Below are 268,857 nucleotides of genomic sequence, written 5' to 3'. Positions count from 1 at the left end.
TGCCGGCACATTAAGGACACAGCAGGGTCATTGGGTACCTCTACCCTTAAACTTCTGTTATGTGGGTTTGGACAAGTCTTCTGGAGCACTGAACAAAGACTCAGCCAGCTTGCATCACAGAATTGACTGATCAGCTTCAGGAACTCCCCAGGCATTTATCATATTGCCCCAGCAAGCAGATGCAGTAGCTGTAAGGTCCTTGTGAGCCCTTAAGCACTGGCACTGTGGGATGGAGGGTGTCTGACATCTTGAATTGATTGCCTAAGGAGTTGTGTCTCGGTGAATTATAAGTATCTTCCACCCAAGATGTCTAACAAATTTCACCAGCTTATTTACCTACATTCAGGTAGCATTCTGGCCCGCACTGCGGTCTAGTCACAGCCTTGCTGTGAACTACAGCAGTTGCCTTTCAGTTCTTGGCTACACATCAGTTAAGAGTATGAAGGAAAGAGTTACTCTTGGCCATCTAGGACAACAGGATAAATCCAGGATGGACTGCAACTCTTCTGACTTGGTATCTCATTTAGGCACAGAAGTAACAAGATAGTAATCAGACTCAACGGTGGGTTTTATGGGACATCTCATGTTAAAAGACAACATCTCATGTTGCTTTGACCTAACTTGTTGACTCAGAGAGAGTAAGGCATCAACAGATTAAAGAGGTAGTTACAAGGACAAAGTGTTTAGGTGGCTGATTAAAGGACACAGCTGTGACAGGCCAACTTCGAAAGAAAATGTTTTTCTCTTGATGAGCCCAAGATCAGTAAAGAGAATGTGTGAACACAGCTCTAATTTGATAGAGAGATTACATTTCATGATAACAAGTTCATACACAGTAAAATCCCTGTTACTACTTCTTCTGACCGTGTTTGTTATTGCTGATGGAACAGATTTAAAATACATCCAAGCCTGAGGAGATTCTCCCTGGGGATGAGATTGCACAGAGGTCCTCCAGCTTTCCTGCCTTTGCCCCCAGTTCTTTCCCAGACTTTCAGTGTGCCCAAGCATCCAAGCGTGAGAGGGAGCTCAGATGTGGAATCCAGGGCACAGGCTCACTCTTCCTTCAGACAGCAGAAATGAAAGTCGTCTAAATTTAACATTGTTTCTGCTCCCTGTGTTTGCAGTGAAATCTGAGTCTCCTGGGGCTGTAGAGTTGCCACCAGCATGGACAGGACAGCAGCCCCAGCTCTCCCCAGTCTGGGTTTGCCCAGCAGCTTGAGGCAGAAATTCCCTTAGTTAAATAGATGGACAAGGGAGGCCATGACCTTCTGTATTTGCATCCCCACTGGGATAAGAGTGAGTAAACATCAGTGGATTATCATCTTTTCCCCTCTGCAGATATCTGTATGCTGGGCAGGACCAGGTCAATTCTAAAGGCAGAAACAGTCTTTGGAAGATGATCGCTATTTCTGAAATCATGAAAACAAGAATGAACCTCATAGTTTTTACTGGCTTTACTAGTGAGTGACCTGGCTCTTCCAAGTACAGGAATGAGACAGAGATGTCCAAGCGTCCTCTTCAGTCACTGTCTGGGTCCTACCTGTATTCACTGCTATAAGTGGCCACTACCCGTTATGCAGACAGAAAGCAGCTCTAAGCTGCTCTCCTTCCTCCAGAGACAGAAATGAGGAGGGATCTGTCTGCTGGGTTTCTTATGACTACAAATGCATCAGCCAGCCAGACCATATCACTCTGGGAGTCTTCCTGTCGCAAGGGGAATAGTATTATCCATTTTGATAGCTGTTCACATGTCATTTAATCCTGACTCTTTTAGTAAGTCTAAGTATAGTATGAAGCATAAGAGAAAGTAGGAAATATTATACAATAATCATTAGGAAAGGAATATGATAGGAGTATGGGTAGTAGTTTTGCATGTATGAGTACCCATTACCAAGACAGCTTTTGTCAGCTCAGCATTAGGCAGGCTAAGTGGAAGTTAAATGTCCAGGAAATATTTGAGGTGCAAGACAAATGATTTGAGGCTTTCCACAAGCAAAAGGTCAGAAGGAATGGCTTCATTGCCAAGAAGCAATTTTTCACTAAATTTATAACTGAGGACATAGTTTAGATAAAGGTAAGATGGTCTGATTGTAATTCTATCGCATTGCTCCTGATTTACTTGTGGTATCACATTGTAAGATTGATAAATATGTTTCTTTACACAAATTACAGGAATTTGTAGTTTCATAGACGAATTTTTTTCACCCCTTTGCTGCTGATACCTGTGGGGTCACACAATGTAACTACATCCAACTCTTTTGAATGATGCAGTGTCTGTCCTCACACACAATCTGCTGCTCCTCTCCTCTCCTCTCCTCTCCTCTCCTCTCCTCTCCTCTCCTCTCCTCTCCTCTCCTCTCCTCTCCTCTCCTCTCCTCTCCTCCTCCTCTCCTCTCCTCTCCTCTCCTCTCCTCTCCTCTCCTCTCCTCTCCTCTCCTCTCCTCTCCTCCTCTCCTCTCCTCTCCTCTCCTCTCCTCTCCTCTCCTCTCTCCTCTCCTCTCCTCTCCTCTCCTCTCCTCTCCTCTCCTCTCCTCTCCTCTCCTCTCCTCTCCTCTCCTCTCCTCTCCTCTCCTCTCCTCTCACTCTCCTCTCCTCTCCTCTCCTCTCCTCTCCTCTCCTCTCCTCTCCCCTCCCCTCTCCTCTCCTCTCCTCTCCTCTCCTCTCCTCTCCTCTCCTCTCCTCTCCTCTCCTCTCCTCTCCTCTCCTCTCCTCTCCTCTCCTCTCCTCTCCTCTCCTCTCCTCTCCTCTCCTCTCCGTTGCTGATGGGGTCTTCCCATAGCTACTGATGTGCCCAATGCAGATGTTACAGCTTCTGGGGGCAGGTGGTCCAGCTGTCAGGAAATGGTATCTCATCCTCCCAGCACCTTCAGGATTTTGGAAATACCCCTGCTTCATGGAAGAAAAGAGAAAGAAAAGGAAAACTTCCATTCTATCAAGCTTTTTTGGTAAGAGGTGACAGACTGGGAGTGGACACTCAAAATAGCTCATGTGCAAGAGACTACAGTACTGACCAGGGATCAGTAAAACTCAGATCCAGGTTTTCAGAGTCAATTAGAAAAGCCATGGTTTTGACAGCTGGGCCCTTCCCATTGAGCACTATCTTGTGCTAAGCATTCTGAGCATTGCATATATTCACTTGTACTGTTCCTCTCACTGAAGTCTTCTTCTTGGAAATGTTCAATTTAGAAATCTCACCCAGGAGCCAAGAGACTGCTTCTGAGCCTGGGATGTTCTTCTGGAGAGATTCAGTTTTTTAGAATTACTAATTTGTTACAAAAAACATTTGGAGTGGTACTATTCATCCCTCCAAAGGCTGATTTGAATTTTGATACTGCTTTAGGAATTGCTCTAACTCCTGCAGGGTGGAAAAGATCACATCTTTTTATTTCTCCGAAGCTAGCTTTATTGTTTATCTTATGTATGCATGTTTTACATGTCTAAGATACATAAAACACACATTATACAAAAATATATATCTAAAAAAACCCTATTTATATACATGTACTGTAAATATGTATAAACACACAAAGTCCACACTGAGATTGCCCTTCCCTGAGATCAGTATATGGTCCTCTGTTTCAGCCTTCCCTTGGAGCAGTGGAATAAGCTCTAGGGACAGAGATGGATTAGTCTTGGTATAAATGTTTTTCCTGCTCTTGATTTCCTGGAAGGCCCATCCTGTGCCTCCATCTGCCCTGTGAGCTTGAAATTTTCCATGTGGATTCATTCCCCAGGTTCTTCCCAGAATGGTGTTTACATGGAAGTGAAAATGAGTGAGCTGAGAGAAGAGAATGCATTTTTGATCTCCTTTTTCCACTGGCCAATTTCAATGAAAGAGCAGTTTTTGGAGGGTGGAGCATCTGACCTGTCTAATTTTATCTGTAGGGATGCAGATCTACCTTTTCAAAGCTGTTTTCAAAGTGACTCTTATAACAGGGACTGCCTACAGATAGGGCTGCAATGATTATTCAGAACATTAATCAGGAAAAAAAATTATGCCAGTTACTGATTAACCTAATTACTGCAATCAAATATTCTCTTCTCTCTTTGGAACATTGGGCACGGTACTGGGAAAAGGCAACAACAACAACAAAACCCCTCAACACAGAAAGTCGTTTCTTTATTCTTTTGTGAGCTGGGGGAGAGTTCCAGCTGCAGGAGACAGGGGGGTCCCAGAAGACCCTAGAGGGGCCCAGCTGGGGCCCCTCTTTCCCCTGTTTCCATTCCAGTGCATCTTTGCCTGCTCCAGCTTGTGATTTAATGAAACACCAGGAAGGAACAGCCAGCGTGTCATTAAGGGAGAAGCATTTGAAAGTGACCTCTGATAATGGCCATGAATTAAGATTCAACAACACCACTCAGCTCTCTGCTTCTGCCCCTGGAAACCACAGCAGAGGCTGCGTCCACCCCCTGCACTTACAGGGAGGAAACTTTCCAGGAATCTTCTTTTGTCCAGATTTCCCGCTGTGCCCTCTGGAGGGTAATGTGGAATAAAGCAGGAATAGAGGGTAAAGGACAACTGACTGGAGTCTGTGTCACACTCTGAAGGCATTTCCAACACCCCAGCTTGCTTCAGAGGAGGTCTGAAAAGTACACTCGGAGGTAATACGTGAAAGAGGGGTAGACTGTGGTTTCCTTTGAGCAGGCAGTACCTGGTCTTGGTCAATTTGCATCACTTACTTGGCGAGGTTAATGCGTTTTAGGATCAAGTGGGCTGTAGTACTGCTTCCTCTTCAGGAGCAAAACTCCCATCAGTCCTCCAGCAACAGCACTTTCTATTAAACAGAGGTTAATAGTGAAGTGTTTTGTCTATTCCAAAGCTTTCATATCTTGCTGCATACCACTCCAACAGCTGTTCTGCAGGCGGTGTATCCATTCCACATACATCACTGCAATAGTTTTCAGTCTGAGCTCTGCAGATTCCTGGAAGTTCACGGACTGCTCTCACAGGATGTTCAGATGATAACAAAGAAACATGAATGCAGTCTTACATTTGTTCTACAGGAAATAAACACTTACACTGGATTTTTTTTAAGGCGCTCATAAACTGGAAATAATGGTTTAATTCATTGATACGGATGTTTCATCTCATGTTCAAGGCTTGTTTTCTAATTGTAGATGTTAGACATACTGACTGGAGACATTAAGGGAAGAAGATGGGTCAGAAACTGTTTTCTAGTGAAAGGAAAATATACCACTTGAGAATTAGGGATTTTTTTTCCTTTGATAACTACATTTTCATTGGTTTTCTGTGTTATGTCTCCTACATCACTGTCACAGACCTGGAAGGGTAACCTGAAGCTCCAGCTCTCCATACTTCATCTCCACCCTGCATATTCACACTTTCCAGTCTTGGTGGGGGCATCCCACATCTGCTGCTTCAGGCACAATTTGGAGACATAGCATATGCTCTTGTATCACTGTCAGTGAACCACAGAAAGCAGAGTTGTTCAGGTACCACTGATAGTAGGTCTGCAAAACTTTACTATGGGTCTTACTGTACAAACAAGGGGATAAAAATGTCTAAACTTGACAGTGAGGCACTAGAATGAAAAGCTGAAATACAAGTCAGCTGCAAAGTCAGTATGAGATTTGCAGGCATTTGACACTACAATAAATGACAATCCACAAGTGGTCAGCACTTGTCAGTCCAGGAAGATAAAGCAAAATCTCAAAGTTGGATAATGTGTTTTGGATTTTTTTTTCATTAGTGGTGATGTAGAAATCTTGACATTCTCTTCAGAGGTATTTGAATTTCAGAACGGCTGAAGTTTGTCAGTTATCCAGAAGTTGGGAGGAAAAAAAAAGAAATTAAAAGAAATAGAAAAGCCTTAGATGTTAATTGCTATTTATTAAAAATGTAATAGCTGCAGAGCCTGAAATTCATACCAGATTCAGAAATGAGAACATGCTTCATAGTAATTGCTATTTCATACTGCTTGATCCTTAATGTTTTTTATTTTAAAAAGCGGTAAGAATTCCTTTCTAGTGTTACTGACACCCACTCAGCCACCTACTCACATCCCACAAGCATACACACACAATTGGCCCTTACATTTTGCTGGACATTTAAAAGCTCTTCCCTTTTTGCAGTTTTCAAACATTAATTATTTCAAGTGTTTTATTTTTTTGTATTAAAGGAAATTTTGTCTGACACTCAGCAGTAAGTTTTTCCTTTTCTAACATGCATGCAGTGCACAGAGCAGAACTGCAGAGGACACATCCATGGTGTGCATTTATTAGGGGCAGATCTGGGAAGCTGAGCTGACTATCAAACTGGGGGAAGGGATTAGTCCCTCTGTTCGGCACTCATGAGGACATACCTACTGTCCAGTGTCCAGTATGAGATTGCTCTATAAAAGAAGGAGCTTGGTTAACTGGAGGTAGTCCAGTGCAGGTTTACCAAGGTGGTTGGAAGCTGCAGCACACAGTGCAGAAAGAGAGGCTGAGGGAAACTCAGCTTAGTCTTAAGCACGGAAGACAAACGGGAGATCCAATTCCTGTCTTCTACTGCCTAAAAGTGTTGATAGTGAAAATGCTCTTCCCAGAGGTCAAAAGGCACAAGGCAGTCATCGCACATGAATTGCAGTGCACAGCATTCCAGTTGAACATTAGGAAGTAATTTTTCACTAGGAGGGTGATCATGAGAGAGCTGCCCAGAAAGGTTGTGGGAACCCCATCCTTGAAGATGTTTGAAATTCACCTGCACAAGGCCTTGTATATCCCAGTTCAGCTTTGAAGTTAGCAGGAGTTTAGAAGGTCATTTCCAACCTGGATCATTCAGTAATTCTTTATTTTGCTCCTTTCTCCATCCAAAGTTGCCACTACACAGTGCTGCCCTCATAGTTGCATGGAAACTACTGAAGAAATGCCTTTCTGAAACGCCATTCTGTCTTCATCTTGGGAGGCAGGACCTGAAACTGAGTTGTATAAAACCACCTTGAGACCACCTTACAAAGCAGGTGCTTTCTCCATATGCATAGTTGATTTTGCAGAAAATTGAAAAGGGTTATATAATTCAGAGAACTTGTGAAGAGAATGTGGTTCCTTTGTCCAAGTCTCTGGAAGCTAACACAATCCCCAGTAAGCCTATCAGATCCCAGAGTGAGATTTATCTGAATCCATCCTTTGCAACTGGGATTTCTTTTTTCCCAAACACATTCAAGTACTCTCAGAAGCAGAGATGCAGCATGTTGGTAACTTCTTCCCTCTCCCACCAGTTGCTTGCAGCTAGCCCTTGACTACTAAGAAGGAAACTAGACCAAGTTTGCTTTTAGAGAGGGGAGAAGGCTGCAGATGCTCTGCAGGTGGCCCATTCCCTGATATATATATATATATATATATATATATATATATATATAATATATATGTGTCACCTTTTGTTCTCAGATATTACCTGCCTAATAGGAGCATGGCTTGTTAATTTTGATTATAATCACAACTGTTCATCAGACAAGGAGAAAAAGGTTGGAAAATCAGACTGTTGAAATCCTCCCCTTTCTCCACATACAAAGGTAAAATGTTCCCACTCCAAAATATCCAGCACATATCACAGGTCCCGGTCCAGCATCCTCCATTAGGACCACACAGCTCCTCTGCCTGTCCTTCCCTCTCTCTGGCCACTCCAATCCACCAGCAATCTGTCTGTCCTTTCCCACTGTCCTCAATTCCCCTTGACCCAGCCTGGACATCAGTATTTGTCCTACCAGCACTGGTATGAGCTGGGAATTCCTGAGTGGAGCCTGACACCTGAAAATGCCTGGGCAAGGGGAGAGCAGAGAAATTGTCTGTGTAATGCAGAGGTTTCTTGAAGGGCAGCTGTGATCAGTACACCCTCTCCCCTCAAGAAGAGTAACTTGCTGAGCTCCCAGATAGACGGGAAGGCAGACTGTGTTGCAAAAAGTGTGAACTGGTTTTATTCTATTTTAAACAGAGCATTACTGTATTCTAAATCCATAATCTCTGCATGATCCCACCTGTGCAGTCAAGGGGAGTAAGAATAGGAAATACAGCCACAGCTACAGCTTAAGCAGAATATATCCTTCCAACAGAGCTCCATGGGGTTACAGCTGTGGCTGCCACTGACAGGACTCCCTCATGTCCTGGGTCTAGCAGCACACTCATCATCCCGCTGGGGAAGAGGGAGGATCTTGGCCTGTCAGAACCACATTTTGCATCTACCCTTTATGCACTGCTCCCTTTTGAAAGTCACTGTAGAAATATTAGGGATTATTAGAGAGGATGAAACTGCATGAGGGAGTATTAAATATTTATTGCCTTGTATTCTTCATTTCGATTATTTGAAAATTCTTTCCTTAATTGTCTTATTCTGCTCACAAAAGTAGGGCTATGCTGCTGGCTGTGGCTCCCACTCTTTACTGTTATTCTTCCTGATCTCTCCTTTAGAACAAGGCCTTGGTCAGAGCTGGGGCATGTTGCACAGGAGACCCTGTAGATAAAAAAAAAAAGAAGACACTGTCCTTTTGCTGCTGCTACAATGCAGACTGTAAAAACAAACAGATGGAGCATAGCAAAAGGGGTCACAAGGTACAATCAAAGTGATCATAGCTGTTGCTGGCAGCCACAGGGGCAGCATAATCATAGGCTCTTTTTGCTTATTTTTTTCCCCCTAAAGATATGTTTCCATTGCCCACCATTTGGAATGTTTGCCTGTATTGGTCAGAGATGGAGAAGGATGTGCAGGGACACTTGGAAGGACAACAGCAGAGAGAGGAGATGGCAGGAGCAGGGAGCAATGGTCAGGATAAGGTGACCAGCAAATGGACAGAGCCAAGGAGAAATAAGGCCATGTTCCAACTGCCAAGATGTGTAAGGCAGCTGAGGGTGTGGTGTTCCTGGGCCTGCAAAAGGCTGAGAAAAGCTGCCAGGTTCAGTACAGCTCATTCTAATGGACTTCAAAGTCCTGGAGCCTCAATTTCTTGTCTAAAGCTGCTTTTGGCCAGAACCAAACATGAATGTGCAGGTGTTCTATAGGACAGCTACCTGCATACAGTTTCTTCCTTGACTCCTGACCGAGGATTATCAAGCACGGTGATAAAAGCCCATGAGATTGCCTCCAGTTGTCTTGGAATGTGCAAGAGCACCAGAGTCTTCAAGCACAGTGCTGTGCATGGGACCAACATGGACCCCGTGGGATGAAATAGAAGGGAATAAGGAAGGAATAAACTGGGGATTAACTCAGGTGAAAGGAATCATCTGAAGGAAGGAGGTAATAGGGCATGGAGAAATATCATACTGAGGTAAATGGGAAGGCTCTGCACTCTCATCCCAGCTGGGAAAGACTGGCAAAGTCTGGTGGCCAGAAACTAAAGGGGACAGTGAGTTAAAAGCATGGAAAAAGCTGGAGAGGAAGAAGCTTACTGCAGTAATAAAGAGGAAAATGACAGATGAAAAATAAAGCCCTAGAGAGGGATGAACAAGTTCTTTAACTAATCAGCTTGTCCAGATGAGCAGGGGCGTTAATCCAGCTATGATGGAGTGAAAAGGCTAAATACATGGGGCAGGGCCAGCCTGGCTGGAGAAGCACTGTTTAATTCCCCTCCAAGGGAGAAGATAGTGGGGAAGGCAGAGCCAAGGCAGGGCTGTGAACAGCTCAAAGACCCAGAAGCTGGGGGTCTTCTGCTCTCTGAGGAGCATGTGGCTGCATAGTCACTATGTGGCTATGGCCCTCCCTGCCCGAGCAGCAGGCAATGCAGAACTAATCTTCACATCTTCACAGGGAGAAGTTGTTCCTCTTCAGGGGTCTCTTGTAGCTGCTTTTCTGAGTTTGTTCCTGGGCAAAACAGAAGTTACACCTTGTAAAATCCACCTCATATATTATAGGGTAAATGATGTATTTGCCCAGGGTATCTGGGCAGTGCAGCTGACAGAGTCCTTAATTCTCTGTGGTAGCTGGAGGTAGCTGCCCATGGGCTGGGCTATTGCCCCAACTGCTTCTATAGACATGGCAGTGCTCAGGTAACTCCAGGACATGTCAGTTTGGGGTGGTTTCTCATTTCAAGCTATATTTGTCCACCTGGGACATGTAACCTGGCAGATGGGGGAAAGGAAGGATAGGTTAGAGTAATTCACAGTGGATATAATAATAATTGTTCTCACAAATGATAATGGGTTCGGTTTGGTTATTCTCTTTTACAGAGTTCCCCTTCATTTCCCCCAAGAAAAGTTCAAGGACACAGCCTCAAGCTGTACCAGGGGAGGTTCAGACTGAACATCAGAAGGAATTTCTTCATAGAAAAGGCTGTTAAGCATTGGAATGGACTGCCCAGGGACCTGGTGGAATCACCATCTCTGGGGTGTTTAAGGAAAGACTGTACAGGGAATGCAGTGCCATGGTCTAGTTGACAAGGTGGTATTTGATCATATGTTGGACTCAATGATCTCTGAGTTATTTTCCAACCTAAATTATATTCTGTGAAGCTAAAAGGGATATCTATCACCTGATATCACTTCAGATTGACTTCAGATTGGCATGAGAATTTGGCTGCTTCTGCCAAGCAGGACAACAACCAAAGGTGAGGGCACAGGAAGGAGCAGTCTCACAAGAAAAAAAGAAGGGAAACGGCACTGCCTTTGGAAGGCCAGTTGCCAAAGAGGAAATCTGACAGCCAGTCAGTCTACTATTTCTGTGGCTCTGCAACAACCAAAGGGAAGAAATCCTCCAGCAGGGAATAATGGAAGGAATGGTTATAATTTTGTTGCTCTTTTGTTTTTTCTTTTTTTCTCTGATACCTATTATCAGCTGTGTTGAAAAGGTAAAATTTACAATCCTGACTCAGGATATGGGCTGCATCCAGGTGCATAACTATTCCAAATGCTGAAAGGTAAGATGTAGGAGATATAATTATTTTGTATTATGGTATTTTTTTGCATTTGCTGCAGGAGATGTGTCAGAGAACTGGAAGGCTGAATTCTGCTTTCTCCCCCCCACCCAGAATATAGCCATCAATTGCCAGCAAGCCTGTTGCCCATCTGCACCATGATTAGCAGGAGCAGCTCGTTGCACACTGCATTATGGCTGCAATGAGATGGGCAGAACAACACAGTGAAGGAGAGGAAACACTGTCTGCAGCAGCTTGAAACAAAATGCTGGATCTTAGTGACCCGAGGCTGCACCCCCTGCGTGCACAGGGGACAGGGCCCCGTGGGTGACTTTTAACATACAAGTCACTCACCAGTAGATAATGCACAATTTTCTAATAATGGAGCCAGAAGCCATACACAGAAATGTTTCTGAGCACAATGGCATGCTTCTGTCATTGCAGCCCAGGAGGCATGAAGCAGTGAATTAGGATGAGAATCTCAGCAAGAAATTCTCTCTCTGGAAGGCAGGCTGCAAGAGAGAGAGATCCTCTTATTGCTGTTATTACAGCCTCTGAAAGGTTATCAGACCTTCTCCATGCTGTTGTCCTGCCAGAGGGGATGGGTACCTGACTGCTGAGTTCCTCAGACCCAGCTGGCACAGGTCTCGTGTATTAAGTCATCATCCCCAGACCATCCCTGGCATTGAGCATATGATGGATATGGGAAAAGTGGGAAATCACCAAGGTTTCCCTATCCCCTGCAGGTGGATAATCCCTAAGGGATTACAGAAATTTGCAATTATTGGTGATCCCCAGGATTTCTTTTCACTGCTCCAGGATTACAACCAGTGAAAACTTGGTCATAGAATTACTATGGTTTAGCCTCTCCTTCACTGTCTGAGTTGTCAGAGCTCATCTGCAAACCTGGGTCAATACATTATCAGTCCTTCCTTCAAAGTCTCTGCAGAGATAATACAAGAGATGTCACCCTTTTCTTACAAAGGGAAAAACAAAGGGCACACTCTGTGGTTTTGTCTGTCAGATGGGAAGTTGGTGACAGGGCTGGGAAACAAATTCTGCAGTCTGGGCAGAACTTCACCATCCTCATGACATGGTCCTTGCACTTCAATTAGACGTGGCAGACAGCAGGTAAGAGGAATGAAAGCCACAGGGATTGCAAAGGAAATGCTCCCTGTCTTTACGTTTGGTCTTCGAGATTTTTGTGACAGTTAACAGCACTGAGGCAAAAATACCTGGGCCAGCAGGGCTGTGCTGTACATGGATCTCTATCAGTTTTGAAGGCATGAAGAGGTTTAGAGGAGAAGTATGGGATGGCAGGAGATGGGTCACAGGTGGGCACTGGATGCTGCATGGCTATAAACAACTCAGCAACAGCCAGTTAAGAAATGCAGCTGGGCAGGTGTTCTGGAGCTGCCCAAAACCCGTAATCTTGGTTAACTAAGAGAACAAGGACCAAGTATCTATTCATACATAATACATTTGGATGTGACGTGGGGTGGCGGACCAATGAAAAAAGAGCAAGGTATAGAAACAGATATATAAAATACATCCCAACAGGACCCTAGAGTGAGGAAGAAGGAACCATCAACATTAACATCACATTTTTCTTGTGAAGCACTCCAGATGTTGAAGACACACCATGACAAACCCTGTTGCCTCCCACCAGAGAGAAACCACCAGCATCAAGACCTGGAAGAACAGTGGAAAGGGGAACACAGGACCAGGAAAAGGGGTGCCAACTCAGAAGTTTTAAAGTGCATTATTACTATTATTGAGGGCTTTTTTCTGTACAGAAGTATGCTTCCTTTTTGTGCTGCAGTCAGATCTGGAGTGTTATTCTTGGATTACGCTGTTAAGACTTCGATTATACTAGCAACGGATTCTTGGGTTTAAATACATATATAAAAATACATGTACATGTGCTCACATTTCCATTGTGCCTATAAACAAGAACTTGCATGTAATATTTGATTTAAACTTCTTGCAGATGGAAGATTTTTCTGGAATTTAAATTTAGTCTGTTTGCTACAGTCTAACTAATGCATTCAGCCCACAGGAAAATCCAAAGAGGTATTACATCACTAAGAGAAGAAAACTGGAAACTGGAGAGAATTTAAAAGGTAAACTTTAACTACTCCTTTTTTTAAAGAGAATGGAATAGAAAGTGTGTTTCAGAGTGACCCCTGCACTTTCTCTGAAAAAAAACTGGCTAGATCTAGGTGAAGAGCAAAAATCATCTGCATAAGAGCTTAAATGGAATAGTCCTCAGCCTTGTGCAAATTGAAACATATGCCATTTAGCCAAAATAAATTCCCTAATACTCCTTAGTTATTTTGACATTTAAATCCTCTATCATATGCTTCTGAGAGTTCTGTCTGGTGCTGGGAGGAGCCCAGCTACATTTGAGCAAGACATGACAGAGTCTGCAGGGGGTTTTCCAGGACAAAAGTGACTTACATAAAGATTTTGGTCTGTTGCATTTCAGTGACTGAGTAAGGGTCTATTTTCGAATAGAAGCATAACTACAAATACATCCAAATACCAATGCTTCATTTAAGATTGCTCTTCCAGATTACCTCATGAGTGGAGCATCCTTACTGCCTTGCAGGAGTCTACCCCCTAACTCTAACAGCTCTCATCACAAATCTCCGTGGTTCATGAAGTCTAGTTGGACTTCAGTGCTCTGTAAACTGACTGCAGTGAAGGCAGGGACTCAGGGATGGTGCACTTTTATTTCTCCAAACACCCTCTCTCCTTCTTGAGCTGACTGCCGAGGAGGCAAGTGGCCGTGGGGGTAGTTAGATCTGTTTGCTCTCCATCCTCTACTCCGGTCTTCCCTGCTCTTTCCCTGGTTGTGCCCTGCTGCCGGGATGCCGCTCGGGTAACGCTGCGGCACTGCCCCTGTGCGAGAGGTGCCCGGGCACAGCTGTACGTGCTGGGCGCCCGCTCTGCTGCTCCCCTCTCCCGCTCCCCTCTCCCTCCCGGAAGCAGCCAGACAGATGGCCCAGCCTCTCCCGCCTCCTGAGCAGCCACCCGAGCGTTCGAACCGTGCACCCTGTCACTGTAGCTGTGTGTGGGAGTGGGGGAGAGGCAGGAAACATAATGTTTGGGCTTATCAGAGAGACTCGGTCTGATACCAGTTGAAAGGGACAACGTTTGCACGTAGAGTGAGCACGTACGTGTTACACTGCATGCATTAACCATGAGGTGGGGAGCAGGGGAAACCAGTGGCTGCTAGATACTGGCTTGCTCAGATGGAGAACTGCTCTGGCTCCTCCTTTTGAAGTGTATGATGGGAGGCTGTGGTGCTTGGTAGCCAAGAGAACCAGGCAGCAGGTGAGACAGTCAGACTCTACCCTTTAGCCCTGCTGCTGACTTGCTGAGTGACTTCACACACACCTGGTCAAGACCATCCTTCAGTCATCTAACTGCATCGTTTTTGGGGGGCTGGCTACATGGAACTCTGGTGCTTGCTGGGTGTCCTTCCTTTCATACTGGACAGCCACTGCAGCAGAACCTGGGCTTTTAAAATAAGCCTTTCTCTGTGTGCCACAATGTACCATTTGTCAGCTAACTTGAGAGGGAACGAGAACTTTTCAGCACAAAGTGCATTCCTGGCAGCTTGAGTGCATGTGTACATGTGCACGGGAAGAGCTGCTAGGTAGTAGCCTATACTTCTCAAAAGAGAAGCCATGAGCTATCTCAGAAAGGTCTCCTTAAATCTCTAGGTAAATAAAGACTCTAATGTCTGTTATCTGACTTCACAGCCTTTCAGTTTCATTGAGTTAATAGCCTCCATCAAGGGGCCAGCCCGGATGCTTGCAGATGATTTAAAATGTGTGAATTCATCAATCTTAAATTGCACTTCAAGCAAAGTCAGAGTACTACACCCTGGGGACACATGGAAATCCTAATGCTCAGTGCAGGACTTTTGATACCAGCACAACAGGGACCAGATAACCAGGGTCCTTTGTGCAATCTTTATCTGTTTTTTTTCAGCTGAGAACTTCCCTTGCTGTGCTGGTTGGCCAGATTTCCCTGGTAGACAGTGGGATGTTTCATCTTTACAGGCAACATGCTAAACAGACAGTCGGGGGGGGAGGCGGGGGGGAAGGAGGCTGGGCTGTGCTTGGGGACAACTACTTCGGGAAGCATGAGCAGAGGTGGACACGTCTGGAAGATGGCTGAGATAAGCATTTTCTGAGTCAGTTTTTTAGTTTAGGTCTGTCCAAATTAGCTTTGTCTCTGACAAAGATAATGTTCTCTTCTCTCACCACATAAAGAAGGCTAAGGCATCTTTGTATTCTGTACAGGCTTTGAGAAATTATTCTTGTACAGATAGCAGTGTGACTCCTTGTCATAGGATTTCTATGGAGATGAAATTGCTGGGACCTTGGACAAGGGACAACAAGGATCCTAGAGAAACCTTGGAAAGACTATTACTCCTGGTTTAGTTAGCCCTTTGGATAGGCTTAGGCTAATGTACTTTTCGATCTGGACCAGCAGCTGAGGCCACAACTGGATTGTGGTGACCCATAGACACCGAAATCTTAGGACATCAGGAAAACAATTGACATTACAAATCCCTTTCTTAGCTCATGGCGAGGACTATTAGAAGAGAAGCCAAGCTTATGTATGGATACACAGGGTAAAACATTAATTATAACTGACCCTACTTTTTTCAGTTCAGTGAAGAGGATAAGTTTCTGCTGACAAATCTTGTCCTTACTTGACTGAGACTTAACATTTTTCACCCCTTCACTTCTGTATGTGTGCACATCCTTCTGACCAACTGGATGATTGAGACCTAGAAGAGAGATCACTGCAATCTAGCAGAGGTCCCCCCTGTTGACACTGAGGCATTTTGGTACTTGTGCATGAAGATCACACTGCCACGATCAGTACTAGGGCTATAAAAGTAATCATTGTCTTGCCCAGATCCTTTCAGGATCTATCTCTTTTGTAGAAATTCTCCGCTTTCAGTCCCACTTCACTACATGGATTCAGAGGCTCAGTATGGGTTTCTGGGTGCACTGCAGAAAAAGAGTCAAATTGTAGACAAAGCAGAAGTTCTGGAGTGACTTCAGTCCTGGGTCCCTTGGGCTATTGGTATTGCATCTTTCAACAAGAACAGTGAAACAAAATCTGAATTGGAAGAAAGAGATGGAGAAAGGGAAGGAAGGGGTGAGATGCCGCCAGTTCCATACCAATCCATGTGCAAAGCTCATTTTTTGAGCTCCAAACAGTTTCTGAAAATGTCCAGGCAGAGGAGAAAGAAAGAGTGGTATGTACCTATGTATTTACCCCAGCTCTTTCTAATTTGTCATTTGTAATGGTATATTTTTTATTCTTGGATGCTTTCCCTCCTTGTGGAGTCCTTGGCATTGCCTGAATTTCATAGCAAGGTCCTCATCACATCAAGAATTCATAATCATCTAAAAATATTCAATAGGAATACAAAATATTTACATGTGAAAGACTGTTAGACAGAATGGGTCACTTGTGTTACTCTTTTGGAAATCGTTCACTTAGAGAGGGCATGAATTTTGCCAGGGCACAAGACAGTGAGATTCTGGATGAGCACTGTGGGTGTGGTGTGGATGAGACCCCAGGGTGGTCCTTCTAGCTCCAGTCCTTGGCTGCTCTGTGGTGCGTGAGGGTGGCTGGGAGCCAGGCCCAGTATCTCTTCCAGGATCGGGCAGGCTCCAAGTGTCTTTGCATAGCAAGCCAGACTTTGTTCTGCTGAGTGCAAAGTAACAATATAAGACAGAAGGAGGCCAGGTGGCCAGGCTTGAGTCAGATATCTGACACAACCCGTATTTGCCACCCAGATTCTCACCTTCTTTAAAGTGCCTTGCTGATTCTTTTGCAACATAGGTTCACTTCCACTGTCCTTAATTTCTTTGCTGAATCTGGCCCATGCATGTACCTTTCTCCTGCAGAGTGAAATCCCAACAGAGGCTATGCCCAGTCTTTGTCCCTTTTCTAAGCTCTATTCATGTTCTGACTCTCTTAAGCCAGCCCTTCTCCTGTACAGCCTCCTCAAGACTGTTGCATCCTCTTGTAATCACCCTGTTTTTCGATAACCACATCTGGATGCTGCACTGTTGTCATGGCATAAGCTGGGAGGAATAAAATTACTTTGGCAAGTGACCTGAGGGCACGTCCACACTGCAGAGTGCACTGCTGTGCTGAAGCGCTGAGTGAGCCCAACAGCAGGGAGTGGCATGGAAACATTGGGTCAGGTCATGGAAGTGGCATAGCAGTGCCAGCAGACTGCTCCCAGCAGGACCAGCTCTCTGGAGCCAGCACCACACAGTGAAGCTCCAGTGTCTTTGAAACCAAAGCAAAATCATGACGTGCAAGCCTTGACATTTCTGCATGAGATGCACTGCACAATGGACATATGCTCTGTAGTGTGAGAGCAGAAGATGCCCTCTGTTTTTGGGCACGCAGTCTAGGATCTATCCACGTGCACTATCACAGCAATAAATAAATTAGTTGTAATTCCCTGACTGAACACATTTGGTTACTGCTTGACACTGGCCAGCTAAGATCCTTTTATAAACCAGATGTATAGAATTAAACGGCAGGAATCCAAATGCTAATCAGACTGGATCATGTCTGGGACAGTAGAGTTGGCCATTTTATATAGTGGTCATGCTCTTTTGAAGCTAAGGGTGTTCAGAGTGCCCCTCTGGAAGAAGCTACCTAGCACAGGTCTGTTCCAGTGCAATAACTGGTAGCGTGAAATGAGTCTGATAAGAAAGGGTGTATGGTAATTGCTGCTGACTATTGGAATTATTTGTAAATACATTATTTCAAAACAGAACAAAAATGCATCTCTACAAACTGGTCATCTCTAGTGTATTTCCTGCTCCCACTCCCATTCATGTACTAAATAGCGTGAGGGTGGTGAAGCAGCGGAACAGGTTGCCCAGGAAAGCTGTGGATGTCCCAACCCTGGAAGCATTCAAGGCCAGGTTGGATGGGGCTCTGAGCAATCTCTTCTAGTGGAAGGTTGCCCAAGACAGGAAAGTTGGAACTAGATGGTCTTTAAGGTTCCTTCCAACCCAAGCCATTCTGTGAGTCTATGACTGTAGAAAGACAAACAGCTGCCACAGTTCTTCTAATGAGGCTATGCAGGCTCCTGCTTTCATTTGTTGGTTTGACTTTGACAGAGAGAAGGACGTATTCTGGAATAAACACTCTCATGTTACAATATGGAGGCAATGAATCTCATCAACATGCAAGGGGAGAAGGGGCTGAGGAGATCAGAATTCCCAGAAATCCATGCTATGCAGGATTTGAAGTACTCCTCTGTTCCTACTGCCCTGGTATGGGACCAGTATCCTGTCATGGACAAAGATTCATCGGTAGTTGAATTTTACTCAACCAGTCCCCAGGGAGGATTTAAGAGTTTAGTCTTGAAGGTAGGAGACTCATTTCACTCACTGTAAGCTTGGGTGAGTTGCTTAATCTCCCTGTGCCTCAATTCTCTCTGTTTAAACAAATGCAAAGTTTCTATGATAAGTTCTAAGGGTGCTCTGCCTGTAAAAAGGTGGTGATCATTCAGACACTATCTGTAGAGCATTAGCATCAGAGCAAGGTAAAGAACATTGTTTTTCAGGATGCTTCTAGGAGGAAAATCATTGTTCCACAGAAATTGCTATCTGATATTTTGTCAGCATCTTCCCTGCAGATTTCAAACTTTCTTGTTGCCCTTTCTCTAATGAAGTCTGGGAGCCTGGAAGATGCACATGCATATCTTCATACTCACACACAGAGGGTTTTTTTCCTACAATGTCAGTAAAGAAGAGACTGTGCAGCAAAATGGAAAAGACCTAGGGATTTATGTTTAAGAGCAGGAGAAGAATAGGGGTGGTGGAAATCACTCAAGAATATATTATAACGAACAATCTTGTGTTGACAGAGGGATGAACAAGGTGACCTAATAAAATCTGTTACAAATTTTTTCACTTCTGTCACATAATAGAGGACTTCAGCCTCCACAGCTGTCAATCCAACAGCTTTCACTGGCAGAAGTATTCACTTAAATATAATCCCGGTGAAAGGAGAGAACCTCAGTTAACTGCTTGCCTGGGGCAGATAAAATGCAGCCAGGAGGCTTGTTTGACAAGTAATTATAAATGCACTTTTGCTGTCCAGGTGCAGGAAGCACAGCTTAAGCTTTTACTCATTAACATCATTAAAATTTTCATTTCAGCTGTTGCTCTGGCATTGACAGTGTTTGCAAAATTGTGACCAAGTCAAGTCAAAATTGGCAGTGAGGCTGATGCTGGGCACCATGAGTTCAATTGCTTAAAAGAGTGAAAAAACCACCAATAGAAATGTTAAATGATTCAACTGTACCTCCATGCACTTTGGATGACAGGAAGGTTGGCCTTGATGACAGAAAGAAATAGAGGAAAAGTAGGTTCAAGAACACAGGAAATGCCACGTCTGATCTGGGCAATTATTCATTTTTTTTGGCATTTTGTCTTTGATATTAATGGGTACCAGAAGTTACAAAGGAAGGCTCACAGAATCTCATGCTGAACAGTTAAGGATAACCATTGCTTAGGGAAATAGCTTTCCTAGCACCCTCATTAATGGTTGTTTAACATGCTGTAGTGTGAAGCTGTGCAGCTTTTATATTCATTTGTATCTTAACTTCTATTGTAAATCTGGAAAATTTCAATATCCACAAATATCTCTTTCTTATTTGAATCCTTCCACACCCTGCACCTCAGAAATATCTTGTAGAAGAGCTTTCCACAGGTGAATGAGAATGCCTCAGTAAAAGTATTCCCTTTGATGGAATACTTTCCCTATCTCTCAGTTTAATGAGATGTGCTTTTGGTGCTAGAGTGTGAAAGACAAGGTAAATAGGAACACTGAATCTTCTCTTCTACATAATTTATTCTAACTATTTAGAATGCCTATTTTATTATTATGATTTCTAAAATAATTAAACCTGCAAATTAATTTGCTTCCTACGTGGAAGTCATGCTATTCCTTGAAACAATTGTGTTGACTATTTTTGGATCCTGTTGATTTCAGCTATAATTTTCTTTGAATACAGAATTGAACACAGCATTCTGGACATAATGCTCTTTCATACTGATCTCACACCATTTTTAGTAAGAAACTCCACCCTACTCTCTATGCATGCCCCAAAAAATGGAGAGCACTGTTTGATCCCAGAGGAGCACGGTGCTACAAGGATGTAGACTGCAGCATCGGAGGACTTCAGCTCCTTTTGATTTTGAACCTAGGAACAGATATGGATACTTCAAATGAATCCTTCCAACATGCATTTGTTACCAAGAAACTCTGCACCATTCTGTGGTTGATTACACACATCTTTCACTGGGTTTGACAAAGAATATTTACCATTTGCAAGTATCTCCACCTTACTGACTTTGCCATTACCACATTGTCCATTAATTTACAAACCAACAGAGATATTTCTCAGAGACAGATGCATGTTGCTACTAGTATTTTTCTGCATTGGAAATGGCAAACTTGATGCTAAATGACGTAATTGTTTTTTTGGAGGCTTCGCCAGCTTGTCTGTTTGCCATGGCATGATCTCATTAATAGAGTACCTGATTGCTTACTCTCTTGTTTGGATCCTGTCGAGAATGCTTTGAAAATCCAAGTGAAAACAGGCAGACAATTTTCATTTGTCCCATGTTTGCTGACACGCTGAAAGAGTGCTAATATATTGAAGTGGTTTTGCAAATGCCCTTCCAGAGTCCCTGTTATATCTGCAACTTTCAGATATTTTGTCATTCCAGTCTTGTTTTCATCACAGGTAACTAACACTTCCTGCTCTGCTTTCCCAAACACCTATTGCAGAGGGCTGCTGCAACATCTTCCAGCCCCTGATTCTCCTTAGAACCGCAATCAGACAGGCTGCATACTTTCTGCAGCAATGTAGCAGCTTCCTTCTTAAATTCGTTCAGACCACTGGATGTACTGCTTGACTTTTGTCAAATTGTTTAACTATTTTGTCTTGCTCTTTCCCCTCCTTCCCCTTTGCATAACAAGGGACAAGCAGTTATCTCCCTCATAGTGGGTTGGAGAAAGTTCCTTCATTCATTTCTGTAAAGTTATTTGATTTCTTCAGAAGGAAGTTGCTACAATAGTGTAAAGTACTATTATTTGAGGACTTACACTCTATTCCTAAAAATATGTATTTATGTATATATATTGGAAGATTTCAGTCCACCTTTAAAAATGTGAGTTCTATATGAAATGATTCTATGATCAGCTCTGTTTCCAATGCATTCACATAATACTATGCTTAGGAAAGAATTGCCTCTATTTGGATGGATGCTCTAGACTAATTGTTTTATCCCATGCTTTCCCTGCAAACATCCCTTACATATTAATATGTAATAACAAAGGGATTATGATCCCAGGCCAACAGCAACCTCTGGTTTCTTTTTTTTTATTATTTTTTCTTCCATATAATCTTTACTTTTTTTTTTTTTTTAATGCCTTTCCTTTCCTTTTCTGTTATTTTCTGCTGCTCGGTAGATTATGTGTTTTCCCCTCTGAATTTCCAGTGAAAATGAAACAATAATATGATTTTTGCATTTGCTTATGCCTACACTCTCACAGCAGTATCCATGACAGTGTTCAGGGAACAGGGTTTATTCTGCCACTGTACACACTGGTTCCTGAAAGTTACTCTAGCCCTAATCAACATCCCTCGTGCAGAACCTCCTCACATTATTCTTCTGTTGCTAACGGCATGTTCCAATAATCTCTCCTTTGTATTTACACATTGCCGAACAACTACTTTTTAACCCCAGGAGAAATTTCTTTTCTGTTGTCATCTCTACTTCTCTGATAATTGTTGTGGTAATTTTTCCTGAGACACCTTCTTGCTATGTAGTAGAGACACTGATGACCATCAGGTCAGATCCCTGGAAACATACAGCTCATTAATCAGATGAATAGGGCTGTTGGCATTGTCTGAGTCTCAGACAAATGTCCAGTCAGTATAGATGATCTTCCACCCAGCTACACCCATTTCTGGGGCTTTTTCCAGAAGCCATTTCTCAGCTGAAGGCTCTTAAAACTGGAAAATAACTGGCTGGTTTGCCCTGCAGTCCATCCACTCTGTCTGGGCTATTGCCCCCAGCAACCACGATTAACTGTGGTTAACAAATCGTATTGGCACTGTTTGATCACACAGCACTGCCCAAGACCAGACTGCAGTTTAAGAAGTTTGTTCCACCCTCCAAGCTTAGCTTGGGCCTTGCTCCACAATAGCTTAGCGTTGGATTTTCCTCCAGTGCTCTGCAGCAACTTTCCAGACCACATGTTTTTTCCTGTTGCTTGAGAGGGGAAAGTTCCAGTTGTTGCACTGAGGCCTTATTGATGTGCTCAGACACTCTGGGTTGGCTGCAGGGAGACCCTCTGCTCCTGAGGTCCCTCGGCCACATGCTCTCCTTCTCACACCCAGCCAAGCCACAAAATCCTCAGAGACTGGCCAGCATCAGCTCAGCAGTTGCCTTTTATAGCTTTTTTGTGGTAACTCAGTTAATATCCTCATCCAAGCTCCTTGAAGAAATGTTTCCTGATCCATCCATCCCTCTCACAAGTGGGATAGATGGAAGCAGTAAAAGCCAGGTGCCTGTGCCACCACAAGGCAATCTGTGAACTGTATTTTGTCTGTTTACTTGAAAGCACAAAATTTGTCATTTGTGTGAGTAATTTACTGCTAATTATGAGCTTACAATCTGCAGACAGAAAAATCAGAGCCAATGAGCATTTTCAGAGGAAAAGGAAAATTACTCCAAGTACTGTGTAATTATGCACTTAGTCGGGACTTGCTCCTGAGCCTTTGTAGAACATTGGTTTTCAACTTGAGCAAGTTTACCTATAATTGCCTTGACTTGTATGTGGGAATGGAGGGTAGCGTAGGCCAGAGAGAGCAAAAACCCAGAAGACTAATGGCAGAAAACCCAGGAAGATGGAACCCAAGGTGGTAAGCAACTAAAATTTCCTTCTCAAAGCCCAGCAGAGTGGTAATTCTTGGCTGAGACTGAGTACCACTGTGCACCACTGCTGTACATCCTGCAACCTGTTCACCTTTTGCTATTCCAGCCCTTAACTCCTCATTGCACAAGTCTTTTCCCTCCTCTGGCCCATGTCATGTTGTAGATGCTGGTGAACCCAATGGGAAGAATGATGATGTCTGACTTTAGTTCAGAAGATTTAATTATTTCTTTATTATAACTATGTTATATTACATTAATATACTATATAAAGGAGGATACTAAAAACTACATGCTACTTTCTCTAACAACTGTATCTAACTCACAACTTGTGACTTTCTCATGAGAGTCCAGACACAGGTGGATCTGAATGGCCATCAGGCCCAAACAATCCACCATGATCCAACTAAGTAATCACCCTAAGTAAACAATTCTCCAAACCCATTCCACAAAAGAAAAACAAAGAGTAGAAATAGAAGTTGTTTTCTCTTTCATTTCTCTCTGTGCACCTTTATGAAAAATCCTGAGAGAGAGAGAAATGTGCTTGTCACAATGTCACAGACTGCTTCTTCCCATCCCAAGCTCATGAATGCACTCTGCTAAACTCAGCCCCATATGTTGTACCTAGCCTGTGAATACAAACAATGGAAAGTAAAACCTCATTTTCATTCCTGCATTCATTTAATACAGCATTGAACTGGGGTCATCAGAGCTGACAGACCAGCAGGCTGATCTCCTGCAGCACACAACTGTGCAGTCCGTAGCTGGGCTTTGTTAATGCCCTACACTACAGCTTCATTTTGTGTCTCCTTTGCAAGAAAGAGAGAATCCAAAATATTTCAGGGGATTAAGTCACACACCTACTGAGTTAATAGTCTAAGGTCAAAGAAATGGAAGCCAGAGAAGTAAGAGATGTTGTCAACTGTGATTTGAAATGGGATGAAGAGTCAGTGAGGCAGGGAGCTACAGGAAGGAAAATGTTAAATACTTAATTGAATTTGTATGAGTGATTCCTTATAATTAACTAGGGATAGAAGAGATAGGTAAAGCAGAGAAATTAGAGATGGAAAAGACTTCCTAGGTCCCCTACCCCCATAAAATAGTTCAGATAAAATAACAGCCTTCCTGCTCACACATACCCCCCACTCTTCATTATTGCTTATTGCTCATTATTGCTCAGTGTCCATTTTGCCTACATATACAAATACCCTAGATTTCACTTGCATTTCAAACCTAATGGAAATATTTTCAGAAGTTTTTATTATTTATAATTTTTTTAAATGAGGAGAATGTTGTGCAGAATTAATTAGCATCCTCAGAGATGGGTGTTCTTTGCTTATTCCTACTACCAGAGCAGAAGCAACATTATTTGTGTCTCCTTGGCTGTATGTCCCTTCCACTGCAAAAACAGCCTTCCCTGGATGTGGAGTGGAGACTGAACTGAGCAGGATCCCCGAGGCTGCCTGTTGAGATCCCTGGCTTGGCAGGCATCTCATTGCCAAACAGGGCTTCTGTTTTTGCTACACAGACATTTATCTACCTGGAAATGGGCAGACAACCCAGACAAAAATCATTAGTCACAGGCCTCTAAGAGCCATAAAATAATCAGGATTAAGGCTTCCTGCTGAGTCAGTCACAGGAATGGTTTCTGGGCACCAGAGCTCTGTTGTTATGCAGGGATCATCATCCCTAGACCCACGTACAGCTCTTGCCAACAGTTCCAGCCACTCAGAGAAATCTGGTTAACTTTTGCAGAGGTTTTATCTGGGAGCCTGTGGGAAGGGCTGTGCCAATTCTCCTGGGCATCTTTCTTGAGCCAGAGCCTGTCTGGGAGGCTCTGGGTCTGCACAGCAGAGCACATATGTTTGGGCACTTAGCAGAATCTACAGGGATATTTTTGTTCTTCCCAAGACAGTAATCAGCCTCTGGATAGAGCATCATCTGTCATGTTTCACTGAAGAAATACAAATGACTTAAACAGTTCTTCTCCTTCCCACTCATCAGAAGGGCAGTTTGGAACAATGCCAGCTTTTCTGGGGACAAGCTAACACAATAAACTAATTTTTCACTAACAATGGTCTGAAATTTTTAATGAATCTGCTTCATTCATGTTCACTCCAGTTTTGCCTTCTACTTTGAACCCATGCAAGGTAAGTGGGGTGAGCTGCCAGGTCTACCTGGGCAAGAAGAAATTTTAAGCAATTATTGCAAGAGAATGATGAGATGTTAAATTTAGATTAATAGAAAAAGTACTTGAGGAACTAGACTGATATCAGAAGCCCGCTGGGAGACGACCTCCCCATCCAAACTGTTCCCATTTTGTGCATTGTCTCCTTTCAAAAAACTAGCTACGCAAGGGGAACCACCATGGACCAGATTTATTCCGGTAACTTCAAACTGTAAGTGCATTTTTGAAAAGAACAATCTGCCCATTAATGGCCTGAAAGAAAGGACAAATTAATTGAATTAATGATTGATTATGAATTATTCTCCCAGTCCTTCAAATCTCCAAATGCAGTGTGAGTCCTTTCTAACCCAATCTCCTCATCAAATCCTCTCCCCTTTAAAAAGCTGTTGTATTATTTGCCTAAATTATTCATGTGCTGAAATAAACGTGCCAGTTATGGAGTTGTCCCATCTCCCTTTCCTTCTGCTGAAAATATTATTTAACTTTAAGGTGACAGTTATATAATTTAACCCTTGGCTTTCATTATTAATGAATTTTAACATGAAATATGTAGGCTTTTTCCCTATTCTGACATATAGAACACTGGCCATAATTATGTCAGATGGAATTTTTTCTCCTTTTTTTTTGATGAAGTACCTATTAGAAACTGTCTTTCATGGTGCTGACAGAGGAAGTTTAAATGCATGAATTATTCTGCCCCCTTATTTTTATCCTTCTTGTTGGCCATTTTCAATAACAGACCTTTCTGGTGCCTTATGGCTTGTTGGCTTGAGTCCTACTGCTCTTTCTGGGGTGATGGATCTCTGCCCCTGCACGCAATTCTTATAAAATCAACAGACACAATAGTGAAGGTGAGTTTGGCCAGACCCTTTCCTGAGTTCCCTCATTAATTTTCTTACTTGAGACAAGGCTATGGTCCATGTTTTACACGTCTGAAACAGAGCATAGGAAAGTGATATGCCCACTCGCAGTGCTGGCAACAGCACCTAGGATTTCTTATGAAAAGGCCCCCTCTTCTCATGAGACCACCTTCCTTTTCCCAGCTGTCAGTCCTCCCAGGACCTGGAACTTCCACCACTGATTTATCACTTCCACTCCTGGTGCCTGTGTGCTGCTGCAGTCTTTTCCTCTGCTTTCTAATTTGATTATTCTTACTTCTGTTTGCACACATAGATGGAGCTCAATGGATCCCTAATAGTGTAATTTACTTAATTAACATGTAATTAGCTTAATGAATATTTTAACCTCATTATGTAGTTACTAATTTTTATCTCTTGTGGATAAGTCTAGTGCCCAGCTCTGGACTGTTTATAAGGACAAACCAAATTAGTCCAGTTCTCCAATTATGTTCAAGGGGCCTCTTCATATAGTCCTTTCTCCCTCCCTTTATGTATCACATCTATAGTGGAAGGGCTGGTGTTTATGGAAGCAGAACATGTCATTTTCTTCATCTTCCCCTGAAGAAATTTCCTCCTTGTTATCACCTGGGGAAGGCAGCCATGTTTCCTACACCATGGCAGCCTGGGGAATCAGACTGGGAAGTAATTTGGTCTCACTGGGAATCCACACAGAAAGAGAGGAATGGATTTCAGAGGTCTTAGCAAAAAGAAAATATCTCTGGGAAAATGCCATTGGAAAGTTAATAAAGCACTGAGCACTATTTCCTTCAGGCAATGCTTGTTGTTGTTTTGAGTCAGCAAGGTTAACCAGAGAAATAGAGCAGAAAGTTGAGATTATTGGGAACAGCTACAGTTGAGTTTTCAAAGCCTTCCCACATACTTTAAAGAAAAACAACAAGCTTCATTTACGCAATGCATACTCCTCCCTTCTTAACCCAAAGCTGGCTGTGCAGAGTAGAAGAGAAGTGAAATACTAAGGGGGTGATACCCAAGAACAAGAATAGAAAGAATGAAGGATGTCTTAATGAGCTCCTCCACAATGACAAGGGTCCTGTCCATCAGGGCTGTCATGTTCTTCTTGAGGCTGCTTCTTTTGACAGGATGTACCTTCCTGCCAAGGCAGGCCCTGAGCTCTCAGTCATCTCTTTCCATCTCTGACTCGGCATGTCATGTTTGAATTCTGTCGAGGTATCACCAGTCTCCTGTCCACACAGAGCAGCAGCCGTGTTCAATAAGGTAATGAGCTGAGAAGATTTGTGGGTGTGCATATTGCAGCAGGGTCAGCCCATGCAATCCATGTAAAGAGCACTAGGTCTGCAATATTTGTCTTAATCTGGTGCTCTTACAGAAGCAGCTGTTACTGGGCCTGAATGTTTTATCGAAAGGACAAACACAGCTAGAACAGGCATCCATCCCAAAGTCAAGTGGGCAGACTCTTATTGCTCAGTGCTGTGATTGTTGAAGCCTGAGAATCAGGTTAACATTGGTTTGTCATCATCCTTTGGCTTGACTGAAGCAGCCTTATGTTGCAGGATTAATTCAGTCCCCACTTCATCCTGTAGCTACTGTGAATAGTTCCCTGTTCTTCCCCAGAATTAGGGAGGAGAAGGCACTCTGTGCCCTCACTCAAGGTGAAAGAAAAGTATCTTTCCAGAGACAGAAGAGGTAAGTGATAAGATCCATGTGCTGCAAAACTTGAAGACCATGATCTCTCCTTGTCATTGATTCCTACATGGGGCTTCCAAAAGTCTTCCTGCTAATGTGGTGTACCTGAGACAAATTCTTAGCCAGGGTAAACTGAAGTAGAACAGTCAAGTCACTGAGTCCAGTGGACTTGAGACACTTGAGTTACAGGCAAATATTTTTAATTTAAGACACAAGACAAGACCCTCTGCTACAGTCAGGAAAGGGCTAAGCGTGTTGCTGCTAGAGACAGGGCTGTATCCAGCTGGCAATATTTGTGCATGTGCCAAAGGGAGCAAATGCGTCCACTCTTCTAAGTCAAGAGAGTAAAGGCCTTCATTTTGGGTGTGAAGATCCCACCATGCAAACTGTTTCATGATCCTTTGGTGTGACTCCAGAACCACCTAGGTGCTGGAACCCTTTGTGTGTGCAGCACACGTGAATCTGACCCAAAAGACTTGCTGCCTTTTTAAGTGATTTTAGGTTGTCTTTGTAGAAAGTTCACAGGGATTCCATATTCATAGCTCCTCTATACATCAGCTGGCAGGCTCAGAAGATGACAAGGGCTGGCATCCTCACTGCTGGCCCTGGCTGGGGAATAATGGCAGAGCCCTGTGTGAGAAGCTGTTCTTCTCCTACCCTCTTGATAGAGAGATGATGAGATTATTTTATTCACCAGGGTTGTCAATCTAACACCTTTCAGCAGCAGGAATTCTGTTTAGAATAAAACAATAGACCCAAAGTTAATAATCAGATGCAAATTATGTACCAGTATGCAGAAGATAAAGATAAGATTTGCATAAAACGTTTGTGTGACGGCAGCTAAGTATCCCTAATTTTTTTTCCCCAGAAGGTAACAAAGAACAGAAAACAGTAATTCCTCACCCAGCTCATCTCCCCTCCTTTATCACAGCCCTCAGCCTGCAGTCCTGTATTTGAAGGCAGACACCTTTATCAGAGAGGTGCCCCCTTTCCTTCCCACCTGCTGAAGGCAGCAGCCTGCTGCAAGGAAGCTCAGGTCAGGCTTGGTGGCAGAGACTGTTTGTTTCTTTCCTCAGGAATTCTCTTTTCCAGAAGGGGAAGCCATTAGCTAAGAAGGTGAAATGAATTTGCCACTGCTCTTCTGTATTTACAGAGCTTGTTAAACAACTGCTCTCTATGGAGTTTAAAATAGTCTTTTGAGGATAGGAAACATCTCAGCTTCAATCCAGCATCTGTGTTGTCTATTAAAAAAAGCAATCCAGGGTGCCAGTGCTGGCATAGTTTCTCTTTTGCAAACAGGCAAAAGTTTCTCACACTGTGAATGCTCTGGATGTTCTTTGGCCAGTCTCCAGCTCAAAACACTCTCCTTCTGCTTCCACTGTTTGGTTGAAGTTTTGGGCCAGTGTTGCTCAGGGGCTGCAGTGTCTCCCAGAGCCAAAGGGGACTATTCACCAGTGCTAGCAGGTAACCTAGGGGTTTCAGTGTGTTAGCCAAATCCTCCTCTGAACTGTGGATCCTTGGGTGCAGGTCTTCCCAAGGAGTGCAAGCAAGATGGCTTCAATGTGGGCGTCCTCAATGCCCCCTTCTCTGCGTCTCGGCCTCAGCTGAGGACTTTCGGTGCACCACTTGGAGGATACCAATATCACCTTTGCTTGGAGAATGTAGAGATCCCTCCTGCATGATGCCAGCCAGCCACGCTGTGCTGGTCAGGGCTGACCACACCTTGGACACTGAGAAAAGTAAGTGCAAGGGGAAAGGGTGGTCTTAGGATGTAGGGGCGGTGTGACTCTTTTCAAACCCTGAAGCAGTGTCACACAAACGAAAGGGAGAAACTGGGGTTCTCCAGAGTCTGACTCATCTGTGGCTGCCCAGAGGCCCCTCTGTCAGATGGAAAAGAGCTGAGCTGTGGCAGTTGCAGAAGCGGCTGCAGCAGCAGCATTGCCCTATTCTCATAATTCATCGCCATCTGCTTCTCCCAGTCAGAATCTATAGCTATTTTCCCCCCACCAGACAGCTAAAAACATGCCTCGATTTTTGTCTTCCATGCAGTATTTTATTTATTATAGTTCTGGACCTATCTTAATTACAGTTCACCAAGAGAATTGTAGAGCAGTCCCACCTTCTTCAGGTCTAGTTCCACATATTAGCTATTTTCTTCCAACAATTATAGATATGTATAGATGTAGTCTCTCTTTGCCCCTCCCTTTCTTTTTTTTTTTTTTCTTTCTTTCTCTCCCACTGGATGTGTGTATATATGTGAACCAGGGAAAGAAACAAAAAAGCTGATGCTTGAAACAGATTTGTTTGCATTACACAGCTGACCAGCTGTCTTAGAGAAGGCTGGATACTGGGAATTCAGCATTTCCCCTTTGATTGATTGTCTCTGTGTCTTGGGAGATTAGAATTTGGCATTTTGAGTCACTTATGACTCAAAATGTCTAAAAGTAACAAAAATTCACCTGTGACATAAAATCAACTTATCCTTTCCTTCCTTGGCTTCATAAATGTGCCTCTTTCATTTGCATTGCTGCTTACTTATGTAAGACAGATGGATTGCGGCATTTTTCATCACAAAGCATTTGATAAAGTACTTTACAAGAGGTAATACAACGGTTGCCCTGGATGGATAGTGTGCCCAAGACTACAAAACTTCCATTAACTGACACTGTTTTCCAACAACTCCACTGACAATGATTTTGTATTCTTTCTGCCGTACTAAATATTTTTAGATTGGTATTAACCTTTCAGTGCTTGTGTGGGTGGACGCATGTGTGTGTGTATATTATTACCCTTGGTATTAACAACTGCAAAATGTACCTGCTCATTTTGCTTTATAAACAAGCAGAATGTACTGAACATCAGTGAGCTCTGTGCTGAACACAGGACAGGCTCCATACCTATGAGGAACGAGGAATCCCAGCTATGAGGAATGTGTAGTCATGCATTCATGTTACTGCTTTTAAAATATAAGAATGATGTTAATATCTGTTTCTCTTTTAAAGGCCCATTTCAGTTCCTCTACAATTTTGTCTTGTGAAATGTGTCTGGCTTGAAAAAGATCAGGCTGGCTGTGAAAGCAAGCAAGAATATTTGTGCAACATCTGAAGGAGAGCTTATCAAACAATATGGAATGGTAGTTTATTAAAGATTTAACCCTTTGACATTTTCATTTTTGTTTACTGTTTGTTCACATCCTGCTAGCTCAAGGATATACTGTTTATTGTCCTTCAGATTTTCCATATCATTAACTCTGGCTGGAGGCTCCAGCAACAGCTGTATTTGAAGAAACTAGGTAATAATTGAGAGAAATTATTAATGATTTTGTTGATGCCCTCTTACTTTCTTATTGATTTTACTGGAAATCATCATCTTGATAGTATTCCCATGGAGCACAAATGGAAAGGGTCATATGTGTGACTGTCATAATCTCCTGGAGTTTAGCTGTGTGTGCCAAGGGCACAGAAGTCCTCTCCTGCTTGGGGTGAGCAAACCACCCCCATTCCCAAGACTCCCCTTTCCACCCTGGCACTGTGAGATTGCATTATGTGTACTGATTGCAGTTTATAGGGCAGAAGAATTTGTTTTCTACGAGATAGCCCAATTATCTGCATCCTACCATAGAAGTGGGAGGCTCCATTTGCAGCCATAAGATCATGATTCCAGACTCAGCTTTGCAGATATGAGTTTCTCTACCTTATTACAGAAAGGGCTGTTTTCAAGCACGGGCAAAGCTGTTGGCTGCCAAAGGCAGGAGCCTGCCAGGGGCTACCAGCAGCCTAGTTTGCTTGGCTGGAAGAGGTGAGGATGGCTGTGGCTGCAGCAAGCATGACCGCACTGTCCAGCCTTTCCCCTCCAAGCTGCATGCTATAAAGAGGATAGAAAAGAAGCAGCACATCTAGGGAGAGACCCACTCTGCTGCTGCCACAGAGTTGACTTGCTTGCCCAAGGGTGAAGTGAAAATCTTTGGGCTGCAAAATTAAATTTTACCTACTCTGATGATAAGCCTTGAGCCAACTCTGATTAGAGGTATCTTCACCTTCTTCTATTTTGACTACAAAAAGAGGCTTATTGAAAGGTTGATTCCGATCCCTGCTAAGAAAAAAAGTAAAGAAGGACAACTAAATTCTTGCCCCAAGATTTTAGAGTTAAGTCTTACTGATAATACAATATTTTCTGAAAGTGTTACTTGAGGAGGAATATTTTGAATCTAAAATAATTTATATTACCTCCACTGCAATATGTTCACAACTTTTTCGTGAGCCTCTCTGAGTCCAACATAAACACATTATCCTGCACAATCTTAAATAAAGGTAGGTTAGACATTGTTTCTGCAAGAGGTAATTTGCTAAATCAGGGATGATAAATGTAGAACTGTGGTTTGAAAATGAAATGTGATCCTCTAGCCCGACAAACCAGGGGTGGGGGGGGGGAAGTGCTCATATGAGAAATTTCATGATTAACCAATACTTATTTTCCAGAGAGATAGGCATCTATTGGTTCCTGTAAAATATTTTTTCCCAGGCATCTTTTATCAATATGTCTGCTATTTTCAGGGACTCAGAGGTACATGGGGAATACAGAAGAGTATTTAACATGAGACACCTCACACAGGATGTTTGGAGCATGGATGAGCTCATGCCCTGTCAGCTGCAATGACCCAACTCCATGTTACTCCCAAGACCAAGTGTGCCCAGGGCAGCTGAACTGGATCTTCAGGCACAAGGAAATATTTTTCACCTTATTCTTTCCTGAGACCCCCCCTTTATATCAGCCCTTCCAACGACACTGGCTTCATTGCAAAGGCAGGACTGTAAGGGAATTAAGGCAGGGTATGAGGGAAGTGAGGGGTGCACAAAGGTGGAAGGGAGAAAAATAAGGGCTAGCTGGGCCAAAAGAAGGGGCAGAGCTGCCAGGTCCTAGGGACCCTGCCCAGCCTCCCCCCAACAAGCCTCCCCTTGCCATACCCATGGCCCAGGACCACATTTCAGCCTAATCAGGGGCCACGAGTCCCTGCCCAAGGAAGCAGTGCCTTCTTCATTCCAGCTTTCCCCAAGCTTCAATTGTTTACTTACTCCCAGCATCTTTTCTGTAGTCCTTGTTTCTCCTTCCACGCTTCAAGCTGCCTCAGTGCCCCTTTTTCATCTCTCTCCCAGGCCATATTCCAGCCCCTCCTTTCTCTGTCCACTCCATTCAGTGTTGAGCCAGTGCTGCCTGACTCCACCCTAGCTCCTCCCTCTCACCTGGATTTTGCTGGTTCCTCCAGTTCTCTCTGAAGCTGGCTGGAGTGTGGCACCTGTCTCCCTCATTCTTCTTACCAAAGACCAGGAAAAATCAGAGTGGGAAAATCAGAGACATCTATTCCTCAGTCCCAGCATCACATGCCATGAAACCTTTCAGGAAGTTGGATATTGTGGTCTACCTGCAAATCTGAGGGCTGCTGAAGGGCTGTAAATCTGATTCCAAATGGGTTTTGTTCCTTCAGAATACTGGTTTGTGCATCCTGATGGAATATGGCACTGCTCTGTGTGAAATATAAATGAATGGTTTATTATTGGCTTATCAGAAATCAGTACTGAGGTTGTTCCTCACAATGCACTTTGATTAGAACAGGAGATCAGACAAGCAGTGTTTCCTTCTGACTCTGTAATATAAATTATTTTGTCCATCTGAAAATTATGCAATATCCCACTAATTTTACTGATTGATGTAGCTAATAGGGAAGTCTGTTACTGCAGCTCAAAGCCCTCAGCTGATCAGCCTGGGGAAGTTTGGATGCAGGGGTTGGCTCAGTAAGGAGAAGTGCCTCACCCTTCAGCAGAGAGCAGCCACCTGGGGAGCTGCATGGACAGACTTCTTTGAAAACCCACAGGGTGAGTGTGCAGCACTTCAGATATGAATTGATATGCCTTAAAACACTGCAGTGACTGGTGAGCCCCTAGAGGGAGGTTGCAACAGAGGGGATTACATTTTTAAGCTTTAGGAAAAGGTCACCTAAACAATAGGTAAGTCAAGCCCTATCTTGGCTCCAGTGGCCCTGCATTTAGCTTTACCTCAGACTGGCACTCTATATCATAGTCCCCCCCATCTGTGAGGTACCAAGCAATGGTGTGTGGTAAGGCTGGTTGCTCCCAGCATCTTCAAGGTTTGGTACAAGATCATCCATGTGCCCAGCACATCACTCTGGAAGCAGCAACAGCCATCAAATTCCCTGATTTTAGTATCAGGCTAGCATGATTAGCTCTTTTTCTCTTTCTTTTGAGGATTAGTTGTAACTGAGAAATCAATCAAACTTCAACCTCTGACAGCCTATGAAGAGTGGAGAAGGTGGAGGTCCCCAGCAGGTTGTTTGATGTGGCATTTATTTTGTCTGAAAGGCAGGAAGAGGAGAAATGTCTTGATTCCATATTCCCGATAACTTTCTTGGCATAATGAGCTAGCCAGCTAATAAGCAAGTAATTATACATTGGAATACACAGTTCAGTGGCAATGCTGTCTGTCTGCAGCCATGCTGAGAAATGAGGCAAGAAAAGTACTCTGTTCCAGCTCTGCTCATCTCTCTGCCTCGCTCTCTGAGTTTGGGTGAGTCACACCTTGGCTCTGTGTTTCAGGCCCCTCTTCACACAGCGGAGTGCTCCTTCATGCTTGCTTTTGATCAGAGTTGCAACTCCTGGCTGAGACAGCCATGCCAGCAGAAGCCCTCTGTGTGTGTGTGCAAGTTCACTTGTGTTGATTTGAAGCAGTGAGGAGATGGGTGATCCTGGCAAGAGCAGCTCTGCTGGTAAGCTGCCTCCCCAGAAGCAGTGTTTCAATGCTATACAGAACTCACATACCTGTCTTGTGTCCCCAGGTAGCCGTAGCCCCAGCCCCAGCCCCAGCTTCTCTAAAAATATCAGAGCAACTCCAATGAAAAATATGTTGGTAAATGGGGTTGGTTTTTCTATAATTTCCTATCAGTAGGGTTTTTCTGTTAATTTCTTGCATGTAGCATCTAGTGTTACTTAGTTTTACAGTAATGGTTCTTCTAACTCTGAATTGCTGTACAATTGTATTATAAACATGAGAAGTTTAAACAGAGTATTTCACCATGGATTTACTAAAACAGATCCATTTACAGAGGGAAAACAAGGATGCTGCTGTGCCTTAAGGATGTGAGAATATTTAAGCATAGAAGCAACATGGAATTGTGTTTCAGACACCCTAAAGGTAAAGAGGGAGCAGCAATCCTTGGTGCATGTGTGTATGTGTATATGTGTGTGTGTGTGTGTGTGTGTGTGTGTGTGTGTGTTGTGTTTTACATCCTTTCAGCAGTTCTGAACATTTTCTCTTCTTTCAACATTTCTTTTGCAACTTCTGGATTTGTGCAATGAATTTTAAAGATATTTTCACTTCAACAGGCAGTTTGCTAAAAATGTAGCTGCAGCGTATCACTGGACAGAAGGGAAAAGAATGTGTGTGTGTGTGTATGTGTGTGTGTGTGTGTACATAGAGGTTAACACAATAAAAAAAGAAAAAAAAGTCACTGGATCCTTGAGTCAAGTACTGCAGCAGTGGCAAACAACACCTGAAAACGAAGAGGCAATAGCAACATTTAAGGGTAGGTCATAGACTGTATGTAATATCCAACAAGGAAACTACTTCTGCACAAGTTAACCGTAAGGGCTTTATTCTCAAACTCACTTCAAGCAGTTTAGCCTTGTTTGCTGCTTTTGCACCATGGGTTAGATTTGGGTCATGAGAAGGGAGTGGCTTTTAGATTAAGTCAGAGGGGCCAACTACCCATGGTTTTTTTTGTGTTCCACATTTCTCAGAGCACTTGGACTTCAGGCATCCAAGTTTTCTTAATGTAATACAGGATCAAAACATTGAGATGAAATAATGTTTTTATACAAGTGGTATATGTGCAAAGACTGCTGAGGAGTACAAATGAGAGCTGAGAGACCCTGTCCTCTCAGATAAGCTCAGAGTGTCCTCCCTCATGGAAGTAAGATTTGCAGCCCTCTATTCCTCCAGACCTCATCAGTTTACAGAGCCAAAGCAAGGAAGTTCAGTGGCACCGAGACATGCATTGCCCAGTAAGGCAGCTCTTTGCATTCTCTCCTTAAGCCTGGAAACCCTCTGATGTATTCACCTGCCACCCTGAGCTATAGGTACGAGCAGAGCAAGGAATAACAGTGAAACAGGCCATATAAGTAATTTTGAATTAAAACATAAGTGTCCACATCCATCTTTAAGTGCCTCTGGAAGAGATACGTACACAGGGACCACTATATTTCCAACAAAACTCAGGTCAAAGTGTGTTTATTTATAACACTCCTAGAAGGAGTTTGGGCAGAGGGAAGATGGGTCAGGCTTGGAGAGTGGATTAGTGGTAGTGAAGGAAAATAGCAGATGGCTGGAGAGCTGCCAAAAAAAGAGTAGGAGGAAGCCTTCACCAGGCACTGGGGTGACTCAGGTATTTCCAGTCAAAACAGCCAGTGATGGCCAGGTGAGCTGGGAACTGCACACCCATTCTCCTGAGTGGAACAAAGCCCATCCCAGCAAAGGTCTGATTGCCCAGGCTGTTCAGTCTGTGGGAGTGCACATTGGCTTTGACAGCGATAGATTTCATTTTTTTTTCATTGTTGTGTTGCAGTGAGAGGCTGGTGAAGAGCTGCACCTCTGAACAGCAGGGTATGGTCCCCCAGGAAACAGTGGGGCTCCTTCAGGCATTAAATGGGATGTTCTTCTCTGCAGCCTGCCTGGCACACTGTTGGATCTTTCTGCAACCAGCTCTGCCAGGTCTTGTGGTCTGGGATGGATAGTGAAGAGAGATTCTGGCAGAAAAATAGTTTATTCTGCAGCTACCTTTTAATATGCAAAACACAAATGCTCAATTCTTGAAGTGAGGGTGGCTCCCTCTAAGGACAAAAAGGGACTGAGGAACATCTTGTGTGTTATTTTAAGTCACTATGTGTTGATAGGATCAGCTTCCCAAAAATGTGTGTGGCCACTGGGCAACTGAAGTGAGAACACCAGCTGGAGTGTTTTCTCACCAACTAGAGGTGTCAGGACATGTGAGCCACAGCCTCACCTGAGTGCTTCCACAGAAGTGACTCTGCAGGATGTCTTCCTCCTCTCATCAGGGAGACATGATATGCTGTCTATGGCCAAAGGCTGCCTCCACCAAGGCCTAAACAGGAAGGTCCCATCTAAGAGTTGTATGAGCCAATAAACCATCACCATGCTGCAATTTAAAACCCCTCAAGGGAAATTCATGTAGCACATTCTCCTGGGAGTGCTGACAACTGGTTCAAACACAGCCCTCTGGATGGAGGCATCTACTTCAGGAGTAGCTCCTTTACTGTCACCTGCACCACCACCTCCACCTCAGGGCAGGGATCACATGTTTTAGATCAGCTGCCTGGCACTGACAAAAGCTGCAATCTATACACCTTTTGCTTGTAGTGGCAGAGGGCATGAACAGGGGAGAATCATGCTCGAACCCTTTGTTTCTGCTCTTTGTGAAAATGTATCCCTTTCCAGTGCAGTCTGGGAGATGTGGACTAGGAGAGGGCAACAAGGCAATAAAAGGAAGTGGAAGAAAGGAAGAACAGGTCCCTTTGACCGGCACCAGTTTGACATTTTCTCAACTCGCTTTTTACACATGAAAGGGAGGGTGGGAAAGAAGAAGAAAGCATGAATGTAGAAGGAGAAGCAGGCAGAAGTGAAAAAAGATCAAAGAAAAGGTGAAACAAGAAAAGATGTTCCGAGTGATGCTAAGACATTTGTCTGCACCCCTATACCAGCCCTAATCTGTCCTAAAGCATAAGAGGAAAAAAACCCAACCCAGCAGGATCTCTGTCAAACTAGATATATAGGCTAAGAAGCATAGAGATTGGTAGAAAATGTTGTGTTAAAAGCCTCTGGGTTTAGTGCACAAGCAGGGAGGGGGGAAGCGGAGAGGGCATGGGGTGATCACTTGAATGAGGGAAAGAAGAGTGGCCACACATTGAGATCACAGGGGCAAGGGATTGCAATGGCTTTCAAATAAGCTTTAACCAGGAAACAGAAGTGTGTCAAAGTATAGTTGGGTGAAGGCAGAAGGCAGTAATAGCAGAATCCAATACAATAGCAATCAGCTGTCAGAAATCCTGGCACAGCCCTGTGACTAACAGCATCTGGGAAGTGCAGGGAGGAAGGGTTGTAAAGCTCAGGTAGGATGAATACCTTGGGTGAAGAACAGGGATGGACTCCTTCTCCATCACTCCTTTCAGTACCAAACACTATCTGTGATGAGAAGAGATAATGATAAATGCAGAGAATACACAAGAGGCTCAGAGGTACCACTAGTGGTGTAAAATGTATCTGGAAAGAAAGTGAGCACAGCATAGGTCTGTTCCCTGGAGTGGAGATGAGGAGAACTGAGGAAAGCAAAGCAGAACCCTTGGGATTTATAGCCCTATCTTGGCACGCTTCATACTGAAAGCAGGAGATACCCAGGAGAATCTAGGACTGCAGCAGCACCAGCTTGGTGTTATGAATAATGGGAAACACTGCTCTAGGCCAGGGGAATTTTTTTGCACAGAGATTCTGATTCCAGCACTTCAGAATGGCAAACTAGGATTTTTTAATATATTTTTTTACAGTTTTCCTGGGAAGGTCAATTAAACAGAAAGAAAATGGACAGCAGACTGTTCAGCTGCATCCTGCCATTGTAGCTTTTCCCAGCTTCTCGTCTCCAGGAGTTTGTGTGTTGCAGAGTACTTGGTGCTGTTCTGTCTAGTTTGTTTGCAGCAGTTCGAGGGGGCTCCCATTCCTCACACACACCGGCTTTACCTTGCCTTTCCCAGTTCCCCCTCTTTGGCTCCTTTGCTGCCCAATTTCACTGCCTCATGTCAGACAGTTGCCCTGTTCCACACTGCTGCAGAACCTGCTCCAGCTCAAAAGCAGCACAGGAACACCTCTGTATGCTCAGCTCCTTGATGCAGACCTATGATGCAGTTAGAATTCCCTTGCTTTCCCATCTCCCTGCTAACATCTCTGCTGCAGTGCTACAGAGTCCTCCAACTTTCCCCTTCCCAACTCTCATCTCTCCTTCCTACAGCATTTGGAGTCACCCTGGCTTTGCCCATTGCCTCTAAGGTGCTCCATTATGTTCCTTTTCTATTCCTATTTCTACTCCCTTTCACTAGGCATAGCAAGGGAAATGTTGCAGTAAAGCTTCCATATATGTGTGGAAGGAGGGAGGGGAGGAAGAGATCAAACTGCATAGATTCTGGAGACATTCTTGCATGGCTTGCTGCAAAGAAAATGAAGAGGAAAGAGAGGATAGAAATGTCAGGTCACAAGCTGAAGAGATCACTGGGGCCCGGAGATAGTTGCATCATCACAGGAAAGAATTAAAATGACAGACTGCACCTGAGTATAGCATGAAAACATTGACACAGAGATAATTAATGTTCGTGCAACTGGATCTTGGCCTCACATGGTTCTTCAGTCGCTTCCTGCCTGGTGTCATGCTTTATATTATTTGCTCTCTTTGAACACAGCAGTTGTCCCAGAGACTGTCTACCTCTTAACAGAGCTGTGAAATATAGGTGATGGAGTATGTATAAATATTTCAGAGACAGGGCTCATTTGACAAGTGGGGTCTTGAGAAGTGACCAGAGACACTGACTCCCAGATGGAAAGATGGGACAAATATGTTCTGTGGAAACAGTCGGGGGGGAGGAAAGGCATCCTTCATCTTTGCTTTCTGACAAGTAGAATCACTACAGGGTATGGTTTCCCTATAACAAGTAGCTTGCTTAGCAAGTGTGCATGGGAGTGCTGCCTTGCTGTCACCCATTGGAAACTCCATAATTATGAATGCTGTGATTTATTAGGCCTCAAGCAATAATTATTAATTACCTTATTTAGCAAATGCAGTTATGTTCTTGGGTTTTGGCAGTATTTTTTCCCACTCAGAATATACTTTGGCAGTTTACTTTGAAATTCATCTTTCATAAGCATTTGTGCCTGTAAAACATGAACATGTGCATTGAATACTAACACAAAAAAAGGGGTGTGAAGCATACCTTTTTTGATTTTTTTTTGACTCATTAGCCAGATATGTAATTCATACTTATTCAGATATTGAGGCACTATTCCATATTTTAATGAGCATCCCTGAAAAAAAATAATGGAAGGGCTACTAAATGCCATATAAATATCCTTATTTCAAAATTATGCATAGAAAAGAACAAGACTCATGTCTCCACAGTTTTATTTTATCACCACGAAGCTTCCTGGATCTGCAAACATCTCTTCATCTTGTTTTCCTTGGGTTGCCTTCAGCCTGCTTTGTGGAGATGTAGACAATTTTATTTTGTCTCACTATCATCAGCTCCTGCTTCTCCTCATGCCGTGGCAAAGGAGTTGATCCACCTGTCCTTCTGGTGCTGGCTGCCTCCTTCTACCTATGCACCCTTTATTAATGTTGCAACCACCCACTACAGGGAGGATTAAATCCTTCTCAGACAAGGGTTTATTGTATTAAAGAATAAATTTGCTCATATCAGGTGCTTTCACAGGTGCCCTGCTCTATCCTATCAGCTATGGAAAAGGCATCTTAAGAGTGTGAAAAACACAGTTTCTTGGCTAATTTTCCCTTAGTTATAGCAAAAAGAAATACAAAGGAAACCTAAACCACCACAAAAACAAACAAGGCAGTTTTATACTGGTGGTATCCTGGTATGTGACAGAATATTGTCCAGTGAGAAATTGCCTGCCACGTGCATGGATGCCGGGCACTGGGGGGACGCGGGGCTCTAGGGTGATGCTGTCCTCTCTGTATCGCTGCTCTCTTCCTGGTGTATGCTACTGCTTTTCTCTTTCTGACTGAGCACCGTTTACCATAGGAATAACTACTTGCTAATTAGGGGCTATATCTATTAATTGCTTGTTTGTTAGAGCATGACTGAGCAGCCAGCCGCTCTTTGGGCCGTATCTTTTTTTTTTTTTTTTTTTAATTACATTTTTATCCAGGGAGTGACCTGTTCACATGACAACTCAGTGCCTGCCGGGTCCCGCACCCCTCGCCAACTGCCGCGGGGAGCAGGCGTGGATGAGGGCCGCGGGGCAGGGCCGGGAGCCCCCGGGGGCAGCGCGCCAAGCCCACGCGTGGCCGAGGCGGGGGGGGCGCGCAGGGGCCAGCCCCGAGAAAGAGCCGGAGAGGACTCGCTGTCACTAAGGGACACCCGCATCAGCCCGTACACGGGAGCCCCAGCTAAGCCAGCGCTGGGGAAAAGGCGAGCCGGAGCCCGGCATCCGGGAGCAGAACGCGCCGCTAAGACGGGTTTCCACGGCGCTGGCTCCGCTTTACGGTCTGGCTCATTGCTATGGACCCGGGACAGGCACGAGTGAGCTCGCCAGCTCGGGGGCAAGCAGGTCTAGGCTTCTCAGAAGCAGCGTTTTATCTCTCTAGCAAAGCAGCCGGAGATAGAGATGGTAAAGGCAGGGCCCCGCGTAGCCCGCGCTGCCGGTGGTGATGCTCGGGGCTCACTCAATATCTTCTTCCTCCTCCAGGCCTCTCGCCCGGGCCCTACGCGGGGGCACGGGGAGCGGGGCATGCACAGCTTGCCGGCTCCGGGTTTCATGTAGGAGCATCACCATGGCCCGGGCCGGCAGTCCGGCGAGTACCGCGGCCCCCGCAGCCGCGCACCGGGCTGGGGCCCCGCACAACACCCCCGCCCCGCAGGAGTGCCGCGCCCCGCCGCTCCCTAGCAGCATGCACAGGGCAGCCCTGCCAGCCTGCAACCTACCTGGGGGGACCAGAAAAACTTAGCTGGCACGGGAGACACCCCGGAAACCTGCGCTGCCCCCCATCCCTTGGCATCTCAGATCCCAGCCGGGAGAAGCCGACCTTGCCGCGAGGGTCCTGAGGATGAGAGTACCCCGGACTGACAATCGGTCTCCCGCCCGAAGCAAGTCCCTTTTTCTCCCATTCCTGCAGTCCTGTCTATAATTGGGCCGGGGCGAGGTGTGGGGAAGCTTGCAGAATTGGCAGGAGGCAGGGCTCTCCCCAGCACGCCCGCTTTAATTAGGTGGTGGTTTTTTTTGTTTTTGTTTTGTTTTTTTTTTTTTTTTTTTAAGCGAAGAGGAATGAAATGGTGAAGAGGGTAGGGGAGAAACCTGGAAAGCCAACAGAGCAGAAAATAAGGCGCGGCTGGCAAAGCCGGCAGACAGGCAGATGTGAGGCGCCCTCGGGCCAGCCCCGCTGGCGGTCGCGGAAAGCCCCGGACGCCCCGTCGGGGGACGGTGGAGCGTAGTGACCCGGCGCCGGCTGGGGAGCGGTGACGTTCCCGGCAACTTCTGCAGGAGATTTCGGCACTTCAGGAAACAGCGGTGGGATAGAGACCTCCCAAGCGGTTTCCAGCTGGCGTCTGGCAGGAGTAGCTCAACTTTGTCCATCTTCTTGTCCCTCATTGCCGGCTACCTTCCAGTTGCAGCCCATTAGTTCCCATTAGGAGCTCCGACAGCCGTCGAGGCACGGGCCCCTGTACAGCTGCAAATCCTCTGAGAGGCGGGCGGAGCAGGCAAGCACGGAGGCGACACACCCACACGAGGCTGGTACACAACATCAGGGAAAGTTTTGAAGGGCGAAGGACCTGGCAGGCTCGGGAGGAGGCGAGGAGAGCCGGGTTGAGCTGCAGGCGCTGCGAGGGTGCGTGGTCTGTCTGCTTCTCGGTTGCTTCTCCCTTCAGGCTGGTTGGGGCGGTACAGTGTAGCTGGGGGAGCTCTTGGGAGGCGCTAAAAAAAAAAAAAAAAAAAAAATCCCTCCTGGATTTGACTAATTACAACAATCCCTCCTCAGAAGATCTGGAAAAGAGGAGCTAGAATCACCTATCCCTTCCTCCGCCTTTCAGCAGCTGGCTCCTACCCCCCCACCCTCGCTTCCCCCCTCTTTCTCCACCTCCTCCACCTCCTCCCCGTCCGCTCCAGGGGCTGCGGCCAGAGCCTCGTCAGGAGGAGGGAGGGTGAGGATTCACTCAAGTTGGCCCCAGTTGGCAGCACTTCGGGCAGCGCGGGACTTGGGGTAGCGCTCGGCAGTTCCCGCGGAACAAAAGAACCCGGGCTGGCCCGGGTCCTGATCCTGCCCTACTCGGTGCCGGCCCGGTGCCCCTGGCCTTTCCCCGTACCCCGAGTGCGGGCGCGGCTGCCTGTTCGCCTGGATATTCTCGAGCAACCTGAAGAGGGGAAGCGGGAAGCGGTACTCTGCGTTTCTGCCCTCCCTGCCTCCTTCTCTCGCTCTCTCTCTCCCTCCCTCCTTTCCTTCTTTCTTTCTTTTTTTTTTTTTTTTTTCCTCCTAAATTTTAGATTTTACCCCCAGGTGGCCCCTGTGTGGGGGGTCCCTCTGCCCGAGGGGTGCCGGTGCCCGGCACGGAGCGGGGCGCATGGGGCGGCGTTTCAGGAGGCTTTCGGCTGCTCCTTGCTCCCCCGCCGGATGCTGCCTGAGCTGTTTTGGCTGTTTTTCTTCGCCAGCGATGAAGACTCTGCCTTGAAGATGGACATGATCTGTTTTTTATTCCTGTCTCTGGTGCCCGTGTACAGCAGGGGACAAGGGGTGTACGGTAAGAGACGTTGTCGCTCTTTGCGAAGGAGGGGTGGGGGGCGAGGGCGCAGACGGAGGTGGTGAGATCAAAGTTAAAAAGCACCTGCAGGAGAAAGTAAATGACGCCGCCGAACCTCGTCTCAACCTGAGCGGAGAGACTGACGCAGCAGTAGGGCTTCCAGCGCCTGTAGCGATTTCATAATTTCTCGCCGTAACCTCTGGCCGCCTCCCATGTACGAGTCCGCCGAGATGGCAGAGAGGGACCGCTGGCGGGACTGCAGCCAGGGGAGCGACCGGAACCCCGGCCCTGCCTCCCCTCTCCCCACCCGCCTCGCGTAGGGACGCCACGCTGATGTCGGCGGGGACGGCTCTGGGTGCACCTCCGAGTTGCATTTTCTTTGGGGCAGGGGCAGGACGGAGGATCCCTTCTCGGCGATGCGCTTGCGGGTTTCCTTGGTCTCAGGACCACCGGCACGGGGAAACAGGGAGAAGGGCGTGCGGGCTGCCCTGTTTCGTTCCCTGCGTGCCGGGGGCTGCCCGTTCCCGCCACCGGCATGGCTCCACCTGGCTCGGCTCTCCACGGCCAGCCCTGCCGGGCTCCCCGTTGGGGGCGAGGCGAGGCGAGGCTGGTTTTGCACCCCGTGGAACTTCGCGCCTGATTTTTTTCTTAAGGTGATGGAGATGGGTGGGTGGTGGTCTGTGGCAGAGATGATGCCGAGCTGCTTGGTTTTTTTCCTCCTTTTTTCCTATTATTATTTTTGCTTACTTCCTCTCCTTGTTTGCATGCAGGGTGGCAAATGGCGAGCTCGGGTGGTCTCTTCATGAGAGGTCTGGCTTCCGCAGCCCCTCAGTGCGAGGGCACAGGCGGGGGGTAACAGCCGGTGCCGCCGAGCACAAATCCCGGGCTGAGAGAGCGCTTGGGATTTACTTTAGCCAGACATGAAGCCCCCCTTTCCCTCTCCCAGCCCCCTCTGAATTCTTGCTTTACAAGATCTGCATTTCCAGTACACTGGGAAAAAATAAATAAAAGCAACCCACAAGTCTTGTCTCATAACAAGCCGGCTTTATCTTGGCTTACAGCTCAGTTGTGCGTTGCTATTAAGACCTTCTGGAAGGCATGCCACTGCCTCTAACAAGCCAAGCTCTCTGAGCTCTGAAGAGAGACCCCAGTGAGAGAGTATAGCCCCCCCCCCCCCCCCCCCCCTCGCTCCGTCTATTTTAGCAGCATGCAGCCAGTCTCTCGTGTGAGCTCTGGCAAAGATCAGTTCAGACTCACTGACTATGGGTAAGTCTTTGTAGGTCACTTTTTAATGATGTATTTCTTTAATGGAAACAATTCCTCCTTTCTCCTTGAGGACTGGGATGTTAATTTGAGTTTGGGTCTGTTTTGTAAAATAACCATTTTAAATAGAGGGTGTTTAGCTTCCTTTATTTTTTTTCTTTCTTCTTCTCAGTATATGTGTTTTCTCCCAGTCTGCATATCCAGATGAAAATTCTATGACCCTTGAAAGGCTGGAAAGATGAGGAGTAGAATGAGTGTGTGGTACAGAAACCTGGTCAGGGCATATAATTTAATCTTTTGAAACAGGTAATCTGCTTCTAATTGAACTTTTATTATTTCACTTCAGTGTTTTTACTGCTGAATAGCTACCTGTCAGTTGCTGTAGAATGGACTCACTGCTTAGGATTGTCGCAAGAGGGACAGAGCTTAAAACCAGGTTTGCTTAAATGTGCTTTAGAGGGTTGCCTGTTGTATTTTTTCATACACTTCAGTGAACTTGCATTTGACAAAGTTGCTACCATTAGATCTTCAGAATAACTTACTAATGTTTTTGTCTTTTTCTGTCAGAGAGAGATTAAAGAAGCTGTGTACAAAAGAAAGCACAGATGCATACATACACTAAGATGAAGGCATCCTTTTAAGCCAAAATGGTCCACTACTTCTATCTGTTCCCTTACTTAACTACACAAAGGGGAAATCTAGTGTCTTCCTTCCTCTTCCCACCCCTACCTCTTCAAACTATCGAACAACAGAAGCCTTGATACGCAGATGTCGCTGAGTGCAGCCCAGAGCAGTGTCTCGTGGAATCAGCACGCTGCAAACTTGGATGGTGACTAATAGTTTTCATATTGTCCTTCCAATTCTGCCTTCAGTCTGCTACCCTGGGCTGATTTCATGCCTTCTGCAGCCAGCGCTGTTTCTTTGGATGTGAGGTTGCTGTTACTGATGGCTCAAGCAGAGCTGGATTAGTATTGTTATATGTGCAAAAATAAATAAAAAGCAGGATTAGAAATTAGTCCCACTGCCTCCCCCTCCACTCAGGGTTTTCCCCGATACTGGTTTCTTGCCATAGCATTGAGCTGTACTTCAGCATTCTGTGTTGAGAATGTCGATCTCACATGGTACTTAATGTAAAAATTATGGGAACTCATGTGTCACGGTTCAGATCTCTTTTCCTGCCTTTGCATATTGGCAGTGGAGACTGGAGGAGGCATCTATATGGATCTATAAATATATTTTACTTTAGCAAATCTCCAGAGATTAAATCAGATTAAACAAGATAAAGTATCCATGTGATGTACCCTTTAAGTAATGCACCCACATGAAAGCGCACAAAAGGCCTCTGTCTGGGAGAGCAGAGTTGTTGGAGAGGTTTATTGAGATGAATGGTATAAATAAAATGTGTATAAGGGGGGTTCTGGGAAAGGAGCATTTGCAATTGAGGTGCAATTTAATTAGGAGTCAAGGTGCTTTTTGCCTGCTACCTGAAGAGGCTTGTTATAGAAATTGGCATTTGTTGCAATGACTGAAGTGTGTCTGAAACCCTCTTCTCATTAGCTGATCCCATTCTTTTAGCCTTGTTTGTTGCAGTGAGACAAGGCTGACCTGATGGGGAAGGCAATTCAGCAGGCTGCCAAGAGGCAACTTTTATCAGCCCTTTGTGGTAGCCTGTTTCCCAGACTGAATGTGCTTTTCAGTCCTAGTGTGTTAATGCTGCTCGTCAAGATGAGAAGCCAACTATAATAGATCTCTAGAAAATGTCCGAATTGAGGAGGAGGAAGGAAGAGGTAAGGTGACAAGGAGACTTGCCCTTCAAGGCTTGGAGTTATCAACAGTCAAAAGACTGTAAGTTAGACTGAGAGGGGAGGATTGGGGCGTGGTGGTGGCATTCAAAGGGAAAAGCATGCCTCTTGCCTCCCACTCTGCCTTCTAGACTCGAGGACTTGGGTATCTCTGGTTTGGTGTGCACAGTGCTGTTGCTCTGCTTGCTCCATGTGCAGTGTATAATTAAGATTTCAAGGTTGTCTTGCAATTAGCACAGTCCCACTGCTCAGCAGCAGCCTTTCAGGCAGAATAAGTGGGATGTTTTGTCTTCTGCTTCTCCTAATTCAACTGCAGAAAAGATATTGCAGGAATGGGCATCACTGTGTGTGGTGAGGGGCTACGTATAGCAAGGTGATGGAAATGTTTAGGCTGGGCAGCAAAGAAAGCTGCCTGGCACCATGATCAGAGGGACTGGATGGGCTGCACTTGAAACTGGTGGGGTGAAGCATTTGGAGTGTCAGGTAGTCCTGCCCTGGCCTCAGAGGTGAGGAATAAATGACCTGTTAAGGCTCTTTGTTTTAAGAGACACCATCACATTGAATCATCCCTGAGATGCCACTACAGTCAGCAAAAAAACAAAAAACAAACAAACAAACCCCCCCCCAAAAAAAAAAAACCCAACTAGTGGAAGAATGTGTTCTTTTGTCTGTGATGGAGGAGTGTCAGTAAAACATATCCAGTGTTTAGGCTATAAGCATACACACTTTTTCATTTCATGTACACATGACATGATTTGTTTCCTGCTCCTTTTATCTGTTTTATCTGGTTTTTTTTGGTTTTTTTTTTTGGTTGTTTTTTAAGTAAAAAACACTTTTCCGAGAGTTTTTTTAATGTAGAATGCAGTCTACATATAGGGTGCAAGAGGCACCCTCTTGCAACCTATATGCCTCCATATCTTGTGCTGACAGGGGCACAGGCACTCTAATGTCACCTGGAGCCTGCTGATCTGAATCCATCCCTCTTACAAGCCTCTGCCTAGAATTGTTTTGCCAGCAGTAACAGGGGGCCAAGACATGGAGCTCTTTGAGTACCTTGCTGTCATTTCAGTGCATTGCTGGCTAAAGGAATGATGGACCTGGCTCCTGTGAGCCACTTCTTGGCTGATTGTGATTGTGTTGGGAAAATGCAATGCTTGAGCATAGTGGCCCTCCAAACAAAATGTGTGTGTGTGTACATATATATACATGGATGTACACATATCCTTTGTGCTCAATCATTTCTTTTTGTTGTCCACCTCTTAAATCTGTGTTGGCCTAGGCTGTATAGTCTTTTGAGGAATGAGTTTTCTAACTGGAGCGCCATAGGACGAGTTTCACCAGTGGACTGGGTTGGTCCAAGATTTGCATAGTTCTTGATCAGCTCTTATAGGTCAAGGCATTAAATCTGTCCAGCTCAGTGCTTCAGAATACCTTGCTGTTCTTCAGTTATAATGTGTCGGATTCACTCTTCTGTGACACTAGAGCCTCTGGTTTTAGGTCAGGTCAGTAGCTTCACACACCAGATAAGCTCTCAATTGACTTTAATATGCAGTACTAGAAAACTGACATTATCCTCTTGACAGGTTGTTTGCAACTTGCTGGATGAAGTCAACATATTTCACTATAGGTGTCATCAGAAACTACCATCCTATGCTAATTTTTGTGGGAACATGAAGACAGATGTTGAATAATTTGACATGAGCAGCACAGCTTTTAAAATTATCGCCATGTCAGGTTCACACTGGAGTTTCTGAAATATATATATATGATTTCAGATGAGTTTGAAAGAGGGGGGGGAGGTGGGTGTAGTAAGTGATTCCCAATAAGTGAAAGATGCAGCAGAAGTTGGCCCTGGAGGTTCAAGAAAGTAATTCAGTAGTGGCAGTAAGGGGTGCTATGCTGCTGAGGCTGCTGTTCTTATTTTGAAGTAAAGATAAAAATTATTTCCATGCTGGTAACTCAGGGATCTTGTGACACTTCCCATCAACCAGAAGCCCTACAGTTTTGCCTGTGTTTTGATGAGTTACTGCTATTCTGCTTGCTTGAATAGCATGATTTCAGGCTTCCAGTCCCTCTCTCCATACACACTGTGCTCTCTTGGTTCATTAAGCATAGTCTATTAGCATTAAGCTAAGAACCATGCCTGCATGGCTGTGGCTTGTTATCAGGAGGGCAGAGGTGGTGGGGTGGGGGAAAATTGCCTTCTGCCCAGTGCCAGTGTGCTGATAAAAGCAATAGAGATGCATTTCTACTAGTGAAAGACAGCTTGGGGTGGAATGTGTTTCTTACTCTGTTCATGGAAATGTCCCAAGCCCTACCTGCAAAAGGCTTCTTTAGGTGGCATAAGGTAAGTCCATAGGCAACTGGTTTGTGTGTGTATCTTCATTGGTGAAGTTCTCATCAGGTGAGATGCTGGTATTTTTTGTGCAGAGGGGTTGCTGTATTGTGTTGTCAGAAGGGGCAGTGCTTTGCTGTGGGGAAGATGAGCCCTCTAGACAAGAGACAGTGGATAATGTTGGTTTGTTCTTGGAAAGGCAGTGGGTGCCCACATCTGGTGATACAATATGTGTTTCTTTAGGCCATACCAGGTAGCCTAGATCTTAGGTATGCTGAAACTGTTAAGAAAACTTTGAGACCATTTCTGGTCTTAAGCAGTCAAGGTGAACACACCAAGCGCCTGCGTCCCAGATACTTTCTGCTGATAATCATCCTGTGGTGTGGTACAGGTTTAAATTCAAAAGGGTAAGATGTGCCAGTGTCTCCTGGACTTGTGGAGGAAAGGGGAGAGCTGTGGCATTGACACCATACAGCAGAATGCTGATCTTGGAAGGCCTTCAGGATCTATCAGAGAGAGTGATGTGTTGAGAAGTGGAAAAGGAGGATTTGTGTATTTTATGTCTCTGTGCCCATGTTTAACTGGTGAGATCTCTGCTCTTGTAGGATCCAAAGTACTTGGATTTGAAAAGAAAAAGAACTCTTATCTGCCCCTCATTTGGGGAAGGAGATTGAAGAAACAACAAAAGTTTGTTTCTTATAGCTAAACACTTGCCTACTGTTCAGAAGAAGAAATTAAATGTGTGACAATCCATGAGCTGAGACTCAAAAGTGCTGCATTAAAGAGCTAGGAAAGAGCTCGAGAAGTGGAGGAGGAAAAGGAGATCCTGGGCTACAGCTGATCTGGTCTCAATGAAATTCAAGTGGGAGAAGGGCTGTTACCACCAGGTTAGCTGGGATGGGAGGCCGAGAGCCTTTGTGCCCAGTGTCAGGTGTTTCTCGGAACGAAGGTTTAGACTCCTGCTTATTTTCTGTGACTTCTGCCCACGCAGAAAGCGCCGCTGCAGGCGGTTCCTGCTTCCCCTTCGACCCGAGGAAGAGGCTGCCCGTCCTTCCCAGTCCTGCCGGCGGCTCCTCTCCAGCTGCGGCTGCGGAGCACATCTGGGCGGCGGGGCCGCGCCTCCGCCGCTGCCCGGCAGAGGGAGGCGTGGCGCGGCCCCGGCGCGGTGCCCGGCCAGCGCCCCTTTCCCGGCAGAGAGGGGCCGGGACCTCCACGGGACACGCTCCCGCTGCGGCAGCAGCCGCGTCCCGGCCGGACACGCGTGGGGCGGGCTGAGCGGCCCCGGGTGCCGGGCTGCACGGGGAGCGCCCGCGGGCGGCTCGTTCTTCCCGTGGCCACCTCGGCGAACTTCGGGCGGGATCCAGCTGTTCATCTTCCCGGCGTCTTCCCGGAGGCTGTGTGGGAACGATCGCCTGGGATGGAGCTGCCGCGTCCCGGTTTTGGCGCTGGCTGCCTGCGTGTGTTTTTGCATCTGTCCCGGGTTTGTTTTAGAATCTGGAGCTCTGTCAAATTGTACCCAAGCACTACATAACCACACCCCTTCCCCCCCTCCCCCTTTTTTTTTTAACATTTCCCCCTTTTTATTTGTTTTCCTCCCTCATTCCGCTCTCTCCTGGATTATGAACGTGCCAGTGCACGTCCACTCTTTCTTGTCCATTTCCAAATAAAGATTATATAAAAAAGTGAGTGCAGGCCTCTTAAATCCTTCTTTAGGTTTTCCCTCATTTTTTTCTTTTATTTTTATTTTTATTTTTTTTTTCTTAACATATCTGTGTAGTTGTGGTTTTGGGAATTTTTTTTTGGGTTTTTTTTTTTTGGTTTGTTTTTTTGTTTTGTTTTGTTTTGTTTTTTGTAAAGGCTTTGGTTTGGTTGGTTTTGGTTCTTAAAAAGGTCGGATTAAAGCACTCTGAATGAATATGAGGGAAGAGGGGTACTCATGCATGGCCTTGCTCTGGGAGAGGAAGAAAAGATGGCAAGGTGACATCTGACTATTGGGCTTTCAAATTCTCAGTTGAAGTCATTAGTGCTGTGATATATCTATAGCCTTGGTTCTGTGACGCAGCAGAGCTGAGTGGCCCACAGCAGAGTTAGAGGATTGATGCTGGTTCTTTGGCCCCTGGAAAACAGGGCTTAGGGGCCCTAGCCCAGAGCAACATTGTCTTCTGAGCATTGTGGCTACCTGCAGGGAGTTGTTGTATCACTATATTTGCCATGCTGTATCCAAGGTTGGCTTCTGACTACTAAAGTTTTAGTTTTAATGTCCAGATACTATGGCCCATGGCTGGAAAAGGAGACACCTAAAGTTAATCAGGGAAGTAGAGAGGCAGCTGAATATAAATTATTAGTTCTTTAAATATTCCACTTTTTCTTTTAGACTAGGCAAAATGGTTACTCCAGTGTGTGCTTGTGACTGTATTCCCAAAATGAAGAGGGAGCTTTATGGATCTAGTAATGCTTGAACTCCTCTGAGAAGGATGCTCCTTCTGCAAAGCACTCAGTGTTCTCAGTATTGTGCTAGCAAGGAACAGCTGTGTAGACACAGTTATGTATTTCAGCAGTTGTGAATAGACCAGGACAGCCCACTGGGGACAGCCGTTGTGCTGGAGTGGCCTGGTGATGTGAAGTCACCAGCCCTACTCTGTGAGCAGGTCACGGCTCTGTGATGGGCTGCAGACCTCCAGGGACAGGGTGCATTGAGGCGGGAAGCAAGGACCTCAAGCAGCTTTTATTGCTCTAGCCAGCCTCTTGCTTTCTTGTGGCTCCTTTTTCACTCCTGCTGCAAATCACTCATGGCTGTTACCCTTGCACAGAGGAGACACCACCAATGGAACTAAAAATCCTCCTGGCTGTGATCTGCTGGCTTGTGGTTTCTCTCCACTGTGAGCTGTAGCACAGGACAAATGGCATCCAGATACTTTTGCTGGGTTCCCGTAAATGGAAATGTCAGGGTGAGGATAGCAATTGACAAAGGTGCAGTAAGAACGGCAGTTTCTGAAGACAAATAAGCAAATGTTGCCTAAAGAAGAACTGACAAAACATTGAAAGCTGAAGTCACACTGTGAGAAAAGCTTTAGAATGTCTGCAGGTGGACATTTAATACAAGAGTAACTGCTTGCTATTGCTGCTTCTGTTTCAGAAGGAAATGGTCCTTCACTAATTAGCGTAAATTGTTTTAAAATAAATGTGAATGTGAATCTTGTGCATCTCTGGTGTGCCTTTGTGATGAAATAAAAAGGAAAAAGAAAGATGTGATTCAGACAGATGTTTGAGAAATGTGTCAAAATGGGTTTTGCTTACAAATACTGTTTCACCTTCTGGTGCTTGTTGCATGCCTTGCATGGCAGAAAAAGGGATTTGTAGATTTAGAGTGAAGAATGAGTGTATTTTCCTAAGTTTAATAAATGAATTATTCTGACTTGGAGCATTCCTCAAAATAGCAGAACAGTGAGAAGTTGAGGCTCATAAAAGTAGCCTGAGCAGCAAGAGCTAGCTGGTGATGGGAGACTGAATTCCCCTGCCAGTCATGTGAATACAGCTGGGGTGTTAAGAATATTTAACTGGTTGGGGCATCTGCAGTTGATAGACCCTGAAAATCCTTCTCACAGTGTACATGTAGGATTTCTTGTAGGCTTATGTGTCTCCCATCCCTTTAGTATCTATGAACTTCCACCTTTACAATGCTTCTGTTGCCTGGTTATTCCACTCTGCGTTGGGGAAATGAGATGGAGATTAAGTGATTTGCCGATGGTAGAATGGAGAATCGAACATTAGCAAAGTTTTAACCATCATTTTCTCTCTGGTAGAGTGCAGTTGGTATTAAGTGCAATCCCTGTGGCTGATAGATCCAAGGTAAATACATCCTCAGTAAGAAGGCATAAGCCATTGAAAATAGGCTCTGATCCAGTTATCACCGAATCAAGCTTTTTTAGCAAGAGAACAAAACATGTTTTTTCGTTCACTACTAATTTAGCTCATCTTTGACATGGGTTAGAATTTATTTTAGGACATCCTTTGGAGGTCTTCTAGAAGTTGAGCACCGGGAGAGACAAATCTTTCAGTTGTGGGTACACACATGGCTTTGCTGTGCGTGGATCTGCAGAAGGATCAGTTTTGGAAACTGTTGACTCACTGCAACAATTTAAATTATTTTGAACTTGATCAAAGAAGCAGTATTTCTTGCTATGGAGAACTTCTGTCATGAATGGAGAAGGTTAAATGACTGTTGATGGTACCCAGTGGAAAGACAGAAAGGCTGTGTTTGCCATGAAGAAGCAAAAATTTGGGATGGGAAGAAAAGCAGGTACATGATTAGGGACAGCGCCTAGGACAAAGGAGAAGTTGTGATATCAAGTGCTATGACTCTAAAATATGGCTGGGTGCCAGAGCCGAGCACAGCTTTTGAAGAAGCAAAAGGGATATATGAGTATTCCAACACATTTTGTCATTTTAGGTATGTGCTAAACCATATTCTTAGTTTTCTTACAAGTATGAAGACAGAGAGAAATTTCTAGTGCTTGTTTCCCAAATGCTAATGAAGACCAAAAGGACTTGGTGTCAGTGGTATTTGTTTGACAATTTGACTTGTGGTGCACATACAATAACGCCTACGGAGAAGTAGGACTGTGACTTGTGGGTGCATTCTTGAGCTAGCTTTAAATTCACAATTTTGGTTACTGATTGCAGTGCAGCAGTAACAGCATGGAGCTCAGCCTGACTTGTCCTTTAGCCACTCATGCAACATCCTGAGTGAACCCTGTGGTGTGTGCTGAGCCCCTGTGCCTGGGGTCACCCAGCAGCAACATACTGCGCTTGACCCCTTGATGAATAAACTCTGGGGCACCTACACCAAGTTCATGCTTCTTTCTGGGTTGCAGTGAGAACAAGTAGAGTTGACTCAACTCCTGCTTGTGCCACTGGATGAGAATCCTGTAAATCCAACTAGCTGGCTTATTGTGGGGTGCAGTTTGAAGTTTGATGGCTGCAGCAGTTTAGCTGCAGCAATCCCACAGCTGCAAAATCCAGCAAGACAAATGCCAGGGTTCTTCTTGATCTGTGGTGTCTTTCAAGCAAGCATAGATGCAGGAGTGTAAACTGGCTTAATGCAGTTTTCTGTGGTGAAAGAGAACCTCTGAACAGTAGGTCTGGAATTAATCTTTAATTTTGAAAAGCTATTTCTGAATAACTCCTTGCATAGCCTCCTGCATTTAACAGTGATTAAGTTTCTAAATTGATTTTTCAAAATAGGATAGTCAAGCTCCTGTACTGTGTTGCTGCGTTTGAAGATGTTACCCATAGAAACTAAGCCCCAGCTTTGGTTAAACTAGCATGATAATAGTTTGTGTTCTGGCTGGTCAAATGATAAGCAGCTCAGCACTTTCATCCTTATTTCACCAGAAAAATGCAATTGACAGTGGAGAGTGACTGTTTACTATGATGTGCATGGTTAATACCATAAATCTTTCATATTGGAATGTTGGGTGAGAGGCATGAATATCACCACAACAAACTGAAGGAAGCAATTTGTTATGTATTTGTAGTTGGTAATCAGGCTTGGAACTCCATGTAGAAGAATAAATTAGCCAAAGTGAATGTTAGTTACTGAAACCAGAAATCACTCTGGCATTTGCTAAGCCTTGGCAAAGATGCCATGCTGATTTTTGCAGATCACAATGAGCATATGTACCTGCTTGTGGCTGATGGTTATTCCAAGTGGCCAGCAGTAGTGTGTGTGCTGCTTGACAAACAGTTCTGCTTCTTGGATTATTATGGAGACATTTCAAAGTATGTTTGCAGCATATGGCTTGCTTAAGGAGATGGTTTTAGATAGGAGATGTTGGGTAAAAGACAGTAGATCAGCTGCTTATCACTCAGCTTCAGTTGTGGCAGCAGGGCATTTTGTACGGACAGTTAAAAGAGCAGCAGAGAAAACTGAGGAACCAGCCCCACATCACAGCATCGCAAACTTTGTTTTCTTGCATAGAACAGTGTGCTGTAAAGCTCCAGCAGAACTAGAGGTTAATTTAAGAATTACATTTGATTGTCTCAAAGCAAGTCTAGAGGAAGCAGAAAATGAGGATGTTGGAGGAAGGAATCCACGCTTATGAGCTTTTTGCTTGCTAGCCCTAAATCAAAACTTTGCAGAAGGAGGAAACAAGGGAAAATGCCAAAAAGTACTAGGATCTGTGATGTGCATGGTGAGGTGGACAGGGAAATGACAAAGAAATGTTTCTAGCTATTGCTGGATATAAAAAAAAATAGAAAAGAGAGAGAGGAAAAAAAAAGAAAGAAATGGATGCTGTTGATGGTGTGTAAGTTTGAGGAATGAGAATATTTCTTTCTTTCATTGATCTCACGATAATACGCATGACATTGTTGCTGTTGAAAATGAAGGATTGGAAGAGAAAGTGAGAACTGCCATCCCCATCAGGCAGAAGCCTTCCCTGAACAGGATTGCACATCTGCCAGAAAGCAGCAGTTGTAAGTTCAGGATCATGTAAAAGGGGTCTTATGTTAGCACCTCCATTGCAAGAAAAAGGGGGATAAATGTAACATTTGTGTATGTACTTCAAGACTCTTTTTTTAGGGTCCCAGATGTGATGTGAGCATTTCTGTTGTCTGTGGGTAAACACATGTAGGTGACACCAAGGCTGGAGCCCAAATCCCAGGTCAAATGAGTGATAGTTTGTAATTAAGGGTATCAGTTGCTGAACTAATTGATTTTTCCTGAAATGTTTTTCTCCCTCTTTATCTGATCACGTGAGTCATAGTTGCTTTTCGAGGCATATTTGGCTGATTAGATTTTTGTTGATATCTTAGCTCTCATATGTGCTTTGTCACACCTGCTCACCTTGATGACACAGATGACTTTTTGTTTGTTAGCCCAGAAGTGATGCTGCTACAGGGGCGTGAGCAGGCAGCCCTTGTGCCTTTGATCTGACAGCAAAAGCTTCTGGACAAACTCTGACTCAAGCCTCTGCTACTGCCTGACCAGGAGAAACGCTTGAGTTTCCTCAGATCCTCAGGGAAAAAAGAAGTTAGAAGTAGGGTTGAGGAAATCTTAGAGGATTCACTTTCCTGGATACAATTTTTGCTCTGCTGTGCTACTCCTGTAGATAGTATTTTCATTCTGAGACAAGGGAGTTAAATCCAACTGAGCAGTTGCTCTCATAAAAATGCTGGCCTAAAATGCTACACATAATGGATCCTGTTGCTGTCAGTCTTTCTTTATGACATTTTTATTTTAAAGACTTAAGTGTAAGCCGAGTAGAAGAAAACCCAAAACATAACAACTGGCAACAAATAAACTAACTTTAAATCACAAAAAAAAAAAAAAAAAAAAAGTTAAAATCTGTCTGTTTCTTCTGCCCTTCTGCTTGTGTGAATAGAAGGTGGTGTGCCATATCTCTGTCTCGGACAGAGGTTTTGGAGATGAAGTTGGTGATTTCAGTGAGGTGATTTTATCAGGATGTGAAGGGAGGGGTCATAGACAGGGCAGCCACAGTTTTTGTGTGGTATCCTGCCTTAGTAGTTTACAGTTTTCATGGACATCTGATTTTTTCCCCCCCACCCCATCATCATTAAATTTTCACTCAAGACATTTTTAAACTTCAGTTTAGTTTCCACTTGGCTGCATTGGTGAGCATCTTTTCATCACTGCCTGGTTGCTGTGGTCACTGCTCTGCTGTCACTCAGGCACCTCCTGAGCTGCTTCTGGAGAACCTGACCACAGATCTGTCATCAGATCACAGAACATCCTGGAGTGCGATCCCCCTTCAAGAAAGTGTGCTGGCTTTGTCTAACCAGAGTGCAGAGCCTCGAGACTTAGCTTCCAGGTAACATGCTGCCAGAGAGGCCAAGCGCTGTAGTCACTGGTTTTTGGATCTGCTTTCTGAGATGGTCATTTCTGCAGGGGGATTTCTTGTTTCTCTTGGTTTGAAAAGTGTCTGGGCACTTGGATTTCAAACATCATTACTCTGGAGGACTTTGATTGTGCTTGTGATTATTCCAGAATGGGATAATTCTTATACTTGAACTTCAGAGCTTAACTCTCTGCAAGTCATGCCCCCACTACCATTGGCCAGTCTGGAATACTGGGAAAAGCAGTCTTTCCTACCCGAAGAGTTTTTTGGCTCTTTTATCTGATATGTGATGCCATTCAAATATCTTTTTCTAGTGGCTGCAGGCCTGTTTGTCCTTGATATTTTAAAATGAATTTGAAGTAGCTGTCAAGAATTATTTGGATTTCTTTTTTATTTTCTCCATCCTTTGCTTTCCCACAGGATTGCTATGACAGAATAAGAGGAAATTTTCCTTTCTGTTGCTTAATTGCACTACAGTTGTTGAAGTTTTTTCTCCTTGCCTTTGTTACCTATGTTTGTTCCCTAACTTTTCTGGTGTCCTTAAACAGTGCAGCTAGAAGGAAGGGACATAAATAGAGCTAGTGCTCAGGATGTCACTTTGTTTTGGAGATAAGGGTCTGCTGAGGGGGAAATCTTTGTCCCATTGTCACCACTGACTTCCCATCTGCCTTCTCTCTTTCCTCAGTTCCTGTTGCTTCACCTTCGGAATTCTTCCTGAATTCGCTGTGCTTAAAATAATACTTGTTTGAACAATAAAAACTCTATTAAAGGGGTACATTATTTTAAATACATATATTGGCTCTGTGAGAGAGGGGTTTGCAGAGGAAGGGACTGTGTACTTTAGCACATAAAGAGAGTATGTCAACAAAAGAGGTCTGCAACTGAAGAAAACCCTTTTCCTCTGCTTCCTGCATGCTAATTCCAGATACAATGGAAATTCCTATGGCTGAAGCAGCAGCAGAGAAAACCCAAATGATGCCTTTATACTGAGTTGCAACACTGAAGGCAAACAGCAGCTGGAAGCTTGGTTTGTTCTTTTTGTATGAATAAGATTAAATAGCAGTCACAGTGCTCATGAGGGGTATTTTCCTGACCCTCTTCCACAAAGCTTTTGAACACTTGTGGAGAAGCACAGAGTGCCTTCAGCACCTGCTAAAGGAATGGTGACTGGAAAGCTCAGCACAGCAGAGAAACAGCTGAGAAAGACCTGGGTATAATGTGTTTAGATTGCCCTGCATCCCGAGTGGATGGACTTCTCTGCTGTGCCCATGTCTCTCCTTTCCTTTCTGTTAATGTTTTTGTATTTATTTGTACACTTTTGACATTAAATGTTTCATCTCACTGGGGTGAGAACCTGGCCTGGTGGTTGTGATGGAGGGCCTGGGCTTAAGGACTCCTGGGTCTCTTGGGGACTGTGTGTGACATCAGATGTGATCTGAGGCAGGGCTGAAGTCTTCCAGGGCTGCTTCTGTAGCCACAGCAGCAATCTCTACTGTAGTGTTTGCGGGTGTGAGTTTTCGTCACTGCTTCCATTTTAGAGCAAGAGTGAGAGAGCAAACTTACTGTCAGCTGCTTTGGGGATGTTTTCCTGTCAAATAGCTTTTCAGATTCCCAGTGCTCCCTTATTCTGTCCTCCTTCCTAGACACTTCTTTCCTGCTTCACCTTCTTCCTTGTCCAACTAAATGTGTTGATTTACATGTACCATTCAGTTAATGATATTCCTAACACAGGCATTATTGCTACTATTACCTTTATTTTTTTTTTTTATTTTTATTGCCTCTTTCTTGGGCAGATACATTCCCAGATCACTTGTCCATCATCTCATCACCCTCCAAGAAGGTCTGTGAGTGCTTCTGGAGCTGGTGTGTCTCCTGTAGCACTGCCCTGCCTGGTGGGGCTCAGCTGGGCCAGGTTACCTCTCAGCCCAGTGCTGATGCTGGGACAAAGCCAAAACTCAACTTCCACATGTTCCAGGACAGAATAACCCCCAGACACTAAACTTCCCTAAATGGAGAAAGAAGCTGTCTCCACAAGTTACTTTTGTGCTCTTAATGTTCATTGCGGCTGGCTCAGTGTATTGTTGTTTCTTGGGTAACCAGTGAGTAATACATCCAGATCTGCAGTTCTTCTGCAGCATCTGGGGATGGTTAGGTTGAGTAGTGCTAAGTGCAGTCCTTTTTGCAGAAGAAAAGAATTGCATATGGCTCTCACCTACTTAAATTATAGAATGACCTTCCTTTTTTATCTTTCAGGAGTCTCAGGAACATGACTTTTCCCCCTTTCACAGCTGGTCTGTTCTTCCTCCCCAGTATTTGGAGGCTCTCCCCCAGGAGCGTGCAGCCCCTTGGATGGCAGCCAGGTGCCTTAGATGAAGAGTGCAGTTGTAGGCACTGCGGCAAAGGCATCACTCATCCATTTGGGAATAACTGCTTTTGTCTCTGATAATCTGCTAGATTTCTCTAGAATCCCTGCCTGGGGAAAGCTGTGACATTTTGTGTTGTGTTGGGAGCTCTGTGGTCACCTTCCCAGAAGCTCTTTCTGGGTTTTATGGTCCTCAAGGAGGGATATGGTAGAGTAACTTCCTACTGGGGAAAATCAACACTGTAAACAGAGCAGAGAGGGAAATATATGTTTGTTTTTAAAGGAAAAAAAGTTCTGTTTCATTGGGACTGAGCTTGCAGCTAGTTAATGGTAACTTTCCATTCCTCTTTGGTTTTTCTGGGAGATAGCAAGGTCCAGAGATTTATATCTCCACCAAAGTAATGGTAATTGAGGCCTCAGTCTGAATCTCAGTAAAAGGACTGACAAAAATTCCTGCTGCCTGGATTGCAGCCTGGTTTAGAGGCCCTAAACCATAAAAACCCTTGTTAATTTCTGATAGCATCTGCAATAATGGAACAAATCTTAAAAATCAACCAAACCAAACCAAGTAAGTCAGAAGAAAAATATATGCTAACAGGTCTGATGTCCATGATAGTCCTTCTCAGTGGTTTTGGTGTTTACCTTTTTTGATACATCATCAAGTTTACATCTGTTTTTGTGTGTGGTTACTTCATGGAATGATTGAGGTTGGAAGGGACCTCTGAAAGTCACCTGGTCCAGCCCTCTGCTCAAAGCAGAGCTATTTTGATGTTAGAAGTTAAGGCAAGATGTTAAATACCTCATCCAGATGAACTTGATCTTCCCTGAGCATGGATGGTCCACATGCTTTCTGGGCCCCCCCTACTGGTGCTTGACCCATATGGTGAAATAGATTCTGTCTTTAGAAATGCAAATTTCCTGTGTTGTGTCTGGTGGGTTTTGCCTTTCTTTTTTACTGTGCATCACTGAGGAGAGTCTGACTCTGTGTCCATCTTTCTTTCATCCACCCCTTTCCCAATTAAGCAATACCAGTAAGTTCTGCCCTGTCTTTTTTTAACACTTAGGAAAATACCAAACCAGCCAACCAAAGAAACCCACCCACATTTTTCTCAGCTTTTCTTCATATACTGTATGCTCCACCTGCCTTGCCATTTTGATGGTCCTTCACTGGACTTGATCCAGTTTCACATACTGTAAGTGCAGCTTTCTGAAAAAATATCTATTCTATTTTCTTTCATTAAGGTTGTCTTTGCTACTTGGTATTTATGGCCTATCCTCCTCTTTAGAGTTCCTTGATTAACATGCTGTAATTAGCAAACTCCCACTGTAGTCTGCTACAGGCAAAGAGGGAAACTGAAGATGTGCTGGTAGACATTTGTACATATTCCATTATGTGCAGCATAATGTGTGGTGACAGTTATACTTAGTAGTCTTCCATGGGTGTAACATAAAGATTAAACAAACATGGGGTTAGAGACAGTGAGAAAGGGTATTAAACCCCTTGACCACATATCACAGGGAGTAAAATAGCTCTGTATGTATGTATGTCTGTAAGTATGCACTTGCATGTGTATTTTCATGTATATATTATATATATATATATATATATATATTTACTTATTAGACGCACAAGTGATTATGCAGGGTTGCCCTTGGGATACCCAGTCTGTTTCCTTGAACAGAAAGCAGGGAATGTCCAGCAGATGCCCTGTGCTGTGTGCCAAGTCAAAAGAAGAGGGTCCTGTCCCCAGTGTGTAGCAGTAAATGACTGGGTAGGAAGAAAGACATGCAGTTTCTCAGGGAAGCTTTATAAAGAGGATGATGTGAGGTTCTGCTCAAACTGTTTCATTCGAAGCCACTTGTGGTGTGTTAATGTAACAGGGGGACCTCTTCTCACGTTGAATGCTCAGGTTTCTTTACATTTGGAGTTCTCCATCGGTGCCCGGCTGGTGGCTTTGCTTCACAGCATGATGTGCAGGAGCAGGAAGCTGAAGATTGAGTTGTGCTTTCACTCTTCATTTGACACAATTGTAGGTGGCATGAAGAGTGGGATGCTGGGGTAGGAAGTAGAAGGAATGATTTTACTCCCACTGAATTTTATCTGGGCAATATGCCCTATCTGAACAGTTGGTTTGGAAGCTTTTTTTATTTTTTTTTAATATGCTTAGTATCTGTGATCTATTTCTCTGTCTCTCCCCTTCTTGTAGGGCCATTTCCAAATTAAAATGAAATAGGCTCTAAACCAGCAAGAAAGGATTAGGAAGTTGGGATGGTTCATGTGTTCAGCTGTCAGAAACACAGCACTGAATCTCTGTGAAAGGCAGCATTTTGATTGTCCCTTTGCTGGTGAAGTCTTTCAAAGAACAGGATTACTTCTGGTGTCTGTGTAGCTCTCTCTGCATCTGAAATATAGCCCAGGTGTGGTTACACATGCCCGTTGCTACCAACACGGAATGAAAGGCCTGAGCTGTTGTTATTGCGCTTGTTGTTACTATTATTATGTTAAATTCCTGGCACTGAACCATTGCTACTGACCTCTTGGAGTTTCTGAGAGGGAGTGTGCAGCTGAGTCTCCATCCTACTTTGAAGATTTTTTTTTAAATTGTTTGCATATCACTTTTTTGAGGGGGATGTATAGAAATCTTGCTGTTGCTCCTGAACTATTCTCCTCTGAGGGAGTGGTAGTGCTGCAGTGTCACTAGAAAATATTAATGCATGTAAACATGTTTCAAAAGGCATTACATCTTCCTGTACGTACTTTATTATATTCCCACAAATCTGACTAGACTTGATAGATAGGTAACCAGGGAGCAAGGATGGGGGAAGCATGCTAGAGAGGGAAGGAGGGAAGAGGGAGTGAAATAAACACAAACCTGCTGTAATTCAAAACAAGATAAAATCAGATTGTGTGCTTTGGCTAATTTTCTTATTCAGGTATCGATCCAGTGGCTGCTCCAGAGTCTATTAGCAGTCAGCCAGTGAAAATATTTCCCATCGGGGGCTCTGACCTGAGATGGGGGTGAATCTATAGCAATTTGTTCAAACAGAGGAAAGCTTTTTCCTCTGATTTGTATTCCAATTTGCACAGCCTACAGAGGGGGGCCCTGTCGTGGGGGTTTGCAGGGTGGTATTTCTCAAGTGGGAATCAAGCTTGAGCCAGGTAACTGGCTGAAAAAAAAGCCTGGATAAACTCTGAGCTGGGCACCCTCCATGTGTCTCCTTGGGCTGTCTGGGCACTGCAGCAGGCTTGCCTGAGAGGGCAGTGGGACCCTTTGCTGCATCCCCTCAGCATGTCAAAGCTGCCCTGCAAGGAGAAAGCTGCCCTTCCTGCAGCCTTTTAAAGAGATGGAGAGAGAGGGTAAAAGTGGTTTCTGCCTCATGTACATCCTTCCCTCCACGTGTGGCCAGGATCAGGTTTCCTTTGAGGGTGGCTGGATGGCTCTCTCCACAGCTGGGTTTCAGCCTGGCTGAGCTGTGCTCTGTAACTGGTTTGACCCCAGTTTTTTCCTGCTGGAGAGGGCCAGTGTGGGTAGTGCTTCTCAAGTTAAGAGCCTGCTACAGGGGTTGCTGGATCCCAATGCTTTCTTGGAGTATGACAGAAGCTTCCTGATAACAAGAAGCTTGAGGTCCCAGCTTTCACCCAAAGATGTGCTGAAGGTGCCATAGAGTCGTGGAGCTCTCCTTCTGACTCCTTCCTGTTGGGTGCCTGTTCCATGATTGCTTTAGAAGTAATCCAGACAAGGAAATAGAGTCTCAATGTCCCTTAAATCCAGATGCTGAAGCTGTCAAGATCTTCCAGAAATCTTGGTGGTGAAAAAGCTGATGAGGTTAGGAAGACTCATGGCTTCCAGTGCCTTTTGGGTCTACAGCAGGTCTGATGCCAACTGTTTCCTGCCAGCCCCATGCCAGCTTGGATATCTCCAAGCTTGGTTTAGCCTGTCTGTTGTGCCATCAAGGCAGCTGTAGAGTTGTGGTTGGAGGGATGTGCAACAGGGTTGTGTCTTGAAATATGTAAGAAGTATTTTTCACTTCTAAACTTAGCTCCCTGACTAAGCTCCTGGTCCTTAGGTCTGTATTGGGCTTCCACATTACTGTGTGACACCATGCTGCCTGTTTTCCATTAATTGCCCAAACGTGGGAGCATGAGTTGGAAAATCTGTTTAGTAAAGGTGGGAAGAGGGGGAAACCATTCTTTGTATAAAAAAACAAGGATAAGAGTAGGAGGGAGTGACAGGGAGATGTTGCTTTTAGCTTTCAAAATCAGCTGGAATTCTCCTCAGCCTTGTTTATACTTGCTTTAATTTAGTGTTGGTCACAGAAACACTTAGAGGGAGGAAGGAGGCAGGAAGGCAGAAATAAATAATGACTTTAAGTCTTAAATCTGTGCAATTTTTAAACCACAAATTTATTTTTGACTTGGCCATAATTTTCAGGGAACCAGCCTGAGTACCAGGGAGAGCAGTAACTCCAGCTTTGAGAAAGAATGAAAAAGTTTATGAGATTTTAAAGCAGTCAGGAAGAGATCCCTGCAGTTGATGGCATGAGGGGAATGTGCATGGGGACAATGACAGCAGCATTTTGTAATATTTAGGAGAGTATTTAACAGTATTGGGGCCAGGGAATGAGCTGATGCTGCTTAGCAGAAGGCTTGTTACAGTGCTGGAGGGGAGGGCTGGCAGAGAACAGGCTCTTTCTGCCCAGCTGGCAAGGGTGCTGGCTGCTGCAGAAGGGCTGCCAGTCACATTCCCAAGGGAAGGAGAGCCCCGCTCCTCCAGCTTGTATCATGGCTTTCTGGACAACAGGCAGAGCAACTGCTGTGCCAGGCTTTTTGAGCAGGCTACAGGGAGACAATTAAAATCCAAGGTACCACTTGCTTGACATGCACCAGTGATTGGCTCCCATTAGGTGCTGGATTTTATGCCTTTCATGCCAGCTAATTGGTCCAATGCCTGCCCTAAGCATGACCAGTGTCCTGGGCTTCAGCAGAAAGGGGAATGACTCATGAAACAGAGCTGTCAAACTCCAGGTCCTTGGCCTTGCTTTGAATGTGTTGCCCTTTCATTCCACTGTCTCCTTCTTCCTGGACTGTGGCACAAGCTGTAGGAGGGAACTGAACTGTCTCTATTAACAGTTAATTTTGAAGTCTTGGTTCCTGTAGCAAAGCAAGCAAGCTTTGCTTTGGTAGTGTGCTGAGGAGAGGAAACTCAGCTGGTATCAGGTTGTCTGCTTGCTCCCATGGGGGGATGTGGTGCAGAGCACCAAGCAGCAGCCTGACAGGAGAGGACTGCTGGGATAGCAGCAGGCAGGAAGGCATTAGGAGCTGCCTTGCCTTGGTTGTAGGGAGAAAATGCTGGGAGTGACCCTTGCTGAAGGAAGTGGGTTAGGGAGGGATAGTGCTCACAAGTTATCATAAGGACTTAAGGAAACTTTTCTCCAATTAACATTTAACGTTTAGTAGCATATATTGTGGAGTATGGCTTGGAAATTACTACTGGGAAAGTAATATGGGGTGTGTATAGAAGCCAAGTGTGTCCTTGGGATGCACAGCACAGTTTGTCACAGGTCCCCAGAATAACACCCTCTTGGTGTTCCTGCTGTTGTGCAAGACGGATTCATCATATTTCTCCTGGGAAGGATATCAGGCTCTGTCTGGTTCAGGACTACAGCAAACAGCACCTGCTTCCTCTACCACCCCTGCAGATGTCTATTCGTGTGTTCCTTTTAATGTCTTGTGTAGTGTGTTTCTTTTTTATGAAGCGACACCACTGGCAGTGTTATTTCCCCAGGAATATGAGAGGAAGTCTTCCTTACAGGCTCCACTCACATCTGCCTATTTACATGCTTGCCTGCCCACATTACTGGGGGTTTGATGTGACTCAGGGAGAGGGCACTGCTCGACTCAGAGTCTCTTCCAGTTCTGAGTCTTATGCTGCCCAACGTGTGTATGCACATGTGGGACTGCATCTCTCTCCTTGCCTGGGTCTGATGCCATGGCACCAGAGTCATCAACTCCCTTCAATGGCCCTTTCTCTTGACCCTGTGCCATGGTTTAACCCCAGCCAACAACTAAGCACCACAAAGCCACTCATTCACTCCTGCTGTGTGGGGAGGTAGAGAGAACTCCACCTCCTTTGGAAGAACAAAGAGGAGGAAACTCATGGATTGAGTTAAAGGCAGTTTAATAGGGACAGAAAAAACTGTGCATGCAAGCAAAGAAAAACAAGGAATTAATTCACTGTTTCCCATGGGCAGGCAGTTGCTCAGCCATCCCCAGGAAAACAGAGCTCCAGCATGCGTAATGGTGCCTTTGGGAAGGTAAAACACAGCAACTCCAAATGTCCCCACTTCCTCCCCTCCTTCTTCCCCCAGCTTTATATACTGAGCACGATGCTGTATGGTGTGGAATGTCCCTTTAGTCAGCTGTCCTGGCTGTGTCCCTGTCCAGCTTTGTGTACACCCCCAGCCCCATTGCTGGTGATGAGCAGGAAAGACCTTGATGTTGTGCACTGATCAGCAATGAAGAAAACATCCCTGTGTTATCACATGTTTGTGATATGAATGTTTGTGTGATATAGGATGCTTGTGCTGTTGTAATATAGGATGTTTGTGCTGTTTCCAGCACAAACCCAAAACAGGTCATAGTAGCTATTATGAAGATAATTAACTCTATCCCAGCCAAACTCAGCACATTCTTCATCCCTTAAAAATACTCTTTGTAGTGCTCAGGTCCCATACCATCCAATGCACCTCCCTTCCTACCCTTTTGGTATAATTCATAGTTACCATTCCCATAGCTGATGGACCAGCCCTGTGAAAGGTCTGCAGAATGTCCATAAATGTCTACAAAATGTCCATTGAGTTCATTCAGTCCATGAGTTCTGGTTCCATCTGTTACAGAGTTGTATGGACTTACTGGACACCAAAGCCAACTCAGGTCATGGCACTGCTTCATTTGCCCTGCTCCTTGAAAGGCTTGTCTTCCATTGGTTCAGGTGGTTCCTGCTGTAGTAATTCCTCTGACATGCAGCTAGAATCATGTTACCTTTAAATCATTGTAACTCATTGTATTTCCATAAGAATCTCCATCAGATCTTTTGGCTCCCAGCTTGGATGCTTCCTGCTTCTTCACCAGCCTTGTATCTGCATAAGAGGCATGATTTAGTTATGGAAGGGATTGTGGGCATGGAGAGAAGAAAAAGGTTTGAGAAACGTAATCCAAAGAAACTTAAGGCAATTCTCATGCTACAGGATGAAACTTGCTCTTTATACCACATCTATTCTTATCTTAGATACAGAGCACAGAACTGAGTTTTAACTATTCTCTTGTCTTTCAACAAAATATCATCCCCCTGGAGAGCAGAGACTTGCTTTTCCCAAGGCAGGGCTGATGCTGCTCCCTATTGTTCTCTCTCTGAGAGTAACCTTAATTCTCTCCAAACAACTGAAGCAGGCTATTTTTTTCCCCTATTCTTTGCCGAAACTACCCACTAATTTTCCAGCCTCATTTGGGCTTGGCAGCCAGCAGCATTAGGCAGGAAGGTATTGGAAAGAAAGCAGCATGTATGCCTTGAGCCAGATAAACCTGGAATTTCTACTTGTCATGATGCCCTGAGAAATCTATTTACAGACCTGTCTAGTTCCAGTGGCCTCCTGGGGTGAGTCCTTCCCAGAGCACTCACACACCCCAGGAGAACTAACAGCTTAGGATGGGGCTGTGTCTGGGCTAAAATTCCCCACTGCTTCCTACCCTCCTCAACCCATGACACCAGCCAGTGACATCAGCCTTAAAGCTACTGAAAATGTGCCTTCCCTGGGTCTCTAACTCATGCCTTTTATGAAGGCACTAGTGTCATGGTATCTGCTCAGCAGCACTACTGCCATGGGTGCGTAGATGAGGACACTCTGAGCCTTTAGCCATTGGCTGCCAGGTTGGTTTTTTCACCCTTTCTTTTTTCAGCTGTATGAAACCCATTGTTGAAGAAATTGTGTGGGAGACCTTGTGCTTTCCCTGGTGAAGGATCCAGCCTACTGTAATGAGTATTATTAGGTTACAGGAAGGGCAGTGCTCATGTTTGCTGTGGGACATGGCAATCCCAGCAAGTTCTCATGGCTGGGCTGATCATGTGTCTGGCTAAGGTAGGTAGCTCCTGCATCTCCAGCTGCCCTTTCCCCTTGTGTCCTTCCTCCCTGCCCCTGGGTGTTTCATACAGTGCAGCCCTTCCTGGCAGGTAGCATGGCTTGCAGAGCTGTGGGGATGTGTGAGACAGGCCTCAAGGAGACTGAGGGGCCCCGTATGTTTGGGCAGTTTGGAAGTGAAAGACCTGCAGCCATGTGGGCGCCCACCTGGCATTCCTGTGGGAATCAGGTATTTGCACCAAGAGTGCTGGCTTCTGCCTCAAGGAAGTGCTTTAGTGCTTAAATGCCACCACTGCCGAGGAGGTGACTAGCAGACACTATTTTAATAAACACCAAGAAGGCTTTCTGTCTCAGTCTGCTACTGCCTGCTCATCACTTCTCTCCCTTGTGTTATTCCTCAGGGGCTGGATTTCTCCAGCAGCAAATCAGGTTGCTTATGAGTGGAGTAACCCCCCCCCCATCTCATAGCACCTCTTTTTCTATGCCCTTGGGGTGTTGTGGGGTGTGAGCTACTGCAGTGAGCTTTACCATAGGAATGCACTAGGCAGCCTTTGCTAACCTGTGTTGGATACCAAACAGAAAACAGACCCTGAGGGCTCTTGTTTCCTATACTGTGATTCCCTTTCTGGAAGGCTGGTAAACGTGTAACTGGGCTGTTGGACTGGAAATTGCAAGGATGAGCATCAAAGTGGCTGTTCCATGCTGTTGAAGACTGCCATAGCCGTGGGAGCAAATGAATACAGTGAGCTCCTGGACTGAACAGCTGACTCCCTGAATATCCCCATCACAATCCTTAATCTCCCTGTGCCCAGTTCCCTTACTCTTGCAGCTGCTGACCAGCCTGCCAGGGGGGCATGAGCATCTGTCCCTTTCTAAAGGATAAGGGACATCTGTCCCTTTCCAAAGCCTGTAAAAGGCTGAAAGGAAAGCAGTGATTTGAATCTCTTCAGTCTAAGCACTTGTCCTCCAGAGAGGAAAGATGATATGTCTGGTTCCTTTTTCTCCCTTTGTCCAGGTGTGATGCAGGCTCCCACAAGGTGCCACAGTACCTCTTTCAGCCGTCCGCCTTTGGAGAGGAGCAGTAGTTTGGGAGCAGGATTTTCTCCCTGGAAGCTGCATCCACTCTTGTCCCAGAAGGCCTCCATCACTATGGCCAAGAGCCAACAAAATAATGCACAATGACGCAGTCTGTGACCAGCTAAACAGTGTCATATCTGTGCAGCAGGAACAATGTTATACAGGGTCTGTAGGGTCCCCTGGGGTGCAGTTATTGCAAATGGACATGGGATGCTGAACTGAACACAGTTAACACTCCCTGAATGCTCCTGAGGGAGGAGGAGAGCAGAGGATGTGTTCTGTGAGGGAACAGGGATTGCCAGCCAAAGCCTTGCTTGAACACTCTTAATTCATCTTTAGGACTCTAGGACAGCCTTTAGGTCTAGAACGGGCATTGCCATGGGATTGCACTGCTAAGTGAGCCCTGTTGAGCTCCCAGGCTGTTGGTCAGTGTGGCTCCAGTTTCAGCTCCCCACTGGTGCTGTGGGGATGCCTCGTGCTCTTCCAGCACATCTTTCCATGACACAAAAGAGTATTTCAGAAGAAAATGTAGAGATGCTTGTCCTCATGCCTCAGGTTTTTTTTCTGCTCTCTCTATTGAACTCCCTCAGCTGCCAAGCACCCGCTAGCTCCAGCAGCAGCCTCTTGCCTTTGACTCGTGCTCAGAAGCTCAGCAAGGGGAATGTGAAGAGAACACAAAGGGGAGCACAGCTGAGGAGTTTCTTCCCATTTCCCAAGAGTACTTTGATCAAGGTGCCAGGATCAACTAGTGAAGTGTATCTCTGACCTTTTGTAGCCCCTGTCAGGCACTTCACAGCCCTCAGTGTGACACTGACTAAGCTGCCAAGCTGTGTCTCAGCAGGTGACAGCTGCTCCTGCTGCCTGGCTCACTCTTTCTGTCTGGTAATGGGATCTCCTTAAACACATTGGTGCGCTTTCACTGCGACAAGTAAAGCTTGCAGCGTAAAGTCAAACAGCTTGATGTAAAGCTTGGGCTCAGCTCTTAGATGGAAATTGTAGCTCTGGGTACACATAATGCCTTTTGCATTTTGCCCAGGAGCAATACAGTGGCGATAAAAATATCCCTTAGGTGGCAATTCTCATGGCATTAGTCCCTAACCTGCCTGGAAATATCCTGATCTGCAATGCTTCTGGCCCAACGTAATTTAGCAGAAGCTTGTGATTGCATTGAGCTCCAAGCACATCCGAGCTTTGCTCAGTGAAGCAGTGTTTGTGGAATCTCGAACTTCATTATCTTGGCGTTTGCTGGATTTTTATCTGAAGTTATGTCAGCTGTAAATCTTGCAGGTCCGGGCATGTGGGATCACGAAATCAATTTGTCTGTCTAATTAAATAGGTGTAATTCCCATCAACTGCAGTGAAAGTTATCATTTTGCAGCAGAGGGTGGAACAGTACCCATGCATATTTGACACGGAATACCCATCATTGCCTTCCACTGGGCCTTTTTCCAAGGTCGGTGCACTTTCTAAGTGTCTGTGACCAGTGTTTTGCTCAGTCTACAGTGAACAGTGTCTCCCACCACCCTGCTGTACCATTAAGTGTGACAGGGTGGAGAGCAAAGGCTACTGCCAACTTCTTTTTTTTCCTTTGTTTGTGCATGGGTTTTAAGTGTTAAGTATTTTAGTTTCTGACAGTTTCCATTTTGTGAAGGCTTTGAGTTTTTCTTTTTTTCTTTTTTTTTTCTGGATTATATTAAGCATTAAAACTGTTTAAATTAATTCCTCCTGGCAGGCCCCCCTGTCCCCCCCAAGCTACCTCCAATCCCACCTGCTCCATCTTTTACTTCAGAAAAGAACAGCAATGTTGTCAAATCTCTGTGACTGCCACTGAATAGCAGAGATGGTGTTGGTGTCCTCCCTGTCCCCTTGTAATTCTTCTAGTAGAGGACTAATTTTCAAGCCCACATTGGCATGACACTTGCAGTGACTGTCACTTATAATACATCCACTTATTTCCATGGCTTAAACACTGGTTCTGGGTCATCTGGGTGTGGACACCTTGCTGTAGTAAAGCATAGGCATGAATTTCTTTGCAGATCAATCAGCCTAAATGCTCAATCAGCCCAGCATTAGCTCTGTCCTTGCTATTTAAGAATGGGACAAGGCTGACATTAAGGAGTGATGAAACAGGCACTTGGCTAGGGCAGGTAGGGATGGTGAGGGCTGTGGCCTTTGTGCTCTCTTTATGCCTTTCAAAGCTCTCAAAGTTAGGGCTGGCAGTGGCTGCTGTGGGAAAAACCCTCTTTTCAGGGGAACAGGAGAAGTGGGCTTTGCTTCCCAGGGTCTTCTGTGCTCTCCAGCTTGTTCCTGCCATGTCTGCAACAGGATTAGCAAAGGCTTCGTCAGAGCTGTATTTCTGGGTAGGCTGAAGCAGAAGGAGACCAGCCTTGTCTTTACTTATTCACAGATACTTGTAATGTTGGAGGTGGAAAAGGAGCAGTCTGGCACTGCTGACAGCTTTTTCCAAGCAGTGTTTTAGCTATGACCTGCCCCATATGTGGACGTCATATGAGCTGCAGGCAGCTGTGCAGTGTTTCAGACCTGTGTGGGAGTCCTTTCTTTAAAACAGACCAGGTTTGGCTTGGATCCTTCTCACCATTTGTACAATACCAGGGAAGCTTCAAAGTAGCCGTGTGCCAGAGCTTATGAGAATGAAATATCTCCTGCCTTGATAATGCACACTTTTCTGGTCTCATCTGACTGTACCTTAGGACTGCTAACTCCTGTACCAACCTTGCTTTGGGGATTTGGGGTTTGAGCGAGCCTTTTACTGCCAAGACCTTCAGCCAGGGCACAAGCCCAAGGCAGTGCCACTGTCCTATGCCATGGACCCAGAACTGTGCAGCTGACACCTGGCCTTAGGAAACCCGCTGTTCTTGCATGGGTGCTTTGTGAAAAGTGTTGTGGTGACAGATACGGAATATTCTGAAAAGTGTTTGGCTGTAGTTGGTTGTAAGTGTGTATTTGCTTTATTGAAAATTTGCTAGAGAATTTTAAAAATAGTGAAGTTCAAGGATTGAAAATCTGCCTATTCCCAAAGCTGAGGTCATCTGTGCCATGTGAGACATTGTGTCCTCTCTAGCATAATGTCACAATGTAATCAACAGCTATATTGGTACAAAGCTAGTGCATTTTTCCTAACCTCAAAGCTGCTTCTTAAACAGCACTGTTAATGTGAACAAAATCAAATGCTTGCCTGCACCACTCTGGAAAGGAATGAAACACCAAGTTGCAATTTGTTTGTGTTCATGAAAGACCAGAATCACTTTTTTTCCTATTTCCCATGGCCAAATTCCAACTTAGGTTATTATATTCTGTTCCCTAATTCTCTCTGAAGCTTCAAATCAGTTTAGATTGCTTTTCCCTTTCTAGCCTGAGCAATTAGATAATGTTCCTGAGCCCTGTTAACCAGCTGTGTTCCACCTCAGAGAAAGCTGTGCTCTGTTTCTCGTGAAAGCAGCCCCTCTTCCCCAACCTGTGTACACATGAAGTCTTTTTGATATGACAAATGATAGGAAAATGTGGGGCAAAGTGACCACTTCTCACAGCTGGGGTGTCAGGCATCTCCACACTGCTAAGGCCAAGCTGCAGAAGGTGCTGAATTCTCTCATAGTTCTGCAGCATGCACCAGCTGCCCAGGATGGTTTTGATCAGAGTAACAGGCTCTGTAGCAGTGCTGATGGGAAAGTGGGGGATGTTTCAGGGGTGAAAATGGCATTTGGGGTAACAGGCTGCAGAGGAGACGAGATAAAGGCAGTATTGGAGTGCAGTGCTCATGACATGGGGAATTATGATCTGCAGTATGGGGAGGGGAAGGTGCTTGAGGCAGTTCTTCCTAATGGCTCCACACTGCATATATGCATCTAATTTTCCTTGTTGCACGTTCCAGCAGAGCAGCTGGTGATGCTAATCCTTTGCCCTTATTGCTCATGTATAGCAAGGATTAGCAGAGCTTCCTGCAATGAAGGAACCCCCTTCAGCCGCCTCCAACTTCTCCCCTGTAAAACCTAAGATGGTGAAGGGACATTTGGCTTGATCCTTTGCACAGGGCAGGGAGAGGAGGTGTGTTACACTGCTCTGTAGCCCCACATGTTTTGGATTCCTTTTGAGTCTCAAGTGAGTCAGTGTAAGTGGCTTCTCAGGATTTAAAAGTGAGTAATGAGTGAAGTCCCACAGGTGAGGAGGGGTGTTTGTTTAGTTTCTCATGCTGCCACCCCATCCCATGGACTCCTGAGTGGCTGTTGTCTCTTGCTGTGGTGCAGTTTGCTTCCCATCATCACTTGAAGCCCTCTAAAGAGAAAGGATGTGTGTCTTGCTTGACGTGGTGGTGTATCAGACACTACCAAGGTTATTGGTAATCACACCTATTACTCTAATACCTGATGTGAGCTCAGATCCCCTTGCTGTGTGCCTTCAGGTGATAAGCAGAAAAGATGTCATTTCTCCTATAAGACAGGTGCTTTAGGTGCTGTTGTTCCAGTCTGTCTAAATCTTCTCTCTATAGACAACTGGGGATGAATGTCAGAGCAAGTTCCTAATGCAAACATGAAAGCAGCTGTGGAGATGCTTCTCTGGAGACATTTTAAAGCCTGGTCAAGCTGATCGCTTTGGAGCAGCCTGTAGAGAAGGGTTGCAAATGACCTGGCAATATGGTGGGACTCTATCTGAAATATATGTGGTTCCTTGAACTCTTTCTGTACCTTTCCTGAGTTTTACTGTAGGCCCATTTGCCTGTGGAAAGTGTTGGCATATCTGTATGCACATATTCAGGGGAAAACCAGCATTGCTTTTGTCCCTTTGGCATTAACCAAAGAGAATTGGCACCAGAAGCCTGTGGCACATGGGCAAATGCAGTAAATAAGAGTGAAGCCTGATGAACAGTTGCACAAAAAAAATCTGCAGTGCTTGGACATTCTGTTGATTTTGGAGTCTGCCAGGGAGCTACTGTTGCAAGCTGTGTGTGTAAAAGCAGGATAGCCATATCATTTTATATAGTATATAAATAGTACATGTACAGTATATAAATAGTACCTATACCATCCCAAATACAAGGATGTGCGATGTGAACTCAGTCACATGAGATATTTGGAGGCCTGTTTGCATGTATGGAGACACTGGGAGGGAGGTGCTCTGGCTGCATCTGATGTGTTGGGGAGAAAGCTTGTACTCAAGCAGTTAAAGCAATTGTCAGCAATTTTCCTTCTCTGGTAATAATTGTTCTTCAAGACACTTTCCAAATGTTTCTCCACTTATGTGCACTTGGAAGTAGCTGTACTGCAGAACACTTCAGCAGCCACATTTCTCATGCTGAAGAAAGCTGAAGCTGGTATGTATTTTTGCAGAGCCACTGAGCTGGTGGCTCTCAGTGCATAGGACTGGTAGCTGCCGGTGCTGCAGGGTACTTGAATCCTGCACAGCCTCAGGAGTGAAATTTCTCTACACCTCCAAGCTAGTGACTGGAGACCAGAATTTTGGGTGTATGCAATTGGGACCCTGTGGGTTTAGAGTTTTCTATCAGCTCTCTTCCAAGTCTCTGAGCATATCTCACCTGGTTGCTGTCTACCCCAGGCAGCAGTTCCTGTGTAAAAGTTATGGGGTCAGAGCTGTGCTGCTTTAGATGTGTTTGGTATTTCTCACTGCATTGAAAGTGTTTCTAGGGTGCTCAAGAGTTCTGGTTAGCCAAAATCAGCCTTAAATTGAATGCATGTTTATCACCAGGCACAAGAAAATGCTTGGCAGTGTCTTGGAGACTGATGATATTGGGCTTAATTAATGGAGAGCAGTTTGTCCCCACATGCATCTGTCTCTGCTTCCTCATCCTTCCTACTGGTATCAGCTTAGGTTTGTTTTTAATTATTTTTTAAGTGTTGCACAGAACAGTAAAACCCTCATCAGATTACTGAGGATATTAATCCTTCACACTGCTCTAGCACATTACATTTCATCCGATAACAGAGATTTGCTTTACAAACATCAATTACAAAACTTCATAACCCCCCTGTGAGGAAGGTAATAACCACAATAAGACTTAGCATTTATATGATTTTTGCATCTTCAAAAAGTTGTATAAACATTAAGCCTTAAAGTACCCTGCATGATGTGGTAGTGCAACTATTCAAATAATCTGTGGTGAGACAAAGATGCACCAAAAAGGGGAGAACCTGCTTGCCCAAGGTCACACATCAAGGCAATTACTAAGTACTCATTATAGATTATTCTTGGTTTTGGGGTTTCTTTCTCTCAGTCTTGCTTGGTGTCATGGCTGAGCAGGGATATATGAGGGTGGTAGAGGGTGAAGTCCATAACTTGAAGACCATTAGGTCATGGAAGTGAGCAAAAATACAGGATGCCATGTCTCCTGGATGGAGTTGCGATAGTTTGATGTTAATCGAGTCCTGAAGAGCTCACATCAGTGCTCAATGGTGACTGCTGGTTTGTTACATTGCTGCTGCAAATGAAATCCTTTGAAGTGCATTGAGCAGCTCCGCAAGCTACCTCAGATGATTTTCTACCTCCTCTGTGGCAGGCATCAACACAGAAAGCACATAGCTGATAACAGCCTGTTGTTCCCCACATGTTTTAGGATATGATCAAACAGAGAGAGAAGTCTGGAGGCACGGTGGTTGTAAGATATGACAGAGTGGCTCATTTTTGGGTGTTCAGCAGCATGTGTGCTTGTTGATCTGTTGGAAGGAGCAGAAGTCCTGGTTGTACCCACTGCAGGAACAAGACATGACTTGGTTTTTCCTGCCCTAGACAGTTTCCTAAGATTGTCCAGGCTAACTTCTGTCCCTCCAGGTGAGGATTACCAGGAGTGGTTGGCAAGACTCAAAATGGTTCTTGGTCATTTCCCCAAAATTTGTACCAAGCAAACTTTTATCACATCAGGATTTGAAATGCCCCTAGACAGGTGTGCTGTCCATCTCAGTGAAACAGACTGGTGGTGCTTTGGTGGTTAGTGACTTATCTTGTGGGACAAACTCTGGGAAATAGCTTCACAGTCCCTGTCACCCATCAGCCTGGTAGACTGCTGGAGAGGTACGCTCCTCTGAGGCATAACCAGATACAGAGTCTTTACCCTCAGTGCAAAATTGGAATAGACTGATATGGGGACAAAACTAGACTTTAGAAAGTAAACCAATTCCTTGCCTGATGGGCAGCACACAAAAAACGATTTGCTCATCTAGAGGATGGAAATTCCAGTAAATTCACATTTTCAGAAGCTGTGCATCCTTCCCTCTGCAGACATTTAGTCTTTTAAATGGGAAGCCCACTCCCTAGTTTTGTGTTCATTTGTCCCAGGGTATTCTGCAGTAGGCTAGGTTGGTTGAGGTCTTTTAAGAAAGGAAGCTGGTTGCAAGACTTTGCCTTCTGTTTGGGTTTGTTTTTCTCCTGTCTTCTTCAGAGACCAAGGGACCATTTCATTCTCCAAGGGATGGACTACTCTGTGTCATTCCACATGGAGCTGAAGAACAAGGTATATTTTAAATTAAGTGAAATTTCTTACTAATATCAAGGAAACATCAAATGGAACCAAGGATAAGTGATTTCAAAATATACTGAGGTCTTAGCCTGCCCTTGGCCTTGCCTAAGTAGGCCAAAGATTTTTCCCTTGCAGAAGAGAGCCTGAGAACAAAAGTCTTTAAAGAGCTTTCCTCTTCAGAGATGCTTTGGCTATGAGGCTGGTGCCTGTCAGCATTTTAGTCTCTCATAGCTTTATTTCCTTTGTGTCAAAGATCATCTTACTTCCTTTGCAAAGCTTTCAGCCAGACCCTGGCTGCTTTGATACGGCTACATTAGTCCCCAAGTCCCCTGTTGAACAAGCTGCTCAACAATGTTTGCAAAAGTGCATGATCTGGGGTAGAGAATTAATCCCTGTTCTTACCCCCTGTGCAGTCAGCCAGCTGAGAAATTATTTTAAACACTACCCCATGTGGATTGGTGCTTTCACTATTTCCTCTGCAAGTCTCTGGTGTTTCAGAAGATCTTTTGACTCTGTACAGATGCAGAGTAATAAATTCATAACCTTGCTTTGTGGAACTTTTGCTCCTAAGTTAATTGCTGTTGGTCTCTCACTGGGGAACAGCCAAGCCTTCATCAGCCTGTCTCACTTCTCCTTCCCTGTGTTTCAGCTGTAATCAGATTTTTTTTTTTTTTTACAAAACTCTGCTAATCTGTTTTCCTTTTTTCCTTTTTTCCCCCCTCTTCTTCCCCCAGTCTGATTGTCTGAACTGCTGCAGCTGTTTGTCAGAATTAACTCCATCAACACAGCCAGGATGTGGCATTGCCAGAGTTACCCTTATTTTGCAGGGTTTGGGGGATGCTCCTGAGGCCAACATCTGGCACTTGTGGTTGAGGAGAGCTCTTTATAGTAACGACCCAAAGTTCATCCCATTTGTTGGAACAGCCTTCCAGTAGTGTGTTAGTTAATCACAGTAGTTCCAGTTAATTAATCATATGTATATCCAGGGTGTGTCCCCATCTCACTGGGAATAGCTGCAGGTGGAATGTAGACTGCTGTTATGATCCCACTTCTCACATGAAAATAATGTTATGATACACCAAAATAATGTTAGCTTCTGATTATTAAAAGATGCCTCTGTCCAAATTAAGTTTCAAATGAGACTATATGCCAAAGTCAATGGTACGGATTTTATTTAACAGTAAATGTGAGGTAGAGAGAGAAATAGGAAGGGCCACAGGGGAGGGAAGGTGAGGGCATTAGAGAGAGGTAGACATATTGTAGTCACCACCACATGGGTTCCTGCTGGTCTTTTCTGTGGTTGGAGTCTCCACACGTTCTTCTGGAGGTATCACTTTTATACAGTCCAGGTCACAGGTATCCAAGAGATGTATGTGCCATTTCCACAACTTGGGATGGCATGTCTCTAAGCAGCTGCTTCCTTTTCTCACAGTTTGCCATGATGGGAATTTTTGTCCATATAGGCTACCCAGATCCACCTTACCAGGCCTGGCATCTTCCTGTTGTTGCCATCTGCATTTTCACCCCAATATGCATGGTGGAATTTCATCCATCGTGCCAATTCCAAACCTTTCACATCCATGCAGGCTTGAAATTAACACCCTCCTGTTTCCCATCTTAGCCAGTTGTGGTGGCTTATCCTAAGGAAGCTTCCTTCTTTGACAGTGCTCTGAGACAAGTTAACTGCATTTTTTAAGTTCTGACAGCTACAGAAGGCCAGAAGTAATAGTTCAGAACTGAAGAGGCTGCAAGTGAACTTGAGTTTTATCACCTCTGAAAACGCCTGGTGATACCACTTGTCCACTGGGTATTTACTCCCTTATCACCTCTTAAGCCTCCTGAGCATCAATAAACAGAAAATTGGAGTAAGGAGTGCCTGCCTAGGAGAGGCAGTCAGCCAGATGTGCTGCACAGCTGGAGAGGAGTAGATGGATATTCTACTAAAGGGAAACTATGCAAACTGTTGTCACAGCGTCAAGAGTATTTCAGTGCACGAGCTGCATGTGGTAGATGTGAAGTGATGGAAAATCCTCCCTATGCAGAGCCTTACAGAGGCAAGGAAGGGTTTAACATGTTTTGCCAAAGAGATGGGCAGGGGTTGACCAGAGTCCAAGAGGGATGTAAAAGACCTTCTAGATTTTGTGTACAAGAGGAGATAAAGTAGCAGTCCCTGCAGCCGAATTTCACCACGTTAAAGTCAGACATAAAAGTATAATGGGCTGAGTCTCAGATGTGCACCGCTGCCCTCTCCTGTGTGCAGAGGGGATGCTGGTTGTGAATAAGGCTGTGTGTGTTGCACACCCCAGTCACTTCTGGACAGAAGGAACGGTGCTCTGCCCTCTCCCATGATCCTGAATCCTTGGGTGCCTTTGCATGTGTGGACACCCTTTTACATGATGTCCTGCCTGGCAGCTTCAGAGCAGTAACTCAGTGTTTTGTGGAAATGCCCCTAGCAGGTCTGGTGGTAAGGATTAACTCAATTTTGCACATAAACTGGGAATTTGATATTTATGTTACATATGAAAAACGCAGCTTACCTTCTACAGATTTACAATGTGTAGTCCTCCCTCAAAGAATGAATTTGCACAGAATTTGCAAGTCAATATATTAATTGACTTGAATTAAGATTATTTTTTTAAAGTATCCTCAGTAAGGAATTTAGTGTTTGTCAGTCTGTTTCTTTGTCTGGAATTAATAATGTAATAACACAGGTTCTTCAAACATGGCATGTAGTTAGAATTCATTGAAATCTTATGTCTAGGCTAAATTTGAAGAAAATAGGTCATAATTAAATTAAGTTATTAACAGTTTCTGTATCTAATTATTGTGACTATGTCATTCTCCTCTGGGTTAGGTGGGAAATCATTATCCCAAACTCAAACCAATTGAGGACTTCAAATGAGCACTAATTCAGAGAGGAGGCATGCACAGTTAAAACATCCCAAATAATAACAAGTCTTTTCAGTTATGGTGATTCACACCAGCAGCATTATGACTAAGATGTATTACTGCCATCAGCTCCAGCTGAGATGGAAGTGAGGTTTAAAGATACCATGTATTTTCCCTCTTATTCTGAACCTTTGGCATAATGAGCAGAAGAGAAATGAGCGCTCCCTTACCCTGCTATATATGGAATTTTTTTTTTTACCAGTGTAATATTAAATTAATTTTCTGAATAAGCTATTCTTGCCCCAGGGAATAATTGCAAGATTTCTGTGCTGTTTGAAACTCTTCTAAAAGCTTTATGCTCTGCTACGTTTTATCTCTGTTTCCACCTGGATACAGGTCTTGCAATGGTGTATCAGAAGGCTTCTGCACTCACATCTACAACATGTTACATGGGTTCTGGCACTTCTTATGGGGAAGAATTTTCATTCTACCCTCTGCCCCTCCTTCCACTCCCCTCTGTCTTTATTAGCAGAAGAGCAGAAGGCAGAGAAAACAAAGAATTGACAGAGATGAATATGCTCTATGAATCAAAGCTTCTGGAAATGGTTCTGTGGGTTAGTTACCTTTCTGGTGAGAGTAGGAGACTTCTACAAAATTTCTCTTGAACTATTATTTTCGAAAAATGCCAAGGAACTTGGACAAGAGTATTTTAAATGGCGTCTATCTAGCACTCCTTTGTTGCCTATTTTGTTACAGCTAATTAAAAGAGAAAAGCCTTTTAATATTTAAGCACCATTAACTCAGCTGTATTATTAAATGTCAATTTGCATTATGTGCATAAAAGGATCAATAAACAAAGAGAATAAAGCAATGGGGGTGGCTGGGGCTAGAGAGATGTCAGCTCCTCTTATCGGAACCAGAGGGAATTGCTTGCCTGTCTACCAGTTTGTGGTTGTTAATTATTGGTACTCAAGAGGGAAAGTACCAGGGACTTTATAGGACTCTGCTCACCAAAGGCACTGCAGGGACGTAAAAGATTGTCTGTTGACAATTGTCAGCAATTGTCTGTTGACAATTTGCTGGCATTTGCTTTTGGTGCTCTCTCCCTTCCTTTTGGGTGGAGCTTGACCTTTGCATTGTAGACTGGAATTAGATATGGATTGATCCCTGGCTGTGCTTTAGGCTTCCTGCCCAAGAATGGCAGAGCGCAATAGCAGCCCTTCCCTGCTTAACAGCACTGCCTGGGGGATAAAAGCTTTGGTGTTTTGTGAGGGCCTGCATTGGAGCTCATTCAAGCACAAAGGCTTCTCTCCACTGAGGGGTTGTGTCACAAGCAGCCTCCATGTATCATCAGCAGCATCTTCAATCCTTGATCTTGCTGGGAGCAGATGGGTACCCATCAGAGGGGTGCCAAGTCTCTGTGGTGCCCATGGCCCTGGGCATCTCTGCCAGCTTTGCCAGTGGGTGGTTGTGCTGGAGTTGGTGCCATGGCTGCCTGTCCTGTCCCACCAGGTGGCTTGGAGCTGAGAGCAGAGCTTGCGCTTTGGTCCCCTGGGAGGTGACTTTGCTGCAGGGGACCTGGGGTGTATGTGGGATGTACACCACTGTTCCTAGAGCTTTGGACAGCGACAAGTCCCTGCTGCCCACCATTTTTCAGTAGTAAAATTGGGCTTTAGACAGTTGAATTAAGGGGGTAGCACTTGTATTTCCATCTATTTCTGTGTTTTGTTCTAAACAGGCTTTCAGTGAAATTTTATTTCAGTGGCTTTTTCTTGTGCCTCTTACCACTCTCTCCTGTTTTCATTCCCCTGTCCCCCCCTCCTTCCCTCTGTTTCACAGTTGAAATAGCCTTTTGCTTTCCATGGAAGATGGGGATAGCAGTAGGTAAACATGGCCATTTGTTGAAACTTTCCTCTCCTGTGTGAAGAGAATGTTTGCACTGCCATCATGGTATGATTGCCCTCATATCCACAGCTCACTCTGAGCTGTCTGGATGGGACCATGGAAGCAGTGGAGCTGTGACAGGTGAGGATTTAGCATTGATTCAGTGCTTGAGTATATACCCAGCTTCGCAGCCAGGCTTTGTGGTCTGCATAAAGCTCTGTGCCTCTGCAGAAACTCTCCTAGCAGTGGTGGAGCTGCTTTGGTCATGTACATAGGGAGGTCTCTGGGAGAGTTGGGGCACCAGGTAGTCAGTGCCTTGCTTTGCTCTCCCATGTCTGCACCCCCCCTCTCTAGGGTTAGCAGCCCTGAGCATACATCATCCCCTTTTGCTCTCCATGTAGAGAGAAGTCCTCTCCTCTGAGAGCTCTTCTCTGCCAGTCCTTCTCCTGCCCACTAGCCTCCAGTTTCCACCTTGGCATTGAAGAATTTGTACCTCAGGGTTTAGCATTTTGAACAGCATCAGCTGGTGTTTCATGGAAATATTCCTATTCTTATGCAATTTCTGATAGCGTACTTTGATTGCATACTGGTTTGGTTTTTGTTCTATTTCTTCTGTTATATTTTTGTAGCATACCTGGAGCTTGAATTTGTTTCTCTTCCTGTGTTTCCAGAGTAGGTTTTAGCATGTGGGTGTGACTCTGGCAGTCGTCACCAGCAAAGTCTGTAGCACTCCCCCTGTGTCCCACTAGCTGGGGAATCCAGTTTGAACCTACTACCTTTGCTTTGCCTTAATTTTCATTATTCAGGAACAACAGCTGTCATCTCATATTTTTTTCTGGTTTTGATATGAAAAGGAGCCTGTAGTTATTCACTGATTGGAGTTCATGCACCTTTGCTGCTAATCTGGTTGACAGATGATTAGCAAATTGACTTTTTTCCCCCATTTTAAAGGACTGAAGTGTCTGTGTTGTGCTCTCCTTTTATGTCCTATGTCAAATGATCCAGCCATGAAACAGCAGATGAGTTTCAGAGCACTCTGGTTTAAAGATCTGTGCACATGGACCTCTTTGTTGAAGAGTCACTGTTGTACCAAAGGGGTTTAAAGTATAGAAGGGGAGAAAAAGCAGAAGTAGCGGCACCAGTGGTGCTTCAGAGATGAACTGATCTTGAATTCAGGGGAGAGAGGGTAAAGCCCTTGGGACCATTCAAACCAAGACCATTTGCCTGAACAAGTTATTAGCAGCAGATGGTGGGGACATCATCTGTTGAACTTTGCTACCAGTGCTGGCAAGCTGCAACATGGCTCTGAAAGGCATTTTTCCTGTCTGAGTGGGGATATGCAGCTTCAGTGGCTCCAATGTGTTGTGACAGAGAGGCAAAAAAGGGGGAGCAGAAGTGTGAGTTGCATCTCCATCTGAGCTCTCGGCTCTCTGGTGAGCTGACTACTTGGAGGCCCCTGGGGATGGGTGCAGTGAAAGCTAAAGCCAAAGGCCAGAGGATCTGCAATCTTTCTGGATGCCTGTAGTTGCTCACTGCCCTTCAGAAGGTGGTGGGTGCATGGAGCAGCTGGAGATTGGCTCAAGGGACTGGAGACCTGGTGTGCGTTCACATAAAGGAGACAAATGATCAAACCTACCAAGGAGCCTGGTGCTCACCTGTCTTGCAGTATTCACCTGTTCCTGCAGGACAGGGGTCAGATAAACAAGTGTCTAATGCTACCCATGTCCAGTTGAGTTCCTTTCTTTGTAGCCCTTTTTTCCTCTGACTGGACTGTTTCATTTTTGGGTATTTTACCAACTGACAAACAAGTCATTCTGTTAGTGGTCTATATCTTCTAGATTAGAGGATTTCTCCCCCAGGCCGCTTGCCTGATCTGTGTTTTCCCCTAAAATGAATGCTCAGGAAATTTAAGTGGCAACCAGAGAAGAAATGTAATATTTTGAACAATCAGTTTGGCAGCATCACCTCACCCAAATGTGGCTCTGTGGCTCATTGGGTTTTGCACCAAGATTTAGAGGTACACATCAGGCTCTGTAGCTGGCACAGCAGGTAGTGGGTTGGGAGAGATGATAAAGTCTCTTTTAGGGCCATTATTAGACAGGCATGCTTTTTTCATTTCCCAGCTAAAGCTGGAATCTTCCAGGACAGTGTTGCTGAGGTGCAGTCTCTGACTGCCACTCTATCTGGAGCCCCTAAGGATTTGAAGACAATCTACTTCATGTTGCTGGCATGTAATTGTCTATAGAAATTCCACTCAGGCATAAGAGTTAGGCAGTAATATAGAGTTTATGCCACCATAATGCTCTGTGTGTATGACATCTGTCACTTGATTCTTATCAAACAAAGTTGCTGATCAATTTTGCTGTTCTACTTAGCACTCTTGCAGTAAGGTGGACCTATATTTTAGAATATAAAGAAAATAAGAATATTTTGGGAACATCTAGGAAAGCTAGCGAGCTGCTGCAGGCAGGGGAGTTGGAGATTGAGGCAATTAGTGATGATCTGGTAACTGATACTTCAGTAAAGCACATAATCCTGCTTTGGTTTAAAGTTGAACAATGGTCTCAGGAACAGGTGTTGCAGTCGCTGGGGGGTGTACCTGCTATTCATGACATCTCACATGATTTTGTTGCTGGCATTTTTCTAAAATAAACAAAATTATAGAGATGCTTTAAGGAAGTGACATTGATTAAGCAAAAAGTTATTTTAAGGCTGTGGAAATCATCTGGCTGAGCTTTACAAAAAGAAACTTGGTTTCTGGAGATGCAATCAGACAGAGATGTAAAGACATAGTCTTGGTCTCTTCCAAGTGAAACAAAAGCCCATGCTATTTCAAGTAGCCAAGCTTCATGCCCTCTGATTACTTTCCATACCTCTGTCATTTCTCTGTGCAGTTCTCACTGAAAATTTAATTTTCTTCTTCTTGCTCAAGAGTAGCTGTGAAGTGTTGTATGGAGTTAGACATGGTTCTTTGCATATCTTGTTAGTGGATGTGTTTTTTTTGTGGGTGAATTGATGTTTGTTTTTTTATCATGATCAATGTACAGACACCAAAGGAGTCAGAGATATTTTGCTACTGAAATATGATGTGTTTCCTGCGGCAAATTTAGGCCAGGTGTGCAGTAAGCATTTTTTTTTTTTTTTTTTTTTTTTTTTTTTTTTAAACATATGTGGTTTGAAAACACTACAGGGCATGAGAGCCAAAGAGCCTCAGTGGTGATTTGCCTTGTTTGGGGTTGTACCCCTTAGTGTCAGTAGGCAGGGAGGGCTTCCTGATGTCTGTTGGTTTAGGACAGTACTGTGGTAGCACAGAGTTGCCCAGGCAGCACATGATGTTAGAAGAATCATCAGGAGGAGCTTGGACAAGACAGAAGTCCAAGGAGTGGGAGGAGACCCGGGACTATGGATATGCTTTGATCCTCAGCTATCCCTGGGCCTTCTGCATTGCCTCTCTCTGTGCTGCGATACCAGCTTGGCCTTGTGTTAAAAGTTGGAGTTTAAGCAGACAGAACTGTACAAAGCACCTCCCATGGGGAAAGTTCCCTGCAGGGACTGGGCTCCCTTTGCCATTTCACTGGGCAAAGAGGCTGCAAGGGGCTGAGGTGAGGAGAAGGAGGCCCCTGAGCAAGCAGCCAGGGAACGTGCTTGGAAAATGGTTGTGGCACTTGGTTTGGAAAGAGGGCTCCCCTGGGCAGGCTGCACAAAGACATGCAATGCCTGAGCTTGATTATACCTACCCACTGCCACTTCCTCTCCCTCTGCTCTTGTGCTGGTCTTAAATGCTGACTGATGGGTATGGCTGGTTTTTCTTCAGTCATTAATACAGTATTGATCCACAGGCCTGCTGACAGTGTTAATGGACACTGATTGTGTATTATTATTTCCATAACTGTCCTCAAGCTGGAGTGAATTCTCCTTTTCAAATGGCCCATTGATATCATGCCCTGCATTGTGGGCTGGATCTGGCCTGGTTACTTGTGTTTTGTCTAAAGTTCCAGCAAAGCCTGTGGTCTTCATCCCTAGTGGAGCAATCAGTGAGACCAGCTAAGCAGTGCTGGAGCACACATCAAGGCAGTTTCCATCCCCTCCTGGAGCAGGGTGTTTTGTTTGGCCGTCAGGATGTTGCCCCTGTAGACCCTTCCCACTTTACTAGACCTTCCTTGCTGCTGCCAAGTGTTTCCATCTTGTCTCTTCCCTTTATGCGTGTGCTGGCTTTCCTTTGTACTCTGCTGAGGGGACACGACCCCCTCCTCACAGGTCTCCATGTTTGTGTGCCCCTGTTCTCCAGGCAGATCTGTGCATTGCGTGAGCAGATGGGATAAAATGCTACCTCCAGAAGCAACTTCCAGGCCTGAGCTGCCCCTTGGGCGTTGTGTCGTGTGTGGTCTGAAACTAACAGTGCTGCAGGGCAGCTCCTGGAGAGGCAGTTACTGACAGTGTCTCTTCAGCAAGAAATTCCACATGTGGATTTCCTTAGCAAAGTGCTTATTCAACCCCACTGTGGTCTATAAATACCACGTGTTTTCCCATTTCTGGGAGCTCCCTTCAGGATGCATCTGTTACATGCCACTTGCTCAGGATGGAAAAGGCGAGGAAGGGAGACAGAGAGGTTCTTGAGAGGTTTAAGCTGCAGATTAGCAGCTGATGCCCTCCTCGTTTGAGTGTAACTAAGCAGTGTGAGGCCAGGGAGCTTGTGAACAGGAATGGGAAGGACCTTGGCTACTTTTCCTAGGGTATGTGCAGAAGAGGCTGAATGAGACCTGCACCAGATGCATGGAAGATCATTGCCTGACTTGCAAAGTGGGGTGGTAGATTCAGGCTGAGGAAGAGGAAAGCTTCTCCCCACCCTGGAGGAGGATGGTAGCAGAAGTGGATGGATTCAGCGCCCCTGTGCATTCAGCTGCCGGTATTGGCCCAGCAGCTTTGGAGATAAATGTTCTTCATCCTTGAGGCAGTCAGCAGGACATGCAGATGGCAGGGATGGTGGTGGGACAGAGCCAAACATGATGGCTGCCATTAGGGTGCTGAGAAGGCAGCAGAGAAGTGCGGTAGGTGCTGCACTGCAAAACAGGGGAGCAGCTGCCCCTGTGGGTGCTGACAGTGACTGAGGGAGTGTCAGTGCAGTATCTGTAACTCACCATCCTCTCTGTGAAAGATCTCTCATCGTTGTCATTTTACTGATGGGAGTGAGGTTCAAGAAGATGAATGGCTAGACCTGCAAACCAAATACAGATGACTCAGTCCTCTCCAAAAAAACCATTTCTCTCTCCTTTTCTACATTTTCATGGCATTAGCAACCTCTAAGCACCAAGAGTCTCATAAACTTTTGAGGTTATGGTAATAATAATATTGTACAGTACACTGCACTGGGAATAAAGTTATTTTATTCACTTCAATATCCTTTTGTTTTAATGTGTAAATATATCAAGTGAAAGCATAGTAGGAAATCTTGATGCAGAGGCCAAATGCATTACAGGCCAGCCATTTTCTGAGCAAGGGCCTAATGCTGCATGCTTATAGTCTGAGTTTTTCTCCTTTCTAAAGTATCTGACACTCAATATGTGGCTGGCCTAGTTTCTCTGGAGGACTTTGTATTGAGAGCTTTCTCTAAGTTGATCTCTTACCTGAAAGTTTTATTCAAGTTTTATTCAAAAGTCCTCCTGTCCCACAGAATTTCTGGGAACAATCTGTCCCTTTTTTCCCCATAGAGGCCATCAGAGGTCTTTCTTGGACCTCTGCTTTGGGGCTGGCTGGCCTGAGGTGAGGGATTCTGCCCCAGAAGGACTCAACAGGGGAGGTTTTCTCTGTTCAAGAGTTGTTCTGTATGGAGCACCGCTGAGAATATCTGTGGTTACTTCTTCATCTCCAGCCTTTCTTTGCCTTCTTAGGGGCCTTCTGTGAAACTGTTCCTCTGACAGGCATGGTCCTGCCATCCTGTTGTGCTGGCAGTGTGCAAGCTGTCTGCATGCTGGAATCCTCCAGGAGACATGGGATGATGTCAAACAATAACGTATTCTTTCTGTTCAAGCACATTAAAAAGTGCAATTAATCCTCACAGTCTCTCTGCCCATCTGTAATACAGTATGAGGTGACTTTCCCAACCTTTGTGTGCTGTGACAGGCTGAGCTTGACACAGACACCTTCCTGAGTCTCATCTGAATGCAGTCCTCAAAGAGCTGGGTTCATTCATTGCTCAGCCCCCACCTACTAATGTCAAATTATAACCAAACCAGAGGCAATGTCTCAAGCTCTTGTGCCATCTACCTGAGTGCTTTTCTTTCCAATACAAACCCAGGCTGAGTTCCCTTTTGAGAGATCTGGGTTCACATGGGGTTTAAGACATGAAAAAATGGTGGTTGTTCTGCTGAGGGCCTGGTGCTGTTACTTCCAGAGAAATGTTACAGCATAAGCAGTGGAGGTTCCCTTAAAGTGATGTCCCTTTCCAATGATTTAGCTGAAAGGTGTTAGTGATGGTGACACAAAGAAGCTCAGACACCTGCAAACAAAGCCAGATGTGTATATCCTTGCTTGTAAGCTTCATTACAGCTCAGTGTATCCAGGGAGAATTTGGGAGAAGAGGACAAAATTATGACCCAGGGCTTATCCCCAGGGCTGTTGTTTTGTTGTAGTCTAGTGCCTTATAAGGATTAGTTTAAATGTTTCTCTCAAACTCAGGGATATGCCAGCAAATCATACCAAGGTATATTGGCACCAGAATAGTTGCACAAAAGCCTTCTAATCCTGCACCACTCTACCTAATGATTTTGCTGTGGAAGTTCCCCATGTGGAAGGGCCTCTGGACAAGTGGTAGAAAATGGTACACAATACAGGTGAAATAATGGAAGTGGCATAGACAAAGGGAAGAGTGAAAGTTGCAGTGCTTACTTTGTATACCATATGGGGTACAGCAGAGCAACTTTTAGAGCAACAGCTAGAGCTGCAGATAAATATTCTGATTGTCCATGGAGTGTCTGGAAATTAGTTTTTACAGCAAGGTCATGTTTGCAAAGGGAGAATAGAGCCACCAGCTGGCAAATGCAGCCCAGAGACTGTCAAGAGAGGTTACCTGAGCTCTGCTGCTTCAGGGTGCCGAGACCCTGCTGAAATGCAGGCAGCACAGTTTGAGGACTGGGGGAATGTGGCATAGGATGGGAAGGGACAGAGTGTCTCTTTTAATCAACAGAGATCAATCAGCATCACAGACTGTGTCTCAGCTGTGTAAGCAGTGCTCTGCAGTACAGTGGGGCTAAAGGTATTATGGCAGATCTGCAGAAAACTGATCTGAGGGCTGAAACAGCACAAGAGGCTGTCATTTGGATTAAGGTGTATTAGCAAAGGTTATGTAGGCTTCTGAATTCCTCCTCTGTGACTGTTGGCTTAAGAAGGATTCGTGATGTCTTTTCCTGATAAATCACTATTTTAATTAATGTATTTACCTATCTGCATGTATGTCCACACATGTATGTGTGTACAAATGCACAGACATATGTAAGCACATATACAGGGTTTTGCTTTCTCCTGGGTTCAACAAGACTCTCTGCCATCCAGGCAGGGGAAGGTCACTCATCTACTCAGTTGCATCAGTGAAGTCTAACAGTCAGTTTTGGCATTCCATGATGCCTGAGAGATGGCAGGCATCTTGGGAGGCCTGCAGGAGGGGAAGACAGTAGAGGCTGAGCGATTTGTCCATGTTTGTGCCATCATATTATTCAAATAGACATGTTGCTTCTGTTTGTCAACAATTTGGAGAGTAATTATAATTTTTAAAAAGTGCCACCATGCTAGAAAGATGGGAGAGGTGGAAAATGAGAGATTAGATTGCTGTATGTGCAGTGCTGCTGCCTGGATGTTGGGTGGCCATGGCAGTCTGTAAAGCCCCAGCAGCAAGGGCAGTTTTCCACTAGCCCTGTGTCCACTCTCGTGTCCCTGTAGCTTGGTCAGTGCATTGTTTGACACCAGTTTATAAAGGCTGATCTCAAAGGCAGATCTTCTCCACTGCCTGAGCCCAGCCTGTCCTGCTGTGTATACTGCTGGTGGACTAAACCAGCAAAAACCTGAGCAATTCTCTTGCCCAGGTGGTTTTGTCTAGAGCATTCAAGGGAGTGAAAATGATTTTTAAAAAGGCAGTCTTTGAAGCTCAACTAACCTTCAGGAAAAAGTGGGTGCTCGGTTCAGCTTTAACAGGTTGTGCAAAATTTATTCTTGCTTAGGAAGGCTTTCTAAGGCTCATTGCTTTAAATCCTCTGATCATCTCCTCTGTGGTTTGTTCATTTTTGTTATATTCCACTAATGGGAGCTAGAGCTGTGACTCCAGAGTCACCTGAAAGCATTCTTGCAAGCTGGGTAAGTATCCCAGGGGACAGTCAGTGAGACACCAACTCTAAGATGTGTTTGTGGGTTTCTCTGTATCTTGAAGTGCAACTGGTGTTTCCCCCTCAAACAAGCACAGGTGTGCGGCTGGGCTGCACAGTCACCTTCAACACATCTCAGCCACTTCTCTGATCACACAAACACTTTGGAGTAAGGAACCAAAGGCTGTTTGCACAGAATTTCAGAGCTGAGGCTTTCTTCTTTGTAAAATCCTGTTCTACTAGAGCTCATCTCTTCCTGCTTCTTGTCAGGGCTGTTGTGGGATATAGGTGCTGTTTGGGGTCATTGGGCATTTTATAACTTTATTTTGGGAGCTTTCTGTCAATGTGCTTTTCCACTGCACTCATCTTCACCCATTTTTCTTGCCAGACTGGCAGTAATTGGTCTCCATTAACAGCTGTAGGTGGAGAAATCACTACAGATTATGGGGTCCTCTGGTCCTGCAAAGGCTATTTCCTCTGGCTCGGAGCTGAGACAGGCTGCTATTTAATATGGGAAAGACTTGTTTTTCCTGCAGTGTTTGCTATGCCTGTTGTAGGGATATGTGCTAATAGCTGTACAGAGCTTCAGGGCCCTTCCTTACTCTGCTCAGTAGTTATCCCAGCCCCCTGCAAGGTAAATTATAGTAATCAGGCTTATTTTAGACAGGCATGGAGCAGTTGTGATTTGACCAGGTCCCTGATATAGCTGCTTGCACATACTCCTTTCTGGGAGAGACAACAGCAGGAAATTTTTAGTCCTCAACCCATGCAGGAAGGTCCGCCCCAAAAAAGTGCCATATTCTGCTTTTCAGTGTCTAGAGCTGCTCATCTCAACAGAGCCAAAGGTTTTTAAATACTAGTTGATATCAGGAAATGGGGAAAATTGCTTAAAAATGTATCTCCTAAGACCTCCATGATTCATTCCCAGAACTGCCTGGCTCTTCCCCTCTGTGGCTTATGAGGTGGGAGAAGCCACCCTGGGCAGTGGGCATAAGGAGATGGGCTACTGCCCTTTTCCATCTTTACCTCTTCTCTCCTTTCTACAGCTCCTGCTCAGGCCCAAATCATCCATGCTGGGCAAGCATGCGTGGTGAAGGAAGACAACATCAGTGAACGTGTTTACACAATTCGGGAGGGTGACATGCTGGTCCTGCAGTGCCTGGTCACAGGACACCCCCGGCCACAGGTAAGCCTTCAGTCTTGCCTGTCACTCTTGCTCCCCCATGGTACTTGTTTGTAGTCTCCACATAGAGGAGAACTGTGGGCAGTGTGGAGTGTCCAGCTTTCTCCTGCACATTGGACTCGGGTAGGGATGCCCCATTTTGCAGGCACTTAGCTTGTTAAGCTATGAAGCATTTAAGCTCGCTTTCATGGAAAACAGTCCACAAAGCTGTGCAGAAGCTTACAAAGACCTTCTACTTGTCTTCAGTATGTGAAGTCCCTTCAAAAACCTAAAGTTCAAACTGAAATCTCAAATCTTTAACCTTCTTACTACAAAGTAGGAATATCCTAGAAGACGCTTTCCATATGTGCTTACCTTAGGAGTTGGTCCTTCATGGTCCATCCATTTCTCAGCTTCTCTGGATGTACAGCCAAGGGGATGCTGCTTGGGGGAGTTTGGGAAGTTGTTGGTAGTTCATCTCACTGAGCCCCACACAGAACCTGCTGTTCATTGCTTTGTGGCCACCAGGCAGAGGCAGAGTCAGACTTGCAGCACTGGACATATCCATGCTGTGGTCAGAGACAGTCCAGTGGAGAGGTACAAAGCTGAGCTTGGCTAATGGTTGCAGTCCTTACTTGGAGTTGTGCAGAGGTTTGCACAGCCTCAGGCCCATGCAGCCACCTCACCCCTTCAGATACTCAAGCTGGGAGGTTCAGTGTTCGTGTGGAGGTGTCTGTAGAGGTACTGGCCTAAAGCATGGGTCTGCCAGCTCTAGGACAGAGCGTGGTGGGAGTGGCAGCTGGTGCACACTGCGAGGTTGGAAGTGTCAGAATACACTCAGGGGAGCCACATGTGATACGTGCCTTGGCTCTGTTCCTCAGTCCTGCCAAAGATACTTGTGGCAAGAAGCCATGCATCTTCTCACGCCAGTTAATGCCTCCATGGGCTTGCTTGTGAGGAGCCACTTGGCTACAAGGTGATGACAAAGGAAAGGATTTGAAATGGCTTTTCCATCAAAATATCCTGGAAACAATAAAAAGAAAATTACCTGAGCCAAGTCAGCAAAAACAACCAGCCTAGGCTTGTGACAGTGATGGGCAAGTGATACCTGTGTGCATCAGAAATGGGGAATTTGGTAGCAGTGGCCCTGCCTAAGGTTGTTGAATGCATGGAAAGGTCCTGGCAGGTTGTAGGGATTTGAGCCTGAGTAGCTAGAGAGAATTCTGGAGCAGAGCCTGTTCCAGACAGCATGCTAGTGGGCAACACTCTGGCTTGTCATTGCCAGACCTACACAGGGGATGCCAGAGCCCATGCCAAGCATGACCAGGGAGACTGGAACCTGCACATATAAAATGGGGCATGCATCCTATTTCTGCCCTCCCTCCTAATGGATTTATTTCTTCCCCAGCTAAGCTCTTATCCTAACCTTTGTTTAATCTTCTCTTTCCCTTTCTATCAGCCAGTCATTAAAGCATGAAAATGTGGCCAAAATACTAAAATGAGATTGTGATTGAGAAGATTAAAGAGCTGGCTGAAGTGTCCTTCAAAGTCTTGGGGCCCTCAGACAATTTCACAAGCCTACAAAGGCTGAATAAATCTATGGTCAATAGCTCCAAAAATCTGCTCAGCCTGGTGCTCTGGGATGGGATGTAGACACCCCTGCTCCTTCTAGAGCATCAGCACCAATCAGGTGATAGCAGTGAGCTTTAGGCAAAGTCTGGAAGAGTGGCCAAGGTATTTGGTCTGTTTTATCTATGGCCAATGCTGAATGAAAGTCTCTCTTCTTTCTGGTGGCTGATCTTGCTGGATCTCAGTTCCAGAGTCTAAATTGTCCCAGAGTAGGAGGCCAGCATTCACCAGCCTTTAGAAGGAAGGTTGCAGATATAGAAAACCAACAGGCTGAGAAAAGTTGTCTCTCTCATTGTGTGGAGAGCACAAAACAAGGGGGAAGCTTGTACTGCTACTGCAAGGGCTGTACCTCATTCCAGACAAAAGACAAACCCTTCAGTCTTCAGGATTGCTGTCTTCTTGCCATCATTCACCATGAAATATCATGCAGCTCTTTTGCCCCTTCAAGCCAGGATCTTGAGACATGTAACTTAAGGACAAACAAATAAAAAGGTGGCTTGAACTCTGAAGGGATTTTTTTTCTTTTTTTTTTTTTCCTATATCTTTAAAAACAGAGGAAAATCTTGTGTGCTGCGAAAGGATGACTTAAAAAAATAAAATACACAGGGGTTCCCAGTGAGAAAGGGGAAAGAGTCAGATAGCAACTGCATTTTCTCACTCATGGAAAAGCAAAAAACAGAAATAGCCTTGCTGTCCTGAAAAAGATGAATGTGTAAGTTCTGTAGTTGTGAGCTGATATCTGCGGTAGTGTCGTGGCCTACCAGCCACATGAGGTCTCAAGGCTGTACACTGAAAGTCCTGTGCTGTGCAAATGGTGGCATAAAACTGAGCAAGCTGCTGGGTTTGCAGAATCAGAGCAGGAGTGGCAAACATGCAGTGTGTGTCTGGGTGAATTGAGAGGTTATCCTGGACTCCTGGATGTGGGAATTGGCAGTGGATCAGAATCAGCGGCTGGGCTACTGAGACATACTGAGATCAGTAGCTGAGCTTTGGTAAGTCTGGCGGTGCTGTAGGATCTCTTTATGGAAGTAGCTAGGGAAGAGAGGGAAGAGCAACAAAGGGAGCTCTGCTGAATCTTGGGATCTCTGTTTTGTGTCCCTGATTTAATTTCTCTTGTTCTTCTCATGCAGGTGAGATGGACCAAAACTGCTGGCAGCGCGTCGGACAAATTCCAAGAGACGTCAGTGCTTAACGAGACCCTTCGGATTGAGAAGATCCAAAGGCTGCAGGGGGGCCGCTATTACTGTAAAGCAGAAAATGGGGTTGGGGTCCCTGCCATCAAGTCCATTCGAGTAGATGTGCAGTGTAAGTCGTTTAGCAGCAACCCAGACCTTCCCACAGTTCTACTGCATGTCTCTGCCTCACCGCAGGGCCGGCAGGGAGCTGCATTGCCCTAGGACCACGTGCATCTGATTCAGGAGCAGAGGGACTGGCGTGGTCTCCCCAGTGTCTTTTTTGCATAGGGGATTAGATCCATCCCTGCAAAATACGCCTCTGCTGTACTTGTGATTCATTCTTGCCTAGGTGTTGTGATGTCTGACAACATTGACAGGGGTCCCTAGCACTTGTCTGGGATGTAGCATTGGGCATGGCTTCTGCTTTCTTTGTCTTCATTTTCAAGCTGACAGAGCTTGAAGCAAGCAATGTTTCTTGAAGTTGGTAGTGCCCTGGATGCTGGGGGCATTTCTGAAACCAGTGTCCTGTTCCCAGCATTGCTACTTCTGTAGCATGCTGGAAACAGAACTGAAAACTCTGGAATGCAGCTGAGGAGGTTGAGCTGTGATAGAGTGAATGTGAAGGTGACTCAACATTGCCCTGGTTGGTCTTAGTGCCCATAATGTGAAGATGACTCAACATTTCTCTGGCTGTTACCCATCCTTCTTGAGTCCTGGAGATGCTGCTAGTGGTTTTCCACCTTGGGCTTCAAGTTTTGAAGGTTTCTCCTAATGTTTCTTTCTTGGACTTAGTGTTTATTCTTGGGCTGCTGTGATCAAAAGGGAGGGAAAAAAATAAACTTACACTGTAAGGCCCAAATTGGAGAAATCCAATATTTAACATCTGGGCAACTTGTTTTGCTCTCTTGGAGAAAGTTACCATTACATTGTCCTTGACTATCCACTATTCCAATTTTCTCCAGCCCAACTAACACCAAATCCCTCTCTTCACTCATATTATTTGAGGAAGCAAGAGATTGATGCAAAAATGTTGTAAAGTATGATAAAGCAGCTGAATCTGTCCCTGAACCTGTCTGAAGCTGTTCTACATTCCTTCTAGCTTTTCTCCTTCCTTCTGAGCTGAGGGGTTCTGTGGTTGTCTGTCAGTGGAACAACCTCCGAGCTTCAAAACCCCAGCACGTGCCTGGAGTCTGGGCAGACCTTTTCGCTGACAGCAACTTCTGCCTGACTGCTTCCTTTTAGTCCTGCTGTCCAGCCCAACTGTGATGTCACTCTCACAAAGTGTACCACAGACTCAGGTGTCCTTAGCTTTTGTGAGGTTCATGATCCACTGTCATACTGTATGGCTGGGAGTAGCTCCTATCTGTTCCTTCCTTGCTCTACCCTTTATTGGAGTACTGTAGTGTGGGCACTATCCTATCTAGGCTGTGGAAATGGATTGCTTCAACAAGATAGGATGAGTGTTTTTTTCATTGGCATTGCATCCCTTTGTTTAGAGAAGTTCTGGCATCCACCCTAGATCTGCTTGGCTTCTCTGCCTGTTTCTTCTCCTGTGTGTAGTGGAGATGTATGACAACTCTCCATTGCAAAGGATACTTGGTTTTCTCAAGGTTTAGTGTGACACCTTGCCAGGGCCTGTGTCTCTAGGAACAGGACTGTGCCATGAATCTCTTCATGCCCTGATGAATCTTGATGCCCTGCAGTGCAGGCTGGAGCTAGAGTGATGTAGCATCCCGTGGTCCCTCATGCAGCTCTGACCTGTAGAACTGTGGGGCTAATGGGGTGGCCAAGGGCTTTCTCATACTAACATCTACTCTGCAGATGGACTTGGTACTGCACCTCTGTTCTGCTCAATTGGTTTTTGGGAAGGAGAGACAATTTTCTGCTAGTATTTGCAGTAGGTGCAAGGGAACACATGGAAAAAGCCACAGTTTTTGTTGAATGGTCACCCAGGCAACCTTCAGCTGAATAAACAAACAAACCCCTTCTTTTCCTGCATCCCATTTTGTAGTTAGAGGTAAGTAATCACTCTCATGTGTATCTTGGTGTCCTTGACAGCTGCTAGTCTTCAGTCATACTTTTAGTGTTTGGCAGTGGGGTTGCGCAGAGAGCATCGTTGGTGCCAAGAGGATATTAAACTGGAAACATTAACCCATGTAGCATAAATTCCTCTGCCCCAACTGGGCATCAGTGAGGCTTAAAAGTATTGGTTAGATGCTGGCAGAGAGGCAGCTGCTTTTCTGAGTATTTCCATGTGGGAGAGAGGAGGTAAGGAAAAGAAAAGAATGAATGTTTACAAGCTTTTATTGTGCATGAAACATTCCATGTGATCATCTCCATGAACAGCCTTGGGCCAAATTTATCATTGGAGCAGCTCACTGACATCAGTGGCATTACTCATACATGAAGGACATATACATTGTAGGCCTTATTTTAGCTTTTCTCAGGAGGGCTAGACCTAGAGCTGACTTCTACAAAAGAGGGCTGAAGAATTCGAAGGAGGAAAGTTTTAGCAACCAAAAAGAAGGTGTTGTTTTCTGTGTGGGGAGTAGCTGGGAGCCATGAGACTGGAATGGTGAGCTGCTTCTTCAGTTAGTAAGGGAAGTGTTTTACCTGCTGAGAAACAGTCTCAGAAGGATGGTAGCTACAGAGTCACTCATGTGAAGTTTGAACAAATAAAGTAATATTAAAGATAAGGAAGGAGGAAAAGAGGAGAGGTTGTGCTTAAGATCCTGGTCCAAAAGAATTTGATGTGCTGTCATCCTATGGCCACATGAAGACAACATTGTATGGAGAGGAGACTTTTTTTTTTCCATCTACATATGTTTTTATTTAGCCATGGGTGTTTTTTGGTTGATAGAGGTTTTTTTCTGGGATAAATTTTGTGTCATGTCATTACCATTTATGGCTCTACTCTTATCTCTGAGCTATGGTCAAGCAGACAAATTTCAGGTCTCATAACAATTGCTGTCAGCTAAGCATACAGTTCATTAAAAGATGCAATCCCACAAGTTGACACTTGTGATTCAGTAGAGAGTATACATTGTTTGGATGACATGTTAGCAGAAACTCATACCTGCTTCCCTCTTTCTTTCTGGAAGTCATATCTCCAAACTTACAAATCTGTAAAGTAAAATATAATGAAAATTAGGTGGCATGGGAGGGCAGGAGGTGATGAGGATTCAGCATGTGCAGAGGATCATGATGGCAGCACAAGAGGATACTGGGTATTAGTACCTTGGTTTCCTTGCAGCTGAAGATGAGGTCATAGTGCTCCTGAAAATATAGAATTGCTTCAACTTGAGCTCAAAAGGTGTCTTATAGACATACTTAAAGACACAGGGACTGATTTCCATTTTAGAGGGCCAATTTTTGTCAAAAGGGATCTTTACATTTAACCTCAGTCTCAAAGTGGTTTTGTGAGGAGAAAGATCCACTGCCTCTGAGATGTCCCCCATGCTACCTTGATGTTCAAACTGATACCTGCTGCAGCTTCTGAGAAAATCATCCCTTTTTAGCAGGTGGGCAACTGTGGGGGTCAGTATGCTCTGTGTGGATGGAGAAAATCCTCTTCCTGCAGGGCTATTGCTTCTGTCCTTGCAAGCGTAGCCACTGATAACCATTGATTCAGTCATAGTGGCTGCATGTCTGGTGCAGGTACAATAAGGGAATTGAAAGGAGCATCTTCTGTAAAGAAAGAGAACAAAAGAATCTTGTCACACGGTAACACGAAATAACTCACAGAAGCAGGTTAGATGTAAAAGGAAAGAAAAAGAACTCAAAAATGTAAACTTTATTTTCTGACTCCACTATATATACAATAGCAAAAATGACAGTGGATTGGGAGGGTGAAACTGCCACCTCTCCAACCACACTGGTCAAACCCAATTCTCTCCACCCACAAAGAAGAATGCAAAACAATCATTATTTACATGAACATGCATGAGAAAATTCAGTTGAAATATGAAAGTATTAGAAGGCATAGGAACTTTTAGAAGAACTTTAAAACTCTCAAAAGAATAGGGTGACATAATCTGATCTGTTTAGGGAGGGGTAATGGTGTTGCAGTAACTAGAAGTTGCCAAAGGACAGTTGAGACAGACTTTTAAGAAAATTTGAATTTGTGAAGAAAATTTGAAGAAATTTTGAGGATATTTAATAGGAAGAGAGAGAAATTATGCATACCTATTACAGTGCTTTGCATCTCATATTACCACAATTCCTCACGAGATTTGCTCTGTCTAGATGACTTTCTAACTCAGCTCCTTGATCTTGTCCTGATTTTATACTTTCATTCCTTGTCTTGAAGGTTTGTCATGTCATTTGTATGAACATCTCACAGCCCTGGGCTTAGCCCCATGATTTCAGGAGAGATTTGGGAACTAGAAGATGGAGAAATCATGATGGAACAGAGCTTCCTGGGATCCTTTTGACCTCTCACTGAAGTAGAAAGTAGTGATTTTCTGTAGGGGGATTCACTGAGGAATATGAGTCAGCCCACTGCTCTGAGATACATGTGGCAGGCAGGTGGGTTTTTTTGAGGACTGCGTGGGGCTCTGCAAAACAGAGACTTTCTATTCTCTGGAGGTTTGTAGTGAGCAGGAGAATTCTGACTTCTCCTGTGTGTTCCCTTTAGATATTGGTTGTACTACTTGCCCTTAGGTCGTAAAACTGCTCTTAAATCAGTAGTTGTCATCAGCCAGATGTGTGGGACCTTCCCCTGTCCTCAGTGGTACCTGGAGCATCATCTGCTCTGCAGGCTGTACACGCAGACCAAGCTTTGCTAACAACGGCGGCGACCTTCCTTACCTCCCTTCCAGATCTAGATGAACCTATTCTCACCGTTCACCAGACCATCAGTGATGTACGTGGCAGCTTCTACCAGGAGAAGACCGTCTTCCTCCGCTGCACGGTCAACTCCAACCCCCCAGCTCGCTTCATCTGGAAACGGGGAGCTGAAACACTTTCTCACAGTCAGGACAATGGTGTGGACATCTATGAACCCCTTTACACACAGGTGAAAATAAGCAAACCTCTGCCAACTTGTGTTGAGTGTCTTGCTGATGCAGGGCACTGTAGTGGGTGGTGTTTCCTTCCCTGCATGCATTAAGATGCTGGGGAGAAGGTGCAGGCCACTGTAAGGAGTGCTGCCGCCAGGAGGGTTGGTAGACCTTCCTTCTGCATGCACATTCTCAGGGTACAAGAGGAGTAGAGCAGTAGGAGGGAGTGTGGCCTAGGAGGACATTTCCCTTTTTATCGCTGTCCCTGAGAGCAGTGACACAGCTCCCCTACTGAGGTTATGCATCTTTTGGATGGCTGAGACTAAAATCTAAAAAATCCCAAGACTGGATTTCCTCTATCTCCCATCACTAATTTTTTTTTTCTTAATTGAGTGTCTAGGCTCCATATATCAGGGAAGGGCTTCCTGTTTAGCAGTGTGAACAAATGGCAGGCATTGCTGTGGGATCCATGAGTTTTTCTAATGGCCACAAGTAATGGGGAGCCCAATGCCTGGGCATTTCTTGACTTGTCCTGGGACAAGATGTCCATGTCTTTTCTTCTTCTCCTGCTTGCCTATGTTGGATTTGCCCTGCACAACCAGGTTTCCCCTGTAAACACCACTTTCTTCACAGTAATTAGTCAGTCACTGCAATGGGAGATGGAAGGGAACTTTTTTTTTGCCAGTGCGCTCTGGGCGTGTTACCCTAAGCTGAGGATGGAGCGAGCCAAATGTCCTTTAGATGATAATCAGCCTCAGTACTTCCAGCAAGGCTGCTAGGGAGCACATGGCAGGGATGGGTGGGAAGGGGGGCGGGGCTGAAAGGGCAGCTCCCCAGGACTCCTGTTTCATCCCAAGCACCTTCCTGCATTCCCAAAGCTGGGCCCAGAGCACATTCTGGCTGAGTTTGATTTCTGAGCAATGCCCCAGGTAACCTTTAAGTTAATGTAGTCATGTTCATATTTTATTGAAACACGCCATCTCCGTAGGTCATGGAAATGGGCATCCAAATGGAAATATTCCGGGGGATGAGGAGGGAGCTGCAGGTTAGTGGCAAATTTGCAGAAACACTGTAGGTCAGCACTGCTGTTTGGCCCTGAAGACAGCTTTGTCTTTGTGCTGTGTGGCTCCCAACTAGGACATCCCTGGCCTTGGAGGAAGCCACCATGGGCTCTTCCAGTTTTCACTAGGCTCAGTGTAATTAACAAAAGACATTGCCTAATGTGAGGATGTCTTAGGACTTGGAATATTTTCTCTAGCTAAATAAAGCATCTGGCAAAAATTCACCATGTTGCAGCATTAATGTTTAAATGACCCGGCATGCTACAGCTCCTGTCAGGCAGTGCTCCTGACATGATGGGTCATTCCCATTTCCATCTCTGAAAGAGGATGTTGGGACTGCTGTGCTCAGACAGGCATGCCCTTGCAGTCCTCTCCTTAACACCTGATAAGCCTGTAAGTTTGGGTTGCTAAGAGTTGAAGTTATCAAAAACACACCTCTGCAGCACTGTTGGAAAGGGAAAATCTGGCTGGAATGTTTAACAAAGTACCCTTCACTGGAGCTTGCAGTGTTGTCTTAGAGACAAACCTCTGTCAAGTGTCAGGTTTGAATAGGCTTTTACATTAAAAACGAGATGAAGATTTCACTGTTTAAGCCTTTTAAAACTTACTTACACTGAGGGTTTATACCCATATACCTAAATTCACTAATCAATAAACAGGAGATACATATGTCCCTGTAAGTAGGTAGATGACATGCATATTGTAGATGCCATAATTTGTGTGGCATAGCAACAGTTCTCAGGGAACAGCACTCCCTTGGGTTATCAGTGACCTAGGTTTTATCATTCTAATGTACTCACTCCACATCCTTGTTCTCTGCATATTAGCATTCCTGAGCTCATTGTCCAGTCCCTTGAGGTTGTCCTCAGGAGGATTTGTCATGCTGACACCTCCTCACGTTTCCAGGCAGTTATGGAATGATTTCTCCAAAAGAGATTTAGGCAAGCTCAAGGAGAACAGCAGCAACAAGCTGTCAGCAGAAGACATACGAGTTGCAGGGTGTGCATACCACAGGATGATTCTCAGAGCTTTCTGCATTGCATAAATCAAAGTCTACAGAACACATCTGTCATTAATGTAACAACTTGATTCTGTTTCTAAAACAAGCCAGTAACTAATGGAGTGCAGGCAGTGATTTTATTTGTTACCTTAGAATGAGAAAAGGCTATCAAAGTCTCTGCAGTCAGTCTGGATCTACATCAGCATAAATGAGATTAGAATCTGGAGAAGGGGGATCAGAAAGTTTTGGAAGATCTTTGAGTATTTCTCTGAAATTTTTTTCCTCCTGTACTGCAGATTTCTAGAGCATAACTGTTGAACTTGTCATACTTAGGCCAGTATTAATGCCTCAGTCTGCTCTGATTTACTTTGGTTTGGCAGTGTTGTGTCCCCAGTGACTTCCTTTGGGTTCCTACTGACATCTTGGAGTTAGATCTCAGGGTCTGTTCTAAGATGCTTAAGGTTTGTCATGTTCTACAAGATGTTTCTGGCACCACTTGATGAGAAATCATGCCCAGACCTGTTTGGCAGTGCTTTTAGGTCATGTCAGTCACTTGCTGGGTGTTTTGTGAAACCCTGGAGGTGAAATGACCACTGCAAACATTTTGGGTCTCCTTTACATAGAGCTGTGGGGGGCTTGAAATCTGCACAGTTCCCTAAGGTTTTCGTGGGAGCTGCTGGTAATCTGTAAACTTTGGACAGGATATGGGCTTGGAATGATGATCTGTGCTTTGGACATCTGTGTCTTTTCTTGCCCCTATTTTTCCCAAATCCCAGGGTGAAACCAAAGTCCTGAAGCTGAAGAACCTTCGACCTCAGGATTATGCCAGCTACACATGCCAGGTGTCTGTCCGCAATGTCTGCAATATCCCTGACAAATCCATTACCTTCCAGCTCACAAACACCACAGGTAAGAGAGGACAGGAAGGATCCCTGCAGCCCTCTGACCCTTCACCTCCTCAACAGCCTTTACTCCTCCAAGAGGATAACACAGCACTCTGTCCAGGGCCTGCAGCACCTAGACCTCATTTACATGGCTGCTGGGATTACAGATCCTTCACATGGAAGTCTTGTGGCCAGGGCTGCTCTAGTTTCTTGTAGCACTGCATGTGACCAGGCCTGCCATGAGATCATTAAAACAGACTATGTGTAGGCATTGAGGCACTATGTAGCTTCTAATTCATACACTGTTTTATTTATTTATAATTCTAAGTGACTTCAAAAATAGATTTGATACAGTATAGAGTGCTGCAGGAGTTCTTACAAATAATTCATCCATGTGTGACTCCAGCCTGGTTTGCCAGGCTGTGCTCTAGGCACCTCCCAGGTAACAAGCTCCGCCGATGGCGGTGTTTGAGGAAAGCATACATCTCCAGTGCCTTCCCAATAAATATATTTTACACTCATATTTATCCTGGCAGTGCTTGAGGGTACCTCCAGTTGTGAGCAGATTCACTTTGGTTCCTCTTGCTTGATGTGCAATACGTGAACAATAACTGAGTGTCATGTATCAAATACTGGCAAGGACTTGATCGCAACCTGTCCATTAAAAAAACCCAAACCAAAACCACACACACAATAAAAAATCCCCACCTGCAAAGCCCCCATGTGTGTTGAATATTTGCAAATAATAAGTAAATGTCAGGAAATTGCTTCCAGCCCTGGACTATTCCATGATCAGAGAGAAAGGCATTGTAGCTGTTTGAATTATTCACCTCTCTAATGTAACACAAAGAAGATTGCATCCCTTGTGTCATCTTTGTGCAGTGGAAACAGAACTTTTTTTGATGTTTTAAACTGTTGACAGGATACTGTTGATACTGTTTAAATTATGTTTATTGATCTGAGTTGAGTTCCAGTGTGCTGAACAATAGTTGCCTCATTTTATGTAGGAAGAAGAAGACTAATGAGCTTAAGAAAGTGAATTATAGCTAATGTCAGAAAAAAAAAGTATTCTCTTTGTAGTGAAATTTCTAAACATGTCTTGAACAACTCACCCTATTAGCTGAATTTCTCTCAGTATGAGAGTGTAGCAAATGTTGAAATATTCCCTTTAAAAACCTATCTTCTGTTCATGATGAAGAAAGGTTCATCAGGAACCTTTCATCAAGAAAGGTTCATCACAGCTCTTTTTCCCTGAGTACCTTTACCTTTGAAGAGTTAGAAAATCAAATTTCTCTTTATGTTCACTCCCCCTGCCAGCCCAAGCACAGGGAAATTACTCCTCATTTCAATCCAGCCCCTGTACTACGTGAATGGGGAAAATATATTCTCAGGTTGTACTTGTGATGACAAGTCAGTGATATGGCTCAATTTACACCAGCTTCTTAAGCACATCTATCTAGGGTTTTTTTTTCTCCTGTTTTTAATTATAAATGCATATTTATACATAGTTACAGTGGAGCCTGGCACTACAAACTCAAAGGGGCCATGGAAAATGTGTTCTTAGCAAATTGTATTAAAAGTTGGCAGTGAAAATGAAGCTGGCATTGCAGTGTGAGCAGGGTTTGTGTTAAATAACATGACTATATTTAATGTGAAATATTATATGGCTTACTTGCCCTGTAGGTAGTATTGTGCATAGGTGAGGAAATACTTAAATTAAATTCTTTAATTCTCTCCTATTTTGCCTAGGTCTTTTCTGTTCTCCTTGCTCTGCTGCTTTCACTGTTTCTCTAGACCTGGCTGTGCCCAGAATCCTGAGCAGCTTCACTCAGTTTGCCTTTGCCTTTATAACTGAGAAGGGCCCAAAGGGTGCTGAAATGTTTGGAAATTTCTCTCTCTTAAATATTTATAGTCCAGGTACAACAGACCTTGAGGTGAATTGGTGGGTCAGGTCAGGCCAGGGGAATCTCCTCAGCTCATTTGCTGTTCCTCAGCTGGCTCCTCAGTGTCCTTTGGGCAGATCATAGTCTCTGGTTAGGAGATGGACTTCTCACAAGCTCTGTTTAGCAACTTGGGCCTTGCAGCAGGGAATGGATTCTTTGTCTGCAACCTTAGTGGGAAGGAGATGTCCCTGCTCCCTCTCTGTTTGGCTGCTGTTGCCTGGCTCCAGAGCAGCAGGTTGGGTCCACAGAGCCACATGACCAGCTCAGCATCAGGCTTCCATCTCCTGTTCCAGCAGGGTCAGCCTGACTGCCTGACTTTTCCCCCTTCCTCAATTTCTGCAAAATTAAGAAGCCCAGCTGGTTAATTCTCCCGCAGTTTTACTGCAGCAAATTGGACTTCAAAGGGAATTGAAAGCGATTCTTTGTTTTTAATGGTCCCCTCGCTGCTCGGCAGACTCCGCCAGCAGGTTTTCTGAGCCAAGAACAAAAGGAATTGCCAGAGGTTACAAATAAATGAGAATAATCTCCTGCATAACAATGTCTGCAGTCTGTTAACCTCTGTCTGCTGGTGGGAGTGGGAATGGGGAGTAGTAGTCCACAAAGGCTGCCACAGCCAAGGCTCCATTTTGGGGCATGTCGTGGGAGCTTGTTTCCTGTAGCTGTGGCAGGTGGCAGATTTGCAGTTTCCCTGCCTCATTCATGCATGCACACACAGCCTGCCCTCACACAGTGCTTGCACCAGCATGCCACCTTTTTAACATGTTGCCTTGACCAGAGCTGGGCAAAATGAGTGTGGGTCAGATATTTGCATATCCAACCCTAAATCTGAAAGAGCCCGAAACCTTAACCAGAGCCTGCAGGACCTCTGGTTTGTGCTCCCCAACTCTGACACTTTCTCTCTGGACATGGGCTGGTCTCAGTCTTTCTCTGTCTCTGACAGGGATGGTTGGAGATTCCCAGGCAAGATGCTGCATCTGCCAGTTTGTGCACTGTGAACCTGAGACCAGTTCAATGTCTGAGGGTAGAAACAGCTATTTGGGGTCAGCTACACTGAGTTAGTGACAGGAATGTGTCCTGCCCAACTACGGTGAGTTGAGCTATTGCATTTCTGGGTTCATACTGTCTCATTAAACCATCTGGAAATGAAATTCAAAGGCTCCAACCATTAGCCTCAAAATGGCCAGTGCAGGTAGCAGAAGAGACACCTTCTTCCTTAGGCATAGCTGGCCACCTCTGACACAAATAGCATGTGCAGTGGCCAGAGAGGACATTATATTCAGTACACCAAAGAAATATCCCAGCATGGCAGTAGTTGTGCTACTAAATTATGGCACCAGTGCTGAGGAGAGAAGAGTCCTCCTTGCCTTGTTTGTATGGGCTGTAATTCAGAGATCCAACACAAATCCAGCACAGCTCATTAACACAGTGTCCAGGGAGAGAAGAGGCAGAACTAATGATGCTGTTAAATCAGGCTTCATGAATATGAAACAATGTCTTATTTTGCATTATTATGGCTGTTACTTAAAACATACTCCCTGCTTTTTTGCTGGGGACTGCTACTTTCTGAGCTCTGTCTGGATGGAGCCAGTAGTGCTCTTAGAGGCTTTGAAAGACTTTTCAAGGGAAGGATTTTGGATCAGTTCCTGGAGGGGTCTGTAGTGAGAAGGGTACAGATATAAAATAAAACCAAAAAACAGGTAGCAGGGCATTCTAAGGAGAGGTTGTCTAGACACTTTGAATCAGTCTCAGCTAACCTGAATGTGAAGTAGAGTTGCTCTGATTGTGATAGCACCCAGGTGTACAGAAAAACATATTAAACACCTGAGGAGGTGAAGGAGATTAAGAGCAGGTTCAGAGCTGCTGTTAATGGTCTGTTAGGGTGCAGACAAGTCCTGGTCCTCCATATCAGTCTCTGAGTTGCAAGGACTATCTGCTTGGCAAAGCCTTGGCCTCTCAAAGATGTCTAGCTGGGTGTGAGAGATACAGAGGTGTATCATGGGATAGCTGAGGAAAGCTTCCCTAAAGCTTGCTTCTTGGGATGGAAACTCTGAATGAGAGGAGTGGTTTAATGCCATCTGTCCTTGAGCACAAGCAGTGGTTGGGTTCAAGCAGGCTCCTTTGAGGCTATCCTTTCTCCTTCACCTCTCCAGCAAGGCTACAAAGGTTTCCATTGCCCTTATGCCTGGCTGCAGTTGTTCAGTGGCCTGAAACTTCAGGCCTTGGGTTTTTCACTGCCAAATATTGCCTGTTTGCCACCCCTGTATGTGCAGAGTGGATTTATCAGGCTTTTCTTCTGATCTGCATCCTAAAGCCATAGAGAACCTGCACTGAGCACTGATAAAACGTCATGCTTTGTGCCCCAGTCCTAAACACTAATGGTAGAGTGTTTTCTGGGGCAGTGTGAGGTCCTGCCTGCTCTGTTTCCTGGCCATAAAAGAGCAGTGTTCTTATTCAAAGACATGATAATGATCATGCTTTAGATTCACAAACACCTCATATTTGTAATCAATTCATAGATCTTTCCAGCTGTCCCTACTCAAACCAGCTATCAAAAAGAACAAATCATAAAAAGTATGAAGCTGTGCACAGGCAAGTGGATGGGTCTTTCTCAGCCTCTGAAGTGTCCTTCCCTGTGCTTTTCCAGCCCCACCAGCTCTGAAGCTGTCTGTCAATGAGACTCTGGTGGTCAACCCTGGTGACAACATCACTATGCAGTGCTCTCTGACGGGTGGTGACCCACAGCCAGAAGTGTTTTGGTCCCACTCTCCCAGCCCAATGCCTCCCAATAGCCTTGTGAAAGGAGGCAACCTCACCATCTGGAGGATTCGTGTGGAGGACTCAGGCTACTACAACTGCACAGCCATCAACAATGTGGGGAACCCGGCAAAGAAGATTGTGAACCTGCTGGTGCGGTGTAAGTTGCCGCTTTTCTCTGAGCGTGTGTTTTAAGGGAGTGGGGGAATTGCATTTCTCCGGGCTGTTTTTGTACAGCTGAGGGCGAATGTGATATTTAATAGTAATTAATATTCTGGAGAAATGCCTGTGCTAGTTTCTCTGCTCCCAGACCAACGGCTGTGCAAGCATTGCTTGCATCTTCATCCTGGGCTGTAGCATTATCCTGAATTGGATGATCCCATACTGCCAGATGTGAGGCCCCTGGGGCATTTTGTGGGAACAAAAGTGGGAGTGGTCTTTGGGCAGATTTTGCATGGAAATGTTGCCTTCCTGAGGAGCAAAGAACAGTTTTCCTGTCCCATGCAAGATACTTCGATATCCCTAACCAGTTTTGCACTTCTGTTCATCTCAGCCATGAAGAATGCCACATTCCAGATCACTCCTGATGTGATCAAAGAGAGCGAGACCATCCAGTTAGGCCAGGACTTGAAACTCTCATGCCATGTAGATGCCGTACCCCAGGAGAAGGTTGTCTATTCGTGGTACAAGAACGGAAAACCAGCCAGGTTCTCAGACCGGTTGCTCATCACCCGCAATGACCCTGAGCTCCCACCTGTGACCTGCAGCTTGGAGATTATTGACCTGAGATTCAGTGACTATGGCACCTACCTGTGTGTGGCTACCTTCCAGGGAGCACCCATTCCTGACCTCAGTGTGGAGGTGAACATCTCCTCAGAGACAGGTGAGCCTCTCTCTGGCAGGTGGGGACCCCAGAGGAGTGTTTGGCATCACTGGCTACCCCACAGCCCCATGCCTCTGGCTTTTTTGAAGAACTTCACATGCATGTAGTTTTGAATGTAGTGGAGAAAGGTCTTAGATCCTCAGGCAAGCACTTGGCTCAGACTGGAAATGGGCAATAGTTACAACTTCTCTGTCAGATGTATTATGTACCAAGTAGATCTTCCTTTATGTTTTCTCCCTATGAAAAGTCTAAAGTGCACTCCAGCTACAGAGACAGCTTCACAGTGTGATTGTTCAAACAAACCTCCACACTGTGAAGGAAGGAAGAAGTGGTGGTATTTCAGCAAATTTCAAGTGTCCCTTTGCTTAGAAGAGAGTAAAAGAGAAAAAAAGCTGCTCTTTCATTTCTTTGGCATTGTGTGCAGGATACAATTTCTGTGAAGACTTTTAATGTTTGCTGTATTGCAAATGCAGCCTGTCTTGGGCCCTCTCTGTAGGAGTGCCAGTGTTATAAACGCCTCCCTGCTAAAATCAGGGTCAGAGCTTCACCCCATGGCCCAGTGAGGACTGGACAAATATGTCAGTGTTTGTCAGTCATGCTGGGGACTAAAATATAGAGTCTCAGGGCTGTCTTTCTGTTTCTGCGGAAGTGGTGGGTCCAGCTGTGCTCTCCATTACATCCATGTCATTGTGCTGCCTTTCCAGGACCAAAAGTGCAGCACAAAGAAGCACTGCATTAGTAATCTGATGGAAGACTCCTCAGGGGAGTGAGCTGCCCACAGATTTTGACCTGCACCTTCACAGAATGTTACTTCTCAGTTCCTGGTTGTGCTAGATCCACAGGCCAGGCTGATCTCACTCCTGATTCTGGATGCTGCTCACTTCATCTCCCCAGAAAAATGTGCTGCAGCTACTGTTGGTGCTTTGGGAAGCCCTTGTCTCCCATTACAAATACTAGGGGCAGCCTGCTTCTGATAGGATTGCATCCAGTTCTTGTTGGCAGCCTGGAGACTGAACCCTGACTGTACCATGGATCCACTAAACACTGAAGAATGGTCCTTCCTTTCTGTGGGCAGCCATGGAAGGTAGGACCTCTCCATGCCAGCCAACACCAACCCTGTTATACCAACAGGTAACAAAATTGGGAGAACTCACCAATCCTGGTGCAAAATTGGCTTTCCCAAACATGTATGGCTGATACCACCTGGAAAAATTCTTTTTGCCCAAGATCACTAGATGGCAGAGTGCAGTTGTGTTTAAGACTGCAAGGGTGGGAGGCTGTGAAGAGCTGGGAGACCCGGAATGATTCCACCAAGAGGCTTGGCAGTGTCTGACAGTGCAGACAACCAGTTGCTGTCTTAAAGGAAGTGTCTGTGGTGACAGGTTGCTCTGTGCCTGTCTGGAGGAGAGTAAGTCTCATATGCCTGTGTGGATGCTGCCAATGAGGAAGGGAAGGAGGGCAGCCTGGGGCATTCTGAAGCCTCTCTTTGGTAGCCTGGGCCAGCAGGACTGCTTTGTGTCCCAGAGAATGAAAACAGCCATCCCTGCTGGAGCAGCCGTCCATGCAGCAGCCAAGGCTGTCCAACATGCAACATCCCCATAATCAGCAACAAGCCATCTCCAACTTGTGGTCCCCATACAAAACACCTTGCTCCACAGGATCAGAGCAAGAGGACAGCAGCAGTGGCTCCATGTTTCCCCACTGAGCAAAGCCTGAGCTCATCAAAGTGGCTGCCTCCACCGAGCAGCTCCAAGGTGATAGCTTAATTAAAAAAAAAATCTTCAAATGCAATTTACAACTTTACCTGTGGAGAAAATTGCTGCTCACCAGGTGAGCGGCTGCCAGCAGCATTAGCACTGAAAGTGCTGCCATCCTTTCACACCATGCAGGACAGGGTATGATGAGATTCCCCAGCCCACGGGAGACCTGCAAATTGAAAACGTGGCCTCCGTTTTGCATAGGGGGGTCACTGCAGAGGGAGATTAGGCTGGATCCATCCTAAATTTGTTCATAAAAAGCTGCAGGCTGTAGCATGTACAATTACCATAGCACACTCTCCTTTGCTGGAGCTGAATTGAGCTAATGTTGGTCAGACCTGCTTCTGTAATCCTATATTTTGATTTAAATGGAAACAAAGTACATGACCCTTGCAGATATGGAAGTGTCAATCCAAGTGTTGCCACTGTCAGCAGGAAGGGCTGAAAAAGGAGCTTTCAGAAAAGATTGTGACCATATTTACCTCAGCTGAACTGTTGACTCTAAAGTCTAGCACAAATAAATTGTCAATATTACATGTGGTTTAGCACAAAAATCCCCTTCCTGGGTTCTTGGTGAAATTGGGGATGTGAACAGCCAACCTTTTCCCACTGACATCTCTGTACCCTGTATTCACTGGATTTCTTTTGAGCTTTGCTTATCAGCAAAGTTTTGGTTGCCAGTTGATAGCTGGATATTTCTTTTGATGGTTACTGTGCCTCCAACTCTAGCCTCAGTTCGGCAGCAATTCTTCTGGGTGAGCTCTTCCCAACCTCGAAGGGATGCCAGGGGTGATTGTTGCTGGACCCATCTCTCACTCAGATGAGCCAGAGGTTTATTGGTGTGAGAAATTCACAGTGCATTCATCAATAAAAACAAAACAATAATAAAAGTAAAATATGCAATAAAAGTAAAATAAGCAAGGACACTTAAAAAGAGCTGACTCCTTGCTGTGGTTTAGGAACAAACAGGGATCTTGGACCTCTGAGAAGGCTGGAGATGGGATCTACAAGCACTTATCCTTTAAGTCTTGGTTTTGATCTGACCTGGATAAGGTGTCTAGATACCTCAGCAGATATGACTTCTATTTTTGGCCAAAAGACTGCAGTTCCACTTGAGAAATTCACTGACCAGAAATTGAGAAATGGATCAAAGAGGCTTTTGCCTCTGCATTCCTTGATGCTATCCCTGCAGCTGGATGGCATTTTGCAAACATACAGATGGGATATGCCCTAATACAACTGATCCTTGGCATTGATATTAGGACACACTGTTGGAAAGGCTGGAATCCTCCTTGGTACCCTGAAGCTCCAGACCCTGCAGGATAACTTGCATGGACAGTGTGTTCATAGAAGGGTTGCAGTGTGTCGAGCAGAAACCTTTGGAGTTCAAGGCTGTTGGTGTGATTGCATCAGAAGCATCTCAAGACTATTCCTTACTTGCTGAAAACCCAGTATAAAATGATTCCCCTCTTGTCTCTCTTTTAGTGCCACCAACTATCAGTGTCCCTAAGGGTCAGTCCACCATCACTGTGCGGGAAGGCTCCAGGGCTGAGCTGCAGTGCGAGGTTCGAGGAAAGCCAAAGCCACCCATCATCTGGTCCCGGGTAGACAAGGAAACCCCCATGCCTTCAGGGACAATGACAATGGAGACATACGATGGGAAGCTGCACCTGGAGAGTGTGAGCCGAGAAATGAGTGGGACCTATAAGTGTCAGACAGCCAGGTACAATGGATTTAACATCAGACCCCGGGAAGCCCTGGTGCAGCTCAACGTGCAGTGTGAGTACAACCATACAGCGCTGGAGTGCCTGCCTGAATGCCTGTGTACACAAAAGCCTGGGGGCTAGACAGGGTTGAACTTTCTTACTGGGCTGAGCAGACACATCTCTTTTGTCTGGGGACCTTTGAACAGTTTATATTTAATTGGTCAAGCTGCACAAGGCTAAGAGCAGGGTACCATATGGTAAGCATGTTGCAAGTGGAAGGGAGAGATGTTGTGTGTATTTGCGTACAATGATTTCTATTTCCTTGTCAGGAGATGAGAGCAGCTCTACCAGGTGTGTTTATGTGCATTACATGTGTGTAAAATACCTTCAGGATACGTTAGTAAGTTTGTAAAGTCAAGTACTCAAAATGTGGAAAATTAATGTTATTTAGATCATTTCCACACCACAACACTTTCTTCAACTTAGTTACCCCTGGATATGCCTGAATCATTTTGCCTGAAAAGCAGTGATAGGTAACAGGGAATGTATACTCCGAAATGGTTTTCATACAACCAAGCTGTGAGTAACAGGAAGCTGATACTTAACAGGTATGTGGGGTGATTTCGGCTCTGGGTGGTTCTCCCAGCCCCCTTTGAAGGCAGTATCTGTACACAGAGGTGAACATAGAGGGTGGGATGCTGCATTGGGTGACATCTCCATCCTTTCCCTGTAGTGGTTTCTGCCTCCAGAGAAATGAGTGCCTTCTCAGCTCCCACAGCTGTTGAGGTGTGTTTTGACATGCAACAGTCTGTGCTCTCTCTCTTACAAGATTTCAAATCAGACTGGGGGAAGGCAGCCAGATAAAATGCCTTGGCTCTCCCTGCAGATCTTGTCCCATTAGTGTGGTGCAATTGTTGAACACTGGCAGAGTACTCTGAGCAGCGCTGATCTGGCAGGTGTGGGGCAGGCAGAGAACAGGTTAATTTACACCTAGGCATGCTGCCTGTGGGCTGTGAGTGACAAGCCTCCAGACAAAGCACAGCAGCACTCATTAGACATGCTGCCACACTTCTCCCAGGCTCACTCACCAGGAAAAAGAGAAGTGAGACCGGAGCAGACAACCTGGCTGAAACCAGCCAGACAAACTGCTCACAGATGTGAGCTGCTGGGAGCACAGCAATAACAGAGGTGTGTGAAATCCTGCAGGAACTTTGAGTATTTGAAAAGCCCCTTTTAAAATTGTCTCTGTCTATTCAGGAGCGTGGAGGGCTTAGATTACAGGATGAGATAGGAAATGTGTGAAGATTTCCAGGCAGGTAAATAGTGTGGAGACGCTTCCCTTAAGCAGGGTGAAAATGTGCGTCTTGGTTTGAGCTGTTCAGGAAAGCAGCCTGGTTCAGTCATATGGGACTTGGAAGGACATGGCAGGGAAGGTAACTCTTGGTCATATCAAGAGACAATAAGAAATACAGCAAAATTTCACTTGGGAGCAAAGAACCATCAGACCTGCTGGTGTCCCCGGTTTGGTGTTGCTGTTTGAAAGCTGTGTGGCCCTCACTTGACCCTCACTGCCCCTGCAGAGGGAGCAGCAGTGCTGAGCTTGGGATGAATTCAGTCATACTAGGTGGTCTGGAGGGGGATCACAGACCTGAATCTTGGGCTGAAGGGATAGGACATGATTCCCCACACAAGAAAGATGGTAGGTACAAGCCAGAATCTGTCTGGGGCAGAGACTATGATGTGACCCTCAAGAAAGCAAAGATGTGATGAACTTCTGTGTAAAGGGTAGCTGAACATGTTCTTCCCATAGCTCATCCCATGGCTAGGCAATGCTTTATTGTGATTTTGCCCAAGTAATGGTGATATAGTCCACATGCCATCCCACCCAAACAACCCCCTTCCCTTGTCAGTCAGTTCTGCGTAGCCTTAGTGGAAGCTGGGTGCATACTGAGTGTTTGTACACCAGAGCCATCTCATCCTGCCTGGAAAACGTTGGAAGGACTTCATGGTGACACTGCCTGTTCTGTGCCTCAGCAGGCAGCTTTGGTTTCAGTGCTGTCGATTGCTCCTTCCATTAGTATGAAAAAGAAACTACAAACCAAGAAGGGCAAGAATGGCCCTCATCTCTTTTACAGCCTTCTTTTACCCTTCAGACCCAGAAACAGCACAATCCCTGTTTATCCCTCTCCTCCTTGTTCATGCTGCTGGAAGGATGTGGGTGTGGCAGGGGCTGCTGTGGTTAATTGAAACACAGCTTTCCAGCGTGCGCAGCTCATTAGTTCGGTTGCTTGCTCTGGAATTCTCATCTTGTTGGAAATGGGGATCGTGTGGCTCCTGCAGCCTCCGTGATGAGCTCTCTCTCTCGCCTCTCACCTCGCCCAGGCTGCGTATCCCATCGGAGCGCCGCTCCAGAGGGGTGCGCATCCACAGGGCCGTGCGCGCGTGTGTGTGCACACCGGCCGCCTGTTTGTGTGGCCCTGGGAGAACCTCCGGAACCGCCTCGCTCCAGGGAGCAGCGCATCCTGGATGGTAATGTGGCTGTTTCTCTGATTTGCTCCAAAGCTAAAAATGCAAAATCAATACAGCAGATCTGATTAGATGTCAGAACCTGTTTATGTGTTTCCCTTCTCCCTTGGTTTTCTCCCTTCATCCTCATGCATATGGTGCTGTATTGTAACAAACTAGTCCAGAAATAGGCTTTTCCAACTGCATTGCAATGGAAAGAGAATAAGAAGACAAAAAGAGCAAGTCAGCTATCAAAAAAAGGTGTTTGGGCTTTTTACCTTTTTTTTTTTTTTGTATTTAGAAAACAGAAAAAGTTGCTTTTCTTTTTGTACTTAGAAAGCAGAAGAAATTGCTTTTCTTTCAACTTATGAGCTGAAATTCTCTATCATCAGGTCTCTGGCAGGATGGATGATCTCTTCCCTGGACTTCTTGGTCTGTAGTATAGAGCTTTGAAAGATTAATAAGTTTATTAAAGTCTGTGCAGCCTTATATCTCTGTGTTTAAGATGAAGAAATGTTGTATAATGGTTATAGCGAGAGTCTGGGCTTGTCAGAACTCCTGGGAATCTACACTTGGATTGGCAATGTCTTGTGACTTTTTCCTGTACCTTCAAAACAGGAATAAAACTGACCCATCTAATCAAAGGTTTGTGGAGCATAATAAACATTGCACTTTGAAGTCTTGAAATAAAAATATTAATGTAGTGGCAGAGTGCTGTTAATAATATCAATGCTATCACTGATACTGTTATCAAGGGTTTTTTTTTCAGGACCAGTACTTGAGAAAATCCCATCAGAAAAATGAATCCTCTGCAGAGGTGTGTTTAAAATTAGGGCTGGGCCGTGCTGTGCAGGGGAACTAGTCTAAGGCTGTGAAACACACACTGGGCTTGAAAATGTGAAGCAGTCTGGGTTTTGGAACTCAGTAGTGTCATTTGAGCTGCTGTATATGAGAAGAGGAAAGAAAGCATGCATGAGTGGATCAATGAAAAGGATGCTACTTAGATACTAATTTAGCAAGTATGAAACAAAAAAAAAATGAAAGCCATATAACCTAAAAGACTGCTCAAAGCAGTATTTGCAGGAATTACAAAGGTTAGTAGTGACTTTAAGCTCTAGCTGTTGCTAGAAGTACCCCTTGAGATTATTGTCTTACCATGGTGAATATGACATTTGCTCTGTTAGAGCCTTATAAAACAGTATGGTGAAAATTGCAATCTTACTACATTTTCCTGCTTGAATAATATTATGTCAGCTCTGATGCTCTGCCAGTCCTGGGCTACATCCCATAAACTACTGCACAGCTCTGTCCAAGTCCAACTCAGCCATGCACTCCTCATCCCACCTGATCCTCAATACATCTACTCCCATATTTTCCTGCAGATGGGTTTATCCTCCTTCACAGCACTCACTACTTTCTGTCTCAGGCCCACACTTGACTATCTGAATGGCTTCTCCCTCTTTAGATACCCATCAAAGCCTGGTAGAAGAGCACCTGTGTCCTCTGTTGAGTTGTTAATTACTTCACAAAGTTCTGAAGATGAGATAGAGCAGATTTTTGTTGCTGCCATTTTTGTCTTTTGCAGAGGTTTTGGCATCTCTGAGTGCCCAATGAAAGAAGAGTAGGAGGAAAGGGCGGTAGTTATATAGGGCTGACTTTGTTTTCAATAGTCAAGTCTGAAAGTTGGCCCTGTTTCCCATGTTGGGATCACACAGCAGTGAAATCTTTGCAGGAAGAAAGACTAGAAAAGGAATTTACCTGAGTATCTCTTTCTCTGCAATAACATAGCCTGTGAATTTATCTCTTCTGGATCTAAAGTAATGGCCCACAATCACCTGTGATTGATCTTGAAAGGATTATGCTTACTGCCCTTAGATAAAATTCTGCCACATTAGGCAGCAGGTGAGTTATTGTGCTTTATCTTCAAAGCATAGTGAATGTTAGGTGTAATCAGGAAAGCAGACTGGCATTCCCTTTGCACGGATGGTTATCAGGACTTCAGGAGCCATTTATAGTCCTAGACACAGGCATTGCTTAGGGCTGGTGACTAGCAGGTCTGGCTCTGCCCTGGCCTGGAAGACTGCCAGAACACATCCTGCTGGGGCATCTGTTGCCATTGTCACTTTAACTAATGTTCAGGTGGGCACAGATATGTTTTCCTATTCAAGCTTACACACTGGCAAATGTTATTCCTGGTCACACACTGTTGACTCATTCCTCTTTAAAATCCTGCTGAACCCATCGGCAGTGCTGTACATCAGGCAGGCGATAGTCAGCATCAATTTCCTGTGTTATCTATATAGCAAACACGAGAGCGGGGAGCAGGGGAGGGGGTGATACTGTAAATAAGTAGGAAACATTGCTGGCTCCATGCAACTGGAAATGGAAATGCATTAAACCGTTTTGATCAGCTGTTGAAGCCATAGCTCAATGTCAGTGCTTCTTGCTGGTGCCCTGCCCCCTCCTGAAATATAAGCTTGGATAGTAACTGCTCTCTTAAAAGTGCTCTTGAGACATGTTTTGGGCATGGAGATGTTTTTGCAGAGTGTCTAAGACGGAGCTTTTGGCTGCTAAGAGTTCCCTGCAGCTCTCCCTGCTATGAAGGGAGTCAGAGAAATGAGGCTGTCAGGGGCCAGAGCTGACCCCTCTGTCTGTGGCTGAGCTGGCTTATCTGTCTTGCTGCTTGGCCATGTGAGCTGCACTATGGAGCCATCTGCTAAGAATTTTAGACCTGGTTGGTTTAATTTCTGAGTGTATTTATTTATAGTGACTGCTTTGTTTTTCTTTATCATTTTCATTGGTGAAATTCATCCTGATACCCTCCTCCAAGCTGAGGAGCACAGTTCAGGAGCTAACTTGGGGGCAGAAGATGGTTTTTCTGCTCTTGTGGTGGCTGGAGCTTTCCTGCTCTTTCATTCATGCTTCAGTATTGCTGTTCTCCATGGCAGTACGCGTGCTGCTGCCAAGAGAAGGAAACCTCAGGCTCTCCTGCCAGCTAGAACTCTGGTGTGTTCTGGTTCATTTTACACCATCAAAGGTTTAAGAATGAACTGATGCTCTGGGGCAAGTGTGTCTGTATTCAAAGCCAAAGGAAAACTGTGCCTTCTGGAAGTTCAGTGTTTGCAAACTTAGAGACTTTAATTGGTAGGAAGAATAAGATAATTCGTAGTGATGGGCTTGATATTGAACCACCAGTCTGAACAAAGCCTGACCTGGTAGTTAGGTTTCACTTTGATGGAAATCCTCCCCACTTATCCCTAAATAAGTTGTATAGAGATTTGTGTGACTGAGCTGAAAGTATACATGTAATTTCTGCATTTCTCTCAATACACAGCACCCTTCTGCTCCCCTTGTTAAGAGCAGAGGATTTAATTCCTGATTGTCAACACACTTTTTTCTCGTAGTATCATGTTTGGGATTAAGTTTCTTAGAGCTCGTGTCTGTGCATGCAGCCCTGTCCATGGTGATATGGCATTAGGATCGCTCACTCCTCTTCCCAATGCCCAGGCTGCTAACAAATAATTAGAGTTGTCAGTCTCAGGACAGGCTGAAGTTTTACTCTGTCATGGCTGCAAACCCAAATGGCCACAGTTCAGAGCAAAGTAATAATCACAGACACTTACAGCTGGCCTCAGATTTGTCATAACAATTACCATGTATTGGTCCTGGGGCCTGATAGATGGAGTCTGTAACAGTGCTTTCATCAGTTTAGGATTGGGTCTTCACATAGGGTTGTACCAAAAGTTACTGTGTAGGACTTGTTGGCCCTGCCCTCATGGCTTTAAGTCTGGCAGGCTAAGGATGTTTAGCTAAAGCCTTCTTCTTTGGGATGCCTTTATGCTCATATAGCAAAGCCCCAGGACTCCCAGTACTGTTTTTTTTTGGTAGAATTTGTTAAGTCCAACTTAAAAAAAAAAAAAAATTCACAGACTAAAGCAGTTGTATGAATTTTGGCTGGTCTGAATTCTTGTTGTCAGTGTTTAACAGTTGAGTCTCACCCTGCAGGAGCTGTGGTTTCTTCTCTGCTTGCTGCCTTGTGGGGAAGGTTCCCATATGCTTCCTCTCAGATTTCTTGGGAAGCCTCCCTTGTGCCCTGAGAGCTTTTCTGATTTACCTCTTTGACTGAAACTGGTCTGACAGAGCATGTCTGCACCCTGTGGTGGCCAGGAGATACAAGAGACTTGAGACATAAAGCAAAAGGCCCATATGGCAGGGGGATTTTGGAGGCTGTGGAGCAGATTTTGCAAAGCTGGCATGTCCAGTCTGTGGCACCACACATCAGATGCAAAGTACAGTGAGGCCTCCTCGCTGTGCCCTGGGTAAAAGACCATGAAAGGAGGGAGGAAAATCCCCATATATGTGTGTCAGGAAGGTGGGAGCCTGCCTTAAAGCTGGAACCTGGGTCTACTGTGTGAGATTGCAGCCCACCTACACTGCCATTCAGCTTCTGTGCAGCTCATTGCTCATCTCTCAGCACCTCTGTGGTTGCAATAATAGGCTGAGTAAAAGCTTGTGTGAGAGCTCATTGCCTAGAGAGATGGATTTGTTTGTTCAGAAGAGAACTAGTTTAAATCGGTTAATCCATTTTTCAGATATTGTTGGGAAAAACAAATACATGTTCCATAATCTGCCATTATCCTGTTTTTTGGCCAGATTCTGCAGGAAGAGCAACTTAATTTTATCGAGAGAGACACATTCAAGCTGTACAGTTTTGTCAGGAAGGGAGAGACAAGAGCTGTATAGACACAGTGGATGGCAGACAATCTTGGTCATCTCTCTGTAAATATTTGCTCACATTGGGCCCTCTCGGCTAAATACTGAATCTCATACTGTTCTAATGCAGGCATTCCTTCTAATTTTTCCTGCCATGGCAGCTATTTTCCCTGTAGGACCCAAGTATATATCAACTTATTGAGATAAGAAACAACTCCAGAATCCTCTCAAATGCTTTGTGCTGAGCATCCTGCAAGGCTGTGCATGTTTGGGTCTCACCCACACATGTGCTTCTCTTTAAGTCACAGAAGCATACTGCTGCCAGAGGACTGTCAGACACTTTCCCAGTGCTTCCCATCTTGCTATTCTGAGGAAACTACTTTGCTTTTGCGTCCTGTTGTTGTCTAGGCTTAGACCAGGGATAAAACCACCTGTATCAAAGTTATCCAATGTGCCATACAGCTGGTGATTCCCAGATTGCAACAAGACAGCCTAGCCGAAGGGAGAGGTTGTCCTGGCTCTGCTTCTGTTTGCACAGGGATGTAACATAGACTGTGAGTACTTCTGCCATGTGCTTATCTCCAGTCAGTAGGTCAGAGACAGTGAGTCTGGCACTGCAGCTGTTGCTCTCTCTTTGGGCCTGTGCAGCACCAGTACAGGTCCAAGAGACATAGGAACTTGGCCAAGGCAGAGAAAGCTTTGTGGATCCTGGAATGTGGGGTTATGGGATAGTCTCTGCTAAGGGTGATAAATAGGACTGGTATCTGAGTTCATAGGGAATCTGTTACGGATGGGATGAAGATCCAAAAAGAAAAAAGGTAAAACTTGTGGATTGAGGTAGGAACAATTTAGTGATTGAAATAAAGTATTATATTAGTAGTAATGATAGTAATGTAAAGGAGAGAGAGATGGAAAAAAAAAAAAAAAGGAGTAAAGCTCAAAAATAAGTGAAACACAGTACAAGTACTAACAGCTCACTGACGAATGCCCAGCCATCACTAAGCAACAATTGGTGCCTCTCAGCCATCTCCCCCAAGTCATGCCAAGTTTATATACTGGGCATGACATTCTGTGCTATGGAATGTTCCTTTGGTTTGTTCAGGTCAGCTGTCCTGGCCATGCTCCCTCCCAACTCCTTGTGCATCTGTTCACTGGCAGACCATGAGACAGTGGAAAGTCCATGAGTTAAAGCACTGCTTACCAACAACTAAGACATCAGTGCATTATCAAAATTATTCTCATCCTAAGTACAGCACTGTACCGAAATCAAAAACAGAGCACCATACCAGCTACTACGAAGACAATTACCTCTGTGCCAACTGAAACAAGGACTTGCTGGCTTCAGCAGTCATGGGGCAAGGGAAGTGGAAGATGGAGCAAATTAGAAGCCTGCTGTCAGCTCTCATGTTTTGAGCCTGGGGTCACAGGACAGGAAAAGAGGGAATGGCTTGTCCCTATCAAATTCTGCTTCTTGGTGGTGGAGAGAGAGAGAGAGATATCATGGACCAGAACTCGCTAGGAAAACCAGGAAGTCACCAAGCAAACAAAAATTGTGATTCATTTTCTCATATTAACTCTCAGCCTCTGCACAAGGGCCTGATGCACAGAGGAGTGAAAACAGCTGTCCACACCTGCAGGATAGCATAGGCCACCAGACTGGACACAAGACCTGTGCCAGGGAAGCAGAGATCCTTTTTCCCCAGCCTCTTTTCCAGAGAGAGCTATGTGGTGCTACGCATTGTGCCTGTGCCTTTGCTTTTCTACCAGGATTTTTGGGCTGTAAACCATGTCATGCAGCACCTATGACAGTGCAGGAGCAGAATAACATGCTACTCTTCACCTGCTCTCTGGATTCTGGCATTGGAGCAGAGCTATTTCCTCAAGCCCAGGAGGACTGGAGGATTGTGGCAGGCATGTGGAAGCAATGCACAGAATAGTGATGCCACTTTTGAGGAGGGGACTTATGCAGGGAAGCCCCTGAGACATTCCTGATGTGAACAGAGGCCCCAGTAGAAAACTGAGCATCCTGGATGTGTTTTGAATTAGCTGTGACCACCCTGACCCCGAGCTCTGAAACAGCACTGATTACATTCACCCCTATAGGGAAACTGTTTTAAAGATAATTAAATTTCAGAGGTGCTCAGGCTTCTCTACATCCCAGCGAATCTCCCTATTTCCAGTTCTGTGCTAGGACACTTTACAGGGAAGCTGAGGGCTCCATTTTTAGCAAGGTCATATAACTTTTTGGAGCTTTCTGTGGAGCTGCTCAGTGACTAGTTTTGGGCTTTTCCACTTGGGCCAGTTTCTGAACACGAAACTGGTTTTTCTTTGAAGCCAGGAAATAGTGTTTTCTCAGTGAGTAGAAATCATATTTCCAACATTCACCCCTTTCACCCTATTTCACTTCATATAGTTCCTGATTTCCATTCTTCTTTGTGTCTCTATTGCAAACACAAATAAGCGCAAGTGTGCACACACTCCTTCTTTATGTCAGCTGTTATTTCTGATTCAAATATAATTGGCCTCCATTACTCGAGGTAGAACAGCTGGTTTTCTTTCATGATCCCAGTAATGAACCTGGAAATCCATCATTGGTCCCAGGAATTGACAGACATGCCTACATTTCCTGTTTGAATGCCTACCTGTTGCATTTTGTTTAATTTTGGAGTCCTTGTTTCTAGGGTCACATGTGGTCACAGGAAACCATGGAAATTTTTGTTACTGTTGACTGGGAGGAAGCTGGTTTCTGAGACTGTTCATTTAGAATCACAAGATTGGAAAAGACCTTCAAGATAACCTCTGGCCTAATACCACCATGGCCACTAAACCTTATCACAAAGTGCCACATCCACTTATTTTGGAACACTTTCAGGGATGGTGAATCCACCACTTCTTTGGGTAGCCTATTCCAATGTTGACCACCCTTTAGGTGAAGTAATTTTTCCTAATATGCAACCCAAACCTCCCCTGACACAACTTGAAGCTGTTTCATCTTGTCCTATCACTATATGCCTGGAGAAGAGACTGGCCCCTAATCTTGCCACAGCCTCCTTTCAGATAATTGTAGGGCAATAGGATCTCCCCTGAGCCTTCTTTTCTCCAGATTGGACAACCCCAGCTCCCTCAGTCACTCCTTGTAGGACTTGTGTCCTGGACCCTTCACCAGCTCTGTTGCCCTTTTTGGACACGCTCCAGTACCTCAATGTCCTTCTTGCAGTGAGAAGCCCAGAACTGAGCACTGGATTCAAGGTGAGGCCTCACCTGTGCCGAGTAATGGGGATAATCCCTGTCCTGGTCCTGCTGGCCGCACCACTGCTGGTACAGGCTAGGATGTCATCGGCCTTCTTGGCCCCCTGGGCAGACACTGGCTGATGTTCAGTTCCTGTCAATCAGCACTCCCAGGTCCTTTTCTGCTGGGCAGCTTTCCAGCCACTCTGCCCCAGCCTGTAGTGCTGCAAGGGGTTGTTGTGACCCAAGGACAGGACCCGGAACTTCACGTTGTTGACCCTCCTACAGTTGGTCTCAGCCCATTGATCCAGCCTGTCCAGATCCCTCTGCAGGGCTTTCCTCTGCTCCAGCAGATTGATTCTCCAACCCAGATTGGTGGGTCTGCAAACTGGCTGAGGGTGTCCCCAGTCCTCTCATCCAGATAATTAATAAAGATTAAACAGAGCTGTCTTCGACACTGAGCACTGGGGAAGAGCGCTTGTGACTGGATTTTTTTGACTCCTGGAAATGCAGGCTTTCCAGCCCCAGTATCTCTGGACCTGTAGGCATTTTTTTTTCTCTGAACCCTACCACTAATTGCAGCTTTGGACAGAGCCTGAGGTCCCCAGTACCATGGGTGGCACAGATTAAGAAAGATGTGAAAAGATCAATGTTGGTGCAGTGTTGTGCTCTAGTTGGCATGCCTTTTCCAGTCCCAGTATCCCTGCAGCTGTAGCCTTCACAGTTCTCTGAACCCTAAACCTACTGCTAGACCAAAATGGCAATTTGGGATTGTGACTGAGATTTCAAGTTCTACAGGTAGCCCAGATTGGAAAGAGGTGGAAGGAAAAATAAGATTCTTGATCTCTTGTGACCTGCTCTCACAGATGATGAAACCAGTGCTGCAAATCTCATGCAAATATGCTACAACTCTGGGGCAAATTCGGCCAGGCATTTCACAGGAGAAATTGTTGGGAGTGCCAAAACTAACAGAGGCTCCCAGCAGTGGCTGTGATTGAGGTCAAGAGAAAAAAGAATGACAGTAGCATTTGCACTGAAGAGGGGTTTTCCTTACAAAGTGCTGATTGCAAGGAGATACTGCACTGTCCTAATCACAAGCTAGAATACAGTATCTAATAACTGAATGCAATATAAATGAGCTTAATAGCACTAAGTCTGCTGGGATTTTCTGAGCAGTTCGTCATTTATGCATACTACAGGCCCTTCAGCCAACATTCTGGTATGCTGTAAAACGGAGAAATGGGGCTTGAGGGAAAGTGAGCAGCCCTCCATCTAAGGTGGGTTGCTGGAGAGACTATAGTAGATCTAAAGGGATAAGAAAATGGCAGCGGTAGGCTCGATCAGAGGAAAACAGAGCAACTCAAAATAGGGTTTTGCAATTTAGAAATATTTCTTTTCCCCTTTGGCTGCTTGTAATGAAGCTCTGCCAAAGTCCAAACTTATGCATGGACGTGGATAAGTTTTCATACTGATTCACTTTCTAGGAACCAACTTACATGTATAAATGAAACAATGCAAATGAAACTATTTTAAAGAAAGGAGGAAAGATTTGGGGTTTGTGTTGGGATTTTGGGGGTTTTTTTAAAATAAAAACTCTTTAGGGAAGCTTATGTGCTCCAATCTGCTTATCCAAAATGCTGTGACTCCAGCTTCCCAATCACTGTGACTAAACAAGAGCTCTTTGAATCTCTTTCTAACCATTTTGTGCTGTTTGTCTTATTTATATGCCAGGGATAATCCCTATCACTGATGGAGCTGAGAAACGAGGACAGTTTTCCTTTGTACATCTAAACTTGGATATTTGTACATTTTCAGTGCAGCATCTCCTCAAACCCTGAAGTGACAGAGAATTCAGTGTGTTGCTCAGTAAGTTGTTCCAGTGGTTTTTTACTCTCATGGTTCTGTTGTCATCACTTAATCTAAGCCTGTCTCATTTGAGTTTCCAGCTACAAGCTCTTTTTATGCCTTTGTTTTCTCACATAACAAGCTATTTGTTATCAGCAGTCTCTTCCTCATGTAGTCTCAGACACTGAACAAGTAATCTCTTAGCCTTTTCAGTATGCAATCCAGAAAGAGTCGCTTAGCCATTCACCACAAGGCATGTTTTCCAGCCCTATATTTATTTTTATAGCCCTCTTCTCATTTTTTCTCAACATCATTCTGTCAGCATGGCCACATGTATTAACAGGCTTTTAAAAATGATCACACCAGCACAGATGTGATGCCCATCTCGCAATATGTTTAGTAAGCTTTGGCTTAATCATCCAAGCATTTGTACATCTTTGGACTACAGAATTAAGCTAAAAGCTGATGTTAATCGGTTACATTAACTCAGGCTCCTCTTGGAGTCATTGTCTCTTTCCTTGCAAGAGTGATGCATTCTTTCCTCAACAGTTCTCTTTCAAGAACCTTTACCTTATGACCTTTAAAGGTCCCTACCACCCCAAATTTTCTATAGTTCTGTGAATATCTAGGACAAAATGAATGAAGTTCCCAAAAGACTATTCCATCATTGGAATTGTCCTGCAAGAGGTACTTCTTTAGTATGTCATTTATTGCTACGTGTTTCGTATCTTCTAGAAATGTTGGTTCTTATATTGACATCGGCGCTTAGGGATGGTGATTGTCAGTTATCACTGCCTTTGTGTGGGAGGGAAGGAAGCACAGCCCAAGCCACATGCCACAGATGTGCCAAAGTGTACACCTAGCTGCACACAGATGTGAGGTCATTCACACACTAAAGGTGGTTATGTGTGATGTTGGCTACACAGCCTGAACGGGGTGCTTTATAATTGATATACATTAGCTTTGCCAAGCTGTTCTCTGGATCTCTGACCTTGATGGAGATGTGAAATAGCATCAGTTTAAGAGGTTCATGTGGGTTCTTTCTGGAGATGTCTTCCTCAAATAGGCGTTCCCTCTCACTAGAGAGATCCCAATGGTGCATGCAGCCATTTAAAATTTCTTTTTGAACTCTTTCAGTTAATGTGTTTCTAATCTGCTTAATGTGGGCTGCATTTGAGTAGTATTACATCTTCAATTAGTCTGTCGTGTAGAAGCAAGCCAGGTTCTTTCCAAAGCCTGAGGATGTTATGACAAGATAGTTACTTTTCTTGCAGCTTTCTCAATCACTACCCGGTTTGTCTGCCAAGGACCCATAAAACTATATTAATCATCATTCATTTTTAACTTGGAATGTTGCATCCCACATTCATCTTCCATGAGTTTTTTAGTGGAATCAGTGAGGAATAAAAAGGTTTATTGCTGTTTGTTCTGAGATTTCATCTGCTTAGGTTGACCCAATGATTTGATTTGTACCTCCATAGACAGTGCTTGCATGGAGGGTACAGAATAATTTTATCTCCTCTGGTGTTCAAAAGGTGCTATCACAAACTTGCCCTCAAAGGCCCGGCTGGACAAAGTTTTCCCTTTTCTACAGAAAAGATCCCTTTTCTACAAAAAGTAGATATTTTATTACTTTCTGTGTCATTTGTAAGATTTTTATGATCCATTGTTAGTCTGCCATTTTTGCACTGATGAATTCAGATCAGGGTACGTAGCCTCAGCTAGAGTCTTACACACAGAGATGGGCTGTCTTTCCTACTTCTCTGGCTTGTATCACAGATTTAGCCACAAATATTTCCAGATTTAAGTCCACGCAGGTTCTTTCCAAAACTGTATGCAGAATTATATTTACTTCCTGCCCACTATAGTGGGATGTCTCAGCAAATGTTGCTGAAACTGGTTTAAAATGTCCTTTTTACTTGGGATAGCTGATTCTGGGAGACATTATTATTTATTACGGAGAGGGCAGAAGGAGAAGGATGCTGTGTTGCAGTGTGTGCTGGTGCAATCCCCCAGAATGATAATTGCTGATGGATTGACTCAGGCCAGGATCCACTTTCTGATCTTGATGCAGTGGGTCAGAATGAGGCAGTTACAGCCTTAATTTTTGTGTCCCAGGAGAGTTGAGAATGAGAATAATGAAAAGTTACGGAACCAACTTCAGATGTTTACGTGTTGGACCAAAATCCAAGAATTGGAAGAAGAAATAGTGCATCCTTCCCACTTGTCCTGCCTATCACCTTGGCTGCAGCTGAAGCTCTCCTTGGCCAATGCAAAGTAGTGTCTGTAGGAGACAGGCAAGTGACCACATTGCAGGGATGCTGCTCATCCAAAGAGTTCCTGCTGTACTGGCTCAGTTTGAGGTCAGTCATGGAAAATCAAACATCAGATCAGATTTATCCTGTGAATGAGACTGTTAATAAACTTCCCTCTCCTGATCCAAGTCCAGAGGAGATGGGACAGAGCTGATAGCCAGATGGGGAGGTTGAGGAGCAGGCTGCTGTCCTTGAATGGTTGCCAGTTCTCTCACTGGCCTCCTTTCTGTGCCTTCTGCTGCAGAAGAGACCCTGAGCCCTGAAAAGTGATTTCTGGGAGCCTACAGCACCTGTGAGTGTCAGAAGTGAAAGTGGTCTCCCTCATGCAGGGAAAGACCGGGGTTACAGGGCTGCACCTGCTTCAGCAGAAGGGCTGGTGTGCCTTGGGAAACATGGAGCCAGCGTCGAGAGAAGACGGGGGGTTTCCAATGCAGGACTAAGTCCTCTATAGCTTGAGTCCATATCATTCTCTGAGGTGGATGATATCACCCATTCCTGAAGAAATGGGACTGCCAGATCCTCTGCTGTCTCCAAAGGCAGGCAGCATCTTTTGGAATAAAGTGCAAGGAGATGATTCTCTGTAACCAGCAATCTGTTGAAGGTACATTCATGAAAATCTATGACAGTACTAATAGGACAGCTAAAGTATTTTTTTTTGTAATTTATTAATAGAGGAGGAGTTGGGCAAAGGATGTCACACCTTTTAAATGCGTGCAGGTAATGGTGTGAAGGATGGAGGGGAAAAACAGGATGCACAGATGGCAGAGACTGTGCTGTTTGGCAGCTGGCTTTTTGAAGCTAGTCACTGTTCTGAAAGACCTCAGCCATTTCATCTGAAGACCTCCTGAACCCATCCTCACTTTTCCATCCTTTTCCCATGATTGATTTGATCTGCCTTGATTCATCTGAAAATGATGATGACAATGATGAAGCGGTAACCATCCAAAGAATGACAGTAAAAATGCTTACAGTAAAAAATGTTCTTGCCTCTCCTTTTTCTATGCTATATATACTGATCCCGTGTTTTTAAATTGCATGCATTACTTGAGTTCCTGTATGCACTGCCCCCCTTGTTACATTAATTCTTATGGGAAAAATTGCTTTGATATCTGTTGACCTCAGCTGTTTCTTCTATGAGCCTGAGCATTTGCCATAAATATTTTAGTTTGAGCATCCTTTCAGCCTCTTTCTGAGCAGGTACGTTTTCATTGTCATCATCTTCCTCAGATGAATCAAGACCAATCAAGGGTGAAGGATGGAAAAATGGGGCAATGATGGCAGTTAGTAGAGCAGGATATTAAACAACTGGCAGCAGAACTCTAAAGTAGCAGATAGAGAAGTGATAGAGAACTGAGCATTGCTCTACGCAGAATTCTTCATCCTTGGTCCAAATTCCCAGCTAGGCCTGAAGGAGAAAGTGAGGAACAGCCTGTTTTGTGTGGGGAAGCTTGTCCTCTTCTACTCTGTAGATGAATGGTGAACCACTGTATTAACTCTTCCTGGTAAAGCTTTACCCCATGCATCCCTTTAGTTTATTACTGTGAACAAAGATTTCAAAGTGAACGTATTAAGGAGTGCTGGTTCGTATTTGGTTATATTAATTGCTTTGGATGGCCTTCCTTCCCCTACCGGGCTCTTTCTGACTTGGATCTCTCCCCTTTCCAGCTCTGATCCCACCTCACCAACATTACAGCAGGTCTGATTTTTTAATCAATGTTTCTGATTCTGGCTGTGCTGCATCTCACTTTGCCTGCCTGTTTGGAAAGCAGCTGTGGAGGGATTGTCTTGTGGTCCCAATTTAGTTTTCAAACTGAAAACTGAAGGTGAGGTAATGTTGTGGTCCAGCTGTGAGCAGAAGCCTCTGATCCCCTGCAGCCCTGACAATAACTGCATTTCTAAAGCAGGGGCTCTTCTCTATTTTGACAGGATTGCAGTTCTCAGAGGTACTTTTTTCCTGCAGCCTCCCAGCTTTTAAATTTCAGTTCTTTTATTAAAGGAGTGTAAATATATGGAAGTAAATGAATTGTTATGGCAGCTGGCAATGGAACAGGATCTATTGGATTGATACTTGGAATCAGCAGTCATCTCTGTTGCTCCTCTGGTTGGGGCTGCTCTCACCTCCAGGAGTCAAGGGAGAATTCACACCATTCCTTGTAGGAGGCAGCTGCATTCTCTGGACATGAGCCCTGGTGGTGGCACTAATTGGACATTTCCTGGAGTCTAAAGATTTCTCAGTGTGTTTCCTATGGGGGATTTGCAGGCTGGTGCCTGTTTTCCTGCCCAGGTGAGCTCTGTTGTGGCACACAGCAGTTGGAGCACAGGAGGTGTCTCCTGTCCAAGAGCAGGATACGCTGCCCAGGTTTGTGTGTTAGACTCAGCTTACTGATCAGCTCATCAAACAAGGTGCACTGGAAGTTCATGAGAGGTTCATAGGGAAATGGGGCACTGGCCACTTCAATGCATTCGCTCCACTCTGCATTCATCCCACCTAGCAGAGCTGGGAGGGCTGCTTAAGCTCCCAGGGCAGGTACAGGACAGAGGCTCTTATGCCAGCTAGGAATTCCTGCCATCTGAATCATCCTCTGGAGATGTCCCTCTCATTTAATAGCCTTGGAGGGAGGTGGCATTCCTAAGATGAGTGTTTCAATTATGAAAAATGTGATAAATTTGGGCTTTAAAGTCCTGCTTCAGCTAGCACCAGGTTTGCTGTCAAACTTGGGGAGGGGAGGTTATCAATCCTTTCTCAGTTGCTCCAAATCTTTCTCAGGAATGTTGAGGGCCTATACTAGGATGATGAACTTCATAGATTAGCTGTTTTCCCTCTATTTGCTTTCTTTACACCCTGGGGATAGTACAGAGTTGATTACTAGGACATGAAAACACCTATGGGGAGGACTTGCAGTAGGCTTAAACTGCAGCAAGGGAATTAGGCTAGATGGTAAGAAAAATTACTGATAAACTCTGAAGTAAAAGGAAAGATGTGGATTCTTTGCTTTGGAAAAGCCTCATTTATTCTTTCTTGTGGGGTTGATTTTGGTTTTTTTTTTTCCTTCTCCTTAGTTTGCACTGGCAATGAGTTGCTTTATTTCCAGAGCTGCCCAGCTGAGTAGCTCACCTATGAATTATTGAATAGTAAGATAACTGTTTCTCTGCCAAAGGTTAATGCATATAGGATGCTTTTAGGGAAAGAATATCATTGGTTGACTGTTAGTGAATGTTTGCATCTAAACTATTTATATGCTGTTTATATAGCCTGTCACTGCCAGCCCAATTTGTTAAACAGAGGCCTGTAATAACAGATGAATGGGTATGAGGTAATACCTTGTTGTCTTGTAGAAGACAGGCAGAACCTGAGCAAAGCGTTGGTGGTCTGACACTGCTACACATGGGTGGGCTCCCCTCTTGTGGGTATGTGCGTGGGCAGGAGAATGAAGGCTGTGCAGATCCTCCCTGGCTGTCGTGCTGCTTCACCATGTTATAATTAGCAAACTTGGTTGTGAGCTAGAGAAAATATTTTCATGTTAGTCTGTGGGAAAAAAAAAAAAATGAGTTTGGGGTTTTGCTGTTGGTCTGGCAGTACTTGAAGGTATTAGTTTTGAAATGTCCATTCTCATCCTCTATATTTCTCCAGTGAACAGCTTGGCTGATTGGGTGGTGTATCGGTGGGGGAAGGTTTAACAGCATGCGTTTCACATATAAATGTGTATGTGTTTTCTGTACATGCAGCATCTTTTTCTACTGATCTTTTTCAGTTAGGGGAGTGTACTGTTTTAAAATGAGATGCTAGAAGGTAAGTGAGGCATGGGAATGAGGTGGCTTTACAGGACAGAAGAATACATGTCTTTGTAGTGTCTTGTTAGTGTGAATTAATTGGGCAGTGAGTCTGAGTGGCATTCCAGCATGTCTGGGACAGATATTTTTTTGAGGAAGCATATCTGTGAGACTAAAGGTCTGGAAATTCCCACCCAGGATGGACTTTCTCCAAAGCACTCTGTAAAGCGAGCAAGGGGTCTCATGTATTAATCAGCACAGTTCATCATACAGAAGAGGAAATCCCTTAGTAAACCCCTCTTTATTAATAGGTGAAGACTGTTTGAGCTAATTGGCTTGGAAAGTTCAGGGAAGAGGAAAGCAGAAAAGCTGGTAGTGAATACATTTCATTTGCTCTTCTTTTAAAAGCAGTCAACTAGCATAGAACTAAGCATTCTCTGAGCCCTGCCTCTCCAGACCCTGCACTCACTTGTCTAGTAGAAAATTTACTCAAATTTGTTTTCTTTGAAATAACAATATTTGCAACTTGGCTTTCAAGCACTGTGCAAAAACCATGTTTTATCTCTTCATACATGGAGTGACTTAAGTGCAAAGGCAAAAGTCATGTAAGATAAAAGAATGAGATTTGGCTTTCAGCTGAAACAGGGTGAGCAAGCCTTCCTGGATCTCCCTTCTTCTAACTACTCAATTATATATTAAGCAAGCATATGAGATTGGGCTTGTAAATATGGGTTGGATATTTGTCTCCAGATGGAAAACTGTTGATGCCGAATGTGTGTTCCTGGGGTGTGGGTTGTAGGTGCAGTTGCAAGGAACAGAATTGCTCAGCTGTGATTTTCCAGCCTTGTGGCAATAAAAGAGCTTCCCCTCTTGTTCAGGTAGAGAGTTCTGGTCTCTCCTGGAGCTGAAACCATGGAGTTTTCTTCCTGCTGTGAGAAGAGGGTTGCAGTATCTTTGCTGTCTGTGATATCTTTATTACCCCAGGTTATGGGGCTGGGGGTTGGAAAAGGGAGGCGTCCTTTACTGAGGTTTCTTTGGTTGTCTAGAGAAGATTAGGGAAGACTGCATCCAGCAGTCTGCAAAAGGATACCTGTAAGAAATTAAGTGGATCCTGGATAGAAACATATAGGTCTCATAAGGTCCACATAGCTGTCTGTGCTGATTTTCTTTCTAGAGAAAGAAATTATTTCCTGTTGTCATTAGCTTCTTCTGGTAACGAGACACAGCTAAGAATTGTAACTAACCACTATGTGCAGTCTTTCATGCCAGGTTATCTGTGGGTTGTTTGCAATGTTAATCCTACAAATGGTTGGTCACTTGGGTCTCACCAAGGGACATGGTGAAGATGAAAGTCAGGAGTTCTGCTGGTGCTGTGATGCATGGCTAAGCTCTGAGATAGTCAGTCGGTAGGGTGGGATGAGAGCTGCTGAAGTTAAGCAGCTTTCTAATCTAGCACAGCTTGCTATTTTCATCACTTGTGTTACGTACCGCACTGTCTAGATTTAAATAAAAATGTAAAGACTGGTTCTGGAGGATAGAGGAGAGGTGTTTCTCACAGAAAAGGAAGACTGGCTGAGAGTGGAAGGACCAGGATACGGGTCACAATATGGAAAGTATAGTGAAGGTGAGGAGGAAGGACTCCTGCGCTGCTTTTGTCAGATCTCTGTTTGTGTAGCCTTGATTAGGGCATCTTTCTCTTTGTGCCTCTCCTTTTCCCCATAACATTGCTGTGCTGTGGTGCTCTTTGCAGCAGAGGAAGTGTTGTGGGAAATAAATTCCTGTAGCAAAATAAGAATGTAGCAGCCCATGGCAGCTGCACACACCAGTACAATGCTGGCAGCTCACCACCCACAGAGATGGCGGTTGTCAGCTGTACATGGCTACATGGGGGACAAGGCTGCTTGTGAGTAAGAAAGCAGATTATGAGAGAGCTCCCTAGCTCTGACAACCTTTCCAAAACAAGCCAGCATTTGAGATTTTATCAGGTTATGCTATTCACTGTTACCAAACTGCAGTGGGGAAGCAGAGTTGGCATGTGTTTTGCATAGTAGTGTTGTCCTGTGATGTCTAGGATGTTCAGCCTTCTCAGTTATTGCCTGAACAATTTGTGTGAGGTCTGTTTACTCAATGCTCCCCTGTTTTTCAGATCCTGGCTTGTCTTTAAGCTTGTCACTGATTTCTGTGCATGAATCCACTTCAACAGGCCCCTTTCTTTGCCTTTCATCCATACTGGATTGAGCAGCCTCATGACAACATTGCCAGTTTCTAATTTAAGGGAAATTGTTCTGCATTTACCCCATGAGTAAAAAGCTTCAAAGTGCATCTCTGCTATCCTGGGATGCTCTGACTTCATCACTGGTGAAAGAAACATCTTTGCCTTCTCGAGGCATCTGAATTTGATAGGAACCTGCAGCAATCTGACAGCATTGCAAGGGCCAAGTAACCCTTGCTGAGCTATGCCCAAGCAGGACAGCACAGTGACAGTGAAAGGAGAGACTGTGGTCTCTCCACTGAGCTCTTCAGCTCTTGTAAGGAAAAGCTCTAGTTTAGTTTTTCCCTTTTGCAAGGCTAAAACTGAAACAGACTTAAACCAAGCAGACCATAATTCTAAACTGTGAGAAGGCACTTCTCACTCAACTAGGATGATAAGCATTTCTGTTCTGGTTATTTCCAGTAAAACTAAGAAAATAAGAGGTTATTGGGACACAAAGCAACACTCCTTGGTGCTTGACATTTCACTGTTGTACTTTCCTCACCGCTGCCCCTCATCACTGTGAGCGTTAGCTTACCAGTCCTTTGGTGCAGAGCATCTGCTCTGGCTCACAGCAAGGAGCTGCCTGCAGCCCAGCTTTGCTTTAGGGTGCCTGGCACACCCTAAAGCCTGTTTGCCTGTGTTTGGTTCATTGGAATTGCTCCTAACTAGCTAATTCTGCTGCAAAGGCAGACCGCCCTGCCTTGTGTTTCACAGCAGCGGCATCTTAACAAGGTTGGTGGAGGGCCCTCGCTTCGACACTGCCTCTTTATCCCTTTCATCACAGCTGTTGCCAGCAAGCTCTTCTAGAGTTAAGCTGTATGCTGAGAGAGAACAGTAATTGTCTGTATTTGTTTGCTGTGTTTCTTGCCAGGGGATCCTGAAGCTCTCTATGTGCACAGAGGTTTTTTTACCTTCTGGAAGCCTAGCAAGTTGCTGCCTGCAATGTGGAGGCTGCTTAAAAGAGCACTTCTAGTACAGGTGCTGGATTTCAAGGGAGATACAGGAAGGCATTTGAGGAGCCTCTGGATAAGAACTCACCTTTGGAACTGGGCTAAAAACTTAAAGAGCATCATAGCAGCTTAGCAAGCCAGAATAGCCAAATACAACCTCCTTATAGCCAGCAGAAATGCTGCTCCCCTCTGAGTATAAAAAGCACCTTGAAAATCATTATCCTTTTTGCAGCTCCCTAAAGGTGTCTGTGCAGGGCTCATATCACAGGTCTCTCCTCCAAGACAGCCCCCATGTCAGGTGTACTGGAGCTGTTCAGTTCCTAGTTCTGGGGAGCAGCAGCACCAGCTCATTTAAACAAGCTTTCTTTTGCCTTTAAGCCAGAGAAAAAGAACAGAAACAGAAAAGGCTGTGTTGTTAGCAGTGAGGTTTTAAGGACTGAATCCCTGCCTTTGTATTGAGTCTGCCTTTTGTGTGTAATTTCCTTGAACAAGTGTGAACTCCCCAGCAGGCATTGGAGGCCAGAGCTGATGTCTGGCTTTGTAATTGCTGTTGACCTTCCTTTGTTTTCATATCCATTGGGAACCTTGGGGAATAACTGACCTTGGTGCAGTTCTCTATACTTTTTAGTGGTGAGATAACCTGCTTCAGCTCTCTCTCCAGAAAACCCAGGAGCTCCAGGACTACCTGCAGAGTTAATACTCATTGGGTGTTTTCTAGTGCCAGAGACAAGAGGAGAAAACATAATCAATTTTTAATTGATAGACACTTTCAGACATTCCTTTTGTAAAATAGTAACATAGCCCTGGAGCCTGTCCCAGTGCAAATCAAGTAAATTCCATTTTTCAGCTGAAGAATAAACATCTTCTGCATCCTTGGCTGCCCTGCTGTTCCAGTGACCTAAGGAAGCCTCTGGAACAACCCAGCCCTGTTCTTCTGTGACCCTTTACCAGCCCCAGACACTCCCACAGTGAGGCCCAGGAGGGCACTTTCCTTGCAGCACATGTCCTTGCTGGTGGCACTTTGTCCAGTTTCAGACCTTTTCCTCTGTCCCAGCCCCATACCTGGCACAGTTAGATCCAGTGAGGGAAGCTGCTTTCTGACCCCTCTCTCTCCTCCTCTGGTGACAGACTGCTCTGAGTACATCTGAAGTGGCTGTGCCATTTTTTGAGCCTTTTTTTTTTTCTCTTCTCTCCCCTTTTCCTCTTTCTTTTCTCTATATCACCAGCTGGCCTAGATTATAATGTGAGACCCCACTGGCTTCAATTAAGGATCAGATGTGACTGAAGAAATGGGATAGCAGCTAGGGATGGAGATGATACATGCATGGCACTAGGTCTAATCAAACAACTTCTCACATTATTCTCACTGTGAGGTGGGAGACGTGTGAGCCGAAGGCAAGTCAGCACTCGAAGCACTTGCAGAGACGCATCCCCAGGAAAGCCATCCATAATGAGCTGACCGTGCCACTCAGCACGGCAGCCTCCGCTCAGGCAAGGGCTGCTTTTAATCCACCTAAGCGCAGCAAAGGGCCCAAAGACTTAGAGAACAAGGTACCTTGAAAACAATCAGCCACATCAAACAAAGGCTGCCAGGTGGAGGGGATGATGGGGATGATTTTACATGGGATACCCACAGATTCATTTGTGCCCCCTGGAGATGGGACACTGCATGCCCACAGGTGGGACAGTGCATGCAGCACCTTCAGATGTGGTGAAGATAGAGATGTCACTAGTGTCACAGCTGTTGGGTCTTGCTGGAGTCAGGCTATGGGAGGAGACTGGTGTGCCAAAGCCCTTCCCAGCATAGCTCTATTCAGGGCAGCAGGGGTGCAGAGTGACCCGTGGTTGTTGGTGGACCTGTGTCTGTGGTGCTGCAGGTGCTGGGTGTTACAGGTTTTTGGGCCTGGCTGTGCTTGGAAAGTCTATGGACTTTCAGAGGAGTCAGATGCTCTGTCGATCTGTAGGGCATAGAAACTGTGGAAAAGCACTTGCTTTGAACCTGGAGAAGGTCAGTTGTGATTGTGCTGAAACTGCTATAAATCAGTTCTCCCTCTTACATTCAGGCTAACAGCTGTTTTGTGTTCAGGAAGCTTTTCTCATTTAGATGGAGAGCTTCTGTTTATCCCCACGCTGTAATGTTTTAATTAAGAATTTATTGCAAGTGAAACGTGTCTATCAGAGACAGTGGGGATTTAAGTCCTCTTTCATTGCATTAAATAAGGAATAACCCAAACAGTACCAATCCAACTTTCTTCTTGCTGTGCCTCAACCATGCCCAAATCACGAGGTTCCCATAAATTTTTACAAGTGCTAAAGAACTGCAAAAGACATAGTAGTCTCCCTTTGCTAAGGAGGTGAGCACACATCACCATTCCCATTCTCACACTACTGGCAAAGAAGCTGACATGGATAGATGTGACTCACCTCCCAACATCAGGGAATTGTTGCCAGAGATAAAAATAGGACCCAGAGTCCCTGTAGTCATTCTGTGATGTGTTGTATTGATGTATTTGGGAGGGGCCCTCCAAAACCCTTTCAGGTCTGTGGGGAGAGCCAGTGCAGATCCCTCCATCTAAACATGGTCTTCTTGATAACCCTGCCAAACATTGACAAGAAGAAATGACTGCTTGGGAACTTACCTGCCTGCTCAGGGAGTGCATTTTATGCTGTATAATAGGACTAGTCATTCTGATTAGATCTGAGGATTGAATCCAAGCTGTGGTACAGCTGCTGGTGGTGCACGTCTCACATGAGAGAGCAGAGCTTGGTAGCTCCTCCAAGCAGTACTCAGTGTGGGATGAGTGCTTGCTAAAGGTTATCCCTACCTCATAAGTGGGAGAGAGGTAGAATGTGTCCCCAGCACAGACAGAAGGGAATGTCAGACGACTGTTGCTTTTGGTGTGATGGATCCTGGCTTCAACCCCTTGGAAATGATAGGTACCTGTCTTGTCAAAGGTGGTCGGGGTGACCATGCTGTGTGAAGCAGCTGCTCCCTGATGGCATCCCTGTCTGTTGCTCTGTTGGGTCTCCAGTCCCCCCCGTGGTGGAGCCAGCCTTCCAGGATGTACGGCAGGGCATGGGGCACAGCGTCACCCTGCGCTGCACCATGCTCAAGGGCAGTCCCATGAAGGTGGCCACCTCCGTCTGGCGCTTCAATGGGAGCCTCCTGGCGCAGCCCCTGGCAGAGCAGCAGGACTACTCGGAGCTCAAGGTGGACAGCATCAGCCGGGAGACCAGTGGGAGCTATGAGTGTAGCATTTCCAATGACGTGGGGGTCTCCACCTGCCTCTTCCAAGTGTCTGGTAAGTCACAGAATGCACATCAGAGCAAGCTGTTGGATTGGGTCATGGGAAGCTTGCTTCTCATAAACTGATGCCACTACAGTGCCTCTATTGTTTCCTCTGTGCCCAGCATTCTGTTCAGGAGGAATAATTTTCCATAAGCCAGCAGGGAGATCTGTCTCCATCATTCAGGTAAATGGACCTGGAGCTGGCTAAGTGCTAGCCCCTGTTAGATTTTAGCAGTGTTTGACCACTTACAGGACTTAAACTCAAGGCCACAATCAGCTTTCAAGCTGGACAACCTGTATCATCAATAAGTATTGACCAAGAGGAAGTGAAAAGCTCTGTACATCCCTCCAACAGGCTCCAAACCATCTGAATTCCTCTTTAAAAGCAAATGAACAAAGAAACAAAAACTGCATTATGTATTCCTGTGCCTTCTCTATGACTCCTGTCTGTCTGTGTCTCACAGTGCTTTCTAGAAAAAACATGAGCTGGGAATGGTTGCTAGTACACAGTGGATTTGCTGCTCACAGTTTTCTTTGAATCCATCATCCATTGTAACAGGCCCCCTCTGCAGCACCTGCAACTGCACAGAGGGATGGCAGACTTATAGCATCTAAAACTGCACATCTGACCTGGCTTCTCCAGCTGATGATTAAATCTGCTTTTCCCATGACCCCAGAACTGACTTGGGCACAATTTTCAAGAAAAGCTCTCCCATGAAGTTACCTTAATATGCAATAAATTCAGTCCAAATACTCAGGTTTGAGTCCAGGGCCAATTTATAACACTTTTCAAGCCTGGATTGAAAAAAAATGAGAATGAGTAACATCCAGAGAGACCTGATTTTGAAGCAGGCCTTTCCTAGGTTCTGGGAAAGCTCAAGTATGCTGTAACTCTGGGATGCTTACAGAAATGGGGGAACCCAAACTACTTCTACTATTTGGGTCCCTTTTCAGGACCTTGTCTCACCCCTTGAGATTTCCTGGCATTTGTCTCACAGCAAATTTTGCTTGAAAGCTTTGGCCCTCTCTACCCTTTTCATATGCTTGTAACTCTCACATCACTAAGTGATAGCAAACCATATCTCTCTATGAGCCATCACAGAAAACTGCATCCCTGTCAAGCCTAGGAATGCTCCCAGGAATTTCTCGCTGGTGGCAGCAACAAATACATATTGGCACCCAGTGTGCCATGCTGTGCCTGAGATAAGATCCCCTCAGCAGAAAGCAGGATTCATGCCTAGAGAACACTGATCAGGAAAGCAGAAAGCCTTTATTTTTCCTGCATCCCTTCTCCTTTTCCAAGACATTGATATCTGATTGTAGCTGTTCAACTCCAGACATCTCTGCCTATGTCCTGGACAGTTACAAGTTAATTAGACCTTCTGAGCCTGTAGAGCAACCTGAAAAATATTTCAGTGACTAGACTGCTCTACCTGGACTCAGGATTGCTGGAGTTTTGATTTCCATCAGCCACAGCCTTCCCATCTGAGCAGAGAAAGTGGCATGGTCTCTTTTTTTTCTGCTTCTTCTCTGTGGAAAAAAATACCATAAACCATTTTATACGACAGAAAGTGACTCATTTTTTACTGTGGGGTGTTCAGGTGCACTGAAAATACAGTACATGTATCTGACCAGCATTGGATTATTTTATTCTATGGATGAGTGATTAGCTTTCCGAAATGTTTTGGAAGGATAGTGAAACATCCAACCCATTCCTCTTGAGGAAGTTATCAGGGCAGCCCATACTGTTCATCATCTGCTCCCTCACTAGCCAAAAGGACAGAAGAGCCTGAAAGAGAGACGGGGATAATCTTCAGCTCTTCCCATCAGCTGAAAGCAAAAGACAAAACTTTCCAGGAGTAGTGAAGCCTTCCAGAAGGAAGTTCTGAAAGTATTTTGATATGCAGCATTTCTATCAAAAAGTGCTTGTTTTTTCTAGCTTCTATCTTGGAGTCAATTAATAATGAATTAATATCGTGCAAGATTATGATTATCATCAGTTCTGATTTTATTTCGAAATCCATTATAAAGCTTGACTTCTATAGTCAATACAAGTTGAATAAGCAGAAATTAGTCTCTGAGGTGGTTCTGAACTTCTTGCTTGTGCAAAAATTCAAGTAAATAAATATAATAAGAGAAAAAGGACTTGGAAATAAATATCAATATTATACATTTGAGTTAATAAAAAATAAGCATTGAATCCTGTCAAGCCTAATTATAACCACACAGAATGGCAGGGCCAGTGATTCAAGTGGAAAGGTGCAGCAGACATGGAGATGGAGTTTATTCCTGCTCTCCAGCATCCCTTGCTACCCAGGCATCTTTCTGGTCTCTGCTGGTTCAGACTGGACCTGAACCCAAACACTTGACCTTTCATTCAGGTTCAACTCCTGCCTGGCTTCGGACAGAACTTGCCAAAAATTGAAGTTCAGTGGGTGAAATGATCGTAATTTCAAATAGGGCAAAACTAGTTGTGGGTAAGACCTCGAGTTGCCTGTGCTCCCTGTGCATTAGTCCTCCAGCTGCTGGGCTGCATGGCATGAGCCTTCAAATTCTGTTTGGTCGTGATTCAGGACAGAAACTTCTGGGGAAATGACAGTTAGTCCTTTCTTCTCTGAACTGCTCATTTTCTCTCTGGTATGTTTTTTCTTCTGTGTTTCCCTTCTCCTGCTGCACGTTGTTTTTAAGGAGAGACATGGGTTTGAAAAAGACATCTCCATCCCTGCCAAAGCTCCCATGGCTTTTACCCAGGCTGAGGTCAGTGTCCTCTTTGCTGCCGAGTTGACTGTTGTGTTACAAAGAGGCTGGAGCACTGTGTTGCCAAGGCAGGGGAGATGCAGCAGGAGAAAGGTCTCCTTTTTAATGCCATGGTCTCTGTGTGATAAATAACACTTTTCCTATGACCTACTGGCCAAATGATCTTTCCTCAGGGTTTGTTAGCAGGAGTCTCTGTAAAGCAGCAGATGAAACAAGAGAAATGCCAGTTTAAAGCTGTTACTTCAATCTAAACTACAAAGCAAGAGAGAAAAGATTAGAGCTGGTTCCAGCTGGAGAACTGAACTTGTTCCCACCTTCTCAGCTGCTGGTCATGTCCCACTAGGGTTGCAGGGCTGCTAATCCTCCCAACAGTTTAGGCTGTGAAAGCAGTAGTGATTCACAGAAAATAGTGGCACATTTGTCCAAAGTAAAGGTGTCCATTGTGTTAGAGGCAGGTCGATAAGCTGGGTAAGTGGAGCTCTTCCACTCTCACCATGTCTCTTTGCAATTTTTGTTCCACTTGATCCCACTCTTTTACTTTCCTCCCTCTTTTTTCTTTCTTTCCCCTCCAGCAAAAGCTTATAGCCCAGAGTTTTATTATGACACTCCCAACCCCGCCTTGAGCCAGAAGCAATCCAAGAATTACTCTTACGTCTTGCAGTGGACCCAGAAGGAGCCTGATGCTGTGGATCCCATCCTCAAGTACCGCCTGGAAATCCAGCAGGTAAGGTCTGCTCTCCTGGAGCCCCAGCATATGGCCTTTCAGGAGGCAATTACATCAGTGTTTCCTTGCTGATTAAGAGCTGAAAGTGATGAAATTGGCAGATCCTGATGGTCTTGCACTTTCCCCACTGAATGGAAGAGACAGACCAAGTGTACAACTCAGTGTTCACTTTTACCTCTGGGGTTGGGTACAGTCAAGGTCTTTCAAAGCCCTGTGGCCCCCATTGGGCTGTTCATGCTCAGTGTTTTGAATGGGGTTTTAGTGGGAACAATGCGTTATAGTCATTAGTTGGTGGTGTAGATTTTGTAGGCCAAAGATTCAAATAAGTGGAATTCCATCCTCCTCACTCATATAGAAAAAAGGAATAAGCTGAAGAGCTCTCCATGCAGGAACTGCAGGAAAAAGTCAATGGCTGTTTGTGTTGCAGAAGGGCTTTCATCCTGTCACACTAACTAAGCTATTTGGACTGTATGAACTGTGCAGGGGAAGTGAAGTGGGCTTCAAGGTTTCTGAGTTTGAAGGAAAATCATACTGGGGGTTGGGGGCTGGGGTGGAGAACTGAGTGAAATTTGAAAACATCACTGGTTGGGGAAGGTTAGAGTAAGGAGCTTGATGTTTTTAAAGAGCACATTATCTTAGCAGGATTGCCAGGTGCTTTCATCCACACCCAGCAAAGCACCCGCACTCAACATTTTTGAAAAATAGGGACACATAAAATTGGTTGTTTGTGCCATTCAGTGGTGGCTGAGAAGCAAATGCATTTTGCAAGGAAAATTTTGTTTACTGTAGGTAGAAAACAAAATAATTAAGAAGATTCAAGTGTCTCTTTCCCCTAGTTCTGCACAGTAGGCTCCAGTTTTATGTCTCCATTTGATTGTGAGCTCTCTGGGGTGGGACAGCCTTTGTTTGTTACTCACACCGTATGGAGCACATTGTCAGTACTTAATAATAATACAGGACCCGGGGGAGCCTCTAATAATGAAGGCAGTTTGTCATAGTAGATCTTCCCTCTGAGCCAAGTTTTGCTATTATCAGCACTGCAACTCAATGAACAAATCTGTGAGTTTTATCTTTCTCCAGTAAGTTGAGTTTTTTTCCTTTTTGCACAGTGTTTAAAAGTAATCTTGGTTCTAGCCTTCGTTGAGCTCCTACTAAAAGGGGTCAAGAAGAGGGAAAATCATTTTTCTGCTTTAAGTTACGACTTGGAGGGAGTTGAGTGCCATGCAAATTTAAACACACACATCCAGTTTGGTTCATACCCCATTGGTTACTGCTGTTACTGTTTTGCAGCATCACGACATAGCTGTGACTATTGAGTGCTGTGTTTTAGAGGAGCATGATACTGAGGCCCTGCTGTAGCCCAGTCATACATGTGGGAAAGCTCTTAGAAATGGCTACAGGTGTCATCATGGTGGCCTGGGACTGAATAAGGAAAGGCAGAGAGAGGAGGAGAGGGAGAAGCTTTGTTCTCACTTCTGTCAAGCACAAGAAGGAAACACTTTGTTGTGATACTGCTGTAAAAAATGAGCCCTGCCCTGGCTGAAACTAAGACACATTGGAAGAGGTTTTCATGGTATTGCCTCCTCCTGGCTTTTCTCCAATGAAAACATTTGCATTTTGTGGTGAGGTCTCCACCTCCATTAGCCATATTGAGGTCTTATGGAGCCGTTTTCATTTCCTTGTCCCAGAGGATCACATCCCCTCTCACATCCAGCCTGCTGCTTCCCTCTGTTCATGTGCTGCCTTCCCGGTGTTTTCACTGTGACATCTCACTTGGGCTCCAAGCAGCCTTGTGACACCTTCTGACCTTCCACTCCTTCCCTTGCTCCATCGCCCTCTCCAATGTCCTGCAGATTCTGCTGCTTTATCACACCTTCTTCTCTGGGGCCCCTGGACTAAGCTGTGCATCCTTCTGTTCCATTGTTGGACTGCAAAACATAGTGGCCTTAGTGAATGTAACTGAAAAGCTCAAAAGCCTAGAAGTGTTACTGACTGGAGAGCGCTTAAGAAAGGGGATTTGTCTGCCTTGAGTGTGGAGTTGCTGTTTGCCTGTGCACACTCCTCACTGGATATGCTGGCTTTCCAGGCACTAGCTGTGGTGGCACAAAAGTCTTGCTAGAGAGCTTGGATTGAAATGGAATATTCTCCTTAGGTGAAACGGGCCTTACACGTGGCCAGACACAACTGATCTCTTGCCAGCATCAAGCTGGGGAAAGCTTACCCCACCAGCCAGCCCACTTTCTCCCCCAGTCCTGGGAGCTCTGCAGCCTCAGTGGTCATGGCAGGGGCTCTTCACGATGAATGAATGTGGCAGCCTGCAGTCTTGGGTGGGTGAGGGGCTGCCAGGGGGAAGAGGGGATGAAAAGAGGAGAATTAACTCTTGCTAAACTGGAATACAAAAGGCAGCCAGCTGGTATGCCCACTGGTTGCAATTTAGTTTGCAGGTTTTCATTTCACACTCCCTGGTTTGCTCAAGGAGCTCTTGACATATGTAATGTGAAGATCCCCAAGTAGAAGGATGCTTTGCAAGGCACCTGGGAATGCTTGAATTAAATTTGCTTGCTGCAGCTGCTGAAAATGGGGCTGGGTGAGAGTCAGAGTGCTGCTTATTAATTGGCTGGCACCATGCCTCCTCCAATTCTTCCTGTTCAGAAGCTTCCTAGGGCATTACTGGGGGAATTGCAAGCAGTCTGGGGGAATTTGGTTTCCTAAGCAATGTGTGGGGGCTCCTGGCAAGATGGGCAGATGCATTTCCGCCAGATCTGATTGTTCCCAGTGCTGCAGAGTAGGCTGAGCAGCACAACAGACGCACCAGTCCCAGTAGAATAAGAATTAACTTATGATTAAAACCATATAAGCAACTTGACAGCTTGGAGCCACTGACCCAGGAAAGTGCATATGATACCAACTTGGAGCAAGCTTCTTGTGAAGCCTCTACTCTATGTCTTGGCAAAGAGCCTGTAATTTCCTGGAGGGCATCATTCAGGTGGGCTTAGGCAGTGGCATTGCTGAGCGACAATTCAGAGAGGACAATGTGCCCAATGAAGAACAGTGGGGGCCTCACAGCCATCTGTCCTGACATCTTTGGAGGTTTTTCCTTTCTTGCTGCAAGACAACTGATCCAAATGCCAACCACCTTACTTCACCTTAGCCAGTGACCTCAACGAGGTCACAGCCTTGGGTGGTGGTTGAGGGCAGATGCCACAAGGCTTTTGGGCTCTTTGTTTGGTCAACTTTTTTTTTCTTCCATGTATTCTTGCAGTGTAGAAAAGGCTCTGAAGTACTGCATTCCAACTGAAAATTATTTTCCTTGCTTGGGGATTCAAAGCAGCCTCCCCAAACCAGATCTTTGCTTAAAAAATAAAAAGCCTTTTAAGTTGCTTGTTTCTGTCTGTGTATTTTATACCCATCCCAGGGCTCTGCTCTAACAGTAAAGAGAAATGAAAAGCCATCTAATACTGCAAGCAGGTTGCATCACGGAAGAAAGATCTAAGCTGGGCTGGTGGTTATGGTTTTGGGGGATAGTGGCAGAATAACTGTGCACTTAATGAGCTGGAACCCATCTGTGACCTGAGGCTGCAAGAGAAAGAGGAAGGAGAAGCTTTTGGTGCAGTAGGAAAGTTTAATCTTCATTGTTCCCCTCAAGGCAACCTGAGGCTGCTGTCTCCTCTGTACCTTCTCATACACAGGCTCAGGCCAGAACTAGGCCAGCTTTATATATTCCTGGCTTTCCCCTCCTCAGAGCAGGCTGAGTCTACATGCCAGACAGACCCCTGAAACTTGCACTGGGCCAGGCCCCAGACCCATTTGCTAAATTAACTTCCCAGGTTGTCACTTCTGATTAATTCCTGTCAGGGAGACCGTCTAATGAGACTGGTCCTGTGCAATGCCTGAGTGATTGTATGGGCTCTTTTTGTTTGTACTTTCATCCCCTCCATGTTGGATAAACATTCCCTGCTGTCTACAAAACTCATCTTGGCTTGGGAGCCGGCTGCCACTTGCCTCATCAGCCAGCCAGAGCAGCATTAATGAGAGCTGCAGCAGTGGGGAGCCTGCATACCATGTGGGGAGGTGACAGATAACAGAGCTGTTGGGACAGACATAGGACAGGGGCGTTGGCAGGAATTTAATGACTGTGATTAGAGTGGAAGGTTAACTCCACTGATGGCCATCCCAACACAGCAGAAGAGGTTTTATGCCGAGGCCCACAAACTCATTTCTGCCTCTGAGCTATTCTTTTTCTCTCCTCTAAGCCCACTTCGGCAGTGTCTGTCTACTGCAGCCTGTCTTTGGCTTCATCAACTCCTGGAACCGGCCACCCCTCCAAGGGCAGGGAGGTCTCTTCCTCTATGCACTGAGCAGGGGTGGTACTGCATGAAAGGGAGGATAAACAAGCAGTGCACCTACCCACACTTTTCCATGAATGTTTGCTTGAGAATGCCTTTGGGTCCCGGATTAGAAAAAGCTGTGACTGCAGAAAGGGGATGTACTTGAGCAGTGGTGGCTCTTGCAGCAGCCCAGGCACATATCCTGGGAGTTGAACAAAATTCCTTTTCTTCTGCACATGCAACCATGGCTTCAGGCAAAGATCGGGAAAACGAGTAGCTGGCACCTTGGGGGTTGCCTGGGGGCTGCACCTCGAAGCGAGGAGGGAGAAGGATGGGATACCAAAGGCTTGGTGAGGAGGCAGCTCTGCACAAGGCAGAGTTCAGGGTGGCCGAACTTGCTTTACAAAGGCTCTGACATTTTGCTGGCTCCACAGCACAACGCTGCCATTGCCAAGGCAACTGCTGCAGACCAGTTTGGGTCCATAGCCCTCATCCCAAGGCTCTCTGGTGCACTGTGGCCCACTGGCCCCATCCTGTGCATTCCCACAGTAGTATTGCAGTGAGGTTTTCAGCTGGGGGATGCTGCAAGAGTTGAGGAGGTGATATCTGGTTTAGGACTTAACTAAAAAGCTGTCAGGGCTATGCTAGTTTTCCTACTAGAAAATGAAAAGCTTAAAGAAGAGTTGCAGCTTGTGAGCTACGGAGGTATCCATCCTGCTCTGGATAAAATGTGCTCTGTGATGCACTGGCCTGGTGTCACCCAGAATAAGGGAATGTGGTGCCACATCCACCAAAAATCCTCCAGCTGACAGGGTGCTTAATTGGACAGTTTGATGTCCAGGGTAGGACACAGACAGGGCACATGGAACAGGGATGTGTGAGTCCCTTTACCTAGAGCATCACAGTCACAGGTGGCTGCAGCCAGGAAGGGAGAGTGTTTTTTCCTGAAGCAGCACACGGTGGCCTTGGCTGCATGTGAGATGCTGTGCAGACCGAAATACTCATGGGGTGTGACAAACCACACCCCATTACTGTTCATCATTGCACTTGATACAGGCTCTGCTGGTCCTCTCTAACTGGTGTTAGGACTGGGGACTCCACTCACTTGGCTTCACAGTGTTTGCCCAGCACTGAATCTCAAAGCAGACCTTCAGTTACAGGATGACTTATAAGTCACATCTGTCAGAAAGTTTCTCTAGTCCTCTCTTCTTTTTTGCCTACCTTGTCTGCCAGTTTGATGTTTGATCACAGGCTGCTGTCATATGTGTGTCAAATCAACACAATTCCATCTACCTGCAGAAACATCCTCTGTAGTGGAAAAAGGTCCTTTTTTAAGCTCTAACTATCCTATCTCCCTACTGATGCTCTCTTTTTTTTTTTATTTCAACTTTTGTTCAGGCAGTGAGAATAGGCAGATTATATCTGTGCTCTCAAGACAATTGCATTCAGTTGTGCTAGTGGCCTACGTGATGCTGGGCAGGATTCATCCCTTAGGAAGAGGTGGAAAAGGATGCAGAAATAAGCCAGTGCCAGTGGGAGGTGTGCTTAGTGGATGGTTTGAACAGCCATCATTATGCAAAGCCAGGGAAAGCAAGAGAGGGGAGAGGAGGCACTGCCTTTCTAGGCTGCAGAGGAGGAGGGGTTTGGGACTGAGTGTCAGCTACATGCCAGTGGAAGGAGAGCTGGCTGATCAATAACAAATGGTGGACAAGCAGTCATTGAAGCTTAATAAGATTGCTGTGCAGGACCTGGAAGTGAAGCAGTGACTTTGCCATGGGCATGTGGGAGTGAAGACAGGAGGATCTTACCTCAGCTGTGCTCTCTGCTGCCTGGAAATGGGACACACCATCAGTCAACTGCAGCTGATAGTACATTGAGCCATCTCTTTTTTCATCTCTAGCAATCTGTCACAGAAGATGCTGCTAGAACAAGGTCTTCTCCACCTCTGTTACAAGGGAAGATCCCAGAAGAGCTGAATGATTGGTGGGGGTGGAAACAAAGAGCTTTTTCCATGTTTCATGTTTGTACTCTGTGTTGGCTAAGTCGACAAAAGCAGAGCCTCCACCAGCACAAAGGAAGGGAGTTTTCCCCTGGCCATTACTCACTGCAGGTGGAGATGTCTGCCTGGCCATGGCTGCTGTTGGCTCTGTCAGCCAGAGGATCAGAGTATTTTCTACAAGGGTGGCCAGGACAGCTTGGCACAGGCGTGACCAGCACTGATGGATCAGGTGTGATTACAGTGAAAATGACTGGTAGCCATGGGATAAGGTTTCTCCCTTTGGTAGTCTAACAGTTTCCAGTGCCACAACTGGGACTTCTTCACTTTGCCCACGAGAGCTAAGCAAATGATTGTTAACTACTGAATTAATTTGATTAATTCTGTCTTTTTGCATTCGCATATTGCTCTTCAGTATGATACATGGTTTTCTTGAGCTGGTTTTCCCTAGTGCACAGGTCATTTGTAATCAGCTAGTTGCGAAAATTAGTAATATGAGCAGTGGCAGATTAGTTGTACTTCAGTCTTAAGGTATCATTTCTCTTCTGTGATAATCTAAAGTAAGTAAAGTGTAGTTGGTTGACCTTGGCTGCATGCCAGTTGCCCACCAAACAGCTCTGTCATTCTCCCCTCCTCAGCAGGACAGGGGGAGAGAAAATAAGATTGAAAAAACCACATGTGTCAAGATAAAGTCTGTTTAATAACCAACAACTAAGGCCATGTGCAGAAGCAAAGGAAAACAATTAATTCTCTACTTCCCAAAAGCAAGCAATGTCCAGTCATTTTGTGGGAGGCAGGTCTTCGGTACATGTAGCAGTTGTTCTGGAAGACAAACGTCACAGTCATACTTTCATATCCCTTTGGTCAATTTGAATCAGCAGTCCTGGATATGACGTCCCCTCCCAAGATCTTGCCCACCCCCAACCTATTGGTGAGGGGAGAGTGTTGGAGAGACAGCACTGGTGCTGTGGGAAAAACACAGCACTGGTGTTGTGTAGCCAAAACACTGGTGTATTATCAAGTTCTTTCTAGCTACCCAGACAAAGCACAGCATTGTGAGGGCTCCTTTTGGGAGAAATCCCTCTGCCTCAGCCACATCCAAAGCGTAAGATAACCTGCCCAAAACAGGGTAGCTGACGGTATTACAAGGTGTCTGGCCATTCATAAGGTGCCTTGCAGAGAGATTTTGTCTTAACATTAATTTTTTGAAAGACTGCTCCTAATGCCATTCAAGTACTTAACTGGGCAAGAGGGAAAGCAGGATATTGTTTAGCTTTCGTACTACAAGGGAATATTTCCAGCACATGTCCCAGTTTTAGCTGTGTTCAGAACAGTTACAGTGACTGAGAAGAGCAATTCAAATAATCTTGTTGGAAAGCCTTATATGATCTTGAAACACATCTAGAAGGAAAATCTCATGTCTTTCTATCTCCTAATACCACTGTTCAGTGTTCATTTTGGGTAAGAAAAATGTGAGAGAAGATATAATCAGATTCCCCAAACCAATAGACCTCTCATAGCAGCTTTGCAGGATACAGATGTTGTTTCCACACCACTGTGCTTGTTCATATCCAGCAGGCTCTTGGCTTGTGTTTTCAAAGCTGAGTACAGAATGAAAAATGCTTGCCAGGTATCAAAGTCAGTCCTTTTTCCACATCTCTTATCCATCTTATCCATCCACATCTCTTATCCACACTCCTTTGGTGGCTTCAAGGGGTACATGCTAGTATTGAGTCTTTCTGAAAGTCCCTGTTGATAGGTTGTGATGTGGCTTCCCCCTATTTACTCTGCTCATCTGTTATTTTCAGTAGTCAGTCCTACTGTTTAACCATCTTTTCTTTGTGGACCTTTGTGCCTTTTCCTGCTCTCTTTCCTATATTCCACCTCTTCTTTCTTTAGTTTCTGTTTCCTTTTTTTGGTTTTGTCCTTGTTTTTGTTTCTTTTTTCCCCTGGCTCTCACTTCCTAGAACACAAGGGAGATAAGAGTGTGTGAAGGGGAAAGGTTTGGAAGAGAGATGTAGTGTCTCCCATAGTTAGTCACAAATGGGAGGAGTAGGCACTAGATAGATGTTTTAGCTGTGTATCATAAAGAAATTAATCAGGCAGCATGGAGCAATGTGAAGGGCTTTATGGGTCTCCCTGCATATGCTGTGCTGCCTCTGCCTCTTCTTTATAGGCAGCCTAGAGGCTCTGGAATGATACTTACCTACAAACCTTCATTACAGGTACCAGACTGGAAAGTCCAGAGTCACAAAAAAGGCTATTTCTGCTTCAGGAAGCATCAGCCCCATCCTTCATAAGTTGTTTTCAAGGGCAAAGGTGCCCTAACAGAGGGCTCTGCTAGGGTCTGTAGAGAACCAAAGAAATGAAGCTCCTGTTCATTGAGCATGTCCTGCTTACAAGTTACACCCATATTATAGGCAAAGTGGCTCAGAGCTCAACCTAACTGCAGCTGGGCAGATTTGGACTGTGCAGCACCAATTTATTATTTTTTTTTTCTTAGAGCCAGAAGTGCTGACAGTACAGTGCATAGACACATGCATGGGTCTGGCTGCAAGCAGCCAGTGTGTCCAGTGCAAGGAAATTGGTGGAAGAGGAGACTGTGCTTACTGATGTAGGGCTGGGTATAAAGTTGGATCCAGTAAGGCACTGAGCAGTGCTGATTTTCAGATGTGAGGCTCAAAAGTGTCTGGAACCAATTGCTCTCTGCAAGAGGGAGATGTGGAGGAGCAAGAGAGATACTGTCTCTTACCCAGCTCATGCCCATACAATAGACAGGGAGGTGATCTCAGGCTCTGCTGTGAAGTCATGAGTCAGTACAGGTAGGAACTTGCACTTAGAGAGCTTCCAGTCTGAAAAAGAAGGACTGCATGTGCCCTCAATGTTGAAAATAAGGCTGTGAGACAGCAGAAGAGAGGCTCAGTTAAGGCTTGTGCTTGACTGCCTCTCTGACAGAGTGAAGGCTAGGTCTGTTCTTCCTTAGACCGGGGAACATATGCTAATAAAATACATATTGCTTTCTTATCAGATCCTAATGAAAGACATTATTGAAGAGTGTGGAACAAGCACTTACAGTAATTCATGACAGCACCAATTTGGCTTCTCTAGGAAGCCATAAACTTCTGCTCTTGGCACCTAATGAGGATGGGTGGCTGATTGCCTGTGCGGGAGGAAGAGAAAGAGACTGACTTCCAGCCTTGATGGCTTCAGCTGTCCTCAGAAGCCACTGAAGGTTGCAGTTGCTTCTCTCTCTGGAGTTGGGAATATTTCAGCCGAGAAACTGGGCCTCCTGATAAAGGACAGTTCAGTACAAAAAGCTTCCAGAACTCCTCATTTAGACTGAATAATGGATTTGGTTTGGGCATCCATCCTTGCTTAATCCCAGGATCTGAGCCTGTGTGCTTGGCTGATGAATAACATAGGCATGAATTTCAGTTCAACAATGTGCTTGTCTGGGAAACGCCAGCTTTGTGCTTGCAATGTGATTATTTGTTCTGGAAACCCCTTAGGAGTAATGGTTATCAAGCAAGGAAAATTAAATAAATCCAACTTTAAACTTACCTTAACCCTTTAATTGATGAGGTTAATGCTTGACATAATTTCCATCCAAGATGGTGATTAAGTACTAACCAAAGAAAATATTTTAATTCAACGTGACAGACGGAGAAAGTTTGATGAGAGATTATAAAGAAGCATCACAATGACTATCTTCATATCCAAACCAAATTTCTTCACTACCCAAAATTTACCCAAATAGTTTTTCCAGAGTAGGCAGGCATCTTCCCTGCAGCTGATACCAGCCAGAGTTCAGAATCCCCTATTAGGATTGTGCTCTTGAAATTTTGTGCAGCTGACACGAGGCTGGGAGACAATGCCTTGGTGAAGGATTAGGAAGGATTGGAAGCAAGATCTGAAAGACAGAAAACTATTTGAGAGTGGTTCTGTTGGGATTAAATGAAATGCAGTGGTACAAAGGCAGGGTCATAGATGCAGAAGGTGCTGCAGGCTGGGAGCTCATCTTTGGAGGATGAATGCAGTGAGCAAGTGAATTGACTTCAAGGAGCTGCTGATAAGATGCAGGCGTGAGAAAGGGCAAATGTACTCCCAGAAGAAACTAGAGGTACTTCTGGGCAAGGTGGAGAAGTGCCACTGTATCCTATATGCAGGCCAGGGCACTGAACTCAGCAAGTGAGATCATGCAGAAAAACATTGTAGAGTCAATCCTGGAAAGCGAGAGTCTGTGTTACAAGAGCAGTCACAGAGTGCTCAGCCCAGCAAAGCAAAGGCTGAGAGGTGATGAGATTCATGTCTGTAAAACATCGGGGGGTCAAGCAGCAGCGAGGGAAAAGAGCCACTGAAGCTAAAGGACACTTCTGGCACAAGATAACTGGGTGCAAGCTGCATGTGAATAAATTCAGTCTGGAAATGAGAACATTAGGGCAGTCAGGCTCTGGAACAGATGTCCAGGGGGAGGAGCAGGCCTAAAAAAGGAACAAACCACTTTCAAGATAAGATGTGATACATACATAAAATTAATAAGCAAAGGCAGCCCCTCTGGTGACAGGGGACTGGACCCTGTCAGCCAGGAGTGTACGTCCCCTGCTGTGTCCTAGATTGTAGCCATGTTTTGCCCTTCTCTGAACTCTGGGAGCAGAGGGGTTTTATCCCTCTGTCAAAATACAGAGATCAAGCATCCAATTCATGGTGTTCAAAAGGAATGTCAAAGACATCTGCCTCTGCTCTGCCCTGTAGTGCCAAGGTGACATCAACGATCACAATCTCAATTCACTGCTGTGTGTCACAGTGAATAGGAAAAAGGGGAAAGGAAGGGCCAGATTTGTGGCATATTTTTCCAGCTGTGTGAAACATATTGGAGGCTCATGTTCAAGAGAGTTCCCTAAAATTTCCTATCCCCACCTCCCTTTTGACCCTGTTTCTGAGTATTTTTCATTCCTCTTTCCCAGGAAATTCCTTCTACCCATGGAACTTATATGCTGAGCTCTCATTCTCCAGCAATGGAGAACTGGATAATTTTCTTTCAATCTTTGTTACTATAAACTCCAACACACATAAATTCTGTAATCTTTTTTTTTTTTTTTTAACTTTAAGAAGTCCATGGTTTCTAAACTCTTTGAGGTTGTCTCTCTGCCACATATCCTGTAGCTTTGGAGGCACAGTCGGGGCAGGAATTGAGGACAGGGAATGTCTGATGAAGTAGCAGGAGGTTTGGCATTGCAGAGCCCAATGTTCATCCCAGGAGCTGTTACCAGTGCCATAAACAAGCTCAGCCCCTTCCAGTACCTTGGGAATATCTTTCCTGGCTGTCACCAGTTTAAGACCACAGACACCACCAGTTCCATCATGGTGAGGCCAGTGGTGTGATTGTTTCTGGTCTTTGTGAGCAACACTTCCTTAGGAAAGGAGCAGTTATATCTTAGCTGGACTTTTTTCACATGAGGTCATCACAGTCGAAGCCACTGGGGAAATCTGATTAAGAGATGATGCCTGCAGCACTCCAGGACAAAGCTATGTAAGGAAGCCAAGACTCAATGCAAACAGGCTGAAATGGTACAAATGGGAGGCTCTGTCAGACCCTGAGTGGTATTGCCTGTCAGAAGTGCCCTTCTGCTACTCTCACCTTCTCCTGGCCCCTTGCTAAACAGGGATGTCTATGTGTGCTGAGAAACTGGGCAGCTTGGCACTGAGCTTTGAAGACCACCTTGATTGCTGGTTGCTTGAAGAGTGCAGCCCACCAGCTGCACAGGCAGGTGAAGATTATTTTGTCCAGATTATTGCCCCATGCTCCTTTTCAGACCTTTTTGAGATACTTGTGCTTCCTGCACCACCAAGCTCTCCACAGCACTTGTCCGGTGGATGTCTGCTCTCTAGAGTGTCCTGACACTCACAGATGAGAGAGAAGGAGGAGATTTGGGGGAGCTTAGGACACCCCACCTGCACACATGCCAGACACAGCATTTGTCTGGTGTGCAGAGCTGCACAGGGAGCAAGGAAGAGCCTGCCAGAAGGATGGAGCCTGCTTGCGAGGCTGCTGTGCTACACCAGCCTGCCTTTATCTACTGCCTCCTCTGCCTTCAGAGAGGCTGGAGAGGCTGCAGATGGAGCTGGGAGCTGTCCTCCCAGCCCATGTCTGCAGTTAGTGAGGTTGGAGTGGGAATGCAGACAGCCATCCCTGTCTCTTTTGTGCTGCAGGAAGGAGCAGCGAGGGGAATTTGAATGAGGCTGAGAAAAAAGAGTGAAAGAGCAAGCATGTGTGGAAAGGATTTGAATGGAGATAAGCAGAGCTAGTGCTTGTGCCCTGAACTGAGAAGTTGCTGAAGAAGCGGGACAAGTAAAGAGAGAGCATCAGGAGTGAATTGCAATGCTGGGAAGCTGGATGCCTGCAAAACAGTTCCTTTGCTCCGATCAGCTTGTTGGGGGATCAACATGATTTTAATGTTCATTTTTCTAGATGTTGTTTGTTAGAAATACCTTGGGGCTTGGTGATGAAACAGATTTTCTTTCTAATATCTCCTTTCAAATACACATTAATTTGCAGTTGTGAGACCACGTGCATGGCTTCACAAGCCACACCAGTCTCAGCACAGGTACGTTGTCATGGTGGTGTAGAGAAGAACCACAACAGTAACTCTTGACAGATGTGTTTATTAATATCCTTCAGCTTTATTAAGGCTTTGAGCTGGTACATATCTGGCATAAACATCACTGAGTCTGAAAACATCATCCTGTTTTTTTCATTTAATAGCCTATATAAACAGAAAATGTAGGTGTGGCAGTGTCATACCTTGGGCCCTCTGCTATGACAATGGCCCAGCTGGGAATGGAAGCAGGGGCAGGGATACTGTGGTATCCTGCTTTTGTCTCTGAGACTCTTGGTGTGTGTTCTTGGTCCGTGGGCCAGCTCGGCTGGCCACAGTGGGACAAGTACTCTGCAAGCATCACAAGCTGGCTCAAATGACATGACAGGGGAAAGGGCAGACAGTGCCCACCAACAGGGTAAGTGATGGTGAGGAATGAGGAAGGACAGCCCTGGTTTGCAGCTCCCAGAGGTTTGGTGGCTGAGTGCATGTGAGTGAATTTTCCCCTGATCGCTAATACTGCTTACAGTGATAGGGACAGGGACAGGGACAGGGAAAGGGGCAGGTTGCATACACATGCACGTGAATACACACAAACAACATGGGGCTGACTTTGCCCCTTTGTAAGGTGTTTCTAGAAAACCCATTCTACAAGAACATTCTCACCTCTGCAGCCCATGTAATATTCACAGCCAGCTGGTAGGAACTGTGGATTTGTTTGGGTTTTTTTTCCTTTCCAATCCCCTTCCACAGATTATTGGGAGTGGAAGGAGGTAAAGGCAGAGGCGAGTCTGTGCTTTGCACAGTGCTCTTATTCTGGCCCCTGAGCCAGCTTCCTGAGCCTGGTGATGAATGAGCTTGTAGCATGAGCTCCTCCACTGAGGCTTCAGCATCTCTAATAAGGTGGCCAGTGTTTCCCTGTCATCTGCGCTGGCCTCTGCTTTATTAACTGCACTGCAGCAATATTAAACCGGAACACGGGGTCAACATGATCCGGAGGAGAGATGCTGAGAAGGGGGTGGAAGGAAGAAGATACCAGGATAGCAAGAGAACACATGGAGCAGGAGAAAAGGAAACAGCTGGCAATTGAAGTGGATTGAAAAATGGGTTCCTACTGGACTGGTGCATGCAGCTGTGCACAGACCTGCTGCTGGCAATCAGGGACACAAAGCATGTTTAAGGAGGGGGATGCAGAGGCAGACTTTGGCCTTTATGTCTCTGTCTGCTGGACCTGTGCTAGTGACTGCAAGCCAGCACCTGCTCCACATGCACACAGCAAGCAGCTGGCTGGAGCTGCCCCCTTTTCTCCCTTGCACTAATTTCATGCCCTTTAAACTGTGCTAGCAGCACACCTGGCTCTTTCTACTGACAGCTGCAGCTAGCTCAGGGCCCATGCTGCTTTTCACAGAGAAGCCAGTCTTTCCAAAGACATCCAGGGCCAGTTCTGTTGTGATGCCAGGACTCTAGAGGCTGTAGTAAAGATGTGCAGAGGGCAGTCTTGCTGGCAGCCAGTTTCTGTGTCAGTCCAAGTTGCATATTGGATAGAGACAGGACATATGCTGGGAGAAGATATTGCTACAAAATATTTGGTGGAGGGAAAAGACCTCTTAAAACTTTACTTCTGAGCACCAGGAGGAGATACATGCTGAGCCTTGGCTGTACCTTTCCCATTACCTAGTGATCCAGGTCTCTTCTAGAAAGCAGGGAGGTTGCAATCCATAGGAAGCATATGTGCCTTTAATTATTTCTGTTTTGCAGCCAAATCTGGGTGGCAGCCAGTTATTTGTTTGGTTACACACGTCCCTGAGAATAGACTCAACTAGGGGATCCAGAGCTTTGCAGTCCAGGCTGGAGGTTGATTTCTCATTTTGTCCTGGATTAGATAACGTATGTGATTTGACCTTGCTCTCAGAAGCTTTAGATACCCTAATTCCCAGCTGAGGTGGAATTTGCACTGTTTGAATCTCACCCTCAAGCTTCTCTCTGACTCTTCATTTTGTTTCTCTTCTAAAGGTTATGTCTAGACAAGGGAAATGGCTCCTGACTTCCTCCTATTTGCTGGCTGCCTTCCCAACACCCCAGCAAATGGCAGCCTGTGGGGAGGAGCTGCTGCTAGCCCTCCCAGACACACTCTGCTCCCCAAAAAGCCCCATTCTAGGATCTGTACCACTCCAGCCTTCTGCTTCTGGCTTCTGACTGCTTCTCTTCTCCCAGATAACTGGGGGTATGGTGCTAAGGAGCCTAGCTTAAGTCCCTGTCCCTGGGAGCCAGCTCTGCCACTGCTTGGCCAGAGCAATGGTGTGGAGGGCTGGCAGATGGGAGGGCTGAGCAGCAGGAATTCCAGCTGGGTCAGAACCCAGCTGGCATGTGTGCAGGTAGGGCGTTGTTGATATGAACAGATCCTGGCAGCATCCTGGTGCCTCTGGGAACCACTGCCCTGCTCCTGCCCACTAGGACTGCTCCCAGGTGCCTTGTAGGGCGGCATCAAGCTGGGGAAGGCACCAGAGCAACTCCCACCTCTCTGCTCCATCTTGCCAGGGGAGGAGGAGGAGAGTGCAGCAAGTAGTTCCTCAAGCACTTATACCCTGATGTGTGCAGGTACAAAGGTCTCCTTTAGATGCAATCTGTAAGGCAGGTGCAGAATTGTTTTTCACTGTGCGAACCACATGCAACCACAGGTTCCCAGGGACCAGTCCCTGCCCCTTCACTTGGGACCAGCGTCCAAACTGTGGGCAGATCAAGGAGGTGAGTCAGTGGGTCCTGACTGTGTTGGAAATGAATGGGGCTTTGGCACAGAAAGCTGTACAGTGGCAGCCATTGCTTCTGGATTTGAACTTAGAGTTACATATGTGAGAGCTGGAGACAGGCAGAGGAGGGACTGCATGTACTTGTTTTTACGAAGCATCACATCAGCATTGCCCCCTGCCCTGCTTCGGTAGTGACCTTCACTTCTGCTGTGCCCTCACTCTGACTTCTTGCCCCACTGACAGATTTGCTGTAAGCCTTCCTCCATTCATCCCAGTTCCAGTCATCCTGCAACTTCAGAGTTAATGATGAACATTGAGATGAACAGGAGAACTGCCTTTGCGATGAAAACTTCCGCCTAGAGGATATATCAGAGGCAAGGGAAAGCTTAGTTAACACTGGACTATTGAAAGTCCTGCCAATGGTCTTTTTACCAGCACCAGCATCCCCAGTAACGTATCTTGCTACAAGGATCCAGGCACTGCACAGCGACAGGCAGGAAATCGTATCTTCACAATGCAATCCTCATTCTTGTTCTTTCCCAGCCAAGCAAGCATGACCATGGCAGGGAAGTTTCACTGACATATAATTCATCATTTTTAGTGGTGGTGATTTTGATAACAATATTTTCCCTGTTGTTTTCTTGAAACTTCCCTGCTGCCTTAGCAAACTGAACAGTGTTTAGCTGGTATGGTTCAGCTAACATAATTCAGCCCCTTCCAATGGGAATCAGAGAAGAGGGAGCCTGTGAGTGACCCCAGAGAACCATCAACTTGAAATAGGCCCCTTGCTCTGGTCTGCAGGGGCAGTCAAGGATTGACCCTATGCAAGGTTTCTGAGGAAGTATGGTAGTAGATTCCTAGGTAGTAGTGAGACACCAAATGAAGTGCCACATGGCCCAGAGAGCAAATGAATGAATTCCGCAGCAGTGATTGTGAATTGAAGAGCATCTTGGTGCAATGCCATGCTGTGTTTGCACAAAACCTGAGTGCACTAACAGGGGTGAATTGGGTTAATTTTGTCCCTCCTGAAACAATTGCTTCTGACACAAAGTTGCTTCAGGACCTGTAGTTCAAATTGTCCCTACAGTCCCTCCCTTGGAGGACACCAAGACTTCCCTTCAGGGAGAACTCAGGCTCCTGATCACTGTTCTGTACCAGGGATGGCACTTTTCAAACCAATACTGCATGAAGATCTCATGGAGCAACCGGGTGTAGATCTGTATAGAAAGAGGAGGAATAGGGTATTAGATGATGGATATGATTCCCATCTTCAGGGAATCATATCCAGTTTCAGTTTCAGGATTTTCATAACACTATGGGTTCTTTTTCTGTGCAGCTGTCTCAGAGAAACACCATCCAAACCTTCATTCCTGTGAAGAAAATGGAGAAAGGCCTGTTGCTAGAGCACATCTTACCCAACCTGAAAGTGCCTCAGAGCTATGAAGTTCGCCTGACACCCATCACCAGCTTTGGGGCTGGAGATATGGCTACCCGCGTCATCCGGTACATGGAACGTAGGTGTCTCCTCCACGGTCCTGCCTACGAGAGCAGGTCTGAGCCTCAGGCCTGGGGATATGGGCATGCAGAGAGGTGTTCTTCTGTGACCCTTGGGTGGGTCTCTGTGCTCTAAGGAGTTCTGATGGCACAGCACTATCACATTCGACTGTATTTTGAATGCTGCCATCAATGCTGAGCACTAGAGATCTCTGAAGGTCAGTCTCCACTCATGCATCACTCAGCAGTTCTGACTCGCACTCTGTACCCTGTGGTCAGGAGATCCCCAAAATCCCAGTCAGGCCCTGCTGCAGCTCCCTGTGGTACAGTTGCTTATAATACAAGATAGCCACTGGACACTGTGTATTAGCCACACACCCATAAAAGTAAGAGAATTTGAGGAGACTTGTTATTTCCAGAGCTCAATGCATGAGTCCTGTCCTAACTAGCCACTCCTAAATCTGTAGCTCTGTCCAATACCTTGAATCCCAGATTATCTCATTAGTATTCATTGATCATACTTCTCATCATCCAACAGCTCACAGCTCTCTCTATTCCCACAACTCTATGATTCCTTTACTCTCCAACAGGAGCTTGGACCCTATATTTCAGCAGAAAGTACAGATCCTTAGATCCTTCTCCTGTTAGGTTTGCTTGTCCCATGGACTGACAGCATGTCTGGTGTCCCCAGCATCCACAGTGCATCAAACTGCTTTGATGTCCCTCCTAGATACCAAGCTTTGGTATCTAAGTGGGTGCTGTCCTACTGAGTACTCCAGAAGGAAACTACTTGGGTTGCCGGAAGGGTTTCCCTATGATCCCAGGATCACCCCTTAGGTGGTGTTTTCTTAAGGTCTCTTGCTGCTTGGATCAGAGTGTCCGCATCTTTTTCCATCACCAAAACAGGCATCAAGCATATCTTTCTCACGGGGATGCTGCTAGGAGACTTGTGCATTTGTGACCTTTCTTGATGTGTTTGTTTTATTTTCAGACTTTGATTATGATTTGTGCTTTTGTTTTGACTTGTTTTTCTATTTCTTTTTTCAGCAATCAACTATCCAAATCCAACAGGTAAGCAACAAGACCTTTGTGTTAATGCTTTGAATGTAATGTACATTAATCAAGTGCTCCAGCAGATCAGGCAAGACAAGCAGCTGGAATACACAGCTGACTTTGTCAAAACTTTTTTCCCCAAAAGAGGATGAATTTGCATACACTAAAGCTTCCAGTAAATATTGTCATTTGTTGTACCTTGAGATTTGCCAGGAGAATTATGCCAGGGATATGCCTCTCACTCACACCTGATATCTTTGTGACGGGGTAGACTGTGATCTTGAACACCCATTCCCATGCCCCAGAACAAGCAATCTACTTCCAGTAAGCAGGTTACTAAATGTTCCCCAAAATATCTGTAGTCAGGAATATTCCCCATCCTCTTCTGACTAGGAATGATACCACTTGGTATCTCTGCAGGCTCGTATGGAGCAGTCTCCAGCTCAGATCTGTCTCTTCCTGCAAACTCTTTGAGCACAGTCCCTTTCTTCTTCCCCTTGAGTGTCACCACTGTTAACTTGTTTTTTTACCTTCTGGTTATTCTTGGCAAGATGCAGGCCTGTCTGTATTGAGTATCCAGACTTCCCATTGATTTTGAGAGCAGAATACACAATGTCTAAGAACGATGTTCTTTAACACCAACATGATAGTGCCCATTGAGCATAAAAGAGGAATTCTAGCTTGCTGTAAATAGTGGGGTAATGATCCCCAGGGGATGCAACAAGGTCCCTCCACTTTGATTGTAGGATGTAAACCTAGGCAAAGTTTTTGGGCACAGGTGGGCAGACTACTTGCTAGTGATCCATAGAAAGCATGGGGCTGTTTCTCCATTTCCATCTGCTGAGTTAGTAGTCAGTGTTTTTATGTATTACTCTATGTGTAGGTAAGTGCTACTGCTGCACTGCAGGGTACCAGTGTGGAGGAGAAACCAGGTTTAGGTGATAGCAGAATCAGGATAGGGAGCTCTCTTGTTAAGGCAGCCACAAGGAGTTAATTCTTGGATGTTCACACTCTGAGAATGGTTTGATAAACCATACTCTGCCTGAGAGCAGGAGCTTCTTACACAGTCAGAGGGATTTTGTGGCTCTAGTTCCTGATTCTATTTGCTTTCTTTTCCTCACTTCCTGATCTACTTTAAATATTCTCCATAGAAGACTCACTGGGAAACACAGAGCGTATTGCCAGGGACTTACTCTAGAATGTGTCTCTCAGTATTTGCTGGAGGAGGCAAGCATCCCAGCCCACAGGTAGAAGTGACAAAATTTGGCCTTTTGCCACTTGCATTTACACTGCATAAATCACTGGTAAACCCAGAGCAAGTTCAGTCCTAATTGTGTCAATCTCTTGGGATCTTTGTAAACTGAGCCTTCAGATTGGCTGCCTGGGGTAGCTTTGGCAGCTTGATTGAGTCCAGAGCAACTGCAGAAAATTTGCCTATGGTGGAACATAGCCACACATGGTTTTCATGCAGTAAACCCAACACTTAGGATTTCCTCTTGATATAAATTGCCCAGCCTTTGGTGGATATTGGGATCTCTGGGCCAGTTGTGAGGCCCTTGCCTGTGCATTCACACCTTGAGACTGATTGCCTAAAATCGGACCTACCACACTTGCTTTCAGATATGCCCTTTCCTTTCAGACCTGCTGCTAGTGAAATGTGAGCCCACAGGCTTTTAGCTCTTTCTTTCGGCCACAGCTGAGTTCCCCAACTCTTCATCCCAAAAATATGGAAATTCCTCCTGCTACCTCTTCTTTTCATACTTTCCCAGCTACCACCACCCCCAGGGAAAAGTTCACACTAGGCTGCTGAGCGAAATTCTGGGAACAAATATTGAAAGCTCTGGAGTGAAAGGCAAAGATTAGATGATTAACGCCTCTGGCAGCCTGATCCAAGGGCATGCACAACGGTGATTAATTTACAAACTCTGAGAGTCACTTAATAAAATTACTTCTTCATGCATTTTCTCTCTCAGCCTAATAAGATGTTAATAACATTGGGGCAGGCATGTGTGTGGCATGGTTACAGAGCCAGGTATTGGGTTATAAAGGAAAAGCCAAGGAAGAGCAGAGGAAGTGAACAAAAGACATTGGGAATTTCAAATATTTAGAGGTTACCAGTAAGACTGACTCATAAAAATCAGTTAATCTGGTTCTAAAAAGCAGAATTTTTATTTAAAAAAACTGTCTAAGAATTATCTGAATTCTAAGATTTTACCTTAAAGTTCTCTTAGAATAACTGATTGTTTTAATGTCATGACCACATTCCAGTGCTGAAGAATCTGCTCTGTCCTTACCTCCTCTGCAATTTTATTTGGATATAACATTTGCTTTCTGTGGAGTGCTTCCCCACAAGCCGTTCCAGCTCTTCCTCCATGGGTGTTTTGGTTTTCCTTGTCTTATCAGATGTAACCTTGTAACCTTGATGTTATTAAGAATTATATGGAATAGCTGGTTTATTTTTTTGTTGGTCAACCTGAGCAGCAACATTGTTTCTCACATACCTGCAGTCTGGCTGTGTGTGGTGCTGAAGCCACGATTTTGGGACCATGGGCAAGTACAGAGGGTGGTGATCTGTGGTAGATGTTGGTTGTTGCAGATTAGCCTGGCTTGTTGCTTACCATCTATTGCTGGTGTGTCTGGTCTCTGATAATGCTCAGAGTCCAGAGGAATCCAAATTTGTTCAGGTAAGAACATGTGGGAATGAGATGTCAGCCTGTGTTTAGAGTTGGATTACTTGAGTTTGTGCCCATTCTTCAAGAATGTTTTGTAATGCAAAGGTTAAAAGAGGTGACAGTTCCTTGTATCCTGGTGGCAAATAGGATGACTTAACCAGTTACAGCATTGTGAGTTTCTTCCATTACTGTGTATAAAATCCCTAGAAAATTGAAATGGGAGAGACTGTTAAATATTCTTTCTTAGATCATGATGTACTCTGAGGTCTCAATACAGTTCTCATTGTCTTCATTTTCTAGATGGGGAAACTGATGTCCAGAAAATTATAGTCTGTGGGTCACACAGCAGGTCTGCAACAGAGCTGGGGCTCAGAGCATGGTCCTTTATGCTCCAAGCCAGTGTCAGTTGTCACACAACAGCTAAATGATGAAGGCAATTTTATTCAAGTGTACTCCATCTGCTATTCACCCATAGTCTGCAGCTAGAATAGGATTATTATTTTTTGCATTTGTCTGGAAGCCAGAATTTCAGAACCAGGGATGGCTTTCCCCTAAGGACTTGAAAGAAAAACCTCCATTATGTTTCTCAAGAAGGCAAAGCAACAAGAAATGCTAATAGCCACAGCAGAGGGTCTCTCCCCTGGGGAATGCATGGAGGTGTCTGTAACTGAGAGCAAAAATCTCTGCACTCTGAGCTGCCACCACTGCAAAGCCTGCCAAGGAAATCTGCATATGGTGAAGACAGCACTAAATCCAACTTTTGAGGAGCCAGCTCCCCTGCCACTTCCACCTTACTTGTAACAATCCAGAGAACAACTTCTGTGTTCAGTATTTAAATCACTGCTTAAATTTTAAAAAGGAAGCTTCTTTTACTCCTTGAGGATGAACCAAGATCCCTGGCAAATGGCAAAAGTCTCCAAGAAAGTTTGCATCACACAGTCAGGGTCAAAAGTCAGATCACCTCTGTGGTCCTTGAGGTACAGCAGGTGATTTAAAGGTTTTATTTCTTGGCTGGATCTGCCAGGCTTGTCCAGGTGAACCTTGTTGATAATCATCCAGAGGTGACATGCTGGCAGTGTCCCAAACCACACTGAACACTTCATAGTTATTCATGGCACCTCCACTGTAGCTCAGAGAAACCACAGAGCTTTGCCTTCTTGTGTGTTGTTTTATACCAAAGGACCAGGAGTTGGAGCGCTTGAGTTCTGTTTCCAGCTTAGGCACTGCCTGCTGTGACCTTAAATGTGTCTCTCTATACTTTGTGCATCTCTTTTCCCACATGTAATGCAGAAGATACACAGAAAGTGGCATTGTTATGTAACAGAGAAATTAAGAAGCTTTGTTCATTAGCTGTTGCAAAGTGCCTGGAGCTCCCAAGCTAAGCAGAGGTGATGTGGTGGAGGTTCAAACTCCTGCACAGCAAGTGGTGTTGCACATAAGATGGATCCTGTTGTTGATTAGGCAACAGCATTGCTTGATCTGTGGTGCATGGGACCCTTCTCTATTTTAGGCACTCTGCTAGAAGCGTTGCCTTCTGGAAGGAGCTGCATTTGAGTGAGAAGATAAAATGCACTCAGGGCCCTATTTGGGTGTTAAAAGAGTGTCCTGGTTCAGGGCAAATTTGGGAGAGAGCCCCCAAAGGTGTTCCTCTAGAAAGCAGATTCAATCGGCCCCTCCCCCCAACCGGTTCGGGAAAAAATACCTTCTTGGAGAAAAGTGCAAAAAACTGTTTATTAAACAAGAAAACCTAAACAATATTAAACAATAAAACGTCTTGCCACTCCAAAAGAGGGACAAACTCAGAAAAAATCCCCCCCCAGGCTGCAGCTCGGCTCATTCAGTCTCTTATCAGTCCCTCCGGCGCTGGAAATGCCGCGGCCCAGGCCCGGCCCACTGGGCCATAGGTGCGAGCTGCTGGTGCTCTTCTTGGTGTTTAGTCTAGAGCAGGTTTGAGCAGGTCCAAAGAAAAGGAAAAGCCACAGTCCAGGGAACTTCTCTGCCACAGCTAGCTAAAACTAACTAAAAAGCAAAGGAGAGCTCTGTCTCGCTGTCAGTCCACAGACAACACAGTCCAGGAGAAGGAATGTTGGAGGAGTGAGTGCAGTTTCTGAAAACAAACTCCGTGCTTTTTCTCCCCGCTGCTTCACTCATGGAACAAGTCTTAAAGGTGCAAAACTTATTATTCAGCATAAACAGAACAGACGACGGGATAAAAGCATCATACAGTCAACCTAGGACAAAGAGCTCTCTATGGACTTTTGAGTCAACTTCTCTGAGCAGTCTCATCCCATGTGTGTGGCTTCTTAAAAATGAAGGCAGAGTAGTCCAACCAGGCTTTGGTGGTAAGTTTGGAATGCTGTCCTCAGGTCCTCTTGTCTTGCACAACTCTCTCTGATCTCCACCTGGGCTTGTGCTTTCTCCTTAATCTACCTTTCCTTTGAATTCTGTGCCTCCTCACTTGTGGTTTGTTCCCTCTCAATCAGTTGCCTGGCTGACCTCTGTGTTACAGCTTCCAACTCTGCTTTCCACCTGATACCCTGTTGAGGTAATTCTGTGTTGGAGAAAGATGTCATCTTTCTTTGAAAGTCCATGTTCTCCACAGGGTCAGAGGTGCAAACCACCCTGGTGCTTTTGCAAAAGGACAGTCATTGTGGATCCTGCTGTGTAAGATAATGCCATTCTGAGATAAAATATGTCTCTTTGAACTGCAGCTGGCAACCCATGAGCTGGAGTCATGCAGATGTTTTTGGTGCAGTGGAGAGAAACCAGGGGTATTACACCACCCAGCAACATCAGCAAGCTTGTGGGCTCCAGCGTCTCCTTTGAGGACTACTAGGGATCTGGTACAGCCATGAACTCCCTTCTCTCAGCCAAAACAGCTGAGGAAGGACCCTTTGGAGCTACCTTCTGACTCTTTTCTCCTTCCATCTCTTTGTTCTGGGGATAAAGGAGGCCCCCTATCCCACCTAGTTACCCTGTCTCAGACCCTGCAAGCATCTGCCCTGTCCTCTGTTCTCTTCTCCTTCAGCTCCAGATGCCATTCGGGCCCCTGTGTTAGGCACTGCAGAGCAGTGGCTAATTTGGATTTGGATGCTAATTAGAAATGAGCAGATTGAGTGGAAAGCACTTAGCCAGGGTTAATCAGCAGTTAAGTGGCCAGCCCAGACAAAGCTCCTGATGGCTGTGCTCAGCCCAAAGGAGTGGGCATGCAGTGTTTCCTGCTGAGTTTAATGAAAACCTAGCTGCCCTAGGTTTTCAGGGCAGCTGAAAACTGCCCTGAAACTGCCTGTGAACCAGGCCCTTGGCTTGCCACACATTGTCCAACCTATGCTGGCAAAGACATTTTTGCAGGTTACCTCAGGAGGCTGCATCCTCTTTTCTCACTGCTTTGATGGGATGCTGGAAAGAGATGAGCAGGAAGGGGGAACCCAGTTCCCTACCACAGGGGTGTGCAGACCTTTGATGTCTGTTTAGATTACAGTAATTTTCATTTCCAGATGGGAGGGGATGTGGAGGATGCTAGCCACGCGAAGATAGGGTAACCACCAGAAGGTGCAGCATCTCAAAGTCAAGATTCTGTTCATTTCATGGGTAGTGTCTCTGTTACAAGAGAGCAGATTTTGTTGTGTATGGTAGATGTATGAAGCTCCTACCATCACATTGTGCTGCTTCTGGAGCTTTTGTCCCTGGCATTGCATAAAACTTCCCTTGTGTGTCCCATCCTTGGCACCCAGCCCACAGGTTGAGGACCCTGCTCTGTCCTACATGTCCTGCCGGAGTCACGCATGCTAGGAGAAAAAACCTCCTGCCCAGGAACCAGAGCAAGTCATCACTGAAGATACAAAAATGCAGGAGCCCCAGGAGGCATTTGCGCTTCTCTTTATCTAGGCATGATAAGTAACAGTGGGAGGCAGACCCCAAGAGGTTGAGTCTTGCACCAGCGTGGCATGGATGAGGTTCCTAGCACATTCCAAGCCCTTGTTGAGAGCCTTGTTTTCTTTTGTGTACGTGTTCTTTCATGGCTTCATCTTTTAGCACACTTCCTTGCTCTCACTTAAAAGCAGCAATTAAAGATATCTGTGTTTACTATATCTACATCACTCACAAGGTCCAAGATCCCACTTCAAGTTCATTCTCCAGCTCTGGTTTCTGCCCAGGGACTTTTCAAAACACACGGCAGTTTTCACATTGGTTCTTGGACCTGTTTTCTTTTTCTTTTTCACCTGTTTTATCCATCCCTCTCCTATTGTGTTAGCAGTGTAAAGCAGGTTCTTGACCTTTGCTTTTGTGACTCAAAACTACCTTTTTAACACAAAGGTTACAATCTTCAGCCTGGTCATGTCCAATTCATTCCAATCTCTTCAAGTCCTTATTGGGTTATGTCTATGCACGAGATTTTTCATCTGTCTTACAATATTGCTGTAGGGTGTAACTGTCCTGTGGTAGTAATAAAAGTGAGCCCTATTGCACGTATGGTTGATCCTACATAAAAATCTTTTACCTATGTGTTTTATTTTGTTAGGGGAACCAGCATAAGCTGCAAAATCAAATGTGCCTTTTAGCTGGTGTAAATTAGATGTACTCTGGCTAAATGACACGTTTGTCGTGCTGAGCTGACCTCTTCTCCACAGCTGATTTTTTTTTTCATGTGTATCATAGTTTAGTTAAATATATTGTCTGAAGCGGGGGTCATCTGCTGCTACTTTTTCCTCTCTCCTGGGGAAATTATTCTACCATCAAGTTGTTCTGATGTAAAAGCCCTTGTAGCCAGTTTGCCTTTGGTAATCTTTTTACCTTTCACTACATTTGCCCCTTCAGATCTCTCAGAGAATCTCTTTAGCCATAAGAGCTTTTTTCCATTTTGTCAGACCATCACATTTATCACTCTGGATTAACACTTCTGTAGTAACACTGATCACTCATGTATTATGGGTAGTGATAGGAAAAGGGGGAGCATTTTTAAATGAAAGAGGGACATTTAGATTAGATTTTAAGAGTAAATTCCTTACTCAGAGAATGGTGAGGCACTGGAACAGGTTGCCCAGAGATGTTATGGGTGCCCTATCTGTGGAAGTGTTCTAGGTCAGGTTGGATGGGGCCCTGGGCAACCTGATCTAGTGAATGGCATCCGTGCCCATGGCAATGGGTTTGGAACTGACGTTGGGTTTGGAATGGACTTTGAGGCTGCTTCCAACTCAACCCATTCTGTGATTTCTATGATTTCTGTGATATATTCCTTTTCAGCCTCCTGAGGGCTGCCCATCTGCCTCTGGCTTGACACAGAGCCTCAGTGGTAACACAGCACTGCTGTGAGCACCCAGGCAGCTTGGGGAGGGTGTTTGAAAAGCAGCAGCTGAGCAGCCCCTTCCCTTCCCATCCCCACAGATAACACCTGCCGCTTTGAGGATGAGAAGATCTGTGGCTTTGTGCAGGACAAGATGGACAACTTTGACTGGACCCGGCAGAACGCCCTGACCCAGAACCCCAAGCGCACCGTCAACACAGGGCCCCCCACGGACATCAGCGGCACGCCAGAGGGTAGGCACAAGTCTGGGTTTCTTTTGGCTTGGCAGGGGAGGGAAGGTGCACACCATCTCTTGTCAGGAATCTTACAGCTCTGGGAGGTGATGGAAGGCTGATCTGCTTTGTACTTCACATGGGGTGCAGGGAGCAGGCAGCTAATTTGCATGTTACTGGTTGGAATTAAACACACAATTAAAACACCCACAACTTTGTTGAAGGGAATAGTGTGAGCATTAGTTCTTATTGTCACCTAATTGCCTGATGCTTAATGCTCTTGCAGTGTTTGATGCTTGTTTTGAAGAAAAAAATGGATGAACAAGTACGAGAATATCTCTAACACCTAGAAATGGCCCTGTAGGTTTTAGCAAGCTGTTTCCTCAAAGAAATGTTCAGGGAGGCAGACAGATCTCCTTAGTACCAAGCACAGAAGCATGAGAGACCAGACAAGAGCTGCCTGTGGGGCAGGAGGAAGGCTCACCTACAGCTGGAGGATTCTGGTGTTAAGTACTGCTCACCCTAGCTGTGTGTGGAGCACATGCTCCCAGTTTAAGTGGATACTACATCGCTCTTTCTGTAATAAGAAAAGTAAATTTGTATGCAAACACATATCTTTAAACTCAGGAAAAAATTAGAAACATCCAATGGATGGCTAAGGAAATGGATTCTCCCATTATTGTTCAGTACACCAACCTGATTAAGCATTGAAAATGATGTTAACAAATTAAATGGCTAATCTCTTCCTCCCTGGGCTGTTAACAACTGTTTTGGTATTGTTCTCTTTAGACAACAATATTGTTCATGCTAGATGTACCGAACCCTCTCTCCCTCTACTTGAGGCAGAGAAATTAGTCTGGAATGGTTTCTCTTTCTGGTGTTCTCCTTGCACAGTGCAGTCAGCTCTGAGGCTCTTTGTGCACCCAGACAGATGTGCATGTGCAGGGGTCCACCTGCTACATGTGGTCACAGCAGGTCTGCGGATGGCTGTCTCTCCTGTGCTTCCCTAAATACAGCTGAGGCAGGGGAGACACTGCAGATATCCTGCAAGTGTCTCTGGCTGGGGTCACAGTGGGTGCAAAGCAGTTGGGCAGAGCAAGACCATGTCTCCCAGACTAGGGGTGGGCTTCCAGCCACACTGGCATCATTTGGAGGAAGGGAGACCCAGTGCATGCTGCCTTTGCCCACCTTTCCCTCTCATTCTGCAGGTTATTACATGTTCATCGAAGCGTCCCGGCCCCGGGTGACAGGAGACAAAGCACGGCTCATCAGCCCCCTCTACAATATCACTGCCAAGTATTACTGTGTCTCCTTCTACTACCACATGTACGGGAAGCACATTGGTGAGTCCCCTCTGAGGAAGAGTAAACTCAGCCTCATGTGGGCTCCTGGGGAAGATCTCCAGCCTCTTGCCTCAGCAGCTGTGCCTGCAACCAGTAATTCCAGAGGGTGGGAGTCCTACTCCAGTATTCCAAACAGTAGGGTGGGCTACTGCACACAAATACTTGTCGCATAGTCCAGCAGTGTCAGGGTTGCGAGGCTGTCACTGCCAGTCCTTGGGGCAGCACCTTACAGTCAGTCTGTCCATTGGTTAGGAGAAGAGGATGAAGGGGCTTTGTGAACCAGAGAGCTCTGGGGTGGCCACAGTTACATTGTGGTGTGCAGGATGTGTGTTCCCCCAGCTGGGCCAAGGGGCTGCCTGCTCTGCCTGGCTCCCTCGTCTCGTTGCTGTAAGCCTCAAGTGCAGTGAGCATCACAGAAGTGCCTGGCACACTAATGAGTTTCCATGTCCAGTCAAGGAGCAACTGCTAATTTGTCACATCTTGATTATAATTTTATTAATTTGAATAATATATGCACTCTTTGCACAGCACACAGGGTTATTAATCACCTGCTGGACTAGAGCCTGACTGAAAAATCAGGGCCCAGGCAGTAATGTAGCCTCCCTTCAATAAGCGGGGTTAATTAACCTCCCTCTGCTCAGTACTGCAGATGTCATTGGGAGGGAACATGCTCCTGACTCTGGCCACATCTCTGTCCACATGTGACACTGCAAAATCTGGGCAAGGCTGAAACCCTGACACCATGAGTGTTGAGGCTAGGAGCTGGGCTGCAGTTCACTGAGCAGGTCTCCACCTGTGTCTGTGTTTTGAGGGTTCATATTTGCTCTCTGCACTTGGAACTGGGCTAGGTCAAAGGTATTTTCACACACCTGGATTCCCCCTGGAGACAGGCTGCTCCAAGTTGTACTCATGCCAGCGGTGGCAGCTTGCTCAGGCAGAGCACTGTTAGTGTTGGCTCACACCAGATTCTTCTGGAGCTGCTGGTCCTGCTTAGCTGACAGAGTCCAGCTGCTAATGCTGTCTGGCAAACTCATGTGTTCCCTGCAGCTGGCCCTTACGGTAAGTCAGCTCTGCTGCCTGATTCCTGCTCATCTTCTCCTGGAGGCTTGGAAAGAGGTCTCATTCTTTGATGAAGAGTGGTCCAGATCAGTGGGAGATTGGCAAAAAAAAAGATGTGGAGATGCAAGATGTCTCTTGCTTTTTTTCTTGTGTCAGATTCCCACGTACATTTCGCAGGTAAAGTAAAAGCTCATCAACATTTTCTTGATTTTGAAAAAGAGCTCAGTTTAACAGTTCTTTTTTGGTGGTCTGTCTGGAGATAGGATGCACTGGACATGCCAGAGAATCAATTCACTACAAGTTTTTTTTTTTTCTTTTAGCATTTTAACTCTTTGCTGATTTGTTCTACCCACAAATTACCCAAAAGTGATGGTGACTCCTGAGACCTAAGAAAGCCTTTAAGTGCCATTTTCTGTTCCTCAACTTCAGACACCTTTTATATATTTTGTTTTTTCCCTTCATACCCAATGTTATGGAACCCTGTTTTTCCTCTTGTTGTACAGAAGCTGATAAATTTCTGTGAGATGGATAGACTCTTCAATGCCACGTGATTTCCATGGTGGGTGCTGCTGAGCTGAGAGCAAATTTTAAAATCAGACTGATTGGGCAGAGATTGAAAGAGAAAGAAATGAGAAAAAAGTTATTTTTCTCTTGGCCTGTGGAATACATTACTTGATCCAGCAAACCCACCATATATCTGCCTGCAAATTGAAACTCAGTGCCTTGATACTAGGCTTGATGCCCTTACTGGCTGAAGTCCTCTCTGAGTTCTTAGGGCAAAACTAATTTATTCAGCTCTTCTTCTTTAGCCCTGGGTTAGAGGAGGGTGTAGGACTCAGTAGGACTTCTGTGAAATGAGGAGACAGACCCTGCCCTCCCATCCACCTCACATGTGCAACAATGTGAAGGCAAAGATGGGGTTGCTGCAGTCCTGAGCCATGCCTTGCTTCCCAAAGACCCACCTACCCCTGATGCCTGCAGTCATGGCCACAAGCCCTGGCTCGCCTAGTGCCAGCGCATTCCTGCCAAGCCAGGTGCCAGCAAGAGTTTATCAGATTGCTCCTGTCAGCAGAAAATGCCAGCAAGAGGGTGTCTCCCCCCCAGTCCTCTTCTAGCAACTCCAGCTTCATTGTGGAACAAACTGAAGCTCTGTCACTACAAAAAGTAACCATATAAAATCCCGACATTTATTTATTTTTTAATAACTCTTTTATTACCTTTTTTTTCCCCCACTACAGAACTTGAAAGCTGTTTTATCTCACAATTTGACTATAAAATATCCTCAGCCATCCAGGCAAATCTTCCCTGGGAGAGTTCCCAGACACTACTCGTTTATAATAGATATGACGAAAGAGAGAAACAGAATACAAATGCACTGGTGGTAGCCATGATATAAAATATTCAGTGACTAGTAGAGCAGGACGCTGTTGAATATCTCCCAGCTGATGAGCGAGCAGGAAGAAGGGGAGCTCCCTGGAGACAATCCCTGTTCTTCTGAAGTTATTTGGTCATCTGTTTTTCTTCCTCTGGCCCCCTCTGTAGCAAGCATTCACATTGCCCTATGATCCTGCCAGCCCCAGCAAAAAAAATCAGGGAGAGGGGAAAAAAAGAAATCCTGTTTCCACTAGGCATTCAAGAACAAGAGTGTCTTACTTGCAGCTGGCGTAGAAATGTCAAATGAGGCTCAGTTGGCTGGAGCCTGGTGCTAATGATGCCATCATTGTGGCATCAATCCTTGTGTGGGTCATTCACTTAGGAGTTGGGCTTGATGATCCTTGTGGATCCCTTCCCACTCAGAATATTCTGCATTTCTGAGCAATTGCTTGTTTTCTTCAGGGGAAGAAACTAGCCATGGCAGCTAGCAACTATTTGCCAAGTTCAAAAAGCCTCTCTGTCAGGTTGGCTGGGAGCAAATCCTCAAGTCCTTGCTTCAGCCATCAGACTCCTCTTTGTCCCTTCCTAGGGGCTGCCTGAGAGGGGGATGCTTTAAGAGGACAGTTTCCCTGACAGACTAGTTCCACCACAGTCCCCTGCCATCTTTCTCTCATGCCTCCTAACTCAGTGGTAGCCAGGTTATGATCTGTGCAGCCTCCTGCTCACTGGATGCTCCTGCAAGCAAGAGATGTCTTCATGGTCAGCTCGCAAGATGAAGGTTGCTGAGAGAGACATGGAAATTTCAGCCACTGAATGTGCTGACACAGACCTTATCTGACCACCCCAGCTAAGTCTGGTCTGTGTATAATCATGATGGGAAGCTTCCAATAAAATGTATTCATTGCTTTCTACAGCTTCTTGAGGAGGGAAACAGGGTAAAAAGTACAGATCCATGGTACGCAGTGACAAGATGCATGGGAATGGTTCAAAATTGTACCGGGGAGGATCAAATTTCTTTATTGAAAGGGTGGTCAGACACTGGAATTGGCTTCCTAGAGAGGTGATGAAAGTGGTCAGGCAGTTGGTGGTTGTAGGTCCTTTCCAACTTTTCTTTCCCTTCATTTCCCTTTTCTTTTTTTTCTCTTCTACTTTATTCTAAGATCCCATAAGGAACAGTGATGGGGACTGATTGAGAAGGATTTTGGTTCTGAGTCACTGGAAACAATGAGACCTGATCAGATCATTTGCCACAGCATCTGAGTTCAAGAAAGCCATGGCTGTTTCACAGAGGGAATTGCATTGTGGGCAGGCCACTTACACAGGCAGTGTCACCACTGAAGCCCTCCGGCTGAGGAGGAATCACACGTCTGGAAGGCCTGCCAAAGTGAATTGCTTCTTTACTTCTTCAACTCAGACAATCAGTGCAAAGGTGTGTCCATAAAAGGCCATGGTGGATTATCACACGTAGGAGGCAGCGAGTGCCATGTGGCTTTGACTTGTTTCTGACAAGTCATGTTAGTCAGAGCTGTCAGGTCACACAGATTGACTGGTTATGTCAACGAAAAAGGAGCTTGAACAACAAAGGCATCATTTTTGTGAGACTCAACATCATAGCTCCCTCATTCCTACCCAAACTTTGTTTATGAACACAGCACCCTGCCACTGCACAGTAGCACAGGTGGCACCCTGGAGATAGCTGTGTTCTTTTGGATACATGAAGTTTGCCTTATATAGAAATGTGTCGTTCATTAAACCCATGCCATTATCTCCACTGCAATTACTCTGCACAATAGGGATTACATCACTGGATTGATTGAGGGGAGGCTGATTTTCCTGATGAGTATGATTCACTTCCCTCTAGGCTGTTGAAAACAAGTTGCAGTTAGAGTTAAGTGAAGAGTTTGTAATGAAGTGTATTCAATTTTTTCAATACTCATTCTTTTTCCACTTTTTCAGATTAGTTTTTGGCCATCAATAAATACTTATTTGACTAATGATCTGTTAAGAGATCCAGCACCTTCCTGTGGGCTGCAGTATGGACCCTTTGGATAGATTCTGGTCTCTTCTAGTAGTATCTGCATGGGTTTTTTGGGAGGTTAGTCAAATACCACGATAATGAGCAAGGGTTTTAAATACCTAGCAAGAAGACTGCGTATTTGTAAAGTGTCATTCAACCTCTCTAAGTTCAATACAGTAGCTCTGAACCAAAGACAGATGAAGTCATTGTTTCTCTAAAGAATTCTGTGAACTTTGGATGGGAGGCATAGATTTAAAGATTATTAAGACCCAATGGTACTGATACATCATCTAATCAAACTTCCTGCATAACCAAGAGCAGAGAATTCCCTTCAGTTACTTTTGCTGGAGCCCAGTAAATACTATGTGTCTATACCTTCATTAGATACTTACTTATAAAGAGCACCAATGACATGTTTGATATGAAGGATTGGATCATCCCTAAGCCAAAGAGCTTAGCTTCTAAAGAAGAAGACATGGAGACGAGGGAAAGGTGTTCAGATGTGGATTGGCTACATGTCATTTTCATTCCACAAATATTGTGTCTTCATGTTGATGCTGGCATTCCATTTAGTACCTTGAATGTGGGTTCACTGATCCCTGCCTTTCCTTGCCCCTCACTAAAAGGGCATCACTGAATCAAGTTCCCAGTGCAGATAGGCACTGAAATGTTACCTTCTTTAAAAGCCCTCTTCTGTTTTACCAGTTGAACATCTGACTACTTTCCTGCTGCAGGTTTTGTTGGGAAGGCTGTTGGAGCACAGATTGCTGTCACCCATTCATTTGCAGATGCCCTGAATCCCCGCAGATTTTCTTTGCTCCTGATCACCTGATTGGACACAGTTATTCCTCTGATAGACATTTGCTGTGATTCCCCCCTCCCTTCATTCAGCAGAACATCTTTCCATTCAGACTTTAATCACAGCAGCAGCCTTGTGCAAAGTTGAGGAGCTGTAAAGATACACTGCAACCTGATCATCTCCTGAGACATCAGGTGTTGCATCAATTATTCAGACTCTGAAATTGATATATACAAAACTTAACAGACAATGAAGAGAAAACAGGAGCTCTCAGAGCATATCCAGATACTTCTTTTGCACTCCCTTGTCACTCTTCTACTCTCTCCATAGACCATTAATTATTTCACTGTTGGTCATTCCAGGTGCACATCTGGACACCCCCCTGGGTGTTCTAACAGGATAAAGACTATGAGGACAGAGTGCAAACTATGATACACTACTTGTGCATCCGTCCCTTTCTGCACTTGAACTTCAACCAAACATGATTTGGATTGTATGGAAATGCATCCCAGAAAATCAAATAAATGCTCAACAAGTGTCAGTCACCACCATTACTTCTAGGAATGACTTCTTCTTCCAAAGAGAGCTCTGCAAGGATGACAGGCACCCCAACACTTGAAGGGGTTTGCAGCTGCAGGTTTGGAGTCTCCCTCTCTGCTAGTCACCTTGAAGTTTTGTGGTGCAAAACCACAAGGCATGAAGTGGGAAAAGTCTCTTGCTATAATGCATCCTATAATGCATCCCAGCTTTAATGAGCTCAAAGCTGGGAGCACAGCCTGTTCTAACAAACAGCCTTCCTGCAGCAAATCACTTCCAAGGCCTGAATCATTCATCCTCTCACATCTCCCTGGGTCAGGCAGAGGATGAGGCCAGAGAACAGCTTTTGAGTGGTGTCCTCAGTTCTGCAGGAAGAATATGTGGTCTCAGCTGCTCCTTCCTGCTGTCTCGCTGGCTTCAGCACTGCAGTAAAACATCCTGTCTGCTCCAAGCCCTGCAGCCGTGCAGCTGCTGTGCTTGGCTCCCGGGACTGAGACACCACGGACAGGGTGATGATGGGGAAATAGGGAAATTGTTAATAGGGATAGAGAACAGACAGGCAAAATTTTCCACAGCATAAGTACCTCTGTGTCTGCAGGGTTTTTGTCAGCATCCCTTTCACACTCATCTTTTGTATTTTGGGGGCTCTGGGAGGCTCCCTCCTCTCTTGCTGAAGTCTTTGCAAAGCCTGCAGAAGGTAGACAGGCAGAGTCCCCTGTCTGGCTGTTGTGCTCTTTTAAACCTGGCAGTGTTTATGAAGCAGACTTTGTTTCAGCTTGTTGGAGAGTGCTGAGCACAGTGCGTGCTCTCAGCCTGAGAGCTGAGCACATGAATTCCATAAAGGACCCAGCTGTCTCTGGTGCCAAAGATCAAAGGGCCCGTTATCAAAGCTGGGAGGAGAGAGAGCATTGCCTGAAGGTATCTGGGCATGTCATGAAACAGAGGGTGAACAAGGAGCAAACAGACCTCACAAATGAACTATGGTTCACTCTGCTTCTTGAGCCTGCAAAATTGGTGGGAAACATTGCCTATATGTGAACTCCTTCTTGCTAAGTTTATCTGTCTTAGTCTGAAAAGACAAGTGACTGCTAAGGAAGGCAGGAGCCTCTCTTGAAATGGAAAACGTAAATCCCCTCCCTCCAAATTATTATAATTTTGAAACTAAGGGCCTGAGGCAAAGATATGGGAGTAGGAATAACAGTTCTTTATTAGGAAAAATAATAAAGGAAAAAACAAATAAAAATGCAGTAATACAAAACAACACTGACAGAGTCAGAATACAACCTGACACCCTATTGGTCAGGGTGTTGGCAGCAGTCCATTAAATGGTGGCTGCAGTCCTCCTGCAGTGACAGATGTGGTTCTGTTGAAGCAGTGATCCTGTAGAAGGGTGTAGTTTTCCTCTGAAGGTCCAGTGGTGGTGTAGATGGGCCTGGTCTTCCTTCGGGGAACGCAGTAAAAAAGGCTGCTCCTCTGTGTATCCAGTGGAAAAAAGGCTGCTCTGGTGTTCCAAATCTCACATTATATCCAAGTAGGAATGCTTGGCTCCTCCCCCTGCATGGAGGTCTCACAATGGAATTATGTAATTTCATCAGTCATACAGTGAGACTCAATGGCCCATTTACAGAAGATATCTCCCCAGAGGGAGGATGGGTCTGGAAGAGATAAAGAAAACTGCCCCACCTGGTTTTAACAGCTAGCCCAATTAACAGAAGATAACTTCCCCACCTCCAACAGATAGCAATAGAACACACATCCCCAGCCACATCCTGCATTTGCAACGGAAGACATTATCATACTCTTATTTTAATGGTTGGACCTGATATTAAAGGTCTTTTGCAATGTAAACAGTTCTGTGATTTTCCCCCAGGCTGGCCTCTCCTCTCTAAAGTAGTATCCAGCACTTCTGGGGACCAGCAGCTACAGTGGGAAAGAGGGAAGGAACTGCCCCCATCAGCATCCTCCCATCCTGCTTGCCAGCAGCTGCACAGAGAAATTAAGGAGAGCATCCATTTTCCTACCCAGCACCTGGGGCTCCCCCTGCCCTGCCTGGAGCTGAGTCACCAGCAGCACTGGGCTCCTACACAGTCATGGCTCCAACAAATGACCAGCTCTGAACTTACCCCTGAGTACCCTCCCTATGTCTTCCCTCTATTTTGTTCTAGCTGCATATAAAATGGGCCTTTGTTCTTCTGAGATAGCATAAATTTAACATTATGGAGCATGGAGATCTTTTTTCTCTCTCTTTTGAATTTCTTAAACTGTTGTCCACACATAGAAAGCCTATTATTGGTTATTAACAGCCTCTCAGGGAATTTTCCATGAAAAGGGATGCCAGGATTTTGTTCTATAAACACCGTATCAAAGATGGAAGTCTAGTATCATTCATCTTTCTATGCTAACAGTTTCTCTAATTAGACTGGTGGATCAAATGAGCAAAGGAGCTCAAGCATAGCTCCATTGTGAGTCTGCTCCTGCCATATCACCATCTGCTCTCTATGTACACAGACAGGTGGGGATATGCTGAAGAGGAGGAGCTATAGCTGTAGCTTGCCTGCCTTCCTCCCATTATTCCTCATCATGAAACAGCCATGACAATACCACTGCACTTAGCCCACTGTCTGCAGGGCCTAGGTCCCCCCAGCCCAGTGTGTCTCTCCAGGAGCCCAGCCATATGTCTGCTTTGCCTTTTTAGTGTTGTTGCTTCTCTGCTGGTACATTCCCTCCATCCCGAAGTTCCTGTACATGCCAGACTGCTCAGATAGATAGTGATGGATCATAGATCAATGTGTGCAATTGGCTTTGCCATGTCAGGGAATATTGCTTCAAGACCAGCCTCACTTGATGATGGTTTAGGAGGTCAGAGGTGGAAATGTGTTTGTTTCTTTGTGTTTTTGAAATCCACAGTTAACTCCAAAGAAAATACCCTGTAGCCATATATAAGTAATTTTCACAGGTTTGCTGTAGGGGAAATACTGCCAATCAAAACTTACTTTATTGCTGTTTATAGCCCCAGAAAGTCCTAAACACAGCAGGAAACAGGAGGCTTTGATTCCCCTGATTCCTTTCTCCGTAGCCTCCCTACTGAACCAGAGCATGGAGTGTCCCACAGCAATCAGCTGGCAGCACAGGCTGAACTTTCTCTATGCCCCAATGCAGATGCCTTGTGAGTAGAGGTGGGATCATGGTGCATTCCAAACTCTGACAAGGATGAGCTCTCTGAACCCTCCTGCTCTGAAGTTAGTGAAGCAGTGGCTGCAGAAACAGGTCTGTGTAGTGACCCTATGACTGGACAGAGGGGACCCTGCACACCAAGCTGAGAACAGTGAAAGACATGTAGAAATCAAAGTTCTCTGTAGTCAGAAGTGGAAAGCAGCCCAGAGGCTTTAATTGTCTTATTCCTCATATGTTACTGTGTAAAGCATCCTGAGAGACTGTGAATGAGTAAATAAATCCTACCATGGCACAAAGACAACCTACATTCCTAGAAATTATGAGTCAGTACCACTTGGTATTATTTCTGCATCTCTATCTCTGCTACAATTGTTTTTCCACCCTCTGCTCTCTAGCTCTCAGAGCAATAACTTTCCCCCCAGCTCTGTAACCAGCCTGATGCTGACTGCTATTTATTAACATCCATTTAAATGAGAGAGGGAAAGATTGTGTTTGTTGTGGAGATTATAAACAGTAATAGATTGTTTCTGGAGACTGTCATTGGCTCCTGGTATTTGCCTGCACTAAGGTTTGGGCTTTTAGTTTCTGATCAGTGGCATTAACATTAAACACTCAAATAAGTGCTCAGAGCCCCTGTTAGAAATGTAAGAGCTCTTTTCTCCCTGGATTGGTTTTAGCCCTCATTTTGGGTCTACAGGTGACTCTGCTAAGCTGTGCAAGGTCTAAGTCCTCTCCACACTGTGAATCTCTTCCTAGCTACTGGATATCTCTTGCAATCAGTCAGCTTCTTACCTCAATCTATCTTGCCTGCACTGGAAATGCCACGGGAATTTCCATGGGGCTTTCAGCCCTGAATTCCCAGTTGGGTGTCAAATCTAAACTGGAGCTGCAGCTGGGAATTCTCATCAATAGCTGATCTCCTGAGATTGCCCCAAACTGGAGCAAGGATTTTACAGGAGTGCAGCAGGCAGTTTCAGTGAGACCAGGCTGCATGCCAGCTTGTGGCTGTGGATCCAGCAGCCTTCCCTACCCATCCCACGGAGCTCCGCTGCACTTGGCATGACACCCCATCTCTCAGTGTGTAGTGCCATCCTCCCTTTGCTTCCTGACTGCTCCAGCTGCCTGCCTTCCATCTGAGCCATGTAAACTGAGCTGTTCCTTAGTCTTTTCACCACCCCATAACCCTGCACTAACTCCCCAAGAGAACTCTTGAGGAAACCTCTATTTTCTCTGCCATCCCACACCAACTGTGCTGATGGCCCTGCCTGTACAGGCTCTGCATCATTCCCACTGCTGCCTGTGCCAGCTCTTCTGGAGCTACACTGAAATTCAGTGTGACAGCGAAGTCCCCATCCTGTGGAAACTGAGCGAAGACTTTTTTTTGTTGTGAGAAGGTAACATTTAAAGGCATCCCTTGGGTTATTCTATCTGGCAGCACAGCTGGTCTTTTGTGTGAGTGCCGGTCTTTTGAAATGCCAGCTCTGGTCTTCAAGGCAGCCAGCAGAAGGTACAGCTGGCTCTGCCTGTAATTAATTCCTCATCACTCGTCGCTTGCCTTTATTCTCTCTTTTGACTGGGAAGAAGGAATAATACAGATTACAAGACAAATGCAAAGATTGCCTTGTATGGGAAGATGTAACAAAAGGATTCTTGGTGTCCTGGGATTTCCCTTTTGTTCGTCTTTCTCTGGTCAGCTGGAGAGATATAGCAGCAGATCTAACTTTTAAAAGTTAGCAGGTCTAACTTTTTGTGTGCCTCACCAGCAGGTGTGCTTAGAAAGTGCCAGGCAGTGGAGATGGGGAAGGGGCAACAAGGAGAGCAATAAGCAACAAAACTGTCCAGCTGTCTTTGGACTCTGATAGAGGAAACCAGGCGTGACTGCAGTGTGAAACCAGGCAAAAAGGGTGACTGCAGCAACTGGCACTGGAGACCATCCCAGTTGGGTCTTTCTCATCTCCACTGATGAGGAGTCGGGAGAGCAGGTCACACTTCAATTCTTCTTCAGTTTGTAGCCACTGGAAAGGAAGATGACTTGGAGATTCCCATAGTCCAAGTCTGTAATGTTTTATGGCTCTGCCTAGAGTTCAGATCTGGAGGTTCATTTACAGGTACCTCCATCACAGGCTATGTGCCCTTAACTTTACTAGCAACTGGTGGCAGACTGACAGGTGGTAGAAGGGAGTAAAGTAGCAAAGCTGCACAAACTTTTAGGATCTACAACACTGTGGACTCAGTTCAGATGGGATAGAGGTTTTATCACTGTTTCAAGTCCAGGAGCCTCTTCCATGCCTTCCAGAAGCATATTCCCAGTGACAGTATTACTGGAAAATTGCGGTATTGTAGTTCCTTCCCAGTCTCAGGGAACTTCTGTAACTTAGCAGGGATTTTAGGTAGGGCTGTGAGAGTTGGCTGTCCTTCACAACTCTGACTGATTTCTAAGATGGCCATGGGATTGCTGCTCCTCTGTTTTGACCTTCAGTTTTCCAGGCAGTAGTGAAACACTTCATGTTGTGAGTAGATAAGGGAGATTCCTTTCCAATTGTAAACCATTTGAAGAATGCCAGCTCATATTCAGTATTGTTGTATTAGGGAATTCAGCGGCCAAAAGGTTGTTTTTCCTGATGCTTCAAGGACATGGAGCTGTCAGCCAGGATGTGCTCAGGCTTGGTGTGGGTCTAGGCCAGGCATTCAGAGCCAGTGCTTTGGAGGCACTAATTTGCATTCCAGATGTTTCTCTGGATTTCTTTTTATCTCGCCTTTGCTTTTTTCGTAGGGCATCAAAGTTCGTTTGCTATGTGATTTGTCCCAGTGCTGACTACTCAGCCAGGCTATTGTGCAGCAAATCCTAGCTACAAGTCCCCAAATGAGGAGAGAATAGACAATGATTTTTTTTTAATCCTTGCTCGCTAGCAGCTTCATATTAATTCTTCCTTTGCTCTCAATCCCTCACCTCATCAGCCCTGGTGTCTGTAATTAGCTGCTCTGAATACACTCCTGTTGACATTGATCTATGGGGTTATGTAGTTCCTGCATAAGCTGTCAGTTTGGACAAGGGGCTCCATGAGGACTAGGTAACCTTAGAGAAACTTTCCTTCTTAGGAAGCTGCTGAGGGCAGGGAAGATGCCAAGAAATCAGCAGTTCAAAGCTGGTTTTGCCAGAGACTCCTATAGTGACTTCTCTTTTCTGTGGCATTGTGTTTCTAGGAGGGAGGTCTCAATGGCTTGGATCCCCCAAGGTTGTGCAGTGCCAGCTGGTCTGAGAGAGAGAAACAAGATATTTTTCTCCTTGTCCTGGGTTGTGGTGTGCATCCCAAACTGAGTACCACCAGGGAATGGGATGGGATATGCTATCTATGTCCTGTCAGGCCTTCATCTAGTCTTCTCAGCTTGCCTTACAGCTAATGCTTCTGAATATTTCCAGACAACAATGTGTTTTCTATCCTCATTTCACTAAATTATATGCATTTAATTTTTTAACCTTTCCTTGTAAGTCATTCACTAAGAATCTAAATATTTCATCATCTTTATCATGATCTGAACTACCTGTGATGTATCTCTCAGTTTCTGACAGCCAGGTGCTAGATGTGAGTATTTCCAGATCCCTGTCATTCACGCAGTGCCCTTAAGGTGGATGTGCCAAGAATGAAGGATTTGGGGTGATTATGTAGGAGGGAGGTTATACAGGAAAGTCTGTTTCCCTGTCTCTTCCCCTGACCTCATTCTGCTGCTTTTCCAAAGGGCCTACCCATGTGGGAATGCAGCATCCCAAGTGCAGAGAGACTACAGATAGATAAGTAAGGGTTACTATTTCCTCCATACTCTCAGGTGTAATATATTTGTGTATGGAGACCAGAAACCCTGATGAGCAACAGCATGACTAGAGTTGTGATTGATTGATTTCTTGAGAAAAAAAAGTGTTTCAGGTCAATCCTGACTGAATGTTTAACTTATTTTTTTTGCACTGAAGCAAAGAAGGAAAATAAGTAATCTGAGGGCATGCTAACAAAATGCTGCAGTAAGACAAACTGAGATGGTTTTGTGAGGGGGTGTAGGGTAGGAAGCTGTGACACTGTTTTCAAAGTGAGAACTGGAAATGCTTTGAGATTTGTTGGCTTTGATTTTGGTTTAATGATAGACAAAACCTTTTGGGAATTGCTTTTTTTGAAAGAACTTGAAGTCAGCATTGATTCACAGGATATTTATGAGCCTCTGAAAATGTTGGTCTAGGATGGTACCAGGTGGTGTGGAACAGGCAACACTGTCTGGTGCTTCAAAGAGCAGCTGCTCACTCCAAGGCTGCTCCCAGGGCAAGTGGTGAATGAGGACACCGATTGTACTTCCACAGGTGATGGCCAGGGAAAAAGCAGGGAGAGCCCTGTTAGCTGCATTGCATATTTCAGGTGTCAGTAATGAATGTGGGGAGGGGGCGGTGGCAAATACGTGTTCTGGGCTCCCCATTTCAAGTAGAATGTGGAGAAATCAGTGGGGCCCAACAGAAGGGCATCAGGATGGTCAAGGGCCAGGAGCAGACGTCCTTAGGAAGAGAAGGCAGCTGGACTTGTTCAGTCTGGCAAAGAGGAGGTTGCTATCAGATGTTGACCCCCTACTGTTTCAAGGACAAATTCAAAGATAATGGAACCAAATTCTTTTCATAGTATTAAATGATATGATAAAGAGCAGTGTCCACAACTGGTAGTGCTGGTGGTTCATACTGGACAGTAGGAAAACTTGGCTTTCTCAGGGAAGTTCAGGACTTGGCCAGGCAAAACCATGCTGCCCTCATGTAGAGCAGGAGACAGCTTCAAGCAGGAGGTTGGATGGGATGCCTCTGGAGGTCCCTGGCAGCTAGCATTCCTGCCAACCCCTTCTCATGCCACCCCAGCCATGCTACACACTGCTTCTTCCTCATCCTGTCCCTCTTTGTCTGGGTCTGTGCTTCCCTAGGAAAGGCCAGGTAGATGAAACATTGCCAGTGGCACTTAGCCATGAACACGGGAGAAAGCTGGCTCCCTTCAGAGATGACCTCTGGGGCTCTACAGGCTGTCCCTGGGCCAGCTGGGGGCTTACAGCCATGATTCGAGGCAGAGCCCAGAGCTGTGCCAGGAGCCAGCCCAGCAGGCAGGCTTGGCTGCCTGTCCCAGCATGCCAGAGGCCTGTTTCTCTCTTACAGGCTCCTTGAACCTGCTAGTTCGCGTGCGGAACAAGCGAGCCATCGACACACAGGTCTGGTCTCTCAGTGGGAATCGGGGCAATGTGTGGCAGCAAGCACATGTGCCCATCAACCCGCCTGGGCCCTTCCAGGTAAGCCAAGCCCACAGTCAAGAAGCCATCTGCCACCTGCCCTGTCTGTGTGCCATGGATGTAGATTTCCTGGCAGACATCTTCCCCTGTAGCACAGGGGCAGTGGGGCACAAGGGAGGGCACTGGGAGCTCTCAACCCCTAGGGTCACTGGGGCAAGGCAAAGGCTTAGTGGATGCACAGAAGTCAAATCCACTTCTCCCTGAGGTTTTTATGTGCAAGCATCAGTTTGGCACTATACATTTTCTGATTATTGCTGGTGTGGAAACTGCTTGTCAGAGAGCTCCTTTTGGATATGTCTGTGTGACAGGTGCCTCGGTGCTGAGCAGCTGGGGGATGCTGTCCTGTTGGTGTAAAGTGACTGAGTGCTAGAGGTTTTTTCTAGCATGTGCTGCAGAGGCCACCTCTGCTGTGCCCCTTGCTTAGGGCTCTAAGGAGCACTTGTGAATATGAACTGGGCACTCTGCATGTGCTCATCAAGTTGTTCATGTGTACCCAGGCAGTGGGCTGCTTTTATGGCTGAGGTTTTTACCCAACAGGCTACTTTGCTGTTGTAGGGTTGTTTGTGAGAACTGCCCTGTACAGGCTGGTTAAGTTGTAGCACTGTGGCAAAATGCCCAGTGTGCTTTTGGATACTTCAAAATAGAAAATAAGAATGTAGTTACTCTTGCAAGTTCTGTTCAGTATTGGTTGGCTCGTTAGAGCAGGACACGTAATAAAGCAGAGCTCTAATGCTCATTTATTACTGTACAGACATTCAGTACAAAGAGGTTGGTCCCATAAACAGTGAGATCTGGCTTTCAAGTGGCTATGAATATTGGAGAAACGGGAAGGAAATAATTTGTTTAGGAGCCTGATAAGATCTGCTCTGTGTCTTGCTGACTTCTGCAAAGCCCTGCAGTGCAGGAAGAGCCCTCCACACCTGCAGCCTCACACTGGGCTCTCTCCCATGCTCTGCTTGTAGATCATCTTTGAAGGTGTCCGGGGCACAAGCTACGAGGGGGACATTGCCATTGATGACGTCACTCTAAAAAAGGGAGACTGCCCAAGGAAGCCAATTGGACCGAATAAGGGTGAGATTGTGTCTGCCTCAGAGGCAAACAAGTCGGTAGGAGTGCATGGACAAATGTGCATGCTAGGGCTGCGCAGCTGACTTCAGAGCACGCTGACGTGTTGATGGGACTCAGTGGGATGGTTGACCCCACAAGCAGAAGTCACTAGAGGGACTGTCAGACTCTTGGGCTTGTTCTATACAGTGAAGAATTAGCAAGAGTCAAAGGAACAACTGGGAGGTGTCATCCCCAGTAAGCTAAGGACTTCTGCAGTATCTCATTTCCTGGAAACTCCAGTTTTAGAAGCTTTAAAAAGAGAAGGACCTTCTGCAGGTGTTAATGGCCTCTGTAGTGTTAAGTCAGTCCTACACCGAGAAAAAAAAAAATCTGTTCTTAGGGGCATGGAGCACAGGTGGGCTGTGCTTCTTTTCATTGCCATCTGAGTAGAGAGGCACAGCCAGGCTAAATCCCACCAGCCCCTTTCCAGTCCACCCACATAAACTGATGCCAGCACTCCAGTAATGGAGACAACTCCACTCTCACTAGGCTGCACTGTGGATTGAAGCCACATGAGGTGTGTGTAAGCAGTATATAGACATTGGGTGGGAGTCACTGGTGTCCTGCCTGTGCCCTCAATAACATGCCTCAGGTGAGCCAGAGAGCATATGTTCAGGGTTTGCAAACCAGAGCCAGACAGGCACTTGACAGCAAGGTTCAGTTTGGTTTATTTACTTTTGAAGCAAGAAAACCTTCAGATTAAGAGTCACTTCTAGCAATTTTCTTAATTCCAGAGATGAAGAGGGAAACAAAAGTCAGAACACTCTAAAATTTTCAAAATTTTATGTGCAGTTAAAGGTCTCTTTTAGCCTAGGATATAACCATAACACAGTGAGAGTCTTTTGTTTGACTCAGGTTGAAAGTTCTGGGGAAGAAAGGATTGGATTGCAAAAGAGTCTAAGACTCAACCTTTTTTCCAAAGCTAGTTTTGGGGAACCTTGAGAACATCCAGGAAAGGGTCAAAGTATTTTCCAAAAGATCAGGGAACTCTGTCCTTCAGGGTGGGAGAAGACATAGATGTGTGCTGACTTGTTTGATGAGGTCTGTTATCTGTCCCATCACTAATTCTCTTTCTCCCTTGTCGGCTGGCAGCTGTTGCTCTTCCAGGAAGCGGTGTCCCAGCCCTGCACAGCCCTTGGCTTTGTGGACCATTGACTTTCTTCCTTTACATGCTGCTCAGATGATGGCAAGCGAGCGCTCCTGTCTTCGGACCAAGACATTCCTGCTCCTTTCCTACTCAGCCACCTCTGCTCCTCTTCCTCCCCTCCTCACTGGCACACCAAAGTGTCCATATGTTACCAAAGACTGACAGGCATGACCATGCAAAGGGATCTGGTTCAGAACTGGAGCACTCCTTGAGAAAGTCATAATGACTAGAACAAAATTTAAAAATAAAGACAAAACTTTTTTAAAAAAGCACGCGCACGAGAGAGAGAGAGAGAGAGAGAGGAAGGATAGAAACACACACAGAGAAAAGAAGGAATGAAACACAAAAACTGGAAATGAAGAAATGTGAAGAGCAAATGAAAGAAGAAAATAACACACCCATATTTCCTTGGGAATGTCAGACAGGGCTTCCTCAGGGAAGTGCGAACTCGCTTTAAACAAACAAACAAAAATATATTAAAGCACAAATTTCTACCAGAACAGTTACCTTCTTTGCTGCAGAGCCCACAGGTTAGTGGATGATATACTGCAGTACTCCCCTTGTCTCCTCATGCTTTCCCACTGGCTGGGGCTGCCCTGGTCCAGCTGCAGCTCCCTGCAGTAACACCAGCCTCATCTGTGGGGCAGCAGCCGCCCCGCGTGCCGGCAGTCGGAGCACCTTTCCTTGCACCGCATGTGCTTCAGTGTCTCCATCCATCCATATTTTCCAGGCTCTCATGTACTTAATTGCCCCTGGTGTGGTTTGCTTTGGCCTTTCCCCACTGCTCTGTGCTTCTCCTCATCCCCCAGCCTGAAGAAGATGGAGCAAGGAAGGGACCAATGACATGGGTGACGCTGAGTGGTGAAGTTCTGTCTGGAACCAGCTGCAGCACAGACCTCCAAGAGCTTCTTTCTGTCTCTCAGCACTCTTGCTGGATAGGGGTCAGATCTGAGCTGCAGACAGAAAATGTGGTCTCTCTGGGGCTGAGGGATGAGATGTGATGGGACAGGACTGGAAGGGTGGAAGAGTTGCACATTGGCTTCCCCCTGTGAATATTGGGATGGCAACTGCCTCAGCCCTAAACCCACAGTTGCTTCTCTGCCTGCATTTTGTTACCTATTTACTTTGTTTTTTATTCCATTACTTCCTCCACCTCAAGTTTTCTGGATTATGGGAAGAGTCAGGAATTTAAATGTTCTTTAGCCAGGCAGCAAGTCCTGTGCTCATGACCCAGCCCCTGGGCTGGCAGTTCAGGCAGCTGTAATGCTGCCCTCTCACCTCCCAAGGCCTTTTACATGCACAGTGCATTCAATGCAGTGTGAGCAAAAGGTGGCAACAGCACCACTGCTCAGGGCTGAGGCTGCTGAATTTTGTCAGCACAGGCAGCCACACAGGCACTCAGCTTCCACTGCCAGGGCAGTGGGCAGAGGAGCTGAAAGGTGGAACAGGTAGGAAACTGCTCCAAGAAGGATGCAGGCAGGAAGTTGGCCCGAAAGAGGCTTGTGCTGAGCTGTGGCGCTGTTTGCCGCTGAGGAACAAGGGAACAGGCTAGGGGGGAATTCACCTTTTTCTTGATGGTATCATGAGTGGGTAAAGCTGATGTTTCTCTCAGCTGCAGACCTGTAGCCAGTCTGGCTCAACCTCCTCAAGGTGGAGGCACATGCTGCTCCAGATGAACCCCCAGGAGAAGGATTTGCCCTGCACCAGCCAAACAGGAGCTGTGATAGTCTTGTTGCATCTGGAAGCAGCTCTGGGCATGATTTACCTCCCTGCACAGGGCAGAGTTAGCCCCACAAGGCTGTGAACTGGGGTTTACTAGCCCACACTCGCAATTAATTGTGACTCTTCCTCCTGAGGGATACCACATCCAAAATATTTATCTGGAACACCACAGATAAGATAGCTAGATAAGACAGCTGTTTCACTGAAGACCCAGTACCCATGGCACCTTACTAATTTCTGATTAATATATCAGCTTCTCTAAGACAGCCATGTTTGTCTGAAATCACCTGAATGTATTAACTGCCTCCTGCATTGCTCAGCTTCCAACCATGGCTGGGGCCTCATTGCCTTCACTGATGGAGGGGGAAAGCTCTTACTTAACTCCCAGGAGATCCAGCCACCATTCGAGAGAGAAAGGACATCAGCTCTGAAGGTCAAGGGGACCTTCTTCACAGGAGGCCTTGCAAGACAGTGGGAGGGCATGATACAGGTCTCCCCAGCCTGTTCTGCTTTTCTCCATTTCTAAGAATTGGGACTGTGTCTTTTCTGTCTCCACTCCTCCCTGCCGAGCCCAGACCTCAATCACAGTATACATTTGACCAAGAAACCCATAAATGTTGCCCAGGGCCAGGCAGTGTCATGAGATGCAATGGGTGCCAACAGCAATTCTGTGTCTTGGTGTCTGTTACCATTTTCTTGGGGAGCCAGTGCTGCCCTTTTTTAGGCTGAGCTCTTGCAGCCCTGTGCTCTTCTTTTCCTCTCTGCTTGTTGGAGGTCAGAAGTCATCACCCCACTCCTGGTAAGAGTCCAGTCCACTTTCACTCCTATGAGAGAGGCCGTGCTTCCCAGTGGTGCTTGGGAGTTTCGCAATGGCTCCTGATCTGCCAGTAGCAAAACATTTGTGTTGCATTGCTGGTTGCAGGAGGCTTCTGCTGGGCAGAAGGTGGAGACAGGAGTGCTTCCCTATCGATAAGAGATTGCCCAGGGCAACCATCTCACCTTCTGAGCTCTGAGGCAGAGGCCCTTGTGGGTTTGCTTCTATGGACTGCTCAGCCCAGGTTGCACAAGCATCCAGGTTTTGCTGGGGTTTAGTGGGCATCAGAGGTGCTGTGGGTCTGGGGAGGTGCAGCCTGAAGGGACGGGATAATGGGCAAAGCATTACCCATGAGGCAAGTGTTAGCAAAAGGGCTCCACACTTTTAGAAAGCGATGTCTGCATGGAGAGAGTCCATGCCCTGTTGCCAGTCCCTGCAAGGAAGGATGTAAGAGCCTCACCACACCAATCTATGGCACAGGGAGCAAGAAGCCCTTTGGTGGCTGTAGGTCCAGGGCAGAGCAAGGAGGTTGTCCCAGCCAGAGGTGAAGCCTTCTCCTCCTGTGAGATGTCCTTCAGTAGAAGTCTCAGGAAGCCCCTTCCCACTTAGAGCTCTGCTCTTTTATCTCTGGCTAGAAAGCAGCTGGTAGTGAGTTTGGGGAAAAGTCATTAACCCAAGTGCCCCTGCTTCTCAGAAGTACTGACGACAGAAGGAAGGACTTAATTTCCCTGGCAGATATGCTGAGAGATGGTATCAGGGGAAAGAGGCACTTCAGCAGCAAGGATGGGAAGCTGTGCAGTGATGGGGTAGAGGGGAGGCAGGGTCCCTCTTCTTTGAGGGCAGTGGTATTTGTGGTTTACTACCCCATGCCTGAGAGGCAGGTCTCCTTGTGGAGGTAATGCATCCCAGGTGAGATGTAAAGCCATGCTCCTTACCCCTTCCAATTAAAGATCCCTTCACATTTTTTCACAGTGTTCTGGCTAAATTACAGTCCTTAATTACTGTCTGTCTTCTTAAATATCTGTTGCAGTTCTAATGTTATGTTTCTCTTCCTGATGTTTTATGTTGCTCTGTGCCTATCAAGTAGCTGCTTTATTCCACTCCAGAAGTGGCTGCATTTCAGCAATGGTGGATATTATTCCTGTATATAGTATGAAAGTCCCTGCAGAAAAAAAGTGCAATATAAATTTAAGAGACTCCTTTTATTTACAAGGAGACCTCTGCTTGGTAGTTGTAGAAATACATTAGGAAGAATGCTGTGTGGGTGTTAGTTGATATATACTCAATTTCATTTTTTTTCAGGGTGTAGAACAGAAAATATGTGAGTGTGCAGGCTTCTGGGTATAAATTGTAGATATTTGAAGTAGTGAATGCTACTGAGTAGTTACATGTGGAGCTTACAAAGAAACTTACACTTGAAACCTCTTTTTGTAGTTGTTCATCATATTCTGAAAACTATACTTTTTAATTACAATTTTCTACAGTTCAGTGCAAGTCCAAATAGCAGGTCATCAACAGAACTTTAATCCACGGCTTTTAACAATATGAACATCAATTCTTGCTGCTTGCCCTGAAATGCAGTTCCTGGCTGGTAATAATAATAGACTATTTTTCTTCCACAAAGATCAGCCATTGGAAAGTGATGGACCTAATGTGTTCCATTTGATCTGGAGTTAAGTAATTAGGAACACCTGAGTGCAACTCTTCCCAGCTATATGGGAGTGAAAAATTGTTTCATGTATATGAAAAACCTTGCATAGTGCACAAATCGTTTGGGAACTGCTCATAGGTCCCTTTCAACTCAGCATATTCTGGGATTCCATGATTGGCAGGCATGCAGAGCTGCACAGCGTGCTGCCTGGGGAACAGCTGTAGCAACAGTGATAGGGAGCCTTTCTTCCAGGAACTAGTTTTCTTCTGGAAAGACATATGGTAGCAATCAGGGAAAAACTGGTGGGGGGAGGGGGCTTCAGATATTTAGGCTAGTAATTTTTTGCAAAAATAATTTAGAGATATGACAATGAGTGCAGTAAATGATACAAATCGTATTGTATTTCCTATTGCTATCCAAAGTATTGAAATTTAATTTCTATCTATACAAAATCCTGTGGGTGCACTACTCCAGAATTACAAAAAAATTACTACCAAAGGGAGAGCAGAGTCTGGATTCCTCCTCCTCAGCCTGTCCTTATCACCCTGTGCCAAAAAGTGCCCAGCTTTTGGGTTGGTGCTGGGTGCTTCTCAGCCTGGGGGGGACAGTCAGTGATGCTGGTGGGAGAAGCATCCTTCCACCACTGCCCTGGGCCTTGACTCCAGCATGAAGTGGTCCCCGTGCGAGGCACTGTCAGGACCAAGCCCTGCTCCCCATTAGCTCTCAGTGAGGCTGAGGCAGGGAATTTTATCTATGGGAATTGCCAGGGTGTCCTCATGCTGCCCGGGGCAGTGGCAGCCAAAGGAACCAGGGCATTTTCCTTCCTCCATGGAGTAAATGGTGTCCCCTCACCCCACTTGGAGACAAACCTTTTTGTTAAAGCAGAGAGCTCAGGAAGCTGCTGCTTCAGGATGTTGCTGTTTTAGTCACCTTTGTCAGCACCATGCAGATACCTATTTTTCTTTGGAAATGCTGCAGCATCCCTTTGCCTCCTGGGTGCCTTTGGGTGTCCTAGCAATGGCACGGAGGAACATATCACATGGACTCTGTGCCTCGAGCTGGGTGTGGTGGGACACAGTGCCACAACACCTACTGATGCCCAGCTCTTGCACCCACGGACAAGGACCCTGCTTTTCAATGATGACAAGCAGTTGCATTGTGAGTATTTCCTGTGCAAAGGATAGGCCTCCTGGCTTTGGGAAAGATCACTCTAGGTCCTTTAAACTGCCCCAATATGTTGTCTTTTCCAGACTGCCCTCAGTGTGAGTGCATCCCTGTTCATAGCAACAAGTGTGCAGCAACAGGACCCTGTGCAGGCTGTTGCCATAATTTCTATTTGCTTTGGCCCAACTGATAACTGCTCATTCTGAGACAAAAGGTTTTTACAGAAGAAAAGTGCTGAAGAGCTCTGGATATTGCATTTTAACCTGACCAAATTTACACTCCATGGTATTAACTGGTAGCTGTTGGTTTCCAGCAGGGAGCTGAATAGCCTTGGTACACCCAGCATCCCAAATGATGGCCATGGTCTATGGGTGTTTTCAGTTCTTCCCTTGGGATTAAGGCACATGTCGGTTTGGCTGACCATCTGCCACCACTCAGCAAACCACAGATTTTGGAGTCTTCTGATGGCTACTTATAGTTTGGTATGGTAATATCAGACCACTTGTGCCCTGCAGGCTTTAAACACCCCAAAGAGCTCTGTGGGACAGCCCAAGGCCACCTTTGACCAACTCACCATTCCAGAGAGGGGGAGGATGCAGCTTGTAGGCAACTGCAGTCTGCAGGACAACCTCTTGGCCATGGAAAAGCAGTGCCATCCCACTCCATTTTGTCTGAGATGTGTGCCTGACATCCAGATCCTGGGCTGTGATTCAGGTGCATGCTCAGTGGCTTTGCTGTCAAGCATCCTTTCTCAAAGAGAGAGCTCCAGAGACAGACAGCAAGTCAGCAGGACTTACTGTGTCCCTGTGCTGTGTGGCTGCAGGGAATGGGGGCTCAGTCCAGGTCACCTAGATCTGCTCTGGCACCTTCTCCGTCTTGCTCCCTGCAGCCCTGGCAAAGCTTGAGGGGCTGGTGGGGCCACCTGGGTGGTGGTGGTGGAGCAGGAGCACTTCAGGGCATGTGTTGGCTCCATCAGGGACCTAGTGTGGGTCATGTCCTGGCTTCCTCAGAGGCAAAGAAGGGCTCACAACAGCCCCATGCGTGGCTGAAAGGATGGAACAGAACTTGTGTGTGTTTTCTGGAAAAGGAGGGAGGAAAGATGAGCTCCACAGTGCATTGTCCTTTGTTTCACTCATGGCAGGCGGCAGGCAGCAGGCTCTGACCTGAGGCTTTTCAGATGCTGGACAAGGAGACTAAAGAAAATCCTGAAGACCAGATTTCCCAGTAAAATGCACTAGTCCAGCTCCAGATCCTCAGCACATGAAGAAGCCAGGCAAGCCACTGTCCTCCCATGGGTGATCCCTGAGGAAAGCTGCAAAGGGCTGGTCCCAACTTGTGAGCACTGTCCTCCTCTCTGCTGCCTTTCATGGTGAGGGTTTTCCAGCATGGGACAGAGAACAAGGGAAAGGGAGAGCTGCTGTCTTTACTGTTGCAAAAGTAGAGCTGGGGGATTAGAGATTTTTGTAGAGAGCTGTGCAAGTCTGTGGTAAATCCAGGTTTTGCTAGCATTTGCTATGGCCTATAAACAATTTGCTCCTGTGGAATGAGACAAAATTTTGTGCTTCTATTAACTATTGTTCTAAAAGGAAGTTGGGTTATGAATGTTTGACTTAAGAGTGGGATTTTTTACCCCCAGGATGGCCTAAACTCAGTATAAGATAGGGCCAGCTGGACAGCTGTCATACAGTGCTAGTTCCCAGGCAGTGCCAGTGCCCAAAGCTCATAGTGATGGATGTACCTTATGCTGTAATGGCTGGGCCCTTGCCTGAAGCTTTGAGCCAGGTGAAGGGTACCTGTCTGCTCTGCCACCCATGTGCAACTGTCCTGTCTGCCAGCCAAGTCTGTAGGAAGATAAAAGCCCCCCTGCTGCTGCTGCTGTGAGCCAGCAGAGATCTGCTTTGGCTGGGGGAGGTGGGCTCTGGTCCTGCCATTTAGGCAGTGAAGTGGCTTCCAGTTGTGTAAAGCCCAGCTGTTACAACTGAGAGATGCTCCAAGATCTTCAGAAGTTGCATAACTATGGCAACCCTCAATTCATCAGTAAAGGCAGGCTCTGGGTAGAAGCTGGAATGTGACAGATGTCAGCAGTCCTGCTCTGCCACTCTGAGTGAGCTGCACCTCCTTTGCTATCAGCATTACAGCAGCTCAAGGCTGAGCCCAAACTAGCCAAGAACAAGTGCAACCCCACTTCCTCTGCTGCATTGCAGCCTCTGCAGCCAGGCACCAACAGGTTTTCTTTTGGTGACCCTGATAAGTAATGTGGTGCTGAGATGAAGCTGTTTGCAGGTGTTGCTTGCACTGTAGGTCTGGCACTGGTAAGGGGTTTATCTTAGCAGCTTGTAGAGAGATCAAAGCTAAAAACTGAGGTGTGAGTGTGTTGAAACTGCCAGAACTGCAACAGGGAGGAAATAGGGCCCCTTTTGGAGGTGGACTCCTCACCTTTCCCTTTTCCACAATCCATGCTCCAACTCGGAGTACCTTCAAAGGTGGGACATTTGGTATATTATGTCTCACTGGGCCTTGTTCTCAAGAACCAACTGTGGGTGTCAGTAAACAGAGCAATAGCCAGGCTGTAGCAGCATGGTCAGCTCAGGCAGCACCTAGATTGTGCTGAGAGGAGAATATAGATACCCTTCTATTTATAAAATGCAACAGGCATTGACTGGAGTAGTGTTTGGGTCTTTTGTATGGGTGGCAGCACGTACCACACAGAGACTGAGCAAGGAACTGGTGACATTTTCCCTGGGAAAAAAGATGCTGATGAGGGAAGGTATTTACAGACTTGGAGCAAAGAAGCTTTCCTACACATGTAGCATCCTGAGACAAGAAGACTCTCTCAGAGTTTGCTGGAGGTGACCTTTTCCTCATGTCAAACTTTGTTTGTTCTTCTCTGCTGCCCATCCTCAGCTTCTCAGCACATTAATGTAATTGTTGGTGTTAAAGCTGGGTAAAGTGGCCTAGTGTCAGTGCTTTCAAATAGATGAGTTTGGCCTGCTTTCCAGTTTTTGGGATCTGATAGATGTACCATCTCATTCCACAGCAGGGGGTTCCACAGCATGCATTCATCTTAAGATGTTCCCTAAAAGCTGTGAATGCTACGGATACATGGTTCTTCTTTGTGGTTTTAGTCACAGCCCTTGCCTGACAGCATGGAGACAATCTCTAATCTCTAGATGGAATGGGAAATTTGGTGTCAGCATGGTTTCACTTGGGTCCTTTTCCCCAGTCAGAGCCATCCTACCTGTATCACAATACACATAGCAGAGGAAAGGGGCCATCATCCAAGATACAACTGTTCTCATGGGGAAACAACTGTGACATCTGCTTTTGCCCAGAAGTGAGCATCAGACAGTGATTTCCACACTCTTCTCACTCCGTCCCCCTGCTCCTTACTTACCCTCACCAAGTGTTTCATTTCCAGCCTAGAGAGACGGCAGCAGACCTCATCCCTGGATCCCATAGAAGGGGATCACACCAAAATCCCATCCTCAACTTCTGAGGTGCAGGGAGAACCAGCTCAGGCCCAACAGTGAGCCACTTCAGCGGGATCTAGTTCCAGTGGGACTGCATTGCCTCACACTTCCAGGTCACCAAGGCCAGTAAGGAAGTGTTAGTTGACCTAACAGAAGTGTTTGGTAAACAGCCCCCAAATGGAGTGACAGACAAAGTCTGTGTGTTTGGGGATACTGTGGAGGAGGGAGGGGGGTCCTCTGGTGTCTCTTGGGTTTTTTGTTATCAGTATCCTAGGTGGGAATTCCTGGGACAGAGCATCATCTCCACCCACCTCCCTCATTGCCACCATGTCTTGTCCCATCCCCACTCAACATCTCATACAGTGCCATTGCCACCACTGAGTGGAGCTGGGACCCTCCTTGCCACCATGATGCCAAGCTGTCCACAACGTTAAAAGCACAAAACACAAAGGGACTGAACTGAACCTTTTAAACAGGGTGAGATGTTTTATAAGCATTGCCTCATCCACCACCTCCCCTCAGCCCCAGTGTACTCGCCGTGTAACCTACAGACTCTCAACGTGGATTGTTTCATTCAAATAAAGCTGAAGTACTTGAGTGGGTGAGCCTGTGTGTCCCTCTCTGTGGGGTCGGGGCGCCAAGGTGCAGCCTGCAATTGGTGCTCACAGTGGCTGGGGCAGGGAGGAGCTTCTACTGCTGCCCAGCCCTGAGGCATGTGCCAGTGTTTGACCCTGAGTCTTTCCCAAAACATTTCATTAGAAGTCCCTGGGGATGGCTTCTTAGATTGCTCAAACCCCAGTACAGGGGCTGGACACAGGCAGGTTTGGGGCAGTTAGTGCTTGGGAACCCTTGTGAAGGGAGTACCTCAGAGCCTTCCGCTGATGTTCCCTTACCCAGAACTCCTCCTGCCTCTTCTAAATCACTCCTTGCCATCCCAGACCTGCAGCTGTTGAGGCTGCTGGCTTCTGATGGCACCACTCAAAACTGATTCTTTTGTCCTTTGCTCTTGACTTCTCCTACAAGAAGATGAGCCAAGGCAGCAGCTCCAAAACTAGTAGGTGTGAAACAAACCAACAGCCCTGGGCTGTCAGTGTGGTGCCAGGGCCCCTTCTTCTGGTACTCCCCTCCACCCCAGGGTCTCCAGCATGGGTCCAGCTATTCCATGGACCCATCAGAGAATGGGCAATGCCAACCATGGGGTCATGGCATTGTGATGCCTAAGGTATTCTTGGGTGAATGTGTCTTCCCTGCCATGAGATCTACAGGGCTACTCAGCTTAGACCCTAAGTTAACTTTGCCTCATCTGAGCCCTTAAGAGAACTGTGTATGAAAGCCAAACATAGTTTTGCTTTATGTGCCACAAGCTGCTATTGGCTAAACCTCACCAGACTCTAAAACAAAACCAGCACCCAGGTGCCTACCCTGACTGTGGGGCAGTGGATCACATAAATTACTGCCATACTCTCCACTTCACCTGGTGTTAATGATGATGACTCCGTGGCATCTCAAGCTGCCTGGAGAAAGTTTGGGATAGGACTCAAACCAATGCAGATGAGTCTTCCAAACTAACCCAACATTTCTGCCTTCTCTGCTTCCATCACAGCAAGCAGTTGTGAAACCTACTGGCAAAGAGGATGTTTGGTTTTATGATTCTATGAAAGTAATCATGCCCAGTAAATGCTTCCTTTGTCCCCTCTCATAATGAAAAATAACTGTTCCAGATGGGAGTCTGAAAGTAGCTGGATACTGGAATTGCTGTGGTGATTCAGGTCAAAATACTGGAAAGCACTATTAAACAAATACATGTGTGTATGTGTGTATATATATATGTAACATGCATATATATTATATATTTGCATTTATATGCATGCACATAGCACTCATATCTGTCATTCCTGCCCAAGATCAGCTCACTTTTGTCATGCACATATTGAGACAAAGAGTTCCACTCTGCCATGACTCCTCCTCAGAGTACCTCTCCCTTTGCACACAGGCCAGAACAGCTCTGAGGCTGGACAGGGACTGGCCAGGAAAGCAGGCTGTATTTTGAAGGAATAGGCACAGGCTGGGAGGGAAATGAGGTAGAGGGGGGCAGCCAAAGAAGGAAAATGCAAGATTGTTTAAAATCACCCAGAGAGCTGGAGTCTACTCCAGCCACTTACCTTTTGTCCTGGAACTTTTCGTTTTTGTCATTAATTGTTAATTCTTGCTGTTCTGGTAGTCTAGAACAGTAGTTCTAGTAGTCTTGCTGTTCTAGTAGTGTTGAGTGCAGAAGCACTCAAGTTTTTTACTGTGTTGTCAGCTGTAAAATGACACATACTGTAAAAGCCTGGGCTCTGGCGCTCTCAGACAGGGTGCCACCATTGGGGGTTACCTCTGATAACCCAGAATTTACTGTTTAGTTTGTGTTTACCTGACACCCCATCTGTGGTCACTCTCACTACCTACACACTAATACATTCCCAAGCTTTATGTTGCAATTCTTCCCTAAGGGAGAAAAGGATGTGCTGGCAGATTAGAAACCAGGCTGAGGTTCAGGCTGTTCCTGCAAGGTGCTCTTTTCTATTGAATGTACAGCTGCTACATGTCAGTCCCTCCTGTGTGCACTGCAAACAACAATATCACCTCCAAAGGTAGAAGCAATGCTAATTTCGTTAAAGCTGGATCACTGGAAATGCCCACCAAAAAGGCCACAGGTGAGCAAGCCACTTTTGTCTTTGGCTTGGTGATTGGATGCTGTGCAATAAATAAAGCCTGGAGCCAGACAGTGAGTGATGAAGATCGAAAGGAGTATTGACTGCATGCTCAAGTGAGTGGAGTCCTTCGTGTGAAACCTGCAGAAACACGAGCTGTACAGTCATTAAGAAGAGAACTGTAATGCAGACACAAGGATGCTTCACTGCATATCAGCAGGCTCCAGGCTAGTTGAGCATGGAGTGCTGGCCTTGCATCATCACACACGACTTTTTGGCAGGCTCCTGATCCCATGCAGGGCTGTCCTGGTGCTTGGCAGAGGCCATTTACCACTGTGCCAACACACAAACCCAACTCTCACAGAGTCTCTCTCCTCCCTGGGCAGGCAGCAGAGAAGAGGTGCTGGTTCTGCATGGGGGGACCCACCAGCATCTTGCAGGAAGGGATGAGTAGAACAGCTGGGTATAGAGGTTGCTGAGAAGTAGCTCTTGACACTGGGGAGGGTGTAAAGGCTCAGAGCACCAAGTTGGGATGGCAGAGACTAGATTTTTGTAAATGCCATGCTTGGCAAGGAAGAGGATGGGAACCACTTGTTCCCTGCCAGATGCCTGGGATTGGATATGAGGGTATGAAGGTTAGAGGTGGAGGCACAAGATGTAGCTCTAATCTGTGCAAGGCTGTGCCTCAGTGAAGAGAGGTGGCGGGTGCCAGTGAGGTGGTAAGTGTGTGAAAGCAGGGAAGGTAAGGCTGCCTGCACGTAGGTGCATTGGGTGTGCCACGCACATGCTTCATAAGCAAGGCTGTCTGGCCACAGGTCTGTGGCATTTTCCCAGAATGAAAGAGAATACTTGTTACAAGCAAAAACCACAGAAAATGCAACAATCTGGATTTTAAATATTCTGACCCTGTTATTTAACAAGACCAGAGAAAAAAAAAATAAATGGTGCTGACTATAGAGGAAGATTTATGGTTTGTAAGACAAGACCAGGATTTATAAGCAGAACAAAGTGACCTAAAAAGCAGAGAAGATTTAGAGATACAGGCTGCAGCTGCAGCCACCACATTAGTATCCTGCCAGCCCATGTGAGCCCCAGAGCAGAGCTGGGTCCTGAGTCTGGATAGAAAAGCCTTGTCCATCAGCTCAGTGGGGACGGCAAGGAGGACACCTGTTGGATTAATATATGCTTGGACATCTGGCGATGGAGGGGGCACCTCCCTCCAGCTGCGTTTCCCCACACTGTCACACTCTTCCATCAATGTGTGGTCCCATATACATGCCACACATACACCCCCATGAGGTCTCTGACTGAACCTGACTCCCTACCCAGCCCTTTTCTGTCAGCAATAGCCCTGTGCTGATGCCAGCTACAGATTGTTCCTGGATTTTTGCTACCGCTGGATCTCTGATCTCTGGGAAACTCTTCTCCCTCTACGGCACACCAGAAGCGCTGCCCCACCTTGTGTGAGGACAGCCACCTTGTCTCCCTTCAGCCTCCCTTGGCTGCATCTTGATCCTCTTTGCTGCACTCAGGACTCTTAGTGGAAGGAGGCAGATGGTGCAGTCTGGTCCCCTGTGTTGCTGCCCTGTAACCTGCTGCACTGAGGGCTTGGGATGCTGTAGCCCTCCCACTGGCTCCACTCATGTAGCATAAGGCAAGATCAGTGCCTGCTCCTGTACCTCAGGTTTGGCACTCAGCCAGTACTCGTCCCTGCCGTGGAGAAGGAATGGGGATTAATTAGCTTATTATTTCACATTGCCTTGAGAAGAGACAGCCCAGAGCCTGGTATCTTGCAGCTGGTGGCTATGATGGGGGATGCCAGGGCAGGCCAAAGGTTTTGGCAGCTGGAGCTCAGAGATGACCCATCCATCCCTACAGGGCTTTTCCACATCCCATGTGAGCCCCTGGGCACGAGGGAAGGCAGATGCATCACAGATTGCTCCATGCAAAAGCCAGACTGACATGCCTCTGAGGGCTTTTCTTGAGAGCAGACAAGGAAGGGGGGCCAGGGCTGCTTCTGCAAGGTGTAGGGCTGCAAGTGAAGCCTGTCAGCAGACCACAGAGCAGGTCAAAGGTATCACTTCCTGCTTGTGCAAGCATCAGAAAATGCTCCACACTACTGAGAAGGAAGGGAGTCCCATCCCAGGCCTGAACACTGAGCTGCAGCCTTTCGACAGGCTCCTGCCCTGTTTCAGCCTGGTTAGCACCTCACCCGGGACCAGTTTTTATGTTCTCATGGGCTGCCCTGGAAGATTTCAACTTCATCTGCCTCTGAAAAGAGCTACACTGCAGAGGAAAATCTCTGAGGTATCCTTCATCCAGTGAATGTACACTCACAAGACTCAGCCTCTTTAACCCAGTGTCCTGAATGGGCTTTGCAGGAAGCCAGAGCCCTGCTGTCAGTACATGAGTAGTGCCTAAAGCTCACTATATGTCCCTGTGCAGTTCCAGCTGTGCCTGATGTTCTGAGTGAGAGCCAAAACCAAAGTCAGAGCTAAGCCAAAGCCAGGCAGTTTCCTTCAGCCCAACAGCAAAGCGCAGTCAGCAGGCACACTGGCTGCACAGCTCTGGGGGACGGCCTCTCCTTGCCCTAGATATTTCTGAGAGACCTCAGCATTTAACCAGAAAGAGCTGAAGGTTCCTGAGGAGATACGGTAGGCTTGAAGAGCTGCAAGTGGACAAAGATCTGCCTGCTGTACCCTTCAGGTAGTTAGGCATCACACCTACAGCACAGCACAGAGATATCAGAGCTGACCACAAGCAGCAGGGCTCACGCAGCAGAGAAGCCATCAGTGCCACATGGGCTACCCAAGGGAAAGGGCTGCAGCAAACCTGACTTTGCAGAGCCTCCCTCCCAGCTACCTCAAACAGCCCCACCTTACACTGCAGGCAGTGCTGTGGATTGACCTCCCCACCCCACCAAAACCTGCGTTCTGCTTTTGACAGTGAAAAGACTGCAGTCCCAAATCCTGGTTGGCCCCCGCCTCCAAACATGAGTGACTCCTGGTACTTTGGTGCCTCACTCCAGCCCTGTGCTTGCCTTTCACTTTTTGCCCTGCAGCCCTTGCCAATGCTGTTTCACCTCTGACTCCCCAGCCTTTGCTCTTATCAGGAGCAACCTAGAATTCATTCCTGGGTCTTCAGGAAATGGGAGCTTAAAATCATTTGGTCCCTTCTTCTGATAAAAATGACAGTACTGCCATAAAAAAGAAAAATTCTTAAAATAACACAATGGGTAGAAGCCCTGTGCCTCTGATGCCCACCGTCTCTCCCTCCTGGCATTCCTGGCTGCACATACTTTTCTCATCAGCCTTTCCCATAACTGTCTCCATGATTTATAGTCTTAATAACTGAGCCTGAATCCTGCTGCCCTCCCCACTGGGGCTCATAACCAGCCGCCATTCAAACTCGTAGCAGGGCGTATTCTAGTGCAGTCCAGAGCCTCTTTTCAGAACAACCTCATCCCCTTCTGCTCTCCCCAGGAGGAAACACCTTTCCTGCAGGAGAGCTCTGGGCAGTCTTTTCCCTTCTTTTTTCATAGGACACTTCTGGTACTGTTTCTTGTAAGCCACCATCAGCTTGCAGCAGGAGGGAAAAGGGGGGCTTTTCCATGTAGATGTACATGTTCCTCCCCTGCAGCACACTGGCAAAACAGCAGCTTCCCACATGCATAAAAGTCTCCCCACACATTTCCATAGAGGAGAAGGTACAGAAGAAGGCAGGTAGTCCCTTACAGGTTGGATGAGCATCGGCCCAAGGACCTGGGCACAGAGATGGACAAGAGCAGTGTCCAGGGAGTCTCATGCAGGGTCTGAAATCTGTGGATGGGGAGCCTCCATGCTGGCTGCCGTTGCAGGTACCACCCTGCCATGCAAGGGTCTCTCTCCAGCCACAAAGTACCTTATTGAAACATAAAATAATTTAGGCTGGAAAAGATCTTTAAGATCCCTGAGTCAAACTATTAACCCCACATTGCCAAGTCCAACATTAAACCCTGTCTCTCAGTGCCACATCTACATGTCTTTTAAGCACCTCCAGAAATGGTGACCTCACCACTTCTCTGGACAGCCTGCTCTTCCAATGCTTGACTACCCATCCAGTACAATTTTCCCATTACCCAATCTAAAGCTCCACTGGCAGAACTCATCACCATTTCCTCTTTTTCTGTCACTTGTTATTTGGGAGAAGGGGCCAGCCCCTACCTCACTACAAGCTTCTCTCAAGCAATTGTAGAGAGCAATAAGGTGCCTCAAGACTCCTTTTCTCCAGGCTGAACACCATAGGTCCTTTTTTGCCAGGCAGCTTTCCGGATACTCTTTCCCCAGCCTGTAGCACTGCATGGGGTGGTTGTCAGTTTTGTTCTTGTTGAACCTCATACAATTGGCCTTGGCCCATTGATCAGCCTGTCCAGATCCCTCTGCAGGGCTTGCCTATGCTCCAGCAGATCAACACTTCCATCCATCTTGGTGTCACCTGCAGACTGACTGAGGGTACACTTAATGCCCTCATCCAGAGCATTGATAAAGATTAAACAAAACTGGCTCTGACTCTGAACCCTGGGGAAGAGCACTTGTGACCAGCCACCAGCTGGGTGTGACTCCATTCACCACCACTCTCTGGGCTTGGCCATCCAGACAGTTTTTTGCCCAAAAGAGTGCACCTGCCCAAGCCACGAGCAGCCAGTTTCTCCTGGAGGAAATAGTGTCAAAGGCTTTACAAGAGCCCAGGTAGATATATCCACAGCCTTTCCATCAGCCACCAAGTGGGTCACCTTGTCACAGAAGGAGATCAGGTTTGTTAAGCAGCACCTACCTTTAGTAAACCTGTGGTGGCTGGGCCCGATCCTCTGATTGTCCCATACATGCCACATGGTAGCATTCAAGATGACATGCTCCATGACCTTCCCTGGTACTCAGATCAGGATGCCAGGCATGTATTTTCCTGGATCATGCCTCTGACTTTTATAGATGGGCTTCACATTTGCTAACCTTCAGTCATCTGGGACCTCCCCAGTTTGCCAGGACTACTGGTAAACGATTGAAAGTGGCTTGCTGACTTCAGGGCCGTGTCTCCCAGGTCTCTTTCTATTGCCCCTCAGGCTCCAGGGAATTGGTAAAGCCCTGCTGACTCCCTGGCAAAATAAGCATCTGTTCTCCTGTTTGTACTCCAGAGTACATTGCTGAGAAGCAACTAAAAGGAGGTGAAACACCCCAATTAGTCTCCAAAGAGTCTGCTTGCAGCTTTGAGAGCTGCTCCTGAGGTCTCTGGCTACTTGGAGGTAAGGCCAACCTCTTGTACTAATTGACAGCAAGGGAGAGGCACAAGACAGTTCCCCCATCTCTGATCCAAGCTGCACTCTCACTTAGCCCTGGGAAACCACACTTCAGCTGTGCAACAGCACTTCAGCAGCTGGTGCTCCTCATGCCCTCCCTTCTTGCAGATTAATGACTAATTGTTCTTTATTTTGCCCTGGCAAAGGTGGAGTCCCTTGCTCCTCACAGGGGAGAGAGAGCAGAGGAAAGGCACAGAGATGTCCCCAGAGAATCGGGAGCTAATGAGCCATCTGACTACAAGAATTTGCTTTGCTTGTAATACCTGGTAATAGGTTTTGCCTTGGAGGCTGGCTCAGGAGAATGAGGCAGGAAGAGGGGTTGAGGATATTATAATCTTCTGATTTTGAGCAAGTGCTGTTTTTACAAAAGCCAAGTCACCACCCACACGAGCATGATGCTTTGCTGAGCAAAAGAAAAAAAAAAGCCTCAGCCACAACATGAAGGGTGATGGGTTCAGCCTGAAATCAACCCCTGAGATAAGAGGCTGCATGTCTGTGATGCAAACCATGAGCTCCTGCACAAGCAGGAAACATGCTGAGGGGAGACTGCCTGTCCTCTGCAAAGAGAACAGCCGGTTCAAAGGGGAAAAGAAATCTTCTCAGAGCTGGAGGCGAAACAGAAGCAGTTCCCCTACAAATGGATTCTCTCTGTTCCTCAAACAATGAGTCGTGGTAGGGGTCTCCTGCCCTCCTTACTGTCCCCCTGCTCAGGAGGGAGTTCTCCCTATACACTGCTTCCCCAGGGATGCTGCAGGTCCTGAGCTCCCTGTGGGAGCAACCTCAGCTGCAGCAGCACAGGAGGCAGGCAGCCAGCTCATAACAGTTAACAGCTCTCCTCAGCCACCACATCATGATGGATGAGCCCTGCCCCATGGAAATGTCACTGTCTGAACTGAGCATGATCTCACTGCTTTCCATCTCCCATCTCAGCATGGAGCCAGCTGGACAAACAACTCCCTGTCCTCCCAGAGCAGGCAGTCTGGCTTGGCCTCCCACCTTTTGACAACAGTGCTCGGGCATAAGAGACAAAAGGAGTTTTCAGGGTGTAATCCCACTCACCCCAAGGCCTGCTGATTAATAGGAGAGGGGCTCCCCTTCACTGCAAAGGAGAGAAGGAAATGCAAATGGATGAAGAATGATCTGGTCAAGCATTGAACCTTGTTATCTAATTTGAAAAACGGGCAAATGAGGTAATTATGTGAGATATTGATTCATAGCAACATGCTTCATGAATGCCACAGCAATAACTCAGTGCTGCCACACTACTCCCCCAGCCCCTCCTCAGCTGCAGAAGGCAAATTCAGGCTTTTCACTTTAGCCTTTATTAGTTTGAGACAGAGCCAGCCAGTGTAAGCAAAGTTAGGCCACCTTCCACCCCCAGGATGAGCTGGTCTGCTGGCCCCCATTGAAAAAACCTCTTCAGGAGCTTGGCTCTGATGGTCTGATTTTCTTGTGTGTGTTTTCAGCCAGATCTAGTAAAGGCAGTAAGTGAAGAAAGAGGGAGTCACATTGATGGAAAGGGTCAGGAGGTAAGACAGAAGGAAGATAGAGGCTTCAGCAGCACAGAGGCTACACTAGCCTCCTGCTAGGCTTTGGTAGTGTACTGGTTGTGGCCAAGCAACTTAACTGTATCCTGTCCAGTTAGGGTCTGAGCTTTTTCCCACTGCAACATGAATGTTTTAAACTTCTGCTCTGCATCTGGAGACAACCTTCTCCACAACTGTGGAAAGCTGCCTTTTGGAAAGATGTCTATTGCATTGGTAGTTCACAGATAAGTTCCTAGTAGGTTTCTTAAAGATATATGCAGAGATAGGTTTCACTATCAAATTTGCATTTAAATCTGTATACTCTGTATGTATTGCACACAGTACAGCATATAGAGCACACAAACAGTGTCACCCATAGTTGTGTGGACCTGTGCCCCTTTTCTTTGGTCTGGTAGCTTAAAAGCCAACCTAAATGTCAGTTATAACCAGAGAGAGGTAGCAGACCCCAAATATTCTCCACACTTTCAGATCACACCAAAGACCCTTGTTGACTTGTGAGTTGCCTACTGTGAGTGAGTGAGAAACCAGCCTGGTACCTGGGAGTGAGGGGAGAGAGAGCTGGGATTCACACATGTAAACCTGTTTCTCAAAAACAGGTCTGCAGCTTGAGCACCTCCAAATGGTGCTGGGATGCAGGCCACAGGAGCCAGAGCACCAGAGAACCTGCCTGGAACAAGATTGAGCCTGCTTGGCTCTACCCTCATGGTGTCTGAATGTCTGTCTGCACATCACAGTCATATCAGGAAGGTTCAACAGGTACCCTTCAGCATGCTCCTTGGGATGCCAGAGGCTTTTCCTGGCACTTGCTGCAACTTTTTTCTTCCCAAACTCTGGCTTGGGAACTTGATGCTAAGAGATAACAGTCGTGGCTCTATTCACAGCTCAGCTACTTACCCTTTGTTTCACCACCTGCAAAGCAGGTGATCATGATAATCCCCTCCTCCCCTGAGGACACAGAGTCAATGAATAAATCACAAAAAGGAGTGCTTTGAGATCTTTGGGTAGAAAATATTCCAGGGCTGTTATTATTATTGGTAATGGCACATATTTATTCCACTTATCAGTACTTCAAGCTACATTAAAGTAATTCCCTAGACGCAGGAGACTTAGAAAATAAAATGTATGGCCTTCTCTTTCACAAGTACTGGCACATGTCAGTTGTGCTGAAGCAAATATTACCTTAACGGGCACTGTCTTGTGTGCCCATTTTTCAGCAGTTCCTGGGCTTCATCCTGCCCTTCCAAAGTGTCCTAACCCCATTTTCATGACCAAATCTGAAAGCCTTTACTCCATCCACATCCTGACAGTTTTCTTCACTTTATCAAATCCTCCATAGCACTCTCTTTCTCAAGAGCATACCCTCAGTCTTTACCCTTTGCATGTGCCTCCTGACTTCTCTGTTTGTTTCCTCAGCTGGTCCTTTAATATATATCCCTATACTCTACTTCCCTGCCCCTTCTTCTGCAGAGAATGTGTAAATTTCTGAGCTATTTCATCATGGGAAGATAGCATGACTGGTTCCTGGAGGACGTTTAAGATGCTGCAGTGACACAATATGCTGATTATGCTTTGGAGCTCTAGCATCACACCCCACCTTCCAGGGGAAAACATAAAGGCTTTGTGTTTTATGATTCAAAAAGGTTGTCCTGTTGCACAGGAAACTTCCTGAGAGGGCAAGTCCTAAAGGGTCTACACTTGTCTGATCCCACTGAAACAGCCACGGAAAAGCAGATGGATGCACTCCTCCATTGCAGCCTACTCCTCTGCCAGGGAAGTCTGTCCTAATGATCTCAGGTGACCTTTTTCCCTGGACTCAGACCTGTCAACCACAGGCAGTTCTGTGCACTTTTGCTGTCCATCTGTATACATGCCTGGCCACTGCCATGTCTCTTCTATCTTACTGCCGTGTGAACCTCAACACAGCTATAGTAAACTGCTTAGGATGGACTGCCAGCCTTCCTACTCACAGCCTCTTGTCACCAAGAGACATCCATTTCCCTACCCCATACAGGCACAGCACATGGATACAGCTCTGCCCCCAGTCCCTCTGTCCTCCTCATCATCCAGGTCCCAGTTTCCCCAGCCTTGTCCCTCCCTCCTGAGGAAAGGGACATAGTTCTTTACATGGCTAGCACAAGCTGTCCCCACTGGATTCCTGCAACCCCATTGCCACCAGAGATGTCTTCTCGTCCCCAATACCTCTCCTGTGGGCCATGCTCTGATTTCTCTGCAGGGACATGTCAGGAAACTCACAACTCCATCTCACACTAGCAGGGCTTTCCTGGGGAACAGGACAGGGAAGGCCTCTTACCTCTCTTTGGATGTCTATAATTCAGATATTTAATCTGGGATGGCTACCAAGGGGCTCTGTCTTGATGGAGAAAGAGAGGAATCTTCAGCAGGGGGACTGGCCTCACCTCTCTTAAACACTTTATGGGAGGGAATGAGCCTACTTTTCCTCCACTGACTACAGCAGCAGTGTTGGTCTGCCTCTGGACAGCTGTTGCAAGGGGGAAGGAACCCACACTTGGCACCCAGCAGGTACCCACATCCACTCCACAGCCTAGAAAACCTTGTGCAAATACAGTTTCTAGAGTAATTCTCCCAACAAAAATTAAACTACCAAAGGGAAAAGGCTGGGAACTGGTTCCCTCAACATTACAGGGGTGAGCACAACAGTTACTCAAATGGTTATGCTCAAATGCCTCTTCAAGCTCTTTAGACACTGGCTGATGTCTGCTATCTGAAATTTTAATCCTCTAAACACTGATTAAAAACTACCCACTGGCAGAGAAAATATTTGTTAGTTTACTCCAAGTTTATTAGATGCTAGACCTAATTAAAAGTTCCAATGCATGGTAAATGCTTCTTTAATTACAGTGAGACAGGAACATTAGAATTGTGGTTTTGTGGAGAAAGTACATCTAATTAGCCTGGTTATTTAGGGCATTATTTCTATCTATTTGAAATACATTGCACTACAAGCTGCTTATTCCAGCCAGAGCTTTACGGAAATGTGTTCCAATCAAAAAACGCTTTTAAAAAATTTTGTTCTGTAATTTTTTTTTTGTTTTTATTAATACTTCATTTATTCTTCATGAAAGAAACTAGACTGAGAGTCCTAGGAGGATGAATTCTTTTGTTTATGCACAGAATAAATAACAGGCACTGCATGGGTCACTATTTGGATCTTTGTTATGAGCAATTTGGGAGCTACAAATCCATCATTCAGTCCTCCACCTCGGCGTGTGCATTGGAGGCAAGTTTTTTGGACACAGACACTTATTCTGTGACACTGAGATGATCTTACTCTATTCAGCTAGACACATTTCTACATGGTTGTATTGCCAGAGGCACAATTATGCCCTTCTCCCATCTCCACCTTTTCTGACTTCCTGAGTATCCAAGCTCAAAATCCAAGGTTTTGTTTCAACTCTTTTCATAGAAACAACCTTTGCTCCTCTGGCACTTCTGCCCCACAGAAAACCTTGGAGAGCAGCAGTGTAGAGCTGGCTGGTGCAGTCCCTGAGCTGTGGAACTACATTGTGTGAATAGTGGAGTTACCCTAGCTACAAACTGTGCTTTTACTTTGGGAGAGGAAAAGGGGAAGAGAGGAGGGAGGGGTAGTTATAATCTATATGAAGGGGAGGATATTTTGAGGGGACTCTTTTAACCAGGTAAGGAATACTTCATGAATCTGTGCTCTGTATTAATGGCAGACATTGCTCTTGTAAAGGAGGGGTGGTGAAGTCCAGTGTGCTTCAATATCCTGTCAGCACATAGCTGCCTTTGCATCATTTGTGGGTTTTCCCAGCCTGATTAAAGGATTTTTTATTTTTTTTTGGGAAGCAGCTTAGAAATAAGCATTGCTACCTCAAAAAAAAAAAAAAAAAAAAAAACAAAACAAACCAACACATAAACAAACAAACAAATCAAAAAAATAAAAACACAAACCCTAAACCAACCAACCAACAATGAGTATTGAAGAAAAAAATTGCATTAAAGTGAGGATAAAGTCCCCAAATCTCTGTGGACTGGAAAGTTCCATGTTTATACTGAAAGTGTTAACTTAAAGGGAAAGAAAGTGCAAGCATTCATGTGGTCTCTGAGTAATCTTTGCTCCCTGCACTTTGTTAGGCACTCTAAGCCACACTACAAAACAAGTACCAGAAACCACAAAGCTCACATAAACCAAACCAGGAACCATTAGCAGTTCAAGAAATATTACCTATTTGTAGCGGCGCGTTCCCGGGGGGCCCCCTAAGCTGTGAGTTCGCTGGTAGCAGCAGGCAGGCAAAGAGACTCCACACGGCTGCTGAGCGTGCTAATTAGATGAGGGTTTATTGGGGGAGGGAGGCAGCGTGGTTTCTGACGGAGGGGGAGAGTGAGGGGAAGAGGGGGAGAGTGAGGGGAAGAGGGGGAGTGAGGGGAAGAGAGAGCGTACCCAGTCCCCCCGGCACACTTAACAGGGAGATTCAAAGTGGGCGCGAAACAGATCGGGCCAATGGGATTACAGACACAGGATACCGCAGGGGAGGAGCACAGGCTTGGAATAAACCATACATTTTCGAGGGGAGAGACAGAGCATACCATTCAACTAAAATATAACACCACACCTATTGCTGTCACCTTGAATTTAAAAGAGCAGTGTGCAGGGCTTCCACTGCTCCCAAAGAAGGGCAGTGTTTACCCATGGAGAGCAGGCTCTTGCTGAGGCAGTGCTTTGTGTGCCGTCTCTTGCATGAACACTGTTGCACTAAAGAAACTGTGAAAGTACAAGTGTGGTGTCCCAGCAGTGAATGAAAAAGAGCCTTAAAAATCAGGCAGCATAGGCCTAAAAGTGTGAATCATAGATTTCAAGTTTCCTTACTTACTTCTCTGTGATCCTGAGAGTTCACTGCAAAGGCCAGGAGAAAGAAGAGGGAAGGGGCTAGTACATGGAGAACCACTGATTCATCTTTGATACATCTCCTCCTTGGAGAGCCATTGATTTATCTGCCCATGGATTTTAATGCAGCTGAAGTACCCAGCCAAGTCCCATGAGCTAAAACTCCTGTGAATGACCTGCTGGTCTCGGCTGGTCTCACATGCCACGCAGTGATAGTGCACGGCCAGCGCAGCCGTGACCCCATGATGCAGTCTGTCAGGGAGTAAAAGCCGCCTCCTCTGGGGTCTGCAGTGGGACATGGAGGGCAGATGGGAGATGTGGACAGGCATCCAGAGAGCTGGCAGCAGTGAGCAACCGAGCGCTCACCTCCCTGGGGCTCCTCCAGGAGCGGACACAGCGAGGACAGTGAGATGAAGCCCCTGCCTGGGGCTGTAGCGGTGTGAACCCAAACACACTTAACAGGCCAGAGGGACTGTGATCCATGGTCAAGGATGTCACAGTAGAGACATCAGTGAGTAGCAATGAATTGGTGCAGTGTGTTCCCCAAAATCAGTTATTTGGGGGAGGGCATGGGGAATAGAACAAAACCACTTCTAGTGGCTGGGCATGTAATCCTGCAGCTGGGGGATATCAGATTCAAGGACCTGGAAACCACTGGCACTTGTGCACATGTATGTATGTATGTTTGTGCACGCAAGGGACAGGAGGGCCAAAAACAAAGCCCCACTCCTGCTAATAACCACTGTGTTTTTAGCAGTCTGTCAGAGGAACTGAACTAGCTGAGAGCCCTGTGGTTTATGCTGCAACTTCCCACAAAGTGCTGCGGAGAGGGAAGGTCTTTCTGAAGGCAGCCCCAGGCTCACATCTAATCACATCCATGAGGAGGACTTATCCCAGAAAATCTGTTAGATCAGAGTTTCACCACCTGTGATTTTGTGACCACCCAAACTCCTGAGAAATTCTCCAGAAGAGCATCATGTGCAGAGAGCCAGGAGCAATTCTCATTTACAGCCAAACAAAAGTTTTAAAGCTCTTTTATTCCTTTTTCATTTTTCTCTCTCTTGTTGTTTGATCTCCTTGTGCTTTGAGTATGAACAGATAGTGTGGGTTTTCCATTAGGAGATCTAGGTACAATAGGTCTGTATATTATACTCTAGTATCGTATGGAATGTTATCTTAGGGCCTGTCAAAGATCTCTTGTGATAATGCTGCACTCCATCAACTTACTCAGCAATTGCCAATAAATCCCAGATCAACAATTGTCACTAAATCCCAGATGCTTATCCTGTGTTCCTGGGATCCTTCCTCAAATTTATTTCCTCTGTTCATCAGTCCTGCCACATGCAGAATGAAGGCAGCAGACTTAATGCCTCAAGCACCTGGAAAAGTTGGTATACACCCTCCATTTTGGCCATGGAGCATTGTTGGACCTTCCATTACTTCCATGGCAGTGGTATGTGGATTGCCTGGTTTGTTCTTCACACTCCCGCAAACCCATCCTTCAGGAATGGCCCTCCACAGAAGGAAAGAGTGGTGGCATGCTGCTGCAAAGTGCTTAAAACAGCAGGATGAAGAAGAGGGAGCCCCCAACCCATGGCAATTAGATGGAGCTAGAAAGGGTATAGCCCACCTTGGGCTGTGCTTGTCTGCAGGAGCACAGGGATTAGGGACATGGCTCATGGATCTGCCCTTGCCACAAGGGCTGAGGACCCCAGACCACACACAGAATAGAGCAAGTGGGGAAGGAAACCAGCTGGGCTAGCAAGCTATATTAGTGAAAGTCCTTCCAACTGAAACATCAGCCAGAGCAAAACTGACAAGAGCTCTGAGTCTTCTGATTTCCATGTGTAGGCTGATCAGCAAATGGGGTCTGGCAGGAAGAGCCCCTGTGGTGATGCTATCACACAGATGCCCAGATGTGTTGTGAAGATAGGTTTTGCAGCTTTTGCTGGAGCATCTGATATCAGCCACTGTCAGGATTGAGATAAGGGCCTAAAGGGACATTCATCTTGTCCAGTGTGGCATCTCCTGTGCTCACAGTGACCCCCTGTTCCCCTTTCTCTCACCCCTTTTGTTTACTGCTTGGATTCATGGCTCATGTGTTTTTCTATGCAGCAGTTGTCTCTTTGTGTGTCTGAGCAAGGCTGAGCACACAGTGAGCTTTACTGTTTTGTGGTGATGGCCACCTGCCCTGTACACCTCCTGCAGAAGGAAGCGCTGCCCTCTCCCACTGCTGTCTCCCTTCCCCCCACAGGGCTCATGAGTCCCACTGCTCCCTGCAGATCTCTGCAAATCTTCCTATACCCCATTACCCGTTCCCCATACCTACAGCTCCATTTTACCCACAACATCTTCACCCCAGTGTTAATTCACCAACAGCACACCTCCTTCCTCAGATTCCTCAGGCCCATGTTGCCTTCCCTTGCATGCCAGTGCCTATGGCATCACATTCCCAATCCAGCACAGTCCTTTTTATTTCCCCTTTCCTTCCCAAGCCATTTGTACTAAGCTAACCCTCTCTTCTGGAGAGCGTTGTGTTCAAAATTCTCCAATTGAATACAAAAATATTGTTTGCTGGGAAATTCGCTTTGGATGATGCCATGATCTGGAGGGATGCCTGCACTCTGTGAGCTCATTTTCCATCTCTTCTGCCCTTCAGGTGAGAATGCTCAGCCTTCTTGGCATAGTTTCTCTTCCCATATCAGACATATCGCCTCTCTTCTTCACTTATCAGCAGCTCATCCTGACAGGGTTATCATTTATTTTGAAGACAAGGCTCTAAATGGATAATGTCCAGCTTTGATAGTGGTCTCAATACTTGAATGCACTATAAAACATTCAGCAGAATCAACAGTTGCCTTTCTGCTCAGCTGTATCATGGCCTATGGGCTTCCCAAAACTCAGGTGTGCTCTGCTTTAATCCATCTCTCCCAGGACTCCAGGGGCCTGAATGGTTCAGCAGAGACAACTTCAACCCAGAGCAGAGAGCTCTCTGGAAGAACACTGGGACTGGGATGGTCAGTGTAACCTCATCACCACTGTCTGAAGACCGGGGGCTGAGAGATACTAGTAAAGCCCTTCTCCTCCTGCTTCAGTTGCTTCTGCCTGAGAGACCACTTGGCCATCCCAATGCTTCCACCTTACAACACAGGAGTGAAGGGATTTTGTGTCTAGCTTCTTGATACTGAACAGTATCATAACTCCTAGGCCCCACCCTCTGCACAAGACATAGAGGACTATGGATCTCACATTCACAGACTGCTCTGTCCATCCAGCCCCTGCTCCTGTCCCACTCCTGTCCCAATGCCTCCATCCACTGAACTGACTGCAAGCTGCAGAGAGCAGAAAGAGAAGAAGAGCTGACCAGGAGAAAAATCCAGCTGTCAGAAGAAGTGTCATGTGAAAACAATGGGATCAGAAGGCAGAGAGTTAGAAGACAGTGAGAGGATTTGGAAGCTCTCCTGGAGTTGTGCTAATTGGCTGAGCATCCTCAGATCCTCATCAACCAGCCTATAAAATTGAAAGAGGTGGGAAGCTCTCTCCTGGCTAGAGATGTCCAGGCTTACATGAGCCAGCATCCAACCTGCAGAAAGAAACCTAGGCCTGGGGAAGGAGGAGGTACAGGTAATGCCTCACCTGCTCAGTTTGCAGCCAACCTCTGCTTCAAACATAGTCCAGCTAAGGCAAAAGCCTGTACAGAACCCACCAGGCTGTCATTTTTCCAACATGGAAATGTCAGCAGCCTGCTAGCAACCTGCCTGCAGATTGGCAGTGTTTGAGCAGTGGCAACTGGGGTGCCAGCCAAGATGAGGGTGCTGGCCCATGCTGGTGTCAGCTAGAGTAGAGTTCATTTTTTTCCCACTGGCTGGTATTGGGCTATGTTTTGGATTGTGCTGAACACAGGGCTGATAACATAGAGATGTTTTTGTTATTGTTGAGCAGGTCTTGCACAGAGTTGAGGTCTTTTTTGCTTTCCATGGCTGGCAAGGAATTTGGGTGTGCATGGGATGTTGGGAGGAGACACAGGTGGGACTGGTGACCCCAAATGAGCAAAGGAATATTCCAGCCCATACGTCATCCTCCTCAGGATATAAAGTGGGGGGAAGGAGGAGGAGAGCAGGGAGACATTTGCAGTGAAGGCATTTGTCTTCCCAAGTCACTGTTATCTGTGATGGGACCCTGCTCTCCTGGGGATGACTGAACACCTGCCTGCCCATGGCAACTGGTGAATTAATTCCCTGTTCTGCTTTGCCTGTGTGTTTGTCTTTTGCTTTCCCTATTAAATTCTCTTTATCTCAATCCACAAGTTATCCAGCTTTTACCCTTCCCATTCTCTCCATGACCCTGCTGGTGGGGAAGTGAGTGAGTGGCTGGGTGGGGCCTGGCTCCTGGCTGGGTTAAACCCCAACATAGTCCATGCCATGCAAACCCATTGCAGGATTTGGCAGAGATTCTGCTGTAACTTTGCAAGACAGAAAAGATAGAGGGAGACCTGGGTAGCAGCACAAAAGGTGAGGGCACAGTTCTTCCACCCATATGGGTGCACAAAATCATCTCTTTGCAAAGCTGTGGATACAAAACAACCCTCAGGACTTACAACCATTTTCTCCCCATCCATTTTTGCAGCTCAGCTCAATCTTGTTTCTGAGCTACTGGTGAAAGAGTAGAGCCACAAAACTCCCTCATACAGTACAGGGAAGCTGCACAGGGCAGGTACAGTGATGTGAAGAATCTACCCATGCAGAGGGCAAAGGAGAAAGGATTAAACATGTTCAGCTCTGGGCAAAACAGGCTTTTCCAGTGTCTTGGGAGAAAACTGGTCACCTTATGCTATGAGAGGAAACAATGCATAGCATCTAAAAAAATTCTGGCAGTTTACTCACCATAATAGTGGCTAAAATTTATAATCTGCTGCATAGTTTAACAGTGTCTATTAAATCTGCAAAGCATTTGCTGAGATTGTGGAAAATTCATAAAATCACCTATCCTCAGAGTCATTGGAGATGATAGAGCATCTCTGTTTTTATAAAGAGAATCTGAAAGAAAATGAACATTTCTGAAAATGTGTCTGGAATAGAGAAATGGCCAGAGCTTTGCCAGGGTGCAGGGAATATAAATGATACATGAAGGAACTGGGTACTCTGTGTTCAGGGAAATAAAACAACCCCCAACCAGTGATTATAGAGTGAGGCTGATTTGACCCTAAACCTGGTCAAGAAATTGGAATATCCCCAGAAACACGCACTAAAGATGCCAGGGATTTGTGACAGTATCGTATGATCTGTGCAATGCATTAAGCAAGAGTCTTGCAAAAAGCGTAGCGTGGACAACTGTCAAAAGTAAAGTGCTCTCAGTGCAAGAAATGATGCTAGTAGGGGACTGTGTCCAGGTGAGTGCTGAAAGCATCCAGTGATAGAAGCAATTGGCTCTGATTGCAGATCCCCAAGCTGCACTCTTAAGTTTCAACCAGTTAAATGAAGGCTCTCAATGGCAACAGCCTCACTGTATAGAAGGGAAATATCCCTGGCTTCTCTCTGCTTTAATCCCAAACCTGAAAGTATTGTGAGGAGAAAACAGGTTTTCTTGTGGTGCTGGCTGCAGGGAGCAGCAGTTAAGTGCAATGGACAGGAATCAGATGAGCCATCCTTTTGTCATCATGGAAAGGCTGCCATGAGGAACGCTGAGGAAGCCAGAGTGGGTTCTGCTGGGATGGATGAGATAATGTCTGCACACTAATGACTGCCTTTGTCTTTGTTTGAAAACAACGGTTCGGTGTATGTCAAGGTTGCCTAATGCACAGTGCCAGAGCACATCACTCTCTAATGCTCCAGCGCTGGGAGTCTGTGGGAAGAGCACAGCCAGGAGTTTTGTGTGGCAGTCACAGACTGACATTAGAATGAAGAAAATACCCTGCTAGAGTCTGGTTACACCTCAAAGTCTCCATACAGGGGTCCCAACCCTTATGGCCACCACCAGGACATGTGTCCCTTGCAGCTGGTGGGTGCAGCTGCCTATGCTTCCACTGGTTCAGCACAGCACGTGTACTGTGGGGATCAGAACCTCTGGGAAGAGAGATTCCTTAGTGGGCTGCGGCAAAGTGTAGCAAAGGGACAGGTACCCTCTCATAGCAGCTGACACTGATAGGATGAATGAGAGGACAGGTTCAGCAGGACATTTTGTAGCAAGGTCACTATGGAATAGAAGCTGAAAGGAACACTAGGGATGCACAGGACTCATGATCTTCTTGCAAGTGATCATAAAAATACACAGTAGAAAATTGCTTCTGTAGCAATAGTCAGAGAAGGGGAATATCTTCCACACACTGGTGCCATGCCTTTAAGATGTTGTTGAGAGAGATACTGTACATCTCCTCTCTGAGTGCTTTCATCTTCTTGAACAATTGCTCTATCCATCCCTTTCCTAGGATGGTGGCTTTGGAGGTGAAGTATCTCCCACCATAGCCAGCCCAGCTTCAATGCTCTGAAGCAGTGGCAGGGAACAGCAGGAGACCAGAAGTGCTAGGACAAAACACCCTTTCTCCTGGTCTCAGAGACCAAGGCCTGTTCTCTGGTGAGGAGAGCAAACAGTATGGTGTGGTGTCGACATCCATGCAACTAAACTAACACCTCCTAAAGCAGGATGGCCTCATGCATGCATCCTGCTGGCAGCAGTCCTGAGGCTGTGGTGTCCCTTGAACTGAGCGCAGAAATATTTTAAACCTGTGAGCCCTGCCAATTTAAAATACAGAAGAGATAATATCTGAGAGACATTTGGACTTAAGAGGGTAAAAGTCAAAGAGAAAAGGAAAGCAGTACCTGGAGCTGACACTGCATTTGGAGTCCTACCAGCTTTGGAAGTTTCATTGAATTAAAGGCATTGTTATTTAATAAAATGTATTTGCACTCAGGCTGCAAACAGAAACAGACATATGGCAGAGAGAGAGAGCAGCTGGTCCCCAGCAACAGCCCCTCTTGTGCCACCATCAACACACTGCTATGGCATCTCCCCTTTCAAGGGACTCCCAAAAGTAACAGGGTCCCTTTGTGCTGCAGTGCAGCTGCCCCTGGGGTGGACTGTGAGGCAGCACTTGCAGAAATCGGGCAAGCAGCAATGAATACCGCAGTGGGAACTATGGTGCAAAAAGCAGTTTCACAAACTTTGTGGTATGGTCATAAAATCATGGCTAAAAATTGTCAAGGCATCATTGCAGTTGGCATTTCAGGATTTACTACAAGACTGCTCATCCTGCATCTAAGCCTACCTTCATGTATCACCATGTCAGTGATGCTGAAAGCCACTGCTGTTTGTTTTAGCTCTTTGCATGTGCCCTGCAGGCTTCCCACAGGGACACTGACCAGGCAAAATCCTACTTATTTCAGGAAATCTGGTGAAAACCTGACTATGTTAAGACCTTCTGGTGAATTCAGAAAGCTAGAAAGACCTAGTTAGTCCCCCAAAGATAGAGAAGGGAGCAAGCATAAGTAGATTCCACATCTACTGCCTTAGCCTGAGAGATGCAGTTTGTGCAAACTGGCAGGAAAACAAGAACTCCGCACACAGTGAGGAGATGCCTTGATGGGCGAGGCAGGACTGGCAACAGGCATCTACATGAATTCAGAGCTGTGATTCAGCTGGCTTCCTCAGAGGCAAGGGTAGCAGGGATGGGAGACCCTGTGCTCCACACCCTCTGCACTCATGGCAGGAAAATGAGCTGTGGATCAGATGCAGGCACACACAAGCCATTGCACAGTGGGAGCTCCCAAGTCTGAACAGGGACTCACTGGTAGGGTCTGTTCTGGAAAACACCACTTTGGTTTCTGCTTTACAAGGCAGCAAGTAGAATAGTTGGGTGACAGCTCTCATTTTTGTGATCTGCTTCTGTAACCAGGGGCAAAATCTGCCCCCTCCTGCTCACCCTCTGCATGTTTGCTGTGCAAATGCCTCCACATGAAATATTCACCCCAGGATCCTTTTATTGGAGAAGAGCAATTTTAAGGACAAGAGAAATCTTATCTATTCCAGAGGAAGAGAACAGATGAACCACCCACTGAAAATGCTCTTTAGTTCAATGTGCTATTGAGACCTTTTTTCTTGGCTTTGTTGCAACATATTGCTTTTTTTTCCTTTTTCTTGATGCTATGTGGGGTCTCAGACAACCCTGATAAACCCAAGATATAGTGCTCCTTCAGATGGAAGGAACCCAAACAGGACCTATATGGAGGAAAAAAGAAAGTTTTGGAACCAGATGCAAGTTTTGAAGGAGGCTGCAGGAGTTTGCAGTTCCCAGCAGGGAATATCCTGATGGGAATATCCTGATGGTTCCTTCTGGACCCCAAAATTTTGTTCTAAGTGGCTTTTGTTCTAGCTGTCTTAGCTACAGGGAGCTCAATTGAGGAAAAGGCATGCAGGAAACTAACACCATTGGGAACATGGCACAGGTGGTTCTGATATTGTGGAATAATACAATGAATAATGAAGTTTTCTTCTTTTTTTTTTTTTGTTGCTGCTTGGGTTTTCAATGTGATCAAGACCCTTAGTTAGCAAATATAACTCAGGTGATTAATAAGCCAGTACACAGGTATCCAGAGGGATACACAGCTAACAGTCAGTGTATGTGAATAAAGAAGCACAATCTAAGAGTTTTCAACTCATTTGGCCCACAGAAAGAAGGGAAGCAGACATAAAGATATCTGTGGTCTCCAGCGACCCAAAGATAGCTCTGCCACCTGGCAAGGGGGTATGCTAATAGGTACAGGAATCATTTGGAAAACTGTAGCGTTGAGAATCCAAATCCTACATGAAACTGCTAGTTAAATATCCGAATTGCCAGGTCCTGAGCTGGTGTCTTCAATCTATACAGCAGTTAGTAGCTGAGCTGTTAGGTAAGTCTCACACTCTGGTAAGAGGTGGGTACTTTGCATCGTCATAGATCCACTCCAGCAGGAGAAATGGCCTCCAATTCCAGCCACAGACCACAAAGAGGCTAGTGCACACCAGGCATTTATTAACTTGTTCTAACATCAGGCTCTGATTTCTGAGCTCCACCAACACTATTTTCCATGCTTTTTCAACATGATGTAAAATTTTTTGGTGTTGCTTATGCACCCTTCATTCCCTAGGCTATCTCAAGGCAATCTCTCTTCCTTGCTTCTGGTCTTAAGGCTTTTAAAACCTTGATGTAAAATCAGAAGAAGATTTCTCTCCTATTCCCTTGTCTGCTGTGGTATTCACTCCCCGTTGTTCCCTGTTGAGCTTGAACAATTATTCAGGCCCACTGTGGACTCCCAGTCCCTGAGCAGACTTTCTGAGCTCTCTTTCAGCACACCTATTTAAAACTAAAAGAAAAACAAATACACAAGAGTTCACAAAAGCTCTGTGTGTACCTTGCTACCTAGAAAGCAATTAAATCCATTATATTTTCTGCATTAGTTTTAATGTGCTACGTCTCAGGGGTTGGTGCAGTGAGCATTAGTCATAAGCTAATCAGAAACTGAGGTGTTTCAATAATTCATAGGCTGCCTTTCTTCATGAAGAACCTCAGTAGACAGCCCTGTCATACCATGAGTGCAGCGCTACCAAAAGGCAGCTCACTTCACAGAGGGTATCACTCAGTTCAGAGACAACAGAGGCAGTTTCTGTGAAAAGCCATACTCAAAGAGATGTAGAGTGACCCAGGAATGCCTGCTTAGGGAAGCACATCTTTCTCCCAGAAGAGCTAGGGGAGACCTCTGCTGCACTCTGCTCTCCCCAGCACTTAAATGCCTCTGTGAAACACAAAACCAGAATAAAAACCTTTGGGTAAGGACCCAGGTGACTCTGCAGGGATCACCTACACCTTGGGAACTGGGAAGAAAGAGAGGGACCTGCTCCCAGAGGCAGCACTTAGATGGCATTAGTCCAGGTCTGTGTGGAATTTCTTGGGAGGCACAGTCATAGAGCAGTGCCAGGCAGGAAAGGAAGATGCCTCTGCTGCCCAGTGCAGGGCTGGCAGGGGGACCCCCAGCTGTTGTGTGTGTGAGCTTTTCCATGCCAGCCTAGCCTAATGACCCTACATCACAGCATACCTAATGCCTAATAAAGGTTTCTTGTTTCTGAGAAGCCTGGCTTTTATGATGGCAAAATATCTGCTTGCTGCCAAGAGAATAATGTCTCTGACAGGGCAAGGACACTTCTGACCTTATGGGAAGAATATCTGTAAGAAAAAGTAAAGCTAAAATTAGACACTAAGCCCAAAAGGAGTGTGTCTGCCTGTGACTTGCAAGGAGGGGGAGTCTCATGCTAATGGGTCTTCCTCAGACTGTGTCAAGGGAACGGATGGCTGGAAGTGGCATCTAATGAGGAGAGGCCAGGGAGAAGGCATCATGGCATTAGAGAGGTGACAAGGACACAAATGATGTGCAGTGGAGGGGAAGGAAAAGACAAGAGCCCAGCTCACACCAGGGAACACTGCCTTGAATCTGGTGTGCAACCACAGTGACAGGGCTAGGAAGGAGGCAGCAGAGCGGGCAGCAAACAGCATCTGTTTGTTCCAAGCTGATGGACAATGTCTGACAAGTTCAAAGTTTGGGGTGAGGGAGCTGGGGTGTAGACAGAAAAGGACAAGGAGATTCTCCCAGCAGAAGGGTAGAGCATGCTTTCGACTGTCAGAACTGAAGAAGGTCACAAATTCTCCCAAACAACAGCCAGTCTGGTTAAGGGGCTTGACCTGTAGGATGGTGTTGTTGGATTTACTGACAGCTCTGGGAAGGAAAAAAATCTCATAGACTCCTGTGAGCTGCATTTCTGATTCAGGGTACATCAGCCAAGCAGCATCCTGCAGATTAAAAACATTTGTTACCTCTCTAATCCCCTGCTAAAAAATTAGTGCAAACTGAAGCATGCATATAGCATGCATATAGCAAAGATGTATATATTCAGCAGACTGAAAAAACAGTTGGGAAAACCCCCTAGACCTAGCAGATAGAACAGAAACTCCATCTTATGCTGTGGATCAAAAGATTATATTACTACACATGCTGTTTTTTCTATCTATGTGTGTCATCAAGCTTGGTTAAGTCATTCTCACCATTAATTTCTTGTGTCAAGGAGTTCCACAGCTTAGCATGTGCTGTGTGCATCAGCACAGCTTGATTTGCTGTAGTGCTTTGCCTAAAGGAGCTGAACTTGCTCTTATTTACACAGTGAATTCTCCTTATTCTACACATGCCAAGAATAAAGGTAAATATGAGACATCCATTAGCCCATGAACCCTGTTGGGCATCACAGGGCTCTCTTGGGTCCTCAGACCTGCTTGCTTCCCAGCACTTGCAGAGCAAGGCCAGCAAGGAGTTTTGCAGGCCTGCAGATCCTGCTCTCATTACATGAAGATGCTACATGCAGCTGGATGTAATGTAATGAGATGCCTCCATATGGCATTCTCAGCTAATCATACCGGACAGCCAGTACTTTCCCTAAGAAGCAACTTCAGGCTGTAGGTTCCAGTAGACTCCTCCATAAACACTGCTATTTTACGAACCACCAGAGTCATCCAGTACTCAGGGACAGGCTACGTGCAGTCCCCAAGCTTCTCTTGTGAAGGAGCCATGTTAAGAGTCATTCTCAGTGCTAGCACATGGACAGAGGGTGCCTGGGGAACCAAGGCAATTTCATCCCTGTGTGGGGTCTGAGGCTTCACACACCCCATGGTTACACCATCCATGGTTCTCTAGGTGGAAGAGAATGGGACGTTGCTTGTGAGCACTTCATGACTACCTGCAGCATCTGAACACAGCCTCAGTTTTGGCACCTGGGGACACTGTTTGTCTTCCTCTTGCTGACCCCACCAAAAAACCCAAGCCTGTGCCTTCTCATTACAGCATCCTCTCTGGAGTTCAGCTTCCTCTCTGCCTAATGTCAAAGTCAGATTGATATTTCAATCCACACAACCTATAATGGACCTTGGTAAAATCAATCAATACACATTCCCTTATTTCCCCATGTCTGCTTGCTTAATGGAGGAAATAGCTGCTGCCCGAGACCTTGAAACTCAATGGATCTTTTGTCCCCCACAAATGTACTTGACTGTGAGTTTAGAAAAAAAGTAAAAGCAGATCCTCATAAGGATTTTTTTTTCCTTTCTGTTTTTCAAAGGGAGAATGGAGCAGGCAAAGTAATTGGTAGAGCATGACTACAGGTCTTCATTGGGGTAAACCCAGCAGGACTGCTCAAGGATTTTCCCTGCAGCCATCAGGTCATCAACCCAAAATCCCTCAGAATTAAGGAACTAGAAATGTACTGGAAGTCCAGCTGTTCAGAGGGGTTTGCAGTTTGCCTTATCAGCTGTCACGTATCTCAGAAGGGTGAGTGACAAGAAGTTCCTCACCTTCTTTTTCTGTAGTGTGGAAGAAAGGTGCTTAGAGGGATGGAGACAAAGATAGGTTCGCAGCCCTGTCACTTTGGTGTTTCTTATCCTCTGCAACTTAATTGCTAGGACTGTGATAGAGATCCCTTTCCTCCTTTGTAGAAACACAGCTTTATGACAAAACCATGGCAGGAGTGAACATACAAGAACAAACCACAAGCCAGGGACATTAGTCTGTGCTTTGCTGGAAAAGTCTTACACTGAATAGTGGGATATGCAGAAGGATAGGATAGGATAGGATAGGATAGGATAGGATAGGATAGGATAGGATAGGATAGGAGCAAAGCTGTCAGATCATGTAAAGCAATAGAGTTAAGTTCTGAAATGTTTGGAAAATTCAAAGGAAATCCATGGAAGGCAAATGCTTTGCCAAAATGCTGGCTCACGCTGGACCTCATAGTAGGCAATACAGCAGACAATACAAAATCAGCATCTATGAATTAATAAAACAGCAGAAGAAAAGAAATGTAGCAAAAAGATTTGGTGAGCAGCCGGGACTAACAGAGGGGAACCACATCAGAAGAATGTGATGTGCCCCTGCAGGGGTAAGAGGATGATGGGATCACCAGTGTCAGCTCAGCCAGTGGCCTGCTGAGGCTACGTGTGCAGCCATGGCAGCAGGATTGTGCAGATGCTGTACACTGAAGGCAGTGGCCCTACAGTTCTTTATTTGCACAGCTCCTGCTTTTCCCATGCCTTTTGATCTCCACCCACAGGGTGACCTCTCTTATCATCCCCTTTCTAGGCCAAGAAATGCTTTATTTATCCAGGGCCATTTGATGCCTCTATCCACATAAATTCAGCTTCCCTTTATTCTCTTGCACTTCTTCATATTCCCATTAGCACAGGTTTGAAGCAGAACATCAGCTCTTATAGCTCTTTACCAGGTTGTTTACTGCAGAATCTCTCTGAAGTCAGAGAAATGGCAGCCCTGGTGCCAAATTCCATTTTAACTACACAATCAGTTATCAGCCCATTACCATAATAAGGAGATTAAAAGCGCTGAGAAATGCACAGTTTAGTCATGGCTAGGGACTTTGCTGCTGTCTTCCCAAGTCCCACAGGTTCCATTTTGTTCTGCTTGTCACTTTCCTCCAGGATCCCTGGGGAGGGAAGCAGGCGCTGGAGATAATGAGAAACACCATGTCCCAGCCAAGGCTGGGGCAGGGGATTCCTTACACCCAGAGCCACTCAGGCAAACTAAATCAGGCCAGGTCACCTATCTTGGGCCCTTGAACATTTCCTTTCTTCCTTGAGTGTCTAACTGGAAACATTTCTCCACTGGCAAGGTTTCAAACATCTGTTCGCCCTGTGTTGAGGAATTTCTGAGAGAAAGAGGTCATGATTTGTACATTTAGAGTGAAGGTTGAGCTACCCCAGCCTAGGCCTCAGATATGGGCCTCGGTGAGGCCTTGAAGCCTGTGGTGCAGTTAAGAATAAGTTTGTGGCGCAGTCAGAAATTATGTTAAGGTATAACACAATGTACTGAGCTATCTAGGTGTGAATTAGTATAGGTCTGCAGTGTGAAACTTTAGCCACCTTAAGACAAAGACAAACAATGTTTGCTTGCCAATGAGAGTGTGCTCACAATTGTAAACTATCTGGAAGTGTATAAAAACTACTGGCTGTAAACAATAAATAGAGAAATATGATTAGACACATTGGTTCGGGATCTGCGTTTGTTCCTGTCCAGCTCACCTTCTTTTTATGAGTCCCTGGTTCAGCCCTGCATTCTTCTGGGACCAGACTGGGGATCATTTCAGCCATCCAGAGTAGTCCTGTCTGGATCCAACCCCATTTTTGCCTCCTATCAGCAGAGGGCAGAAGATAGGGTTTCAACAGCACATACTGACTCCCATGTATTTCTATTTCTAAGAGGCTCAAAGGATATTTCTGAAGTAACAGATGTGCTCCATCACAACAGGAGGAAGGCAGGCAGAGACCAGGATACTGATGGGTGCCTCCTGTGAGCACTTCTCAGGAGTCTGCAAATCAGACCTGCCTCCAAACTGCAGTAGCTGAGTGCAAGCACAGAACAAAGCATTAGTTGCAATTGTGAGTCACCTGCCACCAAAAGCAAACATCTCATCGAGATGAAAGCAGTACCTGCATCAACTCCAAATTTATTCATGTGACATCACTAGGAAACCTTCAACCATTACACTGAAATCCAAGCATTTTACAAAAGCAATTATCTAACTACAAGGTTGCTGCTATTTTATGTAAGAGCAGTAAAAGCCAGATTTAGTTACTCTCCCCAGAGTCTCTGGATTTATTTTCTGATCAGCTGTTGTCTTTCATTCCCACTGCTCAGACCAATTGCTAATGACTTCAGCTTCTTGCTCCAGGAGGCAGGGAGCCCTCTCTTCAGGGATGGGAGGCTGAATCAGGGCAGGAAGGATGGACACTTTTCCCTGTCTGGGGCCTAGTAAATCTGCTCAGCTCCCTGCCCAGGTTATTGACACAAGCAAGCCAGGTGAGCCGGCAGCAAAGGCTCTGTGAGTTTTATCCCCCTGACATGTCTGACCTTAAGGATAGAGGCTGGGGGTAGCAGGGATTAGGGGAGGCAAGGGCATTTATGAAGCAAGCACACACATGCTGCAACTATAGCAATGGGAACAGAACTGGGAGCATAGGAGGACACAGCCTCTAAATATTGACCTTGTGTGTTGAATTTTTTGTGGCCTGCAGACCCAGAATACACTTGTTGCTACAGCATGAGAAAGAACAATGTCATCTCAGGATCCAGATCCTGAGCCAGGATGGGAATTTACATTATATTGCATGCACAAAAGGAAGCATTGTAACCCTGCTATACTGCAGAGAAGGCACAAAACTCCAGCTGTTAGTGATCACTAAGTACCCCTCCCCAGTTTTACAGTATTTTGCCTCACTTTCTGCCCTGCTAAGTCCTGTCCTTCCTATCAGCTGCTGTGCTTCAGGCTGCAGTCAGCTGCATTTGAAGAGTTAGAATAGCAACCCATAAACACACTCACACACGTGATTGTTGTGCTGACCCAGAAACTTCGTGCTTTTCTTGCTAGCAGAGTTTGAACCAGTCAGCACTAGTCATACAGTGCATTTCTATCACTCCCAGAGGTGGTGGTAGTAGGAGACTTTTACACTAATGAGAGATCCAGGAGAGGTTATGCTGTAAAATAAAGCTGCAACCAGCAAGGCAGTTAAGATGCAAGCAGGTTACTGGCCCTGAGCCGGGGCTTCACACACACACCCAAGTTTTGACACTAAACTCACCCCCAACAGTGTTTGCCTTTCACTACTGCTGTGAATGCAGTTTCATTTCCCTAATGTCCTGCAATGGCTTGGGGCTTGGAGCATTCCTATGAGACTGCAAATGCCCTCTGAAAGCAATGTGATAGGATATCACCCCAGTGAGAAGAGTCTCGTGAAAGACACTTGGAAAAAGCACTGGGTATGGATGAGCTGTTTATGGCTGTCCATAAATTGATGGACAAATTTATGTAATTGATATAAGACAGCAACAAGTCAGAGGGAGGGGAAAATATTTCTAGGGTCCCTGAGGAAAATGGCATCTGCTGCATGTCTCCTTCTGTCTGGATTAATCGCTGCCTGGTCCCAGTAAAGGCTCAGAGCTGGGGGTGGGGTGTTGGTGTTCCCTGGAGATGTTTTCCTCCTGCACCTCTCTAGTTAAGATATCAGAAGTGAGATTTGTCACTTAACCATCTGGAATAGGAGATCACAGGAGGCTGCTGCTCCTCAGTCTGTCACACTCCTTAACTGTGCTAATGTCATTCAGATGTTTCACAAAGCAGCCCTGACAAGCAGGCATGAAATTAAGATGTTTGTGGAGCCGGCCAACTGGGAAATGACAATGGCAGACTGGGGAAAGGCAGAGGAGGGGGGCACATTCAGAAGGAAGAAGCTGTGCTGGAAACTATTTGCTTCCTCTTTCTCCCATGGATCTGCAACAGCTTGGAAAAGCTCAGACAGGAGGGCTGATGCAGTGGCATCTCCATGCCAGGGAAAGCCTGGGAGCAACTCCCCTGCTTGCCCCTTGATGCTGTCCTGTTGTCCAGCCTCAAGACAATCACTCATGTCCTCACGGATCTGGGATTTCTAGTAGGAGAATTTCTATGCCAGGGAAGTACACATATCCTGTGGGACCGTTCTGTTTGGAAACAGGCCGAGGGAAGATGAGTTAGCCAGAAGCAGAGGCCACCCTTGAACCCCACAACACCACAGCCCTGGGGGCAACCTGTGTTCCTGCCTCTGTCCAAGCAGTGCTGCAAGGTGCTGGAGCAGCTGGATCTCATTTCACACTGCAAAGCAGTTTTATCAGCAGGGAGTTGACATGGGGCTTTAAAACACTTTCTAATTAAGAAGCAGGCCAGCCTGGAGAGCAATTAGGTTTGACGCATCCCATATTTGAAGGTGTGTGTTGCAAGCTCTGGAAAACATACTGAGCCTCAGCAATCAAATCTTCTTCCCATTCCTCCCTGGCCTCCTCATTTGCAGAAACATCCTTGTTGGACAGCTTTCAAACAGTGTTCCCACCGTCCTGAGGGCAAGGGTGCAGCTGGCACCGGGGTGGCATGCAGCTGGAACAGATGAGGTCAAATGTTCTGTGTGTGGTGGGGAAAAAGTATGGTGCAATTTAGCCTGGAAGGAGGTAACTGTTTATAAGGCAACTAGGCACAGCTGCCTAGTTTAATCCAGCCCCTCTCCCATTCCCTCATCCTCAGGGCAAGCAAAACTCTGTTCCCCTCTACCTCCTGGGCTTTGCAGAGAGGTTGAGCTGCTGAGATGAACAGGATCCATGGCCAGCAGGGAAATCATTTCAAGTGTGGCACTGCCTGCAAGCCAGGAATGATGCTTCACTTTCCTACAGACTCGCAGCTTGCCTTTGAGTCAGGCCATGAAGCTGGGCATGTCTCAGTTTCCCCTGCTAAAAAGACAGCCATGAAATAGCTACAGTGAGGTTATTTTGCTTTGTCTATTCAGAATGCCAGCAGAATATGTTAAAAATATCCTTTTTTATCTTTTGCTCTACAACCACAAAAAAGATTACTTTCTTCAAAATAATCCATGAAAATACTTCACTTTTTCAGGCATGTAGTTTTTTCTTATGTGGGAATAGAAGAAGACAAGCAAGTAGATATTTGTTATACAAATTTGTGATTTTCTTCCATCTACAAAGCATATCTGATAGAAAAAGCAATCTGCTACCCCTCCAAAAATGTGTATAGGAAAGAGGTTTTTTTTCTTTTTTTTTTTCATGAGAAAATATTTCCAAAGAAAACAAGTGAATTATTTCCAATTAGAACTTCATGGGAGTACAGTCTGTGATGCTAAGCTCACTCCACTGCTGGTCAGCTAATTTCCTTGTGTTTCAAGCAGCTGCCTGCTTCCCACCTTTAAGGGTAGGGAAGCAGGGGAATGGAAAAGACCTTAAAAGTTCAAAAGCAGGGAGAGACATAGAGAGGCAGAGGGGGAGAGAATGAAAGAAAACAGGAAGGAAGAAAATAAGGAAGAAAAATGAAAAGAAAAAAAAAACAACCAAAAATAGGATGAAAGGGGGTAATAAGAAAACAAAGAAGGAAAATAGAGAATGATTGAATGAGACCATGCTGCTCTCACTGCTGTTAGAAATTAAAATAAAAACCTCCAAGGTTAAAAATCTGCCAATTCAGGGGAGGGAGATGGCTGCAGAGCACTAACTGAGGAGAGAAACACTGGGAAGGTGACACAAAGCGCAGGGTAAAAGAGAGGGAAGAGGGGTGGAAGAAGTAGGTGGCCACAGGACCTGAGAACATGCCAGGGAAAAAAAACTTGCAGAGCCCCTGCTCCTTGCTTTAGTAAGTACCAGGTTTTTTTCCGTCATCCTCGGACATGGGGGTGTCCCTCTTCCACCATACTCCCCCACCTCCCTTGCCCACTCTTCTTCCTCTCTACTCCTTCTTTTTCTACTTTCCAGATACTTCACCATACTTCCATCCTGTTTTGCCCACACCTTCCTTCATTCCTTCCTTTTCTCTTCTCCTGCCTGTCCCTCTCTCTCCCCCACCACGCTTCTCACTTTGTCTTCCCTCCAGCTCCCTGAGGAATTCTCTAATGACTTAAATGAAATGTCAGCCTTCACTATCTTCAATAACCCTCCTTGCTGGATCCCCAAGAGGACCCTGCCATGCACAGCAATTAGGAAACCGGTGCCTGGGGCTGCTGCATTTGCAATGTCAGCATGGAGATCCTCTCTGCCTTTTCAGGTAGAGAAGGAGGTTTCCATAAAGTTGGGAGCACTGTCAGCACAGGGACAGAGGCTACTGCAAAGTCTCAGGAAGGCTTTCCTAAGCCATCCAGGTCCCTTTCCCTCTGTTTCTGCCCTCCCCTCAGGCTACCAGCATGTCTCAGCCCAGCACTTTTTGTGCTCCTCACACCCAAAGAGCCCCATGAGCCATTAACCCGTGAGGGGATCCAAAGTCTCTGGTCCCACTTGGGATGGAAGCAATAAGACAGTGCTGTTCTTCTGCCCTGCCTGGAGATGTGGGTGGCCTGAACAGAAGTCCCTAGAGCCTTCCCAGATATGCACAAGTTTTCTCCCTAAAGCCTCTGGTTCCCTCACAACTCCTCATTTCAACCAAGCTATCAAAACCACCACCAATTAATGTTCTGAATTTCCAGAGAACTCAGCTCCAGTGTGACCCTTTCAGCTGTGGTTCTCTCCAAAATCTCATATCTTTGTGCCCTCATTCCTCTTGGTAAAGCATCCCAGACAAAGGCAGACAAAGCCAATGCCTCTCTTTTGTGCTGATGAAAAGCATCTTTCAAAAAGCCTCTTGGGAATTCTTCCCATTAGAGATAATTCTCTTGTTCTTTGAGACTATCTGCCCCTCTCCTCTGCTTTGTCTTGGTTAGCCTCTGTTTGTGGGAAAACAAGTTCCCAGAACAGGATTCATTTCACTGTTGTTTTTCTTATCTCAGCAAGTAACCCTGTGGTCTCTGCTTGGTCAGGTGAGGAAAACAGACTGTTCCATGACATCATTTGTCTCATACTAAGGTCAGTGTTTAAAGTCAGACAAAGCAGGTCCTAAAAGCACCGTGTCCTCTGCCCTAGGGAGAAGGGGAGCAAAGGGCGCAGAGACAAGCAGACTGAGGCAGGCAGTCTCCTGAGGACCTCTCTTAGGGACTGTCCCCTATCCACCCTGCCCCTGGGAGTCTGTGGATGCTTTTGGAGGGAGAATGGATCTGTAAGGAAGGGGGCAGGGGGAGACCGGGGTGCACATGAGCACAAGATGCAGGGATCACTGGGAGTAATTTCAGGCAGAGAAAATAAGCTACACGTGTTCCCAAACCTCCGGTCTCCAGGAACCAGCAGCCCCTCTCCACAGGCTCAACCTGTGCAGGGCTGGGGAAGGCAGCCTTGGTTTTACTGTAGCAACAAGGCTGTCTTTCACAAGGCACCATCTGGTGGGTGGGGTTTTTTGTTTGGTTGTTTTTTTGTTTTGGTTTTTGTTTTGTTGTTGTTTTGGTTTGGGTTTTTTTTTTCCCTGCCACTAATGGGTCATTTCTTGGGGATTTAAGACTTACAAGCCCTCTTTAAAACAGGTTTTTATCTCCTGCACGCCTTGGTGAACGGAGGCAGCAGGCTCACTGCACGCAGGCGCTCACTGCACGCAGGCACTCCCTGAGCAGCCTAGGGATAAGCAATTAAGCAGCCACAGCCAGATCGGGATTAACCGCTTCCCTGTTTGTCTTGAGACCTTTCTAATGGCTCTTCCCGATGCCTCTCTTCAGTCTCCTTTCATCCAAGCCCTCCCATCCCATCACTCTTCTCACCTCAGGCAAGCCCCCGGGTGCCTGGACAGGGGTGGCTCTAATGACAGGTGTCACTCACTTGTCCCCAGCTCAGCAAAGCTAGGGATTTCAAGGATGGCTCTGGCATGTAGGCACTCGGGTATTCACGAACAGAAAGGTGCTGGTTTCCTCTGGAGGAGGGCAGAAAGGAGGAATGAAATCCCTATTTCAGAAGCTCATCGTAGGGTAATTATCAAACAGCAGCAGTAGTCTGGGATGCTTGCTAATTAGGCCACATTCTTTATGACTAGTTTTTCTAAGCTGTAATTTGACAGGCTTTGGGGGGGGGGGGAGGGGAACGTGCACATAAATTTGTTTTTAATTACATTTGGTATGCTAATTTCTGATATAAAATAAATATTTACCAGAAGCAATATTTCTTCATTTCACGCTGGCTGCACTCTGGCATTTATCGAGGGTTACAAACCTTGCTGGCAAATCTTCCCCTTCCCTCCCCTCATCCTGAGAGGGAGAGGGATGGATCCAGCTGTGGCTTGGGAAGGGAAAGCAGCAGGGAGAGCGAGTCACAGTGTCTTTCCCTTTGTCCAGTGGAAATGTGTCCTTTTTCTGCCAAACGGCCCTTTGGACTGGGAGCTCTTAGCCAGCTGCTGGCTGCCACTCTAGGGCTGAGAGCCTGCCCCGGCACTCCTCTGAGGAGATGGGAGATATTGTTCTCCTGACAGACAGCCTGGCTCTTGTGTGACAAGACTGCCTCTCCAGCAGCTCCAAGGCTATAGACCTCTATTCATGCAGCCTCTTCAACCTTTACAGTTTTCAAGGCTTTTTTTTTTTTTTTTCTTCTATGTATGAATTAAGTAACATTTCAAGAATGGAAAGCTGCTGCAAACTGAAAGCCACAAATATTTCACTGTGGTTTTGACAGTCTAGGAACTTTTCCTTCCCTACAAATGTATGTTCTTGCACATTTTTTCTTTTTACCCATCACTGAAGTCAGCTCTTATTGCTACACACTCTGGATTTCAATAAACTGGAGCTTTCCAGTGGAAAACACTATTGCTGTGACACTTCTTGATCAAATATTAGCTCAAACTGCTCAGGTTATTGCAAAGTATACTTCTATCCCAATCAGGTAACTTCTGACCTGGTGCAAAGTAGTATCTCACTGCTTGACCTGACCTAGGCTGTCTACCTGGAGCCAAGTCCACCTGGAGACAGTCAAGAGACACTTGCAGACACATGTCCTGATGTTCTGGTGATATACCATGGAAAAAGTTGGAGTGACCAGGGTTTCAGACACTTGGATCACCTGGGGATGTGTATTACCTCCACCAATCCTCCAGATGGATTATTCCCATCACTTAGGTCACTTTGATTTTTTTGATAAGGTATGGATTTCTGTGGCATAAAGGGAGTTCATACTACCACTGTGCCATGAGAATGGCATGTCAGATGCTTTGAATTGCCTAGCAACTGGAGAACCATCCCATTATAGCCAAAGAACCTTTTTTTTTTAGATTTGAGACATCTCTCAGAAAACTCTTGTCCGTTTGTAGTGTCGATATTTGAAATTAAATCCTTCAATAACTTAGCATCTCGAGGCACTAAGGGAAAAGACACAGAGTGTGGGGATTGAGAAAACTGTCTATGTGAGGTCAGAAACAGCAGGAGGAAGCCTATCTGAGGAGCAGAGCTCTGGGGATGGTTTTGCCTTGCACTGTGTGCACAAGCATTTAATCTACTCTGTTGACACAAACTACCACTTGGGAGATCATCCACTGATTAGCAGTTATGTGAGTTTGTATACCCAAGCTGAAATTTTTCAGAAGTGCTTAATGGCTCTGCACTATTTAATATTTAACACATCTTCTTCCTTCCCTTGCAGGTTAGTTGCATTTGAGCTGATGGCACAAGCTGCCTGCTCCCAGTCTAATGCCTGGTTGCATGGTGGACAGGGAGCAGGAGTCATGAAGGCCAGCAGCATGGAGACAGGTAAATCAGCTGACATTGTCCTGCCTTGGAGCTTGGCACACAGAGGAGAGCCAGGGCTTGGTGGACTTTCTCTTTTAATACCACATTCCCACAAAGACAGCCATCTGTCTCCTCTTCAGCGTGGTGCTTCTTTATAGGTGGAAAGTGCAAGATGGAATGCTATAATGGAGATGACCCACTTATCCCATCTGGGGATCCCAATCCCAAGTATCTGGGCATGGTTGTTCCTCATCACTTCCAGTCTTATCACCAAGCACCCCTAGACAAGTATCCCCATGTCTTCTCCCCTCAGAGGAACCAGAGAGAAGGTTTCCAGACTGAGGGACCATAATGACAGTCAATTTTCTTTGCTCACAGTGACTCCCACTGCTCCAATCCCCTCAGTTTCCCCTCTGCCTTTCTGGCTCCAGCTCATTCACAGCCTTCAGCAGAGTCAAGCCCTTCTTCAAAGCCTTTCCCAAGTTCTGCTCATGACAGCATTTGAGTACCACAGGTATTATGAATTATTCATCAGTGCTTCCCCTGTTGAATCTGGTGGCTTTATTATCTTCACACCTGATGAACTGAGGGACAGAAAAAAAGCCAAATTCATTCAAAATTATCATTAATTTGGGATGATAGATTTGCAAAGATCTTGAAGTCTGATTTTTCATGGTTTACATGGGATTTTATGTGTTTGAGGCATGAATCCATCTGGTTATAATAAGAACAGCACAAATTAGGCTCATTATTCAGGAAAGGAGAAATGAGTTGCTCTCAATTAACATCTTACCTTATGCCACCTTTCCCTGACAGCAATGAGTGGAGTGACAGAGGAAGAAAGAAAGTCAGTCTCTTGGGGAGGGCAGCATGAGATCATTCTTCTGCATTTTGCATTTCCCTCATTTAGTCCTTCCTAATATTCACCATGAGCTGTAGCTGGGGCAGCACTTGGAGGTGGAGCCTCCTCCAGCCTTACTCTCATCTGCAACCCAGGGAATACTCCTTTAGAAAATGGGGAAGTGGGTGTAAGAGGCCGTCTGAAGCCCCACATTTGCCTACCGATTGCCACGAGGAGAAACTCCTTCCCCCACTGCAGTTCTGGCTTGGAGAGAGCAGCAGTGCAGGTGCAGCTACTGTACCGTTATGTTAGCTGTTCCGAACAAGGACTTGGCAAGGAGTTGGCAAGAACTTGGTGAGGAACCGGCAAGGACCTGGCATGGACCCAGCAAGGAACGGCCTACTGCATCTTTGCCCACTCTCCTCCTTTAAGCCGAATGAACTTTTGGGGTGACTTCCGTGGTCCTTCATCGAAGACCCCTCATCTGCCTTGTTACCACTGTGACAAATGGACAAATACTGGGAACCCTCCTCCCAAGGACTGAGACTGAGACCCCTACTACAGGGAGGAAGGGGGGAAAGAAAGGGCGGTCTGACCACTAATGACATGACCTGCTTCCCTTCAGTGATTTCAGTGGACTCATTCTTCATTGTGTTCGCCTTGCTTTGGTGGTTTCTGTGGACCCACCTGTTCCCCCGCAGCAATCACAATGGACTCTCATTGTCCTGCATGTTCCCCCCTCTTTCCTCTGTGGACTATAACTGGACCTCTGAATTGACCAGAACTTTGAAGACTTCCCTGACACGATAGACGGATCCCCATTGTCTGGACCACTGAGGATCTCGCCTGTGTTGGTAGCTATTCCCATCCCCCTCTTCTCTCTCTCTCTCTCTCTCTCTATTCTTTTATCTCCTTTCTGATCCCTGCTATCGTATTTACTGTTTTGGCCCCTAATAAAGGTGCATTTGTTGTGATTCACTGATAGTCCCTTGTTGTTTGCCTTTTTGCACTTTTGGGATCGGTGAAAAGAACCATCACGACACCCCACAACAAGCGGATCGTGACAGTGGGGAAACAGCTTTCAGTAGTAGTGTTGTAGGATGCTTTGTGGACTGAAAACTTTACCATGATACAACAGAGTAACAGCAGCACCAGAAAAATCACTCTCTGGGAATGCTGTCAAATTGGGCTGCAGGAGCTACAGGAAGGGCAGAGCAAGCTCAGCAAACACAGGTGCTTTTGAGGACAGAGCAATCCAGACACAGCCTCTACAGTCAGACACAGTCTCTACAGAAAATAGATGGGCCATGGAGTTTGCAAAGATGCATGGCTTTTCAGTGGGGCAGTTCTAGTTAGGTTGAGTGGAATTTTACAAACATTGATTCCCATCTCCAACATGTAGGCTTGCACTTCCCAACCACCCATCTGGCAAAATTTTGCTCAGTGTGGTCAGAGCAGTGGTGTTTGTTTTTCCCCTAATCTTCTCTTCAGAAATGAATGACCCAATTTAGATGAAACATTGAAACAGCCCAAAGCATATTTTCAGTTTTGAAAACCCCAGCTTGCACAGTTAACATTTGGATCAACTTTGGAGCAGGCACAGAGGAATCGAGGTTTTGAAACTAGTGGTTCTAGTGTAGCAATGAGTCTGGATGTAAGGAAAAGATATCAGAGCCAAGCTAGTGATCAAGTCACGGGATTTCCAGCTTCTCTTTTTGTTTTGAGTGCCATCGTGCTGCTTTTGGAAATCAAAGCAATGACACGAGACCTGTACTGCCCCTGAAGGCTTCACTGGCAGACTGTGGAGATCCCTGAACACTCTTCCCTTCTCCCCTCCCTTCTCCCAAAGCCAAAGAAAGCTCCAGATCTCTTGTGCTTCAGCCATGGACTAAATTTTATCTATTTTCTCTGGAGAAGACTTCAATATGTAGGTGATTCTCACACTCATCCCTATCTTCAAATTTCCTCCCTTACTCCTTATAGAAACCCTTTAATCTGAGTCAGAGAGCAAGCCTTTATCAGAAAGCACCCACTTTCTCCAGGCTCCCCAGCAGAACCATGAGGCCCCAGAAAGCCTCTAACACATCCGCTCTGGCTCTACCAATCTTAACACTTTAAGCACGTTCTGAGGGCCCACACCAAGCTGTTTGTTGTTGTAGGGTAGCGAATGTGTGACCAAACCCGTGACTCAGTGATAAACTGGACAACTCTGTGTCAACTTCATGGAGGGAAATCTGAGTCTTGCTTCATTGTTTGGGAGGAGGAAAGAGATCTAATCCTGCTGACAAGCTTTTTCCATGCTCCTGGAATTCTTTCCCGTGGTTTGGAGATTTTCTATCCCCCACATTTTTCTTCCACTTCAAACTCTGCCAAGTCTCACTCCATTTGAATTAATTTTAAAGGCACTTTTTAAAGCCTCTCACAAAGGATTTCATAATGTGTTCCAACAGCCATTGGAAAAAAAGAATCCCCTCCTTTATTATCCCAGCTGGAAAATGCTGTTTCAGTGCTCTATAAAACGGCTGTGTATCATGCCCAGAGGGTCTTTGCTGCAATTTAAAGCCCAGGGTGGGTGAAATGTCAGCGACAGTTCAGCCAAGATGGGATCCCTTAGGCTTTAAAATGCGGTCTGCGGCTCCCTTACTGTCATCCTGTCCTCCTAATAGGTATGAAAAGGACACAGGAGGCACCAAATGATGAGAAATTAACATCAGAAACTGTGTTCACTCTTCCTCAGTCTGGAATGTCATCACTCCTACAACATTACAAACTGGCAGACAAGAGAGAGATGGGGGCCAGCTCTGTTGGTAGAAGCATGAAAGGACATGAAGAGGACACATATCATTGCCCCATGTATGCTGGAGGCTAATTTCTAAGCAAATCTCATATTATTTTACAGGTACTGGCTGGTTAAACCAAAAGGATGATGACTGGGATCAATCCCCCTCCAACTCTTCTATTCATAGACCTCAGCCACTCTTCTCCCCAAATAGGATTGTTCCAGAAAAACAATGTGGAGAACACAAAGCACATTGAGGAGAGGTAACTTGCCTGTAACAGCCAAGAGGCAGGCAAGAAAAGCCAGGGGTGATGAGAGCTAAGCTCCTGTCCTCAGCACTAGACTGTAGCCAAATGAGAGCCCAGGCCATCACTCCCTTGAGTCCGGCTGTGGTATTTTCCTATCTGATACCTTGCCCAGTGCATTGCCTTGGATGTGTGCCTGGCTAATGAGAAGGCAGGAGACAGACATGAGGAATGAACCTCACATGGCTAATCCTCTACCTTTCAAGTGAACAAAAAGCTCTGTCAACAGCCCTCAAACAAAAAAGAAAAAATAAAAGGATGGTTTATATTTACCTGATGCTGTGGAACCTGCAGGCTGCATGCTAATTAGCTGGGGAAAGTAATGAGCTCAACCTAGGGCATGGGGAAGAAGAGAAGGTCTAAATACAAACATTTTATCCTAACTATTGAGATGGCAGGAAATTATTTCTTCTGGGTTGTTTGTTTCCTTGTTTTTATGAGAAAAAATCATAAGGGACTTCAATGGATAGTGACAGCCTGGTAAATACCCGGTCTCCAAAGAACTGTTCCATTTGACAATTACTGTTCCTGACCAGGATTGCTACTGGATACCTTGTTGAGTGGACAGCAGCAAGGCCATGAGTTGGTGCTGCTGACTGTGATCATGTGGCACAGGCATAAGGACAGGCACAAAGCTTCCTAATCCCTTCATTCAGATCACAGCTGTGTGTCACCTCCAGGCAGGAGGAAATCCAGGTTAGCTCTAGTGTCAACCAGAGCAGAAAAGTCATAGTCAGTGCTGTGATAACAATGCATACCGTTTCCCATGTTCTTTCCAGAGATTCCTAAGGAAGTATATACAGGGTAAGGATGATTCTCTGCTTTTATTTGGCTTTTACTATGGATAGAAAAGACATCCCTGCTGAAATGCTGTGGCATTGTGACAAGTTCTCCAAGCAACTCTCTCACCTTAGGGAGCTCTGCACCTGAGCAGAAGACCCACTTATCTGGGAAAAGCAGAGCAGAGCTTTTCCTGGAGTCAGTAGAAGCAGGAAAGAAAATGCCTTTCTGCCCAAGAGGCTTTCTATTCCTCCTCATTCAAATATGAATTAAATTAGGTTTGGTCAAATTAATGTAGGTCTCAGGTTTGCTCTAGTTGAGGCTGATCTGATGGGTCTTTTTGAATCTGGTCTGATTTGGCCATAGCTTAGATTTTTTTTGATTTCACATGGCTTGGTTTAGTTTGGTTTGCTTCAGCAGCTCTCAGCAACTCATTATCAAAGGTTTTTTCCAGGTTGGCAGGTTCTGTCACATGAAATCCCAATGAACACAAAATGAAAAAGAAGTTATTTTTCCAAGCAGACTCAAAATTGTAAGAAGGAAAAAACGAAAAACCTTAGGATAAATTCAGATCATTGCAACCAGCCAAACTAACAATGGGCTCAGCAGCAGCCTGGGAAAACTCAGGCTGATCTGCTAGGAATGACAATAAGATCAGCTACTGCTTTAATCAACAGATTGAACACAGTAGGGGGGCTTTTCCAATTTGCTTTCGGCTGACAGCTTCCAGAGACTTTTCCTCAGAGCACAGTGAAGCCTAACCTCTCTGTTGCCTGGCAGAGGATGATTGACACACCATGAGGGTGCCAGTGTGAGATTGTCCACAGCTCATGGGGAGAAACCCCTTGTCACAAAGGCTGTGGTGAGACCATGGAGAACAACACAAAGTGTTGAAAAACCCAGCCTGGTTTGGCCATACAATGGGCCGCATCAGAGTGCAGCAGGAAAGATTACCATGTATCCATAATCTATCACACACCCAAATCTTATATCACCAGTCACCCATATCAGGTTCCTTCCTTATCCCAGGTCTCAACCATTTGGGATTTTCTCCTGCATCTTTTTCTCACCTGCCATGGAAGCAGGAAGGAGTCTCTCCTCTGGACATTACGGAGGAAATAAATGATACAATAATAATAAAACCAAATCTGACAAAGAAATGATGCAGTGTGTGGGTGCTTTAATGCACCTGTTTAAGGACTCAGACAGCTCTAAAGTTTGTAGAGCTGCCTTTTGCACTGTGTGAATGTGGGCCACCTCATATACACACAGGCTCAGGAACTCCTTGGATTGCAGTGACCTTGCTGTCTGTGAGGCAACAGTCCCAGCTCAATTTGAGGTGTTCTGGCACTTTGTACACCGGACCAAGGCAAAGGGAATTGCAGTCTAATGAGATGCCGGTCCCAACTGGCATGCTGCTCAAGGAGGGAGCAGGCAAAGGAAGCTCTGACAGTAAAAGGCAGAGAAATTAATAGGAAGAACAGAAAGGCAAAGTGACAGACCTGTTGCCTCCCCAGATAACAAGGGGACAAGGAATGGAAATGAGAAATGGAAGGGATGATGTGATCAAGGTTAATGTAGCCAGGATGCTGCACTGAACAGATAGCACAGTTAAAACCAGGTGAGCAGCTGGTGCTCTCTAGAAATCTCCATGACTGCTGAAACAAGAGACATTGTAGTGCTGAAGAGGCCATCAGGAACCCCAGGTCATGGGCTAGAAAACAAGAGCCACTGCAGGTGAAAAACTGCAGCCCTGTCACTAGGCACTCTGGGTTACACCCCTGTGGAACTGATCACTTGCCCAGACACACAATCTCAGCTGGGTGCTCTGCCACAGCTCAGGAGATCTCCACAGGGGACAGTGGTGGGTAAAGGGGCCAGGGGAGAGTGGTCAGTGAGTCCAGGATGCAAGTTCCCTGATTCCATCCAGATAGGTGCAGCAGAACTGGGGCTGGGAGCAGGGGCATTGCTCAGGACCTGGAGTGACTGTCAGGACAGAGTGTGGCCAGTGCAGAGATCACACCACCTGCATAAAGAACAGAGGTTTGGACAGAGACACCTGGGTGAAGCAAGGGAAAACCATGACTGGGACGAGGGTTACACTCACTGAGCACAGGATCTACTCCCTGTTGCCAGCTCTGGCTACCACACTCCCAAAGTCTTCTTCCCCCAGGATCCTGGGCCAGCAGGGTCCAGAGGAGCATTTTACACCTTGCAGACCTTGTCAGCAACAGTGATTGTGCAGAGCCGTATCCAAGCCGTGACTCCCCCTGCAACCTTTCTCCTTCCCCCCACACCATACCTTCCATTTTGCATTTGCTGTCTGGCTCCTTTCCTGCACAAATAATTTTCTTGAGCAAACACAATTTACAGGGATGGCAAGCAGGGGCTACAGAAAGGAAGGCTATTATTGTTCTCTCTGGGTAAAGCTGGCTCATTATGAGCTCTCTCCACAGCTGGTCAATATTGCTTCCCTAGAGGCTGAGGGACATTTCATTAATCTTCACATTACTTTGTTCATCTCCTCCACTTTTCAGGGGTACTTACTGAACACTTTATATAAGCAGCTTTGGGGCAGAACAGTACACATGAAGCATGGGTGGAAAATACTCTTGACTAACATGGAGTAAGCAAGTGGGCTCTCCCAGCACTGCCCGCCCTGGCCAGCAGCTGCCACAGTCTACTGTGGGTGGTATCACCATCCTTTTCCCACACTGCTGGAGAAACCAGGTTCTTCTTCCTGCTCTGCCTCAATGCTGAATGTGGAGACAGAGGCGGCACTGAGGATGAGGGAGTAGAGTCTCATTCTGGCTTCAGTTCCAAGCCACAGGAAAAGTATTTGTCTACATCATAGACACACCACAAGCCCCAAGATGGGGCTGAACACAAACTCATAAAGCACCTTCTGTTCAGATTACAATGAAATGTGTTCAACTGCTGCTCACCATGATTATTTTCCAATTACATTTCAGTTTAGCTCAATTACTTTCTCATTACTGCTCAGTGAATCTTCTTCATTTTTTCTTTTAACTGTCTGGTCCATGTCCCCCCCCCCCCCCCCGCTCCGAGGCCAGCTCTGCTGTCTGACCCTCTGACAGAGCAGCAGAGTCCAGGTCTCAAGCATCCCATGCACCTTCAGCTCAGCACTTGATCCCGGGGAGGGGGGCTGTGATGCCACACGGGCTGCCTCTGTGGTGGGAGCTTCCTATAGTCACCCTTACTTAGGCTCTGGGTGCTTCCTCTTTCCCCCACTCCTGATCCCACATCTCTCCTTTCTCTGGCATTGGATCCAAGGCCCTTGTTGCAGAACTGCCACCTGTTTGGGAGGCTCACAAGGCATGAGGGCTCAGAGCAGCCCTTCCCTTTGCAAGGCAACAACAGAGCTCAGCAGGCATTTTAATCCCTCTTTCTTTTTGTTCTGTAATGCTCATCTCTCCCTCTCCCTGTATTTGCACAGGCCTGGGAGACATAGGGATCTCTCTCTGTTTTGGATACATCCCTATTTTGGAGGTTAATTACAAAAACTGTAATTCTATGGCCCTCCTAATGTTCAGTGGAACAAAGGTTAATTGATGTGATTACAGCTCATAAGCTGAATTGCAGTCCTTAGTGGGATGGATGATTTCAGCATATGGGCTGCAATTATTTCTCCCTCTTGGCTCATCGCGGTTCTGCTAAACTCATAGTAGGGACCTAATGATACTTAATGGCATGAAGATAAAGCAGTTAATAGTCACATAACTTTCTGAAGTTGAGTGGTCTTAGAGCTGAACTGACTACCACAGGGTGTCTTTTGAGCAATGGACATAGAAGTGCAATAATGATCATATTGGGTAATACCAGAGACCCATCTCACGTGACAGCCTGCCTCCAAACAGTAGCAGGTGAGGGCAGGGCAAGCATGCCACAGGATTTACCCAGCCACCTCTGTCTTCCAGACATATTAAGTCACATGTGTCATTCCTGTCTTTAATACTCCCTGGATTTTTCCCCACAGAGTTGTCCACTCACATTTGTGGTGCTCCAGATACCTGCTGCCAGGCATTTCACAGCTCATCAACGCCCCTGTCATGGAGTCACATCCTCTGGTCTCTTCTGAAACACGCCTGCCTGTTCTTTCCTACCCGCAACCCAGTCCTGTTGCTGGGACAACAATTGCTCTTTGTTCTCCTTCTCCATGGTACTCACAATTCCACACCTCCTCACCAGACTCTTCCAGACAGGGGAGTCCTAGACCAATTAATAAGTTTTCACATCCAGGTCACTTACCACCTTTGACCGTCTTTGCTGCTCTGAGCTGTTTTTAGCTCTACTATATAAAAGGCATTTGAGTTGGAGGAGCCAGAGCTGTATACCCTACTCAGCAGGTAGTGGCATAATGACATTCTCTGCTTTGCTTTATTTTCCTTCCTGTGGCTGGGCTAGCAGGAGCTTCCTCCACCTCTGAGCACCTTATTGAACTGCCACACAACAGGCTCAAAAGTGTAATACCGAGTTTGCAGCAGATACATGACCTTCTGTGGTGCAAGATTTGGATGAAGAGTTTAAAGAAACGTAAAAGACCCTCTTAGTACTCAAATTCAAAAAGAAACTCCTACTCTCAGGTCTTCCAAATCAATTGTGTCCTCACAAACAGCTCTTTCATTGCAGTCAGTTCTCCATAAGAGCTACAGAGCAGGAGAATTAGAGCGAGAGATACCTTACTGATGCTGAGTTACACCCAGATATAATTCTTACAATGTGTGCAAAGCACACAAACTGATAGCTTTTCCTTGTCCCTTTCCTCTCTGCTTTAAAATCCTCTCTGGGCAGAGACCGAGCACAGGAGGGACTCTAAGCCTACAAGGAATCAATATGCAAGGAGTAAGAAAAGCTGAGAAACTGTACTTTCCCTCACACTGAGCACATTTCAGCATTACAATTGCCATCATTCTGGATATACAAATATTGAAATCGCACACAGCATTTCCATTGGTTTCTGGAAAGACCATTTCTTCCAAGCATGCAGTAGGACTTCAAATATGTTCTCTGAATTTCAATGATGACCATGCAGATGAACAAAATAATGCACATTTTTGATGGCACATTTGGCAAGAATGACATATTAAATTTACAAGAATAAATTCAATTAGTAGAACTATTCATTCTCCAGCATTTAACTTACTTACACTGAATAAACACATCAGACAAGCCATTCTCTAGAGATTGTGTGCAAATGCCTGGCAATGGGAACGTACTTCTTGGTGCATTTGAGTATAATGGAAAGAAATTAATAATTTTTTAAAATAATAATTATTTTGCATTTATATCAAAGGTTGCATTCAATGATCCCAAAGCACTTAACAGATGGAGAGTGATACAATGATGCCTTTTTGGAATCTTAGCATTTGCTTACATGAAATTTTATCTATAGCATCCCAGTATTTTACTGGCTGCAGTGCACAAGCCCTGAACACAGAACTCCAGTCATCCTGCAGGCACCTTCTCTCTGCCCAAGCAAAGGCACTCTGTGATCACAGATGCCACAGAAAGAGCAAGCAGTCCTGCAGGCACACACCAGCTCTTCGCTGGGGCAGAGCTTTGTGCAGGGAAACTGCTCAGTTGGTGCTGGGGAAACAGCCAGGCTTTGCTGTTACAGGAAGAACAGTAATACTCAGAAAATCCTGCCAAGCAGAAATTGTCCCTAAATCCAGACATCATTTTAACCTCAAAGGGCTTTAGCACAGAGAGGCAGAATGTCCAATCCAATCTTATTTTCCATTCTTATACACAGACCTTCTTTTGTCACTGCCAACAGTGACCAAGAGGCAAGGGGGCTTCACACCCAGCCCCTGATAAGTCAACAAGGCGATGTGCTGTTGTTGGGACAATACAGTCATTGTCACCTGTTTCCTAAAGGAGCCAGGAACTTGCCAGCCTCTGCTGCCACCTCTAGATTTCTCTTAGGTCCCTTCTCATGTTACAAACCTTCCTCTCACCTCCTGGCGAGAGCTAGCCTCCTCCAGAGGAGCAGAAACTCCAGCAGGTACTCATGCTTCACACAATGGGGTTGAAGGGAGTGGGTTGTGATGCAGCTGGGGCTCTGTGAATCTCTGTCTTCATTAGGGAATGCAGATGGGAATGCTTGAACTCTTCACAAATGGCTGTCACAGCGTGGCTGAGTGATGCCTGGTGAGGGGGGTCACTCTGACTTGGCACTGAAGAGCTGTATTATACAGACCAGCTCTTTCCTCTCCACTCTCCACCACAGGCCTTCTCTTTTCTTCCAACTAATGGCTCCTTCAGCAAGTCCCTTCAATAGGCTGCTTGAAAGGCACAGCTCCACTGCAGAGGGAGAATGAGATCAATTAGGAGGAAGAGACAGGAAGGATGATAAGGAAGGCAGGTAGAGATCAGGAAGGAAAGATGGAAGTATGAAAAAGCAGGGTGCAGAAGGCAGTAAGGGGGAGACAGAAGGAGTGATGGAAGGTTTATTTTCAAGTTGGTAATAGCATGGCCCCGAGCATACCTTCCTAAGTATGCCCAGAGACACTGGACTCTTAAGCCATAAGCAGAGAGGAAAGCCGAGAAGTGGGGCAGAAGAGCAAACTGTAGTCCCAGCGGCTGGACAAAGCGTACCTCCCAAAGACATTCTGTCCTTGATCTTGTAAGCGAGATGCCGATCACTCAGTGCTCTGGTTTCCCAAATAAGGACTCCCTTCACTCCTCCCCAGCCTGGAAAGCTGTTCCTGCCCTCCTGGACCCCCCAACAGGAAAGGTGCCCAGGAGACTCCACTCCTTTGGGTGCCAGCAGTGTTTGGTGGGGAGCACAGCCAAGGCAGAGCAAATTCATGCCATTTTCTGTTCTCTGTCTGCAGGTTCATTTGCTCAGTCAAGCCTTGGCCATGTTTTAGCAGAGATGCCCAGGGTCCCTTTATCTTCCCTGTTTTTTTGGGCAGCCACTCAAGCAGCTAGCAGCAGAAACAACAGGAATTTCTCTTTTGTGTGTGTGGGCAAAATTAAATGAGGTTTGAACTCGCTGCTGGATCTGCACCAAATGAGCCCCCCGGGGCATAAGCTGTCAGGCAGTGAGGAGGGGCCGCCAACACAGTGAGAGCCTTCCCTGCCAGAGCAGCACAAGCAGCACAGCCGGGAGATCGCCCCCGCTCCTCCAGATCCGTAGCTGCCGGAACGCTGCTTGCACTGCCTGCCACAGAACAGACTGATGAACCCTGTCCTGCTGCCACCTCCACAAGTGTTGAGAATGAGAGGCATGGGACATGCACCTCTGCATGCCTAGGGATACATCTCCAGCCCACCCACTCCCTAGACTTCCAAAGGAACTTGAGTGTCCTCCAAAAAACTCACTGGACTCAGGCCTTGCTCATGACTTCTGCTTTGAGTGAGCTTCAGGACTATGAGGGTCTCCTTTGTCAGCTCCAGGAGGAATGTTCAGCATTGTTCAGCCACAGTTTGTCTTGCAAATGTGCTGGTAGTGGCTTCCAGGAGTCCAAGGCTCCCTCCTCTAGGCGGACTGCCCTGGGAAATCCAGTTCCTGGTTGTCTCAGCAATCAACTGATCCCTTTCTATGCTGTGCTTTGAAATCTGCAGTGAATGAGAGATACTAAAAATGGATCTGCTCTGCAGATGTGACTGACGCTCCAGCAGGGTCATCTTGCTCTCTGTGTGTGCTCAGGACTTGCTTTTCTTAGCCCACTGTTTTCCCCTGCTACTGCACTTCCAATCCACCCACCCTTCTGCCAGGCCTGCCTAATATGAGCATGAAGATAATGAAAGCTCTTCCAATTCTTAAAAGCACTACATGCACACTGATTTCCGGTTTGAACCATCTCCAGCAGGTGCCACAACTTGCAGCTCCTGCCCTTTCCCAGCCACTCCTGGTCCAGCAGGCGGTTGAGCCTTACCTTTCCTCCTGCCCGCTCTTCTGGCTCCAGCTGAGGTGCAGAATGCCAAGACTAACACCCACAGTGCCGGGTTACCCATGTGCAGGTGAGGAGGAAAGGCAGGAGAAACCCCCTACAAGTAGGGCTGTTCCCCTAATGCTGTAGTTGGAGCACTTATGGACACAGGTTTAGCAGTGGACTTGGCAGTGCTGCATTAATGGTTGGACTTGATGATCTTAAAGGTCTTTTTCAAACTAAATGGTTCTCTGATTCTAACAGTCTGGACAGGCTGCATCAGCTTCTGCTGAAGACGCTTGCTTCTTAATCCCAGCCTAGTCACCTAGCTGTGGTCAGTGGAGCAGCTGGCTAGGAGCAGTCTCCTCCTCCAGCCTCCTGTGCTGGCCGCTGGCACAGGGGCCTGAGATCTCCATCTCTGGGAGTGCTCACACAGGAATCAAAGACTGACCAAGTTGGCAGGCTTGGCTGGAAAAGGAGAATGGTTCGCCAGCATCATTGCCTGGAGAAGCAGTGCCTCATTCCCCAGGCCCAGAGAAGGAAGGGGTGAGCAGCACCAGGCTGAGCAACACCTGGCTGAGCCCTCTCTTGCCCACCTCCCCACCTCACAGCACAGTGCCACTACAGTGAGGCAAGATAAATGGACTATAGCTTTTCTTTCAGGCACATGCCACATTTCCAGGGCAGAAAGGCTGCAAGCCTCTTAGAAAGGACTACAGATACATCTTAATGCAAAGCCGCCTAGGTCACCCTCCGTGGGCTCTGAGGATCCTACCCTATTTCCAGAGCCATCTGTGGAAGAAGTTTTGTTGGATAGAGTAGCACTTCGGAGAAGGAGAGAGGCAGAGAGAGAACTCGTTAGGGTGAAAAAATCAAAGCGGTGTGTATGCTAATGAAAGGATGGGGTGAGGAAAGACAGCATTCCAGAGTGGCAGGGATGGCCCCTCCCTCCTCCTCCCTCGGGGGTTCATTACAGGCTGATATTATGAAAAGGCACAGCCATCCGATCCGATGTCACCTCGCATATCAACAAATCCCTTCCCACGGGATCTTAGTTCATTTGCTTCCCATCTATTGATCCCTGTGGCAAGTTACCATTAGCGGCAGCTCCGCCTGCCTCTTCCTCCTCGCTCCGCTCCGCGCTGTGGAGGAAAGGGAGCGCTGGGCTCATTACTGGAGAGAGACATTTAGAAGCAACTGGAGATGAAAGGTGCCAAACTGCTCCCAGGGCCCACTCCCCATCAGAGACACCCTCCTTATTTATAAGGCCGGCAGCAACTCCCTGATTAGCGAATGCTTTCAGGCTCCCTGTCCCCTACGCTCAGCATATTGATTAGCCTTTGTTCGCTGCTTTATGAACCCGTTCGGTAATGGGCTGGGAGCCTGTAAACGGCATTGGATTTCCTTTTACATCTGCCTGAATGAAGGAACCGCTGAGTGTTTACAAGGGGGAGAGTTACAGCCCTGCTGCCACTGGCAGCACACTTCACTGATGGCTGAGAGTGGGATCACCACTTCCCTATGTCACATCCCTGTCCCGCTCCACCTTAGCACCTCTTGGACAGGGAATGGTCTGCTAGGGGTAAAGAGGTGACGGACCAAGGAGATTTGGGTGGCTCCTGCCCTTGGTGCCTTACCCCACAGCATGGTGTCTTCCAAGCTGCACCATCCAGGGCTGTGGAGGGGACCAGGGAACACCACAACTTCCTCTCCAGGCACAGGTTTCTACTCTCCCTGTCTGGTCATGCTCTGATGACTCTGCCCATCAGTGTCAGCTCTGTGGTGGCTTCTGTGGGATGCTCCTCCACCTCTTGCTCACTCATCCCCATGGCTCTCTGAAGTACCAGCAGCATCCCCACCCTCTGCTCCATCCCTGATCCTGGAAGGAAGAAGAAGTCACCAGTCCCTGGGGGGAGCAGATGGACAGGTTACATAAGGCAGGCGATTTTCTAAGTAGCCAACAGAAGCAAAGCAGATACTACATGCGTGTAAATGAGGTTCCCTCCAGTGACACACATGACACTCCAGTAGGCATGGCATGAAAAGTTTACAGAGCCTTGCCACAAGCCATGGCAGATCAGACCCTCACAGTTGATCCTTTTGCTATCACTTTTAAAAATGTGATTATTTCCCCACTCTGCAAGCCACTCCCATTATTTTTTATGCTAACATAAAAAATGTTAGGATTTAGTGAAATGGCAGATGGCTGGTATTCCCCCCAGAAGGAAAAGAGGCTGAGTTGCCTGATATGTATTGCATGTTCAGTTCTATTTGCTCAGCTGTAGATTGCCTGTCCTGGACTGTACCAGGCCATCCATCCTCTAACTATCAGACACAGCCAGGACACTATTGCTTACTCCTAAAAATTTGATAAAACTGACTCTCAGCATTATGGCTTAAGGTGCTCCTTCCATTGTTTATACCCTCCAGACTCAGACTGCAGAACCTCCACTTCCTTTCCTCAAAAGGAAGGAATCAAACCACAGTTTGATTTATGAAGCTGTAAGGTTTCTTTTCAATGTCACTGAAGTGGCTATTTTAGGGTCATTTCGATTGCAGATTTTCTGGTTTGGTGTCGGAGTCCAGGACATCCCTCTGGCTGCCCTAGCTGTCTCGAGACCCTGGCAGGGGTCTCGGAGACCCTGGCATGACGTCAAAAACATCTGTTGCTTCGATTTTAGCCTGTGGAAAAAGCTGTCAATTTTGTATGAGCAATTACAAGCCAAAAGGGTTTTAGTAGTGTGAAATTTGAACTAACACCGGGTGGAAAAGTAGAATTTTGGGGTTTTTTAGAATATAATTCAGGGAGTCAAGATGGAGGAATTTGGGCATGTCCTAGTCTTCTTCTCCTTTGTCTTGTCCTCCATGTCTTAGTGTGATGGTGACACTTTTCTATTGGTTCAAGATAGAGATTCACAGTCTAACATAGATGATAGGAATTGGTAATAAATTGTAAACATATACACATAGTTTTGAGTATAAAAGGTAAACACTGCCTGACAGGGCAGAGCAGAATGCCATGGCCTCCTTGCTAGCCAGAGCTTGGCAGGTCAGAGAGAAAATGTTATAGATAAGAAGAAATAAACAAGCTTGAAAATGCAATTGGACACATTCCAGGCTCCTTCTATGGCTGCGTCAGGCTAGGGAAGCAAAGACTCTTTACAATCTCGGATTCACCCTGACCTTCAGAACTCTGAGAAATCAACAGTTTGGAAGTGTTGGAGTGTGTCTCACAGAGCTCACAGCAGCCGCTGGTACAAGGAAACCTCCCTTGTCCACAGATACATCTCTGTTGTTCGAGCCAGGAGTCATTCTTTCAGCAGAAAGTCAGTGCAGAGCTATTAGAGGCGCCTGAGCTGGCTATTGTGGCCAAACTGTCACTTGTATGGAGCTAATGTATTGCTTTTCCTTGCAATGCCCTGATGCATTGCTATTGCTTGCAGTCCACTAAGACTTTCCAGGGAGCACAAGCCTCAACTAACATTGCAGATGTGTTTTCCAGGTACACTCTACTGCTACCTCATCCCTTTTTCAGAAGGCAGGAGTGTAAAAGTAATAGGCTTGATGCAGAGTTCTTGGCACAGTGAAGCAATAATACAACCAGGACTCTCAAGCCTCCATGTTGCTAGGAAAGTGGAAATCTGATTTGTATCATTTAAAGTGAAAAAGGTCCAGGATTTATAGCACTTTGGGATATGACTTGGGACTCTTGTCTGTGAGAGCAGGGAAATATGTGAAAGACATGGGAACAGAATCCCTGCTAGCCAGCACAGCCCCACCTCCTAATCTGGAGTCTTTTCTAGTGCAACAGGCCCCAGTTTGGCTGAATTCTGTTTGGTCCAAGTATTAGCTGGAAATCTTCTGCCTTCCAGGCATCAGATACCTTCACCCACATACATTTTTCTCAAATGCTGCAGGACACAGCACGTGGCAAAGAGCAGAAATCCCACCTGAAGGAACAGGAATATCCACAGTTGTGTCATTCTTTTTTCCACCAGTTTCCATATACCCAGCACACAAAAAAAAGCAGAGCCATTTCATGCAAGCATTTCTTCCCAGATTGCACCCACCTTCGTTACTGTGGCAAGACACAACTCCAAAGGAGTTTCACAGAGCCTGTTCTCTGGCTCTTCTGTCTTAAGAATCCTGCTGTGGAAGTAAATGGAATTGATCTTTTCTCCAAGGCTGCATCTACTTGCAGTTCTCTCTGAGGAAGGAAGTTTGCACTATCCTCTGGACCATGTGTACATACTGAGGTAATGCTCACACCCTCAGCTAAGTCCTTGGTTGGCTCTGGGACAGGAAACCTTCCAGGAGAATCCAGAAGCCAAAGGTATCTGTATTTCTGGGGATCCAGTAACAGGTATTTCTAGTCTGCCATGAGGTTACCTTTTGGATCAGTACTGATTTGTGCATCCCAGATCAGTTTTAGAGAGAAAATTTTTCCTGAAGTTATACCACTGATAGCTGACAATCATCCAGGTTCCCCTGGTGTTTTCTGGACAAAGGGCCTCAGTGTCCTCATCAAGGTACAAATGAGATGTTGACATCATAGAATCCTGAGGATTGTCACAAAAGCTGCAGTGTTTGCAGGAACCCCCCTCAAATCAATGTCTGATTATTCATACATGGGAAACAGGGTATAACTCACATCATCACTAGAGCAAACACAAGCCAGTGCAGAAATCATTCTGTAGCTGAGACAGAAGACTAACAAGAAGTGTTTTATCAGATTACATAGCTGTTGTAGGCTTACAGATGGTGCTCAAATGCTCAAGTTAAGATTCCCTACTCACCCTGAAACCCAAAGAGAAAATCTGGTGAAGAAGAAGCTTTGATGATCAGCAGAAAACAAAATCTTGTGAGGGGGCTTTCTACTAGATGAGCAATTACCAAGGGGATGTCATGAAGACTGATTCTCCAGAGACAGAAATACAGAGCTGGAGACCTCATTTGGGGATTTTTCATTTTCCCATCTGTAAACATAATGGAGTAGATACCTGCAATGCCAATTAATTCAAGGTTGGGATAGAAATTGCCATTCATGTGTAGCAGACCTAGAGAAAACTCATCTAGGGACTTGTACCAGGAAGTCAGAGAATGGACTTGTAGCTCTCTTCAATGAAGTTGCCTATGTTTTTCTATCTTTCAAAATTTCCAAAAGTCATAAAAACAGCTGACACCTAAATTTTCCTTTTCAGGGTATATGACACAAGGAAGGGGTATGTTTGTGCATACAATCCATAGATAACCCAAAGCCCAAAAGGTACTGAGACACTCCTTAGAGGGGTTTTGGCTGGAAGGTTTAATGGAAGATTTTATCTCCTGAGACTTTAGAAAACTTGCTGCATTCCCTCAAGGGTAACTCCTTCCCTAGAAGCTGCAGGAAGGTCTCTGGAATAAACCACACCAAAAAAACACTGTAATTTGTCATTGCCTTCATTTCTGTCTGTAGCCTGTCCTGCTGCAGAACCTCAATCCATCTACTCACATATCTAGTCACATTCGAGCAGCAAAATGATTACACAAGTTCAGGGGACCTTCATAGCTGACTTTGTGAGGAAACAAGTTTGTTCTTTACATCCATTTATTTTTCTTTGCAAACATGAGGCACAGAGGCACTTCTGGCCACTGCCCTTTCTGCAGCAGCAGCTGACAGCAGCACGTTTCGCCTGAAGCCTGCGACTTTGTCCTTCGTAAGAGTACTTCAGAGTTGTCACCATGGGCAAGGCAGACACTATGTAGGGTGGGGAGGGAGCAAGTAGCTCAGCTGCTTTAAACAGTGAAAAGGGGAGAGGAGAGAAATGCCTTTTCTTCACTGGAAGTGACCTCATTCCTGGCAGTCCCATCTCAGAGGACTCTGGCAGCCTGCTCAGGTGCTCTGAGCGTGGCTGGCACTCTGTCCACATCATCACCTTCAAGGGGAAGAGGCTTAGCTCAGGACTCTGCTGTAGTGTCAAGGGACACAAATCACATGTTCCTGGTCAGCCTCGAGCCAAAATTAGGAGTTGCTGGTCCTGAAATGAAAAGCAGACAGTACAGAGACCGCCCTTGCATTGCCTTGGAAATGTCACACAAATGCTGCCAGTCTCTCATGGGACTGCTTCCCACCTGTGAGTGATGGAAACACAGCAGGACATAGATCCAGGAAGATCTGAGGAGATGAGGGATAGAAAAGGAATAGATGAATAGGATAAAATTAGGGCATAAATTGGACTGAGGTAACACAGAGTTATCCTGAGTGCTATAAAATGCCACAAAACAGGGAGCAACCACAAAAAATGTAGTGGCAGTGTAAAATCAAAGTCTGGCACTAACAGTTGTGATCTTTTTAAATCTATTGATTAAACTAGTGATTCTTTGTAGCTGTAAATGCTACTAATCTGTTGTCCTGGGAATAAACTGGGAGATGGGAAGGAGAAAGTTGTACTCTTAGAAACATTTTTCAAGGTTGCAGTGGTTTTATCATGTTGAAATAGGCTTTTGAGCTTTCTCATAAAGGAAAAAAAAAATCACAGGAAAGGTGACACACCTCTAATAGCTGGGGAATCAGAGTACATGGAGGGGAACAGTGCACCCCAAGTTTAGTTAGTACCCAGCTGTCAGGTTTGGGCACACTGACTGAGCCCTCACTGTCTCTCCCAGTGGAGCTGTCCCACGTGGTAACAAGTACTTAGGAGATACCCAAGTCACACAGCACACATACAGAGACAGAGAGACAGCCTGGTGAGACAGACTTATATTATCACGACAACTTTGAGTGTCATGTCCTATTTTAGGTAGATCTGCCATTTGTAGGTGGCAGTTGGGAGGATTTGTTATTTCCCATATTACAGCAGCACCTCAGAGCCATGTTGAGCCTGCATTGGAGAGGTGCCTCCCCTCGCTGTGGCACCTTGTTCTTTCTACAGGCTCGCTCACATGGAGAGAGGCTCAGGCAGCAGAGCACGAGAGTCAGGCTGAATTGCTAATCTCACCCAGACAGAAAAGATGTAACCTCTGCAACAGCAGAGATATCCCGAGAATTATGAGAAAGAAGGAGACTGGAGTCAGCCTGGAGTGGAACGGAAACTCCTTTCCTCAGAACTGAGTTTCCATCCAGACACTGGGATCATCCCTGTGGATGTCAGTGTTGCTAGATCCCTCCCAACAGCAAACACACACGTGCATACGTTGTCCAGCATATGCAGTCCATGTCTGCCTCCTCCTTATTCCCTCTGAATCATCCCTCATACAAAGAAAAGATTTCTATCTCTCTCTCCTCTTGTTGTAGTCTAGAATTGCCCCAGCTCCCTCCCTCCCTCCCTCATGTTTGGGCCAATTTAGAGTGTTAATTAGTGATTAATTAGCAGCACAAATCCCATCTGAAGCCCCAGACCCACTATGCTGAATTCCTATGAGGGACCTGACAAATCTTATGCTAATATCGTCCTTTTCTTCATGAAGCAATTACTTCTCACTTCATTTGTCTGCAAAGATTGAACCCACACCCTCAGCTCGGCTGCTGGCATGTGCAGTTCAACTTTATCAATTAATTATTGAATGGCTTAGTTCATGCTGTCAGACTATTAAAAAGAAAGAAAAAGAAAAATTGAAAGTATCTCCTTAATTATTAAATTTCAACATGTTGGGCATTAAAGCTCTTAGAGGGAATGCTGACACCAGCCTTTCCCCTTCTAACACTTCCTACCATCACCCCTGCAGCTGGGTGTTTTAATCACAGTGGCCATGCAGAGAACACAATGAGTCCAATCCTAATCCAAACACTGGTGAAGCCAAGGAAAATATTTATATTATTTTCAGAAGGACTTGAGTCCTTCTGAAACATCAGTGATACATCAGTGATTTGGGGATCTACTACCTTTCTGATAAGAAACATTAGGAGACTAACCAGGGTAGTTGAGACCAAAATCTCCCTCCATTCAGGATATTACAGAGAGGTTCAGGGCACAAGAAACTTCTTATTATCTTTGCCTTTCCTAATATCATGGTTTGTTGAACTGCAGACATGCTGTCTAGGCTTTTTGGTTGATCAAAGTGGTAAGTCCCAGCCTTAGTCTTAATTGTCCATACCCAAAGGGAAACCAAGTCTTTCTTCCCTGCCAAGTTGCAAAAGTGAAGGATTCAGTGCCTAACAGATCTCTGTTCCTGAACCAGAGATCCCAGGTCCTGGTATCTCTCCCTTGGGCACTTTTGTTCCATGAGGTGAGCTCTTGGTTTGAGAATTTCTGAGCTTAAAAAGAACAAGGGCTTGAAACAGATGTTTCACTTTTGCCTGTCAGCGCTGCTCAGCATTCCAGTGGGGAGCTGTGGGCAGAGGACTGACTCACTCTGCATAAGCATCAAAGAGCTGACCCATCTCTTCGTGCTCTCCAGCTGACTGCCAGGATGACTGGTAGCTTCAAGTGACAGGGTGTCCCAGGAGACTCAGCAATAGTACCCTATTCTATAATCCTGGCTTCCTCCCAGGTCAGCAAAGGAGAAAGTTCTCCTGACAACAAGATCAGCCTATGTGCCTACTAGTGAGCTCACTCTCTGGTTTCACCCCTTCTCTCTGGAGCCCTCAGCAGGAGGAGGCATCTCAGGATCCATGGTCTTGCGTGCCCACCTCCCTTTAGCAGCAGTGATGCCCACACCACAGCCTCAAGAGTGGGGCAGATGCTCACACCTCTTGCTGGCATTTGCTCAGTCTCAACCCAGCTGGTGGGATTACCAGGTTGCATCCATTTTTATGGGGATTCAGACAATAGAAGCTGTTAGGAAGCCTGCTTGGCCCAGCTAAACTCCAGTGAAGGCAGCACTTAAGTTCAGAAGAAGGGACTAATATCAGGAAAGGCTTGTGGGGATACCTCCAGCCTGGTCCTGGTTGGAGGCGTCTCCACAGCCATGCAAGCCCCTGCAGTGCAGCCAGCAGCAGAGCCCAGGGCATCCAGCACCACAGAACTGCAGCCAGCCCCGCACTGCACTTCGGGGTGCCAAAAACAGCTACATCATAGGAGAACAGAGAGTGAGAAAAGCAGCAGGACTGTGTCTGGGAGAAAAGTCAGCCTAAGCTTCAGAAAAGCCTCCTTCCCTCTCCCCAGTAATGGATTAAAGACTCCAGAGCTGTCTGCCTGCCTGCCTGGAAGCAAGGAGCATCTGGTGCATAGGCGCCAGAGACTGCAGGGTCTATAGCAGCTTCGACTGATATAGCCGGGGCTTGCCGAGCCTTTCCTTTCACTGACATCCAGTCTGGAGCAATAAAAATGCCCCTCTGTTCCCTCCAGCTGACTTGAAAACCACAGCCCAGCACATTAGAGAGAAGTGAGCAATTAAAGAGACAAAGTGCTGGAAAATACATAACAAAAGCCATACAAATGGGTACTAGGAGCCTGGAGAACAAAGGCAGCGCATGTTAATGATGAACATGATTCGGGTAATTATAAATAGTCCATAACCGAAGCATGGATCTGAGAAACAAGCAGGTGTCAGACAGGAAACTCTTCCTTTCTTTGCAATGCCCTGCCTATTGAAGATGACAGCTTGCCCCCTCTGTTCCTTCCATGTACTGTCTACACATCTCTGACCCAAGAGGCTTTCAAGAAATGCACTGCAGGTGAGTTTTCAAGTTTTATATATGAGCTGCCTGCACCCAGAAATGCAGCTCGAGAAAATCTCAGAGAGAAATCTCGTGATGCTTTCAGGAGGCTTAAACTCAAGGACCGCTTGCCAGGGATGAAGGCGTGTGTGCCACAAAGCTTGCATGGGCCCCTTGCCCTGCTGTTCCACTGCAGGAGAGGTACCATGGCTGTGCATGTGCTGAGATACAGGAACTGGGCATGTGCATGTTGGCTCCTGGCTGGACAAGTATATGCCTATCACTGAGTTTGCATTACCATATCCCTGAATTTGCATCAGCTTTTCCTTGGTATCCACCAGCACATTACCTCACATGCATATGCTAAAGCAGCACAGCCCCTTGCTCACAACTCCTACTTTTCACAGACATCAGCAGAGACCCTGCAGCACGCTGGGCTAGGAAAGGAGGGACAGAGTGACCCTGAAGACATCCAGTGCTTTGCACAAGTCCACACCTTCTCTCCGAACTTCTCGTCATTCCTCTACCCTCCCCCACTCTGTCACTGCTGTCTTCTCTGTAACAGCTAATGAGGCTCCTAACCCTGATTCCTGGCTTGCAAAGCCCTTTTTTTGCAATCTAAATCCCCTACATGAAAATTCCAGACAAGCTGAAGCAAACTGAGCTCAGGAATTTTGGGCTGAATCCCTCACCCCTCTGCTGGGGACAGGGTGGTAGGGGGGTGTTCTCTAGTGCTGAGCAACATGAACAAGTCTGCCTCTCCACCCACACAGTTCAGTCTGCTTACAGCACTGCTGAGAGTCCAACACACCTGTATCCTCCCTAGCAATACCCTATCCATCATCCCAGCCTCTGGTGCCATGCAGGAGAACAGGGACATGGCAAAATGTGGTTGTGGCAAGGGACGGGCAGCTGGGCGTGGGCTGGGCTGTAAGCATGGACCGAGAGTTGCTTTTGGCATTGGGAGAGTCTCACGAGGAGCCATGAAACTTGGGATCATCACTGAGTCACATAGGTCAAGCAGGAGTCTGGTATGGTCATCACAGCCAGCTCTTGGGAGACAGAGCCCCAGAGAGAGCCCATCACCCCGGCATGAGATCCATGATGGCGTGAAGCAGTCACAGGTCACTCGCACAGCCGCTTGTGCGCCCACATGAGCTGGGGAAGCCCAAAGAAGCTCCAACACGTGCTGATGCACCCACCATGCTTGTCCCAGCTCTCACCAGGTACCTAAGGCTCCAGCAGCACATGGTCCTTAAGGCAGTGTGGTCATCTCACTTCCACAAAAGGAGAAACTAGTACTGCAGGTCCCAACCAAGGGAACTGCTTTGGGAACAGGAGAGGAGCTGGACACATCTTCCCAGAAGCTGCAGCCTGGTGAGATGCTGGGGAAAAGACTGTCAAAAACTAATTTAAAAATGTAGCGCTCTGCTTGATTTGGTGTCTGAACATGTCACTTAACAGCAATTTAGTCATTCCCTCCTGCCTTTCATTGAGGCATTGACATTTTTTTTAATAAAAATACGTAGAGGAACTTCAGGCATTTTATTAAGTGCACAGTAAGGGTGCTGTTACCCATGTCTTTGCGCACAATGCTCCCTGTTAGTGTAAATAAAAGCTTGCAGGAGCATAGAAGCCAGCAGAGCCCCTTCCCTGGCACCAGCTGAACACTCACAACCTGATTTCCCAGAGTACATGCTTGGCTTCCTCTAGAAATCACATCTTCAGCTGGTGCCCAGGGGTGAGCCCTGCCTAGGTGGAAGGCATTCAGCAAACCTGATCTGCCACCAAACTTACATAATTATTATATATTCTAATTGTTTTTCTGTTTATTTTTTGGTCTTTTTTTTTTTTTTTTTTGGGTCCCCAAGCCATGTTGTGATGCAGAAGCTGCTGCTGCCATGGTTACAGTCCCAACCAGACAATATCCAGCTCCCAGCTACATCCTCTGGAGTGGGCTGAGCCTTGGGAGCCTGTCTGCCATGCTGACCGCTTCCCAGGGGACAGGGGAGCCTGGCACCACATTCCATTGGCAACTTCTCTTGCTACCTCCGCATTAGCTCTCTGTATCTGCAGACTTCTGGCTTTGCAACACACCTCTGTTGCACCAAAGCACTGAGTACATCCCGCTACAGTGTGAGCCCTGCACCCAAGGGAAGCAACAGCGGGACTGCTGGCAGCCAGAATAAGCAGGTCTGGCTGATGCTGGGGCTGTCCACCAGGAGACAAGCCCCAGCTGACATGCTGTGGATGGCCATTGGTAGGCTGGAGATGAGCAGGCACCCTCCAGGGCCCTGTGGTTCATTTTGTAGGCTGCTTATCTCTTGCACGTGCATCTCTCTCTTTACTCTTTCTAAGAGGAAAAGCCAGCTAGTGGCTAATGAGATGTCTCTGCACATCATCTGATTAAAAGGCTTTTTCTTGATGGGGAAAAATTACTACTCTTTCTCTGTAGTCACCTAGTAGCATGACTCAAGCCTGTAGCTAGCTTTTCTGGAGTTCAGGGTCATGTTGAATACAAGTAAAGTGAGCTCTCTGTGTCATGTCATTCCATTGACAGCCCAAACATAGCTTGAGTTGGGGCTGCATAATCATCTCCAAGCATCTCAATCATCAATCTGCATAATCATCCTGTATGCACCTCTTCCAATGACCCTAGAGATCTAAACTCAATCCCCCAACCAGACTGGAAGATGGCAATTATCCTGCAAAGCCTGACCTGATCCCAAATCAGGATTCTCAAGGAAAGCCCTCTTTCCCCCTCAGTTTCCCAGGCCCATATCTACACAAGCATCCCAGCTAAGTCTGCAACCAACCTCTGGATGCTCTTTGCACTCTTGCAGCTTTGCCCATCCTTTAGCAAATGCCTACCCTGCTCCTGTGTGCCCAACTGTGCTCCACCACCCCCAAGGCTGCTAGCTGTCGGGTGTCTGGGGCATTTCCCTTGCCCAGGTCAGCACAGGTAAGGGGTTAGGCTCAGGACAAGCAGACTGATGTCCCCCTCAGCTGACTCCCACTGCCAGCATCACCCCTGGGCTCTGGGAGACACCTCTGCTCTGTGTGCCAAAGCAGTGGACAGCTGCCTGAGCCTCCCTCCTTGCAGGGATGGGGAGTAACTATGGTAACTGTCTCTGGCTGCATCCCTGTTCCATGTTTGCCTCTCCTCAATAGTGCTTGAGTTTATCTTTGATGCTCCATTTGCAGCTTACTCTTTCTTTCTCATGACCAAAGGCAAAAAGTGAGGTCTTGTAACAGCTCCCAGCCTCCTTTCCCTCCTTTCCTCCTTACCACAGACAAGCAGATCCCCACAGTTAAAGCATTACCTCACTCAACATCTTCCCTGCTCATCACCTGAGAGTCCCTATAGGTCCACAGCAGAGACAGTTAATCACCAAAGCACAACATTAGTGTTTGAAGCCTGGCATAAGCCTGGAGGTGCCAGCAGGCATCAGCAAGTGCCACATGAGAGGCGTGCTGCAAGGGCAGGTGGGGTGGCATTGCTAGCTTGTGCACACACACCAGCCTGGGTGGTTTCCAGGACTACCCAGTAAAGCAATATAACTCCCACCCTTAATCCCTGCATAACTTAATCCCTCAGATGTAGAACAGGATGACTGTGTTTCCTCCTGCACGTTCATCAAAACCTTTGGGGCATGGCCACTGCCATGTACTGCAGTGCCTGGAACCAGAATTTATGCTCCAGTGTCAGCTGTGACTGCTAAGGTAAAAATTTTCAAAAGCATTTAATGACTCAGATGTGGAAATCAGATTTGGGTGACACTTCTGAGAATGGATCTTGGGTTCTTGACACTTTTGAAATGTTCCCCACAATAATTTTAGAATGTCTAAACTACCAATTAGTGCTTGATTAACAACGGTAAATAGAAGTCTTGTGTTCTGCTATCTCCCTTGCTGTTTCAACTGTTAATGACAACTACACCAGGAGCTGCCAGGGGAAACATTTAATATGTGAAGCCATGATTTATTTTCCTTCTGTGTTTAAAAAAAAATATTATGACATTTCTTTTCCATTCTTTCTGCTTTTTTCCCCCTTTTGCTTTGTCATGCCAAGCAGCACATCTGACACCAGCTGAAAACATCTGGAATGGTTCTGATAGGAGCAGAGCCAGCTGCCTTTTCATATCTCTCTGGGACTGGGAGATATATATCAGATGTGAGTGTCTCTCCTCACTAATAATATGTTATCTGAATAAAGAACTGGTGGTGGCTTAGACCTGGCTGAAGTGTTTGCTCTCTGCCTCCTTTTGCAGAATTTGATTTACAATGTCTTCTCTCACTTCACACTGATTCTTATTTTACTTTAGGTTTTTTTTTATTCAATAATTTCTTTTCTTGTCCTACTCTCCCTCCCTCCCCTCCCCTCCTTAGGCATTCAATCACAGCTGCCTGCAAGGGGTGGGGGGGGGTTTGCAATCCAGCTTTTCACCTGCTTGCACTGCAAATGGAGGAAATTTGAGAAGCAACCGTATAAATATTTTCTACCTAGTCCTTGCCCAGATCCATCCTGAGGATCAGGAATGTCTGGGAGGCATGCTTTGGACCTGAGCCTGCCAGCACAGGGGATACATGTTGAGGTGTTGCTGTGCCCAGGCACTGAGAAATGACATGGAGATGCAGTGTGGTTATCCATGGGCATCAGGGCATTAGCACTGCAGTCCTTCTGGGACTTGCTTTCCTCTGCTCCCCACATCAAGGGTGCTCCTGCCTATGTCAGGAACCCTCTATGGTGCCACAGGGGACCCCAGACACTCAGTGCTGATCCCCAAAGGAGTCACTGTCATGCCACTGCACTGGAAGCACACCTCCCTGTGGGCAGAGCAGAGCTACCCAGCACACACCTAGCAGGAGGTTGGGCTACACAAGCACAGAGAGTCTCAAAGGCATTCCCACATGTCCCTGGACCACCAAGGTTTCCCATCCCAGCTCCCTTCCCTCTCTCATCAGAGCTATTCAGTCACCTCTGCCTGGACAATGCTGCCAACCTCAAATCTTCCCTTCTTCCCACAATCAAAGTAATGCTGTTGTCTCCAGCTGTCAGGAGCAGAGAATTGTGAAAAATCCTTCCTCTCAAGGCATCCAGGGGCTCTGCAAAACTACAGAGACACCTGACCCCAGCAGGCCATCCCTGGCTGGGCACCAGCAAGGGAAAACACCTTGGGATGCCAACGGCATTTCTGGCAGCAGGAGTGATTTCAGGCAAAGAGGAAAGCAAGTCATGTGACAGTGATGAAATGTGAAAACAGCTGCTTTTAAGGCCTTTCATCCATCATCCTTGTGAGCCTCTGACAGTGACAAGAGGAAAGGTGGGGTGAGAGGGAGTTGGCTCTGAAAACTTGGCATAGATTAAAAGTAAACAGCTCTTCCCACATGTCACTGCACCTCCATCCACTCCTGTCTGTACAAAAAACCCTCTGAGCTGAGAGTGATACTTCCAGTGTCAGGTCTCTGCATGGGTCAGTGACAGCAGGGAATAGGGTCTAACAGACTGTCCCATCCACCCCACAGGTCTCCTCCCCTCCTAAGTCACTGCCTTCCCTCAAACAGATGTTCCAAGATCTCCATACAGAGTCTCTTCCACTGCAGATACCTCTCCAGACCTTAGCCCCATGGGAGTGACCCACACCACAGCAAAACAAATCCCACCACAACATAAGTTAGGAAGCAGAGCCCCTTGAGAGCATCGGCTGGGAGCTCTGAGGACCATGGCAGCTCAGGCTGCTCCTCATTGCCACCAGAATCTCTGGAGAGTGTGGCTAGATGTATTAGCAGTGCCATAGTGGAAGTGGAGCTTGTTCTTCTTGCAATGTATGTCTTCACAGAGGTAGGGCCTTTGTCTCCAGAACCACCAAGTTCATTGTTTGTTGATGGGAAATGTGGGTAAAATCAGGTTCTGCTCTTTACTGCAGAGGAGAAAGTGTCTCCTAGCCTGGAAATGCGGCTACTCTCAGCTTCTCCTGGTTCAGATCAGGAGTCCACTGTGGACAAAAATATCTTCTCCTGAAGATCAGAGCACCAAGAACACCCCAGCTGCCTAGAGAAAACCACCCTGAGAAGCACCCTGCAGCAGGTAAGGGTGGTGAGGCAGCCAGCAGTGAGCAAGGGTCACTGTCTGAGATCCTATTTGTTTGTTGCTCCTTCAAAAGCTTTTGCTCAGTAAAACGGAGACTTGAGTGTGGAAATGTATTGCATCCCCTGCCAGAGGACAGTGAAAAGCAAAGCAAGAGGCACACTCCACCTCAGTGAAAGGCTTCAGATGAAAAGCAACCATGGAGTTGTCATGAGACTGCTTGTTTGTGTTATTTTGGGCTCAGATATTTACAAATACAACCTGTTCTAAACTGACTGCTCTCTGTTTTTTCAGATGGTGTGTGATAAATGTGTTCATTTTGCATTCATCTCTGGGAAGTGAGAGGGGGCTGAAAAGGAAGAGCAGCTGAGAGAATGGATTCTGCTTACCTGAACGGGGTTTAACAAGTGCCTAGATCCCTGTGACATGGGGGCATTCACAAGTGACTAATCACCACCATGCCCTCCCCAGAGCCTTCCCCACAGCCACCTCTGAACACCTCTCAGACATTGACAAATTCAGCCTCACTTGCAGCACCCTGGAAACGGGTTACCCTCCCTGGGCCGCTCGAAGGGATGGAGACAATGGAGGAAATCGCTTTCCTGAGGACATGCAATCCATCTGCAGCAGAGTATGCAAGATCTCGCTCTGCTCCAGCTCACCTCCCCATGCCCACCAAGTGGGGCCCTACTTCACCGCCTCATGGGCTTCAGCTGGCTGGGTCCATGCCAATCACAGGCAGGCTTCAAGGATAAGGTACAACCAGGGAGATTGGGCTGGCATGCAGAGTAAAGCTCTGAGCTACCATGATGACATGGACATACCCAGAAGTTCTTCCTGTGCTCGAAATGTTCCTCTGTTGAGTGAACCTCCAAATCCACAGCTTCATGCACCCTACTGCTCCATATCCACCTAGCACTGCAAGATTAAAAACAAATGCTTAGCATCTACTTTGTCCTCTCTTAAAGCAGCTGAACCCAGCTATGGGGATCTACACTGGCACCACATAAGCATCGTGGCATCCTAGGACATTCAGCCAGATGAGGTACCCACTATCACCCCTCCTAAACAACAGAGGTCTCCACAAACATTTGCAACCTTTGCTACTTTTTTCTTTTTTGCATTTTCCATGTCAAGCAGAAAAGCAGGGACCATGATAAATGTTGTGTGCTGTCCAGCTGAAAGCACACGTAAAGCCACCCAGTCACTTCAGGAAAAAAAATGATAAAGACCCTTAGAGGAGGAGAAGGCTGAAATGAGGCAGACAACACTCTAACAGCTTACTTTTTTTAGAGGACCTTCAGTGTCTCAGGGACGTGCCAGAGAGCCGATTAGTGGCAAGGACAGCAGTGAAGCTGGAGCAATTGAAAATCAGTGTGGCAGGAGCAGGAGAACATTTTAGGGGTGGTCCTGAGGAGAAGAAGGAGACAACTTTCAGGGTCACTGTTTCTCACTGAAAGATTCTGCTTTGCACTGACCAAATCAAGTCATGCACAGCTGCAAAAATCAGTGAATTATTTCAACTTAGGGGAAGAAAACAGAAGTTCAAAGGCCCTAATTCAACATTTTCTGAATTAGCTGGTTTAGCTTCTTGAAAGAGCCATTTATTTTTACAGATTTCTAATAGCCCATTAGACCTTTTTTATATATCCCTAAGCAGAACATTTGCTTTCAAACCGAGTAATTTACCCAACACAAAATGATTTTTCTGCTTTTCATTTCAGCAGGAAACAGAAGAATAATGAATTTCCCAATGACCCCCAGTTGTGGACTTGTTTTGTTGTGTTTTTTTTAATGCTGCTGTTCTTGTAGCAAGCAAAAGCAGTGCTTATTTACACAGCTATGGTCAAATGTTACATCCCTGAAAAATCTCAATAGACCAGGTTAAGAGCCAGAGACTGCACAGCTGCTGCTGGAAGCAGCACTCTCTCCCAAGAAACACAGAAGCCCAGGCTGCTCGTTGCCTTAGCTAATTGCGTGACAAAAGACAGAAGGTTTTTATTTGCCATTTTGCAATAGAGTGAGATTTGCAGTGAGGAAAATGCCATCCCCCCTACAAGAACATCTGTATGGTGTCCCACAGGATTCCAGGATCCAGTCAGGGACCAGGGACCAGGGCAGAGCAGGACAAGCATGTATTAAAACTTGCTCCTAATGCCTTTCCTTTCCATGCAGTTTCAACACAGATACTTGCTGGAACAGAGGTAGTTTTGTCATGCTTAGTAATTAGCTGTGGGCTTTCCTCTTTTGGATTTAGTGGAAACTTTATCATAACCTCCTTCAGCAGAGTCAGGGAGAGTAATTATCTCTTTTGGGAAGAGATGCTTCTTTTTGATTCTTTCAAGCCCAGCTCCCACTAGATTTATTTGATGATGCTTGCTCCTGAATTGGAGGATAGAGGAAACAAGCCAAAATCTGATGGCACTGCTTTTGCTTCCAGAGATTTTAAGGAACATTGTGACCTGATTCCCAGACCTGCAAAGCTGCTTCTGGGACACCTGGCTGAGTTGAGGGTGGTCTTACCTGCAAAAAAGCAAGGTGGAGTCTGGGACACCAATACTTAGGTAGGGAAATCTGCCAGCAAGTCTGGGCACTGGGAAGGAAGAAATGTCTTCCTTGACTGTGTTATATGTAAGGGTGACAGGAGGCAAAAAAAAAGTATAGCTTAAGAAACAGGCTCTGTTGGGAGATCAAGAGAGGACTGTTAGGGGAACAGCTGGTTGTAAAATGTGGCCACCAATAAGTGAAAAAGGTAAGAATTCACAATGGAGACCTCTGAATTCACCTAGTCCAGCCTTCTGTATCTTCAGGACAGAGATCCCACAGACTCTTCAGGTACCTCTTTCAGTGCTGAGACCACTCTCACAGGGAAGATTTTTTTCCCTTTATATTTGATGAAAATTTTCCTGGGAGCTATTTTTGTCCCTCATCCTTTGCTATGTATCTCTGAGAACAACTTGGCATCCTATTTGCAATGGCTCTTTACATAGCATAAGATAGCAAAGTGCCCCAAATCTCCAGACTCTCCTCACATGCCAGGTGCTCCAGCCCCGAACATGGCCCCCTCTTGGCTCATTCCACTTTGTTGATATCTCTTCCCAGGGAGCCTCAAACTGGACCGGGTACTCCAGATGCTCTCTCCAAGTGCCAGGCAGAGGGGACGGGTGACTGAAGACAGCACGCTTTTCCTGGGCTTGCAAATACTATCTTCACACTTCCAGGAGCTTTCCATCATGATTATTGTTGGTAGCAGTGCAGACTGCCAGCCAGCTTTGTCTGCCTGTGTCGTGAGCTTGGCACCAGCCAGCTCTAATCCAGAAGCTGTGTAGATGGTTTATCAAGGCATGACACCTAAATTCCTAAGCCATGCTGCAGAGGCAGGCAGGGCAGGTGCAGCCCTGCATCTTGCTGGCAGGGGTTAACAGGAGGGGAGGGCTGACTCAGTGCAACCTAGAGGGGAGAACTGAAAGTCTGTGCTCACCTCCATCTGCAAGAAACTGCACAGACACCTCTGTTCTGTAGATGTGCAGTCAGATAAAAATTTTATTCCATCTGACACGAGCCATTCACTCACTCAGTGGTGGAGATCAAAACATAATGCAAGAATGGAGTTTCCAACATGGAAAGTGGGTGTTTAAATGAATCATTTGAGATGCAGAGCCATGAATGTCCAGACATTCTTGAAGATGTTTTAATAAATAACAATGAAGATAACCATTTAAACATTGTGAGAAGGAAATGCATTATTGAACTTGCGTAACACAGTTCAAAGTTAGAGCCCTTTCAGGGCCTTCAAAATGCAGCCAGGCAAAATCCAAATGAATGGAAGCAGACAGGCACATTTTTTGCTGTAATGTCTGTCTGTGGCTTCCAGAAAGCAAGTGCTGTAACTTTGACATGCACCTACTTTATATATTCGTGCATCTGCCTGCTTATCTCACCCTTCTGCAGGAACGTACTTGCCCCTCTGATGGGCAGAGACACAGGAGATGGGTACATACAGCAGTTTTGTGTCTGCAAGACGGGCATTAGCTCAGTCCACCCGTCAGCCAGAAGGAAGGGATGTCAGGACCAAGGAGGAGCACAGGTCATCATTTCGAGCTGCCTCTGGGTCCAGTCTCTTTTGGACCCATATAAACTTCGGCAGCTTAACATCCTCTGGTGAGAAATTCCACATCTTCAAAGCCCCATAGATCTTCACTGCATTGGGTCCACTTAGGGAAAAACAGACTATTTTCACATTTCTTTTGATTCTACCATTCTCTGGGCTTCAGATGGATGATAAAGATCACAGGGACTTGAGGTGGTTTCAAAGGGAAGGAAGGGTTGATACCAAAAATGCAGGGAGGTTACTAATTGCATGTGTACATCTGCAGGGCAGACTGACTTTGAAGAATGTCACTTTGATTGCATGGTCTCCTAGGGCAGGGATGGGTGCAGTGAATGATGTTCAAAAGAGCCACGGCCAAAGCAGAAAGCTCTGCTGTCCCAACAGCCAGTGCAGCTTTTAGAAGAAGATTTCAACATTTGCAAAAAGTGCCAAGGGAGCTGTAATACAATTCAACAGTGATGCCAAATTAGAGCATGATCCTTAGCTTAAGGTCTCAGTCTTAACATCCAAAGATCAGTGCAAAGTGCAGAGCAAGAGAATTAAAATTTTGCAATAACACCAAGGAAGGGGAAATCCTGAAAATGGCTTACAATCTCTCACTTTTTATCTTTGGGCTGTTTTTTAATGACTATAAAACATTACCAAAGTGATTTAACTCAACACCTGTCATCAGCCAAAAGCTCAAACCTTAAAGAAACTGAGCCAGCCACGCTATCTCTGTAGGTTTTCTTCTTTTTATCTGCTATTACAGAAAAACAACCTTTCTTTCCAGCCTTCTGCTTTTAATCACATCATGCTGTTCCCTCCCTAGAGGAGGTGGAGGCAGGAGGGGACTGTGTTGCCAAGAAGGCAGAGCAATGGACACTGAAGTTTGGAGGTAAGACAAGTGAGCTTGGGCACCAGCTGTTTGCAGGGCCAGAGGAAAGAACTGAGGTGGGAAGCCTGTACACTTCTGGGCAGGACCACAGAGGTGGTGTTAAACACCCTCGCTGCTGACATCAGTGTGACAAGCTCCTGATGGATAAATGCCTCTGATGTCACAGCTTTCTATCAGCACAGCTCTGGTCTGACTACACCGGCCAGTGCTGGGCTTCCAAGCATGGGATCACTAGATGGACAAGAATTTAGGATCAGTTTCTAAATGTTCACTGTCCTATTTAATAATGGCAGAGATGGTGGGGGTTGTAGCTTAGGGAAGCTGGTGACCATTAGGCTTCTCCAGCAAAAGGCACAGTGTGCACACGGTATAGTAGCTGCTTCCCTCACAAGTCCTACCTGAGGTCGCAGTGTTACCATTCCAGCTTTCATAACATATCCACAGGGTTTGTGGAACACTTCCTGAGCTGGATGCCTTCTCCTTTCTTTGCTACAGATAAAGCCTAATACTTCAGTGGCTGGAGCTAGATAGCTTCTAATCACTTCTCTCCCCAGCAAGCAATGAGGCCAGACTTCCAAAAATAGAGATACAAGGTGAAATACCAGGAGTGTATCATCCCCCCGAGTTGGAATTCTAGCAGGTAATGAGAGAACCACAAACTGATTTTGCTCTGAACAAACTTTTCCCAGTCCTCTGGACCCCAACTTCCAGGCAAGACTGCTGCATTTCTCTGTACTTCTGAGGGCTCATAGCTAAGGCTCTGCTGTGGACACATTAAGCATGAAACAGCTCAACTCCCAACAGATTTCAGGTGCTGAGATGCCACAAGACGCTCCTATTCAAAGCACCGTGTCTGAGTCACTCATGACACTGATTCTTTTGAAATAATTTCTCCTTTGCTGGAAGGTTCAGAGATCCCTGTTTTCAAATTCCACTTGGTGCTCAAACCAGCCTCAGGATCCCTGGTTTCTCATCAGAGTTGCTTGGTCACACCGAGTCCTCCCCTCAGAGGTAAGTGAATTCCCACAGGGGCTGCCCTTGTATTTTAAGCCTAACCCTTCCCTAGCCTTGCTGTTCACTGAATAGCTGAGGAAGTTTTTATTTAAACTTGGTTTCTACTGTCAGTGGCCCTGCTGTCTGGGTTGACAGAGAATATTCCCAAAGTACCTACTGAAGCAGCAATCTCCAACGTGCTCCCAAAGATTTTAACTTTGCCAATTCTTTTTAGAAGGGGCATGATTTTCCTCTCACTTACACCTGCTTCACAGCAGGGTAACTCCATTAAAAAGACTCCTCTTTTACACCTGCGGAAGGAAGAGAAGAATCAAGGGCATCCCCTGCAGGAAGAATACACATAAAATACTTGCTGCATGGTGTGCTGGAAAAAAAAACAATCCTCCAGCTGTTTCCACCATCTCAGCTCTACTCTCCAATGTTTTTTTTAATAAAAACCTTATGAAAAGGAAACTGCCTTCCTGAGCCATCCTGCACTGACTCAGGAGAACCGTTGGGTTGGATCATGACAGTATAAACTGGTTTATTGCCAGAACAAGCAACAGATGCCAGCAGTGTGACACAGAGTGAGGATTTGGCAGTTTGTTCAAACACTCTGACAGCAACAGGCATTTTAGACTCGGAAAGGTAAGAAATTGGCCAGCAAAATGCATTGATGGAGTATGTAGACTGTGCAGTCTGCCCTGCCACCTCCCTGAAATAATGCAGGACTCAGTCTCATGGGAGCATGCATCGTTTCAGGCTAGTAGGACTGCTGTATCCCACACAGCAAATAACTTTGTTTCTGCAAGGAACCTTTGCTTAAAAAGACAGCATCTGTTGTATATTTGTCTGGAGGTTTTCAGAGCTAGAAAATGGTTCATCACCGTATTTCACAGGTGCAGAGCCTTTCCAAGACTTGTTTTTTGTAGGTAGATGATGGCACAATACTGTAATTATTGTCCCTACAGAAACACTACTCAGAGGGAGATGAGGGAGATTACATCAAAGAGTGTAATGTGGCATTTCTCTCTCAGAGAGAGAGATGGATGGATGGATGGATGGATGGATGGATGGATGGATTGGTGTGCCTGTAGAAGAAGGAAGGTTGGAATGAAAAATAGGTAGGTCAGGTGGGAGAGAGAGAGAGAGAGGCATTCATTCCACCATTTTTCTTCTGCCTATTTGCCATGCTGTCTGGCTAGCAACACCTTAGGAGGATCTGTCTTCTTCTCACAGCCAGGAACCTACTGACAGGGCCAGCAGATAGAGTGCCATTGATTCATTAGATCTTTCTGGTTTGAACCCATGCTTCCTTGCAAGTAGAGGCCCTGGCAGGGTTCATAGTTCATGCTTCAGATTTTCCTTGAGAAGCTGAATCCTCTCTGCTTGGCTTAGCCTACATCCCCTGCCATGGATCACTAGAGGGGAGCAAAGACAGCAGGTTCTTAAACTACTGCTCAAATGGACAATGAAGCTGGGTGGAAAATGCAATGCCCTACTGAACAAAACTGTACAGCATGTCCAGGGGCTTTGTCTCTTAACAAAAAAAAAAAGAAAGAAAAAAAAATTGTAGTTCAAAAGCTTCTCTGTTCCTCTCAAACCTCCCCACTCCCCAGTTTCTACACTCACCTCCACCTAGTGATCTAAGCAACTACTGAAATGTTAGAAGTCCCTGCAGATATTGGATCCAGGTTTTACTCAGTGCTACATTCTGCTACTGTTGGCAAAGGCTGTTCAGCCCTGTAGCACATCTGCACAATGTTTCCAAGAGAAACTAGCCTCTTCCTGTGGCTGGGAGCAAAACCTGAAGCTAGACATGTCTGAATCCAAACCCACACCCCTCTCCTTGGTACCAGACTATCACTTTCCAAGTCTTTCTGCTCTTCCTAAAAAAATCTTCTAGCAGCTCTCTGCAACAAGCCTCTGTCCTGGCTTGTAAGATAAGCGTATATTCTATTTGCAACCTGTTGGAGGTGGGCAGCTTTCTTATCTCTTCCAAGAACAATGTCTCCCTCCGGGGAGATATCTTCTGTTAATGGGCCATTGAATGACTCACTGTGTGACTGATGGGGTTACATCATCCCATTGTGAGATGCTCCACCCAGAGGGAGGAGCCAAGCATCCCTACTTGCATAAAATCAGCATTTTTTTGGGACATGATCTCAGCCTCTTCGCTGGATTCCCAAAGGAGCATCTTCTTCTCTGCTGGATTCCTAGAGGAAGACCAAGTCCATCTACTCTATCACCAGACCTTCAGAGAGAACTACACCCTTCTACAAGACCACCGCTTCAGCAGCATTTCACTTGCCACTCTAGGAGGAGCAGCCACCACTTAACTGGACTATCACCAACACCCTGACTCCTCAGGGTGTCAGGTTTCTGACTCTATAAGTAGTTTTGTCTGTACTAATTACATTTTTTTAAATTATTATTATTATTATTATTATTATTATTATTATTATTATTATTATCTAGCTTTTTTCCTAGTAAAGAAGTGTTATTCCCATTCCCATATCTTTGCCTGAGAGCCTTTTTATTTTAACATTATGGTAGTTCAGAGGAAGGGGGATTTACCTTTTTCCATTTCACAGGTGACTCTAGCCTTCTTTCACAGACTCCTGTCTTACTCCTGTCTTTTCAAACCAAGACAGATTTTGGCACCCAAGTGGGGCTCAAGGACATTGAGAAGAAAAAGGATTAACAGTTCTTAAGTAATCTAATTTTGTGTGTGTGTGTGTGCTGATATAAAAAGATCTTTAAGTGTCACCATGTAGTCTAGTTTACCCTAGTTTGAGTAGCACGTGGCCATGGCTGTATTTCTCCCATGTACAAGCCCTTATCTAGACATGGGTTCTATAACTAAGGCTACTGTGGCTGTTATCCAATTTAGCTAATGAGTTAATAAAGTGAAGAATTCATGAATCTTTAACTTCCTCTGGAAGGCAGGTACATAGATTCAGAGCTATCACACACTAACTGTATGTTTTTAGGGTTACTTTAATAACAGTACCTACTGTAAGGAAATGACACTAGAAGAAATTTTCTCCCAAACTTTTAACCATCTTTTTGAGTCTGCTCCACCAGTTTTTGAAGAGTTAAGATCCACTCTAAATGCTAATGATATCATACAATAGGTACTGTTGCTGATATGCCTGTTAAGCCTGTTATATTTAACACTCAGAAATAAGGGATGATTAACCTAAATAACTACCCTGACACCTATACCAGAGACTAGGGATGCTGTTACAGAGCCTAACACTGCCCCAGAGACTAGAAATGCTGCTACTCCAGAGCCTAACCCTGCCCCACAGCCCACCTCAGAAATGAACCACCCAGATTGGGTGAGGGTTCTGGTTAAAGAGATACATAAGATGCTGAAGGAGTGCATTTCCCCAGCTAGTAAGAAACCCTCCCTTTGCCTTGAAGAGGGACAGTCTAATAGTACAGCTGTGGAACCCACAGATGTTACAACTGTCCAGGTTCCAGCTGAACCACAAAGGCAGTCACAGCCAGCAGCAGTTGCCCCAGTAGAAACAAGGAGGTCTAAAATGAAAACAGAACACCCAGATAGAGATAGGAATGGAAGAACCTCACAACCCACAGGGGAGCCAGAGGTTGCGATCATCACTGAGTCCCTGACATACAAAAGTCTCCATAATCTGCACAAAGACATTGTGTAACGAGGGCATGAGGCTTATACTACCAGGTTACTCCGGGTCTGGGCCCTTAGGGGTACAGACGTGCAGCTGGACAGTGGTGAGGCAAGGAACTTAGGACCCTTGACCCAGAACTCAAATATGAATCAGATTTTTGTAAGGGAGCCTGGGTCCCTTTCTCTCTGGGAGCAGCTTTTAATGAGTGTCAGAGAGAGGTTTGTCCACAGGGAGAGAATAGAGGAGCACCATCATAGAATGCGCTGGAAGACCCTTAAAGAAAAGATCCAACAGCTGAGAGAAGTGGCAATATTAGAGGTACTCTTTGGGAGGGATGGACAGCACAGTGATGACCCTGACAAGGTCAGGTGCGCGGGGCAAATGCTGTAGAGTCTAGCAAATTTTAAGCCATCTCAGTACACCACTTTCATTGCAACAATTAATGCTAACACTAACTGAAAAACAGTAAGTTCTGTTGCCAACAAACTTAAGAATTATGAGAGTATGATTAATAGCCCAATGCAAACTCATATCTCAACTGTGATTAAGGAGTTCAAAGAAGAGATGAGGCAAGAGATGAGGAAAATTAATGCAACACCCGTATGAGTCACAGGCCCCAAAGTCAGAGCCCAACATTCCCCAGCTAAAGAGAGAGGGTACACCCCAAGGGCTAATCTGTAGTTCTTCCTATGTGACCATGGGGAAGACATAGGAAGGTGAGATGGGAAACCCACTTCTGTCCTGGCAGCACGGGTGCGCCAACTCAAAAAGAGAAACCCTAACCAAGGGAGTTCCACCAAAGTGAAGGTAGCCTCAACCTCCCATGACCAAGCCGTCGGGTACGATCTGTCAGATCCCCTTGAAAGAACCTCTAGTATGTATGTCCAAGAAAAGAATAATAACCAGGGTTAGAGGGGCCCTGTCTCTAGCTAGGGAGAGGCACAGGAAAACTGGATCTTCTAGATAGTGAAGATCCGATGGCCTGGCACATCAGAACCACGAAAATATGGTGCTTTAGTTAATACTAGTGCACAGTGTACTCTGATACCATCGGGACATGTGGGGGCGGAACCTGTTTCCATTGCTGGTGTGACAGGGGGATTGCAGCAATTGACCCTAGTAGAAGCTGAAATAAGCTTAACTGGGAAGGAGTGGAAGAAACATCCTATAGTGACTGGCCCAGACACTCTGTGTATTCTAAGCATAGACTTCCTCCAGAACAGCTATTACAAAGACCCAAAGAGACTCAAGTGAGCTTTTAGAATAGCTGCTGTAGAGGCAGAGGACATTAAGCAATTAAACACCTTGCCTGGACTGTCAGAAAACCCGTCTGCAGTAAGACCCCTAAAAGTGGAAGAGCAACACGTGCCAATTACGACCTTGACAGTGCACCGCTGACAGTATCAGACAGATCAAGATGCCGTGATCCCCATCCACAGAATGATTCATGAGCTGGAGAGCCAAGGGGTGGTCAGCAAAACCCACTCACCCTTCAACAATGCCATCTGGCTTGTGCGCAAATCTGACAGAGAATGGAAATTGACTGTAGACTATCGTAGCTTAAATGAAGTGACTCCACCGCTGAGCACTGCTGTACCGGATATACTGGAACTCCAGTACGAGCTGGAGTCCAAGGCAGCAAAGTGTTATGCCACTATTGATGTTGCTAATGTGTTTTTCTCCATTCCTCTGGCAGCAGAATGCAGGCCTCAGTTTGCTTTCACCTGGAGGGGCGTGCAGTACACCTGGAACCGACTGCCCCAGGGGTGGAAACACAGTCCTACCATCTACCATAGACTGATCCAGACTACACTAAAAAAGGGTGAGGCTCCAGAACACCTGCAATACATCAATAATATCATTGTGTGGGGGAGCACAGCGGCAGAAGTGTTTGAGAAAAGTAAGAGGATCATCCAGATACTACTAGAAGCTGGCTTCACCATCAAGAAGAGCAAAGTCAAAAGACCTACCTAAAAGATCCAGTTCCTGGGAGTGAAATAGCAAGATAGACGGCACCAGATTCCCACGTCATCAACAAGATCACGGCGATGTCTCCACCAAACAGCAAAAAATAAACACAAGCTTTCCTAAGTGCCATAAGTTTTTGGAGAATACACATTCCCACGTATAGCCAGATTGTAAGCCCTCTTTACCTACTTACCCGCAAAAAGAACGATTTCCACTAAGGCCCTGAGTAGCAACAAGCCTTCACCCTGATCAAGCAGGAAATCACTTATGCTATAGCCCTTAGCCCAGTCAAGACGAGACCAGAGGTCAAGAATGTGCTCTACTCTGCAGCCAGGAACAATAGTTTGTCCTAGAACCTTTGGCAGAAGGTGCCTAGTGAGACTCGAAGCCGACCACTAAAATTCTAGACCCGAAGTTACAGCAGGTCCAAAGCCAACTACACCCCAACAGAGAAGGAAATCTTAGCTGCCTGTGAAAGAGTTCAAGCCGCCTCAGAGGTGATTAGCACAGAAACACAACTCCTCCTGGCACCCCGACTGCCGGTGCTGAGGTGGATGTTCAAAAGAAAAGTTCCTACTACCCACCATGCAACTGACGCCACATGGAGAAAATGGATTACCCTCATCACCCAGTGTGCCCATCTTAGAAACTTAAATCGCTCTAAGATTTTAGAGATAATTACAAACTAGCCAAAAAGTGAAAACTTTAACCTCACTGATGACGAGGAGCAGGTACAAATTACAAGGACTAAAAAAACTCCACCATATAACCAACTACCAGCAGAAGAAACACGCTACGCTCTTTTCACTGACAGTTCCTGTTGCATCGTAGAGATGAACCAGAAGTGGAAAGCAACTGTATAGAGCCCCACACAACAAGTTGCACAAGCTACCAAAAATAAAAGTAGATCAAGCCAACTCACTGAACTCAAGGCCGTTCAGCTGACCCTAGACATTACTAAAAGAGAGAAGTAACCAAAGCTCTACCTTTATACCGATTCGTAGATAGTAGCCAATACTCTGTGGGGCTGGCTGGGAAGGTTGAGAAAAGCCAACTGGCAGTGTAAAGGAGAACCAATCTAAGCTGCTAATATATGAAAAGACATTGCCTCTCGGGTGGAGAAACTAACAGTGAAAATCCGTCATGTAGATGCCCATGTCCCCAAAAGTCAAGCTAATAAGAATCACCAAAACAACAAACAAGTAAATCAGGCAGCAAGAATAGAAGTGTCAAAGATAGACTTAAATTAGCACCATAAGGAGTAGTTGTTCCTAGCTCAAATGAGCTCATGATGCCTCAAGTCATCAGGGCAGAGATGCCACCTACAAGTA

General features: G+C 45.9%; 1 protein-coding gene and 2 long non-coding RNA genes across 5 annotated transcripts; 2 read left to right on the top strand and 1 right to left on the bottom strand.

Annotated features, from left to right (window-relative positions):
• Positions 1-39,734: 39,734 nt before the first annotated feature.
• Positions 39,735-41,707, bottom strand: LOC137471289 (uncharacterized). Its single transcript, XR_010997507.1, has 2 exons — positions 41,496-41,707; positions 39,735-41,053 (listed from the first exon to the last, which is right to left on the bottom strand). It is a non-coding gene; the product is annotated as an uncharacterized lncRNA (long non-coding RNA).
• A 479-nt stretch (positions 41,708-42,186) lies between these two features.
• Positions 42,187-190,629, top strand: MDGA1 (MAM domain containing glycosylphosphatidylinositol anchor 1). Of its 3 annotated transcripts, XM_068185475.1 has the most exons (18): positions 42,187-42,296; positions 42,963-43,203; positions 89,691-89,830; positions 92,566-92,740; positions 97,431-97,627; positions 100,448-100,580; positions 105,143-105,412; positions 105,806-106,135; positions 109,378-109,671; positions 134,212-134,481; positions 137,798-137,949; positions 154,953-155,130; positions 156,158-156,181; positions 164,221-164,373; positions 165,561-165,695; positions 179,826-179,956; positions 180,919-181,027; positions 182,156-190,629. In XM_068185475.1, the coding sequence occupies exons 2-18, from the start codon at positions 43,077-43,079 to the stop codon at positions 182,245-182,247; spliced, it is 2,910 nt and encodes a 969-aa protein (XP_068041576.1). In that variant the 5' UTR covers positions 42,187-42,296; positions 42,963-43,076; the 3' UTR covers positions 182,248-190,629. The 3 variants fall into 3 exon arrangements, with proteins under 3 accessions (XP_068041576.1, XP_068041577.1, XP_068041579.1); XM_068185478.1 differs by lacking the exons at positions 42,187-42,296; positions 42,963-43,203 and adding an exon at positions 48,520-48,615; XM_068185476.1 differs by lacking the exons at positions 42,187-42,296; positions 156,158-156,181 and having other exon boundaries at positions 43,070-43,203; positions 164,197-164,373.
• Positions 190,630-261,157: 70,528 nt separating this feature from the next.
• LOC137471287 (uncharacterized) lies at positions 261,158-262,324 on the top strand. The gene is made up of 3 exons (XR_010997506.1): positions 261,158-261,276; positions 261,464-261,720; positions 261,816-262,324. It is a non-coding gene; the product is annotated as an uncharacterized lncRNA (long non-coding RNA).
• The last annotated feature ends 6,533 nt before the right edge of the window (positions 262,325-268,857 follow it).

Source organism: Anomalospiza imberbis, chromosome 3 (genome assembly GCF_031753505.1).
Source record: "Anomalospiza imberbis isolate Cuckoo-Finch-1a 21T00152 chromosome 3, ASM3175350v1, whole genome shotgun sequence".
In the NCBI taxonomy this organism is placed as follows: Eukaryota; Metazoa; Chordata; class Aves; order Passeriformes; family Viduidae; genus Anomalospiza; species Anomalospiza imberbis.
The sequence above is the reverse complement of the archived record's forward strand: the minus strand, read 5'-3'. Positions and strand labels throughout refer to the sequence as shown.

Coding starts and splice junctions, on each gene's coding strand:
- MDGA1 (XM_068185475.1), top strand. CDS start 43,077: ATGCTGCCTGAGCTGTTTTGGCTGTTTTTCTTCGCCAGCGATGAAGAC. Junction 100,581..105,142: donor CCAGCTCACAAACACCACAG/GTAAGAGAGGAC, acceptor GTGCTTTTCCAG/CCCCACCAGCTCTGAAGCTG. Junction 109,672..134,211: donor GGTGCAGCTCAACGTGCAGT/GTGAGTACAACC, acceptor TTGGGTCTCCAG/TCCCCCCCGTGGTGGAGCCA.